The sequence below is a fragment of the Melospiza melodia genome, chromosome Z (assembly GCF_035770615.1).
Source record: "Melospiza melodia melodia isolate bMelMel2 chromosome Z, bMelMel2.pri, whole genome shotgun sequence".
Classification (NCBI taxonomy): domain Eukaryota; kingdom Metazoa; phylum Chordata; class Aves; order Passeriformes; family Passerellidae; genus Melospiza; species Melospiza melodia.
Window position 1 is genome coordinate 44,712,754 of NC_086226.1, and position 204,544 is coordinate 44,917,297.

At 38.7% G+C, this 204,544-nt stretch overlaps 3 protein-coding genes across 4 annotated transcripts; 1 reads left to right on the plus strand and 2 right to left on the minus strand.

Annotated features, from left to right (window-relative positions):
* Nucleotides 1-2,010: 2,010 nt before the first annotated feature.
* Nucleotides 2,011-27,762, minus strand: PUM3 (pumilio RNA binding family member 3). The gene is made up of 18 exons (XM_063180011.1): nucleotides 27,711-27,762; nucleotides 27,151-27,242; nucleotides 25,122-25,304; nucleotides 23,288-23,423; nucleotides 22,472-22,547; nucleotides 21,688-21,781; nucleotides 21,411-21,477; nucleotides 20,700-20,874; nucleotides 19,055-19,158; nucleotides 18,479-18,557; nucleotides 16,670-16,768; nucleotides 15,543-15,596; nucleotides 13,844-13,924; nucleotides 11,847-11,989; nucleotides 10,952-11,174; nucleotides 9,829-9,916; nucleotides 7,870-7,960; nucleotides 2,011-2,263 (listed from the first exon to the last, which is right to left on the minus strand). The coding sequence occupies exons 2-18, from the start codon at nucleotides 27,230-27,232 to the stop codon at nucleotides 2,134-2,136; spliced, it is 1,905 nt and encodes a 634-aa protein (XP_063036081.1). The 5' UTR covers nucleotides 27,233-27,242; nucleotides 27,711-27,762; the 3' UTR covers nucleotides 2,011-2,133.
* Nucleotides 27,763-34,514: 6,752 nt separating this feature from the next.
* LOC134432528 (acrosin-like) lies at nucleotides 34,515-49,126 on the plus strand. Its single transcript, XM_063181372.1, has 6 exons — nucleotides 34,515-34,778; nucleotides 36,093-36,211; nucleotides 47,025-47,267; nucleotides 47,602-47,867; nucleotides 48,153-48,298; nucleotides 48,773-49,126. Exons 1-6 carry the CDS (start codon nucleotides 34,515-34,517, stop codon nucleotides 49,124-49,126), a joined length of 1,392 nt encoding a protein of 463 aa, XP_063037442.1.
* A 34,628-nt stretch (nucleotides 49,127-83,754) lies between these two features.
* RFX3 (regulatory factor X3) lies at nucleotides 83,755-190,708 on the minus strand. 2 transcript variants are annotated; one of them, XM_063181413.1, is made up of 17 exons: nucleotides 190,446-190,708; nucleotides 141,012-141,136; nucleotides 132,768-132,865; nucleotides 124,017-124,275; nucleotides 112,033-112,107; nucleotides 107,806-107,987; nucleotides 107,109-107,228; nucleotides 104,500-104,621; nucleotides 103,156-103,268; nucleotides 102,251-102,366; nucleotides 101,533-101,687; nucleotides 97,013-97,110; nucleotides 96,593-96,742; nucleotides 94,908-95,116; nucleotides 93,782-93,935; nucleotides 91,520-91,562; nucleotides 83,755-90,614 (listed from the first exon to the last, which is right to left on the minus strand). In XM_063181413.1, the coding sequence occupies exons 2-17, from the start codon at nucleotides 141,126-141,128 to the stop codon at nucleotides 90,376-90,378; spliced, it is 2,250 nt and encodes a 749-aa protein (XP_063037483.1). In that variant the 5' UTR covers nucleotides 141,129-141,136; nucleotides 190,446-190,708; the 3' UTR covers nucleotides 83,755-90,375. The 2 variants fall into 2 exon arrangements, with proteins under 2 accessions (XP_063037483.1, XP_063037484.1); XM_063181414.1 differs by lacking the exon at nucleotides 112,033-112,107.
* Between the last annotated feature and the right edge of the window lie 13,836 nt (nucleotides 190,709-204,544).

The window sequence follows — 204,544 nt, forward strand, 5'->3', positions numbered from 1 at the left end:
AGGTGTAAATACTTAAAGGTTAATCCCAATTAGACCTGCTTGGCAATGGCATTAAGTGTTCCTGCTTGTAAACACATCCTCTCAGTTATTGAAGATTGAAGCTCACTAGTGTGACAAAATTTTCTTTTGTGGCAATAAACCAGATTGTTTTAATTAGGAACAGGCAGTAAATTTATACGGTAGTGAACTGTTATTAGGAAGTCTAAGTTACTGCCAAAAAAACCAACCTGAACAAAATATGCAACACATTTATGATGAATAATTACAGAAGTACAGAATCATAGAACGAATCAGTTTGGAACTGACCACAGTGAGTCACTTGGTCAAACCTTCCAACTCAAGCAAGGTCATCCTACAGCACATAGCACAGGATTGTGTCCAGACTTCTGGAATATCCCCAGTGAAAGGAAACTCCACAACCTCTCTGAGCAACCTGTTCCACTGGACAAAAAAACCTCTTTCTCGTGTTCTGGTGGAACTTCTATGCATCAGTTTCCACCCTTTGCCTCTTGTCCCACTGCTCAGCATCAAGAGCCTGGAACTATCCTCCTGGCACCCTCCCTTTGGACACTTACAGGCATTGATGAGGTCCTCACTCTAGTCATTTCAAGGCTGAGCAGGCCCAGTTTCCCCAGCCTTTCCCCATTGGAGAGATGCTCCAATTCCTTGATCAACTCTGTAGCTCCAGTTAGTTGTAGAGCAAAGCAGGGAGAGCAAAAAAATCCCCCTCTCAATTTTCAGGTTACTGAGGGCAAAAATACAATGTTTAGAACCTGGCACAAACATGGGAGCAATGAAATAAGCCATAGCTAGAGAAGGTGCTGATAAACTGGATAGCAAACAGCCGTGTAAGAATGTGTGCTTACATGAATCTGATGATTTGATTGTGTGCTTTAACTTCAGGGCCATACAGGTGCTCCCCAGATAATGAGTCTTCTACCTCATGCTATGCATTCAAGTCTGAGTCTAACACTGGGTAACCTGGTTGTGATGTGTGCTGAGCACTGCACTTCCCAATGGATCGCAGGACTAGTCGTGGACCATAATGACCTCTGTCAGTAAATGCAGTAGTTTAGGAGACTGATTTTAAGTATGTAAAACATGGGAACTTAAACCAGTTTACTTAACCATGGCAACCAACCACATGAAGTATTGTATACCTCATGTTGAGGAAGCTGTTATCTTAGGAGAAGCAATGCCTAAGTATCTCCTATTACTAATGGAGCCACATCTTGTCAAGCTAAGCAACAGTAAAGAGTGATTCCTACAGCTGGAGATTTAATCAGTCTGGTTCTCTGCTTGGATCAGTCTATCAGCACAGCCTTGAGCACCAGCAGGTTGCGTGTTCTTTGCCTTATGAAGAAAGTTTTGGATTTTTTTCCTAAATGGACAAAATAAAACATTGGCTTCATTTTTTTAAATCAAAATAACGTACAGGAAAAACCAATAGGATATGAATTTGGTATCATGTGGAAGTGAATTCACCCATCCCTCCTTACCACAAAAAAACCAAAAAACCCTCCAAATTCTTCAGGTTTATTAGGGCTTAAAAGTGTCTAGTTAGAAGACTTGAGTGAAACCAAACTGTGGTCCATTGGAACAGACAGCTGTTCCTTCAGGACCTTCTCTGAAAAAAGTCAGACACTATTTTCATTCTATTCTTGTTAGTTCCTAGGGAGGACAGCCTCCATCACAGGGTAAGAGTGGGACTTAAGTAGTCTTCCTGGTTGGTTTGGTTTGTTTTTTTTTAAGGAAACCAGGAGGGAAGGGGAATAAAACAAATACAGTTGCCTAAACACAGTATGTCCAGAACAGATGCCTGTGTTTCTATGGTAACTGTGACATCATACGTGCAAATTTTAACACTTAAAACATTTCTGTGAAAGTTATCAGGAAAGATTGAATGCCCTGATTACATGTTCAGAAGTTTTCATTAGCTCTTAAATCTTGAGATTTTAACCTCTGAGGACAATGTTCTATTGTGCACAACAGAATGAATACAATGACAAGTTGCTTTAGAAATTATTTAATATACAAATGCATACACTGCTTCTTAAAACAAGCACGGTACAAAATCTTACCAAATCTCAGCTGACTGCATTGAAGTAAATGATTATTTTAGATTAATTTACACTAGGAAGTCAATTTCTCCAGTAATGCTTCTATTCCTTTTACATTTTTATTCTGCTTCAGCTTTGGGATGAGCTTTTTTAATCCTTTTTTGACTATGCTTGCCACATTTTCATCAGTGCTTCGGAGAAGGCTGCAAGACACAGGAAAAAAATGAAGGATATCAAAGATCAGCATGCAGGTTATAGAAAAAGAAGCAGTCCATGACAGGAAACAATTACTATTTAAGACGACTGTAGTTCAAGCCGGACTCTATCATCTGGCTATATATACTACAAAAAAGATGTAAAACATTCCATAAAATATGAAACTTCAAGTCAGAACACAGTCAACAGAGGATAAATCAGTCTGCAAGAAACTGCTGATCCCTATTCAATGCACTTTCAAATACTGAGTCAGACCACGTTGTTCTGGGTTTCACCCAGTCTGGGCTTCAAACCTGCCAGGCTGGGGACAGCCAGAACTCCGTGGACCCCAGCCCCACTGCTGCACCATCCTCATGGGGAAAAGGTTTTTCCTTAGCTCCAGCCTAAGCCTCTTCTGTTTAAGCTTTGTACCACTGCCTCTTACTCTCTACTCACACATTGCTGTGAAGGGACCAGCTCTCCATCCATCCACTGGTGCCAGACAGGCTCTCAGGAGCCTACAAGCTGCCCCTTTTCCCAGCTGAAACAGACTTGGCCGCATAGCCTCTCCTTCCAAGCCAAGGGACCCTGCCCCAGGCTATGCCAGTTGCCCTCCATTGAATTAACTCCAGCTGTTGGTGCCTTTCTTGTAATTCAGGCCCTAAAACTGGATGCAGTGAAGTACATCTAATATACATTAAGCACCTTCATTATTGTACTTTCACGCTGCAGTTAGTGAAGAACGATGAAGCCTAACCAGTTCTGTTCTCCTTTCAGATACTACTTTTGGAAACCAAATCAGATTTCCCAGATAAATTCTCTTCCTCAGAAACAAAGAAATTCATCATAAGCTGTAAAATACTATCAGCGTAGTAGTGCCTGTCCTTTTCTTCAGTTAACATTGAAATATTCTTGGATTGAAGATCTGCTGAGTTAATGACATACCAAATTTGCTACTTCAAAGTTATGAGTGAACACTGGCTAGAAGAGTGCATTCTACAGCCAGTTTGTGCAACTGTAACACCCATGCACTGGTATGAAGCAGGCTGCATAATACTGCAAGTCCTTACAATCCCTAGGATTCTTCCAGGTAGTGACTCCCAAATTTACATCAACCTAAAAGCTTACTTCTTACCTACCTTTTAAGCAATGATTAGACATGGCAAACTGAACTGAGTAAGACACAAAGGAATGAACATAGCTTAAGATGAGATTTAAATTTTGTCTCCTTTAGGGCACCAAATCCTGTGCTGGATGGCAACAATATAGGCAGAAAAGCACTGGATGTCCATCTGACAACACCACAATTTTCAGCTACTTCATTCCCAGATTTATTTCTATGACTTTACAACAAACTTTAGCAGCAAATTGTGTTACACTTTTAGCTGTAATGGTACCATTTAATCAAGAGCCCTTCTTTAAAACTGAATTCAGCTGAGAGTGGTATTTTCTCATCTCTTCTATGACTCACGTGCCCCTGATAAAAGCAAGGAAGTCCCGAATCCTGGAAAAGGACATCCTGAACACACTGGTAACATGAATTAACATGGAAAGGTATGTTAACATGGAAAGGTATGTAGGTTTCACTCACCACAAGAGACAAGGACTACACAAAGTAGCAAGCCACTTTGGACTGCATTTTACTTACGTCTAAAAATGAATGCCAGCTTCTGACAGCTATACACGTGATGTTGCTTTCAAACTCACAGTAACCACAGGTATGTCAAGAGAACATTACTAATACAGAACATCTGCATGTTTGATAACACAGCCAAAAGACCAACATAGTGACAGAGAGGGATATTTTTAAACTACTATTCTCTAAGTTCTTACAAGGTCTGGAAAGCTGGCACCTATGTATTTTGTGGATGTAAAACATAACTTCCACAGATTACAGAAATAGAGGAAGTCAATAACACATTTGGTGAAGTACATTCTTATCCATGTTGTACTCTGATGCTACACACCATTTAAAAATTTAAAAATATACCAAAAAGTCATATATAAAAATTTAAATAGGCAAGCATCTATGACATTCATTTACTTACAACACTTAGTACACGTGTGAGCATGCAGAGGGTCCTCTCATTACCTTTGGGATCCTCAAGATAGTACTAAGTCAGAACCAGGTCCCATATATTTTTATTACAATCAAAAGCAAGTAGAGCAAGGAAAGGAGAATGTCCAGAGGATACCCGGTTACTGAGAAGCCAAGCACATGCACTGCTTATAACTGACAAATAAACTTAAAGGACTAGATAGCGAAAAATTTTCAAATGGACTCACTGAGTAATTCTGAGTTTCAGATCTCCGCATATGCGACAGATGGCTTCCGAAAGCCAACAACAAAACAAAAATCAATCATGGCTTTAGGAGGAACTAGCATTGTCTGAAAATTACCTCTGTCTGAACATTTGAGATTCTTTATGACAAAAGAAGTGTGTTAGTTTTATATGGCCTAGCTTTTGGTAGCTGGGGGGGCCACAAAAGTGGCTACTGTGACAAGGTGGCAGAAGCTTCAACCATGTCTGGGAGAGCAATCCCTGATAGCTATGAGGATGGACATGCTTCTGGCCAAAACTGGGCCAATGAGAGATGTTGGTAACACCTCTGTGATGACATATTTAAGAAGAAATTCCTAACAAAATAGACACACAGGTTTTTTCTACCCAGAGAAGAGGAGGAGGTGAGAACGTGTAAGGGAAACAGCATGGCAGCACCAAGGTCAGTGCAGGACAAGGAGGGAAGGAGGTGTTCTAGGCACTGGAGCCAAGCTGCAGGCCATGGTGCAGACCATGGTGAAGCAGCTGTGCCCCTGCAGCCCATGGGGATCCATGGGAGATCCACCTGCAGCCCATGGGGGATGTGCTCATTCTGGATTGGGTGGATGTCTGGAGGAGGCTGTGATCCAGTGGGAGACTTTATGGGAGAGAGAGTGCCCCTGCTTCCAGGGTGGAGCAGCCTGTCCTTGGAGGACTGCACCCCATGGAAGAGAGACCACACCACAGCAGTTTTGGGAGGACTGCTGCTCATGAGAGTGGACCCACACCGGGGAAATTCACAGAGAACTGTGTCCTGTGGGAGGGACCCCATGGCCTCACAGGGGAAGGACTCCTCCCCCTGAGCAGCAGAAGAAAACCCCAGGTGACAAACTGACCAAATCCCTATGCCCTGTCTCCCTGCACTGCCTGTGGAAAGGAGGGAGGGGTTGGAGGAGAAAAAAGTGGGTTTTTCTTTTCAAGAGCTTATTTTACTTCTCATTATCCTCTGCTGATTCTGTTATTAATAAATTCACTTTCTACCTTTAAGTTAAACCTGCTTTGCACTTGGAGTGTTTTCGCCCAGCCCTTATCTTAACTCATGAACCTTTTGATAATTTTTTTCCTCTCCTCTGCCCAGCTGTGGCAGGGGAGGGTGAGTGAGTGGCTTTCATGGGTGCCTGGCATTTGGTCAGTGTCAAACCATGACAAGAAGTACCTGGGTTTTCTAAATGAAAAGATTTTTTAAAAATCAGCCATTACTTCATGTTAAAGAATCCCCTGCTGTTACTTTACACCGGACTAAATTAATCACTGCTGTACAATTTAGGTAGTCTCTTGGCTTCAGTGCATGCAGTTAAACAAAAATGCGATTAATTGCTATGTGATGGTGAAGTAAGCCAGTGTGACATGAAATGGAACAAAAGGAGATGGTTATGTTTGTGTGCTCTCAGCTGCTTAAACAAAAGCACATCATGCCTAAAAAGTCATCAAGAGAAGTTCACTCTAGAAAGAATTTAGATTGTGAAATAAGTGTTATGAAGTGTATTTAAAGTAAAATAAACCAAAGACTACCAACAAAATTCATCAAACATACAAACAGCCCTACAATATATTTTTTTCTCTCATTCCTGTTAGTTAAGTTTCATTATGGATGAAATACTGCCAGTCTGGGAGGTAAGATCCCCCACGTGGTAACAAAGGACACTTCTTAAGGCTCCACTTGTAGTGACATGAGTAATAGTGGAGACAGAGAAAGATTGCCATTCCTCACAGACTTTTCCACAAAACACACCACTCCTGGGCCAATTTCTTTAATGATCAATTAAAACAGTTTCCTGTTTTATCTCTAAGTCTTCTATGTCTATTAAAAGACTATTACAGTGATCACGAACAGTTATTAAAGTGTTAAATATAGGAAAAAATCTATTAATTTACTTTACAAATATATTTCGACAATCCCAACAGCTTAGTACATATACCAGCAACATCACATGTTAAATGAATCTTGTTCAGCCTTGACATAAAGGAAAAATATCCAAGCATTATATAGTGTCAGTGAGTGAGCCTTTCTAACAACACTGAACATCTGTGCACAGGATCAGATAACTTAAAGGCATTAGGTACATTTGTTGAATTCTAAAGGCCTGTTATAAGAGGCAAAGAAAGAGCATTATCATTTTGGCAGCTGAACAATCTTAACAGCCACATACATATGACTAGTAAGATGTTGTGTGAACTGGTTTTGTATCTGGATTGCAATTACTCTTCTACTACCAGTTCTTCTCACTAGTGATCTGAGTGACAATGACTAAAAAAAGTAAGAATTAAACTCAGATTAGCTAACAGAAGTAAAAATGGCTTTTGATTCACCTTGCAAAAGAGCACAAACGTTGAAGCAGCCCTACTCTAAACTGATAAATAGCAGAGATGGAAGGCAAGAGCAAGGAATCTAAAAGTAACTTTAAGACAGAGAAGAGTGGAGCAGAAAAAAGAGATCAAGGCACTTAATGTTCAAAATCATGTTGTCTGTTTGAATTGTTTGCTGACTTTGCTTCAGTGAAAGTCTTTATGAGGTGCCAGAAGGGCAAGGCTGATAGAAGAAGTTCCAGAACACAGACCACATACTTCAGGTTATAGGACAAAACCTTGGGTTTCTGTGACCTGATACTGACAAGCAGCTACAAAGTGAAAGCAGCAATGATTAACACTGCAGTTCACTCTTGATAAAAAATGTTAATCTTAATCTGATCCCTGTGGGGTGTTTTTGATTTCACTAGCTGCATGGCTCACTGCTTCAAATTTGTGAGCCAGTTAGCTCATCATAGGCCTTTGCATATAAGTCTATTCTTATGTATGGTCTCTTCCAAACACTGCTCTGCTTTAGTGTGAGAACTTTTCAGGCTTTGCAATTAAAGCATGAACACAAAACAGTAATTTACCAAAACAAACAAAACAAAACAAAACAATTTACAGATTTTTGTATGCTGCCACCAGTCCCAGGTATTCTGAAGTTAATTATTTTAATGTAGCTATTTGTGGACTGCTCTTTTGAGAGTTTTGTGCTTGTAAAACAAGACATGGTAGGCACAATTAAAAAAAATGTTTTTAATCTTCAGATTTTCTGATACTGAGCTGCTTCCTAGTACTACAAAAGATGAAACTCAAGGAATAATCTATGGAAACACTGATTTGAATTTTTCTAATCCTTGTTTCGTTCAAGATTTGCCAGCTGCATTCAAGATAGCACATGCTGAATATCATTTTGTTGGTATAAATTTCAATTTATGTTCTCGCAGCTGTTCAAGAAATTAACAAGGTTTATTTAATCAGAAGTAGTCATGCACCACACTTACCAACAAAGAATAATGGCACCTCGATTTACTTCTGCCCAAGTCTTCAGGTTCTCAATACCAACATGTTCTACCAGTGTTCTCCCAAAGCAAACTGCAAAATGTGAGAAAGAAGCAGGGAAGTAAAAAAAATGAGACAATATCTTTCTACAAAGAAGTCTGTTGAAAGTTCTCTGTAGTTTTGATTTAATCAAATAGTTTTTAGTCCCCCAAGTATTCACAAAGTTCTGCCCCCTCAAAATAATTGACTGTTCAATGCATTGCAGACCTTTATAGATATTAGACTGCTTCCAAGTACTGCATGGAATTTGTTAAACAACAGCAGCACTGTGTGACAGTTTACTATTATAAAGTATGCAAATTTGTTTGTTTTTTAAAAAGGGTGTAAAAGGCTATTAATATCTTAGAGCAGCCATCCAGTCCAAAGAGAGAACTCAGCAAGAATCACAGAATCATTCTGGTTGAACAGATCATGGTATGCAATATATTAAATATGTAAACACCTCTGTTGAAAAATGTTGTATTTTTAAGCATCTGACTCTACAATTGAAGGAAAAGAATTTGAACAGAAGTTACTTAAAATTTCAGAGCTAATCCTTTATTGATGCAAAAACTTTATCTTTTTCAGCTGTACTGGTGCTCCAGAGCTCTATTTCTTCAGTAGCTTCGAAAGCCTAAGCTAACTTCAGACTCATTACATTACCTAGTTTGACTTCAAGGCCCCAGCTAAATTTAAAGAACTGAACTGCATGGAAACTGTTCTTTCAACTTGGCCTGCTGAGCAAACTTATCGGTAAACAATGCAAAAAACCCCACTCAACCCCAAAAAACACCAGCCTCCAAGTACTGCAACTGTTTTTCGCTGTCACTTTAGATCCCAATTCCACCTGAAGACAGGTTAGATTTTATACAACTTGCTCCCCATGTGATAGGAATTTGTTTAGGGTTTATGACAATTTAATAAACTTAGAGCAGAAATTATGAATGGTACTTTTTTGGAGAAAACCAAAGGGAATAGCATGTGATTAAACTTGAAATTGTACAGTTTTTACAGAAATAAATCCAGATTAAGATCATCATTTCAGATAGGCAAGTCTCTGAAAGACACAAAAGTTTTCCTTTGGACATTTTCAATGATCTGCTTCAATGAGAAGAGGAAAACATTCAGAAACATTTAATAAAACACAACTAACATTTTTAAAGGAAATAGTGGCTACCTAAATGTAGCAAGAGGAAAAGAAATAAAAAGTTTAACAAGATCTGATAATTCTACATAGACAAAAATACTATTACACACAGAGAAGTTTCCTCAAATTACACTTTGCCAACCATGTGCTTTCATTTTTTGAGCTTTCTGTATGAGAAAAAGTAATCACTATTAGGATAGAGTGATACCCACAGAACATTTTACAGTTACATAATAACATAAGTTTAAAAGCTAAATTAAGATGAGAACATCTGTGCCCAATATCTGCCTTATGGAACATAAACTAGCAAAGATGTCCTATTTTTGTGCACAAATTATTTTAGTAACAGTTACAAAGCATTAACCCAGCAGCACTAATGAACACAGTAAAGATTACAGCCCGGCTTACAAGGACTAATGGAACAGGGGCTCCTGTAAGAAAGACTTCACTGTTTCTATTATTATCCTTAAACTACTATGTAATTTAGCAAAGCTATCAAGACATTGTAAGCATAGAAATGAACTCTGCCCCAAATACACAATAAAGTACTGAGAAAAAAACCCCAACCACTGCTTGCATTGCAAAAAAAAAGCAAACATATCCTTGGCATTCTGTTTGTATAGCAGCTCACAACAGCAAAAATATAGAAACAATAACATTAATTTTTCCATATACTAGCATACTCAAAGAAATAACTGCAACTATCTTATCTGAGGTCAGATAGCAAACTACTCTGAAGTCAATCTGAGAAAATAAAGCTGTATTTCCAACATACCTTCTTTTCCACTCGCTTTCATTTTTTCATCTTGCTCTATTAACCATTTCAAAACTAGATGGCCTGCCGGATGTTCTGCAATGTGAAGCTTTAAGGGGAATAGACAAACAAAAAAACCCCAAAATTATTTAGTGATGTTGGTTCAAAATTCAGTTACATGCCTGCCCATAAATATTTCTGCTTGGTTTATTCACTCTGCCGTCACACTGATTCACTGAGTCATAACCTATACTAGTATAACAAGTTTGAAGTAAACTTCTGGTTACTCATTTCAATTGACCATTTTAACACCTTCCATCTTCCCTGCAACATTTATCTTTCAGTAATATAAACTATACCAACCAACATTTCATCCACCCTTCCAAGGACTTCATTCTTAATAAACAAAACCTCCTGGTCTGTCTCTGCCAGAACTTCTAGACCTTTCACATTTTCACACCTGAAAATCAACTACAGTATGGTTTACAGAAAGTCACAGAAAACATGTGTAGTTCACATTAAAATTTCATTAAATGTCTATCAAAGAATGTGAAACACAGAGCTAAAACACTACAACTATGGAAAGCTGGAGATACCTATCTCAAACACAGTACACGTCATATTTTTTTGTTTTCTAGTCTATGGACACATATCTGACTGAGTTTAACAAAGTAGAGGAGGGGAACTCTTTGAAGAGAAGGTCATACTTTGAAGACAAACAGCGCTTATCTGAGATCTTTCCTTGCATGGAGATATGCATGCCTGAAAGGTAAGAGATTCTGTCCCTCTCAATGTAAACAGTCCAATGACCTATAAAACTTTGCTGAGGGCTTGACTGCACATTAGGCTGTGTAACATGCTTGTCAGCAACCTTCCCACAAAGTGTTTAAAGCAGCTCTGAAGATTGAACATCATGAAGCACCTTGCCCTACAACTCATACGAAATGCTGGCTTCAAGCCACCTCTCCAGATGTGCTAATAATAAACTATGAATTCAACAAGTCAGAAAACAGGATCACATCTAATGTGCAAGTGCTATCAGTGCAGTACAGTGATGACATACATGAAGGAAATCAAGACCAGACTTCATTTTACTGATGCAGAAGATCTGCAGGATATCAGCACCTTGTCTTCTGTACATTACCTGTCCATCACGGCCCCCTGGAACCAGCTCTTCTGCTGCTAACTTAGCAATTGAATCTAGTGCAGGCTGGATGTCACCAAGAGCTGTTCTTAAAATATCAGCAACCAAGACAAAAGTAGCTTTGTCTATCACTACTTCTTGGGTATGTTCTTGCAAATATTCTAGCAAAGGTGAGGAAATGGCTTCCAGGAGTTCATGACGACGGAGTTCAGTATTCTTCTTACTGATGAAAGAGACAGCACATTACTGCAGAAGATTTGCACTGTATGCACATCAAGTAACAAGAAATTTCAGACTGTATGCGCTATTTGAGACATTTAAATTATTGCTAGATTCAAATGCAGGCATTATTGTTCCCTCTGTTTCATGTACAATTAAACACACGTTGGACACAGAATTTAAGAACGAATGGAGTGAAAATGTGTTTAAAGCTGACTGTCTCAAAACCTCTTGAATTTTTTCTTGGAAGTAACATTTACTATTTCTTTTCATTTTGTTATCTCAACTATGGTAATGTATTTTACACAGCTTACTAGTCATCTAGAACTGCTCCCTCTTCAAAAGCTGGTAAGCATCAATGTCAATATCAGAGACTGAACCCCAATTTACAATTTCCATTCTTATTGCTAGATTTTGAGATATACTTTTCTGATAGCCAAAGAAACAGTAATGCATATTACAAATTTTCTTCTACACTGAATTTGATATATGAGCTTACACACAAAATATATCACAGTATTTGCCCTTTATAAAAGGGGCAAACGTGTATTATTTATATATATTTACATTACTTAGATTTATTATGAAGAAAAGTTGAAATTAAATCATGACAAAAAGTTGCATGACTTCTTCTGGGCTCTTAAGAAAAACCATGTAATTTTCATATCTGAGTTACCTATAGGCATTTCCATCTCCCTGTTGCAAAAGTGTGATGATTTCTGGAACAAAATGGGCAGGATCTCTAGGACTTAGCAAGTACAACAAGACCTTCTTTCCATATTTGTTGTTTATGATATCAGGCAAAGAAGCCTTTATTTCCTGTGGGAGTAAACAAACCACAACAAAATATTAATGAAATAATAGTTCTTGGTCACTATCAGTATTAGAACTGCAAAAAAAGTACCAGGAGAAACTCTAAATAACAGAGACATGCTATCTCTTGTTGGTAATGTATCCATCTTTCTGGAGTCCTCATGAAAAAGAGGGATTTTGTGTTGTAATCTGCCTGAATCCTTGCACATGCCAGGCACTCAGTGTACAGTTCCAATCACATACCAAAGTTCAAAGCACCACAGACAGACTTTGGTCCAGGATTAAGATTCTGTGGACCTGGGAGATGATGGTAAGAAGAGACTTTCCTTCAGAGGATTTAAAGAGCTTAAAGCCCCCCTTTACCTACTAATTCTCAGCCCATACTGCCAACCCAGACAAATGCGAATTTTGCAATACTACCAAAAATTCCAAACCAACAAAAACACCCCCAAAACAAAAAAACTACCAAAAAAAATTGCTTTTTCTCTGTCTCAAGTTCTACTAGGTTTTTTTATCTTCCTAAAGCTGTATTTTTTTATGGACAGAATGATAATCTCTATAAGGTATCTTTGAAGTGCAACTGCTCTTTGAAATAATTTTAAAGATTGGTTTCCTCTACAGAATATGCTTCAATGCTTGATTTTAAGATGTCCCCACCCCATCATCTGCTACTAGTTTTCATTGGTTAACTGAAGAGCTGGTTTTGATCCTAAGATTTTTTCTCTCCCTCTTCCACCATCCTTTCCCCATTATTCACCACACCTAAGACCTGATGGCCAATTGTGTATGTGCGAAGGCCACGTCGTGTTCTCCATTCTCTGCCCAGACTGATGTTTATCTTTGATAATGGATTAATTCTTGATCTCAGATGATTCTGTAATTAAATGACATCTTGGAAGCTCAGCTAAAGACACAGTATCTGAACTAATAAACTCTCCAGAAAGCAGAGTGCTTGTTACATAGTACAGGAACAGGTCAAATGTATCATACTAAGACAGCTCAGATATGTTAGAACTTACTTCCTTAGACCTTTCCCAGAAGTTGTAACATTCCAGGCCTGGCTCTGGGAACAAAACCCAGCTGCAATCACAGCTGTAATCCTTGAGGAACAAAAGCCACCTCCACACAGAGATGCTTTCATCATTCCAGGCCCATTAGAGAGGCACAGTCTAAGGGCCAAATCCCTATGACAGGGTACAAAATCCCAACTGCACCCTACAAAAAGTTTCACAAAGGAAAAATTGTTCCTCTACTTTGCAAAACAAGCCTCTTCAGAACCACTTTCTCCTCATATTCCTTCTCCACACCCAGAAGATTTGCCTCACCTTTATCTCCCTGCCACTTCCCCTAAACCCATCAGCCCCTACAGCTACAGCATGAGTACTACTGCAAGCAGATTACACCACGTACGTCAATGTGAATTTCTCGGCTGAGAGGATGCAAATAGTTTAGCTTGTAAAATCAATAACGTACCATCACCATTCTCAAGTTTTCCACCAATTTCATCTCTAGAAATACTAGTAGAGTTTAAACTTCTATGATAAAAGACATTGACTTTAAAGAGACTCCAGTCACCCCTTATCCAGAATGAATGTGTACTAAAAGGGAAAATTCCAGCAACCGCTGAACCTAGCTTAAAAATTAATTCAAATAAATAATTAAAATTATGTCTGAAAGTGCTACAGTCTGCTAGGAAAAGAAAAAACTAATCATGATACGTAAATATCATGAAACAGAAAAGATGGGAAGTATTTAAATAGTCTAAAAAAGCAGATGGATTCCTACTTTCATCCTCCTATACACTGACAAACACATTGACACTTTTTAATATACTATTTTAGGAGAAATTCAATTACTTACTGATATAATTAACTGCTTCACAAGTTTAGTGTCATCAATGCAATCAAATGCTGCCAGCAAGACCAGATGAGAAAATTCACCCTGCAAAGATGAGACATCAGAAACCACATGCAATAATTTTTTATGAATATACTGACTTATAATCAGGATTTCTGAGGGTTTGTCTCAAATATAACACAACATGAAGCACAGGCAAACTCTGACTACTGTTAAAGAATGAGAGCAGTCCAACATTTAGGTTTCTTTTCAAAAGCAAGGCTTGTTAAAAGAAATATGTTGTTGAAACAAAGAAAAATCTTCCATTTCCAGTGGATATACTGTTTTATCACATGCAAGCTATTAACCTAATCCTACTGTATTATCAACATTTGAAATCATAGTATTTTCCCTACAGCAACATTGCATACAGACTTTATTTCTATTGTTGATTTGCTTAGAAGTGAACTAAGTCACATACAATGTTTTTGGAGATCATATCTCTGCAAGGAGCCATACAGTCTTTACTGCATTGCTGGAGATCAAGTCTCCAGTGCACCCAAAAGGGCACAAACAAATCACTTCACTTGCATGTCAGTGAGGCGCTACATCGAAGTGAAACCAGATCTTCTGCTCTCCAGTATTGCGTTAGTTATTATTTACCCACTGTCTCATATTTCCATATATCTCAAATTTCATATATAATTTATAAAATTAAACAATTCATTTATACTAGTGCTAAATTATGGAGAGAAAGATTACCTAGACCTCATTTATACTAGTGCTAAATTATGGAGAGAAAGATTACCTAGACCAGTGGCCCTCAAAGTGGGCTGCACAAGACAATCCACTGTGGTGCAGAAAGAAAATATTTTTGGAACCATCAATAAAAAATAAAATTAGCCTCTGGTTATTTTTATCTCATCCTTTCAAATTTTCTATTTCTATTATAATGTACACTACTATAGTAGTAAAGGCATATGATTTATACATAAATATATATATTGGGGATATATGCCCGGGATGCGATCAAAATGCTTGAATGCCACTGATTGAGGCCACAATAACTATTAGCAAATAAAAAACCCCACAGCAACCAGGAAGGGACGTTTAAAAAGCTCTTTACACCTACTGTTTTGCCTGTAGGTGTAGGTGTGAAATCTGGTTTCAATTGTTACTCTGCTGGTACTGCAGACTACAAAAACATGTTTTTCATTAAAAAGTAAAACAGACTTCTTCCATTGTATGCCAATGTATTTTGAAGCTTCCTGACTTGAAAAAAATATTGATCATCTTCAAAGCAAAACACATGTTAAGAGAGCCTTTTCAGTGACATCTCCAGCATATCTTGATTTTAATGCCTCCTCTTTATACAGGCTGTTTTACTCCCAACCAAGGAGAATTAACCAATGAGACGCATGAAGATGCAGTACAAAGTTGGGATCAACAAAATAAAAAGTAGAAAGAAAACTGAGGAATAATAATGAACTCAGCCATAATGAAGCATAGTACTACATGCAGTGCTCACAATGAAGCTTCTTGGCATGTCTTCAAATATTCCATACAGTTCAATTATTTTATATTACCTAATACATCACTGCTATTTTAAGACTGGTTTTATTAAGATCTCCAAATTGTTCCCAGTACCAAAGAACATTCAAGCTAGCCTCTATCAAATCACAATTTTCAGAGACTATGAAATAAATGGTTAATATACACTCACCGTTGCTATTTTTTCAATATACGTCTTCATAGTTTTCACAATGACTTTCCTGTCCTATCCAAAAGGAAAGAAGAAACTCAAATGAGCCTAGAATACCAGTGATTCTGAGTAACTAAACTGCTATTTACACCTTTCAAAAAGATAATCTTCAATTTGCTTTCTAAGGCAAAGGCATCTATCAAAGACTAATACATGTTCTATTACTTTACACCCAGAACCAGCATGGAAAGTTAAACTTGAATTGTAACTTGAACCCAGACAGATCCCATGGTATATTTACAAGCCCAGATCACCAATGGGACATGTCAAAAAAACTAGGAAAAAAACACAGCAAACAAAAAACCCCAAACCATCACATATGTTCATTCATATTTTGTCCATTAATTAAAGAAGAATGCATTTCATCTCTTCATTTGGTAAGAAACATATTCAACAGAACTTGAAACTCTAGCTTGGTTTAAACCCCTATTACTAGCAAGAATATTTTGTCAGAAAGTTCCTTGTCTGTAATTTTGGCTCTTGGAATCACTGTTCAGTCTTCTTTAGATCCATTACTATGCCTACATCCTAGGAATTTTTTTTGTGCATTCTTTAGCAAGTGGACTATTTTAATAAGTAATCTTTCTTATTTTTTAATAGAGAAAAACATAGGAGGCATTACATTATTTCCAAGAGTTGATCACTTGTATTACACCAAAAGTATTTCTGGATACTGTATCAGCTGATGAAACTAAACCACACTTCCTATAACATTTTGCAAGTCTTGGCATTCTAAAGCCAAACATGGTTTCACACTACAACTGCTTTACTGTTCCCTCCCTACAGTCAATTTCACTTATATTAAGAAACCCATGGGATAAATGAAATGCCAGTAACCTTACAGTGGAAAAATTACTCCAGGCGTCACTGCCAAAACCTCTACTAAAAATAAAAGGAGCTGCTTCTCCTATAGAAGTTCTAATGAAAGCATTTGAGTCACAAAAAGCACTGGCCAAGTTTGTCAACAGATAAAGAAGAGCCAGTTTTTAACCTTGCTCTCAAATTGTTAATTGCTTCAAAATGTGCATAAGCAGAAGGACCCATATGGGCAGTCAGAGAGAACTAATTAGAGGGAAACCAAACATTACCTTGGGAGTGCCATGCCACAAACAGTGCATTGCTACTCGGGCTCCATCATGAGTGTGTGCCAGGTAGATGACAGCCTCTCTGATAGCTTCTATCATTTCCTGGGGAAGAAAAGGTGATAAAGCAAAACATCAAAGAAAAGGCTTGAGGAACTCAAGGCAAGTGGGCAAGAAATAATTATTTTGTCTGCCCACAGGATACTGTTCTACACTCCCATCACTGGCTCTACAGAACCACTCTCATTTCCCTGACCTATGAAAAACTGCCATAACAGGAGTCCAAAAGACTGTAAATGACACAAGCTTTCTCTCTGTAAAATTACACTGTTCATCATAATCATGCCATGAAATCACAACTGTACTGAAGCTTGTCTGCTATCCTATTACAAAAAAAATCAACAAAGGGTGCTCAGAACTGAGACAGAAATTAGAGAAAAAAACAAACATTAATTTAGGAAGAAACCTTCGAAAATGATGCATATTCATAGATACAGAGTAGTAGCCAGAAAGTAAGAAGAACTGAAGTCATTTAAGCACCAGGTTATGTTATAAATGAGGTATTACAAGACATAGCCATAAGTTTTGTCTTCACGTCAAAGGAATGAAATACCATTGCCAGACAGCTTCAGAAAAGAAGAAAAAAGAAAAAGCCAAAGAAAAAAATCAAATCAAATCAAATGACATCCTCTTGGGTTACTAGATACTACTTCTGTTACAATCCAATAGACTTCCTCAAAGTGCAGTTCCCACCTATGCCTCTTTTTATCCCTAGTTCTTCTTGCTCTTTAGCCAAAGGCTCCAACATTTTACCAATTATTTACAAACGGTTCAGTCACAACACAATGGGTGTCACTACTGTAAGCACAGGCAGGAACAGATCTGCAGAAAGGGTTTACAAACCCCGAACCCCAAACCATGTCCATTTACCAACACATTTGCTCAGAAAGCCAAGCAAGGAGATACAACCTTATTCCCCTGATTCATGCAAGTCCGCGAAACCAAAAGCATTCTCAGACATAGCAATCACATAAAACCATGCACAGGAATGTTCTGGGCTCTGAATATTTTGATTCAGAACAGGTCCTAAATAATCCACTTCCCTATCCCTAGCTTTAGGTTTATTAACAGTAACAAAGATGTATTCAGGAGTCCAGTCTGGCAGAAAGAAGCAAGAGACAGCAAGTTTAGAAGGCTCTGCCTGACTTGAAGTGAGATTGCTCTGAGCTGCAGAACCAAGGTGAGGCTGATGGACAGACCTTGAAGCTAGGTAAAGTCAAATAGGATACCAGCTTAAACCATGTCACATCACACAGACAGATTTAGGCCTAAATACAAGAATGTCTGATGTAATCTTAAACCTGCAATTTAATATGGATATAGCAAACAAAGTTTTGGTTGCTGACAGAAGGGCCAATTTCACTGTATTTTGGTCAAGAGATTTTTGGACAATGACTGCAAGTTGTTAAGAAGCGACACACTGGAAAGCTTAACTACTCCAAGCAATGGTCCTCACTTAAATTATGTTCTCTAGCTACTGAGAAGGTCATTTAGCAGGAAAAGAGGAAACATCAAAGTCATCTCACTTTTTTTAAAGAATTCAAGTATCACAAACACTTGTGAAAGTTCACTGTAGCTATAAATACCCATACAACAATAGTCTCCCATCCTCTATCTAGAATCACCAGATGTGTAGAACTCTATTAACGAAAGATGTGTATTTTTGTCTAGTTAATTTACAACATTTTCACAAGAAGATGAAAAACCTTCCACAGAAAGACAAAAGAAGACAAAAAGCAAAATAAAAATACTTACAGATCTTTGTTTTGGAAGAGCGTAAGTGAAGAAGTCCAAAAATACTTTATGTACCAGTGAGTGCTTTATCACCGCCTCTCTGTACATGGATAGTTGAAAATAAGCAACAAGCTCCCCACAAACAATCATTTTAAATTATGTCAACAATACCTCATTCGTATTTAAAAAAGTTAGGCAGCGTGGTGAGCAAAAAACACACGGTCATTTTGGATTCAAATGTTCAACATTTACAGTATGTGGAAGATTCTAATAAAACTTACAAATTACAGAGTGTATTTTCTTCACTGGAGAAGCATATCAAATAATGCATTATGGAAATATATCAGTGCAACATTTCTACCAACTGTCTGACTGGGACAGAGGACACTTTAACTCAGAGAAGGAGAGTTCAAAAATCAGGGAAGATACTCTTTATGACACCTGGGACAAAACCACAGACTATTCAGCACCACAGCATTACAGCTTAAAAGAGTATCAGTATCACTGCCATCAGAACCTACAAATATACTAGATGTATGTCAGAAGCAAACTGATTTGTGCTAGATTGTCACACCTTCAGCTGATTTTTTTCCTTACTTTTGTGCCATTGGCGTAAGAATCTGCTTCATTTCATCCAAGATAGCCTCTCTCTTTTCAGGTTGAGCTTCTAGCACTTTATCCAGTGTTGGGACAGCTGGTGTCTGAAACGAATGCACAATCAGAGGTTTAATCAGACCAGTAAGAATCAGAGTTCATAGAAAATTACAATGCTTAGAAATTTTTCAATCAAATGTCGGGAATATCAAAAACAAAATTAATTTTCTGCAAACTAACAATTTTTACAATTTTAAAAATAAAAAGCTACCTTTTCTGACTATGTCAGAAGCTGTAAATTTCAGTTTCTACAAATTAAATATTCCTCGTTAGCAAACAAAACCCACTTCTATAGCCTGAGCTGCTTTTTGCCAATCACAACTGTATTGTGATTGCCAATTACATCAGCTCTTCATGCCAGATAGAAGGCAAAATACATAAAACTGGCATTGTGTTAAGGTGTTCCTGAGCTAAGCCGAAATCCTACTTTAGGCACACATCAGAGGGCAACACAACAACTCAATGAACTGAGAAGCTAAAAAAGGCTAAATAATCTGCTCTTAGAAGAAAAGTCTGACTGGGTAGACAATTAGAAGAAATAATTTTTAAACCATCTCTGCTACTGTTTAAAGACTACACTGCAATTTTTTATAAACCTACATTTGCTGAATCTTGGTTTTGCACCACTATGTATGGCTACCTAAAGCACTTACGCCAAAAATACCAGAATGATGCACGCTAACAGTGCCCTTCATTTCATGGGCTGTTTGACTCTCAGTACAAATTGCAGTCCATAATCAAAACAAACATACCTCTCTCCTACTCAGTGCTGCAAAATGCCTAACTAAAACCTACAATAACCTGTTAAGAAAATACAGGTTCAGAAATGAGCTGGTTAATTTCTTAAGACGATTTTAACAGAAATCTTGGGTATAAGGGAACAGGTGAAAAAGTCATTAGAGTGGAGTTAGTAATTTTGTAAAACAGTTTTGTACTTTGTAGCAAAATTCATAACCCTAATGGATACCAACTTTACAAGTCAGCAATCATTAAACACAGAATTCAAAAGAACAGAGGTTGTAGTTTTTAAGAAGGTTCCAACTGCCTGGTGAACATCTAATACCATAGGACCCAGATTTCAGTGGAGTTTGAACTCAAGTCCTACAGTCTCCACAAGAAAAGAAAACAAAGAGAAAAATTAAGCCCAAATGGAATACTGTATGTGGATACTGGCCCATTCTACCCACAGTCAGTTTTCACAAGACACAAGACAGTTCTGACACAAGAGTCATCTACAGCATTAATGAAGAATTACACCTAAGTCTTAGCTCAGCAAGGATGATATCAGACTAGGCACTATGAAAACTGAAACTATATAAGAATAAACTGTCTCTGATGAGCAGAGCAAGCTCATACAAGAACATAGCATTTTTTACATATTACAAATTAAAACAACCTACAACAATTTTATCTAAACTAGAAATGTGCAAGTAATCCTTACATTTAAACATGCTAAACTAGACTGCCTTTGGACAGCTGACAGAAAGAAATGTTATCAAAAGAAATAGCAGGTAAGACAGGTAAGGCATTACTAACACAACACCTTATGGGCTAAACTGTCTTAAACCACAAAGTATTGAAATACCACCTTGTAAACCTGGAAAGTGTTCCCATATAGCTCTTCTGCCAGCATATTCCTCTGCTCCAGAATGGCTTTGTCATTATACGCATATTCCACCACAGCAGATGCTTCGGCATGACGGAGCATTTTTTTCACATGGCCTTTAAAACTTTTTATTATTTCTGCAACTTGTGCTTTTGTCCTGTTTTACAAATAAAAATAGTAAAATTTCTAGAGATAAGCTTACCTATTGATAGTTTTATTTTTAGAAACACATTTAGGTAGTAAGTTTTATCACAGAAACCATGAAATTTATGAATCTGAATCAGCCTTATGGCACTTGGGAAAATAGGTAAAGAAAGCCAAGAATGTGGGAAAATTTTAAGGCATTTTGAGGGAAAGTAAACAGTGAATAAATTCTAGAGAATAACAAATGCCATACTGAAATGCTTAGCAAAGAAAACTTTTTTAAACCAGTGTTTTATATACAGCAAAGACCAACTCCGACAATAAATCTAACCATTTTTTTGGTCATGTTTTCCTTGACATGTACAGCATTAGCTTTATTTCTTGCAAAAGGAAAAATACAGTTATCACCCCCCTGCCTTTACTCCATGGTATTACAAAGGTGTTGCCAGAGACGTATTTATTATTAATGATCGACCCACTACAGATTAAGAAGGAGCATTCACACTGGAAATGAAACAACACTGATGAGCAAATTCACTTGATACTCACCCATACATAAGAAACTTCTTCACAATATTTCTGGAATATTTTGACTTGCTCAACTCTATTAGGCTATCTAGAAGAAGGGAGAAACATTCAGCTGGCTTATTTTTCACTACATTAACTCCATGAAATGATAAGGCATTATTTAAATAAGTATGAGGAGTTCACTAGAAATGATGCATCAGTTCAGAAAAAAAGGTAAAAATATTCAACAGAAAACAACTTGGTTTCTTAAAATCCTTCCTAACCACAATACAAAAGCATATAAGTCAAATGAAAATACCTTTCAATTCTTCAAATGTCTCTTGCCTTTGCTTCTCATTACCATACTGAATAAAGCACTGGATCACCCGGGTTGAATCGTGCGCAAACGCCAGCTAAAGGACAGATATTTTGTTACTCTAGGCCATTCAAAAGGCAGTACGCACCATAATTATTTTAATGTACGTGCTCTCTGGTATAGTTTCATCCCATATGTAATGCCAGTTATAGAATTAGAAAAGCGGTTACCTGCTTATAACAAACCAAGACTTAAAGGTTTTTACCTTAAGTCAAAGAAAATACAGACAACAGCTGCTGGCAATTAAGGACAAGTGTTAAGGTTTTCCATACTGAAATAAAACCACTAAATGGTATCTCCATTTTGTTCCCCTTCTTCATAATTTCAGAGTAAGTATGATGAAACAGTTCCACTTCAGCACAGAATATGAAAAGCCCAACATGCTCCTCACTGCAAATTTATACATTTCAAGAATAAAGCAGAAAGACTATTTAGTATTATTAAGCATGAGGACACTAACTTCCCTAGAAAATTGCAAAGCAACAGTTGTGACTAATTAAACCTCTGAGCTCCTGAACCCCAGCTAACATCAAATTTCACAGGACTAAAGCTACTTGGCTACTTTTTACAACAGCCAGCTGACAGACAAAGCATCCCAAGACTACTGTCCCAAAATATAGGTGCCAAATGCAGTCTTTCAGCCCTGTTTTTATTTTTATTTACAGTTTTACCATTCATTAAAGAAGAATTTATGAATTTGTGCACTATGTCATTAGTATTTTCTTACATTTTTAATTTTCCCATGAAGAAGCTTCTGCAGTTCATTCATCAGCTTTTCTCGTTTCTCCTTATTGCATTTCTTCCTACAAGCAAAAAAAAATCCATTAAAACAATTCTAATTGAGGAAGCAGCTTTTTTGTAGTATGATTCACTTATATCTATAAATTAAGAGCAAGACAGTACAAATAAAACCAGGCTGGCTTCTGCCAATCCAAATTTATACTGTCATTCATTAACCCTATACAGAGATGTGATTAAGCTGTTTCAGTTTGTGGAAATCAAACCAGAATTCCACACTTCAACTTTATTCTTTTTTTGAGTAAAAATTTCAAAAATATTTTTTGAAACATAAACTCAAATTTGCAGTCAGAGTTGTTTACAGGTCCAAAAATCTGTAAGCATGCAAAGCACAAGCACTTAGAAGAATCAAAATTAACTTTTCTTGCTGATATGGGGCACCAGTTCTACAATTACACCCTCAGACAGAAACAATGAACCTTCACATAAAACTCCTGCAGTAATCCCACTGCAGAATCAGGGTGAATCGGTGCATGCTCTGTATTTCAGGGCTGAAAAAACCAAAAAAATACAATTTCTTAAGCAATTACTCACAAATTTATGAATTTTAGCCTAAAATACAAGTTCAATCCAGACCAAATTCCTAGGACCACAGGTTACCATACTCTGTTTGATCTACCTACAAAATTGCATGCAATGTTACTGTTCATTCAAAGAGACTCAGTTTGGAAATATAGTTAAGAAAGATGGTATTCTGGCAATTTATGACTAGAAGTCAACAGAGTGGAAGAAAAAAAGTCATTACCTTCTCATGCTTTCCCATATTTGTTTAGATTTTACAATTATGTCATAATTGCTTTTATCATTAATTTGTCTGGTTTGCTTTAACTCTTTCCTTTTCTTTTTGAAGTCATTCCAATCTGGCTTCTTAGAATCCGACCCTTAGGGGAAAAAAAAAATTATTTTCTACAGTCAATAAATAAAAGAGCAGCAATAGAATTCTTTACCAGTCTGAACTGTGGCAGTTCTATGACTTGAATTACTAAGAATTCAGGGCCTTCGCCTGCAGTTACCCAGCTAGCCATAAATCTTGAATGAGTATGCTAAGCTAGTAATCTAGACTACTGGTAGAACAATTAATTTTCCTCAAAAATTAACTTTCCTCAAACAATTAATTTTCCTCAAAACTGTCACAGGATGCATCACAAATCCCTTAATAGCTTGCAAGGTGACTGAAGATGTATTTAGCAGCTATGGCTGCCCCAATAATTCTCCCATTTTAGTTTACTTCTAATTCATGCACACCTTACCCCTCTCCCAAAAGGAGAACCCTAACTCAAAGATACATACCTGAAAACTCTATAAAAGAAAAGAAGTTAAACTCTTTTTACATGCCTAATCTTTTTACTCAGTCGAATTCCTTAAGCATGGTATTTTACTATACAACCCTTGTACACTGCCACACAATGAACTGGGGCAAAATAATGTTATAAAAGGGCCACAATTAATGCATTAAAGACACCACCTAAAATTTGTATAGCTTAAAGCACTGTTCATTGGTATTTAGCAGCATGTACTTAACTGTTTTACCCATTAAAAACTCATGTTTTCATTTTTACAAAGCATATTATTGATTTTTATATCAGTCTTCTAAAGCAACAGTGACAAGAAAAACTTGTAATGCTTTGAGAGCAGTGCAATACACAGAGGCTTTCATTTATTCTTATGAACAACATTTAAAGGTTTGCTGTGGGTTTACTTTTTTTTAAAGCAGGCATATAAAAACATTCTACTGTTATTAGATTTTCAGACATCTAGTGCATATTCCATGTGAAGCCATTCTGCAAACGTGCAAGAACAGCAGTAATAAAACACTTGACAAATCTACTGTCCTTCAAGCAAATGACATATTTCTGCAGAACTTCAGAACCCCTCATTTAAGTTCCCACTTCTCATTTTACAGCACTGATTAACTGCCCCAGTAGAGCTTTACTTTATAATAGAGGATGGGAAAGGATGAAGATCTCAGGCAGAAGGAATTAATTTGAAAAAGAAATCCATTTAATATGATTATACCAGACAACTCTTCAGGCTTTCTGTATAAACATCAGAAAGAAAAAAAGCTGTAAAACATAAAAGCAGTGTTAACACCCATTATGCTTTTTTTTCTCTTAGAGGATGTGACCAGATAGTCTGGACCAGAGAAAGGAAATAATGTAAAGGATAATCAACACGAATTTCTGTTCCAAAGCCTATAGCAAGTACTTTTAGAACAGTCCAAAACACACCATGGAAAGCTCTGTGTTTGCAAATCATGTGTAACAATTGCCAGTTTCATGCTGACCACTTAACACTACCATTAAAATAAACAGCTTTAGGATGGTAAGACAATTTTAAAATTTGCTACTGGGTTTTTATTTTTGACTTCCAAGAAAACTCCAAACTGTTGATTTTCACTTGACTAAGCCTCAGGCTTAGTCAAGTGAAATAATCTTTCCCACAGCAAAGATTAAACAGGAAGTTAACCTGGAGTTATTCAGCCAATTTGGAAAGGCAGACAGAAAGAGAAAAACCTAGATGACCAATGTCTTTTCCAAAACCTGGTTTCCCTTGATATCCAGGCTTAAAAATCTGCTCACCTCCCTCTTCACCATCCTGGCGTTTTCTCTTCTTTGCAAACTTTTCTGGTTGCTGTTTATTCATGAATTGTTTGACAGTAGTTTTTCCAGGTCTTAACTGTCCTTTAACAAATTTCTTGGAAATTAATTTCGGCTTTTCTTCCTCATCTTCTTTGTTAAAAACTTTCCTTGGTGGACCTGAATCTATTAACCAACACAAAATAAATTAAAATGCTATCACATGGCTACTGTCGCTTCAAAAAAAAAAATAAATTAAAAATTACTGTAACAAGAACTAAACTTCTTTCTAATAACAATTTGGTATTTAACAAAAACTATTATGTGCTTCCCAAAGCTGATGTTTTCACTGCAGCCCCTGGGTGTGTATGTTTTCTCTAGGGAAGTTCTGCCCAGGCTTTATCTTCTGTAACAGCAGCAGTGTAACAGCTCAGGCATAAAAAGGATTATTCCATATTAACAATTTCACCATCCCCGACATCAAAGTCATCAATCCCCCAATCCCCACTCCTTTCATAGTTCATGATCAGAGCTGCTCCAACATCATCTGTTCTGAGGCAGCAGAGAAAGGGATTTTCTCAATCCCAACCCACAGTAGGTTCCCATCTAGCTTCACCTCTCAGATAATTTTGTCTTAATGTAGGAATGCCAAGTCTAGAATCAAAAGGTTATCAACTACAAATTTTTAACTGAGAATATTTCAGGTGAATCAAACAGAGATGAAGGGCTTGCAATGCAACCTGTTCAAAGCATTTCAGCAAATTAGTGGCTCATACAGTCAGCACAGTTTTGAACACAAGACAGAGTTAAAGAATGGCTGTGGCAGGGAGGCACCTCTCAACGTCATCGGCTCCAACCCTCCTGCTCCCACAAGGCCACTCAAAACCAGGAACATGTCTGGGTGGCTTCTGACTGTCTCCAATGTGGTAAACTCCACCATCTCCAGGACAACCTGTCCCCGTGTGCAGTCACTCCTGGAGTGTGGAGGTTTTCCTGACACTGAGAAGGAATCTCCTGTGTTTTAGTTTGTGCCCACTGTTCTCTGGTCCTGTCACTGGGCACTACTGGAAAAAGTCTGGCTCTGTCTTTGAACTCTCCCTTCAGACACTGTACACATTGAGCAGATCCCCCTCAGCCCTGTCTTCTCCGTGGGACAGGCTGAACTGACCCAGATGTCTCAGCCTTTCCCACCAGAAGAGATGCCCTGGTCCCTTCACCATCTTTGCAGCCTTTCACTGGGCTCTCTCTCTCTGTCTATATCTCTGTTGCGCTGAAAAGCCAGAGCTGGGCCACAGCACTTCAGGTGAAGCCTCACCAGGACTGAGGAGAGGGCAAGCACACAGCTCTCAATCTGCTGAAACAGCACTCCTGCTAATGCAGCCCAGGATGCAGCTAGCCACCAGAGTACACTGATGGTTCATGTCCAGCTCTGACTACCAGGAGCCCCTGGGCCTTCCCCAGTATTTTCCAGTGCATGATGGAGCTGTTCCCCTCAAGCTGCAGGACTTTGCCCTTTGCTTCTTGAAGAACTTCACAGGCTTCTGCCATCCCATTCATCCGACCTGCTGAAATCCCCCTGGCAGGCAGCATGACCCTCTGGTGCATCTAACACTCTTCGCAGTTCTGTGCCACCTGTAAATCTGCCGCACTTTGTCCCATCATCCAAGTCCTCCATGAAACTGTTGAACTAAACTCGATCTTGTACCCACTCCTGGGATCCACTGCTAATCAGTGGTCTCCAAAGAGCACACCAGCCTCTGGACCCAGCCGTTCAGCCGGTTTCAATCCACCTCACCAACTGCTCTTGCAGCCCTTAATTCATCAGCACCTCTGTGAGGATTTCAAAGGAGAGAAGACACTGCCAAAGTCTTACTGAAGTCCAGGCAGACACCACCCACTTCCTTGTGCTCATCTGCCAAAACTAATCGTTTCAAAATATGAATTTACCAAGAGAGAAAAGATAAAGAACTCCAAGCATTCCTGTACACAACCATAACCATTAAGTCAGGGCTCCTACTGACGACCTTCTTACCATTATCTTTTTTAAATCTCCTTTTCCCGTGCGGCGCTTTCCCACTCTTCCCCACGAACTTCTTTTTACCCCTGTTCTCCATCGAGGCAACACTGCAAATGGAGCAAGACACAACATTACTGCACCGCCGCGGCTCCGCCGTGAGGGAACGACAGCCTGCGCCCGCTGCTTGACACCCACGGACAACTCAAACCCTCACAGTGGAAGGTGGGGTACCAGAGGCCGCGCACGGGCAGGCAGGCAGGCTCGGCACGGCACACCCGCGGTCCCGCTGTCCCGGCCGCCCGGCCCCGGCACACCCGCGGTCCCGCTGTCCCGGCCGCCCGGCCCCGGCACACCCGCGGTCCCGCTGTCCCGGCCGCCCTGCCCCGGCACACCCGCGGTCCCGCTGTCGCGGCCGCCCTGCCCCGGCACACCCGCGGTCCCGCTGTCCCGGCCGCCCTGCCCCGGCACACCCGCGGTCCCGCTGTCCCGGCCGCCCGGCCCCGGCACACCCGCGGTCCCGCTGTCGCGGCCGCCCTGCCCCGGCACACCCGCGGTCCCGGGCCCGCCGCTCTCACCGCACACGTGCGGGCCGGCGCCCTTGCCGCCTGCGTGCGCTGCTGCCGCGCGACAGTGCCGCGCTGCGTGCCGTACAGCGCGCCGGGGCGCTCCTGTGCCGCCACGCGCGCGGGGCCTCCCGGCTGCGGGGCGGGGGCGGGGACGGAGCGGGACAGACCGGGACAGGGGGGACAGGCGCCGGGACCGGAGTCGGGACAGGGCGGGACAGACCGGGACAGGGGGGACAGGGCGGGACAGACCGGGACAGACCGGGACGGGGGGGACAGGCGCCGGGACAGGGGGAACAGGGCGGGACAGACCGGGACAGGGGGGACAGGCGCCCGGACAGGGGTCGGGACAGGGCGGGACAGACCGGGACAGGGGGGACAGGGGTCGGGACAGGGCGGGACAGACCGGGACAGGGGAGACAGGCGCCGGGACAGGGGTCGGGAGGGACAGGGCGGGACAGACCGGGACAGGGGGGACAGGGCGGGACAGACCGGGACGGGGGGGACAGGCGCCGGGACAGGGGGGACAGGGCCAGACAGACCGGGACAGGAGGGACAGGCGCCCGGACAGGGCTCGGGACAGGGCCAGACAGACCGGGAGAGGGGGGACAGGCGCCGGGACAGGGCGGGACAGAAAGGGTCAAGGCGAGACAGGCGTCGGGCTGCGGCCTGCGGAGCGGGAACTGCCCGGCAACGAGCCCCCCTGAGCCAGCAGTGTGCCCTTGCGGCTAGTGGTGTCCTGGGAGCGTTAGGAACAGTATTCCCAGCAAGTCCAAGGAGGTGATCCTTTCCATCTGCTCAGCCCTGCTGAGGCCACACCTGCAGTGCTGGGTCAGTTCTGGGCTCCTCAGGACATGAGAGACGCGGAGCTCCTGGAGCTCCTGGGTCCAACGGTGAGCAAGAGAGGTGACCGAGGGACTGGAGCGTCTCTGAGGAGGAAAGGCTGAGAGAGAGAATTCTGTTCACAGAGTCATAGAATGTGCTGAGTTGGAAGGGACCCAAAAGTATCATCAAGTCCCATTCCTGATGGTGCACAGATACCCCCCAGAATCACACCATATATCTGAGAACATTGTCTAAATGCCTCTTTAAATGCTTCCATCAAGCTTGGTACTGTCACCACTTCCTTGAGGACCCTATTCCAGTGCCCAGCCACCCTCTTTGTGAAGAATTTTTTTCTACTGTCCAACCTAAACCTCCCCTGACACAACTTCAGGCCATTCCCTCAGGTTCTGTCACTGGTCACCACATGTACTTATATTCAAGATGTACTTATTAGCATAGGATTTTTTTTTCTGTTGGGATTTTGTGTGATAATTATTTATTTTAGAGGAAGTACCATGTTCAGTTCTGTGCTATTTCCTGAAATCACGTGTATTTCATGCTTTGTGGCAATATCATCCTTTATTAATGCTGTTATGAGTGTTTGATTAATGTACATTTGAGGATCTCTGTAGTCAGAGATCACCTCAGCATAGAAAACTACCTGTAACTCTGAAAATAAGTCTCTGCTTCCCCTTGCATCAGTGAAGAAATGCTAAAGATTGAGATTTCTTCACAGATACTCACAAATGTTTACTGTAGAAAAAAAATCAAATTAAAAATAGCAATTCAAAGCAAAAGCTTAACACTAACTTTTGTTCAGAGGCCATTAAACATAAGATTTATTATCTTAAGTTCCATTGAGCCATTGAGCATTGCTCTGTTGGCAGTAGTTTGAAATCGTGTTCCACTGGATATCTGACTACAGACTAACCAGTTACACAAGGAACATCTAAAACCTCCTGCAAAAAAATGCTGAAGTCCCAGCAAAATCGGGCTGAAGTCTCCATTTAGTGTTGTGAGATCATAAGCCTGAGAAATGGCTAATCTGGGGAGGGGCAGCCACTGAAAGAAATTTTTATACTTCCCGCTCCCTTTTCTTTGTTTTCTTGACTTTACTTTTGTTTTTCTTCTGTAAATATGTCTATCAGAGTGTCACTAAAGTCAGTGTGGGTTCAACCTGGGCGGCTGAACCTGAGCAGTTAACAGGTATTCAGTGACCTCTTGGATGCTTACAGCAAGAAAGTAATTTTTCTGCCTGACTCTCCTGTTGAACTCTTGTCCTCTATCCTGCTGACTCTCCAGCTACATTGTGACAGTGCATCTTTCCCCAGTTTTAGCTCCCATCTGATCAATGCACAGTTGTAAATATGTGTGTTTTCTAATTATGAAATGTAGAAACATGTATCTCACAGGGCAGGGCTTAAGGAAGAATAAAATGCATGCAGTCTGGAGACTTACTCTTCCAGCCTCTAAATGCCTTTCTTCTTTTTTCCCCTCCCTCTTTTTTTACGTTTTTTGATCTTAAAAAAAAAGAAGCAAGCACAACATGTAGAAACTTAGTTAAGCAAATTAACACCAAGCAAATTAACACCATAGTTATTTCACTGCAGTTAGATCCAGATGCATCAAAGTTGTTTTTTGATATCGCAGTTGTCATAATTATTGCAAAGAATTCTTTGGATCTAGCACACGCAACATGCAGTGAATCACTGGTTCTCTTAAACACATTGATTTCCTATACTATTCCTAAGGACAGAACAGTCTAATACTACTTCAGATAGATAGACATTCAAAATGAATGCTACTGAAAATACAGCTTACCATGAATTGCTATGTATATATCACTGCTTACAAAAATTTAAATATATCTGTCTGGGGTGAATGTAAAAAAATCAACCATATGCAGTTGATAAGCCACAAAAAGCATTTCTTACTGCTGTAATTTATTGAAGATGAGCCTACTACATGACCATGAATCCAACGTGACAGTGCTGTCTGCTGCTGTTGTTTTCCTCCCTCTCATTTACTTTCTTCCTTAAAAAGATGTGAAATTTTCACACAAAATTCACAGTGTAAGGTTTTTCCCCATAGAAAATAAGTGTACAGATTGAGACTGAAATGTGAGATCAAGACAGACATGCAGGTCAATAGGAGATACAACAAATCTCTCAGCTGAATTCAGATTTCATGTACTCCTTTCATTATTGGCAAGGAAAACTTGCCAGACTCTCAAGAACTGAACAATGGCTGCCTGGTGTTTGGATTCGGACATTCCTGGATTTGTTGCCTTCTCATAGAGGTCACAGACATTTTTTCATAAAATCCTCTCTTTGGAATTTTTCCTCTTCTGGGAAGCTGAGTCCTCAGAAGAAAAATGTAAACAAATATTATCTGATGATGTCGAATGCAATAGGTGCACCTGTGATTGGCTCATGTTCCATGTTTACAATTAAGGGCCAATCACAGGACCAAGCTCAGGGACAGAGCTCTCTTTTTTAGATTCCTATTCTATTCTTAGCTTAGCAGCTTCTGCAACTTCTCTCTCTATTCCTATTAGTATAGTCATAATGTATAATATATATCATATATTAATAAATCCAGCCTTCTGATCATGAAGCAAGATTCTTGTCTGTCTGTCTCACCCTGAGGAACCCTCACAAGTCACTGCAATATTTGGTAACCCGTCGTGTCAGAGCAGAAATTAATTTGATAAAACCAGAGGAGCAAATTGCTGCACTGGGTAAAATCCTGTATGTGTAGCATTTGATGGTTGCTTTAGAAGTGACCACAGAAGTGGATTCAAGCCAGGAACTGAAGAACTGAAGATCCTGATTTGGACAGAGTTCACAGCCAAGGCTGACCACAAAGTGAACCTGAAAAACCTCCGGGAGAGGTTTGGAAAGAGCAGCAGAACCGTGGAGCAGGCCAGAGCATGCTGGACTCTTTCAAAAGGTACTGTTGGCTTTTCTATACCTGAGGATTCAGCCTTGCGTAGTTTGTGGCTGTTCATATAGGGGACACACCCCTTGGAGGAACAGGTTCTTTTTTCTCCTTCAGAGGAGAAACTTATTGCCCTCTAGCAAAAATGGAATGAAGCGGATGGACTTTTCCTGTCAGCAACAGATCTCTATGAGTTCTTTCGATGGGCAAAGCTTTTTGGGTTCTTTACTGATGTGCTATACGCCTTGGATGTTTTCGTGTGGGAGTGCATGGACTCCATTTTCCGATTCGTTTGGGGTCAGGGATGTGACTTCCCTCCTGTCTACCCAGCATTTAGAAAGCTCTTCCCAGTTTTGAAGCGGAGAGCAGCTGTTTTACCATGGATTTCTAACTGCAATGGGCTTGCTCCATTCCCCCCATCCCCAGCGGGAGAAGACCCTTTGGAGGGGGATGAGATGCTGCTTCCCAGCACCCCCTGCTTCCCAGCTGAGGGGGGGGGGGGGTGAAACTTCGCGGCGCAAAGAAGTTTTTTTTACTCTTTCTCCGGAGTGTGCGCAGGGGGGATGGGAGTGGGCGGTCCTGCTCAAGCCAGCGCTGTGGGCACCACACCTGGAAGCCCGGCAGGCCCTCCCTCAGCCGGCCTCTCAGACCCCGCCCTGCTCAGAGATGGGGGTTGTACCGGTGCCTGAGGCCCCCCGCCCCTGCCAGCGCCACGGCCGCCTCCAAGACCCACCCCGTCAGCGCGGCCGCCTCTCTGGGCAACCCCGCCTCCGCCGGCTTCCCCGCTTGTGCCGATGTTGCCAAGCAACAGCGATCTTCTGCCGCCGCCCCTCCCGGCTCTTTCGCCGCTGCCCCTCCCGGCTGTCCTGCCGTCTGCAGCTTCGCCACCTGCTGAGCCACTGTTGCTAGGCGACGAAGACGCGTCTGCAGCTTCCGGCTCAGCGGAGGAGGACTCCTCCCCGTCTCCGGCCCCCCCGCCGCCTCCACCGGCCGCTCCGACAGTTCTGCCACCGTCGGGGAATGAGTTCTCCGTGTCTGCATCAGAGGCTGCCCTGGAACTGGCGGTTTGTTCAAGCTCGGACCGTTGTTCAAGCTCTGGCAGGAGCGGTCTCGGCAGCCGCCCTCCCCTTCTGTGGAGGGGGGAGTGCTCGCCAGCTGACTGTGGGGGCAGTGCATCTGCCTGCATTCAAGATCAGCATTCTTGGCAGGTTGGGGGGTGTTTTTTCCGGGATTGCCCCATGGAGGTTGTCATCCCTGCCCCCTCTCTTGCGCCCTAGCGGCGGGGGGCAGGTGGGTCCCAAAAGCTCTGCCTTTGGTCCCCAGCCCAGTGGGGGTGATGCCATGGGGCAGATGAGAGACAAACCTGATGCATTTGCATTGCAGAGGGAGAGGGCACAGCTGGAGGAGCTGACAGCTTGTTTGCTGTGGGAAACAAACATTCCTAGACCCAAGATGGGATTTCTGGGGAAGGCTTCTATTTCCCTGCTGCTGGCATGCCTCAGTGGTTTTGGGGAAAGGAAGCATCTCACCACCCATGCTGCCATTTTACTGGCAGCAGGGTGCAGGCCTGTGGGAATGCAGAGCCTGCCTCATGGGTTTGGCCTGGGCTGTTGGGCTCAAGAAGTTCCCGGGCCAGGGCCATCACTTGGCCTCCTGATGTCTTTGGGAGTTGTGATTTCTCCTACTGGTCCTGGTCCCCATTTTGTGGGCCAGTTTTGGGGTTCCTGGTCCGTCATGGGCCAGGGCCCCCAGGGCCTTTCCTTCTCTGGCTGTGCTCTGCTGCTGCTGCTCTTTTCGATTAAAAAAAAAAAAAAATTAAATAAAAAAGATTGAAAATAGCTGGCAGCAGCTCTGAATCATTGAAGCATTGAAGAGCCAGAAAAGGACATTCCACAAATTGTTTGAAATTGTTGTAAGACTGTCAATGATTTTTGATAACTATTGATGGGACTTTTCTGCAGCAAGTCTGTTTCAGGACTAAAAAAGGACTTTCAGATATGTACAAGAGGAACAACTTCAGCCCATGGACTGTTCCTGAAACTCAGCTGCTTGGACTTGAATTTTCTTTGTGTTGTTTTTTGCATTTTCTTAGATTGTAAGATTGTTTTAGTGATATGTTAGTATTGTATGTTATACAGGTGAAGAAATTTCCTGTTCATTTCACATCAGCATTTTTTCTTTTTAATTTATTACAGTGAAAAGGGTGTGATGTCACAGACATTTTTTTCATAAAATCCTCTCTTTGGAATTTTTCCTTTTCTGGGAAGCTGAGGCCTCAGAAGAAAAATGTAAACAATTATTTTCTGCTGATGTCGAATGCAATAGGTGCCCCTGTGATTGGCTCATGTTCCATGTTTACAATTAAGGGCCAATCACAGGACAGAGCTCTCTTGAGAGAGCTCTGAGCTCTCTCAGAGCTCGGGGACAGAGAGCTCTCTTGTTTTAGATTCCTATTCTATTCTTAGCTTAGCAGGTTCTGCAACTTCTCTCTCTATTCCTATTAGTATAATCATAAGGTATCATATATATCATATATTAATAAATCCAGCCTTCTGATCATGAAGCAAGATTCTCGTCTGTCTCTCTCACCCTGAGGAACCCTCACAAATCACTGCAATATCAAACCACCAATCCCTGTACAGACTAAATTTGGGAAGGATAAATAGTCAACTATGTGACATTGCATCAGAAGTCTCATTCCACTCCTTGTGCAGCGTAGAATGATAATTTCTGTTATTATTCAGAGGCAGCACACCACATAAAGAAGTGTAGTATATGGTAGAGACAATTCATGCTATTAATGTATAAAATATTGTAAAATCCAAACCATGTCTTTTGACCATTCTGGCCGAGAGCAGTTGTCTTATTCATATACATCTAGTTCCTGGACCGCTTTAAGATGAACATCGACGCTTTAACGTAAGAATAGAAGATTCCAGGTCGATAATTGTCGGCTTCTCCAGGTCACTGGGCCCACCTGAAAACGATTATTGCCCTGCCGATTGCACCTGTTGAGATAACCAACGGCGCCACCCTGATACATATGAATACATGGCTTCTCCAGAGCCCACTGACAACACCGAGACACCTGGATCCGGCCTTTGTCCACCTCTGCACATGGAAAGCAGCAGCGATGCATGTGAAAAGACACAAAGAACATGCGGTCATCTCTGCCTCGGGCAGAATAAACTGTATAAGAACTCATTTGTGAACTGGGGAGACTCTGACATTCGGGGTCAGATCCGTGTTCACTTGGCGCCGATCCCGGGCTCCATACTGACCCTTGGCTGTGGTGGTTTCAACAACAGAACTTCGGTCTCGCAGACGAATTAATAAATCTTTGCTAAATTTTCTTATAAGTTTGGCTCACCATTTGATCATTTATAATAGCAGTATTTTTTTATAACTGTGTAACAAAGCAGTCTTTTGTTGTGCCATCTTAATTTTATGCTAGAAATCTCTCACCCTGCTGTATTAAATGTTACTAGAAATAACAAGCCAATTATTGTCTGATGGTACCTTCAGTGGTTACATGGCCTCACCCAGGAAGCTCCAGCCATTTACAATTCCCACAGTTTTAGGGACTATTTTCCATAATGTCATAAACTATCTTTAAAGATCTGCAAATGGCCGTTGACTTGGAGAAAAATCTCTGAAACTACAGCTGTTTCTTAATTATTTTGAGCAGCATGTAATTTCCTCAGAGGAGAAGGGTCTGTTTTCCTGGGGCTTTTCATTCACACCAGCCTTTCAGCAGCATGTGGAAGGCTAAAGGTTGATCATGTTGTGCTAGAGGTAACACTGAAGTTATGTTTTTGGTAATAAAATTATATCTGCATTTCTGATTTGACTCTATCTTATTTGTTCAGAATGAGGCCTACATATATAAATGTGCTAGTGGATGGCATTACATAGTGAGAGATCTCATTAAAATCTGTTCTACAACTCTATAGATTTCTTCATTTACTAGGTACACAAATGAAAGATAGATATTTATATAGGTTGTACTATCAAAACTTCTCATAGAGCTACAGAAAAGGTGAAAGACACACATATCCTGTCATTTTTATCATGCTGTGCTGAGGGGAATTTACAGATATGTTCTGTTAGAGTTCTCTAGGGACAGAGAAATCTCAGAACACTTATAAAGGGTGTTATAAATTATCAAATCGGTAGCCAAATTTATGAAAAATTTAACAAGGATTTATTAGATCAATAACAAAAATAGAAATTTCGAAAAAAAACCCAAAAAAACCTACCACAGCCAAGACAGCATCAGCCCCGGGTGCAAACGCTGGGTGAACAAGGGTTCTGGCTGACAGAGTGACAGCATTCCCCCAGAAGTTCACACCGAGTGCTCCCAGCAGCCAGCTTATATACAGTTTATTCTGCCTGAGGCAGGGATGACCACATATTTCTTTGTGTCTTTTTACATGTAGAGTTGGATCCATACATGTGCAGAAACAGACAAAGACGAGCTCGGGGACCCAGACGAATGTCTGAGTACCCAGGCAGAACATGTATTCACATTTAGTAGGGTGATGCCAGCTCCTGAGTACTGCAGATTTAATCATATCCAGGTGGAAGTCTTGTGAGCTTCTTTGAGACATTCCATTAATCATCATCCAGGAAGGTCCAGATGTTATCTTCCAGGTGCAGGTGCCAGAGGAAATCCTCTCTGATGGCCCAGGAATGTCCCATTCGTATGGTAACAGATCTGGTTTTGTCTCAATGCTGTCCGAGAACGGGTTACAATGCACATAACTGTTCCCAGCCAGAGTGGTTGCAGGCATAGCTCATGGCAAGGACTGTCCCATTCATATGGTAACAGGTCTGATATTATCTTAATACTGCCCGGGAACTGGTTATAATGTGAATAGAACTCTGTTCCCGCCAGAGTGGCTACAGGCATAGTTTTGGATTTCACGAATATTTTATACATACATATATCTATTTCTACAGCATGAATTATCTCTACCATATATAACAAGGGTATGCGAGATGACGGTAGGTTCATGTCTCAAAATGAACCAAATTGCTGAGTCCATTGAGAGAAAATTGCAGTATTTAACAGACTGGTGCTGAATTTTTAAAGCATGAATGCTGCATATTGCTTGTTATAAATGATCAAATTGGGAGCCAAATTTATAAGAAAATTTAGCAATGATTTATTAGATCATCAGCAAAACAGAATTTCGAAAAACACCACCACAGCCAAGAGTCAGTGTCAAGCCCGGGTTTCAGCACTGGGTGAACAAATGGATCTGACCCCTGAATGTCAGAGTCTCCCCCTGTTCAACCCCACTGCTTCTCCCAACAAGCTTATATACAGTTTATTCTGCCTGGGGCAGAAATGACTGAATGTTCTTTGTGTCCCTTCACATGCAGAACTGAGGCCAAACATGTGCAGGGTTGGACAAAAGTCCGGTTCCAGGTGTCTAGATGATGTCAGAGCACTCCGGAGAAGTCGGTATTCACATGTAAAGGGTGGCGCCGGTAGTAGATGCAATCTTTGAGGTGCAGATCACTCTTGAGTGGTTCGGGCATTCCAGGGAAGTCAGTGATCATGGTCCAGGAAGGTTCTATATTATCTTAATGTTGCCCGGGAACTGATTGAATAAAAATAAGACTCTACTCCTGGCTGGGGTAGTCAAAAGACATAGCTTGGATTTTACAATATTTTATACATAAATAGCATGAATTATCTCTACCATATACTACATTGCTCGAAGATCTTCTGACATGATGCATTCACATCATGAACATGCTGTGGGTTTTGTTCAATAACCTAGAATATTGGTACGAATATTTTTAAAAGCAAGACCAGTGAACTTATGCGAGCTTACTGTAAAACAGTAAAAACAAATGCGAAGAAATAGTTCTTTCTCTATCAAATGATCTCTCAGGAATAAAACTGAGTCTGGTACAATTCAAGTTTAAATGTTAGTGCAAGCTAAATTTCAGATTAAAAAAATAGCTTGAAGGACAATATTCCCTTCTCATGTGACTCACATACAGTGATGCACAGCTGCAAGCTGATTTTATACAACACCAGTAGGTCTATTAGGAACCTCTGTTTTCAGATGCTGTATTATGATATAGTCTATCCATACGTTTAAATGGATGAAATAATAAAGTGCTTCTGATAAAAATATACAATTCTGCAGCTTATAGCACTAGCTGAATTAAGTAAACAATAAATTTGAATATATTTTTTATTTTAATCTGTAGTAAAAACTATTGTAGTAAAAACTATTGGCAGCTTTTTAGTACTTAATAAAGAGTTTTATGAAGTTGAAAAGGTAAGCACAACACTCAGCCAATGTGTGTCAGAAATATATCACTGGAATAAAGCCAGGAAATCAATTCTCTGTGGTATTACTGAATTTGTTAAAAAAAACATTATTTCAAATTTGGATTGTAAGACTTTTCATCTTGATTTGCAGCTGTGCAAGCAAGTGTGAAATGCTGCCAAATCTACTGTTGTTTACTTTGCAAAGGCAGAGGCTTTCTTTTGCTTTTAAGTATAACATCTCGTTGCCTTCAGGGAAGTGAAAGGTTTCACTGTCTGGTGAAGTCCAATCTTTTCTTTTTACCTTATGCTGTAAAATTAGTAGGGAATTGTTTTAAATCAGACAAAAATGTCCAGAACTGCCCCTTCCCTACTATCCATCCACGTGGTACAGAGGTAAATATTTGCATCTGGGAGACTGAAGCAGTCAGGCCGTATGTGTTGGCAGAATGTCCCACTATGCACAGGAATTAACGTGTCCTAGTTTAAAACCTGTAATTTTTTTAAAACCTTACAAATGCTCTGTAAGTTATCTCTTGCTATTGAATATGCCCTTTTTTTTCTTTTGAGAAGTATTCTTTGCCTTTGCTTTTTCTTTCAGATTTCTGGTAATTGTTATGGGAAGGCAGAGGATGAATGGAAAAGAATCAATTCAAAAAAGAAATGTAATGAAGCTCACAAAGAAAGTCTATTAAATATGGTTAGTGCTGTGGCAGGATTTCACAACCAAGCACTCTAAGAACTAATGTATATAAGAACAGTAGTCAACATTGTTGAACTCAATATGGTTAATTGGCTAGTAACTATGAAAAAAAAGTTATCCTTTACTTTCAAATTTCAAACCAAAATACTACTTCATATAACTTAGGGTATTTCTAGATGTAACACACAATTTGAACATTTTACTTGGTGCTTTCTTACAAACAAGTGATAGCACTCTGAAAGTGATTTCTACTTCTTTTGTTGCTTCAAAACTTACTAAAACTTTCTTTTGCTTGTAAATAAATAGACTTGTATCATCTTTAAAGCCACTCGTGCAATGGGTGCTGAGAATAAGAACAGAGATTTTAGAAAACCAGTAAACTTGTTCATAATTATCCTTACAAAAAGCTTTTAGACTTGCAACCACTATTAGCCAAAGCAAAAATGTAAGAAAGCTAGGCACTGTCAATGTCACTGGTCAGATCTAAGGAAACTGATATGTTTTAGTGCTGCACTTTTGATATGCCGATGAAAATTAATTAATTTTCATCAGACTCCATGAGTATTTGTTTTGTAGCATTACTGTGGAATTTTCATATACATCTGAGTCAAAAATACAAAACAGGAAACAATTAATGTGTTTTCCATGGGTACTTCCAGAAAAAAAAATTAGTTCCACCAGCTGTATTTGCATATTTTTGTGCTAAATACAGCATAAGAATGAGAATAGAGCACAGCCTGTTTTACTTATAAATCCTCTCTTTTTCTTCTTCTTTTGGAAAAATTGATCGCTCCTTCCTCCTGCTTGTTTTGATCTGTAATTAACAGCTTTTCTTATAAAATATGCTGCTGTAAACACCTGATTAAGGTCCCTGCTCAGTTGGAATGGATTGCAGCAGGTAGATTTTTTTTCCTCCGTTTGCATTTAAAATAGAAAGGACGTGTCCTTCATTTCCAATGCCAATATATACTTACTTAGCAGAGTGCATCTTGGCATACTGCTGATTCCTCCAGTCATGCATAACAAAAAAAAAAACAGCAAGGGATTTAAGAACATATTAGTTTAAGTAAATGTCAACTATTTTGTCACAGCACTAAATCATTACCGAAGTTATATGAAGCTTTTGTCTTTTGCTCTTTGTCACACAGCCTAAATAGAATTTTGACTTATATAAGTAACCACCGCTAATATAAAATAACAATGCCTGCACAAATACAATAAACTGTAACTGTAATAATAAGGTCAGAAACCTGTTCTTCTACAGTAGGTGCGCTTTATTTCCTGTCCTACAAGAGCTGACCACCACTGTTAAATACAATGGTGTATTTTAGTGAAAATAATTTCTTACCTAGAAAAATTGAGAGTTCATCTTCTTTTGCAATGCTAGGACATAGAATACTAATTTCTCTCTCCTCTTACCACTCAGGCAGCTTCAACAAATCAGGAGATCACAGGAAATGAAAGTTTGTCTTTAATGTGAAACATAATTCTTTACAATAGAAGTTTCCTCCTTAAATAACACTCACAAAGGTGGTCCTATACTTAGTTTTCTCTTCCAAGACATATTTCTAGACTATACCGAAAAGGTCTATAAGTGCAAAAAAGGGATAACTTGGATATTATGGGGAGACAAATTGACTGAGATTTCAAAATGTTAGATAAAGAACTCCCAGAGTCATGGACAGACAAAAGAACTGCTGATTAACAACTGCCTACTCCAAAACGGAAGCCTTCTCAGTAGATAGTTTAAGACAGTTCTTAAGTCTGCTGTTTTCCTAACTGTTATAACTGATGCAGACTTTCTGGTTCCTTTTTAATATTAAAAATGTTACTATCAGCTGTTAAACTAAATACAAATGGACATATGTCAATTTTCTTTTAAAGTATGTACTATTATCAATTCTTGACAGTTCTAATTTCAAAGACTAATACAAGGCAATTATCAACACAAATTAACAGAAGTGCATTTCAGAACTTACTGATAAACATCACATCTCTTGCAGAAATATACCACAGAATCAGCACTCATGTAGGAACATGTTAGTTCCAAGAATCACTGACATATCTGATGCATATTTTACAAATCTATCAAAGACTGTTCTATTCAGGCAAGAAACAATAACTTTAGTCCAGAGATTAATCACTCAGAGAAAATAAACAGTGGGTTTCTTTGACTTAGAGGTTGCTCTGTTTATTATAAGATAAACACATTTTAGTGTCCTCTTCTGCAATGCTCATTTGGGTAAGTTGAGCTAAAACAGTGTGGAACTACTTGAAAACTAAATAAAGTATAGAAAGCAAAATTAATACAGGTTGTGCCTAGAAAAAAGTTAGGAGTGGTCAGCCAGCAAATGGAATCTTTTAACTTAATTTTTCATTCCTTAATCATAATCCTAGTAATTCCTTAGTCATAATCCTAGTCTATCATTGCTCACAAACTTGCTTTTAAGTAAAGCAAACTTAATGTAAAGTCTTGTAGCACATTGCCCCAAGTTAAGCCATTAATAATTAATATCTAGCTACAGAAAAAGGGTGAAGCATGGAGATGTGTGATTTTTAAAAGAAGCAACAATTTAATTATGTTATAACTGCTTTTATTGAGCAATTCATTCCTGGTGTTAAATGGAAAAAGAATCTCAGCTGAGAAATCAAAGCCAAACATGTACTTCATTCAGGATGCAAGTGTGTGCTGCAGTCCTAGGGATTACGCTTTTCTCTAACTGAAAGCCAGGGAGTCACAGAGAAATAATGGCTGTGCTACAGTCAAAGATAGGCTGACATTTATTTTAAAAAATGAGAGTTTTCTCTTATGCATTTCTAATATCAAAAGCAGTAGAGTGCAGAAGGTCGTATCAGTAATCTGATGGTCTTGCCAGATTTCTGGGCAGGTTTTAGGGTCGCCATGCAACAGCAGCTGGTATTGTTACTTAAACTACTTAGCCTAAAGATAGCAAATATTGGCTGTTTTTTCTCCAGAGTGGTAAGAAAGATTTTTTTTCCCACATTCTTTCTAAATAGGTCCCCCCTAGACTTTACTGATAAGAAAGATGAATAGTGGTGGGTGGTAAATCCAAGTGACAAAAAAGAAAAAAGAATCATTACATATAAAAAAGGGTTGTTTCTGCTCATTTGGCTCCTTTCTCTTTTCCTTTCATTTGTGGATGGCAAGAGAAAAATCAAGGTCAAGTCACTTGTTTAACAGACTAGAAACAATGAGGGAAGCTAGCTGCATGTTAGGAAGACAGTTGTTCACTGTGGCACTCTCACCCAGCTCAGAGACAACACCAGGCTGGCCGAGCCCAGTGGTGTGAGGCTCAACAAGGCCCAGTGCTGGGCCCTGCCCTTGGGGCACAGCAACCCCAGGCAGTGCCACAGGCTGGGGCAGAGTGGCTGCAAAGCTGCCACAGGAAAAGGCCCTGGGGGTGCTGGTGACAGCAGCTGAGCGTGAGCCAGCAGTGCCCAGGGGGCCAAGAAGGCCAATGGCATCCTGGCCTGTGCCAGCAATGGTGTGGCCAGCAGGAGCAGGGCAGGGATTGTTCCCTGTGCTCAGTGCTGGTGGGGCCACAGCTGGAATCCTGTGTTCAGTTTTGGGCCACTCAGTACAAGCAAAGCATTGAGGTGCTGGAGTGTATCCAGAGAAGAGCAATGGACCTGTAAAGGGTTCTGAATACAAATCTCATGAGGAGCAGCTGAGGGAGCTGGGGGTTTTTAGCCTAGAGAAAAGGAGAGGAGGTTTGGGGGGACCTTATCACTTCCTACAACTGCCTGAAAGGAGTTGTTCTGAAAGGAGGCTGTAGCCAGGTGGGGGTCAGTCTTGTTCTCCCACGTAACAAGTGACTGGATAAGAGAAAATAACCTCAAGTTCTCATGGGGAGGTTTAGATTGGATATTAAGAAAAATTTCTTCACAGAAAAAGTGGCCAAGCATTGGAACAGGCTGTCCAGGAGAGTGGTTGAGTTACCATTCCTGGAGGGATTTAAAATTCATATGGATGGGACGCTTAGGGACATGGTTTAATGGTGGACTTGGCTGTGCCTGGTTCTTGATTGGACATGATGACCTTAAAGGTATTTTCCAATCTAAACAAATTGTGATTCTCTGATTCCCAATGTGTTCACATTTATAGGCATCTGTTATTAACAGCAAAACCAGAAATATTACATACAGTAGTTAGCTATTTTCCAACAGCTCTGTTCACACTTGTGGAGTTAATTCCTGGCTCTTTATTCAACAGCCACTCTGCTCTGTGAAATAAGGAGGATACTGTAGCTGTAGGATTTGGGGAAAAAGTGGGAAAAACAAGAAATTAGATCCCAAACTTACCACAATACGTTGTCAAAAACACTCATCCACACCTGCACTGCACAGGCTGCACAGGTTGATCCTATAAAAATATTTCTAGTATCTAGAAACGCATAAAGTGTTCAGGGAAAAATTGTTTTTTTCTGTGTTCCAACAAAATGCAGGTACCCTAACTGTAAATGGCATGTGTAAGTGGCAGGTGAAGTGTGGCTAAACAATTATTTCCCTTTCTTCTGTTTTCCAAAAGGCCAAATTTCAGCCTTCCTAATCTTACTTTACCTTTTCACATACACACTCTACAGTACTGGGGTGTCATTATCACCTAGAATGGACATATGGAGACATTTCACACTATGCCTCTGAAAGAACAGACACACCAAGCAGAAAATAGGAAGAAGGGCTGAGGCACTCTTAAACTACTTTTGTGATCTTGAGCTTTTCAGAATTGGGAATGGACCTTATATAAATCAAAACAGGGATAAGGGCACCTCTTTTACAGGTCTGTTATTTTTACTGATATCAAATAAGAAAATAAAGTTCAACCTATACCAAAAGAATGAGGAAAACCAAAATTTTGGTACTATCAATATGCAAATGTGGATTTGATCTATATTCCAAGTACTTCCAGTATCAAATCTGAAATGAAAATATACATCCTTGAAGTAATCTTCTTCTTGCACATTACCCTCTTAATAATTAATTCAAAAATTTCATAGGTGTCTTTACTTCCAGGTAACAAAAGGGGAAACAGAAAGGAAGCTCATCTCCTTGTCCCAGAAGTGTGGTCTAGATACAAAACCATGGTCAAGCCTTCTAACTTTCTAAGAAGCACTTAAAAAGGGTAACTTTGAATGTTTGTCCCCATTGTTACATCATCATACAAATCCTAAACTATAACAACATTTTTCAATGTGGATAAATTAATCTAGACCCTTCTGGCTATATTCCTTAATAAATTCTGCATTACTAGTTTTAAGCTAATTGTATAAAGGGAAAATGTCCAGCTGGCTCTGTGTCTTAAAGATATCTTAGAAGACATGTTTAAGGAAAAAACTCAAATGAACACCACAGAGAATATCAAGTGGCACCAGTAACTGAAAGTGATCTTTTACCCTTTTCCATATGTTTGCTATGCTGTACTAGCACTGACCACCCTAAGCCATGTTCCCTAAGCATCATGTTTTTGTGGTTTTTAAATACATACAGTGATGGCTACTCAATCCCTTCCCTGGGCAGCCTATTCCAAAGCTTGACAAGCCTTTTGGTAAAGAAATTTTCCTAACCTAGACCTTACCTGGAGCAACCTGAGGGCTGGCTCCTTTGGTCCTACTGCTGTTTACCTGGGAGACCAGCCCCCACTTCCCTACAGCCTCCTTTCAGGGAGTTGAATAGAGCAGTAGGGTCTCCCCGGCCTCCTTTTCTCCAGGCTAACCAACACAGTGTGCACCTGCTCAGGACCCAGCTGTGCTGGGGATCACTCACCCCTCACACACACGGCACTGACAGTTACAGAGTCTGGGACAGGAATCAGAGAGAGGAAGGTGTCTTGTTGATTTGAGGTGCAGATCTTTCTGCAAATAACTTTACAATTGAGAGATGGCTTCACAAAAAGGCATACTCTTATACTTGCCAGTTCAATTCAGTCAAGCAAGGCAAATAATGTATATTAAATTTTAATTTTTTTTACACTTACTGGAGATTAATGAATAGACAAACAATATTTTTTACCATAAAACTCCTTTTTTTGTCAATTTTAAAGTGTTACAGTATACTTCCCAACTCTTCCTTTCAGAATCTGTGATTTTAACATATTTTGATCTCCAATTGATCATTTCCTTACTTCCCTTTGGTATTTTCTCGTAAACTGAAGTACTCACAAAAATAGGCCCTTCAGAAACATTAAAGAAGCAAACTTTCAACACTTAGAGGAGCAACATAAGAAAAAATTCATCCCAAAATGAGATTTCTTTTTTAAACAATCCTCATGTTTAAATATATTCCATTTAAATATTTTTCCTCCAAAACCTTTCCAAGCAGATCACCACATGAGAACCATGTGGTGCTTGCACAAAGTACCCAATTATGGTAGAAGGCTTAGAGAGGGATTACAAAGGGTGGGCTTAGGGTGCTTTACATCTATGTGGTGCCTCAGTAGAATTTGCATCTCAGACTGGAATCAAAATGACTTAATTCTAAGTATGGAACTGCCTGGGCAGACTTTCTGGAGTAGTCACACCTGGGCCATCAGGACAAATTTGAAGCAAAGTCATAAAGTTGCATTTGTCTAAGCCACCTGCTTTGGAATGATCTCCTGGAGTAGGGTTGTACTTTCCAAAACTCAAGACCACTTGGGAAAATGTTACCCTCTTGTTTAAAGTAAACCAGCAGAAAAATTATTTACCCAAGAAATGACAGAGCTCACCAGGGTTCAAATTTATTTGTCCCAGACTTACTTTCACAAGCTGCCTTAACAGTAATTTCACTTACTGGTAAAAATCAAACCAACAAAACTCATCTTGCCTTCTGTTTGAGCTTGCCTAATATCAGCTAGATCTTGGGAATTATTTCTTGCCAGGCTGAAGTCTTTAGTACCAAACTTCTGTTCCTGATCCTTCACCTTCTCCCTGAGAAGTTAACCAGACTGGGTTTCTCATCATTAGGCCCTTTTGACCACCTCTCTGTTGTGTTCTCATGGCTTTTCTGTGCAACCTTGCATTGGATTTAAGTGGCAAAGTGTTGCAAAGGGAGACAAGGTAGAACAGCACAGGTGGCTTCTGTGAGAAGACACCAGAAGAGAGACACTGTTTCTCCCTGCCAGGGAATTAGCTCTGCTCAGCAATTTCGAAAGATGTGGCTGGCTCCTGCTTTTCTACCATGACTGCCCTACACTCCAGCAGGTGAACAAGGCTGTAGCAGCCAAACTGATGAGATGAGACTGGTATGGGATTTACCAGATGAGACTGGTATGGGATTTACCATGGAGATTAGTGTGTGGGGCTGAGAGCCCCACAGGACCATCATTCCCTGTCTACCTCAAATTGAATGATCTTGGCTACACAGCCCAGATGCCAAAACCATCCTTGTCAGTGTGAGCCCATAACGGCAATAGAAGCCATACACAGCAAGGACACGCAGTACACCAGATGGTGTGACTGTAGCTGGCATGGCCAGCATGGACTGTGCTGCATCTGTGCTTCACTGTGCTTTGTGCAGGAAGGCTGACACTGCTTGGGAGCACTTGGTTTATTTGGCTTGTACTTGGGCTTACACTTTGTTGCTTACCCATCACAGCTGCAACTGGATTGGATCTTCAGCACCCAAACCCATGCATACTGCTCTCTACTTAATGTTTTTTGGGAAGGACCATTGGCAAACTGATGCAGAGAGCAAGGTGTCAGTAAACTTTCCAAAGAGGCTGTGATTATACCCCATGGGTATATTCCTGTGAGTTTTAACAGGCAGTGCTGGAAGCCAAATGTTGCTACCTGCCACAAGGCCTGCACACCCTCATCCTACCAGCAGAGAATTCCCTGGGGCCTGTCAGGAATGTCCAGTCCCAACTTCTGCCTCCCTTCCTGCTTGGAACTTTCATGGGTGGTGGTGAGGCTGTCTAAAGAAGCTGTTCTATCCCTGGAAGTATTCAAGGCTGGATGGGATGGGGTTTTGAGCATTCTGCTCTAGAGTAAGATATTCAGGCAGGGGAGTTGAAACTAGATAATCTTTATAATCCCTTCCAACCCAAAGAAGATGATGCTACATTGCCCCTCCACTGTCCACGCCCTAAGGCCACTGTTACCAAAACACTGAACCAGCTGCTCTGTGACATCAGAGCAGCCAAAGGCACTGCATTAGTTGGTGGCTGCACTGAATGAGCCCTCACTCCTTGCAGCACATGCCAAGGCAGTGATGCATTTGCTGTGCCTCCTTGTCCTACTGGCCATGTGCAGGTCTGTGCTCAGCACATGGCACACCTGTGGGTAAGTGGCCTCAGGCTCTTGGATGTAGTTTAGACAACATTTGAGGGGTGTTCCCCGTCCCCTCTGGCCACACTACAGTTTTGTGAGCTCCACGCAGGACCTTCAATTTCTTGACAGTGCCCAAGCTGCAGCACAACTTTCTATGGAGGCTCAAGAAGAAACAGGAGTGGACAGACACGTACCCCTGGCTCTGCTGTCCATGCAAACAATGCCATGTGGGGAGGGAAGTTGGCTGACCTTCAACCTGAACAGCAGCAAATCATCAAGCAATGACTTTCTGTTTACAGAGGGACCTGTGGTCTCTGGCCCATGGCTGCTTCCTATGGCCCCATGGCTTATGACTTTGACCCCATGGCTCCAGACTATGGTGAAGTGAACATCACTGGTGGCACAGATGTCCAGCCAGGAGCCTGGGCCGGGATTGTCAGCATCCAGGATCCCTGGAAACCAGGCACAGGGCACATCTGTGGAGGGTCCCTCATCAGCACAGAGTGGGTCCTCACAGCTGCCCACTGCTTCATCAACGCCAGGTAGGGAGCAGCAGGGAATGGGTCTATCTCCACTACACCAGCAGGTACCCTATTGGCAGCACCATGGGTTACTCCCATCCTATTACCCTGCATTATGTCCAATGTCTGTGCACTGCAGACCCCAGTTGAGAGACTACTCAAGAGAACACTCTGTGATCTTGCCACTGCTTCCTAGAAGCCTCTAGGTCAATGTTCTCTGAGCCTAAGTTATGCTAGGGCAGTCATACATACTGCTTTCTTCTCTGACTTGAAAAGCAGAGGACAGGGAACTCCTGTGCTGCTGCACATGACGTGGCTCTGCTCCCTCTCACCTCCTTCTCCATGTCCTTCTTAGGAACACCAGCACATGGCATGTGGTGGCTGGGGCCACCCGGTTGACCCAGCTGGGCCCTGAGGTGCAAGTGCGCCACATTAAGCAGCTGCGGGTTCATGAACACTATATTCCTGGTGAGGAGAGGAACAACATTGCCTTGCTGAAATTGGACCAGCCTGTCGTGTGCAACCACTACGTACAGCTGGGCTGTGTGCCTGACACCACACTGAAAGTGTTGGAGCTGGAAGCCTGTTACATTGCTGGCTGGGGTATTACTACTACAAGAGGTGGGTTCACAAAAGGGACACATGCCCTAAGGGCAGACTTGGCACGTTAGGGAAATGGGTTGGGCTTCCCAACAGCAGAGGCCAAAGCCAGAGTCAGGCTGTAGGATGTCTGCCTCTGGAGTGGTAGTCCTGGACCACTCCCCAAAGCCAGACAAGGGGGAATGCACAGCAACATGCTATTTGCCTCGGGAACCCAGGAAAGCCCTAGGGAAGGGATTCATCCCCCAGCAAGAGAGGGGAATGGCCAAAGAACTGCTGTATGCTCATTTCTTTCTGTGCTCACAGCTCAAAGACCAAGTGATGTGCTGCAGGAGGCCAAGATCCACCTCATTGATGTCCAGCTCTGTAACAGCAGCCTCTGGTATACAGGGGCCATCCACACTCAACATCTGTGTGCTGGTTACTCAGTGGGTGGCATCAACCCCTGCCAGGTAGGAGCATGAGATAAGCCACTCAGCCCCCAGCAGCACGGGCAGCCTGAGCAGCACCACCCCAACACAGCACAGGTCCTGCTTTGTGGCCAGTCACTCACAGCCTCAGCTGCCCACCACTGGTAGGGCTTCCCTCCCCTTCCCCATGTGCAGGTCCCTCCCCAGTGCCCCCATTGTCCCAGAGGCATTACACCCAGAAAGCACATCTAGCGCTCTTGGCTGTTCAGAGGTTTAGATGCTAACCCTGGAACATCTGTGCTCTGCACATCCGCGATTACTGTGCAGAGACAAGAGACAGCCCTACCATACATGCCCCTCACCTGCTCCCAGCCAAGGTTCTGGAGGCTCAAGCACCTGGGCTGAGACTTTCTCTACCAGGAATACAGCTCTGTCAAGGGCTGTGAGAGAGGAGACAGCTCTAGTGCTGGCAGCAGCTACCCAATATTACCTTATTCCTCTCTTGCTCCACTGCAGGGTGACAGTGGTGGTCCTCTGGTGTGCAAAGATAACAATGCTGCCTTCTTCTGGCTTGTTGGTGTGGCCAGCTGGGTGAAAGACTGTGCAGGAGCAAACCAGCCTGGTGTCTACACCTCCATTCAGCACTTCTATGACTGGATCCTGGTCCAGATAGACCCACAGACAGAGAGAAGGGCATCAAGACATTCTATGACTGCCCTAACTCCCCCTCAGAAGCAAAGACCAACACCAACACCATTGGACAGATTTAGCTCCTCTCCATTTTCACTCCAGAAGATGGTGAGATTTTTTACTCAGGCACAGGAGCTCCTTCAGGTCTTAAGGAGAAAACTGGCTAAAGAAGCAGGATGAACAGGATCCAGTGCAGGCTGTAGTGGACCATGACCATTTTCTTTAGGGGCAATGTCTGCTGATCCAAAGGCAGCCTCAGTGTCTAAGGCCTGCCCTATCCTGCCCTTGCTTCTCCTCTGTGTGCATCCAAATCCTGAACCTCACTTAGTTGCGGAAATAAAGTCGTCTGGTTTCACTGTTAACCATGTTTTCAGTTCCATTCAGTCTCCCATGCCAGGCAAGGATTTCCACACCTGGTACATGCAAAATCAGGCTGAGGACAGACATCAGGCTCAACAGAAAATAATCAGTCCAAAGGACTGAAACTCTGCTTGGTCAGAGAAGAGGGCAAGGGTGCAGTAGAAGAAGGGAATACAGCTCACAGAGCAATGAGATCCTAGAAACAGCACTTGGAAGTCTAAAGTGTCCTAGGCTGCCTACTGGTGGGGTAAGTCTGTGTTTATGCACAGTGCACTAGGGAAAAAGTGGACTCTTTCATGGAGACATGGTTCGTAGAAAGACCCAAGCTTTGCACCAAGTACTGGGTAAGGAACTTGACATCCAGTCACAGATACTACATGGATAAATTTCAATTTCTATACTGTTATTTGAGGAACATGCTGTGCTTATGACTATAGAGAGTGAAGATGTGTTCATGTTTCACTAGAAAACATGCAATCCAGATCGCCTGGAAAAGCAGAGATGGACTGGACTGTGCTCATATTCATGGAAGGGATGGTTATGGATACTTGGGTGCTAGTAAAGGCATTGCTGCGTCTCTGTCAACCTGGTTTGTTGTTCACAGTAGCTGTGTAAGTCTCTGTGTCTGTTTCTCTGTCAGTGTACCTTGCTATCCGGAATGCACACAAGCACAGACACACAGTTTTGTCCTTTAGGAAGCAGAGCTATACCTAACAAATAGTTCAGAGCTATCAGCTACCACAGACACTACTCATCTCTGATGTTACTTCCAAACATGAATTATCGTACCAGCCAGGCAAAGTTTATCCATCTCAAGAAGTCTCATCGTATATAAGTCAAGTTGAGAAATCCTTGTTATTGTTGTGAAATGCAGAATGAGTAACAAATTGCCATTATTATGGTAATGGTATCATAACTAGTGGTTCTTAAGTAAAATATTAACTTTGAGTAATAGAAGAACTATAGGGCTGAATAGCGCTGAGTTTTCATTGCTATTTGTTATCTATGCACTGAGAAAGAAAATTCCTTTAGGAAAATTATGACTTTTCAAGAGCTTGCATTTCTTAGCAGCTCTCACCTTCCTTTCAGTCTCATAAATACATGCAGTGTGAGTTGTGAAAAAACATGATGACAATCATTTTCCTAAAGCAGACTGATATGATTGCTCTAACATTTTTATTGCAGTAGAAGGATGGAAAATTTCAAGCAGAAAAAAAATAAATCTAATAATCTATTCAGAGGAACCATAAGCCACCATTATCCAGCAGTATCACTGAGATGCCTCTATAATGCAAAATCCATAGCAGTAAGAGTGATGCCAGACTCCATTTTCCTTAAGAAACTGCATTTGCGCTATAAACACTCTGCACATCTTTTTAAGGATATCTTATTACCACAGGAGATAATGATCAACACTTCATACCTTCTTCTTTTTTGAAATGATACTAAACAGTAAGTTGCAGACTAAAACTACTAAGAAATCATTCACTTGCCAGAGATGATTGTTCCTTGCAGCTTGATGATTTTTGTGTGTTTCCTACAGTATATTTTTTTATATTATATACTTATATAATGGCATTTCTGTTGGACATGAGGAACAGTATGTAAATACATGCCCTTCTGTTGTAATTTGAACCCCTGGGCACTGTGTTAGTGTGGTGGTTTGACCGGAAATGGGATTTCTGGGATGCTCTAGTCAAACCAATGGGTGCTCAGATTTTAATATTGGCACCTGATGTGGCCATTGGGACATTTGGATCTGCCTCTGAGAACACAGCGTTAAAAGCAGGGCTCCCCCCTGAAAGGTTCTCTTTGGATTTCCAGCAGGAGAGAGTTGGCTGGGCAGGGAGCGGGGAAAGCCACGCGGCCCGGGAGAGGTGGGCCTGACCCTGAGGGGCCCAAGGGTGGAAGCATCCAAGAACTACTGAGAGGTATTCCCCCCCCACTTCTGTGAGACAGACAGAGAGAGAAACAGAGCCGTGCCTGGGAGTTACCTTGAAACTTGATAAACATGTGCAGCAGCAGGTAGCATGGCTCAGAAGGAGGAAAGGGGGGGAAGGAGGCAGAGGAGGCAGCGATGTGTCTAGCCGCTTGTGGGAACTTTTAACCCCTTTGTGGACAATGAAAACTTTACAGAACATTAACCCTTCCTAGAAGAGTGATGAAGGTCTGGGCAGAGAGAGAGATGTGGGAGGAATGGAGAAGGTGGAGTGGCATTTTTGCTGGATTCTTTTTTTTTTTTGTATAGCCATGGACTGTTTCCTTCTAATACAGAGACTGCTTCCAAGGGGGGGCAATGCCTCAGAACCAGGAGGGTTCAGTGTGGGTACCCCTCAGCCCCAGGGGGTGCAAAAAATGTGAGGGGGAGAGGTGCCCCAAGGAGACACTGTGCCTTTTTGGAAGGAGACAAGGCATCCTTAAAAGGAGCCCTAGAAGCAGCCCTGGTCCATGCGCAGTGGTGAGAGCACTGGGCATGGAAGGAAGATGGCTTCCTTCTCCTCTTGGACTCCTTCTCCTCTTGATGAATGGAGGATTGAGTATTCTAAAGGGTGGTGCCGGACCAAGAGTTGGTGATTTGGGAGATGTATTGTATTGGAATTTGGTGCGGGGAGGAGGAAAATGCTTTTGTAAGGTTTTAATTTTCCTTGTGTGTTTTTCTCTTTCCTTGTAGTTTAGTTATTTTCTTGTAGTTTAGTTAATAAAGTTTTCTTTATTTCTAAGTAGGAGCCTGCTTTGCTTATTCCTGGTCACATCTCACAGCAGATACCAGGGAGAGGGTATTCTCATGGGGGCACTGGCATTGTACCAGTGCCAAACCATGACATGTTAGTAATTATATTTTCTTTATCCACTCTTCTTTTATAGCTTTCTTCAAAATTAATTCTTTCCCCAATTTCTTTAGGGAATCTTACTTCAAGCATGGTCTCTACTAAATACTGTTAATTTAAACAACCAGACCTGAATCATAAGAAAGGTTAAAGACAAATCATGAGTGCAGTAAGATTTATTATTTTTACTCTCACCCTACATTTGCCTGTGCTCTTGGACAAGTCTCTGAACCGCCTTTCTAGGGTGTTTTCTAGGGTATTGTTGTATACATACTTAGCCGCAGGACGAAACACAGCACTAGCTGCTGAGAATGAAATCCCAGCCAAAAACTGGGACAAATGCACTATATGAATTATCTGTTCTTGCAAGAGTGAACAGTGGGAATTCAGAGCTGGAACTTAAAATAGTATTAATTTTAGGCACAAAACTACCATGTTTTAAAGAAAAAAACCTGCAAAGAAACAAAACATGCTACATCCTTCAGTAACCCACACTGATAATAAACATGCTCAAAAATCAAGCAGTTTGAACCGGACTATTTCGTGCCATGACATATTTGCAATCTGAGATGCCTATTTACTTTCACTGCATAACCAGTATCAAAAGAGGCCTCTAAGTTTTACAGTGCTTCTGGTACAGGCCCGTAGCAAATGGCAGGGCTGAGGAGTAATGTGCTCTGTTGATATGTGAATGGTGATACAGAGCCAGAAAATAAAGACATAGAGTGAGGAGATAGGAAATTCAGAGTAAAACCAAGAATGAGATAATTTTTTAAGAAAAGTGTCTTATTTCTGAAATTACAAACTCTCATTTACACAGAACAAGACAATAACGTGAAAAAATCCCTGGTTTAAATGTTCCTTGTACTGAAAAATTGTATTTAGCACTTGTGGACTGACATACATTTTCCTTTCTGAAATGTCCTGCTGTTCGTGTTAGCATCTTTTTCTAAAACTACAGTGACCTTATTTCCTTACTGATGGATCTTTACCAACAGCAGGATCCCATGGGGTATTCTACTGTCCTGTAGTTAATTTGAATGTCTTTGCACAGTGGCTCCAGGTATGGTCCCTGATGATTATCTTTTCTACTCCCATCTTCACAGAATCACAGAATCGACTAGGTTGGAAAAGACCTTTGAGATCATCGTGTCCAACCTATGACTGAACACCACTTTGTCCACTAGACCATGGCACAGAGTGCCACATCCAGTCTTTCCTTAACAACTCCATGGATGGTGACTCCCCCACATCCCTGGGCAGCCCATTCCAATTCACAATCACCCTTTCTGTGAATAAAGGCCTCCTGATGTCCTCCTTCCCCAACCTAAACCTCCCCTGGCACAGTGTAAGACTCTGTCCTCTAACCCTGTCACTGGTTGCCAGGGAAAAGAGCCCAACCCATATCTGGCTACACTCTCCCTTTGGGGAGGTGTAGAGAGGGATGAGGTCCCCCCTGACCCTCCTGAACAACCACAGCTCTTGCAGCTGCTTCTCATAGGACCTGTGCTCCAGAACCTTCACCAGCTTCACTGCCTTTCTCTGGACATGCTCCAGCACCTCAATGTCCTTCCTAAATTGAGGGCCCAAGAACTGGACACAGGATTTGAGGTGCAGCCTCACCAGTGCTGAGTACAGGGGGTCAATCCCTGCCCTGCTCCTGCTGGCCACACCATTGCTGGCACAGGCCAGGATGCCATTGCCCTTCTTGGCCACCTGGGCACTGCTGGCTCACGCTCAGCTGCTGTCAGTCAGTATCCCCAGGTTCCTTTCTGCCTGACCACTGCCCAGCCACTCTGTCTCCAGCCTGGAGCTCTGCCTGAGGCTGTTGTAGCCAAAGTGCAAGACCTGGCACTTGGTCTTGCTGAACCTCATACTGCTGGATTCAGCCCTTTGATCCAGCCTGTCCAGGTCCTCCAGCACTATACTCCAGCTGATCAACACTCTCCTCCAACTTGGTGTCATCTGAATTTGCCTATGGTGGACCCTAACAACTCAGCAGCTATGATACTGCAGTTTTCCTTATAAGAGGAGATATGATATCTTGTAATATTATCAAGGGGGGAACATCTTTAAACTAAAACGGGGTAGGTCTAGATGAGACATTAGGAAGAAATTCTTTACTGTGAAGTTGGTGAGACACTGGAACAGGTTGCTTAGAGAAGCTGTGGATGTCCCATCCCTGGAAGTATTCAAGGCCAGGATGGATGAACCTTTGAGCAACCTGGGGTATAGTGGAAGTGGGGATGGACTAGATGGGTCCCTATCAACACAAGCCATTTTATGACTCTATGAATGTGATTAAAACTTTCAACATTACGCATTTCCTCCTATCCAAATAGTAACAGATATTAAAATGTTTTAAAAAAATCTTTGTACACTTCTAGCAAAAGGGAATTACATTAGGGAGAAGAATAAGTATTTGTTGTAATCTCACAATTTAAGCAATTTAATCTTTCCTACTTTTTCTAATCCCGTTTCCAGGATGGAAATCATGGCAAAAAGATAGAGAAGGATGTGGGCATTGGGGTTTTGGAGGTACAGGGAAAGGAGCAGGTAGGGAATCAGGTGCTGCAGAGCGATTTCAGCCAATGATAGCTCTTTGGGGGCACAAACCAAAGTGCCAGTACTGAAAAACAGGCTATCATTCCCCAGGGAATGGGTCTCTGGGGGTAGCTGGACAAGCTGCCTCCAGAGAGTCTTGGAATGGCATTGATTCAGCAGGAGCTGAGGGAGTTGCAGAGAGGACAGGAACACCAGGGATGACTGAAGCACTGGGAGGGCACTTGCCTGGGACAGAAGGGGGAACCCTCATGCTAAGGACCTGCACTCCTTTCAGGGACAGGGTGACATCTATTGAGGGGACAGGGTTGGCAGGAGTGCTGGGCTCCCATGGCCCTGAGGGTTCCACCAAGCCCTGTTCCCACAAAAGTGGGGGTTGTGACAGCTCTGGGGCTCCTGAAAAGCTCAGGAGCCCCCTCTCTGGTCCCAAAGAGGGGTATCCCAGAGAGAGGGATGAGGTAACACAGACCTGAGGGTCCTGATGAGCCCAGCTATCCCCCTCAAAAGATGTGTCATTACCTGGTTGTCCCAGGAGAGAGGTAATGGGGGGTATGTCATTGTCCCCAAAGTCCCACCAAACCCAGCATGCACAGGAAGAGAGTTCTCGAGGAGTGGGATATCCAGGGCCATGCTGCTGCCATTCCATCACAAAAGGGCAGCAGTCTGTGGGCTAACACTAATCCCTATCCGAGCTACCATCCCCTGAAGGTCTGAAGGAAGTAATCATTCTAGCCCTCTCCCAGTCCAACTGGTGTCCATTTTCCCAAGCTTGCACATCCTTCCAGCCCAGCCTGGCATCCACCTTACAGCCCCAGATTAGGGAGTACCCGCCCCACGCAGCCGGCATTGTGGCGTAGTGCAGCACTGTGTTGTAGTACAGGTCAGATTCCAGGCCTGCTTACCCTCCAGAATGAGTTATACTGTCCATGTAAAAAACCAATCATAATAAACAAGAGAAAACAAGATCCATTCCCACACTGAGGAAACACTTCCCACCCTCCAAGCTTCAGGGCTAGGATGAAGTCCCTCCTATCCCCTGAGGTTCAACCATAGTGGAAGGTCTCCCCAAAACCTCAGAAGTCCTTGAGGTGGCCATAAAAATCCTACCTTCTGAGTTTGCCCCCACAGGAGAAGCCTTTGAAGTAGAACTTGCACAGCCCCTCCTTGAAGTCCATGTAGTCCGTGGGCCCACAGTTTTGGGATCTGCAGCATCGAGACACCCGTGGCCCTGTCAGCATCTGCAGCACAGCCCTCAGCCAGACCCATCCAGGGCACCTGTTGCGTTCTGCTGTAGGGAACTGCGAGTTCTTTCAGTAATGGCTTTTTGGGAATGAAATTAAGCCAAACGAGGCAAACATTGTATCTGTAAGCTGTTTGCGGGAACAAAACCGAAAAGGAGCTGCCCAAATGAAAGACGAAATAGATAGAAAAGGAGGAAGGAAAACGGAGAAGGAACGGGGTAGCTGGGAGAGAGAGAAGACAGAGAGGAGAAGAGGAGGCTACCCCGAGCGAGCCAGGGAAGTGCTGTCGGCGTCCAGGCGCGGGGCTGCGCTGTGCCTGCCTGGGCGCGGCTCTCGGGGGGCGCAGCTCCGGCGGCACCGGTGGCACCGGGGGACAGAGATGGAGCTGCTCAGAGACACAGGGAGGCAGGGCAAATGCGGGGGCAAGCAAGAGCCGGCGAGGGCAGGAGACCCAAATGGCAGGCTTGGAGCCAGGGCAAAAAGCGTAAGACTCAAAAAGCCCCCACTCAAAAGCAAGTTTCGAAAAGTCTCAAAAAACCGAGCCTCAAAAACAAAGCGGAGTCTCAAAAAAGCCCCAAGCTAAAACCACGAAGAGGAAGTTTCAAAAAGCCCCGGGGGCTTGTTACGCAGTTACTTTTTATGCCCCTGCCCCCTCCCCAAGCCTGCCTGCCGGCAGGAGACTGCTGGTCGGGTCCAGCCTTTCGCCACCCGAGGGAAGCAGCCTGTCCGAGGAGGTCAGTGTCCCCTCTGCCTGTCCCATGCAAGGTGTTGCCAGGCAGAGTCCTTCCCGAGACAGGGCTTTTCCTATTCTCCTCCTGCAGGTGCAAACGTGCAACCCCTCCCCTATCTGCCTCTGACATCCATTGTTGAAGCGCAACAGAACTGAATTGCCTCCTCACAGCACCCATGATGTCGTATTCTGTCTTCTGTCTTTTGATTAAAAGGCAACAGCTCTCAATATGTGTATTTCCGTCTGTTCATTCAGAGCCTTTGTGACCTTTGTTCTGGGTTAGGACTCCACTAGTGTTACTGTGCAACTAACAGCTTCAGCAGTCAATGGAGTAAATTTACACTATAGTTTGCACTGCAGGACTTAATTTTTAGTTGCTTTAAAAAGATTAAACTTTTTGTTCTGGAAAGTTCTTTGTTATGTGTTCTCGGGATGTGTACACAGACTGGGGATTCCCAATGCTTTCTATTCTTGTCAGAAACATCTTTAAACCCCACTGATAAGATGTGCCTTCCCACTCAAATTATACTCCTCCACGGTATGGCAATGACCGACTGCCCTCCAATTAGTATCCAGTTCTGGCAATGGTGACCATGAGCTATTTTCCTTACTGTGATTTCTTTAGGCTAAGCAGTGAGATGGATTTTTCTTCCAGTGTTTTTCTTGGATGCAAACTTTCAATGCACAAATTTCAACATGCCTTCAAATTCTCAGAAGCTGACTTTGCAATTTGTAATGATACTGTTTAATGTAGGGGTTGGACACAATTAAATGTTTACAGTAAAATAGAAAGAATGTCCAAAAGTCCATTATGGCTTGTTTCGTATGTCACCCTTAAACTTTACTTGCTGTACTGTTTTATCCACTTACAGGGCCATTAAGAAGTGTGGTTAAAAATGGTTTTCTGTTCCTACTCTGTTAGATGTAAGTGAATATTTATCCATTATTTTTCTAATCACAATGCTGATAAACAAATGTAATAACAGATTTATAAATAAAGACAATAGTTAACTAAATTACAGTAAGATATCACAGGTGCAATTACAGAAAATTCACATAACTGAAGCAAAAGCATAAACACAAATAAGATATGAGCAGTCCAATGGATAATACTAATGAATAAAGAAAAAAAAAAAGCCAACTATTTCAACAGAATTATTTGAAATATTGATCAAGATGCTAAACAGCATTGATTTAAAGCTAATGAACTTTTGGAATTCCAGTCTGGAATTCCAATTTGACATTCCAAATGTGTTCTTCAGAAACAAAACCTGCTATTATGATTTTTACATTTCAGAAAAAAAAAGACAGTGCAATTATGCTTCATTCAAGTGGGACAGTCAAATCTTGGGGAAAGTCAATACTCCTTTTGTCATCAGAAACACTATAACATAGTTATATTCCTTCCCCCAGCTGGATTCCATGGCACTTTCATTGATGTCATGCACACATGGCAGTGAAAACATTAGGCAGTCCAACAATTTAAAGAGTTATATTTAATAAATGATTTATAAATGGTTTACAGGTTGAAGGTGAGAATTAACCTTTTTGAGTCTTGTAGAATTTTGGCTACTGACCTTAAGTAGAGCCAAAATGTCACTGAGTCCATTCAAAACCACTGTTCTCTGTAAGCCTGCCCATGACGAATGGACCTGCAGCAGACAGGTCAGCAACAGTCTGTTCAATTAGAGTACATACCAGCTTCTTCTCTGGCACTTAAGGATGTTTCTTCATGTTGCTCTTATGCCTGCTGGCAAGTTGTCTAAACTAAGAAGCCTTGCCTGTTACAGACGTCGAGGCGTGAGTTTTGCTTCTGCTCCTTCATAGTGTGGTGTGCAGGTATGTCCCTGCTTCTTCATTTGCAAGCCTGACAAAACTCCTCCTGACCTCCCTTGCCTTTCTGTCTTGTTGTTTATCCAACTTATGTCTCTCTTTTCCAGGGGGAACACATGACCACACATCAGCTCAGCCACTGGAAATGTCCTGCACAAAGATTACCAAAGAGTCAGGTCCTTTATCTACAAGCATTTACTGTCTACCTTTTGATTCTTGCTCCTGGGAGGTAGAAAACTTGAAACAGGATATATTGTATGCTAGCCATTGTATGCTAGTTTGGGGGTTGTAAATGTCTTAATTCAAATACAGAATGCACATTAAATGATGTTTCCAGGGCAACACTGTGACTGTTCCATCAAAAAAAAAAAAAAAAAAAAAAGAATGTTTTATGTTCTTAGGTATTTGGATTTTCTAAACTTGGCAAGTTTGGCAACAGTTTTCTGGCCACACCAATTGTTTTTTTAAATCTTTCACTAGTTTTTTCATTTTTTAAACTAGGTTTTCAGCTTTTTGTAAACAAATCAATGGAACTGGAACAGTCAATGGTGCCAAAGAACAATCCCTTTCTTTTAAAATACAGACTAATGTCTCATACTTTTTCTTCCTTCCCTCTGCATTTTGGCAGAAGTCTCTTCAGATGATACAGTATGCTTTTACAGGACTTCAGTGTGCTGAAATGAGGCTGTTAGGAACGGAGAAAACATTCTATTCATTCTCCCATCCATCCATCCATCCATCCATCCATCCATCCATCCATCCATCCATCCATCCATCCATCCATCCATCCATCCATCCCTTGGGTCATTCACCTAATAGCCTACTTTTAGATCTCCAGTTACAAGTTGAGCATACACTATTACTCAGAAGTGGCTGACCTTTAAGAAGCTGAAAGAAAAGTAATTTAAATAAGCCAACAAAACTTGAATTTGGCACTGAATGAACCATTGTGCTTCTGCTTCTCAGTAAATTCATAGATCAGTGGCAAATACAGCTTGTTTGCCACAGAGATGCCATGCTGGTGCCTTAGCAGCAGTATAAAGACATCACAATATGCAGTGATAAGTACTATGTGGGATCTCATGAGGCAGAACAAGAGACAGGGACATTGCATCACCCCTAAGCAACCTGGTCCCCCGGGGGGTCACAGGTCGAAGTGAACTCTGCTCACTCTGCTGTGTTACAGGGACTTGGGTGAATGAAGACAGCAATGCCACAGCATTGACAGTGACATCAGCTTCAGAAGAGGCACATCATGCTTGGCAGGCAGTGAAGCAGAGCAGAAGTTTTGCTGGATGGCTGCAGTCCTAGACACAGAATAGGGCCACCAGTGTCTCTTTAAGTTTATTTCAATTCAGATAAGCATTTCTTCTTGTATGTGTCTGATTTGCCTCAATTTTTAGAAGATGCTTTCCTTCCCAGACTTCTGGGGTTTCTGGAGTCTGAGCACTGTCTTTTCTCCTCTTCTAGCACTGGCTGTGCTCCCTCTCTTGTGGCTGTTGTCCTGTCATGATGCTTCTGCCCCCTGAGCAGACAACTAAGATGTTTCCTGTGGCCGTAAGTGATCCCCTGCATAGTGAGTTTCCAAGATTCTTTAATGATATTACACTTAAAATCTTCTAGTAGACTGGTGGTTTTTATTTTTAAACACACTTCAACTGTACTTGCCAGTTGCTGTTCCCACTTGCAGCACAAAGTAATATATGTATTTGGTGAGAGGACAGTATGCAGCATTTTTCATTTTGCATTTTCCTTTAGACATCTCTCTTCTGTGTGCTTTTAAAAAGATTGAGAAACCCTCCCACCATTCCTTCCCTTTCTCTCTGCCTTAGAAAATATATTTGCACTAAGTACAATTAAGGTCTGACTGACTCCCCCAAAAGAGGAACGTGTCTTTAGGAATGTAGTTTAAATGCTTCACATGTCAGAGGCACATTAACTGTGGTTTATGATCATTTCATGGAATTCGTCTTCTTCATGCAGGGGTTTACCATGGCCACTTCAAGTAAAATACAGAAAGACAGTGTTGGTCAGAATTTACAGAATTCACAGAAATCACTAGGTTGGAAGAGACCTTAAAAGATCATCGAGGCCAACCCATGCTCTAACACCTCAACTAAACCATGGCACTGAGTGCCACATCCAGTCTTTTCTTAAACACATCCAGGGATGGTGACTCCACCATGTCCCCGGGCAGGCCATTCCAGAACTTTATCACTCTTTCTGTAAAAAACTTTTCCCTAATATCCAACCTATATTTCCCTTGATGCTGCTTAAGACACTGTCCTCTGCTTCTGTCAGTTGCTGCCTCGAGAAAGAGACCAACCCCCCCTGACTGCAGCCACCTTTCAGGGAGTTGTAGAGGGTGATAAGGGCACCCCTGAGTCTCCTTTTCTCCAGGCTAAACACCCCCAGCTCCCTTGGTCCTTCCTCACAGGGCTTGTGTTCCCAGCCCTTAACCAGCCTCGTTGCCTCCTCTGGACAATTTTTTCATTTATATCCACTATGAGGACATCGGGGGAAAAACCCCCAAAAGAAGTTAGTGATTTACAATTGATGAACTGTGTGTTGCAACAATTAGACTACTAAATCTTTATTTAAAGGAGCTCATATGTGCGGTTTTTGGCTCTGATTCAGGGGAGCTGAGCCCAGAAAGCAGCATTATGATCATCTAATCTGAACCCCAGAATCACAAAAGCCATAGAACCTTCTCTCATAGGTCCTGAACACATTAAGTTTTTATATAAATTGCTCCAGCTTTTCTTTCCATGTATGGCACAGCAACTGTGACATCTGAAGAACCCGTGTACCCTTAGTACCACGACTCAGTGACTTGCAGCAGTAAACTTGCGGAACGACACCCGAGGCAGTGAATCAGGTGCCTGTTTGGGTACTGTACTTAAACCTCTAAAAAAGCCTTACAAGTTTGAAGTGGTATGTCTTACTTCACTTAGTTTCATTTGCTCCTCACTATTATGAAATGATCTTAAGAAGAGAGAGATGACAACACAGACAAGATTTGGGTAGGAGCTGTTCACCCAGGTGGAGCAGACAGCAATGAAGCAGGGCTGACCGTGTGAATCAGACACAGCCTTCTGCACAAGCTTTACAAAACTCTAGGCTTTCTGAGCTCATTTCCACCCCAAAATTAGGAAGATCTTCTGGATTATCTCATCTGTTTCCTCTTGTTGTGCTAATGGAGGGCACCAATGTCACATCCTCTCTGCTGGGCTGCATGATGATCACTATCCTGCCTATCCTCAGCCATCCCAGTAATGGCCCAGGTAACTGTGCTACTGTTTGCCATGCCCTGGGCTGGGGAACTTTTCTTTGGATGAAAGGTGAAAAAGGTCTTTCAGATATCTAAGGTAGGCCTCATGTTAATGCATCTTAGTGTTACCAGAAAAGCAACATGGCCAAGAGCTATGTAATGTGAGTGATGTGACATAAGATCAGAAACAAATTTCAAACAAAATAAACAAAAAAGAGAGACAGCCTGATGAAATACTATTTGTAGGAAAAGGCAAGGTTTTGAAATTTACGAAGTATCCATGGATATATTTTTAGTTCGTGTGAATGAATGTTACTTAACAATTCAAATTTTAGAAAACTGGGTATGTGTTGAACAATAGCTCTTAGCATATTGCATCAAGCAACATTTTATTGAGATAACTGACTTTTCTGTGAACTTCTTTCCTGAATTTGAGAACACTGAAAATTACTCCATTTGTGTGTGTTCCTAAAGTAGATATCAAAGTCTTCCTTTCTCTTTTCCATTCTTCTCTATGTTGTATATGGTTTCCCACAGCTGAAAATACAAGACGCAAAAAGCAGAACTGCTGCACTATTTTCTTTTGATTGGCCTCTTCATTTTCAAAGCAGACTGAACTTGTGTTTTGGGCTTTTTTTTTTTTTAATTACAAAGATTTTAAACATACGAAAGTATGCTTGTTGCACCTTTTATCTAAGTACAATTTGGTGTGTATATTAATTTTAGGTCCTTGCTGGCAGTCTACAGGCACACTGAAACACTGTGAACCGTGTCATTCATTGTAGATAATACAAGCAGGACCTGTGAGTTACACAGTGAGAGGTATACAGATATTCAGATACATATTTTGATATTTGTGTATTTATATATAGGCAGCACAGTTGTAGCAATTTGTAATTATATTCCCTGTTTACTGGCAGCAGATCTACCTTCCTAAAGAACAACCCTTTTCTTACACCGTGCGAACAGAGCAGTCTCCAGCAAGGGCAGGGGACTCGCTCCCCCCAGGGCAGTGCCAATTTTCCAAGCCCATGCCATCCCTAGCCCGGCCATCCATGACCCGCCCGTCTCACCGGTCCTTCCGACCTCGCCGAGGGACGTGGGCCACAGCAGCAAGTCCCCTTCCAGTAATGTACTGCAAGTCGTCGGGCAGACGGCTGGTCACCTCCAGGCCAGCGTCCAGCTTCTCCTTGTTGGCCTTGGTCAGTCTCTTGATCTCTACGAGGAGGTCGGGGCGGCCGTAGCGAAAATGCGGGTTCCAGAAGTGGTGCAGGGGCCCATCAGCGTAGCTGGTATCGCCCACCGCCGTGGCCGGCCTCGGTCTGGACCCGACCGTGCTGCTGGCCGGACTCACCGTCAGCTTGTGGAACCCGTACAGGTTGAGCTGGCGAACGATGCTGCCGAAGTTCTTGGTTTTGAAGAGCTCCTCCTCCCCGGCGGCGCTGAGCCCCACGCCCAGCAGCTCCTGCTCGAAGAGCCCCTGGTCGATGAACAGGCCTTCGCCGTGGGCGTCCCAGCGCACCGAGTGGACGCAGGGGCTGTTGACCAGCAGCCACAGCTTCATGGGGAAGGTGCAGGGCCGGGGGATGACAGGGCGGGAGCGGGGCCAGAGAGCGGCGGAGGAGGGGCGGAAACCAGCCGGCAGCGGCGGCTTCGCCATCGCGCCCGGCGGCAACTGTCGCGACACGCGGCAGCGCGCGCACAACGCCCCGCCGTCCACAACGGCAGCCGCGCGAGGGCGGCGCCGCCCCCGTCGAACGCTCGCACGCGCCCGACGCACGACGCGCGCTCGGGCCGGCCCCGCGGGAACCCTCAGGCTCGCGAGCCTCGGTCTTGGAGCGCGCGGCGCTGCCCACGGCAGCCCCGGGCCCTGCGAGCCCCGCGGTGCCCTCAGTGCCCCCAGCCCAGACCCCGCTGCCCTCCGCGTCACAGAAAGAATACAGCTCTCTAGCACTGTAATTTCAGTATTAGAAAGCAGGCGTTACTTAATTTCAGCGCTGGGTGCACAGGGGAGGGGGGGGTGGAACGGACGAACCACTCCCCCTAACACACGCCAGCACAGTTTTCCAGAATTCTCGTTCCCCTTATTAACATATAGAAAGCTGTACACCTTATAGCTTGGGCATGCGTACAGAATTTGGAGAACAGTCTCAAAAGGGTCTTTGGTGGTTATTTGGAGAATGGCTCCCACCTTACTTTATCCTTTCATGGCCGCAAGTTCACCTGAGGACATGACATGAATTGGCTCACAGTCTGCTGTCTTGGTTGAGCAACTTCTTTCCTTGGTAAGAAAACTTTTTTTACAACTTATGAAACTTTAAACAACGCGTCTCAATTTCTCGTCACATCTGAGATACTGCAAACAATATGCTTTTTGAGTATTTACATCATCAGTTTCCTCATGTCCCCTCAGTGTCCCCAGCCCACACTGTAATGTCCTCATCCTCTGCCCCTGCCATCCCTCAGCCCTCCAGGCTCTGCCACCCCCCTCAGCCACCCCAGAGCCCTCATGCCCACCACCTCCTCTCAGCCCCTCAGCCCCACCTTCCCCTCAGCTGCCCCCAGCCCCCTCGGCCTCCTGTGCCTTCAGTGGCTCCCCAGTTCCTTCTGACGTGACATCCCTGAGGAGGCCAGTGCTGGTGCCACCACAGCTCCCACTGTTCCTGTGAGTGACCCAGCCGAGGGGGTAACGCAGGGTGGATGGGGGGGCCAGGTGGGAAGGGGTTCAGGGGACATGAAGAACAACCCTGGTGATGGTGAGAGTGCATCCCTACCTGGGCCATGGGCATGACAGACTGGCTGTGCTCACTCCAGGAGATGCTTGGGCACTGCCTGGATCAGTGCTAGCACAGACCATCAGCCACTCCTCAGACCCAAAGGTCACCTATGCCACGTGCATCAGAGCATCGCCTCTATCTCAGGAACCCAGTGCAGGTCAGTGACTGCAGATCTTCAGTAGCAGCAGTAAAAAAATAATGAGGAATGTTTCATGGCAGAACAAAGGGAATAGCAGTGATGTAGTCACCCTAAAACGGTGTAAGGGACTTCTGCAAAAGCCTCAGAGACTCAGAATGTGAAAGGGAAGTGGTGAAACATAAACCAGAAGCTGGTTGCAATGTCCTGGGCACAGTTATGTTAATAAAATGCAACACAATGGCTGGAATGCGATATGGATGACTAATTGCCCCTGTTACAATGTGGTATCTACTTGCTAGGTGCTGCATATTTATCAGAAACTACTCAGGACCCACAATTATGAAATGCTGAAGAAAGGCTCATAGACCCACATTTTAATGTAACTGCTGTGTGTTGATAATTAGAACCTGGTTTTATGCCTTGATCCTTTAAAAGGATTTTAAATCCTTTAAATTATTTTCTCTTGTAGTTGTTTTTGGGGTTTTTCATGCTTGCATGCGTGCTGACTAATGCATGCTCCTTCTATAATATGGGGTATGAAGGAGACTGATTTTCAGTTAGCAGTACATCAGGGAGAAACAGTTCAGCCATTATTTGTCAAAAGAGAAACAGTCTTTTGTAATATGGGGCAATCTCTGGCTGAAATTCAATAGAACCAAATTATCTAGCCAAGAAGCTATTGAAGAGCAAAGGGTTTAATCCTTTGGTGCAGTATGGTATAGACTTTGGGATCACTGTCATTGAAGATTGCTTTTCCAGCAAAAGAGGCCTATGTGCAAAATAGCAAGAGGGATGGAGACAGCACTCCCTCTGTCACTTGCAAATAAATATTGTGGTTTTCTGCTCCATTTAACCTTAGCTATGGATACTTGTGCTGGTTGTGTGATTAAAGCTTATAGAAAAATACTTACCCAGCAGTCTGCTGGGGCCAGCATTTTTGCTCTTGCCCTGAAAAAACGAATTGTTCCTTGGATTCACAGCAGGAAAATCATCCAAACCTGAAAAAATGTTACTGACTGCTGACTTTGGTCAAGGTTGCAGCCACAGAAAGAGAGAGGGTTGATGCTGAATAAACTTACAGACCAATGCTGGACCAACTGTATGTGATGGTTTTGCCTGCACATGTGGAGCAGGAAGTACAGTGGCTCTGCAGCTGGCAGGAGTGAAGTGGAGCAGCAGCCAAGACTAGCTGTGGCAATTAAATTTTACTAGAAATAGTTGCTCTTATGTTACAAAGCAGGTGGCCTGGCACTGGGCCTGCAGTGCTACAGCTTTGCTATCCTCCCCCTAAGCCACATCACAAAGCTGCTTGCAATTCACTGTCCAGCCAGTCATCTCTGTGAAGTTGATCAGAGAGAAAGGTTCCACTTGCTTTGTAAGAAATAGACCCAACAAATTGTCAGAGGTCACAAAACACTATTTTGTCATGCTGGAGTTCTCACATATGAGAGCTTTTTATCTTTAGCAAAATACTCAAAGTAAGTGAACCAAGCAAACTCAGTGTGCTTAGGCACAAGTTCATATTTTCAAAGGCATTGAAGCATCCAGTGCAATAGTCTGGAAGCAATATCCGAGACTTTTTCTAATGGCAAACCAAAAATCCATGATTTGCAAACTGTGTCAAACAAATTGCTGTTTACTCAAGCAAAAGCTTGAAAACTGATGGCACATTCCTGTGGTATAGCTATATTCAGATTTACTTGTGGGGTCATTTATCACCTCAGCTAAAGCTGCAGAATCAGAACAGATGCCTGGAATTCTAAAGTCAGATTAACTTTACTTATACCATATTTCACAGCCTTTCAGCAGTTTTTTTTTTCCCATGTGCCCTGCTACCCTTTCCTTGTCATTTCACAAGCAAAATCAGACACTGATCTAGTGGCAGAAGGGTCCCAAAACCAACCTTACAAGGAGTAGTAAGTCATAGCTGTGCCATCCCTCAGTTTCTTCTATGAGACAGGGCTGGGGGCATTTTCTTATTTATTAAGGCAGTTGAGCATAGGAAGAGGTGGAAATACTCAGATGTTACGAGACTGCACAAGAATATTTTCTTGCTGCCATACCAGACAGAGTCTACATTTCAGGAGTCTGCAAAACTCTGAAAATTCCTTACTTCCATGAAGAACTTCCACTCTGAAAATCCTTGTGGTTAGCCACATTTGCTCTAAATGAGATAAACTTGATAAGATACAGTCATGTTTAAGAGGTCATGTTAATGCCTGGAGGAATCCAGAGGTTCTGGATAAGGCTTTGATCTATCTAATTTTCATCAAGGATTGCAAGATGTGGTTACTTAAAAGCCTTGCAACGAGGTCGTCCTTGGCACGGTTAGCGCAAGCCGCGCCCAGAGCACATGCCCATCCTGCTGCTCTGCCTGTGCTGCTCACACATCTCTTATGACCCCTGCTCAGCCTTATGGGATCCAAATTTCCTCAGACCACTGCCTTCTGGAGAGAAAGGGGCAGGTTCATCGGTACTGGAAATGTTGGTATAAAATTGATTATGACAATCGGGAAAGCAAGAGTGGAGTCCCTTATCTTTCCCATAGCTTTGTCATTCTCTCATTGTCCCATGTCAGTTGCCTGCAGTATGGGACATCAAAGAACATTAACAAAGGTGTTGCCAGTGTGATGCTCCCAAAACACCTGTGCTGGACTTGCAGGCCTCTGCCAGGCAATGCAAGCTCTGGACATCTAAGAACAAGTGACAAAAGCAAAAGCACCCCCGAAGCTTTCAGTGTTCCTGAATTAAGTACTTAAGATGAATACATAACAGGTATTTTTCAGTCTAGACTGCTGTTTGCTGTGAGAAATTAAACCCTCCTGAGATGTCAGCACTGATCGTTTTTGCATCCTTTAGAAACTTTCTTGTTTTAAGCAATTAAACTCCAGTACTTTCATACTGTTCTTAGTATGCTTCTTTATGAGTAGGCTCAGTACTCCTAAATGTGTGAGCTACCACATTCACCTCTGTTCCATCACTGACATAGTCCTGCTGCCTGTGATGAATGAGAGGGCAAGAGCCCAGGCAAGTCCTGCCTTTGATGCAGATTTCTGAGAGTGGCTGTTTGAGGTGGCCTGTGCCAGACTGCTCTCACTGACAAGTTCTTAATAATGGTTGATTAGGTCTATTACAAGGTGAATTATTTATTGAATTAACAAAATTAACAGACATAAGAATTTATACAGACTACTTACTACACAGGAATAAAACAAAAAGAACTACTAGTAGACAAAATACAGTGCATGATAAAGGTACCTCTACTTACAGCCAGCAAAGAAATAGTACAGATTAGGATTCAATGTAATTTACCACTGAATTGGTGATGGAGTACACTAGAATTCGTTCACTCAATTCCCAGGAAAGTATCCAGCAAATTTGCATCCAAATTCTGCTTGAGAAGTCCAACAGGTTTCCAGGGTGTGTGTAGGAGGTTTCTGCCTCCATGAAAGTTTGTGTAGCTTTTATAATTTATAAAGTAGTGTCTCAGTCAGAAATATCCAGCTTATCTCCCCACATGTTCTCACACTCAGGTGTTTATTGGGAGTTCTACCCCTAGTGCCACAGAGAGAAATAATTCGCTAGCAAGTGACAATTTACAAGTCAGAGAGCTGGCCTGGGTCATCTCATCACGCCATGTGTGAGGGGAGAATGTCCACAGCTATTGCACCAGAGCTATTGCACCAGCTGATCGACAGAGCAGAAAAGCTCTTCTGTGCAGGGGGATGTTCTGCCACAGTGCCATCTCCTTGATTCCTCATGAATTCCCTTTCAAATTGCACGTCAGTGCACGCTCTAATCCTCATCAACTGCTTTTCTTCAAAATCTGCAGGTGTCCACAGTTTTCCACAGGCAGTTAAAAAAATCTCCAAATAACCAGACTGAAGTTTCCTACTAAAGTGGTATCATCAGGCCCACTTTGAGAGCAAAGCAAGCAAACCCTATATATATTCCTGGTAGGTCACAAGGCAAATGTCCATGTTAAGGGGTAGTCATTTACCTGAAACACAGTTTTGGAAGAACTAGAAATAGCCCAAAAGACTCAAGTATCTGATGCTTGAATAGAAAAGAAGCAAGCAGAATTCCATCTAGCTACCTTGGTGAGCAGTATCTGTTCTTAAAAGCCTATTCTTTTCAAGCCACAATAGATAAGAGACCAATTAATGAGTTGATTCCTGGTTCTTTTTCCATTGGGAGCACCTGATTCATTGTACAACTAGCAATGCTTCATTGAGCACCAGAAAATACATTTCTGAAGGTGAAGAAGGGCAGTATCTACTGTCAAAGATATAATTTCCAGTACCTCCTGTTCCAACTACATGCTCTAGAAATACTTCTTTAGGGTGCTGCAAGAGGGCTTTTATCTTTCACTAATCATTCTAGTGTGATTTAGAGCAATTCTAGTGTGATTTTTTTCTTTTCTTCTATTTTGAATAACTTGTTAGCCATACAGTAGCATACTTACTTGCCTTGCTTCCTTCTTGGTAAAATTGGAAATGTAGCCCTTTCAGTGAATTTTTAATATTGAGAGACCCCCAAAGCTCAGTGTTATCTAAAACTGCTCCAACAACAACCACCAGCAGTTATGCACCTCAGCCACTTTATTGTATCCAGTTACAACTCCTGCAAAACCTCATACTGCTATTTGAAATTTGACTTTACATGGTTCCTGTCTACTCAACTTGACATTTAATGAGTCAGTGCACCTCCTTTGTTGTACAAAAAAAATCTTGGAGGGCATGAGCCTGGTGTAAAGTTACCAGATTTGCAAAGAGAAGGCCACACTCCTTTTCTAATTACAGAGATATTTATTTTTACTTTATTTTTGCTAATTCCATGATCACACCCTTCTGAGAATATCATTACATTTCAACTATAGTTTTATGTGAACAAAACTTGAAGAGAACGAGCTACCATAAAACAGCGAAGAAAGAGTTGTGATGATACATGACTTCTGATCCTTTAGATAACAATATAACAAGACTGAAATTATCAGATCATCATAACCTCAGCACAGATGGTTTGCTCTCCGGATATCTGTATTAAAGAGATGCCATTTGCTTTCGACACAAAATAACGTAATCATACAAACACATGCAAGTGTAATGCCACCCATGCACCTTCCAGGTATATGGTAACTGAAGTTAATGGCAATAAATCACAGCAGAAAAATCATTAGTATACATTTTTAGAAGAGGATTTGTGCCTGACTCCTTCAAAATTAGAAACCTCAGAGAGGCAGGTCCCAAGGAGGATGTGAAGGATCATAAAGAAATACAAGTAATAATATAAATATGTGATAAGATACAGCAGACTTTCCCTGGGGCTTTCACTAATTTACTAACTCTTACAAAATTCATCATCTTCCATAAATGAAGACACCAACAATCTAAAAATAGTCTTTCTTGCATATATAATGCCCAAATTTTACTCCCTGTCTTGACTTGACCTAACACATATAAGGACCAAACCACACATTTATTACAGATTTCCTAACCTTTTTCAACTGTAAATAGATAAAGAGAAACTAATCTGCCACCCTCACAGTTTTTAAGTTTGTCATTTACAACTAACAAGGCTACTGCAGATATTGTTACATGGAAGGTAAGGGGAAAGGAAAAAAAATCAGTATTTCAAAAAAGACTGTTCGCTTTTCAAAACAAAACTAAGGACTAATCTTCCGGTTTCTTCTAGACCATCCTATCCATGTCCTTTAAATAAAAAGACAGTTTGCAAAAATAGCTTACCTAGGCATTGGTGAGTTTGCTCTGTATATAACTAGAGAGAAAAAATGCTTTATATTTTAGGCTGCTGTTGAATTTTGTCAAAATATCTGTTGAATCAGAAAAATACTACTTTCTCCCCCCCCCCCCTTCAAACTACTAGTAACAGCTAATAACTCTTTCCTAATACCTTTCAAAGGTATCAGGGATTTTGTTTCCTAGTAACCTCAGGCACAACAAATAATGAGTGTAGAGCTAGTGTAATAGGCTTTTGTCCAGAACTTGCACTTTAATGCAGAAATACATGGGTTCTGCAGCTGTTAGTTCTTTTCAGCTTCAACGGATGTAAACTTTGTTTCACATTAAAATTGCCATGACTGAGCACAATGTTATCTACTTCTGCTAGGTACAGCAAAACTGGATGTGTTTTTAGAAGCTTAAATCCTGATGTGTTTATATCCTTGATATTTGTAAAGGACAAAAAAATACAGTAATAAATCAACAGATGAAACCAAAACCACTACAAGATTCCAAGGATTCTATCCTTGTAAGTGTATTCAAGACAGCTTATTTTGTTAGATAAGGTGGAAAAAATACTTGAGACAAACTGCAGCTAATGGTCTTTCAGAGCAATTAAGCAGCAGTATAACTGAATTAGAGCTGTACCATATGCCAAAGTCTGAACCTTTCAATAACTTCACTGGTCTCAGTTTAAGATCACCAAGGTCAGTTTAGATACCAATTTACACAGGATAGGGAATCCAAGAGGCCTAGCAGCTCTGGAGAGGCCACCCCACTACTATATTTGCATCTTAGGACTCTGCTATCTGCTCTTAAGGTTCCTTAGATCCAGGTGGGTTGCAGCTCTGGATTTTCTCTTGGCCTTCTGGGAACACTCCCTGGACAAAAATTTTCTACTTTCTTCTGAGAAGTGCTCACTATTTTTACCAGTGTATTTACTTTTGCAATTCTGTTATGATCATTCCATAAACCAGCTATAAATTACATTCTTACTATCACACCCCAAAGCAATGCACTGTGTCAGAGAGCAGGATTTCTTCTGTTCAGCACCCATTAAAATATTTTGACTGAAGGTCTGAGTCTTCTTAGTAGCAGCTGCCTACCTTTCAGGAGTTGTTTTGCTGATTACATTTTCATTTCCAAATCAGATGAACTGTCCCAGACAGTAATTCAGGCCAAGTCATCATCTGACTTATTGACAATACCTCTCCTCCACAAGCGGCCTCAAGAGGCACAAAAGTCTGCAGCTCTCCTTGGCTTCACAGCTCACCAGAATCCATGGTTTTCCTGATGGATGCTCCTCCCGAAGCAGTGCAGCTCCAGCTCAGAGCCAGTCCGTCTGCGCCACACTCAGAAGTATACTCACCTGCTGCCTGAGGCACCTGTACTTGGTTCCTCTTTCTCCACATATATGAATACTGCATTGTGGCAATTATTGCTGTCCACTGTCCCACACCTGAAACAGGTCCATTGTCTGATAAAGCATAATGACATCTTTTTTTGTGTTTTAATATCTTGTATTTGTCAGTCTTTGCAGGAGCCAGTTATTCCACTTAAGAAGAAATTCTGTTGCTTCAGCGTTCCTTTCTGGGTAACAGAGTGGTTGTACTTACATCCCGTGATTTTAGACACTGTATTGCCCCAGCATGCATCCCCATGAAGGGCAAGTGTTTAACGCCTGAGCTGGTGGAATTCTTACAAACAACTGCGAGCAAGGAGCACAAAGTCCAGCAGCCACTCACTTGTTAGACTTTAAAATCACTCTGAGTACCAGTAATAAACTGTATACTGTGTATTATGCTATGTAATGTAGTCTGCATTCTTAGTTAGCTCTGTACTTAGTTACGATTATTAAATTACAGACCATAACACAAAAAAATCAGACAAATGCAGTGGTGATACATGAAGTATAAAAACTATAGATAAACTGAGTGCTGTAACAACATCCAGTCCTGATGGATCTGAACTTGAATTAATTTTTGACCAGACAGTTTGACCAGGAATATTTTATGACTTGAAAACACACATAAAAAGTGCATGCTTTATTCTCTAAAAAAATATTTTCCAGAAAATATTTTCTTATTGGTAAAGAAAGAAGATGGTTTTGAAAGGTAGATTTTTTTTTTCATTTTGTTGTTTGTTTTTGTTACTTAAATGACAAAATCATTTAGGTTGGAAAAGAGCTCTAAGATCATTGAGTCCAACTATTAATTTTTTTTCCAGACTTATCCAATACATAGGGGACATATATTTATGTAGGAAGTTTGAAAGTAAAGTAATTTTCATCATTTCAGTTTGAAGCAGGGAGGGGGAAAAAGTCAAGATTTCAAATTATGTCAATTCTTTTAATTGCTTAAATAACATATATCTACCATATGTAGTGTGTTTTTCTAGTACTAGTATCTGCTTATTAGAATGATCTTACTAATGTTTGTATTTTTTCACCCACAGGTACATTAGCAGTATTAATTATAGGCTGCACCATCTAGCTATTTGCAGACTTCTTCTCTTACCTAACACACAAAGTATTCAAGCATCAAGTTGCTGATCTACCAGCTTCCATAAAAAGTTTTGTATTACCCATAGAGTCTGATAGGGCTTAACTTGAACATCTTCTTACAAATGGAAAAGAAAAAAGAAGACAGCCTGTACCTCAAAACAGGTTTGCAATATTCCTCTCTTTTACCAACAACAGCACACCAATGCATCCTCACCCAAAACTTACAAATGTGGTTTTATTAAACTAAAGCCCAGTGTTGCTGGACACAAAGAACTCAGTGTACGCACACTATAGCATCAAAGTTTTCAGTTGTGTTCTATGTGAGCCCTTACATTAATATAAAAAAAATTGCCCAAAGCAAGAAATTGTTAACTTTGAATTTCTCTCTGCTTCCAGCAGGTCTTTCACATGAAAGAATGTGTATAAAAGGACACACCAAGAGAACAGTAACTACAGATCAGTCTTCTGAGTAATACAATGCAAGATAGAAGCCCATATCAGCTGTGATTAGTGGTCAGTTAATGTCACTTATGCCTTCTTAAATGACATGTTAGATGACTGAAAACCCAAGTCCATATGCCAATACTAATACTGATTCATTTACATTACTGACCAAAAATCAAGCATAAATCAGCACAAGTAAAATATCTATTCCATCAATCCATTCAGAAGTTACTGAGATCCATTTTGAAAAACCAAAGCCACGGCAAGCACTGCATGTCTAGAACAGTTCCAGATTGGTCTCATTTGTCCACCTCACTAACTACTTTCTGTACATACACCAATTTCAGGTGGGGGTTTTTTTCATCATCTTCCCCTCACCTAGATTCAAGCAGTTGTTTTTATTTTAAAATTTCAGCTGTGCTATTACCCTGTAGAGAAACAAATTTGAAAGACTGATTTCAAGAAAGTCAGTAAAGATGTCCATGCAGACATCACTTCTGCTTCTTAAGCCAGCCTACCTACAAAGAGCAGAACCAGAGAGAATTACATCAGGACTAAGCAGTACCCTTCTGGTGGACCAATCTGGACTTTCCCAGCAGCAACAGTGCATCCCAACACACTGCTGTGCTCTGCTGCCGTCTCAGCACAGCAGTCCAACTAGCAGCAGCAGCAGCAGAACAAACGTAGTTATGTTCATACAACTACAGACTGGCTTCCATTACTTCCTACCCTTTCCAGCTGGTTTTCTCTCTCCCATTTGGCTTTATAGCAAGAGAAGACCCTGTCTTTCAGGTAAGGGGGAAAAACCTCTTCTGACCATCCCTGCCTTAAGTTACAAACTCAAAAAGAGGGAGAAGAAACAACCGTGGCACGCCAGTCTGTACCTTTCCCGGACGGAGCAGCTCCCTACAGCCGAGAAGCGCTGCCCCGCTGCGCTAGCCGGGACAGCCGTGCCGGGACAGCCGTGCCGAGGGGGTCGCTCCCAGCGGCTGCCGGCCTGACCCTTCGAGTGCCAGCCGTATCTTCGCCAGCAGCACCAACGCCGCACCCGAAGAAAGCCGCTCGCACAGACACGGGCTCCAAGGGCTGAAGTGACCCCGGCCCGGCCAGGCCTGCCGCTGCCGAGCCCGGCGTCCCCCGGCGGAGGGGCCGAGCCTCAGCCACCGCACACCGCGGGAGACGCGGCCCCGCTTAAAGGCCATCGCCGGCACTTGGACAAGGCGAGGGAAGACGGCGGGAGCCTCTCGCACCGCACCGGGGCTGCGCACAGTGCTGACAGCCCGTGAGCCACAGCACCTCGTCCCGCCGAGCCGCCAGCAAGAAGTACCCGGGGCGCTTAGGGGACCAGCTGCTTCCCGGCCGAGCGGGATGCGGAGCCCGCCCTGGGCGGCGACCCGCGGCAGGAGAAGTCGGGGAGCTTCGGTACCCACCCGAGTGTCACAGTCACGTCCGCGCACCCCTTTCTCCAGCTGCAGGACGTTCTGGACGGGGCTGGCGAACAGCAGTCCCGCCGGCAGCCCCGCCCTAGCGTGGAGCATCCTCACGCTTCAACGCTGCGGGTGCGGAGAGAGCACGGCCGTGATCCCGTGTCCCCCGCTCGTCCCCGCGTCTGTGTCGCTGCGCCCAGGGGAGGCAGCGGGGCACGCGAGGCGAGGAGGTGGTGACACCGTGACACCCTTCCTCCCCCCGTCCGTGTCTCCCTGCTGCATGACCAAGGCCCTTGGGGGCAGCCCTGTGTTGAGACCGCAACCTGAGGTTCGTGGCAGCCATGCAAGGGAGAAGGTTCGCGAGCTCCTTGGGAGTTCAGCTTTCCCCTCCCTGGCGTTTTCACCTTCACTTTATTTTCGAGGAGCATACGGGTGCAACTGTGATGTCCAGCAGTGGGTGTCGCTGTTTTGCTATAAAAGTTTTTCCTGGATTGTTTAGTTTTTGTTGGGAGTTAGGTAGTGCCAGCCCCGTCCCGTCGTGGTCAAAGGGAAAAAAAAAAAACCAAACCCCTGTTAATTAATTTAGCATGTACGCCACTGTGCTGAAAATACACTATGAAGATTAATTAATCAATCTTTGAGAAGTGCTCTTGGGTTTACATACCGTGTGGATTTTAAGTTGGCCTCAGCTGTGTTTCCAGACATTTTGTAGTATGAATGTCGGTAATCTGTGGACTCAATGGTTACTTCGGCTATCCTTATGGAAAGGAAGCAGATGTATCCACCCTGAATGCATTCAAAGGATTGTGGGGTTGTACAAAGTGACAATCTCCTGCTACATAGAGAATGGTTCATCCGAGAATTGTTCCTTTGAGCTTCTTTAGCCACAAGATGTAGAGAGATGTGGCACACTTTGCTGAACCTCTGTTTGCACTGGTGACTGAGAGGGTTCATGTATAACAATAACTTCTTGATTATTCCTGTGAGGGAATTTGATGTTACCCCTGTATGAAGGAGGAGCAGGGATGTGCATGTGCCATCAGGTGCACAGTGCACTGCACACAGTCAGTACTTCAGCACTCAGCAGGATTACTTAAACCCAAACCCAATTCCACAGCCTCTTAATTAACACCTAGTCCAAATAACAGAGATTTCTGGGCTGTCAAATTCATTCTTGCAATGAAAGGTTGAATAAATACAGGTAAGGCAACACAGCATTTGTTTAGCACAGAAGAAGGTATCTACAGGTAGTTGAAATACAGGGCAAATGGCAGCTAAGAGTTTAGAAATCTAGTGGATAAGCAGGAAAGTGACATGCAGATAGATTGTACCTCTCCGAGATGTGAGAACCTGATGATGGACCAGTAATAAATAAAATGGAGCAACAGGCAGGATGTTGCTCACAATGCTCTGAAAAAGATGGTGGCAAGACTAGTTTGAAGGGTAAGTTTTTTCAATGTACAAGGAGACAGAGTAATATCTTTTTTCAACCAGGATCTTTACTGGATGACTACCTCACCTCAGTAGAAGTGTAACACTGACCACCCAGTCCTTGGCAGCTTCTCATGAGCATAAAACACAAATAGCGTCCCACAGAAGAGGCCAACTTCAGGCAATGGCTGTTGCTGCTTTTACTGCCTCAGCTTCAACTTGCAGCCTTGGTTCCAGCTTCAGGCCCCACCATTAATCCACTAAACAGCTATATGCCTGTGGCTCCAGTGCACTAGTTTTTAGCTGCAACTGTGAGTCTAAGATAGCAAGCTTGCTTCCTGAAACAAATATATGTGGTTTTGAGGAAGGGAGGGGGGAACAGGGACATGCGGGGAAGAGTTCTGAGATAACTTCTGTGTAGCAGCCCTTTATCAAACATACACTGGGCAAATATGTTTTCTGAAGGCATAAATTAGTTTTAATTATCAAATCAAATAAGAGAATAATGTGTCTGAAAAAACTCACCTGTATTCCTGAAAGTTTGAACAACAACAGGTAGTATGAACTTGAAATACTGAGGACAGGAAATTTTGATCCTTCCTTTTAGTCTTTAATGCACATGTTAAATTGTTAGGTGAATCAGCAAAAAAACCCTCAAAAAGACCAAAACCCAAGTAACAATCAATTTATATTCTGCCTTTGTAATTTCCGATGATTTTCCTATTCAGATTTCCATCAGTCTCTTTAAACTATGTTGTTACTCAAGAATGTGAGGAAATAACTACAAGGGTTATTGCTCAAACAAGTCACTACCATATCCCTCATGCGGTGAATTCCATCAAAATTTGACTGTAAACACTCTGCAAGATGTTGCTCACCTGAAACTGTTACCTGGTTGTGAATGCCTTCTTGTGTGTGCACCATTGTGGTTTCAAAACTGATCTGTGGAAGTAATAGGAAACCAGTTTTTAATTCAGTTTTGTCTTTCATTGGCCATTAACAAAGTCAGCAGTATCAGCAGTATTGAGTTAATGCTGCCAATGAGCTCCTCATTAATTCTATAAACACTAGATTTTCAGTATCTCTTGGTAAATCAAATATTTTGTACTTAAAACAAAATTTAGGTCTAGAGGTGCAACAATATGCTCTATTAACATTATTGTTGAGCTGCTGCTTTGACATTGAAGGCTAAAACAGATCAACCAACACTTGTTCCACAGGCATACCTGTGGCCGCAGGTATGTGTGTGTGTTCACAGAGAGCAGCAGGTACAACGTTCCCAGGATTTTCCCTGGGGAAGGCAGTGAGAAGCTCAGAGAGAGAAAACAATTCTTATCTCTATTTGCTGCTCCTGTTGTTTGGCACATGTGGAATGTGTTATGGAGATTGTTTACCAAAGAGAGATTTCTTAACTGGACACTGGTGATGGTTGTTTGGATTGATTGACCAGTTAGGTCAAAGTTGTGGCATGACTGTCTGTAAGGGGTGACAGGTTTTTCTTTATTTTCCTACAGAGTAGTAGAGTATAGTTTTGGGATAGTATAATATAATACAGTATAGCTTAACAAAGCAATTGTTCAGCCTTCTGAATAATGGATTTCCCATTCTGGGGTTTGCCTGCTACTATATGTACCCTGTGCTGTAACAGAGAATTGGGCTGGAATGTCACAGTCTTTCCCAGCTGGACTGTTGTCTCTGCAGAGTCTCATTGCCTTTAAAGTCAAGAGCAACAGCAGGTACAATCTTGCTTAGTGGGTTTAAAGGTGTCAGATCTGGTGGTGTTAAATGAGACCACTTCTTTCCCCATCAGACATCACAACAGGATTTGTCTACAATGGATTACCTATTTGATCACTTTTTTATTTTTAACAAAAACTCCATCCACACTTTAAAGAAATTTAAATCAATTAAATTCTCTTTAATAGGAAAAAGACAAAAAAGCTTGATTGGGGTGCATTATTCAACATAGATATTGTTAGTTATTCTGGCCAATTTGTCAGCAGAAACATCCAAAGCCAAGTCTTTTTTGTCTACCCATTGGTGTAATAGAGCATAGATTTGAATTTGCCATAATAAGTGGATGGAGGTAAGGTGTACAGGTAGAAGAACTATGCTTCCCAAAGACACACAAAATAGTCCACCAAGAAGTTCACAGGAAGGTAATGTGGTCATTTATATGGTGATGATTTGGGCTGTCCCATTTTCTTGCAATTTTAATAATTGCAGATTTTGATTTTGGCTGTTTGACTTTCTTGGGTGAAACCTGGAGGAAGAAGGGAAGTCTAAATTTTTCTTGGGCATTGCAAACCATTGCAGACCAGGGAAATCGATGAAGTGATTGCTACTGTTCTGAGTCACAGTCACCTTGTCACTCATATGGACCAGTAAATTCAATGCCTGTGTTGCAATGACACTATCGGTGATCCTCACTTCAACATGTCACTATTGCAGCTTTTTCAGCTCTTTCTGCCAGGACATCACTTATTGTGGGAAAGGTAACATCCAGCTGCAGAGCACTGAGACAGCAGTTTTTTAATACCTCTTCCATCTAGAGCTCTGAAAATGTGTCTGTTTGACTAACAAGTAGGTTACTGGATAAGTACTGACCAACCACATCTGCCATGAACTCTGATCATAAAAGCAGCAGCAGATCTTGTGTACAGTGTGCCCATGGCAAATGCCTATAGACAGAGTCACTCTTTACTAGAACAGTTCTGCTTATAAAACATTTAGAATAAAATGTCAGCAGTAGCATATTTCAGTCAATAAGGAGTTGTTTTGGTTAGTCTGACATGTTAGGTTAGTTAATGTACTGGGGAAATACATGTACAATGGGATTTAGCAAAATTTTGAATGAGAACAGCAGAGCCAAGTCAGAATAAAAACTCTTTCTAGCATACTGTTAACAGTGCCAAAAATAGATCAAGGTTTCTTCCTCTTACTTGTCTTGGTCAGATGCTTTTGTGGAAAAATAACTGGCTTATATTTCATGTGGTTTTTGGCATAGACCTTGACACAGAATGAAACAATTGATGCACACTGGATTGCTGCAGGCTCTATGTGATTTTACACAATTAAAGTGAATGCTTTAGGTAACTCAAATTAAAAAGACTTAAAATAACTAGATATAGAATGTATCTTACTTATTTGACAATAACATTGTGCAGAAAATTACCTTATAGAAGTAATAGAAATAATTTATTACCTTTCTTACACTTCCTTTTTCTTACAATACCCAGTATTTTCAAGTTTCGCCCACATTTTACCTGTACTTTACACTCAGAGCTCTGGATCTGTGGATCTGTGTTACTGTGAATGAAACTTTCATAATAAAATCAGTTCAAATAAAAACAGCAACAGGTTGAATTTTGCAGGATCTTCCTGGTAGTACTGTCAGTAGAAAAGAGCTGAGCAATGTAGGCTGTTGGTTATTTCAGGAGTTGGTTGGTGTTTGATCCCTCTAGAGACGATGTCCTCTACACATTGCTTTCCCATGTATGTGTCAGAGAAAAGCCTATTTAGTCTCAGCAAGGCACATGCTAGAAAATGAAGCCTCAACTCAATTAGCAAACCAATTAGGAGTATTCTGTAAACATAGAATAGCACTCTTAGGGAGTGATTTGATTGTATTGAAATTGATGGTTATGATGAAGATGACAAGGCTGAGTGCCTATGGTAAGACAGGGGGAAGATCAGCAGGAAGTGGCTGCCAGAAGTCTCATGGTTGCCCTTTTATGTGTGTATGATTTCAGCTTGCCAAATGTCTGCTAGAAATAGAACACAGCAGAGACAAAGCAGACTGGAGGTTCTTGGACTGTGTGGAAGGGAACTTCTTGAACAGCTGGTGAAAGAGCCTGCCAGAGGAGATGCCCTGCTAGACCTGTTGTGGTTTTTTTTGTTTGTTTGTGTTTTTTTGGGGTTTTTGCTTTTGGGGTTTTTTTTTGGGGGTTGTTTTGTTTTGTTTTGTGTATGTGCTTGTTTTGGCAGGGGTAGAGTTAACTTTCTTTATAATGGCTGCTATGGGGCTGTGTTTTGGATTAGTGCTGAACACAGAGTTGATAATACAGAGATGTTTTTGTTACTGCTGAGCAGGGCTTGCCCAGAGCCAAGACCTTTTCTGCTTTTGGTGCAGCCACACTGGGGAGGAGACTGGGGGTGCTCAGGAGGAGACTCAGCCAGGACAGGTGACTCAAAGTGACCAAAGGTATATTCCAGACCATGTGACATCATGCTTAGAATGTAAGTGGGTCTGCTTGGATTGTACATGGCTTTTGCTTTCCCTATTAAACTGTCTTTATCTCAGTCCACAAGTTTCCTGGCATTTATCCTTCCGATTCTCTCCCTGATCCCACTGGTGCGGGGGTGAGCAAGTGGCTGTTTGGGGCTTGGCAGCTGGCTGGGCTTAAACCATGAGACAAGCAAAGAAAGACTAGTGGATGATGCGATGGTTGGTGGCTGTCTTGGGCAGAGAGATCATGAAATACTAGTTTTCAGTACTGGGTGGATAAGGAGGGGCACCAGCAGAACTTCCACCTTGGACTTCCATCTAGCAGACTTTGGCCTGTTTAGGACATTGATTGACAGAGTCTCTTTGGAGTCAGTCCTGAAGGACAAAGGAGTCCAGGAAGGCTGGATGTGCTTTAAAAAGGAATTATTAAATATTCAGGATCAGGATGTCCCCTTGTCTAGAAAAACAAGTCATCAGGAAAAAAGACTGGTTAAAGAGAACTTGGGGGGAAAAAAAGGAATCTATCATCTCTGGAAGGAGGGTCAAATAACTTGGAAGGACTGTAAGGATGTTGCAAGATCATACAGGGAGAAGATTAGAGGGGTCAAAGTCCTACTAGAACCTGATTTGGCCACAGCAGTTAAAGAAGCAAAAGAGGCTTGTATAAATTCAGTGATAGCAAAAGGAGGGTCACGGAGTGTCTTCATCATTTGTGGAATGCAGAGGGCAGTGTAGTGAGTGACAGGGCACGAGGAAACGGCAGAGGTATTTAATGCCTTCTTTGCCCTGGTCTTAATTTCATTCCCACTTGTCCTTGGGATACCCAGTTTGAGAAATTACCAAAGCTGGAAATTGGTGATGGGCAGATGAGTGAAGCCCCCATAATGCAGGAGGAAATGGTTAGTGACATGCTGTGCCAATTAGACACTCACAAGTCTATGGGTGCTGGTGAGATCCACCCAGAGTAATGAGGGAACTGGTAAAACATCTTGCCAAACCACTCTCAATCATCTACCAACAGGCCTGGTTACTGTAAAAGTTCCAGAAGAATGGAAATCAGCAAATGTAGTGCCCGTCTGCAAGGACAGCTGGAAGGATGATCCTGCAGGGCTGTTGTTACTTCAGTTCTGAGCAAGGCTGTGGAAGAGATGCACATGCAGGGCAGCTAGGTGATCAAGCCCAGCAAATGTATTTACAAAAGGCAGGTCCTGCTTGACCAACCTGATCTCCTTCTATGACAAAGCAACCTGCTTAGTAGATGAGGGGAAGGCTGTGGGTGTTGTCTGTCTAAACTTGAGTAAATGCATTTGACTCCATTGCCCACAGGATCCTCCTAGAAAAACTGCTTGTGGCTTGGATGAGTGGACTCTTTGGTGGGTAAAAAAACTACCACGATGGTCGGGCCCAGAGAGTGGTGGTGAATGGAACAAAATCAAGTTGGTGGCCAGTCACTATTAGTGTTCCCCAGGGCTCTTTCTGTTGTGTGTAACATCTTTATCAATTATCTATTGAGCGTTCCCTCAGTCAGTTTGCAGATGACACCAAGCTGGGTGGGAGTGCTGACCTGCTGGAGGGCAGGAAGGCTCTGCAGAGGGATCTGGACAGGCTGGATCATGGGCCGAGCCCAGTGGTGTGAGGCTCAACAAGGCCCAGTGCTGGGCCCTGCCCTTGGGTCACAGCAACCCCAGGCAGTGCCACAGGCTGGGGCAGAGTGGCTGCAAAGCTGCCACAGGAAAAGGCCCTGGGGGTGCTGGTGACAGCAGCTGAGCGTGAGCCAGCAGTGCCCAGGGGGCCAAGAAGGGCAATGGCATCCTGGCCTGTGCCAGCAATGGTGTGGCCAGCAGGAGCAGGGCAGGGATTGACCCCCTGTACTCAGTGCTGGTGGGGCCACACCTCAAATCTTGTGTCCAGTTCTGGGCCGGCCCCTCACTTTAAACAAGACACTGAATTCCTGGAACATGTCCAGAGAATGGCAACATAGCTTGTGAAAGCTTTAGGACACGTCACAGAGGAACACCTGTGAGAGTTGCATTTATTTAGTCTTGAGGAAGCTCAGGGTAGACCTAATTGCTCTCTAAACTGCCTGAAGGGAGGCTGTAGTGAGGTAAGGGTTGATCTCCTGCTGTGCTTGCAGTGAGAAGACAAGAGGAAATGACCTTAAGCTGAGACAGGGGAGATTCAGGTATTAGAAAGTTTTTTTCACTGTTAGGGTGGTCAGAGATTGGAACAGTTTGCCCACAGGGGTGGTAGAGTGACTATCCCTGGAGGTGTTCAAGAGGCATCTGGGTCTGGTGACGTGGTTTGGTGGTTTATGGGTGACAAGGGTAGTGCGGAGCAGACAGCTGGACTGGGTGACCGTGAAGGTCTGTTCCAACCTTGCCAATTTCCTGACTCTTTAGCTGCAGCAGGTCACTGGTGTAGTTGTAGTCTTGTACTATGCAATGCAGGCACCAATACTGTACTATACTAAGTTTTTGGTCTTCATTTGAAATTAAAGAATAGGCAATGACTGGACCATAATTTATGGCTGAACATCCTGAGAAAAGCAAGCTTTAGGGTGCAACTCTTCTACCTTTACCACAGTTCTGTGTGAAATACCTGTTTTAATCTTGGTATCCAATAGTTATTTGATATGTTCTAGCATCTACTACTTGGTGGGTCCTCCACATTAAAATAAAATTCAGCATTTCTTTATATGAAATATAATATGAAATATATATGGTGCCTGCAACACATACTTGAGACCCACAGAATATATGAACAGGTAAGATTAGTCTTTCAACTATGTTTTGTGAAATTGTCAAAACATCTAACACATTACCATATTGCAGAATATTTACAGCAAAAATTGCAGAAGTAGGTTCTGCTGGTACCAAACTGACACCACTAATTCCTGGAGGCCAGAGTCTGCATGCCTCTCACTGTTAGCTGTTAACTACATAAATCTGTAATGGGAAATTACTGTGAACATTGAAATGAATAAGTACATTACAGTCTCTATTTACTGGGAGTATGAAGCAACTCAGTTGAACCAACACTTCTAGGTGATCCTTGGCAGGGTGGGCGGGATTAGATGATCTTCAGAAGTTCCTTCCAACCCTAGCAGTTCTGTGATTCTATGATTCAAAATACTTGGGTTTTTTGCCATCTGAGACACACTTGTTATTTAGTTCTGTTGTTAAATAAGAAAAAAAAAGTGGTCTTATTTCAAAAGTGTAAGTGCAATAATTTTTTTCTCAAAATCAACCACACAACAGTCCAAAACAGCTATACAAGAACTGAAGCCATTCAGATATGTTTGTAACAAGAAAACAAATTTATTGATTTTAAAAGACAAGACACAATTTTGTTTTGAAAAACACAAGAAAGCTAGCCTGAGTTCAAGTCTGAAATATTCAGAAAAATCCTACTGTCTTTAGTATGTTCCAGTCATTTTTTTTATACAACACACTAAAAGTTAATATATATTTTTATAATTATAAAAGGTCCCCAGTTATTGTACAGTACACAATACAAATTGCCAACAAACTATTATTTAGCTCCTGCCAGTTTTGAGAGGACATTATATACTAAAAGATTTAGCATTTGTCACAAAAATCACATCAGGAAATACGTATTTACAAAATCAAATACATTATACAAAAAAAACCATCACGTTATTCTGTAAAGATGTCTTCTTTAAATAATTAAAAAGTATATTCAACTGTAGCCCAAAAACTGGAAAAGAACATTACATTATCTCACACATACAATCTACAAAAAGTTGCTTATCTCATTTACATAATATATTCAGTCAACTGGAAAATAAGAATTTGAATATGTCCTAGTGTTATGATGTTTCTGTGCTGTGGGACTGGATAATGTAATCTGCCACTTACTAAGTGAAATTTAAATGATGGCACTTAAAAAAAATACAGTATAAAATAAATGCAACAAGGGAAGTTTCCTAGAAGGTAAGAAAGCCCTGAGTGATGATAACATTACTGATTGGTAGCTCTAGAATTAACCTAATTAAAGTTTACCACCTCAGGCACAATTTTCCAAGTTTTTGAAAGGCACTCAAAGTTTCTTTAACAGCCTCATTGGTTATTAACTGTAAATCCAAATTTTCAGTGGGTATGAGTGGAAATGGGCAACTTGCTTTGGTACAAAAGTGATATTTCCCCAACATATTTTAAGTTGCTTAACTGGGTTACTTTAAAATGGGTATTTAATGTTTAAATACAAGGCAGTCACTTTAATATTGTATGGAAGGAAACTTTATTTGGGGAACCCATTAAATATTCTTTGTGTAAAAAGCTTTTGCTGGCATCAGTGAGTCAAAAAGAATTGAACTGAGTTCCTGTTAAAACCCAATCCATTCAAGGTTGCTCCTCTGAAGTCTAAATTCCTCCTAAAAAGACATTTATTATTTCAGAGTAAAATTAATCTAGAACTGAAAATTCCTGTAAGATGTTTGCACCCTAACCAAGAAAGTGCTTAAGAACATACAAAGAACATCTTCCTGAAATAGTGAGGCTCATTTGATGCCCATAGGCTTTTTCTGGGCCTTGTTTTCTACAGTGAATTTCAGCCTTAATGAGCAATCTCTAAGAATAATTCTTACCAAATATTTAACTACTCAGGGCTTCCAATCCCAAAATTCAATTTTTTTTTTTAACAGGAAAAGGAGAAGAAAATCAGAATAAAACAAGAGTTAAAATGATAGTTTTCAAACTAAGGCATATTTTACTCCAAACAAACACTAGGCAGTCACTTTGTAAGTGGCTTTTACTATTTCTTAGTTAAACTGGTAAATTAAACTCAGGTCTACTGGCACATAAAATCACTAGCAGCAATGATCAAGGCATGCAAACTCAGAAGCATTTACAGTAAATTATGAATAAAAAAGTTGTTAAATTAAAACCCTTTGAGTATTGCATTTATGTTAATTAATTATGCATTAATTTGCATTAACTGACTAAAAGTGTTTACAACTTGCACTATACTACTGACGTAATTCCCTTAAATAACTTTAAATGATACCTTTTTTCTTTGCCCTCAGCTAGACTTAAATAAGTACAGCTGCTTTAGTGTTTGCTGACTGATATTGCAAGGAACCAGTAGAAAATGTACTGTATTCTCACTTAGTAAGGTGGCATCAGTATCACTAAGTTAAAAGCATCTTTACTTGCTGCTACACTTGTTCCCTTGTTCCTGTAAGCAGTAATTTGAAGAACAAAGGGGCTTTTAAAATTATTTGCTCGTGCAATTTCTAGTTGCTTTTAAAATTCTGACATTCAAGAAGGGCCATCCAAACTGTACCCTTGTATGTGAAATTTAATAAAATACCTTCATCTTCTAGCTAGTCATTATTGCAGTGACTGAGTTTTAAAAGGAATATTAACATAATTGTGCACTTTTTGTTCCTGTTTCTCACAAACACCGCCAAAAATTTCAATGCAAACACCTCAAATATTCTGCAAAATTTATTATTACTAAACCTTCTTTTAATCCTAAAGATTTCTCTTTTACAGTACTGGAGTATTCCAATACTAATCTATCTCAGGAAATTTTCAAAATAGCTGAATATATTTTCTAAACCTTTATCTTCTAAAGGAATCTTAAAGTAGACAACTTCCTATCTGTAGAATCATGTTTGATTTTCTTTGTATATATATATATATATATATATATGCAGTTATGAAAACCAGGGAGCTGAAGTACTGTTCTACATTACACAGTACATATAAATGGCAATGAATATTTTGCCTACATCTACTGAGGCCCCTATTAATAAAAAACATCCCCATATTGTATGCAAGTATTTACTTTAGACATAAGTAAAAAAAGATTTACAACACTATAAGCTATTTCAAAGTATACGCTCAGTGAACTAGTTAAATTATCTAAAAATCTTTGTTCCCATCATGTTACTTACAATGCTCAAAGGGTTAATGCAAGGCATCATATCAAATTAATTTCCTAGTACTAGAACTAAGCACTGTGTGTTTATGCTTCTATTCCAGTTTTTATTGTCAGTGTTAAATCACCAAACAAATTAGCAGAGATACTAGAATTCCATGTATCAATTTGCTTTAAACCATATACAAAGAGCAGGTCCTGTTAGTGTGACAAGGGCCCAATTTTCAGAAATTCATCTTGCTCTCTCAGATTTGCACTTTGAACTCTGAAATTATTGTTGTAGACTTATATTACTAATAAATCTGGGGGTTTTGTCAGCACATATATGGCTCTCAGTGGTTGCTTTTGTTTTGTAAAAGCATTCTGAATTAAATTGGATTGTGGTGCATCTCTAACATGGATTTTTTTCTAAGCAGTGCAGATGTCAGTTGGTGAGAATGATAAAGATATCAGATAATTTCTCCTAGGGAAACCAAGATAAAACAAAAAGTGTTTCAGATATTTAAAAATACCTTGCTTTAAATTAAATTTATATATAGACCTATGCATTCCTGAATGACAGAACTTAATTTTCCTAATTTTTTGAACTAAAGGCAGTATTGCCTTTAAAATCATCATTTTATAGGCAAATAATTTAACATCTATTTTCCAAATTTTTATGGAACTTTTAAAAAATGAAGGTGCTTTGAGCATACTACAGTACAAGCAACAAAAAAAAAACCTGAAAAAAAAAGTTTCAAAACTGATTTACCACAAGAAAGATGAAAATGTAACAAAACACTTTAACATATATAAAACTTTTGAAAATTGGGCCCTGTGCTTTGAAAAGGTAGTTCAACAAGACCTCTTCCCCCACACTGTTCACTGTGCTATTTTGTGCTAATGGGGAAAATGCCTCTAAAATAATTATTCTGGATTCCATTTCAAGATTAGATAAAACACAATAAATCATATCAACTCTCATAATGTCTACCCTGTGGACACACGCTACACCTCTCCATAGCATTGACCAGAGACGTCAGAGCTGGTGTGGCAATGCAGCCGCACGCTACACATTACAGAATACACACTGAGGTATTCGCATCTCTCTACTTCAACAAGTACTAAAACCCAGCTATTAAACAGCAAGGGTGTGCAAAATGTTTTATCTAAGCATTTGATTGAAATTTCAGTAAGAACAAAACAAAAGACCCCCAAATCTGTAAGTTTATAACAGAGTAAGATAGCTGCTCTAAAAAACCTTGGTAAAATCTTTAGAATTTAAGAGTAAGAATACAGACTCCAGTCAGTTTTTTGAACCTGTGAAAGTTCCAATTTGTTTTGATAATTCATTGTTTTTAGAAGCTATGAAATACACTCCATTTTTTGTATTCAGATTTTTGTTCAGTTTTGTTTTTCACTTGATGACATTTAACAACTGAGTGGAGTGGAAAGCTAAGCAATGAAAGATACTCAAGTCCCACTATATTTAGCAATCTAGATTTACCTTTTACAATTGTACTCTTTTCTCAGCAACAACAAATTCAACATTAAACCAAGAAAGCATAACATAACACAAACAAACACAAAAATTAAAACAACTACTACAGTATTAAAAAAAAGCTGAAAATGAAAAAAAAGTTGAATTATTTCACTTTATTTTACTTGTAAACATCTTATAATGCACAATGAAGGGGAGTAAATATTTATCACAGCTTAGTTTTAGCATTTTTGGTGAAGGGTACAGATGTGCTGATTTCTAAGGAAAAATCAGGACACACTGAGTGATATATGTGACAACAAAATCTATAATGAGATTCAGTGCATTTATGAGTTTAGAAATAATGAATATAAATGTCACTTTTATTTTTACTGAGGCAAAAGCCATCTACTGACATTGGTAGGAATTATGCCTACACAGAATGAGCTGGATGGGTTCACAATTCTGCAAAGGAATTAAATATTTTTTTTTTTGTGCACCAGTAATGTTAGGACATTTTAGTTTATGTGCAGCTGTATTTGGAGCATATGTAAACTCTAGCAACAAACTTGTTTGCTATAAATAAACTTCCATTTTACATGCTCTTCTCCCATTTGGTATATATGACTTCAAAGTAATTTCCAGACACACTAGATAAATCAGAATAAAAGAATCCTCTTTTTTTTTACACAGTCTTTCCTATAAAGTTGATATTTTTGTGTTCTCATTCACTTTTTGGATTTTTTTTTCTTATTTAATTCTTCTACTTTAGTATAGTAAATTCATGTGTCTGCATGTCTGCATAATGAAATGTTTTTGAAGAAAAACTTGAGTTCTTTAATGTCAATTAATATGGTCTTTATAAACTCATGTTATTTAACCATTAAAATGTAATATCTGGCTGATACACCACAAAATATAGAAATTGAAAACATGCACTGCATTATGTACCTGCTCATTTATTTCTTTTTAGTTTTTAAAATTAAAAGTAGGCAAGGGTTTAGAAAATATATAATCATGCTTGGGACTATGGTCAGTCTACTTTGACATTTGAAGTTGGTATTAAAGCTAGTTTTGCTTTTCAAATTCCCAAGCAAATTTTATTTCTATTAAAGTGAAATCCAGCTAGAAACGAGAAAAAATAGGTCTATTGTCATTCTAAGAGGGATATTAAAATTATTTAATAATAAAAAAATCCTTTTATTCTTTTGAAGGCTGTGTAACCTGCCCTTACTTCTTAGGGAATTTGAAAATGACAGGCACACCTTGTTGAATTAATTTAAGAGTTAAGAATAACAAAAAGTACTAAGTCTTAGCTTCAGTTCTGTTTAAGGCACCATGTAATAGCCGAGGTACAATGATCCCTGATGTACATTCTTAAATGGCAATGGTCCATCTAGCCACCTATTCAAATTCTACACAATTGGGAATAGGTACAAGTGAGGTGTGCCAGTTACACTGCCTTGTCTAATTTTTGTAAAAATTTAAATCCACTTTAACAACAAGGAAATGTTTTTGAAAGGAAAATGATGCAGGTTGCTACATTCCTTGCATTCTATAAATCATCTTTTCTAAGAGCAGCAGATTGAACCACTAGTAGGAAAAGACCTGGAATAGAAGAAAGTCATCCAAATGGAATGTTTTCCTGTATGTCCAGTTCAGCATAAGTAGCACATACACATAAAATTAACAATAATCAAGTCACTTTTTTTTTAGCTTCAGTTTCTAACAACTACAGTGCCACTGAACAATCAAAAGCATCAGTTCAGTGGCCTCACATATAGAATCAGTAGTCTTCAAAACAGAGGAACTGGTATGCAAATAATATCTGAAACTGTTGATTTTAAATGAAGCTTGCATTGTTTACATCATGTTCAGATAATTAGGTACATTTATGCCATACAGATTACCACATTCTGATACAATTCTGTCTTTAAACAGCTTCTTCCTCACAGGAAGAAATGAGGAGATCTTCTCAACCCTCCAGCATTATTACAAAAAATCCCCCTGAATACTCACAATTTTATCAAAATAGTGTCTTCTCGTAGTACGATGAAAAGCACCTTTTATAACAAATTTGATACATCTGCTGTCAAATAAGTATGCCTCCAGTGTAAATCAAAGAAAACAGTTCTTTTGATATTTCACAGAAGTGCATCTAATTAAAAACCTATCTATATGAAATCAGCATAATAACTAATAATTAACATTAAAATATTTTTAAAACTATGAAAAAATTAAATTATTATAAGAGGACAAAACATTAACATTAAACTTTGCAAAAATCTTCCTTGCATTTGATACAAAGAAACCTCTTCATATTGAGTGGCCAAAGTAAAATGATTTCGTTTACAAAAATTTGTTTCTAAACAGACCTGGCAAAATACGTACACCCATTCCATTTAACAACTCCAACAAAATAATGATCAGAACAGTTACATTTGACAACAGTCAACCTTCAGACTTATTCTCTTTTTTTTTTTCTTTTTCATATTAAACCTAAACAGCTAATGCAATGGGGCGTATGTCGGAGGCCAGGGGAAGTTTCACATTAGACTGCAGTATATGTATTTCCAGTAGCACTGCATTGTCTGATAGTCTGAGTAGTTGCAACAATGTGCTCATTATGAATTGGGTTCAGGAGGTTCTGCTGTACTCCACTCTCAAGCACTGGCTGCATGCAGCCCACCTGGAATGCCTGGTTTAGCTCAGTTTTCTCCCTCTTAGCTTGTGGCTCTCCACTTTCATCCAGCTCTTCATCTATTTCACTTTCAACTTCGCTGCCCTCATCTGCACAAACAAACCAGCATGTAACTACCACAAAAGAGAAGTTTCTAATACAAGGCTCTTTATTTTGTAAGTAATAGTTGAAATACAGGGGAGCAATCTGATAAAGCATAAACTGAAAATTAAAATTTTAATGGAAAAGAAGTCAACTGTTATCTCAAATAGATAAACAGATTCAGGTTTCATCACTTGAGCTACACACTTTTAATGTGAAAAAAAAGCCTGGAATCTCAAAAGGTCTAACAAATAATGTTAACTTCATATTGGAAAATGTCTCATTTCCTAAACACGATGAACAAGAGCTGTTACTTTTAGGTACAGATAGGGAAACTGAGGCGAGGAGAGTTGTGGTCACTTGACTGCAAATTTTGACAAACATTCTTATATTCACTAGTTGAGTTCTGAGGTCAAATCACCCCAAATCACTCAAGTAGTCAGTATAAGAATGCATGTCAAAATAGAGCAGGAAGAGAATTTAAGGAACTAATTTTTCCCTGACTACTTGCATACAATTCTGCTTCTTGACTTAGCAAAACATTCACTATAGTTAAATATCCATAAGCTTATTCTTGTCTTTCTTTCCCCAGCTGTTACCCTCCTGCATCCTATTAGATATAACAAAATTTGCATAAAAATTTGAGTATTTCTTTGTGACAATAATAAACATCTTCAAAATATTCTTACTGTAAAACAAACCTACATTATTCCAGTCATTATTACATGTGGCACATTACAGACACAGCTATTGTATTATATCAATGTATCCACACAGCATATACATGCACTTTATAGGATGATACAGCTCTAAATTCTGTTTGACTTGTGTTTTTAAAACATAAGGATTTATTTTGCTCAGAGACACATTAGCTCAAAACAGAATTATACCCTGGAGATACTGAAATGCTTACCTTTATCCATATTTCCAGGGGACACAGCATTTAAATCACCAAACTGCAAAATAAACAATTAAAAAATGGACACAGTCTTAAGTAAATGTGGACATAGAATATCTATGATGTAGGAAATCTGTGCTCCACTGGTTTGATGCATTCATTCAAATGCATGATCTTAGCTGCAGCCACAGTCATAGCAGAATAATTTCTCATTCCATTTCAGTCTTGTGCTTATTAAGACAATTATCACTAAGTAAACCCTCAAAAATTAAAATGGAGAAATACAACCTTTTTAAAGATTCTCAGGGCCTTTGTTGTTTGAAGTGAGCTATTTCTGTGTCTTATAAGTCCATAAATTATAGTGGATATTCATTCTGAACAGCCAATATTATAACAAAAAACTCTCTTTAAAATTTCCCAGGCACCATTTTAATTGTGCTTGAGCAAAATGCTGAACTGCCAATATTATAATATTATAATATAATATTATAATATCCATTCTGAACTGCCAATATTATAACAAAAAACTCTCTTTAAAATTTCCCAGGCACCATTTTAATTGTGCTTGAGCAAAATGAAGTATGTACAGTGTTGTTAATCTACCTGGAAGGCAGATGAAAGGCACTGCTGAGAAAAGGTTTATAACCTGTTAACTGATTTACATCAAAATCCCGAGCTTTTAAAAGAAGCTGCATGTGAGTTAGAAACCTTCTTCCCTCTCCTTCCTCCATTTCTCTTGTGTGAAATTTGGAAGAGTAAAATGCCCCTAGTGGATATCAAATGAAAAGCACATTGTTTACACAGATACATTTCTAGCCATAAATGATGATACAAGTCTTTTCCAGAAGAATTTTGCCAATACCTGTGTCCAAGGTAGGATAGGAGAGGAAGGGAGAAGTATGAGAATGCTTTTCTCAGCTGCAACCAGTTTATACTGTTTTACAGTGCTTGTTGGACTGTAATCTTCCTCATTTTATTTCAGCCATTGAATACACAGAACCATAAGAAGACATGCATTTCATGTATTACTTCTATTCTGCCCCTCACCTCCAAAAATTTTGCAATACTTACTCCCTCATAGTATTTCCATATTCAGTCTCATAAACTTGTTAGAGTTTATGAGACTGAATATGAAAATACTATGAGGGAGTAAGTCTGCTGAGACAATAAGAATGTAGTAACTGCATACTTGTGTAGTACTTTCTGCGAATATAAGGCAAGAAATGTAAGAGAATCTATCCTGATGGTGGGTCTTTCTACTAAGCAGAAAATTTATCTAACTTTTCTGAAACATGTCATGACACATGATATAAAATAATTTGACAAAGCAATCTGAGACACCTTCCAACTTCTCTTGAAAGTATATTATCTCTTTATAATATTTAATAAGCCTATCAATATATCTTGTGGGAAGAATGACAACTCAACTAGCAAAATTACCTGCAATTTATAGGTAACACAGAACATGATAGAGTGACTCGCAAGTGTAAAAATGTAACAAATCCTTCCTATTAACGATTTAGCATATTTTCAAATATATCCATTTTCCAGCACTTTGAAGCATTATTATTTTGGGACAGTTCATGCTTTCCTGACTGTCTCACTCAAAATAAAAGGTCAGATGAACTACTAAAAAGAAGAGGGGTAAGAGAAACTTTGCCTTGCAAATGCCATAGCTGAGTATAAAAAAATAGTTGTGCTTTGAGATTCTAGATCTTCTTTTATAAGCCAACAGTCTTTGCAACAACTGTATGAAAATCAAATGTGTTGCAAACCTCTATGTATGTCTGCACTGGTATGTGAACAGGTCTGTACAAGCCAAAATTCTGCATGTAAACCAGCCTTCTTATGTCAAAGAGGGTATACATTTTGTGTGGGAATTATGTGTGCAAATGCATGTAAACAGATCCACAGAAGTAACAATTTCCTATTACTATGCCCTTTTTTATTTTAACATAAAATATTCAGGTCTCAAAAAGTGGACAATAGCTGCCGGTTGATCAATGTTTTTCAAACTATGCATATAAATCTGTGAGCAGATTCATAAAAGAGTAAGTTGATTTAGAAATAACTGATTTTAGGAATTCAGTGTTATTTTAATACTTTTACAATGAACCAGTTAAACAAGTCTGAAACCACTGTATAGATTTGTAACTCAGTCATTTGTAATACTGCAGAACATCCGACCATTCTACATACACACCTAAAAATGTGCAAAAACACTTTCTCCAATTCATCACTAAATCTATCAATCTAGTCTCTTACATATTATCTTACCTCTCCCATAACTGCAATAGGTGTCTCTCCTGTGGCCTGAGCAACACGATGTTCTACTAAGTAAAACATGTATTCATCGTAAAGCAAGCGGATCAGATGAAATGAGCCAAAGCTAGCAGCACTGCGCAAGGTTAAATCCCGAATCACCATTGAGCTATTTGAAAATAAAAAATATATATATGTTTATGTATTGTATGTCACAGCCATTTTAACATTTACCCATGTAGACAGACATTTCAACTCAAAACCAATATTCTCAAAAGTAACATTATCCTCAAATGTCTGATTTAATGGGATGACCAGGAAAGGGCAATCATTTGCTTGTCTCCTTTCTCAGAACGTACTGGTGAACACCACATAGGAAATAACCAGACTGGTTTGGTTTTGGTATTGACCTATGCATAACTACCACTAATTGAACAAGTGTAAAACTTAACTTGAAACAAACTTTGTTGAAAACAAAAACAACTAAAATGGCAAGAAAACAATTTATTTTCTAATAAACTGTTGCTTAAATAATGTCTGTTGTGTCAGTCTTTCTATGGCAATGCTTTTAATTGCCAGAATTTAAAAAGTTTTTAAACTTAAAATTAAAAAAAATATAGACTTATTGTGTGTTCATATTATGTCTTCATATCTTCAGCTAGCAGTCGCTACAGTCAGGTTCAAAGAACAAGGTTTACTCTGATAACTGTTTCAAGAAGCAGCTAACATGAAATGCTTGTCTTAATGTTCTTTTCATATATTAAAAACAGCTTTTGCCCTTCTTATCTAATAAACATTGATGCCACAATGTTTTAGTAAGTAATACTGAAAACAGTGACTTAATAACTGCATAGTTTTTTAACCGAAACAATTCATAGTATGTTTCTAACTCTGGACAAAATTACACCTGCATTCATTTTCAGATGGCCTTTAAAATAATAAACTAGGGCCATTTAGGTCCCTGTTCATTTGCTGATAGCCCTGAGTTCAAGGTTAATAACAGAAGTCCTCTAAAGAAAACCCCATGGTTTTCATGATGTACCAAGCTACTGGTTGATATTAGATTTATCAACTTCATTACAATGAACAATTCAGCAATTAATAGAATAGTTAGAATGTTTTAAAATCTATTAAATGCTACCTGTAGAAAGACCATTTTAACAGAAATTGCCGTGCTGCTTTAGGAAAGCTGGGTCTTCCTTCATATGGTTTCAATGCTTGCATCATTACATTATCAAGCCAGGCAGCCCACTGCTCCAGAGTGCTCTGCTGTTGAAGAGTCATCTTGAAATCTGTTTCGAGTCTCTGAACCATGTTGTCATCACACTGGCACACCCAGGAAGCCTGCTCCTGTTACAGCACATGGCAGCTCTTGAATTGACAATACATAAGCCAAAGCACACAATGTAATTGTATCTCAAAGGTTAAGCTGCTCAATGGATGAAAGAGACTGGACCCACTTACTAGACAGACTAAGAAGTGTTTTATATTTTACATCTATTGTAATTTCGTTGAAAGCAAATAGGTGGGAAATATATAGCATGAAAGAACAGACATCAAATAAAGAAATTAGAACAAACAATGTAAACAAAAAAGTTTCGTGTTTCCCACATTCATTTGTGATAAAAGGCTTCCAATTTTGTAATTTTTCTGTTGGAATACTTCTATCTTCTATTTTTTTTCTGGGATTTCAGGCAGAAGAAGCAAGAAGAGTCAAATTTAGGGAACTAAAGTAATAAAAAAAGTGGAGAGAAATCAAGTGCAACATTCCTTTTGTTCTGAAGAAGTTAAGCTTAAAGACAAACCCTGTTACATGGTGCTATAAAAAAACTTTGTACGCAAACAAGGATTGTTTGCTGACTCTACACAGTGATAGATTACACATCGCTTAAAGACAACATGAGCTGCGTACAAGTGGAGAAACACACTACGCAGCAATCAGCAATTTAGTCAGTGTTAACAAGTTTAAATAAAGTTAACTGTAAAATTCAGAAAATGAGAAAAAAATTAAGCTCACTAACTGCAAGCCATTTCATTTTAAGCTTTAGTTGTCATGTGCCAAGTTAACATCTCACTCACAGACTCTGTATCCATGTCAACATATTACTGTACTTAATATAATGTATCTTTGGTCAAGAACTCTTGACTAGATTTCTGTTAAGTGTGTTAACAAGTACATTAAAACACTCTTACAACTAAGAGAAACAGAGAACTACCAGAAGCCCAAAACCTTTCACTTTGCTGGCCGGAAGGACAAAAGTATTTTTCCTCAGACAAGCAAAAACATCTGGAGAAATTAAGCTTAGTAAAAACATGAATTTATACTATATAGGTTCCAACCACACTAATCTAATCCATTATTCAGGAGATCTTGTAAATTTAGGCAGAGGCACGTAGAAAAAAAATACTAATGTATGGGGTTTTAATACTAATGTATGGAGACAGTCTCTACTGAAAATGCTATGCATTTAAATAACTTTAGAGACATTCAGAAGATATGCTACTGAGTTCTAATCCTAAAATATAATTTTTGCTATTAGTGAGACACGATTCATGGTACCCATTCTAAGAAGGTATTTGCTCTACATTTGCATAGAAGTTGGAAGAATATGTGCATTTCAAGAGAGCAAATTGAAACAGGTAATGGTTCTGAGCTCTTACTTTTGTAAAGCATAAGCTGTCACATTTGGACTGAGTCACAATGTATATGAATGAGCAAAATATTAGCACTTGTCTTTCTTGATCGAATGATGCCTGACAATAATGTTCAAAATCATAGAAGAAATCAAACTTAAAAAAACCCTGCTATTCAAAACTAAATTTTACCTGAACATTGGCAAAATCAACACGGTTGAGATCATTGAGCATCTGGTTGATTTGAGAAGTATTTTGAAGCACAGCACGAGCTGCTTGAGCCAGGTGATTAAGAGATGTGTATCTTCGCAGAGTCTGGGCAAAGGCACTTACAGCGGCAACCTATGAAGAAATTTATTATTTTTAAATATTGTGCCCCAAAGATTAATTCTACAGATTGAGTCTTGACTTTCATTTTAATAATGTATATTAATGAGTCCTCATATTTTAATTATACCATGTAGCAGATCAAATAATATTACTTCCCCTGCGATTACTTAATGCTTGATGCTAAACATGAAATTTAGCATTGATGTCAAAATGCTTCTCTTTTTAGATGCTACTGCCCACTTGGTTTCCCATTGCAAGAACAGTACTTTAAGTTTCATCTACCTTGGTTTGTATCATCCTCTGTGGAATATTGTTCATGGCATTTGAAAGCCAACCTTCAAGGCTTTTTGCAAAATTGCGAATGGCTTGGGTCAAGGCACCTGCACATTGGAGAATAAAAACAGAATGAAAAGAAAGCAGTGCACCTGTCTTGAAATGTTTTGCATCCCCAGGACACTTGTACCCAACTTTCAGGTCTGCTGCATTTACTTATTAGACAAATCTAGTCTATGTTCAAAATGCCTCACTGAGATAAATTTTACACAATAATGTATTAATAATATAATGTAATAATTCTTTTTACTTTTGGTTTAATAAACATTCTGACTTCGTCACCAGACAATCTTCCAAAGAAATTTGTGACTTAGCAGTATTGTTGGGGGCACTCCTATACAAGAACAACACTAATTGCAGCAGTTGTGGTGGAATTTTCCATCACAAATTTTCAGCTTTCCATTTCACCTAGACACGTCTTTCAAAAAGCAAAAGTCTGAGGAAAAATCCACTTATAGGAATATTGCAGTTTCCTCAAATAAGTCCAAATTAATCTTAAACTATGTCATAGTGCTGCTTAATTCAGTTTTAAAGAAAAAATTCCATTCACATGCAGTCCCCTTAAGGATATCATCAATAAGCAAGATATAGGAATGTGTTTCACTGACAGAAAGTGAAATTATTGAAATGACTGTGAAATCTGTGTGCATTTTGTTTCTTTTCTATAGCATCCACAGAAATGCTGAATGGCTGACAGATTTAGAGAGACACTGAAGCCCCTATAGTACTCTGCATTACTAAACCCAGAAATTTTAATATTTCAAAAGAGGAGGACAGGAAGTATAATCCCAAGGAACAGTATCTGGAAAAAATAAAATCGTATCTTCTGAGTGATAGAAACCTAGCTTTCCCATGCCTAAACATTGCACGTTGACATAACAGCACTACACTCAAATTGTTGCAAAAAGTAGGCAAAACAAGAAAAAACTAAAGGTTTCTGAAGACTACTAGAGAATGAAAGCAATGAGAATGAAGAGGAAAAAACCTAAGGAAGTAATATCTTTTTTTAATAATACCTTTTTAAAATAAAGTCTTCTACCAGAAATGTAAATTTACTAAAAGAGAAACTATCTTTTTTGTGATATCTTTTTCACATGTCTTCAAACTTGCAGTCAGGAGCAGTAAAATCCATATTGGTAATTCTTATAATTCACCACACCTCTGAATGCTTAGCTGATCACAATTTGATCTTAAAAAATATCCCTCTTATGCTATCAGGTTTTTTCCTACTTTAAGGTTTACACGTGAAGAACAAGCTTTTTTCCTCAGCCCTGTAAATCCCCTAGTTCACCTGTGTTGCTTTGTAAATGATTTCTGTGCACTTACTATTTGACTATGTATTCATTCACATTTTCCTACCTACCAGACAAGATGGAAGTAATAATGTAAATACTGTATGAATAGTACTTAGATATTTAACAAAAACATTACCACTTTTTCACTTCGAGTGTTCTCATGACTCTTTTTTACCCAAGTGTATTTATATATATGTTAGAAAATTATTTGCATCACTGTAATGCTGATCTCCTTTGAAAATAAATATGGAAAAGCAGCTCAGGCCTTAAGAGAGGCCTTTAATTAGAAAGAAAAAGGAACAAATAAAAGGAATTCTAAGTTCTGAAGAAATAAAATAGCTAAAGTAGCCAATCAGGCATCAGTATTGTATAGAGCAATCATGAATTTCTAATGACCTTTGGAGATATATTAAATACAGAATTTTTCACATATCCCTAAGTACACATGTAGCCATTACCAAAACCATAAGCACCTATATCCTTGAACTTGTAAGTACATCTGAACCCTTTCAAAGAATCTTTGTATGATAAGCATGGTGCAGAGGGACTAAACCATTAAGTTCCTAGTCACACGCTAAAGGATGTGGCAATGGCAGTTACAGAAAGTTTGATTTGCATAAGCACCTAAAAAGCTTGACTTCTGAACGAAAATTCCCCTGACTTGTACAAAACTGAGCCTTACCAGTTTTCAGTCTGGTAAGTACTTCAATATTTTGTCAGTCTGGAATTGTGTAATATGGCATGGAAATGCATTTTGCATAAATTCTCCACCTATCATGGAAATTAACTCACAATCAAATTTGTTTTGGTCCATTCTGCCATATGAGAAGGGGCAAGATGTCCACTCTAAAACATAACAGGACACTAGATAATTATGGTCCTTATTCCTTACTCCAATGGACAGCATTTCACTTTCTTAGGAAACTGAATTTGTTGTTTTATACCCAGCAATTCTTCACTCATTCTGTGGGTGCGAATTATTTCAGCTGATAAATTTAATACAGAGGTTAAAAATAAAACAATTTTTTCCACAACAGTCTTTTTTTTTTTTCTAGTCCAGTAATATGCATCAACAATAGGACCTGTCTAAAAGAAAAAACACTAAAGATCTAAACAAAAAAAGGGGCTTTCTTCAAGCCCTCTTCAAATAATATTTTTCCTTATTTTGAGCAGCAGCTGCTGCTATCTTCCCATTTACTAAAAAAAATCATAAACATGCCTTTAATGAAGCATTGATGGTCCCAGCACCTCTACAGAGTCCAAATTTCCTACAAACTGCTATTTTCCCACAGAGGATGATTCACCCAGCTGCATTTTTGTTATATTCAACCTTAAGCCATTATTTTAGTCTCTTGTAATGACTGGAAATGCTTTTATTCAAAAGCAGGAGTTTAAAAAATCATAAGATTTGAACCATTTAACAGTGAAAAAGAAACTTGGATGGCCCACCATTTAAAGGAAAGGTGCTAAAAAAAGCCATTTAGTTAGCTGGTCCTAAAGGATAAAGTAAGATAATGTGTTAGCTGCCTTCTAAAGGTAGCTCAGTGAGTGCAATTTTGAGCAGAAAATCACTGGACTGTTCACAAAAAGTCTCTTGGGATGAATTTGTCCTGAGATCAAATGAAGTGTTTGAATCCAACAGTTTGATGACCATTCCCAAAACAGGAATGTCAAACACAGTAGGTATCAATTATTCAAATATGACTGGTAATTTTAGAAAGAAAGAAATAGCATGAAAAGGACACGATGCATCTAGTTATTGATTAATTGATTTTGCCCATTTTCTTGAAATCTTGTATTGGCAATGCCCAATGAATCTTACAAAGCAAAGCGAGAAGACAGCATGTTGTCATTTAAACATCTCTCTAGAGCCTGCCAGGCTTTACTGGAAAAGCAACTGAAAAGGAGAGGATCAAGTTCAATGAAAAACTGTCTGCACCACCATTTTATTCAGAAATTAACTTGCTTTTGCAAGTGAGAGTTTTCATTCAACCTATTAAATGTTATAATTTAATTTGTGGGAGTTTTTATTATTAACTAATTGTTGGTGATACACTGTATTACTGTAAAATCCTACCTAATGGTATTGTCATTAGAGAAGAAAAACTTAAATATAAACCAATGCAAAATAATTTAGACAAGTTGTCAATAGTTACATGTATTTGCAAAAACATTTTTCCTTTATTCTGCTATATAGATGCACAAATTATGCCAATTGCTACCAAGAACTTACTTGTTCCTTAAACAAAAGGTAAAATGTGCATTGTAAGTGGCAAACCTTCGTCTTTTATCCATTTCCAGTTTCAATTTTTTTGTATTATACATAAGTTGCTAAAACTTGATTTTATTCCACTGGCAAGCAAGAAGTCAATAAACCTTTTTTGCAAGGTACTACCACCAAATATTCTTACTGAGCACGTATTACTCACTATAACAGAGAAGGTGTCACAGCGTGACAATATAGCTTTGTCACCTGCAAAACTACTTACAGCCCTAATTAAAAAAAAAAAAGCAATCCAATTTTTTTAAAGTAAATACTGTGGTTTTTTCATTGGAAGAAGATAATACATAGGAATTATGAGGGTTTTAGTGGGTTGCTAACATGATTTCAGTGTAACATTTTGGATAGTATATGTGAGACAATAAATACTTCATGAAGTTCAACTTTCTTCACATAAATTTGTTTTCTACCAAAAGTAGCCATAAAAATACACTGCTAGAGCAATGACAGATTCTAGTAGAATTAAATTTGAAAAGAAAGCTCTACTCCTGGTAATGGTGATGTGACTGGACAATTGCTCACTATTTCCTGCAGAATGTATGACAGGAAAACAGTAGATTAGAATAATAAAGTGGAGTAGGAATTTTTCATTGCCTTAACAATTATTAGAATTGATTTCAGCAGTTAGGGATAAAGGACCACGTCTCCAAACATGGAATCACAAAGACCACAGTACTCTTCTAGACTAATCAAAGACTAATATGTGTCGTAGGCATTTGCCAGCACAACTCCTTGTACAACGAAAGTAGGGATAAATTATACAGTATTTTGTATAATTTTTTGTATAACTTTCAAACTTTTTTCTTAAGCTGTCCTATGAGGCACAAGTACACTTCCATCATATACATGCTTACAGAAAAATCTTTACAAAATGCTTCAGATGTTGAACTTACTAGGAATAGGTCTAAGGACGTCAGGAATGAGAATCTCCACCAAAGCCTGGTACATCACATGGTCACAGTTACACATCCATTTCAGAATAGACTCATTCTTGCACAGAGTAATCAGCTTTGCTTTAGGAAGTCGACTTTCTATTTCGCTCAGATTGCTGGTGTTAAAAAAATTGTGGCAAATTAATAAATGATAATGCATTTAGGGGCATGGTTTAGCAGCGAACACAGCAGTGCTAGGTTAACAGCTGAATTTGACTTTTCTGATCTAAAGTTTCTATGATTCCATGATTTACAGCAGGTAAAAATCTGGGTGTTAAAATGTACTTTTTTATACAGGTGTCACAGATAACTCAGTTGCACCCAATATAACTTATTTACACATTGTCTCACATGGAAATGGATTTTAAAAATGTCTCTATAATTCTCCTGAATAGTGCAGACATATGAATGATGTTTCTGGCTTAGAAGTGGTGGATTGAATATTGGGAAGAGACAACTTCACTCTAGCTGTCCATGCCAAATGAACATGGATGACACCACTGTTTCAAGATGTACCTTTGGCATACACCCAGGCTATACAAAACTGCCAGACAACATAAATTTAATTTGGAAAATAATAATAGAAGAAAAAATTACTATGTCAAAACCAATATGATTTTTATAATTTCACATTTACATTATTATGAGACACATTAAACACAGAGTAACATTTATTGACCTTGGTTCATTAACAGGAGTGCCATCAGGTGGAGCAGAAGGAGAATAGCGCCAGAAAGTTTGCCACAATTTTTCTATCAGGCTGAATTGAAGATTAACAACCACATCCAGTATTGCCTGAAAAAATTAAAGATGAGATCATATTGTCTTTTACCCAGAATCCCTCCACTCCCAACTCCAACTAGATCTACAGCTCATTTCCTTCATGACAAAGTGGAATCAAGGCAAACTGTATATTTCTCAAGTTATAAATGGTACTTGTTTTATTATCTTTGATACCCATAAATTATCCAGCACTATAAACTGTTGTGCACAGAGACTTGCATAAGGCTTGCATGGAAGCCTCTGGGAACTAGTATGGCCTATGTTTACTACATAAACATATCACAGGAGTTAAGGCACAGAAAATATTTACTGCTACTGCAAACAGAAAAGTAAACCTGACATGTTACTCCTTTTCATAATGCCTTCTAAGCTGGAAGCACCTTCAAAAATAATTTTAAAAGACACATTGTTAAGTATCAAATGTGGTTTAAATGTCTTAATGTTTTTTTGATACAAGACAAATATTACTGCTTTTAAAAATAAAATAAAATTATAATCTAACCTGATTTACACTTGCTGTTGACTAAACCAAATATCTCCATACACAATCTAAAGTCTAACATTCTGAGAAACATACATGTAACAATATTTTATTATCAGTATTTATTACATATTACTCTTTCCCCTGCAAAGGGGATCATTCAGAAAACCCTTTTTGCTGTTGTTTTCATTGAGATAAATAAAATATTGTGGGAAGGTCACATGCCCTTTCATGGCTACAATATATTGGACACTATTCTCCTGTACTGGCCTTCAGTAAAAGTCATAAACTTTTGAAAATAAATGGTTTATAGGAAATACCTCACAGTGCTCTCGATAAAGACTCTGTAGTGATTTGATGTCCTCAAAAGTAGTACCATCTGGCAGAGAAGATATTTCAACTTCTCCAAACTCTGGCAGTACTCGAGATGCATCTGTTGTCATGACAACATAATGAAAGAAGTGCCAATTACAGTATAGTTAAAAAAAATCTAAGGATTATACAAAGAAATAAATTCAAAAAGGTCATAATATTCAAAGGGGAAATTATTTAATACCTGTTGTATGCCAAAATGCTAAATACATTAATAATTTTTAGTAAAAAATGAATACAAAATTATACTAGTATAGATTACAATGCTATCGTGTACATAGTATACATATATGGAGAACCTAACATATGCTTTTTCAGACTATTACGAAGAAAATATGTAGATTCAGTGCAGGAGAGACTAATCCTTAAATAATTTTTTTGTTGCTCAGCTGAAGAGCTTCCATGCAGCCAGGTGTGATGGGGCTTAATAAACTCAATATACATTTTTACTTGACATTTACTAGACTTTTAAGTAGAGCCAATGTGTGCTTTTACTATTTGGCACAAATATTTCTGGGAGACAAGCTGGTAAGATAAAAATACTGGACTGAAAGATACCTGGAAAAAAAGATTCAAAACATTTTAATGCTACCCTTATGCTCCAAATGGTTTTAGTTACAGCAAAATCAAGCCAAAGGATTTGGTGGCTGAAAATCCCAACCAAATAAGCCTAGACTAATAGCACACTCTTATCAGCACAGGCAAGGATTCTTTTTACATAAACAATTAACTAAATTAAGATTTGTTTCTGTGACTGGAATACATGCTTAACTGGTCAACAAATCCACAATCTGGATATTTTTAAACGTGACCTTTGAGTTTTCAGTTTAAACTATTTGTCTTTTTCCACTCACAACACTAGAACACCCTTTCAAAACAGCTAGGAGTGGCTAACCTGCATAGTAGTGCAATGCCATCCCCCTATGCCAACTTTCACGAAATAAAATGCACTGTAATGCACATGAAGGAAACAATTTTCATAGCAGGAATTTCAATATGCACATTTAATATAATTATGCAAAGCAACTTCATATTTATGTAATATGAAGTATAGCTCACACTGTTTTTTCTAATTTTCCTTTTATATTTACATTATGCATATTAAGTATTACATAAAACTTAAATTACATAAAGCGTAATTTAAGAGCCTTTTGGTTCTGTTGAGAGTAAGGATTTTACAGAGGGCATGATAACTTCAGATGCAACTATTTTACTTGTCTGGCTTGATATTCACTGTGAAAACAAAGTTCACCTTACTTATTTATATAGCAGTATAAAGCCTGCTTTTGTACCTAGAAACTGTTGATGATGTTGACTTTGGGCAATTACTGTTTGTTCAACAGATGTGCCTGTCTGTTGACCACTTCCTGTGAAGCCATCTGCAACTCCATCCACTTTCTGCATAGGCTTATACCTGCAAAATATCAAGTACAAAATTATCCCTTCTGTTTACTTCTTCATAAATGGAACACTGAGTTTGATTTTTCCACCTCAAAATAAAATTTTCAGGAAAAGTGTCAAAAGAATTTGGAGGTTCTTACTTTGTAAAAAACAGAAGGAAAAAAGCACTAAGGGAAGCCAGAGTGTTAACAATGGCTTACAGAATTCACAAAGGTGATATTCCAGCAGTACTCCAAATTTCTGCTAGAATTTAGCTTAGTAACAGCATATTGTAACACCGGCAAATTTATACCAAAAAAATCAAATCCTTCCCTTTCCACACAGATTGACATAATTTTGTAAAACAAAGGTAATGTTTCATGACTTTTAAGAAGCAACAATACTGTCTCATAATAATGAAGACTTAAAACAAGCACTTTTTGATACTGAAGTTATGCAAATCCAAAAGCTTCATGGTTCCCAAATTAAGAAAAGGAATGAAGAAAAATGAAGCATACATTCAGTCTACAGCTTTTGCTGAAGAGAACTAGAAGTATTTATTCAACTAAATGTGTCTGATAGAGATGGTAGAATTGGTATAACTACCAAGAAAAAAAGTGTATTGACTGCAATTTACCACTAATTTAAAAGACAAAAGAACCACTAGAAATATTAATAAGCTAACGAAAGAGAAATATTCCCATAATCAAGAAAATTAAAATATTCAGTTTTTTAGTTCTCTCTTAATAAATCCTGCTAGAATTTTTGAATACACGTGGATAACAATGATAAGAACACACACTGTTATATATGAAACACTGAAGTTAAATACTAAACCCTCTATAGCACAGTACTTTTCATGTAAAAGCTACATATTGTGCATAATGGTACCTTGCAGTTCCCACCCAACATCAATACCTTTACAGATTCTCACAGCAGAGCTTAGGACTGGTGTGAATTGAGCCTGAATTGGGTGCATGTTGGTGCAGGTACATGTGTACAAGTACAAAACATGGGGCACAGAAGTGTGCAGTAATTGCACACAGCGCCATATGTGTGATTTTGTTCAGATATAATCAAGGAACACGCTGACTTAAAGTTAAGAAAATGATGCCAAACATATTTAGGTAAGGGAAATAAGGGAACTATGTAAGACATACAGTGGTCTTAAATAAAATAATCAAGCAAATAATACAAAAAGAAATATCCAGTCCTAACAGTTATATAATGAAACTCCAAAATCGCTTTTTCTTTGTGAATCACGAAGAAGACAAGAGATGTGACAGTGTTTAGCTGACTGGCATCATTTTTCCAAAATAATTCTAGTTAGACCATATGTTTTGGTGCACATATGTAATTTTGAATGCAACTGAATGAAACATCTAAGTGAATGAGATTGAGTGGGTAAAATAAGCTTGCTGGGAGATTTTGTAAATATCTATCATCATTCCTTACTATATAATCCTGCCATGGTTTTTGTAATAAGCATTTTCTACATGATGTTATTATGAGACATCTCATGCTCCTGTATTATGCTCAGCAAAAGACAGTTAAGACCATATATCTTACCATGAGCTTCCATTTAGTGTTGTAAATAATCTGTACTGTCTGGAAATGACAGTAAAATAATTTCTGATCAAAATGATCTTTGTGTTTGAAGTTAAGTTTGAAAAGTTTGAAGTCAAAAGTTTGTGTTTTCGATATTTCAGTTGTGTACAAAGACACAAAATATGCTTGGTACACTATACCAAACTGTTTGTTCAACTGAAGGTTTTTGGAGGAGTAAGTGTTCTAAAGACGACTTGCTTGAGGTAGTGCTCTTCTATTGATTAGAGTCATGAAATTATGCATCTAATGTATTTTACTTTAGAGCAATATGACTGGCTAGTAACACCAGTCAAATCAAAATTAATTTTCAAAGATTATTATTAATTTTAAAAGGTAATTAATTTTCTGTTTAAAATAGTTTTTAATATGCATATTCACACATTCTTTCACCACCAGTACAGCCCTGTGCCGCAGTTTTCAACTACTTCTGAGCCTTCACAGGTTCCTCAGGAATAACAGATACTAAGGGAATATACTTACATATACTTGGAGGCAAACCATTGAGGTCATATTAATTCTTCATAGGGACATGAAATAAATTCCAAGCAACTTAATTGTAAGTTCTCTGATAAGAAGTGTGAACATAAAATGATACAGCAATGAAAAGAAATAGGAATGTTGAAATTAAAGCTCTTACTGCTTTTACTCATCTTGTGGGACAAGAATTCAATATCGTTAAGAAGAATCTGTTCATATTATAGGTAATCATTATTTATTTTCTGTAAATTTATGACAATTTCTAGGTAAATATTCTTTCACTTTGACTGGTGCCGGACATCATTGACATTAATAAGGTATTCAGCACACTTTTGTTTTCACAGCAAAAAAGCTGAACAGGAATTTGAACTTGTCCATGTAAGGAAAAGACTTGATGAATGAGAAACAGCGTGAATAGATGTGTTTCACACTTTACCTCTGTTTCTGCTGCATGGGCTGTTGTCTCATGGCCATATATTGCATGTCCTCTTGTAGTCGATTAAGAGGAGAGTCTGGCTTGACCCGAATCCCATAATAATGATACTTGGAGTTCCCCCTTTATGAAAGAGCAAGCATTAAAAGAGCAGTAATACTAGTTTTACATATTTTCTTTACATTTGCTTTTGAATTTACATTGACTGGAAAACAACACACACAAATCAGGTCTCGCTCTCCTGTCATACGTGTTTTACATGAGTGTCTTTTTGCTACCTTTGGGAAATTAACTCACTCTCTTAAACAAATATTATCAGCATACTAACTTGCAGTCCACTTCAGTAAGAAAAATAAAATGCAAATAAATACAATTTATCTAGTATGGGCAAATAGTATTCTTAGTGATTTCCAAACAGAAAGTTATGTTTTATTTGTAATGACAAAAATCTGAAGTGTAGTGACCAAAATACAAACACATTAACTGTCAAAAGCAGAAGAAATGAAACTATAATAGCATCTTGAAAAAACACAGAACTGTTCAACATGAAGAAATAGAACTGACAGAAAAACACTAATATTTTAATGCAGGATTCTTATTAAAAGAATTCTTATGTATTCTTTTTCCTAGCAGACTAGTTTCTTATCCATAATTATAACCTTTATTTTTTATTATAATTCAGGATTTCAATTGCACAAACCTAGTTCCAAGTCTTCTGGTCCGTAGTCCCATGAAGATTGACCGTATGAGTTTTCCAAAGGAGGCAGCATTGACTGGATCCAACTTGTGCTCCTGACAGTGTCTTAAGTAATGGTTGTAAAGGGTACTTCTTGGAAGGCTCACTCCTTCTGCAGTTTCATAGTTGTCTAAAAGCCATTGAAGCTATATCACATACAAAACAGAAAAAAACCACCCTATTATATACTTTATTGAAAATATTGTAGCCCTACAGCATTAACTTCTGACAGATGGAACCACTCTTCAGGTCTATTAAAAATTACTTTCTTCCTCAGAGTGTCTTTAAATGTTAGTTACAATACAATACAATAATGCTTTGATATCTTCAGAATTACCAGGGAATAATAGCAGAATTCATTGCATTTGTGACTTCAGGAAAGTGCCCTTTTCTTAAAATATTTTTGATATCACTATGTAATAAAGGTATCTATGCTTTGGAGACAAATTGTTAGTACCACAAAGAAATAAAGGAATCATGAATGTAATATACATAAACTGCAGAAAACAAACTTCTTGGGCACAATAGGTAATTAATGTATTTGTAAAACTGGAAAATGATACTGTTTCTCTTTGTTGTTAAAAAACATTAAGATACAAATTAAAAAAAAAAGGTACTGCATAAAAGTCAGAGAGCTACCTAGTAACATTGAAAATAATTGGTACGTCTATGAATCATTAGGGATACAAACCCTTTCAGCTGTAGCCTGCTTGCCTTTGATTTCCAAATGGAACAGAAAGAGTTTCTTGGAAAAACAGTAATCTTTTCATGTAATTGTGGTAGATAATTAGAAACATGCAAGAAGAGACATTATGTAACATCACTGCATGTTCTAAGTACAGCACACTCACGACACACCTCTAGCTGTTGCTAATATACAAAAAAATGTTAAAAGGACAATTTAATACTCCTAGATTTAGTAATAAGGGAAAATCACAAAATATAGCAAAACCAATATACTCTGAGAATTCATTAAATTTCACTGTTTTTGTTTTTTGGTAAGTCAACATTTTCCTTATTTTTTCCTGCACTTGTCATGGATCGCTAGTTTTCTCACCTCTAGAAAAATACAGAAAGAAGATGCAAATACTTCCAAGACAAAAGATTTTTAGCTTGGTTTGCAGGCAATTTTGCATTTCAAATAAAGAAAATGAAGAAGTACAGTTAATCATGATTTATGATTGTTTTGTATGTACTAACATTCACAAGTGCTTCCAAACTGAGCATCTGTCATTTTGAAATATAGCTGAAGAAAAGGTATAATTGTTAATATTTGAGTTTTGTGTGAATGTATTAGACTTATTTCACTAGTGATCTGACCTAAGCCTGTCTTGGCTTACAAACGTAATTATAACTTTCAGTGGTTGCAATCTATCCATGCTGAAAATCTGTTATTACATTTCTATTTGTATTAATACATTTATATAACATTTGTCATATATTATTACATCTAGAATTGAATCAGAACTATACAGAACTTGAAGTACTTCTGCTTTCCCCAAGGGGAAAAACTCTGTCAATCCCAAAAGACTGACAAAAAAAAAAATTAATTATTTTGCAATTAAGTTCTGTGTGTAGCATTAAAGATATTTTCCTCCAGATGGTTTCTAATCTATTATTAATCACTTTGAGTGCACTTCATTAATTATATGAATTTCTAACAGATGTTATTTCAAACATAACTTGCATTATTCAACACACAAAAAGCCAAATGAAAAGTTAAGTGCAATACTAGAATTTTTGCTCTTGGAAGGAGTTACTTAGTAGTAAGGGCTTGAAATCCTTACTTCATAGATTATAGCCTGGAAGAAAAAGTGCAGTTAATTCATGATTTTAAGAGAAAATTGAATCCAAACATTATTGTAAACAACTTCTTAAAGAACACAAACACTTCTCCATCAAGCTGAAATACAATTCTAAAATTGTTCAGGTTTGAGTGGTGGGTTATGAATTTGTAGTGCTGACCATAATGTAATGCTAAGATGAGGAAAGGTAGAAAATATTCACAGAGCCAGACCTGCTAAATTAAGTGTGATTTCAATTAATCTGCAATGTTTATAAAACACTCAACTATCAATAGGCTGAATAAGTTGATCCCACGCAGCAATACATCAAGAAACAAAAGAAAACAGAGGAGAAATTACAAACTCCTTGAAATGAGAACTCATGTATTTAGGAAAACAAATCCTACAAAACTTCATTGAGGTAACAAAGGTTGAAAATTTAAATCCCAAACTAAAATATTTCCACAAATTAATTTATCACCTTCTAAGTGTGTAAGTTAATTAAAAACACAATTTAGATTTCTATTTTAAAATCTGTTAAGCAAATTATTTAATAAATGCCAAACCAAACCATTAGAAGGCAAATTCAAGAAAAGTTTAAAGAGACAAAGTGTACAACTACATTCAAACTTTCTTTACACTGTCCTTGAGTTTCAAGACAATAATCATCGCTTTAAAAACAGGCAAAACATCCTGTAAGCTTGATCTAGATTTTGAATTTCTTTCAAAATGACCAAAAGCAGTAAAGACTTTTTGCGATAAAAATGTGTGCAAGGGTTGTTTTAAATTCTTCTTTCCCCACAGAGTCAAAGATACATCCCTAACACAGTATTTTTCACAAAGTGTACACAGTCAAGAATATCACGGTAAGTCTTCACAGCTGGAAGGACTGTGATCTTCTGTACCAATCTTGTTATGGGGAAGACACTGTGAACAGTGCCTAGAACTAGGAATGAGTGAAACACAGCTTACAGAGGCACTGCAGCTTATCTTGTAATCTTTCTTAGTTTTATACAACGACTAGAGACTTCCTAACAGGTTTAAACACAAACTTAGAATATTTCTAGTGTTTTAAGTATTTTTAGATGGTTCTAAAACATTCCCGAAAAAGTCACAGTCTGTTAAAAATGACATTTAAATAACCATTTTGGTATTATTAGTCCAATAATATCTATTATTATTTAAATAATAATTTTGATACCACCTTATCTTCAAAATAATTATTTTGTAAGTAGAAAAGGTGGAATTTAAATTTTCTTTCTGTATATAATTTCCTGTAACTTTTTATGATACAGTTTTTCTCTAAATTTTAGTTTAAAAAAAAAAAAGCTTGCCTAAATTCTCCACAAAACATTTTTAATTTTAAGTTCAACAAAACCAGACCCCTACAGGAAAAAAATCCAAATCCAAACCCAAACCTTCTAAAGCATACATTTTTAATTTAATTTCCAAAGGATAATCTCTACTATCATATTCTACATTTCAGACTGCAAACTAAATTTCAATTTCTTCTGTAAAGCAATAATGGTATTTGAATTCATATAATAAGCAAAGCTGAGAAGGAAAAAAAGTAATATGAACACAAACCAATCAACATGGCAAAAATACAAAATTCAAAACCATAAGAACCAACAGAAAAAAACCAACATTTCAGAAAGACTAACAACTTACAAAGTAATAACATTATTTACATAATAAGTTTAAAATTAACTTGATCTTTTTCCTCTATTTTAAAGTTTTATATAATGAACTTGTCACTATATTTGGAGATCATGTTTTCCCCAAATATCTTTTAGCTTTGTCTATGAAACGTTAGACTTGCAGCGTAAGAACAAAGTAAAAGGCAGATGAATAAGACATTTCTGTGTACTTCAAATTAAGGCACTGCTTTCAATTTTTACCAGGTCATCAGAAGGATCCTTAGGATTCTTAAGTAATTTCAAAATAAACTCACTAGTCAGAATAAATGAAGAAACACCTAGGAATAACCTAAATATATTATTTAGGTGTGCTTTTTCTTCTCTTCCTCTTCACATGCCACAAAATTAGTATATGGTACACAGTTCTTATGAGGCAGACAATTGTATTTAAAATGCCAAAAGCCACCTAATTTAGAATTAATTGAACCTTAGCTTGATATTTACACTGTAACCCGCAAAACAGTCAAATGTGTTAACTCATCCTAACACAGGTGTACAGCATAGGAAACAGGTAACACTCTGCAATATACCGTAAAGACATTTAATCTGACAAAATAAAGCCATGGGAGGTGTAGTAGAAGATTACAAGCAACTAAGATGGGAAGATTAAGAGCAAAAAGTAATAATAAAATAAAACAAACATTTAGAGGCAGGCTAAGCATGCAGAACAAGCAAGAGAGAGTGTATGTGAAGAAGAGACAACTTACATGGCTGTTGAGAAGAGAGCTTCTGTGAGTGGACAGACCATCAGACTTTTGCAGTGTCTCAATCGCCATTTCAATCTGATAATAGATGTCATTAAAAAAAGGACTCAAGATGGGATAGTAAAAAAGCCTGATCAGAGAAGTTTTGACAGATTCCTTACAGATCAACAGAAATGCCTGCTTTATTCCTGGCTAGGGCATATATTTTATTAAAAGGCCTCAATCTAGAGTCCCAGTGAACACAAGCCTCCTCAATGGGGTCAGAAAGTCCTAGCACATATCCAATTTTGCTAGCATGTATAATGCAGGATCACAGCCTCAAAGTTCATTTTACCTTCCAAACTGCTCAGAATGAGCTCAAAGAAGTAGAATTACTGGTGAGCTGCACAGAAATAAAAATAACCCAGTCGGAACAAAAACATAATCACTAAAGTAAAAAAAAAAAAAAAAAATTCCTAAACGATTCTATGGAAGGCCTCCATATGTTTTCCCTTCAACTATACCAGGAAGAAACATGCAGAGCTTGCAATAAGAACTGAATTAGAAACAAAACTTTAACTATCTGAAATCACAGAATGAAATCCCAAACCAAAGTAATTCAATAGGCTTTACACCATTAGCTTCACTGGGACAGGACATCAATCCTTACTCCTGCCAGTACCCTTTGAAGATCCCCAGCTGCCAAAGTAAATGGAAAGTCAGGAGTTACACAGACTGCAGGATCCAGCCTTTGGAAAAGCAGATTTGTTCACAATAATTTTGCTTTTAAAAAGGAAAACACAGTATAACTAAAATACAAAGGAGATTTTTTTCAAATTCAAATGTATGGTTACTCTCATGTCCATTTTCTCTCTTTTCCTTTTAATTAACAATGGATATTTTGGTTTTGATCAGTTTGGCAACAACATTAAAGAAAAAACCTAAGTGTAATTTATCTGGGGGGCCAGAAGAGCAAAAACCAACAATGAAAATGACAGAGACAATGGAATGCACAGTAAGAAAAGGCACACAATTATTAGCTACAATAAATGGCCAAAATGAAAGCAATGGAACCACCACTTAAACTTTTAAAAAAATACTTATAATTATTTCTGCAAACATTTTTAATGAGCCCTGTCTATCGTACTTCAAATACCACAGTACTAATTTTCATTTTAATGACATAATTTATCAATATTGGCTGAATTTACTTTCTGTATAGTAGAAATGGAAAACTACTATAGCTGATATTTGAATTTACCTGTAAAACTAGTTTCTCCTTTTTTTGAGGGCAATTGACAAGTATTTTAATATATTAGCTGTCAGGAGCAATTTCTTTTACTTGTGTAATATTAGCTTTGCAAGTCTTTAAAAAAAGGTACATTATTAAATATATGCAATTACTATATTAAAAAACATTCTTGCTTGGCAATAACGTTCTTTCTTTTAACAGTCTGACTTGCTTCAGTGGAATAAACCCAAAGTCAAAGTATTAAATCACACAGGAAAGATCAACTTTTAAAAGCATGCTTCAAGAAAAAAACTACAAGGTCAAAAGATCATCATAAGGTCAGTTTACTATATATTGTAGCCAGAGAGTTTCCCTTCCTAAAAAAATACTACAATCAAAGAATTGAGAGTGTACAGACATTTAAATCCTAAATCTGAATGTTAGGTCACATGTACCATAGTGCTTAATCCACAGCAGTACTGTACACCAGGGTTACACTGCCTGCTGCTCATTCCCACTACTGCCCTACTCTCATTTTGTTGCTGCAACTTGTGGTCTTCTTTGTTCAGGAAACCAACCTGCTAAAAAAATTGGCATCTCTAGTAATTTCACTTGAAAAGTGGCATTACAGATGACACTGACTTCTCACTGCCATATCAATTCCACGGCTTTTGTGGGCTTTTCATCATTTGGGAGATGTTTGTTGCTGGAGTTGCTTTTAGTAGATTTCATGACTATAGCCACTGAAGGCACAGAATTTGTGTTCACTTTTTGTACATCACATAAGCCAAGCAACACTGGTCACCACTAAAACATGTTAATTACTTTATCAAGCTCAGAAATGGGATCTATATTAAAAATGAGTCTTCACATATTCTACTAGGACAAGCTTAAAGAGAAATTGCTTTCACTACTGTTTTGTTCATCATTTTTAGATAATATTTTGATAAAATGAACTTTAACCTTTATCTGACTGATGTCTCCACAATCCCAGAAACCCTCTTTGCATATAGGTTGTAAAATTACTTTAACTACTTTTGAGCATAAACTATGATTGAAGACAAATTTTTTAGACAGTGATTCACTAGCCCTTTCTGAAAACTTATGGCTGCTTCTTGTTTTACACTATTGGTGTCCTGCAGGGCTGAGTTCTAGGGCCAGTTCTGTTCATTTTTAACAATCATCTGGATACAGGACTTGAACGCACCTTTAGTAAAGTTTGCAGATGTTATCAGACTGGGAGGCGCTGTAACTGGGAGGTGCTGTTGACTGTCCTGAGGGACAAGAGGCCTTGCAGAGAGAGGGGAGGGATCTGGATAGAGTGGAGCACTGGGCAATCACCGGTGACATGAAAATGACAAGTCAAAATGCCAGATTCTAAACTGGGAGAGGGGCGGCTCTGGGGTTGCAGAGAGGGTTCTGGGGGTGCTGCTTGGCAGCAGGCTCTGTGGCAGCCAGCAGTGTGCCCTGGCAGCCAGGAGGGCAGCAAACCCCATCTGGGTGCAGCAAACTCCATCTGGGTGCAGCAAACCCCATCTGGGTGCAGCAAACCCCAGCCTGAGTGCTGCAAACCCCATCTGGGTGCAGCAAACCCCATCCTGAGTGCAGCAAACCCCTTCCTGAGTGCAGCAAACCCCATCTGGGTGCAGCAAACCCCAGCCTGAGTGCAGCAAACCCCAGCCTGAGTGCAGCAAACCCCATCTGGGTGCAGCAAACCCCAGCCTGAGTGCAGCAAACCCCAGCCTGAGTGCAGCAAACCCCATCTGGGTGCAGCAAACCCCATCTGGGTGCAGCAAAACTCCATCTGGGTGCAGCAAACCCCAGCCTGAGTGCAGCAAACCCCAGCCTGAGTGCAGCAAACCCCATCTGGGTGCACCAAACCCCATCTGGGTGCAGCAAACCCCAGCCTGAGTGCACCAAACCCCAGCCTGAGTGCAGCAAACCCCATCTGGGTGCAGCAAACCCCATCTGGCTGCACCAAACCCCATCCTGAGTGCTGCAAACCCCATCCTGAGTGCAGCAACCTTGGCACTCTAAAGGGTGACTGTCTCTCTGTGTCCAGCATTAGGGCAGGGCCTCCTGTCCAGTGCTGGGTGCAGCTCTGGGCTCCACCATTTCAGAACCATGGGAAGGTCTGTGAAGGCATCTGGAGAAGGGCAAGAAGGCGTCTGGTGGAAGGACTGGACACCATGGCCTGTGAGGAGCTGCTAAGGGCTGAGGGCTTGTCTAGTCTGGAGAAAAGCAGCTGAGGGGCAACCTCCTTGCTCTCCACAGCTTCCTGAGGAGGCAAAGTGGAGAGGGAGGTGCTGATCTCTTCTCCCTGGGACCCAGTGACAGGACGTGGGGGAATGGCTCAAAGCTGCACCAGGAGAGGTTCAGACTCGCCATTAGGAAGCATTTCTTTACAGAGAGGGTGGTCAAGCTTGATAATGCCCTGAGCCTATCAATGTGTAAGGGGCATTTGGACAGAGCCCTTAAGAGCCTGCTTTACCATTGGGTCGGCCCTGAAGTGAAGCAGGTGGGCTATATTATTCTTGTAGGCCCCCCACAGCTGAAATATTTTATTTTCTTCTACTCTGCTATTCCAAGTGTTTGGGTTTTCAGGAGGCTCTGTGCGACACCCGTGTACAGGAAATAGAAGCTACCCAAGTAAAAAGTTCCTTAAAGGAAGGATCTGTTCCTTATGTGAACGATCTGTTCCTTCAAGCTTTTAGATTCTAAGTTCTGGCCAGAGACTTTTATTTAGGCTGTAAAAAACGGAACACTACCCCTCTATTCTAATAGCACTTAAGCACAAACACGGAATAATTACACAGGTAATACAGTGTGTATTATTATAATATTTTGTTTACAGATGAAAGTAATTTTAACATTTAAAATTATATTCTGTAAAAATGCAAAAGGAAGACTGATACCCTACCTAACAATAAACTGTGAGAGATTCCAGGCACAACTTCCTACATATTTATCTGATATGTTAAATAGGAAGAATTTCATTTATTTGAATATGTAATCAGTCATACATTCCTCCTTTTCTTGCCTTAATAAACTACAATAATTTATTTAAAAGTTCTGATAATTGAAATATACACTATCACTCACACTGCAATTCCAAGTAAACCATGTTAGATGTTACACTACATGTAGGAAGACTAATCAGTTTGTACAGTTACAAACATAGGCAGTCACTAAATTAAGAGCATTATAGATTGTGAATTTCTTCAATTTACTTTGTTAGTGAGCTAAAACACTGCCATATACTCAGATACAATCAATAAGGAATAAGGATATTCTCCTGGGGTTAAAAACTTCAGCAGTTTGATCCCAGTATGTGCATCTACAATGTAATCCTTACATTATCTCCTGATTTGTAAGTTACTGACTGTTTTGGCTAGGTTATGTCTCAGTATTCATTAACACGTTACTAGATAAACAAATGACACGTAATAGTCTAAGATGCATATAGCACAGACATAGCAAACACCTATCCCAAACCCACTTTGCAAAAAACTCCCTTCCTCTTAGGAAGAAGAAAGAAATAGTGGTTTTCCACATGATTCAGCCAACAATTTCCACGATCAACTAACAATTTAACAATTACTACAAAATGTTATCATAAGTTGCTCTTATGATGAGGAATTAAAACAAAAAGAAAACAATGTGCAGAAATTGAAGTCCTGCTGTTTAGTGAATAATCTGGGCAGCCTACAATTTTCTTTTCTTTATCTGTTTGCATTTGCAAACCACTGTCCACCAGCAGCAGGGCAGGCAGGTGGTATCTTAGTATTCAATACATTGTTGCAACATCTTGAAAAAAGATAGCTACTGTCTCTTTTTCCACAGGCACCTCTCATTCACAATGCCCTTTATCCACTTCCAAAGGTTCACCCTTTCAGGCTTTAAAGGAAGTGAAATTCTAAAGCAGCTATCATCACAATGCTCCATTATGAAGGAATTACTTATTCATCATATGTATACAAGAAAGGCTGATTTGGTGGTACAGCTAGCTAAGTCCTGGGTACTTGAGGTAATTGCGCCTACCTAAATAAGGCAGAATGAATCTGAAAATACATGAAAAATGGACACAGGCTTTTTGATAAATGTGACAATTTCAGGCTTTTAGGATGCCACAAACATGCATGGTTCATGTTGGCTTTCAGTACTATTTCAGGACAGAGTATTCATGTATATAATACTGCTTTCTGAAACCTGTGCCAGAGGGTTGTGTTAGGCCGACAAGCTGGCTCACAAGAAACAAGCTTGAAAATGAAATTATATTGACCATGTGAGGAGAACTCCAATCTAGTCTGTACAGCTGGGAGACTTAAATCTAAAAGATTTGCATTCCTGTCAATAGAAAAAGCTGTAGCAACACCTGCAAACAGATTCTGTGAAACTTTGCAAAAAATATTGAAACAATACCATGAAAACAGACAGAAAGATACTTCTTTAAGTCTGTGGAATGAAAGAACTGTAAATATGCAGAAAGAGAAGAAGAAAAAAAAAGCTGTAAAATTAGTGTGGTATTTTACATAAAGCTGACCTTAAAAGAATGCTGATAAACCTTAAAGACTTAGAAAAAGAAGGGCTTTTTTTTATTTTTAAAAACTCCCCTGGTTAAATTCTAAATATGAAAATTTAATATACATAACGGATACAGGTCAAAACACCTGCTGCAAATGCACACTACCAGTAGTCTACTGGTACATAAAGCATGCATCCTGACTAATGAATACAGCATGTTCTCTAGTGATTATAAAAGAACACATGGAGTCGTTTGGGAGAAAAAGCACACCTCGCAGTCATAGACTGGAAAAATAAAAAATGCTTGGAGTTAAATCCAATTACCTTTTCCTTCCCAAATTTTCAAATGTAATGTTATTACCCAGGTCCCAGGGGACCTTGACACAATTCAGGCGGGCTGATGCAAATCTCATGAAATTCAATAAAGTGAAGTGCAAGGTCCTACACTTGGGTCATGGCAATCACAGGCTACAGGGTGGGTGGAGAAGTGTGAAAGCTGCCCTGCAGAGAAATATTAGGGGTCATGGTTGAGGAAAACCTCAACAGCAGCTGGCAATGTGCATTCACAGTCCAGAAGGCCAAACGTGTCCTGGGCTGCATCCAGAGCAGGGTGGGCAGCAGGGCAGGGAGGGGATTCTGCCCCTCTGCCCTGCTGAGACCCCACCTGCAGGGCTGCATCAGCTCTGGGCTCCCAGCACAGGAGGAACATGGACCTGTTGGAGCGAGTACAGAGAAGGGCACGAGGCTGATAAGAGAACTGGAGCATTTCCTCATGAGGACAGACTGAGGAAGTCGTGTCTGTTCTGCCTGGAGAAGAGAAAGTTGTGTGGAGACCTCACAGCAACTTCCAGGATCTGAAGGGGGCCTGCAGCAAAGGTGGAGAGCGACTCTTTGTAAGTAACTGCAGTGATAGGACAAGGAGTAATGGGTACAAACTGAAAGGAGAGAAACAAAGGTTGGATATTAGGAAGAAATTCTTTACTGTGAGGGTGGCAAGAAACTGGAACAGACTGTCCAGAGAGGCTGTGGAATTGCCATCCCTGGGGCTGTTCAAGGCAAGGCTGGATAAGGTCTTGAGCAACCTCATCTAGAGGGAGGTGTCCTTGTCCATGGCAGAGGACATTGGACTAGGTGATCTTTAATATCCCTTCCAATCCTTTACAATCTATGATTTTATGTTTAACTTCTTTGCTAGAAGTTCTCCAACACAGGGTCAAACTGACTAATTTACCATCTTTTCCCTAGATCATCCAGTTACTTGTATACCTCTAGTGTCTCTTATATACATCTTTAAACATATTCTAAACCTTTTTCTCCGTGGTCATTTTCCCCACATTTGGAAAACAAACCAAAAAATCCCATATAAAAATCTTTTGTCAAGCTTGTCATAAAGACTTTTAAAACATATACATTCCATCTAACACTGAAAAACACATGTAAATACATCAGAGTTGTTCACAGCAGAGAACCAAAATAGAGAAACTAAACAGAAAATTCAACTCAGATTACTATTAAAATCAAATCTGAAAACATTTATGGCATGACAGCCTTAGACAGAGAGGGTGGCCATATTAGGACAAATGTTTATTTAATTGAAACCAAAGAAAACCTGTAGTCCTTCAGAAATGATGCATCTATGCCATTGACAACCAGACTGTTTTGAGAACATCATCATGTCAAGTCTCCTGGCATCCAGTTTATTATGCATTTTCAAAGAAGAAGAATTAACACAAAGTCTTCCCATGGATTGAAAGATACCTATTTTTGATCTCTTATGATGAAAAAATTGCATTTCTTAAAATATTTTCAAATCAGAAACTGGAATATTGCATTGGAATAAACCGAGTTTCCAACAATTCAGTTTTTTTATAAACAATACCAGAAATAAACATTAAACTGCCAAGATTGGAAACATTATAATTGCTACAGGGCTTTTATGGGGAAGACACACTGAAAGCCAATGAGGCCAGACTGTATCAGAGGAGAAGCAACGAGCATAGACAGATGAAGCCAGAATCTAGTTGGGGTAGGTGTGCCTGACCTCAGTAGCAATCATTCTTCCTTTCTCCTCACATTCCTTGTCTTGTGAAGATTGCATTATCTCAATAAAAGACTTCACAGTGTAGCAGCAAGGTACTCAAAGGGACAGAGAAATACAAATTATTTTGGTGACATTGCTACACTGAAACCTCTGGAAGAGAGGGGGACAAGCCACGATGCTCCATAGCCTGAAGCAGAAACCAAAGCAGGAGATTTACCAAGGCACAAGATCCACCTGATACCCTTTTTTCACAAAAGCCACTATACTCAGTTGCAGAAATGATAAGTAAATATCCTGCCTATTTATGATGTCAGACAAAATGATCTAATAATCCTTTTTGCATAAAAGTCTGTGCACCTTTGATTTGATCAGAAATGTTTTATTTTATGCTAAAATCTATTTAGCTACCCCAAAATTACCACAAAAGTTAAGCAATGGAGGAGGAAAATGCTCCTACCAAGAAGGAAATTAATACATAAAATCTCACCTCAAACTTAAATCCAAATTATAACCATTATGCCCTTATGTAAGATTTAAAAACAGATAGTTTTTCTGAGATAGTTATAAGATTTCCACTAGAATTGTATTATCAGGATATGGTATTTGCATTGGGCCTTCTTACTTCTTGTTTTCTCTCCAATAATTACAACATATTTTCAGCAGGTATTATCCTTCCTTTCAAGTTATTCCTTTGCATGCTGTGTTTACTAGCAGAGCTAATAGTTTGTGGGGATACATTATATACATATAAATTTTGGTTTTATTTTCATGCAGATTTAGATTTGCACTGACATAGGATGAATTTCTGTAACAGCATGAGTGGAGACCTCCTGTGGTTGGTGACGACCAGTGAATGACAACTGTAAATTGAGGATCAGTCACAAAGCTTGTTAGCAAACAAGACTAATAGATGGGAGCCTCTCACTGACTGACAAGAATAACAACAAATTTATTACTAGAAACTGTATGAATTTTTTAACCTTGTGATATTATGAAATATGGTGATTAGATTACCTTTTTTCATAACAAGAACAATCCTTAGGTGTTTACATATGGGGAAAAAATGGAAGGAGATTTATATTTCATTAACATAGCAATCAATCCAATTTTTTGGAGAGTCCCTTAAATGTAGTGGTTCCTATTTAATGACAGCTGCCAGTAAACCAAACAGATGACTCTTTCATGCAAGTTTCAACATGCAAATTTGTTTCAAACAGAAATCCAGCTAGGCTAAACCAATTCTTCTTCAATGCAATCACACACATTCTTGACCAATCCACAAACATACTCACATGAAAATGATAATTATGGAAATCTGCTTATCTACTGAGCATCTTATATAGAAGTTCTTATAATCTGAATGCCTTTCTGGTTTTATTAAAAAACCCAACCTTTTCAGCATGTAGAGAAAGTAGTTTCATAGGCTAGCAAAGGATATAATGGAAAGAAGCAGTGTAACCAATGAAAAAGAAAAAAGTAAAGAAAAAGCTAACAAAAGTTATTCATGCATACCAACATAAACCTTTACTGTATATATGTTGGAATAGTTTTGAGAGAGCATAAGTCTTGATATTTTGGCTATAAAAGCAATGCTACTGCATGCTGTAGCTTAATAAGGACTGCCTTCTTGTATGAATGTTTGACAGAAAATTAAACAAATTAAATATTACAACCAAAATATTAGCTCTTTATTGAAATTCTGAAGCAGAACTCAGAATTATATTAAACCATAAAGAAAAAGTGAAAATAAAATTAAGTTTAAAAGTCTATCTTTTATTGAATTCTGCATAAAACAAATAGCTTACCTGCTGAAGAGTAAATTAGATTTTTAATTTAATTTATCTAAAAGACAGTTAATAAAATTTACCTATTTTATATATTTGACTTATAACCTGAAACTCTTTTTTGTTCATTTCTTTTAACTTAAACTAAATGTATCAGAAAGAGTTAACATCATTCATACAATAATTTGCTTATTAGATAATGTAATGATTTGATCAGTGAGGGTGATAAATGACAAAACAAGTGAAGTTATCAGCTGAAAAGAGTAAACAGAACTAGTACCTCTATGGCAAAATAAAGAGAACTTGTGATGACCACATATATTAATAAATAAATTCCTATTAATTTCTATATCCTTTTCTCTATATGAAAATTCTCCAAACTAATCAAAACTGGGAAAAAATTTTCTGCATATCATTCTAGCAAAACAGTTTGGATACAGGTCACTTTGATCACTCTAATATATTCTCTACACAAGAATGAAAAAAGTTATGGCGGTAAAGATCAAATGAAGATCACAACTGAAACAAGCTCTATCTATCAAAGGTGCAATCCAATTAAAGTATTACATTGCTCTATTTCACTCAGTTTAGTTATGCCACCTAGTAAAATTAAAACACACGTGGTGCTTTCAAGTGAGCTCAAACTGAACCTTTAGCGTTTCAATTAATTCTTGTATGTTTCAGCTGAAACACACCTAGCCTAAAATGATTATCTAAAATCATAGTGTCCCAGTTCCTTAGCAAGAAATGTACTTCTGATTACTCTAATGTATCATTCTTATAGAAGTATACTATACAGAAGAAATAATACACTAAGAAACAGAGGAAATTATTATAGTGCCAAAATGCAACTTAGTAATTGTTGTTTAACTAGCTGTATTTTCTCCTATTCTTAACAGTGAGTTGATATATAAGTACAGAATTTATTTTGCGCAACTAAAACAGGCTATTTTACTGACACACAGGGAAAGAGAAAAATGCTGCTGAAGCCATGAACTTTAGCTTCCGTTCAAGGTTGGCAAATTCTACTTTTAATTTTTGAAAAAAAAAAATCAAACTAGTTGTTAATTTGCAAATATAGAGTGGAGTTCTGACATTCAAATAATTCTAGGATTTTCAGCTTCAAAGTAACTCTACTACTCTTCATTTGTGTTTACTGGATACATTTAAGCCTCAATTGTTTTCAGAGTCAGTTAAGCATCTGAAATCTGAAAGAGGAATGACACTTTTTTCAGAAACTCTGTTCTTCCATTAAGTCATGCAAAATACAGGGAAATGTTAATATACACTCTTTTTTATAACCCAAGTATAAAATTCTCTGTTGCTATGAAAACTCCCCTTATGTCCAGGTGGGATAGTTATACTATTCATAAATTATGATTCTTCACAATTTTTGTTTCTCCGAAATAACACTGCATGGGTTTTTTAGATGAAGTAATAATTTCCTGCATGGTACCAAAAATTGTATTTATTCATACCAATCACTTTAAGATTCAAATCGGAGAGAATGTTCAGATCATCTAAATTATACAATGCTTTTACATTTGTTCCAAAAAATTAAATCCCCTAACTTTATTGCCTTTTTGAATATTGATGAATATTACTGATGTTTTATCTCCTTTCCATATCTTTAAACTGTTGCTATCAAATGTTTCACAATTCTCTTCCCCATTACTTTCAAATCTCTATGTGCAGACCAGAATACTCAGAAGCATGAGGTAAAAGTACTCCTTAGGGCAGCAAAGGTAAGAGTAGTATAAACCCATTTTCCTAACTGAAATATAGGCTGATTGAGTAAGTTCTTAGGTAAAGGTCTCCATGCTCATGTTTATGTATCCACAGTATTCTATACCACAGTTGTAACAGAATGCATTTTCCCATAGCACTGTCAGACATTCCCAAAAGAGCTTTTAATCTGAACACAATTTAGAGACATACCATAGATAAGTAAGAATGAAGTGTTAAAACATAGTACCTTGGTATTCTGAACAGTGGGAAATTTTTTGAAATAAGTTACCAAAACTATACTAATATCAGGCAAACAAACTGATTAAATGGAGGGAAGTTAGATATACTGATCTATAACTTACATTATTTAACACTTACGTCTAACAGTTACACTCAACAACACTGTATTTTTCTAACGTTTTCAGAAAAATTACAAAATGTTTAAATTTAACATATGAAATGTAATTATTCACAAGCTGTCAAGGGAAAAGTATGCCTTCATGATTAAGTTTTCACAGTATTCTTACTCCTGTGTCTTATACATATATAGTGCTTCTTTCACAAAAAGTACTACGTAGTCCTTATTCTGACAACATAATACCGCAACGCATTCTGTCACAAAAACCGTGTCAGTCTGCAAGAACATCTGAGTGACTAAGAGACTGGTCTCAAAGGTTTTGCATCAGTCTGAAATACTTACTGTCGCTGGGGAGGCCCGCGTTGTGTGAGTCACTGTATGACCAGAATTTTCCATTGAATTGCCAATCAGATAGGTTCCTCCTGAGCTGCTAATGAGTTGTCCTCCTGTTACGCCCATCTGAATCCCTCCAGTGCCCACCATGCTATGGGACGAGACCACTGTTGTCACCTGTGCAGAACTTCCTTGAGTATCAAAATAATTTCCCCCAGTGTTTTGACTGTACATCTGGGTTTCTGTGTAAGGATAAGTTGTTGATCGGCTTCAAGAAAAGAAAATAAAAGAAAAGGAAAATACATTATTTGTATTTCATTTAGCTGAGGGTAATGTTATAACTCAAGAAATTGATTTACAAAAACTAAAATCAAATAAAATAAGATTGGCAAACAATCCCTGTCTCCTCAGAGAATAACAGTTAATCAAGTAAAAGATTTAAATAACTAACTTGGTGTCAATGGTAAGCCAATTATCCACTGAACATTATAGAAAAAATGTCAGTCTTACACGAAGAGGAAGAGAGAAAGGAACAACAAAAATTGAAGGCAGGCACACAGAGCTAATCTAATTATTAATATATTGCAAAGAAATCTACAAAGCTCCAACTGCATGAACATTTTTTTAAATTTGACAATACAATTTCAATTTCAAATTGCATGCTATATGTTTTGCATAATGTGTAGTCTGCAAAGTTACAAACAATTCATACAAATGTCAGCTCACAGAGTCCAATGTTCAAGAACCCTCTGTTGTCTATTGTTTTTAAATTCACTGAAGCCTGAAAATCTGAGTCTGCTGGTATTTTGGGAAATGCAGGGCAAATTCAAAAATTGGACATGAATTAATGCAATGATAAAAAAAGCATTTAAGAAATAAAACCAAACAGAACTATAACTTGTAAAAACATTGCAAATATTAGAGAAGTTAAAGGAATGCAATAGTAACATTTTAAAAATAATTATCAAGTATGAAACATTTACATGTCGTAAAACATTTCACCCCAATAAACTACTCAGCTACTGAAACCTTCTATCATGTCTTTCATTTCTTATTTACTTATCTTGAATCATTATTCTTCATGTGTTATAATCTACTTATAATTTTTGAATTTGTATATGTTCCCACAAACTAAGTTTTATATTTAACTCTATATATTTCAAAATTATAATAAATGTAATTAATTATTTCTAAGACTGGATCTTTGTATGTTGTCAAGCATGATAACAAGTAAAAATCAGTCAGCTTACCCAACCAATAATTTTCATATTTAAGCATAAAAATCTGTAACACTTCTTGTAATCCACAGGCATTATCAATTTAAATGGCTTGTAACGAAACAAGTTAAAAAAACCACAACAAGCAAACAACAAAACCCCAGATACTTTTGTACACAAACACAAGAGGTGGATGCAGCACTCATGTTTTATGCAATAAACTGATGATCAAGACACATATGCAAGAACCTGAAGTCAGATTTTTCTTCCCCTTTATCTATACAATATTTGTTTTTAAATTAATATAGAGAAAAAGTCAAGGCAATTTACTGGTTTTTATTTATGAAAACTTGTGTAAGATTACCTAATTAGTAAACAACACACCCAGAAATTATAATTTCTTGTTTACCTTCAGAAAAGCATTACTTCTAAATGATTGAGGAACATAATTAATTGTACCACATCAACAACCAAAGTCAGAAATTTTGCTTTGTTAACTATGGCTACAACAGTTTCTCTCTTCCCCTGCCGAGACTTTTAGAATCTCCAGACTTAAGTTTCAAAATCTGAAATGTTTCATAAGCCTCATACTACCTTATTCCCTCTCACCCCCCTTAAAGCTACTTAAACACCTTCCATTTTATTTTGACTATTTCAAAAGCCTCAAGATCAGCTGCAAAAAACTTTGAAGCTAATCCAAAAGAAATGCCTTGCAGTCTGCTGAAAACAAAGCAAAATAGTTCCTTGAGGGACTAATGCTCAAACAGACATTTAATCTATTAACCTTTCTTTTGAAAGTTAAAATCAGTTGATCTTTGCATTGCAATAACCCATGTATGTATTGAGGTACTGTGCAGGTCCTGCTTAACCTGTTCTCTCAAACCAAGGTATCATGGTGGTATTTTGTCATACCTTTGGGATATTGTTTATCCTAGAACCATAGGAAAGCTCTACTGAGTTGTTAAGGTGCAAAAAACAAAAACGGTGAACGCTGCCATCTTCATCCCTAAATCACCTCCCCATGTGCCATATCTAGATGTTTTGTGAACAATTCCTGGGATGGTGGCTCCATCACTTCCCCACACTGCCTGTTCCACATCCTGATCACCCTTTGCAGCAAAGAAATTTTTTCTTAATGTCTAACCAAAGTGTCCCTGGGTGCACCTTGTGGCCATTCATTTTGTGATGAGCACAATAACCACTAGCAGACTGGATGTTGCCTCTGTCTTTACATCTGTGAACAGTGCTGTGCAGCAGAGGACAAATGTAGGGAAATGTTGTGATGTAGGCTCAGGGCAAACAGTTCATGGAAATGATCACCAAGTGACTGAGACTGTAATTTCTCTCACAATAGGAAAGAAAAATCTTGGTATCAGCTGTCAGTAAGGAAAGTAATGAAAGGATAAGATCATTGTTCTTGCAATGCTGCAAGTTCTTGCTGCAAGTTCTTGCAATACTGCAAAATAGACATTGCTAGAGGAAATACACTGTACAAAAGATGCAAGGAGAACAACTCTCACTTGCAAAAGTGGAATTGAATATTGGAAGCAATGCAAATTCTAGAGAATGTTTCCAATTTTGAAGAAAATTTAGTCACAGATTTGCTGTGGAACAGGAGATGAAATATATGTTCGCTTTTACCTTGTTAAGGTACATCATATGTATCATCTGTAGACCTCTATATCACACACAATCTCTAAATAAGGACTGACTGTAACAGAGCACCTATTTCTGCTTATAATAGCACTCTGTATCAGTGTATAAATGGGACACACATCAGTGGGTCTGACTGCAAAATAAACACACTCTTCTGTTTGGTCCAACAACCAACCAGGTTTTCTAGAACACCCAATCATTGGAGATGATTTAGCAAACCTTTCAAAACAGAGATCAACAGTGTACTTAAAAGTGAGATGAAACTATTATTACATGCAATAATAATTGCAACTTAGCAAAAAGACATTTAATTTAATCAAAATTATTCAATCTGAAAATTAAAAATGCAGCTGAATAAGATGATTTAGAAAGCAGTTTTAAGAAACCATGTTTTTAGAAAGCAGACTTAAATGTTTTAAGGTCATTGCACATGGTAAAACAATCCTTTAAAATAAAGTTGCAGCAAAGAGGAAAATAAATTCAAATGAGGAAGTGATCTTCTATTTCTTCACAGCACTTGTAGCACAAATACATTATACTTTCTTAAACAGCCTGACACATATCACAGTCAGTTCCTTCCCACTGCAAAGATTTTAAAAGCATTCTAGCATTCCTAGCTCTTCTCTCCTTTAACAGCTGCATATAAAATCACACAGGGAGTAATCTCAAAGTTTTCTTGCTCTTTATGAGAACACATTGATGATTCACTCTTGCTTGTGATAGCCGAAAGGCAAAAGAACCTGATAGTTCCTACTACTGAAACACTGTGAAGTGCTTCACTAGAATGTGGCATTAGAAGAAAGCTTACCAGTTACAAGTAAATTGAAAGTTTAAGTAGTTAGGCTGCAGTATCCTAATTTCCAGAAAGCTGTGCAAACTAGATCATGTTTACCCTGAAAGCAAGCCACAAAAAGTCAGGCACTGTGTGAATTCAGATCAAGCAAGCACAGAGCAGGTGCCTGATGTTAAGATGCCACACTAGAAATTAACAATACCAGCAAGAGTCAGACTAGCCTTGAAAGGTACAATAATCCACGGCATTTCCTCTTATGCCTCATTGCTTGCTTACATATATTTTATAATGATTTACAAAATATAATGTTAGAAATAAAAGATATGGAGTTGTAGTAAAAATTCATTTAAAACACTTTTTTTTTGCACATTTAACCAGAAAATAATTAATTTCATTAAGCGCCAGCATTACCACAGAAATCAACTGCAATATCTTACCCTACATTACTCTAATATAATGTTACTGAGCTCAACTTTTACAGACACTTCTGTCTCCTCAAAGATACTGACATTCTGAAAAAACCACAACCCCAGAACAATGGCACAGAAAGAGTAAACTTGCTCTCGTCCTCCCTTAGTTTTCAGCATGCACATGCACACACTGGAAATAATTTATAGCCATCTGCACCTATTATCAGATTCTATGTAAATATCCAATCCATTTGGCCGCTATGTATGAGTGTGCAACCTTAGAAAACCTCCAAACAACTAAATTCTTTCATATCAGAACAATATCCTCAAACTCCTTTAAGTTTTTAGGATAATTCTGTGGTCCTTAATCTAATAGAGAGCTTCGCAGAAACTAGAGAGAACAGAATCCTGTTAATACTGAGGGAAGGCCTTGCCACAGGCCAGATTCTGGAGGTGATATATCCAAAGCAAAGGGAAGAAAAGGAAGTGCCATACACCTTGAGACTCTCACAAGAGAATATGATACAGTCATTTAATTATAATAGAGAGGCATTTATTAGCCATAAAAGAACTGAGATCTTAAACACCCAGTCTAAGACCATTTTCTACATGTAAACAAAGCAATAAAAGCACACACAATGCACAGCTACAGAAAGTCATGCAAGCCAGGGAACACAGTAAATGAAAACAAAGGTGCCATTCTATAAATTCTATTCTCAGGATGTGTAATTTAGACAGTCAAAGAAACATTAATTACATATTTCTAAAATTCTAATTAAGTACAGCAAACCTATAGTTCAAGAAATATGGTATTGCCACTGTTAGGAACATGTCAAAGGGTACACACTAAATCTGCAAGACCTCAGGAGTTGGGCTTGTCAGTCTCTCTTTGTCTAGGCTTCTCTGTCTAAGTCTAGAGTTTTGTTCCAGTAGCGATTACTGAACAATTAAATAAATGTTACTTAATCTTTTTCCATTTTATCTAAGCTTTCTATGATTGTGTGGTATGAAACCTATAATTAAAATGCTGAGGCATTGCTCTAACAGATGTTAATATCAAATAGCTATTCTGTACAGAATAAACAATGACCCTAGATCAAAACTGTAGCAAAGAGAACCATGAGGTGGGATAACAGTATTGAAGAAGTATTCTGGCATTCTGGCAAAAATAGACCACATAAAACAAAATCAGATAAACTATGGAAATGGAAACCGGTGAATACACTGAAATGGATAAGGTATAGACTGTACTAGAACACAAAAATAGCTGCAAGTACATTGTCTACACGTAACACCTGTGTTAGTGGTAAATTGCTGTAACTCTCTCTAACTCAGACAGGAGCCATTCACTTTAGTAAGCATAAGGGTAGTAAAAGGAAAAGGATAATGTCAGAGAAAAAGGGATAGGTACTAGTAACTAGTAGGAAGATAACTATTTCAACTATATTGATAATAATTACTTTATTTAACCATTAAGATTTTAATTAAGGCAATAGTAAATTCTTGGGTTTGCATAAATGGTGCATTTTGCCACCATAAACACCACAAACTGTTGTACAATTTGGTGAAGAATATGGTTTGGATCCAACAGCAATATCAATCCTTGCACAATCCCAGCAATCAAAACTCTGCTTGCTGGATCAGAACAACCAGGTAAATAGCTAAATTTTATTCATCTGCTACAATCTGTAAGAAGAAAGTTCACGTTTAGTATGTGGAACCAACTGACTTGTTAACATAGGTATAGCAATAATAGTCCTAATATATTCTGAACAGTCAGGTAAGCCTGTACTTGCCATTGCAACAACAATGCGGTTTTGTTTCAGGATACAGTGACATACGTGACAAGCAAAACTGTTGCTAACTAGAGACAAATGCACATAACATAATTCAAATATTCTCATATCATACAACGTATGTGACAAGTTGTAGGCTACACCCCTTGTATAATTATATTGCTTCCAATTATAATAAAACAAAATAACTATTAATTGTAGACAAATAATGATATAAAATGTGTGGGAAGAATTGTATTACAGGAATACAACAATTACACTTGAATGTGAAAGAATGAGAAACCTGACAAACTTCTTAGTTTTATAACGCAAAGAATTAGGTAACTTTTTCCTGATATATATTGTAATGGCATTCTCTGTTGTTACTGTATATGGATTTAAATCAGTGCTAGTTTGCAAGTGCTTTATTTTAAAATAAAGGTCAATTCTCTCACAGAATTGTAGAATGGCTTGGGTCAGGAGGGATCTTAAGGATCTTCTAGTCCAACACTCCCCGTCACGGGCAGTGAAACCTTCCATTAGTCCAGGTTAGTCAAAGCTCCATCCAACCTGGTCTTCAATGCTGCCAGGGATGTGGCATCCACAGCTTCTCTGGACGACCTTCTCTGCCACCCTCTGAGCCAAGAATTTCTTCATCATATCTGTCTCATCTAATTTAAATCTCTCCTCTTTTACTTTAAAATCATTGCCTCTTTAGCCTGTCATTATCGGCCTGTAAAAGAAGTCCCTCTCCTACCTTTTTTGTAAGCCTTCTTTAAGTAATGGAAGGTTACAATAATGCTTCTCAATCTGTCCTCATCTGTCCTCATAACGAGAGGTGCCCCAGCTGTCTGGTCATCTTCGTGACTCTCTTCTGGACCTGCTCTAAAAAGCCCATGTCCTTCTAATTGCTGAGGACCCCAGAACTGGACACAGCACTCCAAGTGAGGTCATGAGAGCAGAGTGGAAGGCAATCTTTCATCAGGCATGCTATGACAATTTATTACAGAGATTCCTGTACGAATTAATGTCTTCAGCCTAACTATGATTTGCAGACTTCTTAATCTGTTGCCAGAGCAGTACTGTTGCTTGACAGATCACAGAACAATCCTATATCAAATTTTGAGTTATAATTAAGGCTCTGATTTATCAAAAGATATCAAATACATAATCCTAGGAAGACTACCCAAAATCTGGTGTATAAAAAGTATATGGAAAATGTGCTTCACTATATAGAATCTTTGAAAAGCCTGAGTAGAAACACAGACTGGTTCCCTTCTCCATCAATAAAATTACCATCTTTAGAAACGCAAATCTTCCTGTAAGGATTGAACAACAAAGTCCTTGTCCACTATACTGCTGCTCACAACATAGGTAAGATCTCTGTAGGAGATAAAAACAATCCAGATTTGGCTCACATGCTAAGAAGAGCTTTCTTCTTTTTTATCCTATTGACTGATTTTGCAGCAATTGACAGAGGGATGCAGACATAGAAATACAATAAAATAATGGAAAGCTGAAGTTTCATACCAAGCAGTCAGTGACATCTGCTTCTGTTTTTCCCTTGGACTGTAATAACTAATGTAGTACACACTTTTTATAACTGCCAAAAGTCTCAACAGCACACATAAGAATTTGAAAGTAATGAAAAGAGAAATCTGAAAAATAGCATATTTAAGAATGACCTCTTTTGGAGGCTAATAGGCTCTATCATGGTCACAAGGACATTATGCTGCTGTACATGTGTGCTGACTTCGGCTGGGGTAGAGTTAATTTCTTCACAGTAGATAGTATCAATGCCATTTGTAGCACAAGTCCAAAACACAGCTGTGTACTAGCTACTAGGAAGAAAATTAATCTACCCCAGACAAAATCAGTACAACAGAGAAGTCAAATTCATATTTAAAATGCATTGTTTAGCATTTACAAGTGAGAAGAAAACTAGAGAAGTACATGAAAAATTAATAAATCAAAATGTGCTAGTAGATACGACCAAAGAACACTGTCAATGTCAGCAACCAAAGTCCCTGAACCCAAATAATATTACTCTTTTAAACTGCTTTTGGATTACCATCAATAAATATCTTCAGACATTTCTAAACTGCACTTCTTCAAAAAGCCAGTTAGAAAGCAAAAATGGTAAATGAAAAAATAACATTGAGAAGTTCCTTTCCAAGCAATACACTCGACTTTGAAGTTTGAGCCAATTTCAAAGGCGGTGTTGCTCCAAGCCTGTTATTAGACTAGGTAATGTGCAGAGGCCAGATCAAATCTACATTTTTTTTTTAGTCTGTCTTAGCTTGCATATTGAAGAAAGAAACTTGATGATGAAAAAGCTTGTTCAGGAAAGCGGGAAATGCACAATCATGTGAAAACAAGATGTTAAAGAAGCAGCAAATGAGACTGTTAATTTCCTTCCTCTGCTTTTCCTCATTCCTTTGGAAAAAAAACCACAAAACCTAATCTCATTTTATGAAACACAAAAATGAAATTAAATTACTAGATAGTAACTACAGCTGCTGCATCTTTCTATCATTGGCCACTAGGATTGCAGCCAGGAAGAAAGAAGGCCTGCCTTTTGTCCTGAGGACAGAAGCTATATAATATGTCTTTCAGACAGAACGTACCCATGAAAATACTTTTTCAAACAACACTATGCCATACAGGGGCAACTAAAACAATTACAAGAATTCTACTTACACAAAACTTCTGCCTAAATAAAAACAAATAGTGTGAATTCACGTTTTAATCCAAAAAACTATTTTGACACTGGAAGAACTGCAATGGAATAATTTTTCTTTCTAATTTAATATACAGTAGTTGATAGAATCTAACTGAAAATATTTAACTGAAAGTATTTAACTTCACATTTTAATGAACACTAAAATTCTGACCATTTTCCAACTTACATAGCTCCATTAGTGTAGACTGTGTCACTTCCCTCCACATACTGAACCTGGGCTGGGTAGACATGCTGTACCTGTTGCACAGTCTGTACTTGCTGTACCTGAAAACAAGAAAACCAAAGTTTGGGATATCATAAAGAAGTACCAATGCTCCAGTGCACCTAGTGGCTTCTAAACAATTTGGGGTATCTCTGTTCTCAAAATTACTAATGGTGTATCACAGCACTAGCAAAGAAAACTACTGTTCTTACACAATATTTGTGCTGTAAGTTTGGTGAACAGAGGCCTAACACTGAAGATGCACACTCATACACATCTTCAGTGTCAAAGGCAAAACTGGAGAACACAAAGATGAGATGAAGTGTAACTTTGTTTTGCACCAAGCTGAAGAACTACATTTACTACAGAAGAAAGTATCATTTCATTTCATTTATTCTTTTTCTTATTCTGTTAAAGTAGTAAACAGTACAAGCCTTAAAGTCATAGCTCAAATATGTTGCAGTATGTTTAGAAATAAATGTTCTCATTAAGATGCTTTAGCTCTTGTTTAACTGCAGTTAAATTACAGTGATACAGTATTTTTTTTGTGGTGTACAGTTATGGGCCAAAACCCCCAGTCTGAGTAACCCCTTTCCCAGAATACTATCAGCTATGAAAAATTCCAACACAACCTGGTTTTACTTCAATGAATTAAATAACAAGAGGCAGTAAGGGCATGGATTATCTTCACATGTATCGCTAAGGACAGTTACTTATCAACTCCTTTGATTCATTTACTATTGTAGGAATATTTCAGGTCATGCAAATTTTCTCTCCAATCCTAATATTTTGTCTTCTTCCATCTTTACTAGATGAAGAACTTCAACTTTTACACCTTCCCGTTTTCAGAGAAGTCATGTTTTGGTCCAAGAGCAGTCCAGAATCTAAAACATTCTAAAGGACTTACTTGACACAACTTTACCAAGGAATTGAATCAAAAAAGTATCAATGCATTTATTTAGCAAATAGATTTAACATTAGGTGACAATAATTTTTCTGACATTTATTGTTATTAGGCTACTTCAATCTAAACCATTTGGTTCTAATGACTGCAAATACCTAATCCCAGATCAGTCTGGGTTTCATGCACTTGATGAACCCCCCGCAAGAGATCTTTAAAAATATCCTAATCTAATACTTTCACCTGTGTTATGTTTTAAAAAGTTATGCAAATAAGCACATTTCCTACTTTTCCATAATATTGACTGACTTTGAAACAAAAATCTAAATTTTTACAGAAACCTTCCCTTAGGTTAACAGTAAAACCCAAAGTTTGAAAAAGAGAGAAAACAGCCAAAGTTTAGAATGCAGCTACATTACCATGATGAAAAATCAGATGCTTCTGACCACTAACAGAAATAAGACAGAATATGATAGCTATTAAAATCTAAACTTTTATGATTTCCCATATGAATCATTACATAAATTGAGAAATACACCTGGTATACAATCTCTCGACTTCAAAAAGTATACTTTGAAGATGTCTCCTTAATTATTAACGCAAGGTAACTGAGTACAATTCTTCTCCTAACAATATTTAGTTATTTAAAAGAAAGGTTCAGTTCTCAAAGTAATCATAAAAACTCTAATCAAAATTGTGCACATTACTACGACCTTAGAAAATTCTCTGAATTAGAAAATAGAAATAGCTGTATAGCAAACATCTCCCAAAATTAAATTATTTCTATTTCCATAACTTCTGACTTCATAACTTAAATTAATTCAAACCATCATTTCATGGAATGGGCTTGATCCAAATCCACTGTAAGAAAGACCTGTAACCTTGTTATTAATCTGTACTACTCAAAATTTAGATCTGCCAAACTCTGACAAAATGACCCACTTACGCAATAATTGGACAAAATACATATGTGCTTTATTGTGAAATATATATGCAACTTACTGTTGTGCTATTTTTAAAGTTTAAGTCTAGGCATATTTATTCCTTTTGGGTAAGTCAACTCTATTCCCTTCAATCAATGGGAGAAGGAGAGTCATTGTTGATCAGTCTATTACAGAACACCAAACTGATCTACTTGACCTATGCTGTGAGAAAACATCTTGAAAACGGGCTTTGTTCCTAAAACCAGTAGCTTGTCACCTGGCATGTAATGGAGATGCCCCATTTTTCTCCCAGTAGCACAGCTGGGGAAACACTCTGGAAATGATGCTGCTGTCAGTATCAATTCCATGTTCTCACCCAACTACTCCCAAAATGCACTTCGTTCCCTATTCACACATACTGAATATGGCTTAGTTCCTATTAAAAATAACCCACACTATTTTGCTGTTAATAAAGGAGACATGGTTTTCTCCCTATAACCTGCATACACTGGTAAAATGGAACTCTACATTGTGTACAAACACAGCATTAAAACAGAGAGGTCACATTCCCCTTCTATGTAAAAGGCATTATTATGTCCTCACATTATTCTTGAATACAAGCTGCTACCCATTTCAAAAGCATCAGATTCGGTAAAGTGCAAGACCCTTCTGTCAGAACTGAGACAATACTGCAGGGATAAAGTGTGTACACAGTGCACCAATGTTTGCTGTCTATTGGACAGGAAACTGAAAAATTCCAAAATATGTTTCTCTTCTAATATGGAGCAAGAACAACAAAAATTTAATTTACCATGAAAAAAAATACCAATATCTGTTAAAACTAAAACTTTCATTGCTTAATTTCAATTTTCCAGCAGTTTTTATCTAAGTTCTTTAACAGCCTAACATGTAGTACTACTAGAAACATCAGGACTTCTTATGCATAGAAAGTAACTTGTTTTTAAAACCAACATTTAAGAATGGATATGCTACAGTGCTATTAAAACATTTTACCTACTTTTGAAAATCAAAATGTTTTTCCTTTAACATTGAAGTTCAATACAAAGAGGGCCACTGAAGTTTTTTTTTTCAATACAGTAATTTTAAAAGTTTACAAAAAAACTTACTTTACATCAGCTTCTCTGAAACTCAGTACTGCTACAGTTAAATTCATTATCCTGCCAAAGGAAGCTGTAGTCACTACACAGTACTGCAATGTACTAAGAACTTTAGAGTGGGGAAGGTTAGAGGCAAATATTTCTCCTGTCAAGCTCTGACAAATAAAATAAGGAAGGAGCCTTTAGGATGGCCTTGTACATGAAACCTCTGCCATGATGAAAGTCTTTGTTGTATGATATTTCCAATACTAATTTTATTTCCTATTTTATTTAATTTTTAATTTTTTAATGAGAATTAAATCTAGTGCCTCTGAATCTTCTTTTTAATATTCAACAGAAGGAAACAAATTAGTATATTTACTCTCTATGAGCACAAAATTATTTGAGAGAAGTTGATTATGAGGAAACAAAACACCATGAAAAATTTTGGAAAATGTGGAAAAGGTCGGTTTTTTCTTCTCAACTGTTTTATTTATCATTATCTTTTCAGCTCTTATTAAGCTGTTAAAGGAGTGGTATCAGCTAAGTCACATAGCTTTTGGGGCAAAGCAGAAATTGTTGACTATTCTCGCAGTGCTTTCCAGAGGCCTAAAACTAAATGGCCTTCTTATGTTAAAAAATTTTCCAATAATTAATTGAAATGGGCTCAAAATAGAAAACACAATAAAATATTTATGAAACAGCAACAGTATGCGTGTTCAAAAATTATCTTCTAGGGTGGACTGGTGAACTAGCCATGGTAATTTTCATTATTTTCTGGCTGGAAAACAGAAAATTAACAAAAAACTTTTGCAACTTTTGACTTAAATAACAACAGATAGTAGAGCTTTCATTCCTCTTGCTTCAGTGACTCTATCCTGAAATAAAAAAAACTGGAATAGGATTAGAAGCAAGTAGCTGAAATGTTGCAGGACAGCAAGAGGTGAATGAAAACTTATTTCAATATACATGTGTAGTAACATTTACTATTTGAAGAAGAAAAAAAAGGCAAAAATAAATTGTATTCTTAATTATACTACCTCGGAGGAACAAATAAGGGACTAAGTTATATTTTATCTATGAAAATTTGTCAACAAAATAAAGCATATAAAAGCATACTGAAATGCTGAAATTACACTGAAGCATGAATCAAAATGTAAGAGTGAACTTTGATTTCCAATAAAAAGTGCTTCTGTTCAAAGTACTACTAAGCAAAGACTAAAACAACAGAGCAATATATATATATAAGGGTTTTTAAATTCCGTTTTAAAAAGAACATATAATTATCCACTGTGTCTTTGCAAACAGCTTGTATGTGCAACATTTTCTGTCCTTGGAGATAAAAATAATTTTTTCCTTCATTAGTATGGATTACTTTTGGCAAGTAACATATAAATAGCACATGCTGTAATATTCTAAGCACATTCATATTTATATAATGGCTAATGTCAGCTCATGATTATGTGTTTCATATGCTAAACATGATTTTGCATTAGGAGCAATTTTGATTAGCAGAAGTCTGCATCTCCAGTTAATGAATGACAGAATGCTTTGTGAATGCGATGGCCACTGAATTCAGTGACTGTGAAGAAATGCTTTGCCCAACTTGAGTTGCATGGACATAATTTTACAAAACAGCTTAATTTTATTTTTCTTTCCCCAATTCTTCCATATCACATGGCATAAACTCAAAAATGAGTTTAATTTTGAATCCTTAGAAGCCTACTGCACTGAGCTGAAGACCGCCTGTTGAAAAAGCAATAATATATTAATGGAAAATCCCACTATTCAAGGAAACAGAAGACGAAGAGAACTTCTTAGGCTATTTAAACAAAATTTAATTACACTCCCACATTTTTGGTCTTACTGCTGTTGCTTTTTGCTTCTTATTCCCTCTATCCCATCTCAATAGTGACTTCCGCTGTATTGCATGAAACCAGTTGCTACTAGAGTCACTTCTGCAAGAGGAAAAATCCAGGTTTTCATAAATGGTACCTTTATTGTTCCTATTCTTAGAGCTTTACAGCAGACTTTTATGAGCTGCATATTAATACCAGCTATATGGAAATTAGGGATTTGTTTTAGCTGGAAATATTAAAAGTTACTAATTTGTTGATTGCTTTTTCAAAAGACAGGGTGCCTGAGTACTAAGACAGCTGGAGAGAAAAGGCTCTTAGTCTGCCCTTCCACGTATTCAGCCTGCTCTTCTTCTGGGCAAAAATATTTCATTTTGAAAAAAATGAAAATTTTTTGCGCATATAAGAAACATGATGTCATGAAATCAACCCCAAATTAATGCATTCAGGCAATGTCATTTAAACATGACATACATACAGGAATAGAAACTTCAGAAACAGAAACCTCCCTAGAAAAATGAAATACTATACATTTAATAGTAATTAAAAACAAATTAATCTAAAATTGCATTATTCACTAGAAAGTACTAATAAATTACTGCAAAACGTGATATGTACGTTTCAGCTTACACCAAATTGTTCTATATACATGGAAACTCATGTTACACTATCCTTGAATTTAACAAAAACCCAGAAGTGTCCCATTGTTTTTAGCAATGTATATTCACAAGAAAATACAATCAAAATTTGAATATTCACACATAATTTGGATACAGTTGAAATCATTAAGCATGTCCATTATAAATCATAGAAAAAAAGAAACCACATTTTATATACTCTTGTCTAAAACCTTCTCTCCAGCTTTCAGCATTGGTAATTTTGAATGTGCAGAAATAATAAGTCCTCCCTCGGCCATCAAAAGAATGTCATTATTAAAATAGTAATTATAATGGCTCTTTCTCCTAATTTTCTTAACGCATATTGACTTATTCCTACTAAAGGTACATAGAGACAATATTAATTTTATGCCAATGAAATTTATACACAGGTAAATCCTCACGACAGATCACACCTACAATTTCCTCAACACAGTGATTGTTTTTATATTTGCTATTCTCTTTTTTCAATCCTGGAATTGAAATTACCTATACCACCTACATTCTTCATCACATTTTCTGCTGGCATACCATAGTCACATCTTCACTCTTCCCTTCCTCCTCACTGCTTCCATAATCTAATCATCTCTCTATACACATATCTCCCATACATACGTGTTTCAATCACTGCAATACTGTCTGCACTGGACTTCCGAACATTCTTGTTGGATCTTCAGTCCCTGTTCCTTTATATTTCTTTTGTCAAACATTATGCTGATTATACAGTCAGCGTTAAGAGTCAATTAGAAAAATATAATTTACTATGTCCACAGGGAAAAACATTCCAGTATAATGATGGTGCATTCAACACAAGGTGATACTCAGAAGTACCAGTACTAAAGGAGATGTACATAAAGGTGATGAGAAACAATTTATTTTGTTCTATTTGAGTGTAGTTCTATTTGAACTACACTCAAATAGGGCAGCAAAAATACTGCTTGCCGTTCTTATTAAGATATAATCAAAGAAGGAAAAACCAAATCTCATCCTTGGCTTCTATATTTTGACACACATATAACATTATTAATGGACAACTAGCATTACTTTAGAAAAGATATAGACAGTTGGTGACAAAGATTAATACATTATTTATGTGAGAAAATATGTTAAGGAAAACTCCCAGTCTTTCCATTCATGAGACTCTCTGGCAGTCACACTCCCACTGCAGAGACTTCAACTGCTGGGCCTGAGGTTCCTTCAGTAGGCATCTGCACTCAACAAACAAGGAGCCAATTCTATCCTAGAAGTTTTCAAAAAGGTAGAAACTTTGCACAAACAAAGTTTACAAATACCAAAGTCCTGCTCATTCTCCATTTTTCTGTAGGAGTAGAACACAAACTCATAGAATCTGACCATACAGTTCAATCAATACAAATACTAGAACTGCTATAAAGTATCCTATATGACACTAACTTTTTCTTACCAGTTTTTACCAGTAAAACTTTTTTTTACCAGTTTACCAATTTTTTAGTCCTTCACACTGCCCAGTGCTTCACAAACACAGTATGTAATATTAGACCATTGTATGTACATCTGATATGCCCAAAACAAGCAACCATCTAACACTACCAAACTGCCATCTTGTATTTGAAAAAGCGAAATACAGAAATAGCAAGGAACAAGTCATATAAATGACATGTATTAACATTCGTCATCATGAAAGAAGATATAAATCAAACAATTATCCTTTGTATTTCACAAAGGAAAATAGTCTTTCACTCAGAAATCTTACAAAAGAGTTATAGACAAATCTCCTACAAAGTGTAGCTAAGACCAATCATTGTACTATAGTAATGGAACTACAAGGCACTACAAACTGAGTCTACACAACAGGAAAAAATATAACTGAATGTATGACACTGCGAAACACATATATGAAAATGCACTGGAATTTAAGAACTTAACAAATGCTGAAGAGTTTAATTTAGAGAGAAGCACTGCGCCAGCACAGAAATGAATGGCACTGTTTAATAAAATACATCTAGTTCTCATATTACTGATTCGGAAAATGGAAAGTCAGATTTTAATGAAAAACATCAAATATCATCCAGAATACCCATCACAGGACAGCCAATTTCTGTGCTTTCTGGAAAAGTCTTAGACAGTTATTGTGGCTTTCACACTGAATCCCCATTTTCTACCTCCACATTTTCCTTTTTAGCTCCCCATTCTCTTCTGCCTCCATTTCCTCTAAAGCTCATGGGGGCTGCATAGGAGTAATCACCTCATGTAACAGAACAGTGCATTGTGCTGGCTGCTACATAAATCTTCTTCCTTCCCTGGCAAATTTACATTATGAGTTATTGACTGTCATATCACAAAAACTTTCATGACATTGTGCATGTATCTGCATGCATTGAAGTCTAGAAGTGCAAAGAACTGTGCTTCTCATATATACATTTGTATATTACTTACTTGGACATCCAAACAGATGAAGAAATGATATAGTCAATAATTTCAGAAACATGCATTATTTAAAGGAAAAAATGTAAATATTCAATAACATAAAGCAATTTGCTTGAGCTACTGCATGAATTATATAATAAATAGAATCATGTATGAGTACTATCAGAGCTTGTCAGATGCTCTAGTTAAGGAACAGATCCTGAAAATAGCTTGCTTTTCTCTGGTTATTTTAATTTCAGCAAACTAAAATTGATAAAAGCAGAGCAAAAGTTCCTTTAGCAGTCTTGCACAAAATCAAGTTCTTCATTATATTGTAAAGAATTATTATTAGGATTTTTTTTTTCAATCTTAAAATTAACAGCCACATACCTGTTGCTGAACTGGTACTTGCTGTACTACCTGTGTGGGAACTGCTGCCTGGCCAGCCACAGACGTCTGTAAAGTCACAGTTGAACCTGTATCCGCCCCAGTCTCTGATGTCTGCATTGTGATCTCTGAATAAAATTAAAATATAAAATCCAAAAGTTAGTGCATAAATGTTTTTATTTTGCCACTTACATTAGCACACTAGTTTGTCCCTTATTTCTAATAATATTTTAAAATTAGTTAATACTAATCTTGTTATGAGCCCAAAGATTTTTTCCCGTACTAGCACAAGTGTTTGTATAAATAGAGTTTTATGTTATTTTTATCTTACTTATATTTCAAATATCTTTTGCTTACATATGAACAAGTGTGTCACTTATCTGAGCTTTGTCCCTTTAGGAATAACTCAGAAAAATCAGCAGCAGATCTTCTTTCAGCTTGTAAATAACTGCTGAAGTCAGCATTCAAAACCATATTTTCTCTGTCTTACTGAATTACACTAAATCTCTATACATTCAAATTCAAACCTGAATTTGAAGCGCGCCACAGAACGAAGGCCTCTACTTTGGAAAGTAACCTTTGAAAAGCATTTAATGAGTCACAGTGAAAAAGCCACTCAAATAATCTTCTTTAGTAGAAAGCATTAAAGCAATTATTAAGAAATTTTTGTACTCTAAAACCATTTAGAAATATATAAATGGCAGACAAGTGCCTATGATCATGACCCTGATGTTTTAAGGAAACAACAAAATTTGGGTAGAATGAAGAAATGGTTCATTCTTCATTCTTCTTGATGAAGAATCAAGGAAAATGCCTGACAAAGAAAACTTATCAGAAAGACAACCAAGAATGACATCTTCATATGAAACATAGACTGTGAGCTGCAGATTCCTCAAATTTGCACAGCCAAAATGACAATACAATTTAATGGTGACAAACCAAAATGAATTCAAAATTGTGAATCAGTCTTTTATTTCCTTTTCTTTGTAAATTTTTTAAAGCAGTGGATTAACCAATGAAATTAATAAACAGATGAGGCAGCTTCTTCTTCACCTGGTACCTTCAAAACAGAAGACTCTATGTGTCTGTGAACAATCATGGTGAACAAGCACAAATTACAAGTCTGTATTCCAAATGTTCTGTGAAAACTTTTACTGCCCTCAGTCTCTATTAATCTACATTAGCTACAAAATACTTTGGCAATCTGAGAACCACTGTCACTAAAAATTAGTAGCTCTACCATGCATAATAGAAGAGATTTATATGGGAAAAAAGTTATAGATACTTAGAATGACCTATGCAAAGGATTTTTTTCAGTTTAACTCATGAAATCCAGATGGCTGACACTGAAGAAACTTTAATCCCTACCACCACCACCAAATAACTAGCTCCTCCAAAAACTCAACAATTTTTTTTAGACAAAACCATAATAAAAATATTGAGGGACGTACCACTAGATAACGGGAGGAATTAATTACTGTATGAAAAAAAAATTCACTGTTCTCCTTGCAGAACCAGGTGTCAACATCAAACTTTCCTCTCAAGGCTGCATTCCACGGCAGTTTAAGCTGATTTAAGACTGGGTTTCCGCAGTTCCTCCCTCCAACTGTCTCTAGTTCACTTTGCATTGAAATGTAGCCACTGCAAAGCAGGAAACAGGTATATAAATTTGGTCAGGTGATAGGGCAAGGATCTTGCCAGTTGGGACCATTCTTGGTTTAAACTCCAGGAAACCATGCCTATGAACACCTGATCGATTTAAATTCCTCTTCTTAAATATTCAGAAAGACTGATAAATTCTTGATCAAACTAATTTCAGATTAATCAACAGACTCTCAGAGCCTCATGTTAACTGAACCCTGTACTTTTAAGCAGTGGATGCACTTCAGGACCCAACACACCTGACAAAAATATCAGCATACAAAAGAATAAAGAAGTAGAACTTCAGATTACATTTATATGTTAAAATCTTAACAATTAAAATGGATGTTCACACAATAAATATGGAGGAGTTGGAAGCCTCAAGGCTGCTACAAAATTACGACCTAATTGTGATTTACTCAGAGTTGGTGAGATGAACCCCATGGCTGTAGTGCAGGCTGTCCAGAAAGAACAGGTGAGGAAGAAGAGATGGGTATATTGTGTTTGTCTGGCAAGGCTTGGGTAGCAAGCACGGGGGGACTACATGGGTGGCTTCTCTGAGGAGCTGCCAGAAGCTTCCCCTGTCTGATGAAGACAGTGCCAGCTGGATCCAAGATGGAACTATTGCTGACCAAAGCTGAGCCCTGAGCCCATCAGTGACAGTGGTAGTGCCTCTGAAATAACATATTGAAGAAGGCGGGAAAAACTTACTGGGCAGAAGGACATTGCAGTCACAGAAGAAAGGAGTGAGAGTATGTGAGAGAACCTGTAGACATGTCAGTGAAAGAGCAGGCTTCATAAAGTACCTGAGCTGAGATAGGAGCAGGTTTGCTGGCAGGACCTGTGACTCCAGGGGAAAGAAATGCTGGAGCAGCCTGGTCCTGAAGGGCTGCACCCCATCTGAGCGATCCATGCTGGAGCAGTTTGTTAAGAACTGCAGCCCACAGGAATGACTCACAGAGAAATAAAATACATGGAGGACTATCTCCTGTGTGAAGGTCCCTACACAGAAGCTGAGGAAAAGTGTGAGGGAGGAGTTCACCACCTGAGAAGGAAACAATGACAGAAACAATGTGTGAAGAACTGATGGTAATCTCCATTCCGAATTCCCCTGCACTGCTGGAAGGGAGGAGGTAGAGAATCAAGAATAAAGTTAAGCCTGGGAGGAAGTGGAGAGTGGGGGGAAGGTTTTTGAAGATTTAGATTTATTTCTTACTATTCTACACTGATCTGATTGGCAATAAATTCAAATAATTTTCCTCAAGTCGAATCTGTTTTCACTGTCATGGTAATTGGTGAGTGATCCTTCCCTGTTGTTATCTTCCTCAATGAGCTTTTAGTCACATTTTCTCTCACTCGTCCAGCTGAGGACTGGAGGAGTTACAGAGTGGTTTTAGCGAGCACCTGGCACTCAGCCAGGACTGCTTCCATTGTTCTGATTTAAGTCTCTATTCTAAACACAAAATTTTATTATAGTTCGGTACACTGTACACATTTTTCCCTCTAAGTGCCATACAATATGGTCTGACAGTCAATCAAAGTATCTTCCTATTTACTGGAAGTTTTTCTAGCACCACATCAATGATGCAGTCAGCGTAATTCCTTTACATTGCATCAGTATTGAGAACACACTGCTGGTTTTGGCTAGGATAAAATTAACCTTCTCCACAGAAGCTGGCACTGGGCTGTGGTGAACAGAGGGTTGTTTTTGTTACTGCTGAGCAGGGCTTGCACAGAGCCAAGGCCTTTTCTGCTTTTGGCATTGCTGCACTGGGGAGGAGACTGGGGGTGCTCAGGATGTCAGGAGGAGATGCAGCCAGGACAGGTGACCCAAACCGACCAAAGGGATAATCCAGACCATGTGACATCATGCTCAGTGTGCACATGTGTTGGAGCTCTCCTGGAGCTGGCTGAACACCTGCCTGTACACGGGAAGCACTGAACTAATCACAGGTTCTACTTTCTCTTGTGTTTGGCTTCTGCTCTCCCTTTTAACTGCTCTTATCTCAACCCCTGAGCTCTTCAGCTTTTACCCTTCTGATTCTATCCCCAACTCCACCAGTGGGAGAGTGAGTGGCTGCAGGGGCTTGGCGGTTGGCTAGGATTAAGGCCAAGAAATAATCTGAATGCAGACTCTCACTGATACTCTATGTAAGTAAAGGAAGTGAATATTACAGCAGAAAAGACGTCATCCTTGCCTAATTGGACTGTCAGGTGTATGACAAACAACAGATGAATGTTTGGCAAGGTCCTTTTTATTCTGCCTAATCAAGCAGTTGGACACACCCATCTGTTAATGGTATTGCTTTGTATAGCCAGTGCTTGTTGCATGATGTGAATGTAAGCTAAAAAGGCCGCATTCTGAAAGAAGACTAATTAACCCCTCCAAGTGGGAAAAGATACTGTCAGGACCCAGCTGCTGAATGCAACAAGGTTAGTATTTCCTCAGTATAATGGGCAGAACTTAGGCACAGCTGAAAATTATTCCTTTCCTATATATTCTGTACCGTTTTGTGTTGTCTGTTAAATTTCTTAAAGATTTTTAATATACCCAAATTCTCAGTTGGAATCCTTCTGTTTTTGAGACTTGAAATATGAAGACAGAATGATTTAAGAGTATAACTTGTTCTAATACTTATCAAAAGGGACTGTTAAAATGTGTCAGATTACGGTTTATTTTGTTCTTGGACTACTTCACACTGAACTAATTTACTTTTTTAAGTGACTAGAGTTTGCAAAGTTTTGTTCAGCTACATATGCTTTATTGTCTAGATCAAATAATGTAGCAGTCTTTAATTCAATGCAGAAAATGAAAGCCTGTAATTTACTTTCAAGTGCGGCAGGAAATTTTTTTTTTCTCCTCTAGAAGCCTAAACAAAACATCACAGAAGATAAACTGAACTAGATCTCGTAATCACATGCAGTAATGGTAGGCTTTTAATAGTCAAAATAAAAGGCTGATCTTAAAATCTTATCTATTTATAATGATGAATAGCCAATATACTAATTAAGAATTTGCAGCAACATGTGTTTCACTATAAAGGAAAACTCAAAGCATTGTTTCAACAATTAATACGGAATGCTTGGCTCCTGAACAAGAGTATAAATGGAAACAGTTTTCAGTAATATACTAGTTTCACATAAGCATTCCTTTTCAATTTTTGTATAAACAAAAATTTTATGAATAATTGACTTCATAGCTGTGTTATGTAACCCAAGAGCAGAAGACAGATTACACAAGCTATTCACAGAGGATGAACAGAATATTCTAGATACTAATGTAAATTTCATGTTAGAACCCCAGTGTCTTACTAAACACTATTTGATTGTTTGTCTTTTCCCAAGGTTCTTGAGAATACCAAAGTAGGCAGCTGGACTCTCCCTGGTATTGGTACTAGTTGCTAAATACTGCAGTTAGCAATACAAATTTCCTTACTCTTTTTTCAGCTTGTCACAGATTTATGGAGGAGTAACAGTTAACTGATTGGCACAGAATGAAGTTTAGAAGCTGCCTCTCTGGCCTTCCATAACTACCTCTGATTAGTAAAACCCAGTAAAAGAGTAACAAACAGAAGGGTGAGACACAGAGATGCACATGGGAAGAGACCTGTGCAAGTAAAATCTCCTGGCAACTCCTTCAAAGAAAGTTCATAATATAAAAAAGCATTGTCTTGATGATCAGTTGTTTACTAAGTCCCTAAGAATGGTACAGTACTAGTCAACAACAGTCACAATGAAATCCCATATTGCCAGGAGATCACAGCACATGGGTGCTTAGATTGAATGACTACTTCATGACACTCTCACTTTGATCTACTTACTAATTTTACCTTCAAAACCACCAAAATTGTATCTTCTCTTGCTGGAAAATTAATCAGTATTACACAGTAGCCTTACACATTAGGACCCACTAGCACCAAGATTACATTTACTTACAGGCTAAAGCTTCTCAAAATTTTTGTTGTGAGAAAACTAGCAAACCATCTAACAATTACATTTATGCTACTCTAAAGCATTAGTTTGCCCACTAGAGAGTCTGTGAGTAGAAAAGTCCAAGAGGTGCTTTCCTTCATCCTGGGTCAAATGGTGTTAGGGAGAGGGCATGATATTGCATGTCAACACTTCATTATAGAACCAGCATTAGCAACAGGGCTTCGTTTTTTTTAATGACTATAGAGCCTTCTCTGAGGTTAACAACTTGGGAGAGCTGGGATATGCTTCATTAATTGGGGCAAAGATATTTCTGCCAGCATGATAGCTGACCTGGTAGGAAGGGACTGGAGCACGGAGGTATGGGGAAGAAAATATTTTCAAGCAGCCCAGTGAAGGAGTGGTGGACAAGTTCAACAAGCAAAGGCCTAGGGTGACATGAATGAAAGGCAACAAATAGTCAAATAATGAGGCTTAAGCAGGGTCACCTCCAACATGTGCATATGAGCAAGGAAGTAGCTACAAGGCATGTTTATGAGGAAGCCACACAGATCATTTTTCAGAAATCAGCATGCTGAAGTGCCTGTCTGAAGAGCTCATATGTGAAGGCATATACAACGGCCCGACACTCAGCAGGGTGAATAAACATGAGGAATAGAGACCTCTGTGCACTTGCAGGACTATCGCTGTGTTAGATGACAGTCATGTGCTGGGACAGCAAACAGGACTGAATGGCAGCAATGGAGGGACATTAGCTATCTAACCTTACAGTTTGTTTTTTTCAGAAGTAAAAATGTCTTCAGGAAACAATCTAGGATGAAGTTCACAGGAATTTCCTTGTTGGGATGGTGTTTTGTAGTGTTTAAACAGAAACGAGTTTTGATAAAGAATTTTATTATAGAACTTTTCTACAAGTTTAGTGTGTTTTCTAAGTTGCTGTTTACACTGCTAAGTCTAGTATATTATGGCTTTTAATTCACACTTAATCAAGCATTATCCATCTTTAATAGTACTCGAGTACTTTTCAGATACTGAGGCATCTGTCTTTATTATATTAGCATAACTGTTATGAGGAGCTGGAATGAGCATGTTCACAATCTCCCAAAAATATCTCTACGCAGAATAATAGTTACAATAGCAAATGAAATTTCTAGCTTGAGCCAAGATCTTATTCTAGGGCACTAATGATAACAGCCAAATTAATTATAAAGTCTAACATGTATAATGCTACTTCTTCACACCTTTCAAAATTATTGACAACAAAATGTATTTTGATTACTTTCTGAGGAAGAACATGAAAGCAGGAGAACCACCTGAACAAAACAGCTTTTTTTGCTTCTGCATAACTTATACAGTTATGGAGAAAGTAGATCTCTAGGTTATTTAAGAAGTTATGGGTGTTTGGGTGGGTTTTTCTCTTCTAGTATGATACTGTGCTGCAGTCCTTTCATCAAAAGATTGAGCATGTACCTAATAATAACGATACAAAGGGAGAAAAAGTGATGTCAAAATGGAGACTATATTTATTTGGACCACTCAGTAGATCAAAACATAAAATGAAAAAGTAAAAACATTATGGCTGGAAAAATCTACTTTATTAACAGAATGAGCAGTATTAGAAGAAATAGCTTATGTTCTCCCTGTGTCAGCTCTGTGTCACAAATTTTCTGTTTGTGATTCTTACTATTGGACTTTCACCAAATGGCAGAACAGTCCCAGAGACTGGAAGAGACCTGCTCAAGCAGTGCTACCCTACCTACCTGCTACTCAGGACCACGTCCAGGTGACTTTGAATACAGCCAAGAATAGGAATTCCACAGCCTCTATGGACAGTCCGTGCCCATCCTCGGTCAGCCTCACAGAAAAAGCCTTGGTTCAGGTTGAGAGAGGACCACCTCTTGTATCTACACTGGGCACCACTGAAAAGAGTCAGATCTGCTTTAACCCATGTCATAACCTAACACTTAAAAGTTATGGTATTATTAATACACTGGCAACTTTCAAATGCTTCAGAGTTAGCCATTTCCTCACCAGGTACAAGAAGAAGGAAAAAAATCATGCCACAATTATTGCCCCAATGGCTCTATTGATAATTTTTCCCCTCACCCATCACCTTAGCAGTAGTTAAACAGATAGTGAGACAGGTGACAACACACAGTTCCCCTATGAATAGGGGCAGGGGATGCCAATTAAGAAAAAAAAAAAAAAGAAATGAAAAAAAAAAAAAAAAAAAAGAAAAAGAAGTGGGAAAAAAAAAGAGAATGTAGAGGGAGAGACACAGGTTTCACCCAATAACACCCTACCCCATCACATTTAGGTTATCACCAATATCATTTGCCAAACTAGAATTTACAGTCACTGGATAGGAAAGAAGGCTTAGGATAGAAACTGATGAAAACTCTTAACGGGCTATTTAGAGTAGTCTAGAAACTAAAAGTGGTTCAATATTAAAATATCCTTAAATTTTGGAAAATGTACAGAATAAAAGGTTCAACAGAATGATCCTGTTTCCTACATCATATTAGAGAACAACAGTTCTAATGCACGATTGTGCATCTATGGGAAAAGAAAATGAAGAGAGGCATCTTTTCCCTTATTCTGAACTACAGCAAAGTTTGCTTCAAAATCCATACATCACAAAATTATCAGATTCCAAATAGGCAAAGCTTTGGTTGTTTTACTTAGGATGCATAAATCTTAATATTTCAGTTTTTGAGAAGCTGAAGCAGTTCAAAACATTGGAAACTGCGTTACAGGCTCACACATACTTGACGTGATTTTAAGCAGACAGCATGGATACTGATATCCAAACCTAATCCCCACAATATTTAACTTAAGTGCCTAGTATACATACTACAGTAAGCAGATAACTATGTGATGGCACCCTGTGTATACAACACCTTTGAATTAGACGAAATTCTGTATTTTTGCTGGAAGTATTACATTACAGTAGAATTAAAATTTTAACTTATTTTAACAGAAAGTGTTTTGATAGTAGCACACAACAAAACTGAGCTTATGCTAGAACAATTTACTAATATGTACATGTTAAGTAGATGTTTAAATAAAAAAAGGTATCACATTGTCTGGCAGTATACCAAGTTTTGGACATATATCTCTGTAGCTCGTTTCTACTGCACGATACTCTTCTCTTTACTAAAATACAGAATACTGCTCTGAGATTTGAGAATCCTAGTGAAAAATACTGTTGACACACTGAAAGTTATTTGGAGACATATATTCTAAACATCTCAGATTTAGGGTCTGAAAAACGATGATAAATTACCACAGAATTGTAGAATCATTAATACTGGGAAATATCTCCAAAATCAAGTCTGACCTTTGATCAAACACCACCATGGCCACTAAACCACAGCACAAAGTGCCAGGTCTGCTCATTGTTTGAACACTCCCAGGGATAGTGACTCTACCAGTTCCCTGGGCAGCCCATCCCAATGCTTAACCACAGTGAAAAAATGTTTCCTAATATCAAATCTGAACCTCTCTAGGCAACTTGAGGCCGTTGCCCTTTGTCCAGTCACTTGTTCCCTGGGAGAAGATGCTGCCTCCCATCTTGCATGGTCTCCTTTCAGGCAGTCATAGACAGTGGTAAGGTTCCCCTGAGCCTCCTTTTCTCCAAGCTTGAACATCTCCACCTCCGTCAGCTGCTCTTCACAGGACTTGTACTCCAGACCCTTCCCCAAGCCCCACTGCCCTTCTCTGGACATGCTCCAGCACTTCAATGTTCTTGTACTGAGGGGCCCAAAACTGAACACAGGATTTGAGTTGTGGCCTCATCAGTTCCAAGTATGGGGGAACAATTCCTGCCCTGCTCCTGCTGGCCACACCATTGCTGATTCAAGTCACAATGGCTTTCTTGACCAGATGTGAGATCCATCTGGTTACTAAATACAGAAGCTACAGCCGTCTTTTATCTATGAAAGTACAAGGAACAAGACTTCAACAAGAATATTATAACTCTGCCACTAGGAAGGACTAGATTGCCTTAAAACAAAGAAGCAAGCTAAGACAAATCCTTTCTATGTTGACAAGGGAAACATGCAAAATAGTCTTAGAGCTGGGATATCGGCAGGATTACTTCAGGGATAACTATAGGTAACCTACTTAAACAATGAATGGAACGGATAAAATCTCACCAGTTTCTCCCATTCCTGTCTTCCTCAACGTGCAATTTTATTTTGTAAGAGAAGGATACATATCATGCATGTCAAGAGACAAGTTAGTGACTATTTTACTTTGCTAATGACTGAGACATCATCTGAGGCATTTCTTTCTTTGGATCTTTCCTTCCCTGTACCGAGATGGTCTATTTGTGAAACATACCATTTTATTCTTGCTCTGAGATATTACCTTGCTTGCTTAAAACGAAAAATGAACAAATTCTTATTTCCCTTATACTCAGACACCTAAAAAGAATGAATTAGAAATCACAAGTACAGTATTTTATCATATTGGCTTGTATGCCACAGTCTGCAACTATTTGGAAGAAACAGATGAATGGAAAGATGCCTGAAAACAGGTATCAACCCTCAGAAGAAACCCGAAGACCAATGTATTTGATTAGTGCTTGATTCTTAGCTTGTAACAGACTAGAAGTAGAGCATAAAAATTGTGTGTCTGAAATTTGGAGATTTGATCAGTGCCTCTCAGAATATTACAACAGTCCCAATTATCCAATAATAATAGCTGCAATAATTCACACCTTAGCTGCAACTGGCACTCTACTTGGTATGGTGTCAACACACATTAAATGGAGAAGAAAGTGCTGGGAATGCAAGATAATTCTGAAATACAATGCAATTAGAAAATAATTAAGATGTCAATAGGCAGGGAATGTAGATGATAAGGACAGTGTGTCCAGATGAACTTCAGCATTCTCATTTACATCTGTCATTCTGCACCTAGCAGCTGTGTATTGCTTATTACCCTCTTATCCTAAATTATTCTTACTCATGCTTATATTCCTACTGAAAGAGGATTAACTGAAGAAAAAAGAAAGAAAAAAAAAGAAAAAAAGAAATCTCTAGTCATGATGTAATTTTGGCTGGAATAGAGTTAATTTTCTTCATGGTTGTTGGAGTGGGACTACTTGTTGGATTTGTGCTGAACACAGGGTTGATAAAATACAGCTGCTCTTGCTATTACTGAGCAGGCTGCTTACAAAAAGAGACAAGGCCTTTTTTGCTTTTGACACTACCATGCTGGTGAGGAGACTGGGGGTGCACAGGAGAGGGGAGACATGGCTGCAACATCAGCATATAAAATGGGGGGGAAGAAGGAGGAAGAGAGGGACATTTGGAATAATGGTTATTTGCCTTCCCACATCACCACTATGTGTGATGAAGCCCTGTTCTCCTGGAGATGGCTGAATACCTGCCTGCCCATGGGATGCACTGAATTAATTCCTTGGTTTTTTATTCTGCTTGTGTGTGTGGCTTTTGCTTTCCCTCTTAAACTGTTTTTATCTCAACCCATGAGTCTTCTCACTTTTCCAATTTTCTTCCCAATCCCAGTGGCAGGGAAGTGAGTGAATGGCTGCATGGGGCTTAGCTGGCAGCTGGGGTTAATTCATAAGTCCTTTTTGGTGGCCAATGTGAAGCACAAAGAGTTCAAGATAACAACAGATTTGACTCAAATGTACTAGATCAAATTTATAGCTAATGCCATTTAGCTAGTAAAGAGCAGTTTCCTGTGCTTGCCATGTGGCTTGCTTGCCTGACTGAATACTAGAGTCTAGTGCTCATTAGTGGCCACTTGCTGTCTTTGCTGCTCGCTGCAGTGCTGTGCTGCTGATCACCTCACTGTGTTGTGCCTGAGAGCATTTTGAAAACAGCCATGGCAAAGTGCCTGGGCTGGCAGGTGGCCAGGGCATTGTGGCAGTTTTCTGTGATGCTGTACTGGAGAGGCTGCAACACCAGTGTGAACCTGAGTAGAAGGATGAGTCCACTTTCAGTCCATGGAGGACCCCACGGTGTAGTAGCTGGATAACTGAAAGCAGCTGGGACCCCACAATAGGCTCATGCTGGAGCGGGTTCCTGGCAGGACCTGTGAATGCACGGAAACAGGAGCCCACCCTGGAGCAGGTTTGCTGGCAGGACTTTTGACCCTGTGAGGGATCCATGCTGGAGCATGCTGTTTCTGAAGGACTGCACCTTGTGGAAGGGACTCAGGCTGGAGCAGGTCATGAAGAGCTGCAATCTGTGACAAGGACCCATGCTGAAAAAGTTTGTAGAGAACTGTCTCCTGCGATGGTACCGCATGATGGGTAAGATATTCTCCAGCAGCCTGTTTTGCTGAAGATCATGGTGAGACATGCTGTCTCTCTGCAGGCCATGGAGGTTCATGGCGACCACAGCAGGAAATCCTTGCTGATAGACAGGGTAGAAACAAGTGAAGGAGTTCGCTGCAATACTGAACCATAAACCTGGCCCAAAACGATGAGAGCCAGAGCTCATAACTGATATACCTTTAAACTGTTGCTGTAAGCCATGATTTGAGTTGCACCTTACAGGAATTACCATGACACTAACAACCCAAATCAATGGAAGAGAAGAAGGAGCTCCAGTGCAGCAGGGACCTGACCTGAGCTGGCTTTGGTGCCCAGTTACTCCATGCAACACACCACCTCCCCTAACCCAAATGACCATCAGAACCGATGGAGCCCAAAGTCACAGACTAAATAAACTCAATGGACCTTTTGTAGACATTTTATGAACATCTTGCTGAGGTGGTTGTCAGACTAAGGGAATGCTATCTGTGTATTATATCCAACAGAAAATTATTACATCAAATGGAAAGCAGGTTGTGGTTAATAAGATCACACCGAGTAGTATGGCACCCGAGCATGAAGTAAATGCCAGGAAATAAGGGCTGGAATGTGCTGGGTTTACCTGGGGCAGAGGAAATTTTCTTCATAGTGACTGGTATCGTATTGGGTTTTGAATTTCTGCTAAACACAGGATTAATGATACAGAGATATTTTTCTTTTTGCTGAACAGCGCTTGCACAGAACCAAGACCTTGTATGCTTCCTGTACCACCCTACCAGTGAGAAGGCTGGGGTGTGCAAGAAGCTGGGAGGGGACACACTCAGGACAGCTGACCTCAACTGATCACAGGGATAACCCTTCTAATTCTCTCCCCCATCCTGCTGATGAGAAAGTGAATGAGCACCTGCATGGGATTTAGGTGCCAGATGAACTTAAACCATACTTAAACCTAAAAATATTCCAAAGAATAAAATGCAGTGCTTCTGCATTCTGTCAGCACTGACAATGAAACCATGAAGAAAGAGCCAAGTTTTGTGAACGCTTCAGTGCAAAGCTTCTTTACTGATCACATTCAGCCATAAATTATGCAGAATGCTCTGGGCAAGGCATGCAAACTCTTCCTTAGCATCAGAGTAATTAACTCTGCCTTGAAGCCTCAGTCAGCCCTGAACATTGGCATCACTTGGTCATCATGGTTTGCACAACACCAGGCAGATTTATCCTCTGAACTGCCTAAACTGAAAAAAAATTTCTGAACTTATTTCAAGGACATTAAATTTTCAGACCTAGGAACTGATAAAATAATTTACATGAAGGTGTGGAACCTGAAAATATGGAACTTGCAACGGAAAAATTTTTAAAAATTTAATATTTTAGTAACTTCAAGTCCTAGATCAACCACAAATTGGTGGCATAGTATTTCTGACTTACCAGAAGGCTTGTAGGCTCTAAAACCATCTGATATTTTTTGTATCAACGGATAACATTCCTCTCTCTTCCTAAGACTACTTAAGAGTGTTCCTGTCTTGACAGCATTTGGTATAGTAGAACACTTATCTTTCAATATACTTTGATAACTTTACTTCATATTGCAAAAAGAATCTGCAAGGACTAAACTGTTTAAAGAACAGACAATGGAATGCATTTTAATTTATATTTCTGATTTTTAAAAGGTAAAAATCTCAGCATATTATGTGCTCTCTATTTTAATAATAGTAGTAGAAAAAATATTCTCATATATTTTATTTGTGCTGATAGCTTTAATTATGTATAACTTTAACTTGTTTCAGATGAGTCTGTCTGATCTCCCTAAACAACAATACATTGTAACACATATTAAGTGCTGACATGTTAAAAATTACTAAGTATTTAGACACAACTGGAGTAAAGAAAATGGGAACTGTAGATTGATATAATCTTTCAGTAAAGACAGCCAACAGCAGATTTGACTGTAACAGCAAGTGCCTCAGTTCCAGACTTTAGACTGGAGGTCATGAAATGCTCTATCCATCTGAAATGCTCTATCCATCTATCCATCTTTGGATTCCACAGGTAAAAAGAAAAAAGAAAAAAGAAAAAAAAAAAGAAAAAAGAAAAAAAGAAAAAAGCAATTATATTTGATGTAGAAGGAAAGGCAGACCAGAAGATCAGAACGGATTTGTTCAGCCTTAATAAAAGAAGTTTATTAAGTTCAGATACATATAATTTCCTGAAGACCCACAGGTAAATTGCCTCCTTAATTTCATGACATACCTTTATAACTTCAGAAACATCCAAATACTTTTAGTGATAAATATGATCAACAGTGTTTCTCTGAGATAGCCTCTCCATACACTCAATCTAAGAAGTGGCCAATTTCCAGATTACTTGTGTTCTAAATGCTAAAGATTATGCTTATGCTGTAAGCACAAATAAATCACTAATCCAGTAGTTTTTCTAAGACAACCTAAACCTCATTAAAAAAATAAAAAAGGAAAGCTTAGGCAGAGTGCTTAGATTTTCTTAATTCAACCTAAAGAAAAACTATCGACCTTCTTCCCATAACTCATTTATCTTTTCTTAGAGAGATAATATCTAACATCTTGGGGAAAAAATCAAGTAAATCAGTAGTTACCAAATTATTAACCTATATTCAGCTTAACTAGACATTCTTGCTTACCTACTGGTATCTTCCAGGCATCAAAAGTGCAAAGATTTTTATAGGAAAACTGAAATGTTTGAGTTTCTCAGATAGGTTCACTTACATTTAAGAAGTCTGTACATAGAAAAGTGAAAAAAAACCATACTGACTGGCTGCAGCAACTGACAAATTGACTACAAGAAAGAATGGACTCAAATCAAACTAAGGTATTGACTCTATGGTTCCAGGTTCAACAGTCTGCATCTGATCCACTGTGGTTGCACACAAAAGAATAGTGCAACCCAGAAACAATTTTGGGTTGCAAGCAGACTGGAAGATGAAGTTTAAAACACTATACATAAGAAAAAAGATGTAAGTTTTTGAGGTAAGAAAATTTCCTATTAAGAATGAGCTTGGATCTGTACACCATCTTCACAAATAAGTGATTAAAAGACAGCTCTCAGATAAGAACAGATATAAGAAACAAATTTCTCCACCATCTGACAGACGGAAATAGTAAGATTTAATTCATATGGTTGGTCAGGTGTAAGAAATAACATACTTCCTAGTTCACATAACTTTGCCTTACTAAGAATGGTCTTCACCATACACAACATTATTATTTGCCTGGCTTGGATTACAGCATAATACCTCCCCGTCTCCAGTTAAGAGACATAAAAATTATTTGTTCTTTCACTGCTCACATCCTTGTAGCATTACAGTAGTAGTCTTGTTATCCTTACTGAAAAAATCTGTTTAATTCCTACTGCAGCTTTTCTTACAGCTTTTGTTCCTTAAGGCTTCATCCTATACTATGAATCTTTCTCATTTCGTAAAAATTACACAGGTGCTACTATGCTGGTTTCTTTTCAGAAGGAAAGAGAGGACCTGGATGCCAACATTTGGAACTTGCACTGTATAAACAAACATATACTGCCTTTAAATATAAAAAAGTTTTACTGCTATAGAGTTAATATTCCAAGTCTGTCTACAATTTCACAGCAAATAGTTCTTACCTTACCCGCAAAACAAATCAGTACTGAATTTTTTTTTTTTTTTGGTAACTTTAGGAGAACAACTGTAGTATGAAGAGCTGAAAGCCTGAGCTACTCTCAACTATTCACTCATTTAGCATATGCAGAGACAAATACTACCAGCAGTTCTACCACAGTTCAACAAAGCAAGCTAAAACTATCAATCACTGTAAGGCAAGTTCCTTGACTGCAAAAAAAACTTGCCTGTCAGACCCCACAAAATTAGCTGTGCGTTTTAAACAAGTTTGCTGAAGTGTTACTGTTCACAGCACATATGCCAATGCAGCTATTATATTTACATTTAATAGCTGACATGAATTGACAGGTATCACACTGACTACATCATGCTTAGATAAGTGCTGATTTTTTACTTCTGGTAAAGAGCAGCTTTCCTCTAACTCTGTACATTGTAGTTCAAGTTTCTGATACCAAGCAGAAAAATGTGCCTACCTACTGCAAGATTTATCTTCTCTATAAATGCGCCAACATTATGTTATAATTTGTTATTTCTACGTAAACAACACTGCCCACTTAACCAAATATTTATTTTGTCTTCACTCTAAGAAAAAACCAGAAAGCCACAGAACCCTACCCTAATTAATCCATAATTAAAATACTTACTCAGTTAAAACGTCCAAATCTGGTATGCCCGCAAGTGATTCTCCATTTTTGGTGAATCAAGATAATGACACAACTATCTCAATTGCTTTGGGAAGGCAGGACGTAGTTCAAGTCACACCAAATACAAAGTAAGATCAGTGGCAGTACTTACAGGAGTTGAAAAATGGACAGATTTTGCTCCAGTTCCTGCTGTATCCACTATACTTTCACAATATATTTGCAAATAAGCATAATCTAAATGGTCTACTCACATTTGAAATGTCAAGGCTGCTCATTAACCAATGAAGAAGCCAGTCATATTGGCTACTTTTTTCAACTACAGTGTTTAAATACTTCAGACAAGACAGAAATTTCCTTATGAAGTACAAATTACACAAATCTAGAACACCTGGGCAAGCCACACAGTTACCACACACTGAACAAAATACTAATGGAATATTCTTCCCTTCTTTTAATTTGTTTACTACAAGAGAGATGGTGTATCTCCTAGAATAAGAGGAAGCCACAACAGTATCCTTAACTCAGTTTTGTGATATTTACAAGAATTGCTAATTTTCTTTTCTCTCCCGTCCTGTCTCTCCTCACACCTTCCCACGATCCTCAAGCTCCTGGACAAAAGTTCTCTACACTGCAGAAGACTACCTGCATGTTACTCCCACCTAACACAAACCTTTAAAAATGCATTAGTTTTGCACATTAAAATGTGCCATATTTTATATCAACAGAAATAATTCAGCATTTGCGTGGTTTTCACTTAGAGACGGTGCACACAAAAAAACTATTATGCAACTACTACCTAACAAGACACAGCACAATAAAAGGAAAGGTGTCTGAAGTTCTCAGTGCAAGGTGTATATGACAAAGTTAAAATCTTTCTGTTAAGACTTTGCTCTAGGACTAGAAATTTGCTTTAAAATATAAACAAATTTCATGTATTTTACATGCCATGAATATAATGAGCTATTACACAGAATATTAAAATATTAAAAAGAAAAACCCAGGAAGTTCAGTGCAGACATAAGAGAAGTAAGTTCCTGACCTACAGGACAGAAGAAATAACTAGCAACCTTTACATACATGTATACACATATACTTGCCTAACCTAAAAACAACACAAAAACATTTATAAAGTTATTTTTAAAGTTACTGTCTCTAACTAATTCTGAGATAGTCCCAATATGCTCAACAGAACCATCTCCAAAACACCAAATATTTAAACTTAACCTTGCTACAGCTGGATGTTACATTGCTACAGCCATGTAACCTGAGCAATTCATGTGCCAAGGAAATACTTTCATATTTAAACTATCAATATGCACATATAAATGCACAACAGGTTCCATCCTGAATTTTCCTCCTTGAAAGAAGCTAGATTGTATTTTGCTACAAAAATCCCCAGTTGCATTACACAAAGTATTGAAGACAAGAAAACAGAGGTCATCTCCGGCCTCTGTTCAGCACTGGTGAGGCCACGCTCGGAGTGCTGTGTCCAATTCTGGGCTCCTGTATCAGTTGGGTAGCAGGGGGACTACAGGGTTGGCTTTGGTATGCTTTCAGAAACTCTCCCCATGTCAGAGAGAGCCACTTTCACTTGGTTCCAAGACAGACTCACTGCTGACCAAAGCTGAGCTGAACACCAATGGTGGCAATGCCCCTGTGATAACATAATCAAGAGAGGGTAAAAAAAGCCATTCAACAGCACATGAAAAAGACAAGTAATGCTGCAGACATCAAGGTTAGAAGGAGGAGGAGGTGATTCAGGTGCTGGAAGAGAGATTCTTGTCACCATGAAAAAACACATGGTAACACAGTTTGTGCCCCTGTAACCCAGAGAGGTCGACACAATGGAGCAGATATCCATTCCGCAGCCTGTGACTAAAATACAGGCGGATCCTTACCGAATATCAGGAAAAGCTTTTTTTTTTTTTTTCTGTGAGGTTGAAAAACAGAAGTGCTTGCCCTATCTCCATCCTGAAGATATTCAAAAGCCATCTGCATACGGTCCTAAGCAACTGTCTCTTAAGTGGCTGTGTTTGAGGAAGGGTTTAGAAGAGAAACCCTCAAGAGTTTACTTTCCACTTCTGAAGTTTTCTTACCACAAGCAAGGGGCCTGGGGAGACTGAGGCTTATCTTAGCTCAAAAAGCCACCACAACAGGATAAACATCCTGTGATTCAAGGGTTTTCACCCTTGAATGTTTGCTGTCCTCCTCAGGTGCTGGTTGTGGTGCAAGCCCAAAGACTTACATGCTATCACTGAGGGGCAAACAGCCATAAACTCCCAGCACTCCAGTAGCCAGTGCATTGGGTTCTGGCTCCTGAGAGTGCTCTGGGGCCTACGGCATCACTGAGGGCTCCCGGCCACTTCCTCCGTCCCGGACGCCTCCTGCAGGTACCCTGTGCCAGCCGAGTCCCACTGGCTGGGCGGGAGCAGAATGGGAGGGAGATTTCTCCTGCCATAGAGAAATTTCTCCTGCCTGGGGGAACGGAGTGGGAGGCAGGTGTCGAAGGCAGCTGAGGGGCTGCTCGGTCACTTTCCAGTAAAGTCTCCTTAGCCTGCAAGGAGACCCTTCGGGAGGCCCCCGTCTCCCCTCCCTGCCCACGCTTTGGGCCTTCTCTGCTGCCCGCTTCCCGGCGCCAGAGCAGCTCCGGCCCCGGGCCCGTCTCTGGCAGCCCATGGCGCGCGGTGCCGCCGAGGCTCTGCAGGAGAGCGGCTCCGCCGCGCCGGCCGCCCCGAGCGGGGGGCAGCGGGAGGCGGACGGGCTGTGCCCCATCTGCCTGGGCGACCTGGACGACGCGGCGCACGTGGACACCTGCCTGCACACCTTCTGCTTCGCCTGCATCCGGCAGTGGGCCGCCGTGCGCGCCGCCTGCCCGCTCTGCTCGCAGCGCTTCGGCCGCATCCTGCACTCCGTCAGGGCGGACGACGACTACCAGGAGTACGTGGTCCGCCCGCCCGGCTGCCGCCAGAGCGCCGCGCCCGGGCACGGCGCGCTCGGCCCGTCCCCGCAGTGGCGCTACCGGCTGCGCCCGCGGCCCCGCCGCCATCCCCCTGCCAGGAGAAGGGGGCGGCCGCCAGGGGACGGACGGAGAGCTCCAAGAAGCTCCGACACCTCGGCCCGATAGGCTCCGGGCAGCGCCCGGCCCGCCCCGCCGCTGCGCCTGCCATCCTCTCGCACGTGCTGGGGGCGCGGCTTGCGGCCCTCGTGCGCTTGGAATGAACATCCAGAGGATTCCCGGAGCACGCGTCTCTCACAACCCCTTGGTATACTACACGCTCTTTTTCTTTACTAGTAAATTATATTTTGTTTAAATTAATGAAGTGTTTATTTCCTTAACCGATGAAGTTTAACTTTTCTCCCTCGAAGTGGATGGGTGCAGGGAGGCAGTAGTCGGGAGAGGGGTGTGAGTGAACAGCTTCATAGTGCTTAGGTGTCATCTAGGGTCTAACCATCAATATTCTGCACCTTTTAAAAATGAGTCATGGTGGCTCCTAGGGGCAAAAAGGAGGAGTGAGCTAAAGCTGTGATAGTTTTTAGGGGGCATATTAATATTTTCAAGAATCTCAGTCTGTCTTCTTAAGAGAACTTCCTATGTGCTGCAGATACTGAAATGAATTACATTCCAAAAGTACAGCCCATTTTTTCTTTTTTTCTTTTTACATCAGCATTCCTTGACGTGTATTAGATTGTCTTATACAGATAAGCTGCACTGGTTAACAAGAAGATGGATTTTGTTGTTTTCTCTTTTTATGAGGGTTCCAACAAATGCTAGTAAGTTTCTAGATATATCTAAGCAAGTAAAAGGCAAAAAAAAACAACAACAAACAAACAACAAGAAAATCCCAAGCGATATGTATCACCAAAGAAAAGAATGATTTTAACTGAAAATATGTACACAAGCAGTATACAAAGTGCAAAAGCTGAATATGACCTCAAACAAATACGGGTATACTTCCTTTATCAGGCTGTCATAAATTAAACTGTTACTGTTAGCGTACTCTGCAATAAATGTCAGATAAGAGCACATTCAGGAGTTAATATATTACACCAAAGTCACAATATATTAGCACTTCATCATTTCAGTCTTAAAAGTTATTGTCTAACTTTTGCATGAAGATTGATGTATCTTCATGACAAGCAAATTATTAGAAAAATCTGTTGTGTCTTAGTTTAGGATAAGCAGCACATTACTTGAAACCCTATTTTATTAGAGCCAAAAACCAGTCTGACAAAATGGAAGAAGGTAATAACCAGTAACAAACACAGACTCTGAAACAAGACAAATAGCAACTGTACCATCTGCAACATGTCTCATGGACTAGAGAACATTAAGTGGTCTTCACAATAGCACAATAAAACCTTAATAAAATATAATAGCTTAAGAGCTGATTCTGCTGATTCTGTCATCAAGTTTATAGGGTATTTGGTCACTACCAGCAATATATTGAGACTAATTCTTTTCAAAGTTAAAACCCATGCAGATTTGCAATTTATTACCACATGCTGTAGAGAAAGCTTTAAAATAAGAAATAAGGGAAGTTGAGCAGGATTTATGTAATTTCACTCATTATTTTAACTAAATTAGAAAACTAGCTAATAATAATACAATATAAAAGCAAAGGGAAGAATACTACTACTGATGAAAGCACAAGGCAAGGAAAGTGAAAATTAATGAAAGGATTGTGTCTAATCTGTTTAAAAAATGGATTTGGATAATTACAATCTCATGCGTCAAAAAACCCCAAAGATTTAGTATCCTCCCCTCCTTTCTTGCTCAAAACCACAATACAGTTACTTTGGGATACACCTGAAACCTGGTACTATAGTGTCACCTGGAACATAACTATCATTATAGGTAAATAAAAAAATAGTGCTGAAATATGAGATTTGCAAAAAACCAGGAATTAAGATTATAATCAGCCTAAGACATGCAGTAAGAATTTCACAGCAATGCCTGTAATGCAACCCTTATGAACCAGTCAGTGAACCAGGGCCCACACAACTCTGAGTATGCCCTGTGAGACTTTTTATGCAACCATGTAAGTGCAACATTAGGGCCCAAGAGAGAGCCTGCCCCACCCGTGACTTCTTAGGACTAGAAAGCACGCGTACTAAAGTCTTTGAAGCTCTGAAACATGTATTTGCTGATACTGACATTTCAAAAGAGTCCTGAACACAATTTAACAAGAGAGGGTTGTGACCAGTGGCATGAAGTTCAGCAGGTTGCCAGTCCAGTTGCAAGGATCAATAGTGGATACAGTAGTGTTTAATGTCTTCATTAATGACCTACAGGATGGAACACAGTGCATCCCAGAAAGCTTTTGGGTGACACACAACTGCAAGGACTGGTTAATAGTGACTAAAAGCCATCAGGAAATCAATCTCCTTTTAAATTATTTTAGCAATTTACATTCTTGCATTGACAAATGATAAAGATCAATCTTTGTGAAATAAAGGGGTAAGAAAAAGAAAAAAAACATTTGAGTTACAAAATATTTTTCTGGAGACTGATAGATAGATGCTAAACAATTTTAGCCTTCAGTTTAGCCTCATTTCTTCTCTGATGATTAGGATATTGTCAATTTTATACTAATATATTCTTTTCCTCAGATAAAAGCTCTTCAATCTGATTGAATAATACTCCATATAAAAAGTATTAAAAAATAAAAAGGATAAGTCAAGACTGGTATCTCTTAAATCCTAGACATTTCCTTCTAAGTTCCACAACAAATTCAAGGTGCTAAATCTCAGTATGTTAAAAAATCTCACACTTTTGAGAAAAAAAAAGAAAAACATTACAACCAAAAAAACCCCTAATACTTAGAAACTCTGACTAAGGATCAGCTAACAAGAATTAGATTTGTGAACACCTTCAGGTATGTAGGCCTAAACAATTAATTCTGGACCACATACAGAATTTGCAACAGAGGGACACACTGCACGTTTCCAGATTAACACCCTTATTTCTGGATCTTCATTCCTCTTCAACAGACATGACAGATTCTAGAGGTAAGCTATCAATTTAGAAAAACACATTTTTGTACTTCATAAGCATCTCTCACAAAGTATAACCACAAGTCCTACATTATTTCACATTAAAACAGTATGTTTTTAGCATATTAGTTTCTTTTCCTGTGTCTTCCACTTTACCTATTTGGATTTGACAGTTTTGACATTGGTTTATTTCAAATGGAGTGAAATGTTATTTCAGAGCATAAGATAAATTTTCTTTTCTCTGTAATTTCTATTACTGATACTGCTGTCAAAAAAAAAAAAAAAACAAAAACAAAAACAAAAAAACACCAAAATCACTAAAACAAAACACAGTTTTCAAAGTAATATTTAAACAATTGTTTCCATACTAAAAGCAATCCAAAGTAGCAATCATTTTTCAAAGCTAACTTCTGAAACCTGAAGTGTTAAGGTTTATACATTTAGGACATTCTTTAGGCTCCACCACATGCTTGCTTTTTTTTTTCTGTAGAGAGTAATGTAGGTGTCAGTCATGCTTTCTCTTGCAACACATATGTTTTGCAACTTCTATTTATCACCTCCATTACATGCAATGTAGGAAGGTTAGCACTAAAAATAACTGAAGAACCTGAATAAGTTAAATACATAAATTATTATTAGAGGACAGAAAAGGTAACAAGTGTCTTGTGACTCCATTTGCTTTGTTTGTTAAGGAAGAGAAAGTTAATTAACTGCAAACACCAACCATAAAGACCTAGACCTGTTTATGTCAACATAACCTTTGGAGAAGCTAAAATATATTTTACATTCAAACTTCATTCCCCCTGCCTTTTCTCCTTTCTGGAAACCGGGATGTTATTACAAAACAATAATTATCTACAAAAGAGTGAGCACATCAGGCATAAAAACTAGAATAATTTATTTTTAATAAACAATTTCCTGTATTATTTTAAATATGCATATGCAATATGAAATAAATATATTCATTTTTTTATTTTCATATCTAAAATTCTGTTGTAAAGAATCACTCTGTATAAAAAATTTAATCTAAAAATCACAGCAAGAATAGTGGTTGCAAATTTAAACTTTATGCAGCATTATTCAGCCTTTAGACTAGAAAGGCTGGACATTGCACATAAAAAATGGAAAATACCACAATTTTTATTTAATTTCATATTTCAAAGAGAAACCTAAAGTATTTTTAAAGTATGTATTTTAAGGACACTTACAAGAAGTGAAACTTTAAAACTCTTCTTTCACTGTGTTCTGCTATTACAGTTTCTTGTCTGGCAAAGTATAGGAAAGGCAAAAAAGCAGAAAAGAGGAGGAAGCAAGGGCAAAGGAAGGGGTGGTGGACAGACAGGAAGAAAAGAATGAGAAGTACTTTCTGTCCTTGTTTTTGTAACTGTTTAAGGTACAGAAGTCATTGCCTCTAGAGCTTTCATGAAATCTTACTTAGTTTTTACTATGTATTTTTGAAAAACTAAAAATTACTATCTTTTATAAAAACCTATCTGTGCTGCAATAGTTCTCAAACTTTTCCTTCCCTATTCTTGTTGTGAATGTCTTGATCCTTTTCCATCTCCATCTCCATCACATTCTTATTACAACATGCTTTCTCAATCCTCCATGTGTAATCAAGGTGTCAGCAGTTGGCTTCACTCTTCTTCATGTCTGCTATCACAAACGCATTGATTCCCCTGCACAAAATTTGATTTTCCAAAACATCTTCCATTTAGAAACTGCTGTAAGAGTCAACTGTCCATAAAGAAAGGCATCCAAGTAGAGAAAAAGACCACATTCTCAATCTGAAAATTGAAACTCCTGGCCATTTTTAATATCTTTGTTCTTAAGCTGACACCATGTGCTACGAAGTGAGCTGAAGAAAAAATGTGTTGCTAGAATCTTGAGAAATTCCAGTCACTGATAGTAGAAACTGAAGTGATGAGGTTCCTAGGAGAGTTAGTACTGAATTTAAAACACTAGGAGGAGTTTTGTGCAACTTCAGCTCAGAAAACAAAATTAGTAGAAAACAACTGCATAAAAATCCATGCAAGAAAAAATATAACTGTTCCTCTCCAAGAAACAAAAGAAGAACTCATTCTAGAAAAAAATAAATCAGCCCACAGGGTGACAGAAAAGACACACAGACACACACACAAGGTGTAACAATGAGGTAAGGTACCAATTTATTCACATGCCTTTCTTACACGTTCTTCATAGTGCGGAAAGCTAGGTAAATAGTATATTATAATGTTGTAACTGCACAGTTTTAAGAATACTTCCTATATATTTTCTACAAGAACTAGTATCTAGAAATGCAGTTTAGCAAGCATAGCTCTTTCCCAAAGTGTGTTCTGTCTTACCCTCCAGTTAAAAAACTTGTTCATGTACTCCAGGGTTTCTGATAAATCTTTATTACAGTGAATGCTGTCAAGTTTTTGTTCCAGTATACCATTGGTATAGTGGTATTTCAGTTCAGCATAAAAAAATAATCAGGACAGGGGTCTGCATGTTTTCAAGCAAGGTTAAAGAAAACCCCAGACATATGAAATTAACATTTCCTAACTAAAATGCCCATCACCACTACTACCATAGTATATAAATTATATAACTACAGAAGCAGTACAAAGAAAGCAAAACAGTTATTTACATAATCATACTTAAACAGCTAATGGCATGGAAGTTGAAGTCTTTAAACTCCCTGAAACCTTAAACACCAAGTGCATAAAAATAAAATAAGCTACTGTAGAGATATTTGAAAACAGGCTGAGACACCAATCCTCGTTTCTATGACAAGCACCTACTAGAAATACTGCACACACCTGATAAGTTTTTAACTCCAAATGCATGCCTGAGAGAAATCCATTACCTAATTTTTTTCCCCATTTTCTTATGATTACTGATAGAGACTGACTAACACCTATAGTGAATTTGAAGCCATATGGTATTTATTAAATTTTGCTTTTTTAAAAATCTTTCATGTTGTAGTATTCAGAAATTTCTTTAAACCATGAAACATCTGAAATTAATGTAGAAATGTAATGAAGATTAATATAACCGCTAGCATGATCTTTCTTACCCACATGCCATTTTAAATGCTTTGAGTAGTTATTTCTCTCATACTATTGGTCAGATCTGACTTGATGATCAGATCATATTTATCTGACCATGAAGTTAATGTACTACATTAAGAATTCCTCTACAGTGACTTAGCTTATGAAACTTACTTTAGAAAATTCAGTTAATGACGATGTTATTTGGTAAACTCCAACAGTATAATGGAAGACAAACTGATAAACCAATGTAGCTCTATTATGTTACAGTCGTGAATGAACATAAACTTCAAAAATTACATTAGCTTCTGAAATACCGTTATGAATATGTCCTTAATACACTAAGAATGTTGCTAAGCTGCAGCTAATCCTAGAAGTTCTAGTCCATGGAAACTCTACTTTGGCTGCTTACTAACTTCATTTTAGTACAAATTGTGGTGGCTTATTATACCACTTGAGTAGATTTACTGATTTGAAAAAGTGCAAAATCATTACAGAAGGCGTGTGCTGTACAACGTGATAAATAAATCTCAGGTTGATGCTAACCAGTTTCTTCAAAATACAACTAATGTACTAATCCTCTTGCTTTTCTCACCCCTTTTTAGAATGTTTAGAATTCAACCCTGTAATAGGTGATATATGAGTGATTATATTGATCTTGTTAAAGGGCTGAATTCAGAGCTAGCAGCAGAACTGAGTCTCTTAAGCTCTAGACTCTAATAATATACACAAAATGAACATCTATTTCCATATAGCCATTTACTGTTTTGCATGTCCTAAGTATTTCACTGACTTAAGCGTAGAAAAAAAACCTCAATATATCCAGTAGATGTTTCATTCCCTACATAATGTCTAGGTTAGGAAAACCAAAACAACTCTCAGGCATCCTGGCCCATGCAGTGAAGATCCTTGTCTAAGAGCTGAGAATCTTTAAATTCAGTACTGTTTTCCCACACTCTTTTTCATGATCTTTGATATCTCTTTTTGCCTTTTCAACCATTCAATCCTCTTCATCAACCTTCCTATCTCCGAAGTAGTAACTTCCAGTAGTAAAGAAATGGCAATATACAGCACTAAATGAATTATTCACACATTTGTAGGACTGAAACTGTTGACTGTAACAATTGAGTTATTTCTGAGATATTTCCTACAGATATAAGATCTGGCTAATGTTTATGATCAATAATTCAATTCCCAAATACCTAATCATTTTAATTCAAATATTCCCTGATGAACAATAGACACTGACAGCAACTGTATAGTTTACAAAAATTAGATTTTCCGTTTAAAAGCAAATAATGAGGAATAAGCTCATTGCCAAACAGCAGGTCACATAGTAAGTTATGCAGTGCCAAGCCACGGGAATGTTGACATGGCATCTTTTTAATTACACTAGCATTAATGAAAAGCAAGGAATAGTTCTATGCAACTTACTTTAGCATCTAGACTATCACTATGCTCTGGCATTTAGTTCAGATTTAGCTCAATAGTTTTTTTAATTAAGATATTTAACTGACTAAATTAATGAAATCCAACTCACCATGAACAATTCTATTCTTTAATTACTTCCTTACATTAGTCTTTTACTAGTAGAGGCTATACTATCCTAAAGCATCTTTAATAAACCAGATAGCAAAACAGCATTGAAAGCATTATAACTAAATCACATCATGTTGCATTCAGAATAAATGTTCTGAAAGTGGTAGCTGAATAGCTTAATTATCTAGTGCTAGTATCTGTTTTTAGTCAGTATTCTACCAAAAAAGAAAATACAATCTTAAGCAAAAGTGAACACTACATAAATCTCTATTAATTTGAAAAACAAAAAAAAAAGGTTCAATAAAATATAGTAACACATGTGGAAGAATGTGCAGTTATTTTCAGTAAGAATATATATAAAACAACTGCATTTCTGTGGTAATTGTCTACAGACAGAAGCATGGACCAGAAATGTAGTAAAAACACATATCCCCCGCCCCACATCTGGAACATCCCCTGACCACCATGACCTTTCAAACAATCAAGAATGATCTCCTGGTGGCATTGGTGAGCTCCCTCAGCATTCCTGTGTGCGTTTTCCCTGAATCAATGGAAATTTTTATGTCATGTTTGTTTAAATCATCATAACCTGACACTCCTCCACAGAGGGAAAACTTTCCATGATCCACAAGTTTTCCACTGGTACCTGCAACATCTGAAGGAAGTTCTTACCAATAAAAACCAAGGTGAAGAATGTACCTTGGGTATCTTGCCTTTGTCCTTTTCTACCAAATCTGCCCCAAATTTCACTTTCTAGAGAACTCATTTTCAATTTCTGTCTGGACATTTCAAGTCCCTATTCTCCCTTCCACACATTTCTATTTTTAAATAATCCCCAGAGAGAGCATTGATAGCAACATATTTTTCACAGTGATCAGCAGCTCCCTTGTGACCCAACTCATTGCAGGGTATGCAAGACTGTGACATCACAATGGTTTTAGTCATACAGCTACAGTTTGATATTTTGTTGATTCATCACAAAATTAAACTACTTGCTTTTCTCATTACCCATCTGTCTCACATACTGAAGAAGTACAGAATGGAAGTGAAAAGTGTAGGAAAGAACTGTAGTGTGCAGCCAGAAGTGACTAATAGTACAAGCCAGGAGTCAAACTCTCCACATTTAAGGCATCATTACCTGGTAAAAGATATTTTTTCAACACTACAATGGTTTTATTTCAGATATTAAAAACAACAATATCAAAGAAAGCTGAATAGTACTAAAATACATTTGGGAATATTCCCTTCCCACCTTCCCCCAAACTCAAATACATGACACAATTGACATGTTAATAAATTTTGATAAAATTACCTAGTTAAACACATTAAGGAACTGAAACTTCTTAAAAGAACTGATGTATGTCTGAACCTATAACACTATGTTTTTACAGTGAGTATTACTACAGTTATAAAATAATACTATTTTGAAATAACAACACCAGATACATCCTACATTTGCCACTTTTATAAGAGCATTGGCATGCCAATTAATTAATTCCAGGGAATTACACTGATTTTAATGTCACATTTGTTATGTCAAAACACCTTCTAGTTCAAAAGATACTGTCTTCTACAGAAAAAACAGGCCTAACTACTGAGATTTCAAGTAATTGCAGTATTATTTATCTAATGATTAGAGGCTTAATGTATTTTATTTCAATGAGGTAAATGACTGTAAGGTGGTATCGCCACTATTCTCTTATTCATTTAAAAACTGAATGGCATATTATCTCGTCATTAATAACTTGATATTACTGACTGATTTTGGCTTGGTAGTTATATTCCTTGATCAAGTAAGAGAAAATTAAAATAAGATTTGCTTTATAGGTCGGCACCTTCCATGACTGTAACAGAAAATTTCTCTGCTTCTAGAAAGACCTAGAAATTACCCAAGTTCCAAATACTGGGCTTTTTGTTCTATTATGCTTCAAAAATTAAATCATGAGAGACAGCAATTCACACATATATCTGTAAATTTCTTAAAAGAGAAATCCTTAATGACAGCTTTCTCATCAATAACTAATACAAAATAGGAAGCCCCAAGGGCTACATGGAAAATTGTCTGATCATAGTCAGCATTTTCAGAATAGTCAAAAATTCTATTAAAAATATGAGACAAATGAAACATTAAGAATTAGTACATGAAAGTATAATGTAAAGCTGTATGTAATATTTAGCAATACTATTTAGATGCTCTCCTATTTACTACAACATAAAATGCATTTGAAAGAAAAATGGCAAAAGAGTATTTTTTTCTCAGGATACCACAGAAATCTTAGATTCTTAATTGTCAGATACAAAGGAAAATACCTAAGAAAATCCGTAAATCTTAGGCAGCTTGGAATTTTCCAATAATGAAACTCTTGCCAAAAAAAAAAAAAAAAAAAAAAAAAAAAAAAAAAAAAAAAAAAAGGTGAAACGTGAGCATTCTGAAGAATTACTTTCCAAAAATATAAAAATACATAAATCTTATATATATAGGCTTAAATCTCATAACCTGAAAATTCCATCTCTCTCTTCAAAAGGTCACCATCAAAGATTAGTTTTGTCCATCTTTGTCCTCTCTAGAAAAAAGCAGGTATGATTCCCAGGAATTCTGCACAGTAGCTTCCTACACCTATCTTTCCAAAACAAGTAACTCTAAGATCTTCAAGGGTGTATCAAAAAGAGAGATACTGAACACGCAAGTTCAGGTCCAACGCACAAACGGCATTCTGTACTTATCTGATTAACAGTTATGTTTACGTGATGTAGACCTATTAAGTTGAGTGTTAAGTATTTAATTAAGCAGAAAAACATCTCATTGACATTCTTCACTCTTCTTGGCAGATAAATGTGGCATAAATAACAGTATACCATCAAAGAGTGAATATTGTACATGGGTAAATTTATGGAAGAATATAATACATACTCCAGTAGCATATAAATAGCAGTTAAGTCCAAAAATTTAGTTAGATCTTGTAGTCCTCCACAAAAAAATTACATTTAATGCTAATATAGCTTTTTTCTTGGAAGCTTTCACTACTTCTGCCTGTTTCTTCACCCATTAAAAAAACTCTGCATTTTTAAACATCTTATAATTTTCCACAACATTTCATTAACACTACATAAACCAACATTATTGCTTGTATTTGTTATTTAGTCATAGTCAGTGTATTGAGAAAAGAAAGACATCACTACAAAAAATAAACAGAAAGCATATGAGATGTTTGCTTCAGAATTGGTATCTGGTAAATTATTCCAAACTACAGTTTTCAACTTACAGATATTAAACAAAAAGACAATCGTTTTGACTTCTTACACTAAATTGTAGTGTAATTATTCTTACAATAAAACAATATGAGAATAGATATTTTATGTTTACATGAAATGGAAAATTCTGAAAATAAATTTGCATATCAACAGCACTAATTAAAACAAAATAGGATTAAGCATTCCATGCCATGCCACAATGCATTACATTTTGTGGTAATTTTGTAGGAGGATAAATGTACAGCCCAATGGACTACACAGATTTTTTGCCAAACTTCTTGTTCTCTATTGTCCTTTCTTCAATATTGTACAGCCCCCAGAGTTGCCCCTGTTATCAGTAATTAAAGATTAATGTTTTATACTCTTAGAGCAGTTTTCATCTATTCAGAAAACAAAGAGTGCCATATTAATGGAATATAGCAGATTACAAATAACTAATTTGTCCTTTTTGTTAAGGTAACTGGCCTATACTACAGCGACACTTCAACACCATCCCAAAGCCACATATAGGAACTGAAAAGTGGTGTTAATCTAGTGTCAATCTATGTCTTTATTTAACAAACAGTGTTACAATTTTCAACTGTTAGCCAGGTCAAAATATTAAAACTGAAATGTAATCATCTGGAATTACTACTATTACTATTTAATGACATTATTTCTGTCTCATTCCAAGTCACTTGCTTATCCATATATTTCTACCTTTCACACGTAACAGGTCCTGAAATACTGACAGATTAGTGCCATGAAACAAATCTGTTACTCAGTTTTATTCATTACCTTTAAACAGTATACTGACAACGTATTTCCTAATTTTTCTAAACAATATGCATATCAGTACAGCTAGGGGTTTTTATGAAGATCTAGTACAGGTCAATTTATAAAAGAAGTTGGGATTTAAAAGCAATGTAAAGTGGTTACTAAATACTCTTTTTTATTAACTCTTTTTTTATTCCAACTAATTCAATGTTTCTTTGTTTGCCCCAATGTTCTGAACTGCTAGACATCGAAGTCACTCATTTTAAGCACTTTGTCAGGGTTTTGGTACCTCAATTTTCAAAATTACTTTAATTTTTCCAACGAGGTTCACCACTTCAAGAAACAGAATCTCCCTAAATTCAACACTAGTTTACTGTGAAAAGAAAACCATGACAACTGTTTGTACTCTTGCTTTATTATTACATCCGGCCTGGTCACTATTGGAAATTCAATCTATTATTGTTGCTAGGAGCCTGTTGCTATGCAACCTAAAAGGGTTATGCAGCACTTTCAGGCTGAGAAGCGTTGAAAACACCACAGGCCCTCTCCTATGGCTCTAACCAGTTTATTTAAATAGATTAACACTCTCCTTAGTCAACCCCAATTCCAGGCATACCCTTAAAAATAGTTACAATGACAGGTTTGAATACAGTAAACGAACACAAACTCCAAAAAATTACACAGAAGCAATACAGAACCTACACCGCACACTACAACAAAGCAGAGAGCAGTATTTCCTCTGATCCATAATTTAAATTAGCAAAGCTAAAATCTGTTAACTCCAAACCCTGTCAAATTCTAACCTTCACATACTAACTAGATAGTATAATGGAGTTGATAAACATGCTCTGCAAAGATATTTTATAATAAACTTTTGACAGAACAATACATTTTCATACAATTTTCATACTCTAGATCATAAATGTGGAACTTAGAGGAAAAAAAGCAACTTAATTAACTCTGAAATGGCAGAATATTTCTTATTTATAATCTACATCAAAAGATGTCCAACAAACCTCTAAAGAGATTCCAAGTGAGTTCTAGTTTTGTGTGTCTTTGTGACCTTTACACATTCTATGTATTAGAGATCTATGTAAATCTCTACAGATTAATTTCTCTCAGCAATATTTCTGTAAATCTGGTGAAGAATGGCTAAGAAATTACATGAAAAAGAGCTGATTATTATGGTTTTTCTTTTTAATTATCTGAGGCAGTTCCAGTCTACATCAAAGAACAAGTTGTTCCATGGCATCAGAATTAAGAAAGCAGCATTTCCTCCAACTTGGTCCTTTAAATGGATCCATACAACACTATAGATTAGATTGTGAGGTTTTGCTGCCTGACTATCCAGTCAGGAGTGAATGGATAGGATAGAATGTTGGGAGTGAAAAGTAAGTTGCAAATGCCTCTTCTTCAATGGCAGCATCTATTGTTTCTTACCTTTTCAAGCTAATTATTTTGTTAGTATGTTTTTCTGAAACTTCTAATTATCTTTTGAATAAGACAGACAGGCATAACAGAAAAAAAAACCAAAAAAACAACAAACCAAATTTATTTTCCTAAGAGTACAAATTTAAGAAATTAACACACTGTCCTAGTATTGGAAATGTTAAGATGTTAAGATGTTAAGTATTGGAAATGTTAAGAAATGTTAAGATCAGTTATCTAGATGTAAAAGACAGTGCCACAAAATTGATTCCAGTAGTGATATAAGGAAATGCTAGGGTTTATCCTTTCCGAAATGCTTTGTACTACTTAGTGGCTGATGTTTTTTAGCGGAACCATGAAAACAATAACAAATATGAAGTGTGTTCTGAAGACAAAAATCTCAGATGACTGGGAGTAAACCAGCAAATATCAGCAGAATGCATTCATGAATTCAAACTCTTCCAAGTACAACTTTTTTACTTTTCCAGAATTTTGAAGTCTGCAAAATCTATTTCAAAGGCAAAACTGAACTTTTCAACTGTGTCAGATAACACTCAAACAACAAAAAACCTGCATTATCCCCTGTATTGGAGGGATTTAGCCTGGAATGGTTGACAGCCACAAATCTAGTAGAGTCTAAAGGAAAATGCCAGAATGAAACACATTCTAACCAAATCCATAAATCTAAAGAATTGCTGTGTATAACCACCATTGCTAGTTTACTTTTTATAATTTTATTAAAAAGGATCACTGCAATATGTTACCCTAGACAGCATGACCTCAAAGATGACAGGGTGCTTGGACAACACCAACAACTAGATACAGCTAGAGAAGTAATAGAAGAATGTCATGCTGTAAAAGTACCTAAGGTTTACAACTAAAAAGTAGGTACTGATTATCTAAATTAAGTTCTGCAGTCAGCATTTTGTTAGAGCTTGTAACATACTTCTGTGTTTCCCAAGAATGTATTAGAGAAAAGGAGGACTTTGACAAAGAGAACGGGTCCAAAGCTACATCCATCCACCATTTTTCATTAAATGTTCTTCTGTAAGTACATTTACTTTATTGTTACTGAAGGAAATTAGATTTGCAGACATCAGTGGTTTTTTTACACAAAACATGCCCTGATGCCTTTAGTCTGGTGAGACACTCTGGTTGTCTTCTCTGACACTTTAGTAAAAGAAACTTGACCAGAATCTCACTATAATTAGCTTAAGGAGGAGCCTAAGATTCCTTCATCCTTTATTACAGAAGATAACTTGCTTGTAAACTGGCCATTTAGATTAATTGTACAAGCTGAACGTTCCCTTGGCTCTAGGAGACAATTCCACATTAGTAAGATTACTTATGAAGGTAATGTTTCTCCCATAAATCTAAAATCCTATTCTTAGGATAGAATTCACTACCACCACAATTAGAGCAGACCAAATGCATGGTCCATACAACTGCTCCCCTGAGTTTACTGAAACAACAACAACAAATATACCCCTTCCACCAAAACCCCCAAATGAGTCAAGATCTTATTTTAAGATATTCTTCAAGCATTCCTCTCCTCAATGACTGGGGTTATTTTCTACAGGGTCTGGAGATTTACCTGTTCTCATGTACCCATTAAAAGAAACAGATTCTGAATTTCTCAATTCAAGTTATTTCCAATTACATCAAACCGGCTAGAAGAATGTTCTTCCAAACATATTTTTAAGAATCAATTCTGTATACATTGCCATGAAGCAGGCTAAAGCACATGGAGAGAAAGCTAGAGATTAGCAAACATGAAAGCAAAGTGGCTGTTGGCAAATAAAAAAATCAGGCAGTCCCTGAAAGCCAATCTCGGCACCTGCCGGCAATCCCTACAACCATGTCAGCACTGTGTGAAGCTTAGCAGACTAGTCATACCCCACTGTCTCAGGTAAATTGTTAAATATTAAACCACATCCAAGCCAGGCATCCAATAACAACAGGGGAAAAAAAAAAACAAATAGCCAAACTGTGGATACTGAACTGCAGAGCTTAATAAGTAAAGGTAAGTGCCACAAAAGTACGGAAAAAATAATTGCAATTGCAAAACATATGTAAGCAGATATCACTGTCCCTAATGATGATATAATAAAGCAGCGAAAAAAAGAACTACATTTATAAACACGAAGGAAGGAAAAAATGCTGTCATAAAAAAACCTCAAGACTGGCATATACTTTAGTTTAAAAGAAAGAAAGAGAAAGGAACATTTACAAACTTAGAAATTTAGAAACCCATTTAAAGAAGGCTGTCTTGTTATAAAATACTGCTTTATTTCCTAAAGATATTATTTACCTTGCCCTACCATCTGAATTTTAAGTATCTCTTTAGAAATCTACTTAGCTTTGTAACTATGTATTTGAAGTACTGTAACAAGAAAACTAATATTTCATTATGTTTACCATATTCTTTCTTTTTTTTAAATTTAAGAAATTTATACTCAATTTAAGAGCAAATTCAGCAGCAGCAATTCTACAGGAAATATAGAAGAAATGCATTATGTTGAAAGCAATGACAAAAAAACCTCTCACTACAAAAATGCTATTTTACCAAACATGTTTGAAATTTACTATCACACCATACAGCATTATTTAAGATATTAATTACAACTTTGTTTGCCTTCCTGTGTGACCCTTCCCAACACGTTAGCTTTCACAAGCAGATATTTATTCACAAGACACTGTTACTACAAGTGATGCTTTTGATGTCACATGAAATGAAATCTATTTTAACATTTGAAATACATACAAATAATACCAAAAAAAACCAAAAAAAACCAACCAACCAAACAAAAAAAAAAAAAAAATCCTATAAGCCAAACATACAAAAAACCCTTCCACATGGCTTTTTGTTGACCTCACTGTAAAAGACACTCAGTTCCACAGCACATTCTGTTTGGCTTTTCCAACCTAACAGTACCAAGTACCTGAAAAGATAGTGATTTAGCAAGCCACAGCTTGTATTTCCTGGATAGATACCAATATTTTATTTTTATTCCATGTGTGACTTAGAACAAACCATTTCAACTTATATTTTCAGTCTATAGGCATTTATTTATTAACAATATCCTAAAATTATTAAACCCTCTTTAGTCACCACTACCTTTCTCTCAAAGAAACAGTTCTCTAAGCTCTTAGCTAAGACTGACTGTAGAAAGCATTTGAAAACATGAAATTGTAAAATGAAAACATGTATAAGGATTCTTATTAGCTAGGTTTATCTACCATGGCTTTCTTGCCCTCAAATAAAAAACAATGAGTTAAAAAAAATTAGGTACAATGTAAAACCCAACTGAAGTAACGAATAATGAAAAGCATACCAGCACACAGAAATGAAAATAAAAAAAATAATAAAAAGTAAAAATTTAAGGCAAATTAATTAATTATAAAAAGGAAGAGGAAAGAATGCCATTAATCAATGACAATGACTAGAACTGTACAACAGTGTGTATTTAACTAATCTCTATGTTTACAGTAATTGTACTTATACAAATTGAATATTGAGAAATTGAATATTGAGAATTGCACAATTGGATCCAAAGCATATTTGTTTTTTGTTTTCTGGCTTCTGATGTTACAAAACATTCCTAATGGAAATTTTCATATAATCTGACAAAAAGCTTGATGCTCAGGAAGTTTAAATAATATTACTTTCAAAAGATAGTTTGACAAAAGGTGATGGTAACTGATTTTTATAATTATTTGGTAACTTTTTTTAATTTGGCTCCAGCCTACTGCACCTACAGAGAATAAAAAACCAATTCAAATATAAAGAACATTCAGCCACAATATTTATGCAAGATTTATGTAATGAATAGCAGAAAGTGAATTTGATTTCTAAGTCTTAAGATAAAGATATACAACTATATAACATACCATTTCATTGTTCTTCCATATTGCCAAGTAACAGTAAAAATAATATCAAACAGATATCACTAGCTATCTCATTTATAATATGGAAAATAGAAATATAAACTATGACACAACAACACTGAACACTAATTCTATAAATTTTGATATATGTTTAAGTTTATTTCACTTGTTTTCCTTATTGCAGCTCGTTGTCTTGCCCACCAGGATTTCTACTACCTGAATTTCTTGCTATTCATTTTAATCACTGACTGAAAAGTCAGGCAAGACTTTACAGGAACATTCTAAAGTACTAGCACATTAGAATAGAGGTCCTTGAAAAAGGTACTGACTATGTCATGGTGTTAGATTGTTTAGGGCACTTTGAGTTTTACTATGCATTCATGTACTTTATTCAATCAGAAAATATTTTTCCTTAGAAAAAATTCACTGGAAACACTTTATGGAAATCCTACACCCCTCCTTAACTTAAATTCTCAAATTTGACAGAGGTAAGTTTAACATATTATGAATAAGATAAAAATACATTGTAAATAATGTATTTGCTTATCCAGGCTTAATCATTCCATTCAACTCAGCTTATTAGCTGATATGAAACATCTCCATTTAAATAAAGGAATTACTTTCTAATACTGCCATGATTATCAAGACTACATTTATCATAATTAGTAATGTATACATATGTTTTTGCTTATCCCTCAAGCAGTGCTAAATAAGAGTAAGAGAAATCAAAGCACATTAATTTTGCTATGGACCTGAATGTCCCATCATAATAAATTCCAGCCAAAACAACCAAAAGACCCCCAAAGAGAATCACTTCAGTCAACAAAAGCATTGTTTATCAATCTATTTTTTCTGATTTCACCAATAATAGTTACTGCAATACATACTTCCTTAGATCCTTGCTCTTGATCTCTATATCATTGCTAATAATTTTACATCTGTAGCTATATGATAAAGCAAATACTTTTTTAAAAACAAACATCTCTTTACATACACTCCAAAATGATCGTGCGTCCTTCTGAAATCCTTTCTTTTGGACATAGTCCAGTTCTTATCAAAGTGAACAGAGATATAGTCAAGTTACATGGAAAATATTTTAGATACCCTCATTACAAAAAAGATTGATACCCTCTTCAGATTGCTGGCTGTTATGTACCACTTACAAATCACCAGGCAGTAAGCCAAATATAGAATGTTTCATCAACACCCCTGAACTTGTTTCAACAAAGAAAGGAAATTATCCAGTTTATTTTAAAATTCTGAATAATTTCCAATAAAAATGTCATTTGCAGTTCTTCCACTTTTAGTTTATTCTTTTCTTTTGCTACAACAAAAGAATTAAAAGTTGCAAATTAAGACTTTGATATATACACACTAATGTCCACAGAATCAGCAACTGGGGTTTGGTTTTGCCAGGTATTCAACCAAGGTCCCTCCTTCTTTCATAAAACCCTTTGTTCATCATTGTCTTTTCCTCAAGAGACCTAAAAAGTTTTGGTTTCTTGCTACTGCTTTTATTTTTTCCCTTGGCAGGAGTCCAGTGAAAAGTCCCATGGTTTCAATCTAAAATATTGTATAAATAAATGTGAGGAGTCCAGTCTATGTCGAGACCTAAGTTTGCGGAATCCATAGAATGAAGTGTCGGACCAAAATAACAAAAGTTATTATAGAAAACCAAAGAAAAAAGGAACCCAAGAGTTGTGTTGTTAGGGAGATCATCTCCTGGGCACCCAATCCAGGTCTTTGTGATACATGTCAAGAGGACAACTTTGTGACTCTAGCTCTATCCCTCCATTTTTACTTCCAGATATGAAGATTTAAATACAATCCTAGGAAACTGAACTGGCCATCAAGACTAGAAGTCAAACTAGATCACGTCTAGGAACTTGTGCTGTAGAGCAAGAATCCCAAGTAAAATTACAGTATAGCTTGGGCTGCCATAGATATCAGGAGCTGCCAAGTCCAACTTCCCTCCCAAAGCAGGTTCAGATTTGGCATTAGACCACCTTCCCAGGGCTTTATCTAGTCAGAGGCTGAAAATCTTCATAGATGGAAATGGCAAAACCTCACTTAGTCCAAGGTGTATTGCTGGGCTGTCCTCATGGGGAAAAAGGGTCTCCTTGTGTCTAATGTAATCCTCTTGTGATTGTCCCTCATCCTTTCACCACACACTTCCTTTGCACTTACTCCAACCAACATCTTTCCCATAATTGCAGAAGAGTGATAGAAAGCAAGAAATGCATGTGAATGTTGTATAATAAATACAGAAGAGATGTGGATAAACATTTATCTCAATTCTCTGCCTATACTCATGTCCACACACCCCAAGAGACATCGTTCCTACAGCACAGGCACACTGCTTGCACATGTTCAGCTACCTGACAACCATGGACTTCAGGGTCTAATCCAGCCTGTAGTCTCAGACACTCAGTCCCCAGCCTGCAATCTGCAGCTACAGGTCTGTGACGTCCTAAAGAGCTTCACAGGACTAGCATTTCTGTCTCTTTTGTCCAGAAGATTCTTGTAGAAGCAGGTTAAAGGAGTATTTTTTTCAGTGACCGCTTTTGTTCTAGATTTCACTAAGACGAGTATGTTTATAATAGGTAATCTGTATGTTTGCTGTAAGAAAAGACAAGCTTTCTAACGGCCTGTGAAGGATGACTAGCAGATTATTTGGGACAATATGCTCAATACAGAAATGACATACCAGTCAGTGATGTAAAAACCACCAGTTTTACCGTTTGCTCTAACACAAGTTAACTCCATTTGACAAGTTGAACCATCTAGATTAAAATAAAATGTCTTGCTAGATGATTCTTATTCCTATGAAAGTATCTTCCACATTTCTTTTACTCTTAAATTAAAAATACCCCAAACAAACAACCAAATACAAAACCCCAATCAACCAAACCAACTACAAACTGCACACCATACTACACTGAGTACCCTAAGCATCTCCTGTTCCTTTGGTTTTATTGATGCCTTAAAGATCTATAAATGAGCAATACACTTTTGAGACAATATTAGTATAGGAGGTAATATAAAGGCTGGTCTTTATTGGAGGCCTGCAAGGGGCAGGTATGTAAAAATGCCAATCCCGCACAGGGTGAAAACAGTTTTACAGGTTTAGCAAATTAGCAGAATTGAAAAGAATCTCTATTTAGAAGCACAAGTGATGAGGTAATTCCCCCCCGCCAGCTTAGATAGGAACTAAACTTTATTTATGAAGATGTGTCTCCAAGAGCTATTTTGAACCTTGGCTCCCAAGGAGAACCAAGACAAGATAGGGGCCTTCAACCCCTGGGGCTTGGAGCTTCAGGAATTTGTTTTGTCTTTCTGTCTATCAGGGTAGAGAAAAGTACTGGAGCTGGCTAGGAACTATATAACTATACAACTGTAGTCTAAATATAGTCAAAAATATATATATAAGGAGGAAACAAGAAAGCAAAAATCATTGTGGCATCATTACAGTAAACTTTACCATTTCCATACTAGCAAGTTAAATCCTGTAACTAGAGCACATAAAATGCTTTTGAATCGGTCTATGGAAGACAGAAGAACTTCATGTGGAATGAACATATTTTTAAAAATGAAATCTAAATATTAGTCAAAGAGAACAGATAAATGGGAAGTCAGAAGCACAGCAATAAAACAAATTTATACTTGTGACCATGCAGTTTGTTTTATGGAGATGACACATGTAATTTTATTAGAGGACGTAACACATTATGAATCAACATCTCAATTCCCACTATTAAGACACAATTACATCTTCAAGCCATTTTTAAGGGCCGAAACCTGTTACTTTCCCTTTCTTATACTACAAACTCCGGGACAAGTACTAAAGCATTTCTGACCAAAACTTACATGCACATACAGAGCTTTCTTTATCACAGATGACAAAAACATAACTTCTATTTTCCTATCAGTCAGATCCACCTGTTTTTCTGACTTGGACATTTTATCTTTTCCCATTTTATAAAATATGGGAAGAAAATGCTCATAGTTTTTCAAGATATTAATTATTTTTAAATACAGGGGAAAAAAATTAACTACTGGCTCCAGTTTAACCCTTTTTTCAGTAGGCTACAGATGGACGGTCTGTTGATGTTGAGCTTTCAAGAAATTCAGCTGCGAATGAAGAGTTACCATCCTTGGATCATACCATGTAACAGAAAATACAACTATGCTGACACAAGAACTTCTGAATATGTCAAACTTACATCTGTGTTTGGAACACATGCCATTAAAAGCTTCTGAGACTTACAGCACTGAGTTGTTACAAGTCTTAGCCAAATAATTAGTATTTTATCCTGAAATCAAGCAGTGGGTGCCCTTATATGTCAATCTTTCACATGGAAAGTAATCCTAAAACTTCTCTTCATCTCAGTTGCCTGAAATATGTTTGTGACAAACAAACTTGTAACCAGTGATTTGAGACTGCATTAAGAATCCATCTTCATCAGGTCATGAAAGTTGGTCACTGCACTGAAATCATGATCCTGTGTCCAGCTCTTCCCTGAATTCAAGAAATGTCAGTTTCTTCAGAATTCAGTAAGGAGAAATCAATAGTAAAGTAGGCCAAGGAGTGAAGATACTGAAGACCTTCAAGCCCTATTAAGGACAGGAAATTTGACTCAGTGGCCCTTATCAAGATCACGGCAGGAAATTTTAATATCTGGAATTAGAATCTGCCTCCACAGGAAGTATGGCTACAAAACAGTAACATAAAGTCTGGATATTCCAGACCACACAAGTTCATAAGTTTATAGTGTTTGTCAACTCACCATCTGAATGACCTGAAACAACAGCAGTAAAAAACTGCTACACCAAACAGATACAACTGAATCAGTGTAAACCCACAACTTTTGAAACACTGGAAGGTCTGTTTCGTAAGACAGAATAATTACTTACATGATAAATTGTGCTATTGCTTTGTAGGACCATCTCTAATTCTGAGCTTACTGCAAAGAAACCTTTCCTCATGACTTAATGAGCATGACTTAAATTTGCTAGCAAAGGGTACTCCAGACACAAAACCTAAATTCTGTGAACTAGCCTGAGGTTTGCAAAACCCTAAGCCATTCTCATCTCCACACCACTACACAGCCAGCATGCTGAACTCTCTATACATTTACTTGCTCACTACTGTTCCATGCAATACCCTCTCAGGACTGTGCTCCTTAGCCTAGAAAGGAGTTTCAAAGTTAGAGAAAGCCAGAGCAACTCAGGACAACCTTCCATCAGAAAGCACTTGGAAAGTGACAATGAAGAGCTGTGTTCTCATCTTGCCTCACTTCACTCTTGACTCACTTCAAAATCAAGACTTGCAGCTCAAAAATTTTTCCACAAAATAAGGGAATGAAGCTATATTTCTGTCCTACTTACCTCCACTTATTATTAAATAATAATTATATTAAATTACATTAAATCTGTGGTTTAACACTAAGCAGGTTCTATTCTCTAAAGAACTGTAAGGATGATGTAGCTCACAGAAGAGTTTCCATGGTTTTTTTCAGAAAGTCTAATGAATAAACTTCCTAGAAGTTACAGGGAATTGCTATTAATATTACTCAGTTTCAACTCTGAGGAATTAGTAACACCCTGGATTCTACACTTTTCCATTTACTAAATCTGACAGAAAAACAATACAATGAATATGGAGGAGTTATTTATCAATTCCTCTGCAAACTGCAACTCAGTTGAATTGATTTAACATAAAGTGGACAAAACAAAATAGGAGTAAACTAAAGCTAAAGACAAATACAAATGTTGATATGATAGTTCAACCTGTCAAGCTTAGCTACCACAGTGTGTCAACTCACATCATAGCTAACAGTCAATTTGATAAATCAGCTACTATACAGGTAGCTCAACTGCTTCTCACTATCCAAGGCTCATGTAACTTTGAAAACAGCTAGACTTTCCTATAGAAGTAATCTAAATAATTTACATGCATTGTAATAGTTTTCAAGTAATGTATTTTATAAATGACTGTAATAGTCTCTTGAACTATATAAACAACACCTTTCTATAACTTAACTGTAAAATGCAAATCAGATAATCATTAAATTATTCCAGATTTTTCCATCAGAAATTTTGAGACAATTTAGTTTTTAAATGGCAATTATGTAACAACTATTTTTCTTAAAAACATTGAAAAGGAAGAATAGGAGTTTAATTAAAGAAAGTAGTTCTAAAGAAAGGTTAATTTTTTATTGTATCTTCTAAATTCTTTGGGATAAAAAGTAATTAACACTGACTTCCAATAATAAACACAATATATAAAATATTAACTAGAAAGATAAATTAACAATCCTTTGTATATAGCCACATGTCCTTCCTAATGGAAGAACTACAATGAGCATCTCATCAGCAAAAACAGGAGGTAGGAAACATTTATTCTTCCTTCATTAAGTCTGTAACTCTATTGTATCTACTCTCAAGCCACAGAACAATAAGGAGGTAAGAATACAGCAGATATCTCACTAGGAAAATAAAACAGTTAGGATGGAGAATTTTGAATACTTTTTGCAGCAGTTAAATAGAAAATAAGTCTTCACATTTATGAGACATTTAATGTAAGACAGAAATCCTGACATTGATCGCTGCTTCCACTGGCATGAGAACTATTTTGGGTTCTTTTTTGCTTTCCCCATACCAAAAATGAATAGATTAAATCCTCTTTAGATAATGCTAGTTACTTTTTACCATTCAACTCTGTTAGTTTCACTGCTAATTTCATTCCCAGCTCTTTGCAGTGCAGAATGCTACCACGATGCAAGGAAGAAAAAGCTCAAGTGATAATACTAATTTTCTTAAGATGATGCCACACAGTACAACAGCAACATTTCAAAATGCTTTGTGGATAATCTGCAAGAGATCACACCAAAAGACAACAGTACAAACTGACAGTCCTAGTCATCTAATGCACTAGGAAAGGAAACTTCAGAAATTCAATAAAACTCCAATATCATTGTCAGATTAGAGAGATACATAAGCAAGACTGCTTGCCATCCTCCCTTCTTCCCACCCCAGATTTAGGAACTTTTGGGGAGAGGGGAATAAAATCAGACCAAAGGTATTAGAAAATCACCTGAAAATTTAGCAGACATAAACTGGACAATTCACTAGAGCCAAAAATGTATTTTTAATAAATAAATAGCTATCTATAACCTTAATAACTGTCTTGAAAATAGTTCTGTCACAGAATCCTATTATGCTATTAAAGTTGCTTGTTAAAGAAGTACAGTTAACAGCACATAAAAAAGTAATCAGACAAAAAAACCCCAACACCCCAGAACACCTTAACTGAGGAAGAACAGTCTGAGTCAATGGCACCTGCAAACTGACATACTTCACCTTTTAACAGACATGCCTCTTTCTATTTCTGCTTTGCAATGTTGCATGATTTAACTACACTGTTTCAAAGTTTAGAAAATAATCCCTGAGGTGGTATATAAGAGAAGGCATAGTTGGATGAAATATAATGAGGATGTAAAACAGAAGAGAGAATCTACTTACTTGGTACATTAACAGCAAACACGACTTGAGTCATTAGTTGTAGTAGCAGCATCCAAAGCCTGAACAAAATCTAAATACATGGTTCTTGCCTTAAAGGCCTTATAAACTTACTTGAAATCAGTCTTCAAAAAGAAGAAATGAAATAACTAAATATATTGTTTCCTCAGTGATGGTCTAAGAAGCTGAGATGGACTCAACATACTGGGTCTATAGGTGAATGAAACGACCTTTAAAAATAGTGTTAAATTGCTCTTTCCTCTCTTTGATGAATAAATAAAATCATAAATGCTATAAGTACACTTCAGTTCAGTTCTTCATGTACAATATTTGGCATTCTCATAGCATTGCTGTGAATGTCATGCAAGAATTTAAAGAAGACAGGTTAGAAATAAATTAGATATTCAAAGAGGAAGTCTAAATTGCTAGAAATTAACCTACCAAGTCTCACTAAAATTTGTATTGTAAAATTTGTATTGTAAATTTCTTTATCAAACAGAATTTACAATATATTCCATCCACTACCTCTTGATTTTAGGGAGTCCCTAACTAACCAAACACCTTATAATAGTGGAACAGGTAGAACAACTAAATTGTTTGCAACAGTGTCCAAAATGAAGCAATTTAAGGTGTACTACCCTAGCTACACTCTGCGTCTTTTCGCATGTTTCCAAAAGGAAATTACACTAAATTCAACATCATTAACCACCTACACAGAGGGAAAAATATTACCTTATTAATTTTATGGGGTATGATAAAAAAATAGATATTACTAAACTACAGAAGTTACTACAATTAATTTCTAATCTGACAGGTTCATTTATCCATAGAGAATTTTTTTAATGAAACTTAGTGGAACTTATAAATATGTAGAGGCAGGGGCTGGTTTAGGCATTTTTTTTGCTTTTTGGGGGGGGGTTTTGTTTGTTTGTTTTGTAGGTTTTGTTTTTTGATTGCTGTTTTGTTGTTGTTTCTTTGGGTTTTTTTTTAGGGGGTAGGGTGTGAGGGGGAGGTGGGTTGGTGGCTTTCTTTCCCAGAACTACTGATCAAAGGAGAAAAGCATCCTGTCCTTTTTGCAGTTCATAAGTACATACCCTCCCATGCCCACCTCAGTTTCATCTAGGAAGAGCTTCAGTGAGAAAGGAAAAAAGTTGTATATACAGCAATATATTTTTTAAAAAGAGTTCACATATGAGCAAATTGGCTACATAAAATATGATCACAGACTTACAAATGAAAAATATAACATCCAATAAAGGTCACTCCAAAACGCATGTATGCCTCACATAAATTCATGTAGTACTTCATTAAGTATACACCTTATATAATTTTAGCTATATGTTAAACAGACATAATTTACATATAAATATGTTTTCTTTTGATTAACAGAAATTGCATTTTAAGTGTGTGAATCTACATACACAGACATAATCCGATTCAGAACAGCCAATTTACTCTACGATTTTTAACATAATATTGTCAAAACAGTAAGTTTGCTTTATTGCACTGCACAGAAAAGAAAAGTGTAAAAATTTCAGTCATGTTTATTCAAGTCTTATATGCCTTACCAATGCAATTCAATGAACAAACTTTTAGGATTTTCTCTCCTTTTTGTATTTCAAATAGCACAGCACCCTCTGGTGCATCCGCTAGAAAAAGAAAACAACTAACAATAAACACCAGTCATTGTGATAAAAAAGTCAACATAAAACGAAGAAAAAAGGAGTCCTTAGAAACAAAAATATAAAAAAATTATTAGAAAACTAACTTCAATTTCATTCTTCCCTATTAAAATCTTTTGTAATTGAGGAAATTATAACTACTGAATAAAAAATTTTAGAAGAAACCTGCAGATATGCTAATACAGCGAGGTGCCAGAAAAATAAAATTAAACATACATTTGTTTCACACTAATGTTGTGTTCTTACTAGTAATTCATTTGTATTAAAAAATATTCCAAAAAGAAATAATCTTTAAGTAGAAAAGATAAGGTAGTGAAACAAAATGTTACACCAAGCAGTATATCTGCTCTTGGTCTTGCAAGAGTAACATTTACTAGATCTACAGCTATCCACACACTCAAACTGCTGAATTTCACACCAAAATACTCACATCTCCTTTCAAAGTCCAATGAGAAAACAAAAATTTAAAATTATTGTATTATATGAAACATTTCAAACTCTGCTGACATTTTAAGTATTAAAGCATAAAGTCTAGTATGACACATCAAATTATTAAAATACACCTAGTCACTAGGAAAATAATTTCCTACAAAAGTACATTTTTCTATTCACAGAAGTGGAGATCACCATCTGCTTTAGGAAGCTCTTTTGTAAACCTCTGGAAGTTTCAACACAAGGCACAAGAAATGAAAGTGACACCTGTTTAAATCAGCCATCTGTCCCTAACAAACTAGATTTAGCCAAATCTAAAAATCAAAATCTCAGATGAGAGAAAAGAGAAGTATTGTTTTGATTGACAACCAACTGTAGGCAAAATACATAGACAATAAACTTGTGGCTAATTGAAATAAAAGGTGTTAAAATTCAGTTATTAATTTTAAAAGCCTCATTAAGTTTTCAACCCTAATTTTTGGCCAAAAGAAAAAAAAACCGAAAAATTTTCATTGATAAATTCAAAACATTCTTCTTTTTGTATTCTAGTACATAAATTTAACAAGGAGCTCATTTTGAAATGGAATTCCAACTACAAGGATACTACATTGCCACTGAAAGCTTATTTTTTCTTCTGTATTGTAGAGCATTCATATGTCTTTCCAACTGACAATGATTTTTAAAAAACATTTTAATAGTAATATATATTCTTTAAAGCCTATTCATTTTTTAAGCATTCTGCATGACACATACCTGCAGGTGGTAAGCTGTTGAAGACTGCATGTAAAAAATAAAACTAACACAGAATATTTTCAGAGGGAAGAAAGTCTTTCAAATTAAAGCATGAAAATGAGAAAAACTAACTACAACACTAAAAGGAACTACAATGATAAACTACTATTGCATTTTAGCCACTGGCTTATGTTTCAAGTAAGAGAAGCAAACAAAAGCAGCTGGACTTCTCAAAAGTTTAGTAAATGGAAATAATGTGCAACATTTATTTCTCTAGGCAGTTTCTGATTAACAATACCCTGTCAGGAAGGAACAAGAAATGGGATAGTGCTAACAAAGCTGAACCTAATTATCTAATAAAGCACCATGTCTTTAAAATTTTCAACAGCTTTTGACAGTATATTTGACGCTGATTTCTTTTACCTACACTACCTTACTGAAGGGATTTCTTCAAAGTAGCATAATGTAGGTTAGTTTACTAGTAGCACAATAGAGCAGCTGATCCTTACTGTTTTGTTTGGATATGTTGAAACAAAACTAGATAGTCACACTCTGTAAGTCATGAAAACCTATACATTTAAAATAAATAAATAAATAAATATCACAAGCCATGTCATTTTTAAACACTAGTTAGCATTACAAACACCAACTATTTTGTTAACTGTGGTCATTAGGGAATCAGAATGTATAATGCAGGTCTCGTCTGTGATCACTGCAGTATCTCAGAGAGAATAAAAAGTCAATACTTTTCTCAGTGAAGTCCATAATATTAAAAGCAGTGATTACACCTTCTTTATTATTTTCCAAATTGTAGTCACTGGCAAAGGAAAATGCAGCCAAATAGTACTATAAAGGTCTTTGGTTTTAGACAAAAACACGTGCTTTTAATATGATTTTTCAGAAACACCTGTATACATCACCCAGCAGAATTAGAACAGAAACTTTGTCTCACACACAGGCACACACTTTCCTTTGCTACCCAGTGGCCTGGATATATGTTCTGCAAAGACAGATTTCAATACCCAGGAATAATCTCATCCTGAGCAGTATTCTGTCCTGCTCTAAGAGAGCTTCTCAAGAAAGGTATGGTGCAGAACTGACATCCTTTCAACAACAGTAGATGCCAGGAATTATTTCAAAACCAATTAATCACAGAAACTAACAACAAATACATAAAGACTTAGATGTGCCATATAACTGATACCCTACTAAAACTCACACTGAAAATTCTTAGTATATTTAGAATTATTTACACCAGGGCCTACAAAATTAGCACACAGTGGCTTCATCTTGGAGTAAAAAAATTAAAAGATGATGATGTAGGGGCTTTTGGTCATTATCTAAAATAATTTATTTTCTAAGTTCTTGTGAACTATGAAATATTAAAACACATTTAAAAAAAGATCCAACATGTCTTGCCCCGAGGAAAATCAGTACCAAACAATGCGCTAACCACTTAGCAGATCTTTTAGTTAATACCTGCTTGAAAAAATTGCCCCAGTTACACTCATTGGTAGTTCCAATGTGAGACAACTCCCGTATCTTACACTGGATATCTAAGGATATAAAAATGGAAAAGGTGTATGCACAATTATATGTAGGGTTTAGATTAAAAACAAGAGCATTATTTTTCCTAATTATATTACTAAATAAATAAGGAAATAAATAAGTCACCACTTCAGATCTACCAAAACAACACATGATTTGACAAGTCAAAGGGGAGAGTGGAAGTGGGTATGGAAATGTTAAGACGTTAAATGTTTCGTTGCCATAAAAGATGCCAAAAATTCACTTCATCCAAAGAATTTTAAAAGTATATGAAGTGTGATTTGACATCAATGACAACACAAATCTTTAGATCTTAATAAGCAGTCACAAAATGGATGAAGAAAACAAGCATTTTGGATTAGAACTAAGAAGGAAGTCATACTCAATAACATGAGTCCTCCTACATCTCTTTGAGGGGTAAATAGCTGCCCCTTCCCTCTTTCACAAAAGTACTCCTGAAAAGCAGTATCACTAACAAAATCACACAGACTTCTTTTTCATACTGTTTTTTCCTCCTTTCTTTGCTGCTTAGCGCTGAAACCCACAGTCAGTGTCTTGAATTTCCTTCATCGTGGAGAGTTTAGGGAAACAAATGGATTCTCTCAACATGAACGTAACTCACTGTGCAATAAACTAGACCTACACAGGCACTGTTCCATGCTACACTGTCACTATGAAAGCATAATTTAAAAACAATTCCCTGAAGAACGAGTACAATAAGAAAAAAATCCAACCTGCTACTCTATTTATGTATTAGTGGGGGTATTGAATAAACAAAACCCCACTTCACAATACAAAGAAAATATAGCTTACACAAAACCAAACTGCAACATTAATTATGAATAAAAGAAAAAATTACACAGAGAAAGCACAAAAAATAAAAGGGGGTTGATATGATCGATAGTACGAGAGTATCATTAAAAGATATAGCAAGTTCACAAAAACCTGCAACATTTAGTCATTTAGTAGTCAAATCAAATCAGAACAAGGCCCCTCTAAATGAAAGAGGGAAATCAACCCCTGCTCTTGCTGTCCTACAGGATCCGTCTCCGACTGCATCTTTCCTCTCGACCCTACGCCTTTTTTCAGGTTTAAAACCATTAACCTTTGACTGCGGCCGCAGCGCGTTCCCTGATTTCTCCATTTCCCGACCCGTACAAACGAGACCCAACTCAGACGCACACCCACCGCATCCCAGCGATTGTCCTGGAGGTCTCGCAGCGTGCCTGCGTCCCCGGCATCGCCCAGCCTTTCCTCCTTCTCGGCCCGCACGGCGGCCGGCCCCGCTCCCCGCCCGACACCCCCGTCTATGCCCGCCGCCCCTCTCCCCCTGACCGCACAGCGCTCCCGGGAGGGCCGCGGGGGTTCGCCGGGGAGCTCCGCGTCCCCTGGCCGCCCCGCGAACACGGGCGCAGCCCGAGGGCGCAGCCCGGGCCCGGATGCCTCAGGGAGAATGAGGAGGGAGGGCCGGGGTGCGCCCGCCGAGCGCATTCACCTGTGCCGGGGCGGGCTGCGGCGGCGCTCCCGCTGTCGCTGCTGCTGCTGGCGGCGGCTGCGGTTGTTGTTGTTGTTGTTGTGGTGGGTGACGGTGAGGCAGGGGGTGCGGAGCAGCGGCAGGAGGAGGAGGAGCAGGAGCGGGAGCGGAGCGGCTGTTGTTGATGGGTAACAGTCGCCAGGACTACGGTGACTATGGCGCTCGACTCACAAGGCAACGGTTGCTATAACTCACAAAAGGAGAGCGGGAGCGGGAGGGAGGGACCGACGGGCGGACGGAGGGAGGCGGGGGCGGCGGCGCGGCCGAGCGCCCCGGAAGGGGCGGGGCCTGCGGTAACGGCTGGCGCGCGGCGGCTTTCCCGGCTCCCCGGCCCGGGGCGCGCGCCCGCCCGGTTCTCGGCCCGCGCGGGGGGAGCGCGCACGGCGGGCCCGGCGCCGTGCGGGGTGCGCGGCGACCGCGCGAGGCCCGGCGGGGGGGTGTGGCCGCGCGGGGGCCGCCTTACGCCACTTCCGGCAGGGGGCCGGGCAGGAGTGGCTCGGCGGCCGCCGTCCCTCCCGCCTCAAGATGGCGGCGGGCGGGCCGCTCCCCCACCGCCCGTGGCCCGCGCTGCCATTTTCGAGGGGGGGAGGAGGAGGAGGAGGAGGAGGAGTAGTAGTAGTAGTGGGTCGCCGGCGACAAGTGGCGATGGAAACGGAAGCGCTGCCGCCACTATGCTTGTCGTTTTTCCTGTCCCGCCGACTCGCCGGTGGCCTCGTGTCAACCCTGCCGACAAGTCCGGGGGCCCGAGCCAAGGCCCCGGAGTGCCCGGTGGCCGCTCTCAGCCCACGTGGCTTTCTGGCCGAGTGCGTGCGTTGGGCCCTTGTCCCAGCTGGCGCACCGACTCACAGAATCCATTGGGTTGGAAAAGACCTCTGAGGTTGCCGATTCTAATCTGTGACCAAACACCACTATGTCACCTAGACACTGCACTGAGTGCCACGTCCAGTCTTTCCTTAAACACTTCCAGGGAGGTTAGCACTAAATGAGATTACGGGATGCTCTCCTGACAGGCTGTGTCTGTTCCTTCCAGGTGTATAGAGAGTCACAGGGTTGGAAGGGACCTCTGGAGATCATCTAGTCCAACCCCGCCCCCCGCCCCGTGCCAGGCAGGGTCATCCAGAGCTGGTTACACAGGAACGTGTCCAGGTGGGTTTTGAATGTCTTCCGAGAGGGGATATCCAGGACCTCGGTGGGCAGCCTGTCCCAGTGCTTGCCAAACTCAGGAAGTTCCTTCAGTGGGTATGTATATGTTGAGGCTACGTATAGTGGCCATACATCTGCTGGCTGCTACTGTGTCTCCCGGTGGTCCCTGTGCATCGCCATCTGCAGCCTGTTACTAACCAGGAAAGTATCTCTGAAGCTTTATACACAGTGGCAGCAGTCTGTGTTGCCAGTAATGCTATAATCCATGTAAACCCTGGAGTTCCCTCTTTATCTATGTACTGGTCTGTGTCCTCGCATGTTCTACCAGCCTATGGTTTACCAGTCACATCTTTTTAATACCTCCTGCTAAGAGCACCTGACATTTGTGTGGAATGGTCTACAACCAATTCTACTCCACCTGTTCCTACAGAAAAAAATTGAAATTGCTCTTACATTAGTAGATTCACTCTGATTTTCAGGGCCCTGTGCAACCATCTTAAGCTATGGCTTAAACTATTTACTAAAAAATACTGGGAATTAGGGTTAAGTGTATACAAACAAGATCTTGATTGACAGAGATTTAAGTCCATAACAGAACGATCTTGAATTAATAAAACTATTTAAAGCCCTTCTACAGCTGAGGCTATGTCTTGATATTTCTGCTGTGGAACCTGATTTTTGAGAGATTCTAAACTAGTAACTTCAACTGAGATCTTCAACCTCATTGGATGTCTGGGTGTTTTAAGAGGTCACACTCACATGACTAACCTTTTCAAAAACATGAAAATGAGACACAACTATAAGCAATCTAATTTAATAAAAATATATAGCAATGCATTCAATTAAAGGTAAAAGATGTTTTGATAAATATCTTTCATTCTATCTGGCAAATACAGATGCTTTAATTTAGCTTGTATTTGGAAAGCTTTTAGGATTTGTGTTTCATACAATTTTAAATTTCATATGAACAAGGTTCATACTATTTGGTTTGGTGGAAAACCAAATAGAGGTGTCAGATACTGAGTAGTTTTACCAGAAAATTGTTGCTAAAGCGATGTGACCTAATTCCATGGTAAAGCTTTAGCAACATTCATGTCACCTATGTTTCTAAAGAAAGCATTGATGTTAAGTATTTTAATTCTGGATATTTTCTGTTGTGTCAATTGTCACTTGCAATGTTATGTGCTTGGCAACCTTAGTTGGGTGAACTGTGGTGAATGTGTAAAGTTGGAGGATAAAAGCACTGGGCTGTTGATTTTCTTCCTGAAATCATGGAACTTTATGTGTCTATATGTGTGGAAAGAGCAAATCGGGGCCTTGGCAGAAATTTAAAATATGCTTATAAATATCACTATACATCTTCCCTGAGCCAGTATATTAGTGAATATTTGAATTTATGGCAACATTTCACTCTATAGGAAAATGATCATTGTCTTTGTTAAAGGGAAGTGGCTACTTTTGTTACAAGAAGATTATTTAATCACTTCAAGATTTTTATGCTTCTGTCTGTGAAGTTAATGTGCAGAGGCGCCCACTTAGATCAGTCAGGATCTAAGGGAATCTGTTTCAAATAATTTCAAGTAAATTTCTGCAAATTTGTATCCTAGCATTTTATCAATTTGATCTTTATCAAAGACTTCATTTTTTATGAAGTCTCTTTTTTTTAACTTATACAACAGTTATTCACTGCAAGACAATCCCTAAACCATTCAGTCCCTTCATAGAATTTTTGTAACTAATGACATTAAACAACCTGCCAAATTTAAATATGAAAGCAGTGTTGATTAAAGTGGTTGTGTTGCTAAAAGCCTTGTGTTTTATGTTTAGATGCAGAATATGCTGCATAGTAAAGTAATTTTATACCATTTCATATGGATAAGGAATAATCAGAATGTAATCAATGTTTTTTACTAAAAGATGGTTGGACAGAAGTTGTTTGTGTACCTTGAAAATTATCACTTTCTGTTGCCAGATTCAAATCTTCAACACCTCTGAAAAAATAACTGGTGTCATACGCAAGAATTTCTACTGCAATTTTGTATGTTGCAAATGGTAATGGAAGACTTTCCCATTTCTTGTTCCTATAAATTCCTATTAATTCCTTTTTTTCATACTAGATTTATAATACTTTAAGTGTTTTATTTTCAACAGAGCTACATTGCTATCCTTTCAGAACTTTTACAAAAAACAGAATCTTACACAGTTTGCTGTTTCCTATAAAGTTGTAATTAGCCTGTCTAGTAATTTCGTATAACATTGCCCTTTTTTTATTTAAGTCCATTTCATAGGTTGTTTGCATTTCCAAATGGTCTTCAGATACATTCTGCCATTTGTTGCATTTCTGAAACATACCATAAGTCATTCCTGCCACAGAACACAGTAGCTATCTGTCTTATGAAGCAGTACGAAGACAATCCAAAGTACTAAGGAAAAGTGTGTAAGAGCAATCCAACTGATTCAGACCATGGGTATACTTACTGGACAAAGTAGTGTAAGTTAATGCCTCGACAAGTGCAATAAGAAGCATAGGTGCATTTTGCTTGTTTAACTTTGCCAGCCTATCTCCATTTTCATGATTTTCTGAACTCTGCATGATAATCTTTTTATCTATATCAGAGAATCTTTTCCAAAAACTTTGCTAGTCACCCCATAAACTCATGTATAAACTTTGCATTTGCAATGTCTTTCATCAAGAATTGCCAACCATCTGGAAGCTGTTATATGAGGAAACAAGCCCTTTTGCTTTCTAGTCCTGTTCATTTGTGTGATTTTTCATTCTCAAGGGTGCACATGATGTGGGGGAAAGAGGCAAAGGAGGTATGTATAGATGCTGATGTTATAGGATAGGCAACTTAGGCAGATCCAGACACTCCAATGTCCAATTGCTTGCCGGGCATGATTCTTTTGGATACTGTTGTAAATATAAAGAAGGCTAAACAATTCTACCTAAGTTAGTTACTTAGTTATTCCTTACCTTTCAGGGAAACAGTAGGACGTATAACAATCTTTCTCTTCTGTTATCTTAGAGCCGTAACAAGTCATTCACTCGTCTCTTGAGTATTTTCTGCTTAGTCTCTTTATGGAGGGAATATTCCCTCTTACTTGGTGATCTGCATACCAGTTATATGTGGTACATGTTCTGCAAATGCCTACTAATATTTTGGTATTTGTATAGGGTTAGGTGAAGTTGTCTTGGTCTGTAGGGTCAGTTCCTTGGAGTTTGCAGGAACAGTATATGGGGGTTTTTTGTTTACTTTTCTTCTTCAGTTAGCATCCTGGAATGTCATAGAATCACAGTCCTAAAATATTTTGGGTTGGAATGGACTTTTACAAAGGTCATCCGGTCCAACACCCCTGCAGTGAGCAGGGACATCTCCTGTTAGATCAGGTTGCTTGAATCCATATCCAGTATGACCTTGAATGGTTCAAGGGCATCCACCAGCTCTCTGGGAAAATTTTGGCCATGTTTACCACCCTCATTGTAAAATATTTCCTCCAAATATCTAGTCTGTATACCTTTCTTAAGCTTAAAACCATTACCCCTGTCCTATCACTACAGTCCCTACTAAAAGGTCTGTGTTAATCTTTCTTGTAAGTCCCCTTTATAAGTACTAAAAGGGCACAGTAATATTTCCCAAGAGCCTTCTCTTCTCCAGGCTGCTCAACCCCAAATCTCTCAGCCTTTCATTATATCAGAGGTGCTCCAGCCCTAAGTCATGTGGCCCTCCTCTGAACGTACTCCAATCGATCCATGTCTTTTCCTTTTCCATGTCCTTTCATGTCCATGTCTTACCAAGGATTCCAGAGCTGGATGCAGTACTTCAGATACTCACTAGAGCAAAGTACAGGGGGACAGCCACCTCCCTTGCTAATCATTCAGGTACCTCAGGATTCTTCTATTGATCTGTACCAGATGGTTGAGGAACTGAGACTCCTTTTCCTTTGCTGACACAAATGCCTGTGCAGTCTGCATGTTTGACCTTGGGGATGGGAACAGATGGCCTCACTGCTTTGTTGGGCTGGAGACTCAGTACACTTTAGGGTTGCCTAGGCATTCTGTTATACTGCTATGCTGCTCTGCAAGTCCTGGGTTTTGATGAGGATAAGTTGATACCTTTTCCACATAGAAAATACTTGATTTTCTTAAATTATATTTTGTCCTTGCTGCTGGTCCTCTCATCAGTGGCTGATCAGACATCACTAGTTGACCATCAATTTGGTGTCTTCCTTGTACTATGAACTGTGTCCACACAGTTTTACAAGCAGTGCACTTTCCTGGATTCTCTGTAGGTTTCTTTGTGGCCCACTGTTGATAATTCCGAGACACAAGTCATGGGCATTACATCATTTACAGGAATGAGGAAGGGGCAAGATTGCAAGAACCAATCATAAATGCTGATCATAAAGAGCATGTGTAAAACTGGTGACACCTAGCCTTTTATGTGCATGAAAAGCATTGCAGGGTATGGCATAAGCTGTGCATACTGAGAGCTTTCTGCTCCTACCTCTGTGCTTGCTATGCACTGGTGGACTTAAGTGGGTACAGCCTGATCACTGAGCTGAGGCACTTGCATCTGCATTAGCAAATAAAACATGTTATGTGAACTCATGGAATGCACCTTCCATGGGTTACATTGGAAAGTGTTTTGAAAAGCTGTATGAAGTTTGTATGTACGAAAATGGCATCATGAAGGGAATCAAAGCATATTACGGAGTGTAACAGATTTGCCTTGACAGTGTATAAGCTTCAGTATGAACTAAAATGCTGTAGTACCACATCCATGGATAATTCAGAAGCTTGACATGTTAATCAGTATTTTCAGTATAATTAGTAACTTAGAGATAAAAAGGGAGGATTTATGACCTTTGGAAGAAGTAGGTAACTCAGGAAGAGTACAAAGATGTCATTGGCACATGTAGAGAGAAAATTAGAAAGGCAAAAGCTCAACTAGAACTCAATCTGGCCACTGCTGTGAAAGATAATAAAAAGTGGTTTTATAAATACCTCAACAAAAGGAAGGCCAAGGAAAATCTCCATCCTTTAATGGGCATGGAAAACATTGTCACCAAGGATGAGGAAAAGGCTGAGGTCCTCAATGTCTTCTTTGCCTCAGTCTTTAACAGTAAGACTCATCCTGAGGGCAACCAGCCAGATCTTCTGCAATACATGATGAAGTACTGAGCTATTTAGACACTCAGAATTCTATGGGATTGGATGGAATTCATTCAAGGGTACTGAGGAAGCTGGAAGAAGCACTCACCAAGAAATTCTCCACCAGTAGTCATGGCTAACTGGAAAGGTCTCAGACCTGCAGGCTGGCCAATGTGATGCTCACCCTCAAAAAGGTTGTAAGGAGGATCTGGGGAACTACAGGCTGGTGAGTCTGACCTCACTGCTGGGGAGGGTTATGGAACAGATTGTCTTGACTGTAATCACTCAGCACATACAGGACAACCAGGGGATCAGGCCCAGCAAGCAGGGATTTAGGAAAGACGGGTCCTCCTTGGTCAACGCAATCCCCTTTTAAGACCAGGCGACCTGCCTAATGGATGATGGAAGAGCTCCTGGATGTTGTCTATCTGAACTTTAGCAAAGCTTTCAATATTGTCTCTCATGGCATTTTTCTGTGAAAGCTGGCAGCCCGTCTCTTGGCCTGGTACACTGTTTACTGGGTTAAAATCTGGCCAGGTGGCCAGGCCCAGAGGGTGGTGGTGCAAGGAGTTAAATCCAGCTGGTGGCCAGTCACCAGTGGTGTTCCCCAGGGCTCAGTACTAGAGCCATTTCTGTGTAGTATCTTCATCAGTGACCTTTACAAGGGTGTCAAGTGTAGCCTTGCTAAGTTTGTGGACAACACCAAGTTGGGTGGGAGTGTTGATCTGCTGGAGATTGGGAAGATTTTTCAGAGGGATCTGGACAGGCTGGATCATGAGCCAAGGTTTCCAGGTCCTGCCTTTGGTTCACACCAACCCCAGGCAGTGCCACAGGCTGCAGGGTGCAAAGCTGCCACAGGAAAAGGCCCTGGAGGTGCTGGTGACAGCAGCTGAGCATGAGCCAGCAGTGCCCAGGTGGCCAAGAAGGCCAATGGCATCCTGGCCTGTGCCAGCAATGGTGTGGCCAGCAGGAGCAGGGCAGGGATTGACCCCCTGTACTCAGTGCTGGTGGGGCCACACCTCAAGTCCAGTTCTGGGCCCCTCACTCCAAGAAAGACATGGAAGTGCTGGAGCATGTCCAGAGAAGGGCAGTGGAGCTGGGGAAGGGTCTGGAGCACAAGTTCTCTGAGGAGCAGCTGATGGAGATGGGGTTGTTTAGGCAAGTGAAAAGAAGGCTTAAGGGAGACCTGATCACTATCTACAACTGCCTGAAAGGAGGGTATAGCCAGGTGGGAGTTGCCATATTTTCCCAGGCAACAAGTAACTGGACAAGAGGAAATGGCCTCAAAACTGCCAGGGGAGGTTCAGGTTGGACATCAGGAGGACTTCCTTCACTGAAAGGGTTGTTAAGCATTGGAATGGGCTGCCCAGGGACTTGGTGAAGTCACTATTCCTGGAGGATTTCAAGAAATTTCCAGATGTGGCACTAAGTTCTGTGGTTGAGTTGACCAGGTGGTGATAGATCAAAAGTTGGACTCAATGATCTTGGAAGTCTTTTCCAACCTAATGATTCTGTGCTCATGTGATTTAAAGTTGCTTAGAGTTTGGCTGCACTGTGTTTTTAATAAACTGATATCATACACAGAAGTGTCAGTAATTATTTTTAAAATTATATTGAGATATGTTCCTAGAGCACTTCTACCTGTTATAATGAGTAAAAACAACCCAGGTGCAGTATAAGACATTTGTTTTTCTTCAGTATCTGATATTAAAAACGTGAAATACTTTTAGTAGGCATGTATTATGCCACATTGTATCTGAACTAAAGAAATACAGATTTATTTGGTTGCCATGCAAAACCTGAGATTATAGAAGCCACTGAGAATCTGTATTTCTTTTCAGAAAATTACAAAAATTTTCAGCCCTAATCCTGAAAGAAATTCCTTTGATAATAGAATTCAGGGAGTTTTTAGTTGTTAACCAGAGTTGGGATAGTAATTTAAACAATTGCTGCAAAAACAATTTCGCTCCAAATTTTCAATGTCAGGGAATGGTGCCAAATTGATGACTTTTGTAGGTGTGGTGATGTCTGACACAGGGCCTGAGTCTAAGCAGTGGTGTTTGTACAGACACCAGAGGTGTTCATCTAGCTGGCTGGCCATAGATGAGGCTTTAAAACTTCTTCTTTATGCTCAAATACAATGGCAGAAAAATCTTTGCATGGGTGGATGGAATTATCCTCTTGATCTGTTCTGATTAAATCAATATGTTACAGACAGTGACAAAAGATAAAGTAATTAATTGCCACTTTCTGCACACTGGTGTCCAGCAGAGTTAGTACAAGTCCTTGCCTTCATCACAGTGTGGCTGGACTTCGCAACTGCTGTGAACACCAAGTGAGCATTGCCCTTTCCAGAAAAACAACTTTCAGACTACCTGAAGTAGTAAATGAATGCAGCACAGAGTACTGTTTGTGAGAACTCTACTGCCTACTCCATGAGTGGGTGATACTGCAGATGAAATTTAAGAGTAGTAGAGACCTTCTCTAATACAAATATCCACCCGGAAGAACATATGCCTAGAAGATCTTAATTTAAATTCGGCATACAATTATAAACCAAATCATCCACTTATTTACATAGATTTGGCTCCTTTGCTGAAGTCAAATGGGGATACTTCCTCACTGACTGGGCTAGAGTAGATCAATCTAGGGTCTTCTAGTAGGCTTGGCACCTGTAAATAACAGCCCTTGTTTGTGATATAAGGCTTTGTATGTTGAGTCAGCGAACCAAATACATACAATGTTATGAAAATGCAGTGGTAGTTGTGGTGTACAGTCAAGGGCATTATAGCCTTCTTTTGGTATAAATATGTACAGTTTTCCACTAAAGTTTTTTACCCATTGCAGTGAACCTGGAGAAAACATTTATTCAAGCCTATTCTGTATATTTTAATTTCTTTCCTAATCTGTATAATCGAATCTGTCAAATTCAAAATCTGTTACATACTAAAGCTTAAAATTTGTTGCTATTTGGGCTTTAATTATTTTCTTTTTAGTAGCATCTAAAATTAAAATAAGGTAGAAAGACTCAAAAAATGTATGTGCCATTACACATAGGTAGAGTCCCATTACTTGACTGCAGCTCTGTGGGGTTCTCCTGCTCATTTCAGAGTCTGTGATACTTCTCCTGGAAGCTGATGTTACAGCAGAACAAGGCAGTCTGTGCACCTGAGTGGTGGCTGTAGGGCTGTGAAATGGAGGCATTTTATTCAGGTCTGTCACAGCAATGGTGGTCAAGCAGCGTGGGCTGCAAGTGCCCAAAAGACCTTCCCCAGAAGGTTGACGGGGGACTTGGGCTGCCTCACGCTTGTTTAAAGCAGCAGGAGGCGGGAAGAGCAGAAGTACTATTTGTGAGAGTTTGATAATCAGGGCAGGTGCAACCAGCAAGCCTGCTCCATAGCCTTGGCTCCTAATTCAAGGGGTGAAACAAGCTCTATTTTTTTGAAGAACGTGGGCATGAAATCCTTCCTTGCTAAGAGCATCACATCAGTTTCCTGAGCAGGCCACCCTGGGCTGTGCAGGACCATCCGATGGGTAACTGTGGGCCAGGCTAAGCAGGGACATCCTGTGACTGCAGAGCTTCCTCACCAGGCTGCTGGGTCACAGGATTGCCAGGCAGGAGCATGGCATGGCAGCACAGCAGGTAACACAAGGGAGCCCAGGATATCATGTGCTCTGCCACAGCAACTAGGAATGGCAAAGGCCAAGACTCAAGGCACAAGGTGAATGGTCAAAAAAAGGGACACAGACTGACATTAGAAGACAGGGGCAGAAACAAATTTTGGGTTTCATCCCTCTTAAGGCAAAACCCTCTTTTTTTTATTTTCTGAGGTGCTCTCTTGTTTTCTTAAAGCATGTGATATATAGAATCAAAGACTACACCTCTATTCCATGTGCCCTTGTGCTTTCTAAATACAAATTCAGATCCTGTTCTTTCTTGTTGAGAGAATATTGACATTAGCACAGTGTGTCTAGTCTTTGTTCCTATTACTGTGCTATGCTACCATTGGGTCTAAATGAGGTTCTAGCTCCAGAACTGTAGAAGCATCAAAGCTAGTTGGCACCTCTGGAATCCCACCCCTGCCCAGAACAAATCAGCCACAGCACGTTGCTTAGGGCTGTGTATTCAACTAAGTTTGAGTATTTCTAGGGATGGAGACTTCACAACTTCTCTGAGCAGCCTGTTCACAACCACCCTCATTCAGCCCTCAATCAGTCACCCTGACCGTAAAAAAACCTTTCCTCTTATTTTTGAAAGGAATTTTAAGTATTTTGATTTTTGTTGTTTCTTTTGTCACTGGGGACAGAGGCTGAGAGGACCCCGGTTCTGTCTTTACTCTGCTTATCCGATTATTTACATACAGTGATAAGATCTCCCTGAGATTTCTCCACACACAGCACTCTCAGCCTTTCCTTCAGTGAGAGATGCTTCAATCTCTTTATCATTGTGACCCTTTGCTGGACTCACTCCAATATGTTCATGTCTCACTTGTGCTGGAGAACTCAGGACTGTGCACAGTGCTCCAGGTGTACTCATCAGTACTCCAGTACTCATCAGGGCTGAGCAGAGAAATATGAAATCTCTCTGGCTGCTGGCAACACTCTTCCTGATGCAGACCAGGAGGCTGTTGGCCTTTTCTGTAAATGCATGATGCTGGCTCATGGTCTACTCATCCTCCAGGCCGTCCAGATGTTTTTTGGTCAAAGCTTCTTTCCAGCTCATCAGTCCTCAGTCTGTGGTGACCTAGAGGGTTATTTTCCTCCAAGTGCAGGACTTGGCATTTTCCCTGATGTTTCTGTTGACCCATTTCTCCAGCCTGCCCAGATATATCTGCATAGCAGCACTCATCTCAGTTTTGTATCATCTGCAAATTTTCTAAGGTTGCACTCGTCCCACCACTTCTAGGCCCTTAATGCAATTGTTAAGCAATAGTGGACTCAGTGTCAGTCCCTGTAGCATATCAGTGGTGACCACTCCACACTAGGTGGTATTTGTGCAAGCTACCATAACCCTTTGAGCCTGGGATTGAAGTGAAGATGATAAACCTGTAGTTTTATGAATCCCCTTTGTGATCTTGCTGTTTTCCAGTCTTCAAGAACTTCTCCCATTTGCAGTGACCTTTCAAAGATACTCAAGAGTGGCCTCACAAAGACAAGGGCCAATTCCCTCAGCACTCGTGTACAACGTGTCAGGTCATGTGAATGCATGAATATCAAGTCATATTAATGACATTTAAATGTTCTCTCACCTGCTCTTCCTCCACCAAGGATAAGTATTCCTTGCCCCAGTCTTTCTCTGTGGTCTTAGTGAACTGGAATAGCTTTATCTCTTAAGACTGAGGTGAAGAGGGTATTGACTACTTGGCCTTTACCATGTCATTTACTTCTAGATCCCTGACCATTCAGCAATGAGCCTACATTTTCCCTTCTCTTTTTCCCAACAAGGAACCTGTAGAAAGCTTTGTTTTTTTCCCCATATCCCTTATCAGAGTCAACTTTCCTAACCCTTCATAAACACCTCTCCTTACATTAGGATTTGCCTTGTAATCCTTACCCACCAGCACCCAGCCACCCCATCACCCATCCTGAAGCAGAGAGCCAGCCCAGAGCAAAGACCCATGCACTCTCTCACATAAAAGATTATGTCCCCCCTCACCTTACTAGCTTGTCCTTCCTGCAGACCCTGAATCTGCCCATTTCACTTCTCCCATTCTGTGAGCTGTCCCAGCATTTTTTCTATCACCACATCTTGTTTCAGGCCTTATAGTTGCTGTATATTGGTGCTTTTAAGCACTAAGTAACTGTCACTGTCATGATGACTAATATATTTTCATAATCTTTGTGAATCACAGAAACCCTATTGTACTTCAGTATTTGGACCGTATTTCCCAAGAATCTAATTACAATATATATGATAAAAGTGCACTCTTACTTTACATCACTCTTAAGAAAAGTCAAGAGTATATTTCTGAATTTAGTCATCCTTTATACAGAATTTAAGATTTTAGATGAATGCACTTTTAACTGACCATGATTAAGTGGATGTATCACAAATTAGAAGTTATTTCAAGTAACTGTAGCATGTTTTATCTTTTATTTTTGGCAAGCTGTAGGGGGAACAGTAAGATCTATATTGTGCAAGTTGCTTACTGCCAAATTCAGTGTCTATTGAGATACAAAGATACCATCCAAAAGAATACAAAGACAGTTTTTCAGGACAGGAGGACAGAAACATGATGAAGTGTGAAGATTTTTCCAGTATCACACACTGGACCAACAGATCAAAAAGTTTGCATCCTCATATTTTGCATCTTGGTAAGAATATTTTATTTCTCTGATACCTATACAACTATTACACAAGTTCATAAAGTACAATTTAAACCCAGGAATTTAATGACAGTGTATTATATATTCCATATGTCTATGTCCATTCAGAGAGTACAATCTGTCAGTTGTGGTTCTTGTGCAGAGACACAAGAAGCAGTTTCAGCTTGCAGTCCAAAAGGTGTATGTTCATGGTCTCACTATGGACCAGACTGGAAGAAATTTGGTTAAAATCAGTGCAGATCTTGTGCAGGTAATAGAAAGGGAGTTGTGGTGGAAAGATAGGTATTATTTTCAGCTCAATACCCAGAAACATATTTCTGGGTATTGAGCAAAAGTGAGTATACAGTATCTACCAAAAGCAGAAGCTAGGGTCCTGACTGCCCATGAAGATCACTGTAAGATTAGTTGTCAGATTAGTAGGAGGGATTCAGTGTCCCTTATGAAGGCCAAATCCATTTAGCATTCAGGCTATCCACTGTTCACAGTGTTGTCTCTTAAGCCTTTCATTCTGGTAGAGCAACAATATAGAAACAACATGGAATCACAGAAACATCTGGTTTGAAAAAGACTTCTAAGAGCATAAAGTCCAACCATTAAAGTCCACTGTCAAGTTCACCATTAAACTTGTACCTAGGTTCCACATTTACACACCTTCTAAATCCCTCCAGAGTTGGTAACTCCACCACTTCCCTGGGCAGACTGTTTCAATGCTTGGGCACTCTTTCTGTGAAGAAAATTTTCCTAATATCCAAACAAAACCTCCATTAGCACCCTTGAGGCCATTTCCTTTTGTCCTGTCACTTGTTAGCTTGGGGGAAGAGGCCAAACCCCACCTTCCTATAACCGCCTTTCAGGCAGTTCTAGAGAGCTATAAGATCTACCATAAGTCTCCTTTTTTCCAACCTCAGCCACTCCTCAGAGGACTTGTGCTCCAGACCCTTCCCCAGCTCCATTGCCCTTCTCTGGACATGCTCCAGCACTTCCATGTCTTTCTTGGAGTAAGGGGCCCAGAACTGGACTTGAGGTGTGGCCCCACCAGCACTGAGTACAGGGGGTCAATCCCTGCCCTGCTCCTGCTGGCCACACCACTGCTGGCACAGGCCAGGATGCCATTGCCCTTCTTGGCCCCCTGGGCACTGCTGGCTCACGCTCAGCTGCTGTCACCAGCACCCCCAGGGCCTTTTCCTGTGGCAGCTTTGCAGCCACTCTGCCCCAGCCTGTGGCACTGCCTGGGGCAGAGTGCCCTTGCTGTGACCCAAGGGCAGGGCCCAGCACTGGGCCTTGTTGAGCCTCACACCACTGGGCTCGGCCCATGATCCAGCCTGTCCAGATCCCTTTGAACAATCTTCCCACTCTCCAGCAGATCAAGACTCCCACCCAACTTGGTGTCATCCATACAGTGCCAGAGAGTGCACTCAATTCCTTGTCCAGACCATCA

Bases quoted from the DNA above. Each gene is read 5' to 3' on its own strand.
- PUM3 (XM_063180011.1), bottom strand. From the start codon at position 27,232: ATGGAGAACAGGGGTAAAAAGAAGTTCGTGGGGAAGAGTGGGAAAGCG. The intron at 15,597-16,669 runs GTAATGTTTGGT...CCTTTTGGATAG, and splicing joins TGTGGCATGGCACTCCCAAG to GACAGGAAAGTCATTGTGAA. The intron at 11,175-11,846 runs GTAACTCAGATA...CTCTTTCATCAG, and splicing joins GGAGATGGAAATGCCTATAG to TAAGAAGAATACTGAACTCC.
- LOC134432528 (XM_063181372.1), top strand. From the start codon at position 34,515: ATGGCTTCTCCAGAGCCCACTGACAACACCGAGACACCTGGATCCGGC. The intron at 34,779-36,092 runs GTCTCGCAGACG...ATCATCATCCAG, and splicing joins GTTTCAACAACAGAACTTCG to GAAGGTCCAGATGTTATCTT. The intron at 47,268-47,601 runs GTAGGGAGCAGC...TGTCCTTCTTAG, and splicing joins CACTGCTTCATCAACGCCAG to GAACACCAGCACATGGCATG.
- RFX3 (XM_063181413.1), bottom strand. From the start codon at position 141,128: ATGCAGACATCAGAGACTGGGGCGGATACAGGTTCAACTGTGACTTTA. The intron at 96,743-97,012 runs GTAGATGAAACT...ATTTCTTCATAG, and splicing joins AGAGGATGATACAAACCAAG to GTTGCCGCTGTAAGTGCCTT. The intron at 93,936-94,907 runs GTAGCATTTAAT...ATTTTCAAATAG, and splicing joins TTAAAATGGTCTTTCTACAG to CTCAATGGTGATTCGGGATT.